At 43.4% G+C, this 243,793-nt stretch overlaps 1 protein-coding gene across 5 annotated transcripts; it reads left to right on the forward strand.

Moving 5' to 3' along the window:
- Window positions 1–114,308: 114,308 nt before the first annotated feature.
- Window positions 114,309–243,187, forward strand: C1QTNF7 (C1q and TNF related 7). Of its 5 annotated transcripts, XM_070372715.1 has the most exons (4): window positions 114,309–114,724; window positions 213,461–213,551; window positions 234,411–234,656; window positions 241,241–243,177. In XM_070372715.1, exons 2-4 carry the CDS (start codon window positions 213,509–213,511, stop codon window positions 241,870–241,872), a joined length of 921 nt encoding a protein of 306 aa, XP_070228816.1. In that variant the 5' UTR covers window positions 114,309–114,724; window positions 213,461–213,508; the 3' UTR covers window positions 241,873–243,177. The 5 variants fall into 5 exon arrangements, with proteins under 5 accessions (XP_070228816.1, XP_070228817.1, XP_070228818.1 ...); XM_070372716.1 differs by lacking the exon at window positions 213,461–213,551 and having other exon boundaries at window positions 114,312–114,724; window positions 241,241–243,175; XM_070372717.1 differs by lacking the exons at window positions 114,309–114,724; window positions 213,461–213,551 and adding an exon at window positions 162,401–162,668.
- The last annotated feature ends 606 nt before the right edge of the window (window positions 243,188–243,793 follow it).

The following is a 243,793-nucleotide window of genomic DNA, read 5'->3' on the forward strand; positions in this document are numbered from 1 at the left end:
TGCCATCCTTTACTGCTGCTGCTGCTAAGTCGCTTCAGTCGTGTCTGACTCCGTGTGACCCCATAGGTAGCAGCCCACCAGGCTCCCCTGTCCCTGGGATTTTCCAGGCAAGAACACTGGAGTGGGTTGCCATTTCCTTCTCCAATGCATCAAAGTGAAAAGTGAAAGTGAAGTTGCTCAGTCGTGTCTGACTCCTAGCGACCCCATGGACTGCAGCCTACCAGGCTCCTCCATCCATGGGATTTTCCAGGCAAGAGTACTGGAGTGGGGTGCCATTGCCTTCTCCATCTTTACTGCTACCAACTGGAAATGACATTTTCATTCACAACCATTTGAACCAAACCACTAATATGTTTCTCTTTTAGCCATAAGGAAGCCTGGGAAATGTCACAGGGCACAAGGGCTACTCAGTAAGCCCTTCTGACTCTGCCTCAGGGCCCTTGAACATCATAATACACAATGTTTGGAGACATGAAACTTTTTCTCTTTGAGATGAGGGATACATGGACTAGCTTGATTCTGGTCATCACTTCACAATATATATGTATGTCAAATCATCACACTGTACACTTAAAAAATCACATGTTCAACTTAAATGCATATAATTTTTATGTGTCAATTATATCTTGAAGTTGGAAATATAAAAGAAAAATGATAAAAAATATAAGGTTAATTACCCCAAAATAAAATAAGGTTTATTTTTATTTCAATGAAAATAGCAGTTAACTAAAAACAATGATGAGGCTAAAAAAGAAAATTTTAGTTCCGGTGTTAGGCAAGACACTTACCAGTGTGTGTGTGTTAGCTGCCCAGTCACGTCCGACTCTTTGCCACTCAGTGGACTGTAGCCCAGCAGGCTCCTCTGTCCATGGGATTTCCCAGGCAAGAATACTGCAGTGGGTTGCTGTTTCCTTCTCTAGGGGATCTTCCTGACCCAAGGATGGAACTCATATCTCCTGCATTGCAGGCAGACTGCAAGGTAAGTCTCTCATTAGAAAAAAAAGTAACACTCCGGGAGGTAAAGCATCTTTCCTAGTGCAAGTGTAAACTCAGGTTCATTGCTCGTTCAGGGAGGGAGACATGGAACTCTGGACTGGACCTCACGGCAGACGGAGTGCACACTGCTAGACGTGAGGCAGGTGGGAGAGAAGATTAGAGTTAATGTGCAGCAGAAAGGCGAGAGGAACCAGAGGCACCTCGACCTGGCTCTCAAACTGAACACTCAGTTTCATTATTTATCCAATGAAGAAAGTACTTTCTGCTTCATAGGATGTTGTGAAGATGAAGTTAGAGAAGATGGAGAGCGTGCCAAGCACAGTACCTGGCTTTTGTTTAGTGTTCAAGAAATGCCACTTTCCGGCACCAAGCTGACTTCAAGATCATGCAACCCCTTTGATTTCCACCATATACAACACTTATCCAAAGATATGGGAGTTTTCCCTCAGAACAAAGGAAGCTCTGTTTTCAAGGGCTTACAAGGACTCCCATATTACGCGAGACCATCTTATGACTGTATTTGGAACAAAGCAGAACTCTTTGTCAAGATACATTAGCCTGAAATAGACTCAATTAACACTGATTTTCAAAGTGATGGAGGTCACCTGAGAGCATTGCATTTTTGAAAGGAGGAAAAGGAATTTGACGCAGATTTAGTCATTCTTTCCAGGGAGGGGGTGTGATTTTCCAGATTGTAGCACAGGTTATCATTTTAAACAAACCATTTGAAAGTGACTTTAAAAGTAAATTTAAATGAAAAGAAAATAAAAACTAATACATGCTGTAACATGGATGAACTTTGAGAACATAACAGAAGTGAAAGAAGCTAATCACAAAGAAACATATTGTATAATTGTATTTATAAGAAGTACCCAGAATCAGTTCTGAATATTCACTGCAAGGACTGATGCTGAAGCTCCAATTCTTTGGCCACCTGATGTGAAGAACTGACTTATTGGAAAAGACCCTGATGCTGGGAAAGATTGAAGGCAGGAGGAGAAGGGGATGGCAGAGAATGAGATGGTTGGATGGCATCACCAACTCGATAGACCTGAGTTTGAGCAAGCTCTGGGAGCTGGTGATAGACGGGGAAGCCTAGTGTGCTGCAGTCCATGGGGTTGCAAAGAGTCGGACACGACTGAGTGACTGAACTGAACTGATCCAGGATAATGTCCATGGAGATAGAAAATAGATTGGTGCTTTCCTGGGCTGTGGAGGTGAGGTTGGGAAGAATTGTGAAGTGACTGATAATGGGCACAGAGCTTCCTTTTGCATGAAAAAAGAGAATCAGGCCATCAAAGAAGGCTGAGCACTGAAGTACTGATGCTTTCAAATTGTGGTGCTAGAGAGTCCCTTGGTGCAAAGAGATCAAACCAGCCAATCCTAAAATAAATCAATCCTGAATATTCATTTGAAGGACTGATGTTGAAGCTGAAGCTCCAATATTTGGCCACCTGATGCAAAGAGCCAACTCATTGGAAAAGACCCCGATGCTCGAAAGATTGAGGGCAGGAGGAAAAGGGGACAAAAAAGCATGAGGTGGTTGGAAAGAATCACTGACTCAATGCACATGAGTTTGAGCAAACTCTGGGAGATAGTGGAGGACAGGAAAGCCTGGTGTTCCACAGTTCATGGGATCACAGAGAGTCAGACACAACTTAGCAACTGAACAACAATGGTTTCACAAGTCTTCTAATATACTCAGACCATTGAATTGTGCACTTTAAATGGATGAATTGTATGGTTTGTGAATTATGACTCCATTAAAGTTATTATAAAAACAACCTAGTAAGTGGTTTCCCCATAAATATTACACATGAATAATGAGAGAAACCCAGTGCAAATGGATACTAATTGCTTGGAATAAAATTTACAGTAACAGCATCATGGGTCCAAAAAGCTTTGAGTCCCAAATAACTTGGGTGGGAATGGAATTGATGTGCTCTGCAAATCCCTCTTAGAGAACTCACAAAGTGGGTCTAGAGATGGCCAAGGAGTTACACCACAGATGCATATGGAGAACTGAATAAAACTGCTTCATGAAAGATGAGAGGAAAGGAAAATGTTTAACTAGGTAGGAGTTTGAATGAGATAACCCCTAAGTTCTTGGTAATGATCTAATTCTTGGGCAATAATTCTGGAATTCTCAGCACCAAAGAAGAAAAAAATGTAAGGTTCTTCTGAGACCGAGGAGATGGTGTGTCATCCCGCATTGCTCCAACACACACATGAGAAGCAAGCCGGCAACCGTGCGGTAATCGCAAGCACCCTGCCTGGCCGTGTTCATCAGCTCCGGCGGGAAGTTGCGGGAGAAGCAAAACCCAGCAACTCTTTCATTACTGTTGCAACAGGACAGTATTATTTCAGTGGTTTAGTCACAAATCTAATGAATCTAAATGGCAAGGCTGTTTAAATTTCTAGACAGAGGAGGCTTGTAATCAATAAACTTCCTATTCAGAGTTCATCCTAGGGGCCCTCACTTGTGTTAATAAAGTTCTCAGCGGCAGGTCCCTTACCACTGATAATATTTTCAACGGCACGTCAGCGCCGGGTCTGGATCTAGAGTGTGGCAGTGGAGTTGGAAACATGAGTACAATCTGACCACAGAGCCCTGGAACACCTCTTAAAAATCCCAAGACAAGCTTTTTTAAAAAAATGAAGTAGAGTTTTTTCCCCTTAAAGGATGATGAGCTGCCATTTGCCAAGTAGCTCTGTGAGCAGTATGTTATTATAAATGTATTTAGCTTTTGGAGAGTAAAGTAACTGAAACTAAAGCAATCTGGCTAAATCATTAAGTCTGCAACTGTGCAACTCTCAAAAGCAATGGTCTAAATTAATTTAAAACTTAAACATGGGTTAATATTTATTGAGCACAAAGTATGTACCAGGCATTACGGGATGTGCTATGAGTTGGCTGAAAAATCTATCAGACATAAACTCCTGCTGTGTCTCAAAGATATGGAATGTAATAAGTGGAAGCAGGCTGTTTCTGAATAACAAAAACAGAGGGTGGGCCACAGCAAGGATTAATCTTTCTGGATCAAAAACCTCTTTCCAATGTAATGAAAGCCATAGACACTCACCAGGAAAATGTCCATATTCATACCATCCATTTGTTTGCAATTTAATTCTACATGTAGATTTAGGGTTTCAAATATTTAAGGGAAGTTTAACAAAAGTTTTATGGAAGAGTGAAAAATACATTCACAACAAAATACACATACACACACAACATTCCCTCATCTAACCTTCTCTTCACCAACTCACTGGCTTAAATACTCCTCTTCATTTCCTTTTTAAAAGATCCACCTGAGGCTGTATTCCATATCTATATATGGACAACTCTCTATGTGTATTTCTGTTCCCATCACTTAGTGTCTTACTGACCAAGGATCTGAGGTGCTTGCTCCTGTCTTAGTTCTGGCTGTCATACAAAATATGATAGACTGAGTGGCTTAAAGAACAGAAATGTATTTTCTCAAAGTTCTGGAGATTAGAAGTTACAAGATCCAGGCAATTCAGTTTCTGGTGACGTCCCTTCTCCTGGCTTGTAGGCAGCCACCATCTTGGTGTGTACTCTATGACCTGCTCTTTGCAGGCAAGTGGGGACAGAGAGGGAGAGGGGAGGGGGAGAGAGAGCAAGCAAGCACTCAAGCTCTCAGTGTCTCTTCTAATGAGGACACTAACACCACCAGATCATGTCCCCACCCTATGATCTCGTGCATACGTGTTAAGTCACTTCAGTTATGTCCAACTCTGCGCAACCCTATGGACTGTATCCCACCAGGCTCCTCTGTCCCTGGGATTCTCTAGGCAAGAATACTGGGGTGGGTTTTCATGCCCTTCTCCAGGGGATCTTCCCAACCCAGGGATTGAGCCCTCATCTCTTATGTCTATCTGCATTGGCAGGTGGATTCTTTACCATTAGCACCATCTGGAAAGCCATTTAACCTTAATTACTTCTCTAGAGGTGCTCTCTACAAGTAGAGACATACTTGTGTTTTGTTTTTGATATTGAGCTTCATGAGCTATTTGTCAGCTGGTTCATTTGCAAATATTTTCTCCCTTTCTAAGGGTTGTCTTCTCATCTCATTTACGGTTTTCCTTGCTGTGCAAAAGCTTCTAAGTTTAATTAGGTCCCATTTGTTTATTTTTGCTTCCATATTAATGCTTACATGTGGAATCTAGAAAAACGGTCCTGATGAACCTATTTCCAGGACAGGAATATGGAACAGACGTGGACGTGGGGGCACGGAAACGGGATGAACTGGGAGATTAGGACTGACATATATACACCGCCATGTGTAAAATAGATAGATAGTGGGAACCTGCTGTATAACACAGGGAGCTCAACTCGGTGCTCTGTGGTGACCTAGAGGGGTGGGATTGGTGGTGGGGAGCAAGACCCAAGAGAGAAGGGATATACGTATGTGTATAGCTGATTCACTCTGTTGTACAGCAGAAACTAACACAACATTGTAAAGCAATTATACCCCAACAAATAATTAAAAAAAAAGACATACTAGGGGTTAGGCCTTCAACACAAATTTGGTGGTTCAGGAAGGGCATGATTTAGACACAAACATTCAGCTATTAACAGCTCCCAAACCTGATTTTCACTGACAATTGTATAATTTCCTTAATATAATGTAAATCCAGGTAAAACAAGAATGAGTTCTGCAGAATAATGGCTCCCCAAACATGTGCTCACCTTAATCCCCACAACCTATGAAAACGTTAGATTATAAAACAAAGGAGAGTTAAGATTGTAGATGGATTTATGAGGCTAATAATACAAGGAGACTATCTTGGATTATCCATAGCTCATCAGGTACTCTATCAGATCTAGGCCCTTAAATCTATTTCTCACTTCCACTGTATAATCATAAGGGATTTGATTTAGGTCATACCTGAATGGTCTAGTGGATTTCCCCACTTTCTTCAATTTCAGTCTGAATTTGGCAATAAGGAGTTCATGGTCTGAGTCACAGTCAGCTCCTGGTCTTGTTTTTATTGACTGTATAGAGCTTCTCCATCTTTGGCTGCAAAGAATATAATCAATCTGATTTCGGTGTTGACCATCTGGTGATGTCCATGTGTAAAGTCTTCTCTTGTGTTGTTGGAAGAGGGTGTTTGCTATGACCAGTGCATTCTCTTGGCAAAACTCAATTAGCCTTTGCCCTGCTTCATTCTGTACTCCAAGGCCAAATTTGCCTGTTACTCCAGGTGTTTCTTGACTTCCTACTTTTGCATTCCAGTCCCCTATAATGAAAAGGACATCTTTTTGGGGTGTTAATTCTAAAAGGTCTTGTAGGTCTTCATAGAACCATTCAACTTCAGCTTCTTAAGCATTACTGGTTGAGCCATAGGCTTGGATCACCACGATATTGAACGGTTCGCCTTGGAAACGAACAGAGATCATTCTGTCATTTTTGAGATTGCATCCAAGTACTGCATTTCGGACTCTTTTGTTGACCATGATGGCTACTCCATTTCTTCTAAGGGATTCCTGCCCGCAGTAGTAGATACAATGGTCATCTGAGTTAAATTCACCCATTCCAGTCCATTTCAGTTCGCTGATTCCTAAAATGTCAACATTCACTCTTGCCATCTCTTGTTTGACCACTTCCAATTTGCCTTGATTCATGGACCTGACATTCCAGGTTCCTATGCAATATTGCTCTTTACAGCATTGGACCTTGCTTCTATCACCAGTCACATCCACAGCTGGGTATTCTTTTTGCTTTGACTCCATCCCTTCATTCTTTCTGGAGTTATTTCTCCACTGATCTCCAGTAGCATATTGGGCACTTGCCGACCTGGAGAGTTCCTCTTTCAGTATCCTATCATTTTGCCTTTTCATACTGTTCATGGGGTTCTCAAGACAAGAATACTGAAGTGGTTTGCCATTCCCTTCTCCAGTGGACCAACGTTTTTGGCTTTAAAGATGGAGGAGAGAGGTCATAAGGCAAGGAATGTTGACAGTCAGGGAATATACTCTCCCCTAGACTTTCCAGAAAGTATCACAGCTCTATTTGATTTTACCCCAGTGAGACATATTTTATCCCAATGTGCTGGACTTCTAATCAGAATTGGAAGACAATAAATATATGCTGTTTCAAGCCACTAATTTTGTTGTAATCTGTTACAGGAACAGTAAAAAAATATAGAGAACAGGAAAATAGAAGCCCCATAAATTTTTTCCCATAAGAACTGGGGTAATTCTTTAGAAAGACTTGCTAGCAAGTTAAGTCAAAGTAAACATTTGTGCCATATAAAGTGTAGCACATACCCATTTTAAAACATTAGTGGGAAAAAATGGGGCAGAAGAAAACTGAAGATAAATAATAGCTAAGATATATATTTTAGAACTATAGAAAGATACTTCACCACAGATTTAAAAGACACTATAAATCCCAATCATAATACCATTATAAAACTGATAAAAACCAAATAAAAAGAGAAAATATCAAAAAGGGAGATGGATCAGTTCAGTTCAGTGGCTCAGTTGTGTCCGACTCTTTGCGACCCCATGAATTGCAGCACACCAGGCCACCCTGTCCATCACCAACTCCTGGAGTCCACCCAAACTCACGTCCATTGAGTCAGTGATGCCATCCTTCTCCTGCCCCCAACCCCTCCCAGCATCAGAGTCTTTTCCAATGAGTCAGCTCTTCAAATGGGGTGACCAAAGTACTGGAGTTTCAGCTTTAGCATCATTCCTTCCAAAGAACACCCAGGACTGATCTCCTTTAGAATAGACTGGTTGGATCTCCTTGCAGTTCAAGAGACTCTCAAGAGTCTTCTCCAACACCACAGTTCAAAAGCATCAATTCTTCAGCGCTCAGCTTTCTTCACAGTCCAACTCTCACATCCATACATGACCACTGGAAACACCATAGCCTTGACTAGACGGAGATGGATATAAAATAAAACTACCTTCACCTGACTCTCACCAGAATAATAAGGGCCAAAAAATAAAAATAAAAACAGTATGATGTCTTCAAAGTGGCAGATAAAATTACTGTCAACCCAAAATCTTCTACCCAGGGAATGTACCCTCCAAAAAAAAAAAAAAAAGATTAAAATGAAGATACTTTTAGACAAAAATAGAATTTGTCATCAACAGACTAAAAGAAATACCAAAATGAAGGAAAATGGTCACAAATAGAAGCTGTATGGAAGAGAAAATAATTATGTGTAACTCTAAAGGAATAAATGGACAAATAAATATAAAATTTCTTACTGGGTTTGTTCTACAACAGGTTTGTCAGGTATAGGTAGAACAGGTAAGTGCAATTAAAGAGTTTTTCATCCTTATATGGACTGGAACATGATAAAGACAATTATTTAGATCAGATTTTTTAAGTCATAAAAGCATATAAAGCTCATAGTAACCAATAAAAGAAAATGTCAGTAGTTTATTACTTCTTTAGCAAAGCTCATTGTATGCATTTTATATAACAATTATGCATAGTGTAAAAAGTTACAGTACAGTAAGAAAATTATGCATGCATGCTCGGTTGTGTTGGACTCTTTGGGACCCCATGGACTGTAGCCCGCCAGGCTCCTCTGTCCTTGGAATTCTCAGGCAAGAATGCTGGAGTGGATAGCCATTTCCTTCTCCAGGGGATCTTCCCAACTCAGGGATTGAACCTGTGTCTCCCATGTCTCCTTGCATTGGCAAGCGAATGGATTCTTTACCACTGAGCCACCCGGGAAGCCCAAGTAAATTATAATAACATGCTAATAGGAGAGGAGATTGCAATAATTTTTTAAAGAAAGTAGTAAAGAAGAGAAAAAGGTGGGGCAAGTATTTAGATGGAATTGACTCCAAGGAGGCAAGAGGGAGCATTTTGGACTGAAGGAAAAGTTCTCTATATCGATGGCAGTAGTGCATACATAGCTATATGCATTTTTTCAGAATTAATTAAATTGTGTACTTATAAAAGTTGGGAGAACGGGATGACCGAGGACAAGATGGTTGGATGGCATCACCGACTCAACGGACACCAGTTGGAGATGGTGAAGGACAGGGAAGCTTGGCGTGCTGCAGCCTGGGGTTGCAGAGTCAGACAGGACTGAATGACTGAACAACAGCAACAATACTTATAAAAGGTGAGTTAATTGTATGAAATTATACCTCAACAAGTTGTATTTAAAAAGAAACTGGTGTGACCCAGTGAAAGGTTGCTGTTGCGAGCCATGTGCTATGCTGGGATTCATGACCTCTGGAGGAGAGATTTCAATCTGGGGCCAGAGATGAGGCTTGACTACCCAGAGGTTTTTGTGTAACAAAGTTTTATTAACGTATAGTAGAGATAGGGAGAGCTTCTGACATAGACATAAGAAGGGGACAGAAAATGCTCCCCTGCTAGTTTTTAGCAAGGCGTTTTATGTCTGTTAGAGAGCTGGTAATCAGATAATAAAGACTTCTCAAGGCTGAGGGAGTTTCACCAGGCCTCTCTTCCACAAGAGAGAGATTTTTGAGATAGAATGGCATGAGGTGTGTCATCATCGGCTATAAAACAATTGACATGAATACTGGGTTGTTGAGCCTTTATCAGCCCAAGGTTTGAGAAAAGAAAAAAGTTAGTCTTAGGCAGAAGCATTTGAAGAAAGGCAGATTCCAGAGCAAATACGTCATTTCACTAACATTGCTTAAGAAAAAGTATTTCCATAAGAAATATGTATTGGTTAGCTCAAGGTTTGAGAAAAGTTCAGGCGGAACCAGGTATTGTCAACACAGAATTAAAAGAAGCCTCTTTTAATTTTGTGTAGAGAAGGGAAAAAAAGTCAGCCACTTGCAGTTTATTTCCTCCTGCTGCTTGGGGACCTCTGGTCGTCCTTCCCGTTAACCTGCTCACCAATAGACCTTAAAACAAGAAAATTACTAATTGGAATAGGGTCATTTTATGAAATAAAAGTTTTATTTACCAGGAAGACGTAGTATTTGTAAACAAACATGAAATAAATGATCTCAAGACATCTAGAGAAGTAACAATAAACAGATCTAAACCGAAAAATAAGCAAATCCAAAATCAAAATGCTGGATTGTTTTCTTTTATTTAAGATTTTTTTGATGTGGACCATTTTTAAAGTCTTTATTGAATTTGTTACAATATTGCTTCTGTATGGTGTTTTGATATTTTGGCCGTGAGACGTGTGAAATCTGAGCTCCCTGACCGGGGATTGAACCTGCACCGCCTGTATTGGAAGGCAAAGTCTTAACAACCGGACCATCAGGGAAGTTTCAAATGTGGGTGTTAATCAGCTTTCTCAGTGATTGATAGAACAAATAGACAAAAGCAGTACAAATATAAAGTATTTGACGACATGACAACCACAACCCATCTAGTTTACTTACACAGAATGACACAAACAATAACTGCATATACACACGCTGTCATGCATACGTGTGAAGCATTGGCCAACATTTTTAAATAAAGCACACCTAAAATTTTTTCAAAGATTAAAATCACAAATAGTATAGTCTGACTATAGTAGAAATGAGCTGGAAATCAATAACAAAAAGATAACTAGAAAATAATCTTATATTTGAAGATAAGAAAGTATTCTTTTGAATTAACTCCCAAGTCAAACAAGAAATCATAATGAAAATTTTTTTAAATCTTGAAATTAATAATAATAAAACATCAAAATTTCTAGAATGTAGATAAGTTACATTTAGAGGGTAATTTATAGTCTATCAGAAAAAGATAATACATTTTAAAATCAATGATTTAAGCATCAATCTCAAGAAGTTTGGGGAAAAAAAAAAGAAACAGTAAATTAAATCCTAAGAAGGAAATAACAGAGCAGAAACCGAGGAAATAGAAAACAGACATACAACAGAATCAACAGTGTTCAAAGTTTGCTATCTGAAAAGACTAAGACAACTGATAAACTTCTGGCAAGAATGAACAAAAAGAGAAGGTTAAAAAACCAACATCATAAATGAAGAGGATGATAAAAGCAGAAAATTCTAGAAAAGAAAAACATAGATCAATGGTTTCCTGGGATTAAAGATGTGGGACATTAGTGGCTAGCCAGGGAGACAGGAAAGGTTCTATATCTTCTTTGGTGTAACACCCCTGGGTACACACATTTGCCCATGTTCACCAAATTGTACATTTAAAAGTTATTCATTGTATATTAATTTATATATGTTATATAAACACATACTTTTATATGTTATACAAGTAATATATGTATATATGTTATTGTCTATGAATTATATCTCAAGAAAGTTTAAGGGAAAAAGTAGCAATGATTAAAAAGTGAGAGAAAAACCACCACTATTCAAAGATATGTAGAGAAGCCAAAGGAAATACCTGTAAGACATGGAAATTAATAAGTTAATACAGCAAGTTTGCTGAATATGTGGTCAGTATCACAAAAATCAATTGACTCTTTGCGAACCCATGGACTGCAGCACGCCAGGCTTCCCTGTCCATCACCAACTCCTGGAGCTTATGCAAACTCATGTCCTTTGCGTCAGTGCCTTCTCCTCCTGCCTTCAATTTTTCCTAGCATCAGAATCTTCTCCAATGAGCTGGCTCTTCACATCAGGTGCACGAAATATTGGCACTTCAACTTCAGCATCAGTCCTTCCAATGAATATTCAGGACTGATTTCCTTTAGGATGGATTGGTTGGATCTCCTTGCAGTCCAAGGGACTCTCAAGAGTCTTCTCCAACACCACAGTTCAAAAGCACCAATTCTTCAGTGCTCAGCTTTCTTTATAGTCCAACTCTCACATCCATACATGACTACTGGAAAAACTATAGCTTTGACTAGACAGACCTTTGTTGGCAAAGTAGTGTCTCTGATTTTTAATACACTGTCTAGGTTGGTCACAGCTTTTCTTCCAAGGAGCAAGCATCTTTTAATTTCATGGCTGCAGCCACTATTTGCAGTGATTTTGGAGCTCAAGAAAATAAAGTTTGTCACTGTTTCCATTGTTTCTCCATCTATTTGCCATGGAGTGATGGGACTGGATTCCATGATCTTAGTTTGTTGAATATTGAGCTTAAAACCAGCTTTTTCACTATCCTCTTTCACTTTCATCAAAAGGCTCTTTAGTTCTTCACTTTCTGCCATAAGGGTGGTGTCATGTGCATATCTGAGGTTACTGGTATTTCTCCTGGCAATCTTCATTCCAGCTTATGCTTCATCCAACCTGGCATTTCTACAAAAAACAGATAGAAAATGATATCCAAGAAATAGTATCACTTACAATAACGTTATAGTATACTCCACGGCTTAACTGTCAACAGAATTTTCATAGCCATTGAATATTGATATCCATTTCTAAGCAAATTAGGGCAGAATTATAATGGTGGGATAGTAAAACTGTAGCAGAGGCAAGAGTTGGGAAGAGAGTAAACACCTAAACCCAGTGTTTGGAAGTAAGAGGGTGAAGATTGAAAAAGATCAGCCAGTGGCAATGTAAACAGTTTATTTAGAGATGTAGAGGTAGAAATATGTTTTGACAAAAACACATTTTTGTCAAATTTTACATATTTGCATAGCTTTGACATATTTTTCATAGTTTTGACTAATATAAAATGACTTTAAAGAAAGAACATGAACATTAGAATCAGACAGCCCTGAGTTTGAAATCTATTTCATTTTTTTTTGGTGTTTACCCTTGGTGCAATCATATAATATTCCCAAGACTTAGATTTTTCATCTGTAAGATAGGAATAATAGCACTTATTTCATAGGGTTCTCATGGAGACTGGAGTAGGTAAAAATAGAGTCATGGGCAACAGAATACTTAAAACGCAAACTGACTGTAGCCAAAACAAAGAAAGAAAATGATTGTAGCCGATTCTTCCTTCTTAGAGGCAGATAGGAGACACAGAAGAACTACTTAATTTTTATTTTTAATCTTTCTTATTGTTTTAATTCTAATATTATTGGAGTATAGTTGACTTGGGGCTTCCCAGGTGGCATCAGTGATAAAGAATCCACCTGCCAATGCAGGCAGACACAAGAGATGCAGGTTCAATCCCTGGGTGGGGAAGATCCCCTGGAGGAGGGCAGGGCAACCCACTCCAGTGTTCTTGCCTGGAGAATCCCATGGACATAGGAGCCTGGTGGGCTAAAATCCATAGGGTCACAAAGAGTCAGACATGACTGAAGCGACTTAACACTCATGCATGCATAGTTGACTTACAATGTTGTATTAGCCTCAGATGTGCAGCAAAAGAGGAACACAAATTAGATCCCTTGGTGGGAAAGGTTTCTGTGCAGGAAAACTTCTCTTACAGAACCTTGGATGAGAGGAGTGATGGACAGATAGCAAGAGATGCAGAATTGACAGCTCTTCTTTTACCAAAGCATTTTAATGAGTCATGGTGGCCAGTGGTCATTGTCTTTGATTCTCCAGGATCATAAACCCTCTCTATGTGTATGGGTCCCCATGGGAGCCAGGACCATCCTACAAGGAGCTGGTGTCACAGCAGACCCACGGTGGTGGTGGCACTGCCAGCAGGCCATCTGCCGTCCAGCAGTGGCTCTACGTGATTCCACTCTGGTCTCCCAGACTCCTCAATTTTGCTTGTTCATTTCCTGGGCCTGGGTCTCCAACAGCCTTGTCAGTTCTTGAGCTCTTTCATTTCCCCTCAATACACTCTTCTGCTTAATTCATCCAGAATCCATCTTTGTTACCTGCAACTAAGAACGGTGTTGGGTACATGAGTCTTCAACATGCGAAAGACGGTCTGGATTTGAACTTGGGAGCAGACAAAGGAGTTGGGAATTAGTTGGTCATGCCGTGCTTCAGTCATGTCTTACCCTTTGTGACCCCATGGACTGTAAGCCTCCAGGCTCCTCTGTCCATAGGATTCTCCAGACAAGAATACTGGAGTGGGTTGGAATGAGTGGGTTACTCTGCAAAAGAAGATGGAGAAAATCACTTCTAGGCCTTTTGGCTAAGATCAAGAAGATGGAGAAAGCTTTGGGTTTTTTTTCCTTCTGAGAAGACAAGAAAAAAGATGAAGAAATGGGAAGGAAAGAGAGAAAATACCCAAGCAGCTTGACAAAGTGGCTAAAAGACATTTAAGGAAAGGATTTTTGTGACTAGAATTCAGTTTTAAGGGATTTGCACTGTTGTTATAGAATCCCTTTCACCATCAGACCAAGCAACCAATGAAGTCAGATTTAGTCACTTAGATCTTATGTTAGTGGAGACTTTTGATGGAAATCCAGGAAGGAGGTGACTCCACATGGAACAGAACAAAGATGGGGTTTAGCCAAGCACAGTGACAATTTATAAATCAAACTTGCATAGATGCAATAGAAGATTTAGAGACAGTTGAAAAAGTCTTAAAGGAACCCACCTTCCTTCACCCTTACACTCCCTTCAGAGATTGGAAAAGGTGAAGAACTCTCTGTGGACAGAATGGAATTCAAGTCTTTTCATTTGAATCGCCAAAGACAGCCTCAACTGACATTTGGGTTCAAAACAAGATCTGGACCAGAAAGAATTAAGTGGAATTATTCTTAACACATGGTGTTTGAAGCATCTTCAAAAGCCTGCCAAGTATCTTAGTCACTCAGTGTTGTCCAACTCTTTGTGACCCCATGGATGGTAGCCTGCCAGGCTCCTCTGTCCATGGGATTCTCCAGGCAAGAATACTGGAGAGGATAGCTATTTCCATCTCCAGGGAATATCCCCATTCCAGGAATCAAACCCCAGTCTCTTGCATTACAGGTAGATTCTTTACTGTCTGAGCTACCAGGGAAGCCTGCAGTTCATCTCTATTTTCTGAATTCACCAGGTGAAAGATGGGGTTGGGGAGGGCCGTGTCCAGCCTCATCCAAGAGGCTCAGTGATTGGATATGAGCCTCCAGTCAGAACAGGACCACCAGGAATGACCTAAAAAAAAAAAGAAAAAGAAACGTCAGTTTTCTCAGAAAGAACTAAGGGTCAAAGCCAAGGAAGCTGAGTTCAAAAAGGAAATCCAATCCAAGCCAAGAAGCTCAGCTATGGGGATGTTGACAGGAACGAAGCAAGGAGTACCTGGTAAACTGCAGTGTTTGAACAGGAGGATGCTCGGGCTCGTATCTGCTGCTGTCTGGGAGGTTTGGGGGCTTCCTCGGAGGATCGGTCGTAAAGAATCCGCCTGCAATGCAGGAGCCACAGTAGACATAGATTTGATCCTTGGGTCGGGAAGATCCCCTGGAGGAGAGCACGGCAACCCACTCCAGTATTCTTGCCTGGGAAATCCCATGGACAGAGGAGCTTGGCAGGCTATAGTCCATGGGGTCACAAAGAGGCAGATGCAACTGAGCACGCAGACACGCACACGCAGACACTTCAAGATGTTTGTTGACTGAATAAATGACGTTGAAGCCTCATGTACAAACTGTAAGAACCCACCAACTAAAGTCTGTGATTCTTGGCCATCTCTTGGGGGATAGATAAGGATGGAGGAGTAGGAGGACATGGAGTTCACTCCCCACCACGAACACATCAAAAGTACATCTGCCTGAGAACAAGCTTCACTGAAAACTCACTCAGAAATGGCAGAAAGACTCCAGTACAACCCAAGCTGTAAGAAAGAGCCACAGGTGATCGGCAGGAAGGAAAGACAAGCGATCAGATCCACACGTGTGTCTCTGGGAAGGGATTCGGAGGAAAAGGGAGTATTCTCTGGGCTCCACCCGGGGAGTGAGCTGTGAGAGACACAGACTGGGTGCCCAGTCCTGGTCTGCTACGAGGAGAATGACAAGCCTCCTAGGCCATCTGGGGGTCCCCTGGGACTTCCAGGAGGGCTGTGGGAAGCCTGGACTCGCACACGAGGGGCACGTGCGCCGGCTTGCCCCCTGGCCGGGTAGAGAGGCACTGTTAGAGGTCTGCTTTAGAGGTTGCCAGGTTTCCGGTGGTGCCAGGGGGCTCGCTGCAGCCCACATCACAGAGCCACGCTGGAGGTGGGGCAGCCGCAACTGGGGCGAACACGCAGCCGTGGACACAGAGGAGAGTCTGGGTGGGGATGTTGCGGCCACTGTTGGCACTGATTCAAGCAGCCCGTCAGAAGCCGCCCAGAACTGTGGCCGCGACCATTCCGCCACCAGTCACACCTGGGGAATGCACGCCAGCCCTGCCAGCCCTGTGGCGTGGGTCCCCGCCAGGGAGGGGTGGTGGGGCTGGGGCAGTGATGAAGGAAAGAGGCGACTTCCATGTGGTGCTCACTCTGAGAAGAATGAGAGAAAAAACCTGCAGGTGCTGCACAGACAGCGCACTGAGGGCAGCCCCGAACTCTGCCCACAGCCAACCCCGTGGCGGTTTATAAACCAAGCTAGCGTAGGGCCAGTAGAAGGTTTAGAGGAGAAGCCTTAAAGTACCGCATCCTTGCAGCCCCCTCTCCAGCCCCACCCCCTACCAAGGCACCAACTGCCAGTACACCCTGAGAAAGGATGCGACTCCTCCAAGTCCAGTCTAGTCCTCTCAGCAGGGACTCTGGGCGCATGCAGTCGGTGTAGGGATGCTTCCACCTGAGAACACCCTTTCAACATCACACCTAAATTCATAGAGGCAGAGAAAGTCAAGCGAAATGAAAAGGCAGGCCAACTGCTCTCACTTGAAAGAGCAAAAGAAAACTCCTGAAAAAATAATGAAACACAGATAAACAATTTCCCAGATAAAGAATTCAATGCATGGGCAATAAACATGTTAACCAAATTAGGGTAAATGTGATAAATACAGTGAAGAATGTAACAAGGAGCTTGAAATAGTAAAAAAGACTCAATCAGAAATGAAGTTAATGAGTTCAAGAACTGATAAGAGGAATGAATAGGACACTAAGTGATACAGAAAAACACATAAGTGATCTGGAAAATAGAATAATGGCCATCACGCAGTCAGAACAGGAAAAAGAAAAACAAATCAAAATATTGAAAACAGCTTAAGAGAGTTTTGGATAATATGAAGTGTACCAACATTTGCCTTATCGGGATGTCAGAAAGAGAAGAGAGAAGGGGATTGAAAATGTATTGTGGAAAATTATGGCTGAAAACTGCCCAAATCTGAAGAAGGAAACAGATATTCAAGTACAGGAAGCACAGAGGGTACAAAACAAGATGAATCCAAACAGACCCACTCCTAGACGTATCATAGGTGTCGAATCTGGGTCTCCGGCATCGCAGGTGGATTCTTTACCATCTGCACCACCAGGAAAGCCCATAATTAGAATAGCAAAAGTTAAAAATAAAGAGAAAATTCTAAAGGCAGCAAGAAAAAACAAAGGGTCATATACAAGGGATCCCCATAAAGCTATCTGCTGATTTCTCTGTAGAAACTTTGCAGACCAGAAAGGAGTGGCAAGATATAGTCAAAGTGCTGAAGGGGAAAAATCTGCAACGTAGGATACTTTATTCAGCAAGAGCGTCATCTAGAATCGAAGGGGAGATAAAAATATGATCAGCAAGGGGTTAATGTGCAAAATATATAAACAGCTAATATAATTTAATATCAAAAATACCCAACCCAAACAAAAAAAATGGGCAGCAGACTTGAATAGACTTTTTTCCAAAGAAGCCATACAGATGGTCAACAGGTACATGAAGAGATGCTCAACATTGCTAATTATTAGATAAATGCAAATCAAATAAGCAATGAGATATCATCTCATACCGACCAAAATAGCTATCTACAAGTGCCAAATGTAGGCAAGGATGTGGAGAAAAGGGAGCCCCTGCGCACTGTTGGTACAATGTATTAATAAATTGGTTTTATGCTACTACAGAAAAGAGTACGGAGGTTCCCAAAAAACTAAATGTAGAACTACCATATGACCCAGCAATTCCATTCCTGGGAATATACATAGAAAAAAAAAGACTAATTTGAAAAGATCTGTGCACCAAAAAGTTTATAGCAGAACTATTCACAATAGCTGAGTCACAGGGGCAACACAGTGCCCATCAATAAAGGACAGGATGAAGAAAATAAATACACACACAGTGAAATATTACTTAGTCATAGAACAGAATGAAATTGTGCCATTTGCAGAAATATGGATAGACCTAGGGAATATTATGCTTAGTGAAATAAGTCAGACAGAGAGAGACAAATATTCTATAATATCATCATATGTGGAATCTAAAAATAAATGAATAAAACTGATGTGTATAGCAAACCAAAAACAGACTCACAGATACAAAGAACAAACTGGTGGTTACCGGGGGGACGAGGCACGGGCAGAGGGCAAGATAGGAATATGAGGTTATGAAATTCAAATTACTATGTAGAAAATAAATAAGCAACAAGAATATATGGTACAGCACAGGAAATTATAGGCAGTGTTTTGTAATAACTTTTAGTGGACTTTGATCTGTAAAAATCCTGATTCACTATGCTGTGCACTCAAAACTAATCTAACACTGTAAGTCAGCTACACTTCAATAAAAATGCTACTATACGCCTGTTAAGAGTGGTAGGCATATTTTCACCCTGAAGAGAATAAATTGTCAGATCAGATCAGATCAGTCGCTCAGTCGTGTCCGACTCTTTGCGACCCCATGAATCGCATTGTCAACTACCTTCAAAGTTCATATACTGGGTTGGCCAAAATGTTTGTTTGAGTCTTTCTCGGCTTCCCTAATAGCTCAGTTGGTAAAGAATCCACCTGCAGTGCAGGAGATCCCAGTTCGATTTCTGGGTCAGGAAGATCCCTGGAGAAGGAAAAGCTACTCACTCCAGCATTCTGGCCTGGAGAATTCCATGGACTGTATAGTCCATGGGGTCACAAAGAGTCGGACACGACTGAGCGACTTTAACTTTTCACTTCAGCATCTTATGGAAAAACCCAAACAAACTTTTTGGCCAGCCCGATACCTACACGTCACACTAATAACGGACCTACCTCCCCTTTAACTCTTCCATGGAAGGAAACTCTATACAAATCAGAGATAAATTACTACTGTGTAAATTTGTAACATAAAGTCTGTGATTCGTACGGGTAAGATGAGAATAACACAGTACCATTCATGTTTAAGTTGCTAAGAAACACTGTCCACGGTGCCTCCAGGGCCTCCACCCTCCACGGCTCAGTCACTCACAGCTGCGCACTGCTCTGCAGTCTCAAAAGAGGGCCTCACTCACTGTTTCTTTTCCTTCAGGCTTTGAGATACTTTGCATGAATGAGATCTTTCATATCCGGTTTGCTTAAAGGTAGCAGGCAATCTGGCTGGCAAGCTGCATTTATAACAGGTAATCCCCTGGAGGAGGGCATGGCAACCCACTCCAGTATTCCTGCCTGGAGAATCCCATGGACAGAGGAGCCTGGCAGGCTACAGTCCATGGGGTCACAAAGAGTCGTACACAACTGAAGTGACTTCACACACACACACACACAAACACACACACACACACACACACACACACCTCGCTGTGGAATTTGCAACAATTGCACAGAGGCAGGGAGACAGAGAAGAGGCAGATTGATGTAGAACTTATCTCTGATATGTAAAGTTAAAAAAAAATCTGGAGTTTCCCTGGTAGTCTAGTGGTTAAGAGTTTGCCTTGCAATGCAGGGAACATGGGATCAATCCCTGGCCTGGGAAGATCCCACAAGAGCAGAGCAACTGAGCCCCTGCCCAACAACCACCAAAGCCCACGTGCCCTAGACCCCACACTCCTCAACAGAAGTCACCGCAATAAGAGGCCTGCCCACCGCAAACCAGAGAGTAGCCTCACTCACCACAACTAGAGAACGCCCAGGAGCAGCAACGAAGACCCAGCACAGCCATAAATAACTAACGAAATAAATACAAATTTTAAAAATATCTGATTCCAGAAAAATGTGTTAGTATGATTGCATTTCTGTTAAATCACACATACACATCAGTTTATTCATTAAATACAATGAACACTATCATATGCTAACCCTTTGAGAGAACTTTGGAATTAGGGAAAATGTTTTTGTATAGGCCATGCATTTCTGTCCTTGTTCCAGTTTTATTTACAGTAATCATGTCTTGCTGTTGTAGTCATAAAAATAAGAAGTTTACAGATTTGAAGAAAAGAAGACAAGCAGTTGATTCTGCAAACAAGAACCCCGAGAAGCAGACCCAGGGCAGTTTGGTACAGAAACATCGACCTTTATAATAGAATATTAGTCTAAATGTGAAGAAAAATGGGGTCAGCAGTGTCATCTTCAAACACGAAAAAAAGTAGAATTTTCTTCCTTAATGGTTTTCAAATTACTCTCTGACAGAAATATACCTGAAAAAAAAAAGTGGACAAAGCCCATCAGTAAATTTTCACTATTTGATAGATTGTTCATAGCTTACTAGGAACCTAGCATCAGGAATAATTCATCAGAGACTTCACACTGCTTTTGAATCTTGAGAGCTTTCTAAGTTTATATAGATATCAATTTTAACGAGCTTGCTCTTAAAAGCATTTATTAATCTATCGCTAGTACTTCCCTGGTGGCTCAGACAGTAAAGAGTCTGCTTGCAATGCGGGAGACCCAGGTTCGACCCCTGGGTTGTGAGGATCCCCTGGAGAAGGAAATGGCAACCCACTCCAATACTCTTGCCTGGAAAAATCCCATGGATGGAGGAACATGGCGGGCTGCAGTCCATGAATTCGCAAAGAGTCGGGCATGACTGAGCAACTTCACTTCAGTACTTCTTTCAGGAGCCTATTCTTGTTCATGTCTTGATTCATGTCTTATCTAGTAGATTATCCAGACTTCCCAGGTGGCTCAGTGGTAAACAAGCTGCCTGCTGATGCAGGACACTCAGGTTTGATCCCTGGGTCTGGAAGATGCCCTGGAGAAGGAAACGGCAACTTACTCCAGTATTCCTGTCTGGGAAATCTCACGGACAGAGGAGGAGCCTGGCAGGCTACTGTCCGTGAGGTCACAAAAGAGTCAAACATGACTTAGCAACTAAACAACAGCAGCAGGTAGATTATCCTTTCTTCTTCCATTAGGTGAGAAAACAGAGGTTCAGAGTGGCTAAAAAGTCCAGGTAGTAACAGAAGTGACCTGATTACTGATCACCTTGATAAGAGGTAAAATGAGGAAAGTGTGTAATAAAGGAAACAATGTTCCAGCCCGAAGAACCACAGTGGTAAGTGGACACGACCCTCCTATTGCATGGAGAGCTCTCCTTCAACAACTGGCCTAGAGTTTCACAACCATTTGGACCTGATACCTCCCTAAATGTTCTGGGAACAGGACTCCCAAAGAGAAGTCCAGAAGGTCCCTGAAGTCCATACCTAGATTCCCTAGGAAACATTCCTGGAGTTTAGGGGCTGGGAAATATCTCAGGTTCCTAGGAACCCTGATCCATCATGATCCCTGTAAACTTGTGACAGGTGGTATTTGCTCTGACATGGTCTGTTACTGGCTTCCCTGATGGCTCAGCAGGTAAAGGACCCGCCTGCAATGCAGGAGACACAGGACATATGGGTTCGATCCTTAAATCGGGAAGATGCCCTGAAGGAGGAAATGGCAACCCACTCCAGTATTCTTGCCTGGAATTCCACGGACAGAGGAGCCTGATGGGCTACAGTCCATGGGGTTGAAAAGAGTCAGACAGGACTGAGTGACTAGTACCTTCAGAGAAGTTTATGAAGTGACAGTTGATTTTCTCATGTCTTTATCACCTTATCTTCTTATTATGTTGAAGGAGATGCTGAAGGGCTTAGATTTTCAATCAATCTTCATTCCTACTGTTAACTTTCTTGCCAAAAATATGTATAAAGCATGAGGTTCTTGTTTATTAAGTTTCTACCTCTATGCTGTCAGCTACTTGATATTGAATAAGCAAGGCTCAAGGCAACTATCAAAGCAAGGATCAAGTACCAAGGAAGTGTTCTATCAGGTTATGCGTACCCCTCAGGCACTTAGACCACTTTGATGGTTTTAGGTGTTCCCATCTAAACCTGTGCAGTCACTTCTCACCTATTAAAGTAACTCTATTAAAATTAATTACCCTTGCAAAACTTCACAATAGCTGGTCTTCTTTTCAACATTCTCTGCTCCAGCGATGGTGGGGCATGCCCACGGGCATGTTTTACCCTGTACTGTGCTTAGTCACTCAGTCGTGTCAGACTCTTTGCGACCACATGGACTGTAGCCCACCGGCTCCTCTGTCTTTGGAATTCTCCAGGCGAGAATACTGGAGTGGGTTCTTATTCCCTTCTCCAAGGGATCTCCCCAACCCAGGGATGGAACCCAGGTCTCCTGCATGGCAAGCAGATATTTTTACCATCTGAGCCACCATATTTTCCCCTAGAACTAGACAATGTAGAAAGTGAAAGTGAAGTCGCTCAGTCGTGTCCGACTCTTTGCGACCCCCTGGACGGTAGCCCACCAGGCTCCTCCGTCCATGGCATTTTCCCAGGCAAGAATACTGGAGCGGGTTGCCATTTCCTTCTCCACAATGTAGAGGTGTGGTTATATTTTATACAACCACGAGGGGGCAGCAATGTGCAAATAACGGCTCTAACTGCTCCGGGTCTCCATCACTTGGCCTGGTTTGGGAGGAGAACCTGGCTCCTACTTCCCCGTGAGCATCTCAGGTTTTAAATAATGGTAATGCAACCACTTCAGTCTTGCTCTGGAAACTGTCAGAGCTAATTCATTTCAGACAAAATATACTGACTATCCACATTTGCGTCCACATCAGTCTTTTCAGGATTCAGGCTCTACTCATTCAGTTATGTATTCATCTAGCCTGTGCCCAGAACTACTGCGTGCCAGGTATCACTCACGACCGCACTACTTGCCGGGGGGCTTCCCCAGCCGCCTCATCTAAAATCGCAACCCACCCTCTTCTTCAGCTCCTCTTAGGTCTTATTCACTTGCTTATTCTACCTTACTTTTTGTTTGTCTACCCCGCCCCTTAAGAGCTGACGCTTTATTAGTTCTGTTCATCAGTGTCTCTTAGAACGGTGCCCGGCACATAACGAGAACTCAAACCCCATTTGCAGAATGAACAAACACCAAGTTAGGGACACAGGCTGCCGTGGAGATGGGCATGTGCATTCTCCTCGTGTGAACTAGATGTTGCCAAACCAAAGAATCCTCCAGTAACGCAGGAGACCCCGGTTCGATTCTTGGGTCGCGAAGATCCCTTGGCGAAGGGATAGGCTACCAACTCCCGTATTCCTGGGCTTCCCTTGTGGCTCAGCTGATAAAGAATCCTCCCGCAATGCGGGAGACCTAGGTTCAATCCCTGGATTGGGAAGAACCCTGGGAGAAAGGGAAAGGCTACCCACTCCAGTATTCTGGCCTGGAGAATTCCATGAACTGTATAGACCATGGGGTTGCAAAGAGTCGGACACACCGAGAGACTTTTTCATTTTCACAAACCGTTTTCATTTTTCATTGCCACCAGCTGTGGATGGGAGCACTGCCCAAAGGGAAGGTTATTTGACATGCGCATTTGAAGGAACGTGGGGGCATCAGCTAGATGCTCCTTTGGCAGAAGAGAGAAGTGAAGTCTGAGTGGACGAGAGGTTTGCCCAAGGCTACACCGATCTTGAATGGTTGAGTCCACCCCAAACCAGGACTCCTGACCTCTGCTTCCCTTGCTGCTTACCTGACTTCTTCATTTTCCTTAAGAATCCTTAAGAATCATCTCCTGAAACAGTAAGCTGCATTCATTAATCTCCTGATCTATATAACATTTATTCATATTTGGTAATTGACTGAGAAAAGACTTGGGTGTCTGCTTCCAGATTCCCCAAACCAGTGCTCTCAGAGGCTTCCCTGATCAGACTCTCTGCCTGAGACCCAACCCTCACCTCCCAGCACCTGCGTTGTGGCAGGTCCTTCGGAAACCACCAGCCATGTGTTTCTCACAACACTGCTACGTACATACTGCTGTCACCCCCATTTCACTGATGAGAGGCTGTAATAATAGTGTGCGTCGTAGGCACATGGCACTTCGAGTGGACTTGGGGTTGTCCCAAGGGGTCCATGCATAAAGCTCATTTAATTCCCTCCAGCATTTCTGAAGTAAGTACAGCTGTTATCACTATCAGAGATGTGGACCCGGAGGTCTAAGCAAGATAAGAAGCTTGTCCAAGGCCACTCTGCTATGAAATGGCAAAGCTGCCACATGTTTTATTCCCGTGCTCTGCTGCCCGGCAGAAAATAGGGGCTGGGAACTATAAGCCACAATGGTACCATCTGACCCCACTGCGGTGCCTAATTAGGGTACAGATTTGGGCCAGAATCCTTTCTTTAGAAAGTCACAGGTCTGAAGCTGGGCAGAAGAGAGGAGGAGGAGGCAAAAGCTGCCCAGGCTGCCAATCACATCTTCTGATTTGCTGTCGTCTGCCAAGATCTTCCCTGACGGCACAGCTGCTCCCAGGGAACTCTTTAAAAGACTGCATTAACTGGCCAAAGGATGTGCTGGACTGTTTCTCTGCCCACCCCTCCATCTGGGCATCCAGATGCCAGCTCTGCTGTAGGCATGTGGGGGTGGGGGTGGGAGGCTCCCCCGGAGCTTGGTCATTCCGGGCTCAAGTGGATGGTGAACTGAGGTTACCTCATAGAGACTTGGACACAATGCTTGTGGGAACGAAGCTGGTTCGCTTGGTTATTCTGTCCAACAATTCTGGGCTCAGAGCCCCTTTGAAACTCATCGGGAGAAACATGGTCTAAAAAGACAGACAGGAAGCAGACCTTACGCTGGCTGGAGGTGTTCTTGCTGATTGAACTTTTGCATCTGGTTTGAAATAAATGAACAGAAAAGGCTTGGCTTACTAGTTCTATACTTTATTTCATAGCTGGATGTCTAGCTGCAGATTTGAGTCCTGGAACTAGAAGGTACTGGTGACTCACAGTGCCTCTTTCTGATGGTGAAAAATGTGATAAACTAAAGCTTCATAGTCCAAGGACCAGGATGCTCTACCCAGTGAATCAGTGTGAGCAAGTGACTTCACCTGTCTGAGCCTCAGTGGCCTCAGCTGAGTCAAAACAAAGCCCTTCTCATGGGGTTTCTGTAAACATCTGACTTTTTTGTTGTTGTTGTTTAGTTGCTAAGTCGTGTTTGAGTCTTTGCAGTCCTTTGGACTGTAGCCTCCCAGGCTCCTTGGTCCATGGGATTTCCCAGGCAAGAATACTAGAGTGGGTTGCCATTTCCTCCTCCAGGGGATCTTCCCAACCCAGGGATCAAACTGGGTTTGATCAAGTGGTCTCCTGCCTTGACAGGTGGATTCTTAACCACTGCGCCATCTGGCATTTAGCATATGCTCGATCAGTGGTGTGCTGCTGCTGCTGCTAAGTCACTTCAGTCGTGTCCAACTCTGTGTGACCCTATAGACGGCAGCCCACCAGGCTCCCCCGTCCCTGGGATTCTCCAGGCAAGAACACTGGAGTGGGTTGCCATTTCCTTCTCCAATGCATGGAAGTGAAAAGTGAAAGTGAAGTCGCTCAGTCGTGTCCTACTCTTAGCGGCCCCATGGACTGCAGCCTACCAGGCTCCTCCGTCCATGGGATTTTCCAGGCAAGAGTACTGGAGTGGGGTGCCACTGCCTTCTCTGAATCAGTGGTGTAGTAGGCTACAAAAGAGAAGACCTGGGTGTCTGCTCCCCACTTGGTAGGTAAGTGGCAGTAGACACGTCACTCCCTTCTTGCAGGCTTGAGTTCCTCCTCCTCCGGGAAGGGAGGAGATTGCAATGTCACCTTCTCTGGGGTCTCTGATCACTGTGATCTCCTGCCATATGACCACCTATCTCCAGCACACCTACACTGGCTTTCTAAAGCTCTCAGAGGGATCAATCCTGTAGATGGAGATTTCTGGGTCTCCACTGCTACTCTCTGGGAGGAAGATAGTATTTATTGAACATCTGCTGAGTGGTAGCCATTGATCCAGATACTGTGTCTTTGTGAACCCACTTACATCTGTCTGTAACCCTTGACAAAGGGTTATGACCAACCTAGACAGCATATTAAAAAGTAGAGACATCACTTTGCCAACAAAGGTCCATATAGTCGAAGCTATGGTTTCTCCACTAGAGTTGGACCATGGAAAAGGCTGAGCGCAGAAGAATTGATGCTTTTGAACTGTGGTGCTAGAAAAGACTCTCGAGAGTCCCTTGGACTGCAAGGACATCAAACCAGTCAATCCTAAAGGAAATCAACTGTGAATATTCATTGGAAGGACTGATGCCGAAGCTGAAGCTCCAGTACTTTGACCACTGATGCCAAGAACCGACTTACGGGAAAAGACCCTGATGCTGGGAAAGATTGAAGACAAAAGGGAGAGGAGGGTGGCAGAGGATGAGATGGTTAGATAGCATCATCAACTCAATGGGCATGAGCTTGAACAAATTCTAGGAGATAGTGGAGGACAGAGGAGCCTGGCTTGCTGCAGCCCTTTGAGTCACAAAGAATCAGACACAACTTAGCCACTGAACAACAACAAAAAAACTCTTGATGTGGGCTCTGCCACCACTAGATTATGAAGGAGGAAACATACTGAAAGAGCGTGGTCAAAAAGTCACACTAACTGAGGGTAGCAGAACCTACACCTCCACACACATCTACCTCTTTCTCAATCATCCCCGCCCCCAGACAAGCTAAGCGAGAGAAATGAAAATTCTTCTTCTATAAAGGTCAGGGGCCTTTGTTCTGTGAAGGACTGACACCAAGTCCTGCTACTTCTAATCCTGGTTTTTCCAACTCCAGTATGAATGCTCATGCTTTTGACAATGGACCGATCTACACGTTAATTTAGCCATATTGGTCCTATATTGTAATAGAGCATTTAGATTTAACAGCAAACTTCGTGCTAAACGATTCCAAGTAGCCTTTGGAATTCTCCCAGATACATGGGTTTGGAGATTCCCATATTTTGGCTGATCGCTCAGCTGTCGTAACATTGGCCAGTTCATTGCATCCTGCATGTGGCAGAAGAAAAGGCAGATACCAATTGGAGCAAAAAACCACAGAGGGCAAAATGAAGTTGAACTTGCCTTGGTTTTTCCCCTATTATATTTTTGATGATATCTCTTAGAGAAATGATCAAAACAACTAGGAAACCACTTGATGCTTTCCTCACTTCACATGCCCTGGGCAGCAGCTGATGGAGAACCAAATTGCTGGGATGCGGGAGGTTGCTGGTTAATTAGGGGGAGCGTTCCCTACGCGAGGATTTGGACATGATGTAGCTGGCATGTTCTACAGGGCAGAAACCTATCTGTTCTTTCCTCATTGTTAAATTCTCCTCTTAAAATCCTTCTCCAAGGGAAAACTTTAATTTAGAAAGGTCATAAATTGGAGCTTCTGCCAAAAACAGCACAGGCTGGAAGAACAGACCATAATTTTGCCATAGTCATCACTGGCCACCAGAGGCGATGGAGATAGCTTCTTTTATCCCCTTAAGATGTTATTGTTCTATTTGGGTCATTTTAGTTGTAACAACACATACCATATTGTATGTGTGTGTTAAGTCATTCAGTTATGTCCGACTGTTTACAACCCCATGGACTGTAGCCCACCAGGCTCCACTGTCCATGGAATTTCCCAGGCAACAATACTGGAGTGGGTTGCCATTTCCTTCTCCAGAGGATTTTTCCAACCCAGGGATCAAACCCATGTCTCCTACACTGGCAGGAGGATTCTTCACCCCTGAGATGCCAGGGAAGCCCTGATGAATGCACAGCAGTTTCTTTATTACCAAATGTGTTGAGCAGCTATTATGACAGTGTGTGACAGTTTCTCAGGACAGATAATTATGGTTTTTTGTTGCCAAAGACATTTAAATAATCTAAGTATTTTAACTGGGGTTTCCCAGGTGGCATTAGTAGTAAAGAACCCTCCTGTCAATGCAGGTTCAATTCCTGGATTGGGAAGATCCCCTAGAGGAGGGCATGACAACCCACTCCAGATTCTTGCCTGGAGAACCCCATGGACGGAGGAGCCTGGCAGACTATGGTCCATGCATGAGGTGGCAAAGAGTCAGACATGACTGAAGCGACTTAGCGCGCATGCACACAAACACTTTAATTGTTCAGCGAACCCTTCACCTTTCCTGTAGAAGTTAAGAAAATGTGAGTTAGGGAGGAAGTAAAGGTCAGAAATCAGATGAGGCTGAAAGAGGGAGATCCGTTTATATCATTTGCTTCTTGGGTGGCATCAGAAAGGCTGCGTTTGGGCTGCAGCACCCTGCAGCATGCAGAGGCAGTGGGTGAATGTAGATTACACAGATGGCGATTATCAAGGGCCAGTTCAGAGCAGTCAAACCCATCCCTGGGTCCAAGGAGAGAATATGGAGCCGGAAATAGAAACTTTAGTCAAAAGGGGTTAAGAGCCAGGAAAATACAGAATCAACACGGGATTGAAGGCAGTGGCCACGAGGAGCCAGGAAATCCTGCCACAAACATTTATTTCCTGCAGTCTCTAAATGTTCCTTAAGCACCTTGTATGTGCCAGTTTCCATGTGGGAGAAGTCAGTCTCTGCCTGCAGGAACCCCGCATTCTCTTTGGGTGGACTCTGCGTGGTACTTGGGCAAGCAAGTCTGACCTCAAGTTCAAGGTCAAGGGGAGAAGCAGAGTTATTCAGGAGGAGATCTGACAAAATGACAGCTTTAACTGGTGCTAAGATGCTTTCAAACGAAGGCCCCTTCTTCTGAGATTATTTCCATCCTTCCTAAGAGTCCTAAAGCCATCCCAGAGCCAGCCCACATTGCGGAAACGCTGAATTGGGGAATTTAAAAGTTGAAAGAGCTCTTATATATCATTGAGTCTGGACCTTTTTGTTTTCATCAGAGGAAAGGAAGTCTTTGATACAGCAGTTCCCATGGAACGTGGGTAGACCAGCCCCAAAGACTCACATTTTTACACCAAGATCTGTGTCCAGCCCTGTGCCCTTGATATGTGATCTCATGGCGTGGAAATGATTGAACCTGTTTCACTTCACAAGTAGCTATTGAACTCCTTCCTGCCTCTGAGACCCACTCACTCTCCTTGGTGATCGCCCTTCACATCTCCCTCGTGTCTTTTTCTTTAAACCTGATGCTACGTTTCACTTAAGTTGCCCACCCGCCCCCCACCCCGCCGTGGTCTTGGTTCTCCTTCCTGGAGCTCTACAGAACATGTCTGATCTTTCTTCCATTTTCATATATGTGATTAAATCTTATCAAAAAAACTGCTGCATCCACTAGGAATCTCAGCAAGTCAGAGACAGCACATTCAGATGGAGCCACTGAGAAAAATTTATATAAGTACTTAGTCACTCAGTTGTGTCCTAATCTTTGCAGTTCCATGGACTGTACCCACAAGGCTCCCCTGTCCATGGAATTCTCCAGCCCAGAATACTGCAGTGGGTAGCCATTCCTTTCTGCAGGGGATCTTCCCAACCCTGGGATTGAACCCAGGCCTCCCACATTGCAGGCAGATTCTTTACCATCTGAGCCACCAGAGAAGCCCACCCAAAGACTTGGATAGGATTAAAAAATGAAACAATGGTGTGATACCCTAACCGCTGTTGACCACAGAGGAGAGCCATTACCATGATCAGCACCCAGGAGTGGCTGGGGTAGAAAGTGGTTAGCTCCAGGAGAGAGCCAAAGACTGAACCTGTGGTTTGGGATAGAAAGATTCGGCCAGCACTCCTGGACCTACCTGAGAAGGGGCAGAGGAAGGAAAACAGACCTCTCCCTTTTCCTGCCTGCCCCTCTCATTGTCAGAACCTGACCAGAAATCAGAGGTTTTACTGATGCAGGTAATGGGCTTCCCCAGCGGCTCAATGGTAAAGAATCTGCCAATGCAGGAGGCACAGGTTCAATCCCTGGATTGGGAGGATCCCCTGGAGAAGAAAATAGCTACCCACTCCAGTATTCTTGCCTGGGAAATCCCTTGGACAGGGGAGTCTGGCGGGCTATAGTCCATGGGGTCACAAAGAGTTGGGCACACCTGAGAGACTAAACAACAACAGCAATGAAAGTCAACTTCTCTGTTCCAGAACAGAAAGAAGAAGGGGGTGGGTGCAGAGGGGCAGGTGGAGAATGCCACGCCAGGCACTGTCTTTGCCAGGCACTATCCTTGAATGTTGGAGAAGGAAATGGCAACCCACTCCAGTATTCTTGCCTAGAGAATTCCATGGACAAGGGAGGCTGGTGGGCACATCCTTGAAGGTGGAGGAGTTGGGGGGAAAGTCTTGGTCCATGACTTCACAGAATATACAGCTCAGTGAGGGAAAGAGGAAATAGACCAGTGCATGCACCCATGAACTTGGCTAAGCATTTGAAGGAAAGAGTGGGCATCATAGGATGTAATAATAAGGGATCAACTTTTTTTTAAGATTCTTTTTTTGATGTGGACCATTTTTAATGTCTTTATTGAATTTGCTACAATATTCCTTTTGTTTTATGTTTTGGATTTTTTTGGCCTCAAGGCATGTGGGATCTTACCTCCCAGACCAGAGATGGAACCTGCACTCCCTGCATTGGAAGGTGAAGCCTTAATCATTGGACCACCAGGAAGGTCCCAAGGGATCAACTTTAGATTGGATGTCCAGAGGTCTTTCTGTGGATATACCATTTCAGCTGAGACAGCCAAGTGGATGATGCAAAATCAGCCTCCCAAAGAGAGGCAGAGCATGGACAAAGGCCTCCAACACATACAGCTCTTCAGATACTTGATTGCTTGAGAAAAATAGAAAGTGTTAATCGCTCAGTCATGTTCAACTCTTTGTGACCCTATGGATTGTAGCCCACCAGGCTCCTCTGTCCATGGGATTCTCCAGGCAAGAATACTAGCATGTGTGGCTATTTCCTTCTCCAGGGGATCTTCCCAACCCAGGGATTGAACCCTGGTCTCCTGTATTGGCAGGTGGATTCTTTAGCATCTGAGCCACCAAGGAAACCCTGATTGCTTGGACTTAATGTGAATTTCCATGAAATACATGGCTATTATTTCTTAGCAGTTGCTCCCAGAAGTGCCCAGATCAGATGGAAAGACGGTGGCCTGGGAGTCAGGAGGCCTGCTCCAGCAGTCCTGGGTCTGGCCCTCATTGTCCAGGAGATGAGGCTCAGATCACCGGACCTCTCTTTGCCACCATTTTTTATCTGAAAAGTGAAATATATGCTTGCTGGCTCTGAGTCCCTTTCATTTCTAAAACCCAATGTGGGTCATAGACTTTATTTATTTTTAAAGATGTTTTTCAACACTTTTCAAAATTCTATTTTCTGCCACGTGAATGCCCAAGAGCAAGTTAAATTTCCTTTAGCTTGGCAGATGAATGGCAGTTGAACGAGAGCCGTGCTGAGCCCAAGCTGAGTTCTATGCACAGTTCTACAGGGATTAAATAATATTCTTTGGTGTTTGGCCAAAGGAAAAACACCAACTTGTTGTAAAACTAAGGAAAGAAGCTCTAGTTGCGTCTGTGGTTTTTAGGAAGAGTGTGTTTCACAGGATTAGAAAGTATCTGGGTCATCTCTTAGACCCCCTCTCAAAGCCCGATTTGCCCTCCAGCAACACCACCCAGCTGACACACAGCAGTGACGAGCTCCGAGAAAGGCTACGGTGTCACCAGTCAACTCTGGCTCCTCGGAATGTCCCCTTGTGTCATATGTCTCCAGGATGTCCCATCTGACTCCCCATCCTTCTGCTTCCTGTGCTATGGAATTGGATGCCCTTCAGAAACTAATTGCCATTTGTTCCTAATTCTTCCCTCTTCCCTCCAGATTCTCAGACTCTCCATTCCGTCATCCTGGAACACTGCTCTCTTCCTCTCCAAAAATCTCCCAGCTTCTCCCTCCCAAGAGTGTACTTCCGGTCTCCTCATGGGGCAGACTTCCGACCCCGAGTTCAGTTGGATGCTCTCCTGTCATCCAGGCTGAGCAGCGGTCACCTGCCTTTGCTCCACAACTTGTCTCCCCTCCAAACTCACGCTCAGGGGAGCCCATATGATGTGGACTGCTCTAACCCAATACCTAGAGGAGGGAGGGACGCTTGGTTAATTGCCTCTGGCCTGAAGGATTTCAAGAAGACCTGGGCTTCACTAAGAACTTTGGAGTCCACAAAACCTGGAGTGAGACCTAGGAACACCTTACTACAGAGCTTTAAAAAATGACCTGTCCCAGGCATTGGGTGCCTTTCGATATCTGTCTCCACTTGGTGTGTGTGCCAGCTAAGTTGCTCAGTCTTGTTGACTCTTTGCAACCCCATGGACTGTAGCCCACCAGGCTCCTCTGTCCATGGGATTCTGCAGGCAAGAATCCTGGAGTGGATTGTCATGCCTTGCTCCTTCCTGACTCAGGGATTGAACCAGAGTCTCTTACATCCCCTGCATTGGCAGGTGGATTCTTTACCATTAGGGAAGCCTGGGGACACTTCAGAAGGCATGATAAAAAGCTAGTCTCTGTTCTGACTGATTATGAATCATTTTCTGTCACACATCGTAAACAATGATTTGTTGTTAAGTTGAATGAGCAGGTTTCTAAACAGTGTAGGCTGTGAACCCTGTTTGTGTGAGAAAAGACTTATCCACACACACAAAAGAGGAGGTCACAGCTTTTGTGGATCTATAGCTGTGGGATTAGAGAAATCTAGAATCTTGTAACAAAGTCGAGACTATAAAATCCATATAAAATATGTTCAGAGTCTCGGTGTAAAATCAAAATACTCTAAATCCCTCAAGGCTTTTAAAAACTGTCAAGATTCAAAGAACTTGAAATCTAGAGGGCTGAAGAAATGTTCATTGATGACTGTGCTGTGGAGAGGACCCCCTTTGCTGCTAACTAGGAATCTTCACCATCCTGGGTCCACGTGGCTGTTGGTGCCAGACCACCGCATTGTTAGTCTAAGATACACTCTTAAAAAAAAAAAAAAAGTGCTTCGAAAAAGTACAGTTGATTTACAATGCTGTGTTAATTTCTGCTGTACAGCAGAGTGACTCAGTTACACATATGCACATTCTTTGCTCTATTCTTTTCCATTAAAGTTTACCCCAGGATATTGGAAATACTTACCTGTGCTATACAGTAGGCCCTTGTTGTTCATAATTGATTTGATTTGATATCCTCAAATAATGTTGACCAAACTCATTAGACAGTGCTACTTTAATGGGACAATGTTTCTAAATAATCAACAACTTTTATTAGGTGCAACTAAGTGTTACAAAGAAGGTCATAAAAGGAGCCTGAAATGAGATGTTGCCATGTGAGCTTTGGAGTGAGAAAAGTCTGAAATGAGACAATGGTTTACCAAGGTCATCATGTAGCCAGGAAAGAATAATGAAAGACTGGACAAAAAAAAAAAAAAAAAAGCTGATTACTTGGATACAAGATGTATGTGGTAAAAGTGTCCTTTAACATAAGGGTTATAGATTCATGTGACCCAAGAGCACAGTCCCTGGTACTTCATATTTAATTCCTATGAAAGAATCAGATTCTTTCAAAGGTTTGCTATTTTTATTTTTATCCCATTATTATTATTTTTTAATCTTTCAGCAGTGCCATGTGGCATGCAGTATCTTAGTTCCTCAACTAGGGTTGGAACCTGCGCCCCCTACATTGGAAGCAGAGTCTTAACCACTGGACCGCCAGGGAATTCCCAAGGTTTACTGTTTTTAAATTAGGTGAGCTCTTTAAAAACCCCCCTCAAATGAAGTGGGGTTATATAGATTAAAGCTGTGATTATATCTATTAAAATATTAGATGTGGCAGTTTCTTAGGGACAGGATAAAATGAGTAGCTTGTATTTTCTTCTTTATACTTATATTTTTTTTCTAGTTCTTAAAAGTTGGTATTTATTGACTGTAAACAAATAAATGAAGTGTTACATAATCTGTGTTTAAGACAGTACTAGTGCCAGAAGCAGTAGACGGCTGAAGCCAGCAGCATCTGCACGTCTGAGACATTTCCTCATGCCAGGGCGTCATGGCGGCTTGACACAGCACAGATGCGCCCGGTGTCCTCACTGGGTGATTCTCCTCTCCCCCAGAAGCTGGCTCCTGAGGGGACAGGCCCTTTCACGACACACATCATTGAATGTGGGCAGGAACAGGAGAGGGGCGGGAAGGAAAAAGACAAAACCACCACCCACTGCCTTTTGGCTTTTTCAAAGCCAAAAAGTTAGGAACTGGTCTGAGTTGTGGCTCGGATGGTAAAGAATCTGCCTGTAATGCAGGAGACCTGGGTTTGACCCATTAGTTGGGAAGATCCCCTGGAGAAGGCAATGGCAACCCACTCCAGTATTATTGCCTGGGGAATTCCATGGACAGAGGAGCCCGGTGGGTTACAGTCCATGGGGTCAGAAAGAGTTGGACATGACCAAGCACTCACGACAGTCATTTTATACAGTTAAGTCCCAGAAGGCACATTTTATTCCTTCGCCTAGAAAGGAGATGAGCTTTTCAAGTCCTTGATTTGAAATAATCTATGACTAGAGCTTCCACCCCAATGTCCATCTCTAAGGATGAGGGTCTGAATTTTTCTTCTCTCTGAATTTCTAAAGGTCTCTCTGGGCAGGTCCCTCATCTGTGAGAGCGAATAGAACCAATTGCTAATTGTGAGAAATCTCTGCTTCTCCGGAGGGATATGGCCCTCTAGGGAATTTTTGATAATGAAGGAAAAAAGTAGATTAAAAAAAAAAAAAGCCCTCTAATGAGCAGATGTACGGGGCACGTGATTTTATCCAAACAACCATTTCTGGAAATTTTCCTCACCCATTCTCACCCCTGCCTCCAGAGACGACCAGCAGGCCAGGCCTGGACAATCGGAGGTGCGTCCACTTTCTGGCCGCAGTGACGGATTAAGGATGGACATATGAACCAGTCAGACAAGTTATTCCACAAGTCATTTGCTGTAATTATCTGGAAAGAGATGCCCTCTTTCCTCTGGGATCATAATCTGGGAAAACACTCCAGTCCTAGAGCTGCCCTGAGGCATCTAAGCCTCCTCAAGAAAGTGAAGCAACACTCAGACTCAGGAAGAGAGGGACAGGCCTCAGAGCATCATTTGAGCCCTTGATCCAGCCCCCTAGTTCAGAAGAGCATCCTTTGAAATTCTCAACTGCTTAACACACAAAATTTTTTTTTTTTTTGATGAAAATCATTTTACTTGGTTTTGAAAGTTGGATGGAAAGCCTTGCAAATGAGAAGTTCCTGATTAATAGAATAAGTCTTATTCTAGGAGTGAATTCCAGTCAAATATAAAGTATAGAAAAACTGCTTGGGACTCAGAATAATTCACTCTTCTAATTACAGAATTTGGGGGCTATTTGCTTGCTAACTGGTCTGACATATCCCCACTAACACAGACTTTCTGGTTTCTGATGTTAATAATAAGCACCATATTTTGAGCACCCATTAAATACCAAATACTGTATTCAGTTTAGTTCGGTTCAGTCGCTCAGTTACGTATGACTCTTTGCAACCACAGGGACTACAGCACACCAGGCCTCCCTGTCCATCACCAACTCCTGGAGTTTACTCAAACTCACATCCATTAAGTCAGTGATGCCATGCAGCCATCTTATCCTCTGTCGTCCCCTTCTCCTCCAGCCTTCAATCTTTCCCAGCATCAGGGTCTTTTCCAATGAGTCAGTTCTTTGCATCAGGTGGCCAAAGTATTGGAGTTTCAGCTTCAATATCAGTCCTTCCAATGAATATTCAGGACTGATTTCCTTTAGGATGGACTGGTTGGATCTCCTTGCACTAAATACTGTGTTAGGTACTATATGTATATTATCTCTCATTTTACTGTGACCTTCAAAGTTGGTATCATTATCCATGTTTTATAAGTGGGGTAAGTGAAGTGAAACAAGATGAAGAAACTTGCCCAGTCTCCCAGGTTACAACTGGCTGTGCCGGCCCGTGGATGTACCAGTGTCTGGTCCTACTATACATGCTTTTCCATCATGGTACGATGCCACTTGTCTGCCGGTATCTCCCAGGTCATCTTCCTCTCCAGAGGTGTGGTGGACCCTTGTCTGTTTCAGGCAGACAGTCTGGTCAAGGGTTGGTGATGCTTATGCACTGCTGACCCTTGTCTGGCTCTTGTTCAGGACTCACACCAGCTCCTACAGCCTCCCTGATCTTGTCCGCCACCTTGAATCAAAATCTGCATGCCAAAGATTTCTTACTAACCCCTGTGTGGTCCACTTAAGTTTCTAGAATTATCCTGATGGTGGACATCAGTTCAGTTCAATTCAGTTGCTCAGTCATGTCCAACTCTTTGCGACCCCATGAGCTGCAGCACACCAGGTCTCACTGTCCATCACCAACCCCCGGAGTTTACCCAAACTCATGTCCATTGAGTCGGTGATTCCACCCAACCATCTCATCCTCTCTCATCCCCTTCTCCTCCTGCCCTCAATCTTTCCCAGTATGAGGGTCTTTTCCAGTGAGTCAGCTCTTCACATCAGGTGGCCAAAGTATTGGAGTTTCAGCTTCAACATCAGTCCTGCCAATGAACACTCAGGATTGATCTTCTTTAGGATGGACTGGTTGGATCTCCTTGCAGTCCAAGGGACTCTCAAGAGTCTTCTTCAATACCACAGTTCAAAAGCATCAATTCTTCTGTGCTCAGCTTTCTTTATAGTTCACCTCTCACATCCATACATGACTATTGGAAAAACCATAGCCTTGACTAGACGGACCTTTGTTGGCAAAGTAATGTCTCTGCTTTTTAATATGCTGTCTAGGTTGGTCATAATTTTCCTTCCAAGGAGTAAGCGTCTTTTAATTTCATGGCTGCAACCACCATCTGCAGTGATTTTGGAGCCCCCCAAAATTAAAGTCAGCCACTGTTTGCACTGTTTCCGCCATGAAGTGATGGGACCAGGTTCCATGATCTTAGTTTTCTGAGGGTTGAGCTTTAAGCCAACTTTTTTTTAAATTTTATTTTATTTTTAAACTTTACATAATTGTATTAGTTTTGCCAAATATGAAAATGAATCCGCCACAGGTATACATGTGTTCCCCATCCTGAACCCTCCTCCCTCCTCCCTCCCCATACCATCCCTCTGGGTCATCCCAGTGCACTAGCCCCAAGCATCCAGTATCGTGCATCGAACCTGGACTGGCATCTCGTTTCATACATGATATTTTACATGTTTCAATGTCATTCTCCAAATCTTCCCACCCTCTCCCTCTCCCACAGAGTCCATAAGACTGTTCTATACATCAGTGTCTCTTTTGCTGTCTTGTACACAGGGTTATTGTTACCATCTTTCTAAATTCCATATATATGCATTAGTATACTGTATTGGTATTTTTCCTTCTGGCTTACTTCACTGTGTATAATAGGCTCCAGTTTCATCCACCTCATTAGGACTGATTCAAATGTATTCTTTTAATGGCTGAGTAATACTCCATTGTGTATATGTACCACAGCTTTCTTATCCATTCATCTGCTGATGGACATCTAGGTTGCTTCCATGTCCTGGCTATTATAAACAGTGCTGTGATGAACATTGGGGTACACGTGTCTCTTTCCCTTCTGGTTTCCTCAGTGTGTATGCCCAGCAGTGGGATTGCTAGATCATAAGGCAGTTCTATTTCCAGTTTTTTAAGGAATCTCCACACTGTTCTCCATAGTGGCTGTACTAGTTTGCATTCCCACCAACAGTGTAAGAGGGTTCCCTTTTCTCCACACCCTCTCCAGCATTTATTACTTGTAAACTTTTGGATCTCAGCCATTCTGACTGGTGTGAAATGGTACCTCATAGTGATTTTGATTTGCATTTCTCTGATAATGAGTGATGTTGAGCATCTTTTCATGTGTTTGTTAGCCATCTGTATGTCTTCTTTGGAGAAATGTCTATTTAGTTCTTTGGCCCATTTTTTGATTGGGTCATTAATTTTTCTGGAGTTCAGCTGTAGGAGTTGCTTGTATATTTTTGAGATTAGTTGTTTGTCAGTTGCTTCATTTGCTATTATTTTCTCCCATTCTGAAGGCTGTCTTTTCACCTTGCTAATAGTTTCCTTTGATGTGCAGAAGCTTTTACGGTTAATTAGGTCCCATTTGTTTATTTTTGCTTTTATTTCCAATATTCTGGGAGGTGGGTCATAGAGGATTCTGCTGTGATGTATGTCGGAGAGTGTTTTGCCTATGTTCTCCTCTAGGAGTTTTATAGTTTCTGGTCTTACGTTGAGATCTTTAATCCATTTTGAGTTTATTTTTGTGTATGGTGTTATAAAGTGTTCTAGTTTCATTCTTTTACAAGTGGTTGACCAGATTTCCCAGCACCACTTGTTAAAGAGATTGTCTTTAATCCATTGTATATTCTTGCCCCCTTTGTCAAAGATCAGGTGTCCGTATGTGCGTGGATTTAGATCAGTGGAACAAAATAGAAAGCCCAGAGATAAATCTAAGCCAACTTTTTGACTCTCCCCTTTCACTTTCATCAAAAGGCTCTTTAGTTCTTCTCCACTTTCTGCCATAAGGGTGGTGTCATCTGCATATCTGACATCAGGCACCCCCAAAAAGTGATCTTCCCTGAGCACTTGAGGTTCTTTGTGTTGAACTGCCCTCCTCGGTCCATTTATTCCTCCTGATTCTATTCTCTTCTGATCCTATTTCATGCTATCTCTCCTTGCTACTGACTTGACTCAGTTCCTGCTCTTCTCTCTCCTTTCAGAGGTGGGCTTGTTCCACTCGCCATCCTGGGGGACCACCGTCCCCCATTGACTCGACCCCCAGAGCCCCCCTCTCCAGGCCAGCCTCCCTGGTGCTCACTGTCCTGGGCTGGTTCTCACAGGATCCGCGAGCAGCAGCTGGATCATTCCATCTGAATTCCCGGAGGAAAGCAGGATGAGGCAATTGGCAGGTGCATTAGTCTAGGTTTTCTGAGAAGCAGATGACAAGGGAGGATTAAATGTCCCAGGGTTTTATTGGGAAGATGCCAGACAAGCAAAATGAGGGGGGAGCTGGGAAAAACTGGGGGGGCCATTCGAACATGATGAGAGTCTGATTAAGTGAAGGGGAAAGGGAGAGGAGGTTATGTAGAGGCATCATGGATGATCTGCCATCAAATCAAGAGAATTTGGCCAAGGCATCAGTGAGTCCATGAGATAAAGTTGCCCATCAGAGAAGCCCCTAGTCTCCTTAGCATCTCCAGCATCATGGTCAGACCTAGGCAGGAACACCCGTGGAAAACACAGCCTGAACACAAAGATAGCAGTGGATTTCAAAGCCCCTGTAGGAATCAGCTGTCAGTGGTCGGGGGGTCTGAGGCATATTCTCATGGCCCCCATGGCGGGTCACCCTTGCTAGTATTTGCCTCTGATTCTCTAAATTCTGAAAGTCTGTGCTTGGGAAACACAGAACATGAGAAATGTCATTGAGTCACACATCGAGGCAGCTCCCACTGTGGGGAGGTGGATTTCCAGTTCTTCCAGGATGCTCAGGGGTTCACAGGGAATGGACTCAGGAGCATCCTTGGGAGTCAAGAGGAAGTCAGTTCCAGACATCAACAGCATGCCAACCAGAGCGGCTATCCACTGACTATTTCATACCCTGGAATCACGAGTAGGAACATTTGTTAAAAGAGCAGAACACTTACAGAATTTTCGAGTCTGATTTGCAAAGGGATCCAATGAGTCCAATCGTCCTGCATCTCTGTTTCCCAAGTTCCCTAACACATAATCTCCCTACAGAGCCTCCCCCAGTGGCTCAGGTGGTTAAGAATCTGCCTGTCAGTGCAGGAAACACAAGAGACATGGGTTTGATCCCTTGGTCAGGAAGATTCCCCAGAAAAGGAAATGGCAACCCGCTCTAGTATTCTTGCCTGGGAAATCCCATGGACAGGGGAGCCTGGTGGGCTACTGTCCATGGGGTCCCAAGAGTCGGACATGACTGAGTGTGCAGGCACATGAGCAACCCCTACAGAGGCACTCAGTAAAGGTCTCTTCTAATATCTGAGCAAATAGTGAATGAATGGAGTTGGTCCATGGAAATTCATTCTCAGGATGGCTCTGTGAAATAGATTATCATTGTCCTCACTTCCCTGATCCTAACTTGGTATTCACAGAGCTGTTCTTAACTGGTCTAAGTCATCTGAACCCAAAACTAGAGACTCTTGGACTGCACTCCTCTGCAGACAGTGTTCTAGGGCCTTCTTTTAAACCGCCAACTCTGCATCCGCAGCATCTGACTGCAGACAGTGTAAAGCCCAGACGTTTTCAGTTTTTCACAGTTTTTCTCTCTGTGGGCCTTTGGCAACAGCTACTCTCCACTCTGGGTTGTCAGCAAGCTTAAAAAATAGTCTGCTTTATGCCTATGTCTACATTCCTCAGAAGGTTTTCAAATGCTCAGAGGCCGTATCCTTTCATGGTGCAGATGGATTGCAGGCCTGGGGCGAGAGGACTTGCAGCCTCATTGGTTCTCTTCTCAGGATGTTTTCTCTGTACTTGAAAACGTGCGCCATGCCCAGAACAGAATCATTAAATTGTGCTGCTGCTGGATGATAACATAAGAGGTACTGAATGAATGGGACGACACTTTGCTGTGGCTCTTGCAGGAAATAAATCTTCTTGGGACTTGAAAGTTTGGATTGCATCTTTGATGTGAAATTTACAAGAAAGGAAAAACCTTGTACAATTGGGCTGGCTTGGAACATTGAAAATCAAAATAATAATAATTACTCTCTCTGGGGACCAGATGCCATGCCAGCACTCCATGAAATGCATCTCAGTTATTCCTCCAACCACCCTAACAGTAGCTGCAATTAATATCCTGGTTTTATAAATAAGGAAACTGAGTCTCAGATGATAACTTGGCAAAGGAAATAGAACTGGTAAGTAATCAAGCTGACATGGAACTCTTAGCGGTGCACAATTAAAAGCAAATGCACGCATTAAAGGCAGAATTCCGAATTAATGCTGAATATGCTTTATATGCTATAAAGGCAAGGATGATGCTGTTGGTGTATTTTAAAATTTTTCCTAGGTTAACTGGATTGCAGCTCTTCAAGGCAATAAGGGTATCAGTCAATGTTATATCACTGGATTGCAGGGTGGGTTTAAAAAGCTAACCTTGGAAACCTCCTTAGAGTCCCTGACTTCTCAGCGTCTAAAAGCTTTTTCCATATTAGAAACATCCCACACACTGACATGATAAATGGTAACACTTTCATGAGCCTCAATTCCCAGGTTTGCTTCAGTTCTTCCACTAAATCTACGCAATTGTTTGACATCTTTGAAAATGTTCTTGAAAGTGTCTGTTCATAATAAAAGTTTCATTCTTAAGATACATTGATGGCAGAATATATCATCTGTGGAGTTCAACTCTTCACTAACGCGCTCTTCCAAATTCCTTAAGCCAGCTATTAGTGATACTTCTGAGAGTTTCTCTTAAAAAAAACCTCATTATATTATGCCTGGTTGTATATCATACATGTATACATATATTTATGCTATATTTGTATGCACATTATATATATTTATATTATATATATATAAATTTTAAAGACATACACATTTTAGTGTGGCCCTCGGTTAGGCCTTAATATTTTATTTCATCTATATATTTTCATCTTCTTTTGGGCCCATGCAGAGAAATAAGTAAAACAGCCTACTAAGGGTTCATTCAATCCCAGGTACAAGAGAGACTCCTATGGAAGACAACTCCTATTAAAAATGAACTCATGTTTTTACATTTACAAAGCACCCGAAGACCACAAATGTTAAAAGAAAGAGCCACTAGAGTCAGTAAGTAGTATAACTCACATCTAAACAATAAGCGATTATAGAGCAACATAAAAGCAAGTTAAAAATAAGTAAAACATGTTTAAATAGTCAAGTCAAGAAATAAGGGGATAATATAAAGCAGAACTTTTTGAATAAAACAGGAGGTATAATCAGTCCCCCATATCTGTCAGTTTCATCTCTGCAGTGTTAACCGACCTTTGATCAAATATTATTAGTTCCAGGATTACCATGGACACTGAGGACAACTGCAGATTTCAAAATGAACCCAAAAAGAAAACTAGAAATGAACAATTATAGTAGACGAAATAAAAACTCATTAAATAATTACATTCAACTAAACACAGTTGAAGACAGTAGAATAGAACATATCTTGGAGTTCAAAGTCAAGTAGGTCTTAGGAAGCATCACTATAAACAAAGTTAGTGGAGGTGATGAAATTCTAGCTGATCTATTTCAAATACTAAAAGATGATGCTGTTAAAGTGCTGCACTCAATATGGCAGGAAGTTTGGAAAACTCAGCAGTGGCCACAGGACTGGAAAAGGTCAGTTTTCATTCCAATCCTGCTGCTGCTGCTACTGCTGCTAAGTCACTTCAGTCGTGTCTGACTCTGTGCGACCCCATAGACGGCAGCCCACTAGGCTCCCCCATCCCTGGGATTCTCCAGGCAAGAACACTGGAGTGGGTTGCCATTTCCTTCTCCTTTCATTGCATGAAAGTGGAAAGTGAAAATGAAAGTGAAGTCGCTCAGCGACCCCATGGACTGCAGCCTACCAGGCTCCTCCATCCATGGGATTTTCCAGGCAAGAGTACTAGAGTGGGGTGCCAGTGCCTTCTCCGCATTCCAATCCTAAAGAAAGGCAATGCCAAACAATGCTCAAACTACCGCACAATTACACTCTTCTCACACTCTAGAAAAATAATGCTCAAGATTCTCCAAGCCAGGCTTTAACAGTACTTGAACCATGAACTTCCAGATGGTCAAGCTGGATTTAGAAAAGGCAGAGGAACCAGAGATCAAATTGCCAACCTCCATTGGCTCATCAAAAAAGCAAGAGAGCTCCAGAAAATCATCTACTTCTGCTTTATTAGCTATGCCAAAGCCTTTGACTGTGTGGATCACAACAAACTGTAGAAAATTCTTAGAGATGGGAATACCAGACCACCTGACCTGCCTCCTGAGAAATCTGTATGCAGGTCAAGAAGCAACAGTTAGAACCAAACATGGAAAAATAGACTGGTTCAAATTGGGAAAGGGATATGTCAAGGCTGTATATTGTCACTCTGCTTATTTAACTTATATGCAGGGTACATCATGCGAAATGCTGGTCTGAATAAAGCTCAAGCTGGAATCAAGATTGGAGGAAGAAATATCAATAACCTTAGATGCCTGCAACACCACCCTTTTGGCAGAAAGTGAAGAGGAACTAAGGAGCCTCTTGAAACTGGCTTAAAGCTCAACTTTCAAAAAACTAAAATCATGGCATCTGGGCCCATCACTTCAGGCAAATAGATGGAGAAACGATGGAAACAGTGAGACTTTATTTTCTTGGGCTCCAAAATCACTGCAGATGGTGACTGCAGCCATGAAATTAAAAGATGCTTGCTCCTTGGAAGAAAAGCTATAACCAACCTAGACAGTGTATTAAAAAGCAGAGACATGACTTTGCTGACAAAGGATGTCCAGTCAAAGGTATGGCTTTTTCAGCAGTCAATGTGTGAATGTGGGAGTTGGACCATAAAGAAAACTGAGCACCAAAGAATTGATGCATTCAAACTGTGGTGTTGGAAAAGACTCTTGAGAGTCCCTTGGACTGCAAAGAGATCAAACCAGTCAATCCTAAAGGAAATCAATCCTGAATATTCATTGGAGGGACAGATGCTGAGGTTGAAGCTCCAATACTTTGGCCACCTGATGGGAAAAACTGACTCACTGGAAAAGACCCTGATGCTGGGAAAGATTGAAGGCAGGAGGAGAAGGGGACGACAGAAGACAAGATGGTTGGATGGTTGGATGGCATCACCGACTCAATAGACATGAGTTTGAACAAGCTCTGGGAGATGGTGAAGGACAAGAAGCGTGGTGTGCTTCTTTCCATGGGGTTGCAAAGAATCGTACACGCTGAGTGACTGAACAACAAGAAGAGAACTGAAGATTCCACCAGAAAGTAATCAAGGAGACAAGGAAACAAAAAATATGAAAGTGAAGTTAAGAGAGAGGAAGGAGAAAAGAACAGGATTGAACAGGTATCTAATGCGAGTTCCAAAAGTTGAGAAGAGAAAGGAGATTGAGCACAAGACTCTTCGTCTACTCTGTTTACTAATGAATCTCCAGTTACTAGAGTAGTGGCTGGCCATGGTGAATGCTGTGTGTGCATGTGTGTGTGTGTGTGAAGCAAATAGTGTAGACGAGCACTTAGGTAAATAGAAAGTAAAAACTACTAAAATCTGATCTAATACCAGAAGTCATCTTTCTGAGATTAAGATGGTAGCTGTCGCTGAGGGTCCGACACGACTGAGTGACTTCTCTTTCACTTTTCACTTTCATGCATTGGAGAAGGAAATGGCAACCCACTCCAGTGTTCTTGCCTGGAGAATCCCAGGGATGGCGGGGCCTGGTGGGCTGCCGTCTATGGGGTCGCACAGAGTCAGACACAACTGAAGTGACTTAGCAATAGCAATTCAGGCTTAGACATCAGACCTCCATTCAAGACAAGCATAAAGAGGAAAAGGTCAAACTAGACACTGCAAATTTTAACTTATTTCTCACTGGTCAGAACTGAGTCAAACTATTTTTGGAGCTACAAGGAAGATTGGAAAATCAACTACTTCACTTTTATAACCCCTATAATGGAGGCAATTATGGAAAATGGGGATGACCTTGGAGCTTAGGTGAGCCAGTCTGTGTCAGTCCCATTTAAAAACAAGAGATTTGAACCTAAGAGGAAGGAGAAGAATGTAAGAAAGAAAAAAAAATTTTTTTTAATAATAGAAACATCCTAACTTAACAAGAAAATAAAGCAAGAAATTTATTTTCATAATATCTCAAAGGTCGAAATCTGAAGAAAGATACGATAGGGACTTCCCTGGTGGTCTAGTGGTTAAGACTTTGCCTTCCAACGCAGGAAGTGCAGATTTGATCCCTGGTTTCTTCCCTGATAGCTCAGTTGGTAAAGAATCTGCTTGCAATGCCAGAGACCCCGGTCCGATTCCTGGGTTGAGAAGATCCCCTGGACAAGGGATAGGCTACCCACTCCTGTATTCTTGGGCTTCCCTTGTGGCTCAGCTGGTAAAAAATCCACCTGCAACGTGGGAGACCTGGGTTTGATCCCTGGGTTGGGAAGATTCCCTGGAGAAGGGAAAGGCTACCCACTCCAGTATTCTGGCCTGGAGAATCCCATGGACTCTATAGTCCATGGAATCGCAAAGAGTTGAACACAACTGAGAGATATTTACTTCCACCGGGGAACTAATAACCCATGTGCCTCTTGGCCAAAAAACCAAAACAGAAAACAGAGGCAATACTGTAACAAATGCAATAAAGACTTTAAAAACTGGTCCACATCAAAAAATTTTTACAAAGAAGCTATGATGGCCAGAAAGAAGGTGTACAAAGGGGAACAGAATGCTCCATGTGATACCATGGTCTGCCTCACACAACAGCTGGAAAAGTGGTTTCTTCTTAAATCTCTCTCCCCACCAAATCAAAATTCATTCCCAATAGAACCAAAGCTCTTAATTACCCATAGGCAGAGGAACCCTCCCTCCCACCCTTGGATAAAATTTTTTCTGTGATGTGTGAGCAGCATGGCAGTCTTCGGACAGCAAGCTAAGAAGGAACCAGACACTGAGCTGGAAGATAGGATACCCTTTGGCTGGAGTTTGACACCATTCTTCTCTGCGTTGCTGAGAAACTGTGGAATGTGGTCAGGCTTCATTCAGGAGTAAAGAGGCTGCAGCTGGTGATTGGGTTTTACTTTTAAGGACTCTTTGGAAATTCATTCAGAAATATATACACCTGCACTCAACACCACCAGAGGAGTGGACAAGCCACTTAAGCCACACCTTCCAGCCCAAACCCTGGACATACCCTTACTCGTGTCATATAAGGAACAAGCTCACTGCCCCCTCAAGGGGTGAACAAGCCAAGGGACCTGTTGTTTGCTGCAGCAGGGGGCCAATAAAGCCTTGCTCAGGGAAAAAAAAAAGAAAGAAAAAATATATATATATATATATATCTCCTACTGGCCGCTGACACACATGGGCACCCAAGGACAGAACTACAGGGTCACAATTTATCAACATGTGACATGCCTTCCTGGTGGTTCAGCGGCTAAGAATCTGCCTGCCAATGCAAGAGACGTGGATTCGATCCCTGGGTTGGGAAGATTGCCTGGAGGAGGAAATGACCACCCCCTCCAGTATTCTTGCCTGGGAAATCCCATGGACATAGGAGCCTGGCAGGCTAGAGTCCATGAGATCGAGAAAGAGTCAGATACAACTTAGCGACTAAACAACAACAATATGTAATGATTACTGTCTTAACATTACTAAAAGTCTGATTTTCTAAAATACAACACAAATGAACGTATCTGTAAAATAGACACAGACTCACAGACATAGAGAACTGACTTGTGGTTGCCAAGAAGGAGGGGATGGGGCAGGAGAGGATCAGCAGAGGAAGGCTGGGATTAGCAGATGTAAACTAGTGAATATGGGCTTCTTCAATAGCTCAGCAGGTAAAGAATCTGCCTGCAATGCAAAAGACACTGGAGATGAGGGTTCGATCCCCGGGTCTGAAGATCCCCTGGAGAAGGAAATGGCAACCCACTTCAGTATTCTTGCCTGGGAAATGCCATGAACAAAGAAGTCTGGCAGGCTTAGGACAATGAGGTCGCAAAGAGTCAGGCATGACTGAACCAACTGAGCACAGAAACTAATGTATATAAAATGGATCGACAAGATCCTACTGTGTAGCACAAGGAACTATATCTAATATTCTGTGACAAACCATAGTGCAAATGGATATATAATTTAAAAAAATGTCTGTATGTGTATAACTGAGTCACTTTGCTGTACATCAGAGACTGACCCAACATTGCAAATCAACTATATTTCAATTAAAAAGAATTTTTAAAGTCTGATTTTAAAAGAAAAGAGGCTGAAACATCTCCTTCCAAATGCAAAAATTTCTAGAGGTCCTTGATTGAGACCAGGCCTGGCTCAAACCCCTTCTCTGTCTCTGCCCCAGGGTTCTCCGTGCCGTTCTCACAGCCGTCTGTGGCTCTGGCGACTTGATTCTGGCCACACCAGAGAAGGACATTTTAAAAGGAGCTTGGAAGGGAGAAAAGAAGGACTACATCCTACCTGAAAGTGAAAGTGAAGCCACTCAGTCGCGTCTGACTCTTTGCAACCCCATGGACTGTAGCTTACCATGCTCCTCCATCCATGGGATTCTCCAGGCAAGAGTACTGGAGTGGGGTGCCATTTCCTTCTCCAGAGGATATTCCCGACCCAGGGATCGAACCCAGGTCTCCCGCATTGTAGGCAGATGCTTTTACCATCTTAGGGCTGATCTATCTGAAGCCAAGTCATACCAAGATGTGGATGAAAACCTACTGACAAGAGAAAGAAACCCACACCAAAGGCAGAGCGTGGGAAGGTGGGAGGCAGGGACCCATCCACCTGCTGGGCATCAGCCGTCCCCGGCAAGCCCCAGCAACAGCAGTTTCTGTAGCAGTTCCATTGATAAACTGGGCCTCGGTCATTTCCCAATCAGCCCTGTTTTTCTCTCCACATCATTAGGCAGGGCGATACCCTGTGCCCTGGATGCTGGATTCGATTTTTCTAAGTGCAAGTCGTCCTGCGGGGGGGAATCCGTGTTTCTGTTGTTGAGTGCAGAATCCCACCTCCCCTGAAGGGGCTTTGCACGCAGGGGCTGTGGGATCCAATGTCTTTCTGTTCCGGCAGCGCATGCTGCTGTTTTCCTGCTAAATCTACAGAGCCGTCACCCTCTTTCCACGCACACCTCCTTCCAAGCAGGGAAGAGATGAGCTAGTACAGCAGGACGCAGCGGTGAAAGGGGAGACTGGGAAACAGGCTGGACCTGACTTGGAAATCTATTTTCTGAGAGTTTCTTCCTTCTCAAGGATAATACCTATCCATCCTGCCGAGTTACTGTGAGGACTACAGACGATGCATGCAGTGTTCTCAGGATGTGCTCATATGGACCAGGTTCTGAAGAAACGACCCCTGTGTTCCTAATTTTACCAGGCTGGACTCTTTCCTGTTACCCCACCAGCTTCACACACACACACACACACACACACACACACACACCTGAATCTCCTGATCCCATTGGGTGGACAAACTAGGGAAATACTGTGAGTGTGTGTGTGTGTGTTGAAAGAGAAAGTCACTCAGCCATGTGTGACTCTCTGCAAACCCATGGACTATACAGTCCACGGCATTCTCTAGGCCGTAATACTGGAGTGGGTAGCTTTTCCCTTCTCTAGGGGATCTTCCCAACCCAGGGATCAAACCGGGGTCTCTGCATTGCAGGCAGTTCTTTACCAACTGAGCTTTCAGGGAAGCCGTGTGTGTGTGTGTGTGATGGGTTTGTTTATTTATTTGGCTGTTTATTTGCTTGTTTATTAGGTCTCAGTTGCGGCAGTAGATGCTTCGCTGCCGCACGTTCTCTAGTCGCTGGCGCGCAGAAGGGCTCTGTAGCTGCGTTGCTTGGGCTTAGTTGCTCTGCAGCATGTGGGATCTCAGTCACCCGACCCAGGATCAAACCCACGTTCCCTGCATTGCAAGGCAGACTCGTAAGCACTGAAACCCCCAGGAAGTCCCATGGGGTGTGCATTATGTTGATTCTGTGTCACCACCAGGTACTGTGCTACAGAAAATGGTCAGAAACGCAGTTCTAAACCACACTGAAGACCGCCCAACCCTGTGTAGTATACTCATGCATTTAATCATAGAAGAAAGAATAAGGGGCTAAGGGTCTGGGTTTGTGGGCTTGCTTCTGCCAACACCATATATTATCTTTATACCAAGAACATGCAGTGCCAGCGGCATCAAAGGAGGACGTTACATACAGCACCTCCCTTATGATTATACAGTGGAAGTGAGAAATAGATTTAAGGGCCTAGATCTGATAGATAGAGTGCCTGATGAACTATGGAATGAGGTTCGTGACACTGTACAGGAGACAGGGATCAAGACCATCCCTATGGAAAATAAATGCAAAAAAGCAAAATGGCTGTCTGGGGAGGCCTTACAAATAGCTGTGAAAAGAAGAGAAGCAAAAAGCAAAGGAGAAAAGGAAAGATATAAGCATCTGAATGCAGAGTTCCAAAGAATAGCAAGATAAAATAAGAAAGCCTTCTTCAGTGATCAATGCAAAGAAATAGAGGAAAACAACAGAATGGGAAAGACTAGAGATCTCTTCAAGAAAATCAGAGATACCAAAGGAACATTTCATGCAAAGATGGGCTCAGTAAAGGACAGAAATGGTATGGACCTAACAGAAGCAGAAGATATTAAGAAGAGATGGCAAGAATACACAGAAGAACTGTACAAAAAAGATCTTCAAAACCCAGATAATCACGATGGTGTGATCACTGACCTAGAGCCAGACATCCTGGAATGTGAAGTCAAGTGGGCCTTAGAAAACATCACTACGAACAAAGCTAGTGGAGGTGATGGAATTCCAGTTGAGCTATTCCAAATCCTGAAAGATGATGCTGCAAAAGTGCTGCACTCAATATGCCAGCGAATTTGGAAAACTCAGCAGTGGCCACAGGACTGGAAAAGGTCAGTTTTCATTCCAATCCCAAAGAAAGGCAATGTCCCAAAATGCTCAAACTACCACACAATTGCACTCATTTCACACACTAGTAAAGTAATGCTCAAAATTCTCCAAGCCAGGCTTCAGCAATATGTGAACCGTGAACTTCCTGATGTTCAAGCTGGTTTTAGAAAAGGCAGAGGAACCAGAGATCAAATTGCCAACATCCGCTGGATAATCGAAAAAGCAAGAGAGTTCCAGAAAAACATCTATTTCTGCTTTCTTGACTATGCCAAAGCCTTTGACTGTGTGGATCACAATAAACTGGAAAATTCTGAAAGAGACGGGAATACCAGACCACCTGACCGCACGACTGAGCGACTGAACTGAACTGATCTGAAAGGACAATGATCTGAGCATGCAGGGCTTTTCTCCTCTCCTCCTGCCCCTTACCCAAGGAAGAAAGAAAGCCTCCCCTAATGTGTGCTCTGAGAAAGAATTTAGCCACAATTCCTGGGGCCTACCCCAATTCGTGGACACACATACTCCCTGATCTTGGATTTGACAAGCTTCCAGGGGACCACTCTGCCCCTTCTTGAGACATTTAAGTGATTCTTGAACTCCACTTGGGACTAGCACAGGAGATAGAATTCAGGGAGGACATTTCAGAGAACCCATCTGGGTATAGAGTCACACCCCACCTTTTCATGTCAGCCCTGATGCTAAGAAAACAGCTTTCTAGCTCCACCTGTGTGCTTCTTGAGGCTGTCTTTCAAGGGGCTCCAGACATGGTGGAAGTGACAGGGGTGGTATTTAATGCTTCCCTTAAGCCCCCCAGGCAAGGACTTCCATCCCCATTTTAACATATGAAGAATCTGAAGCTGAGTGAAATTAAGTCACTTGCCCAGGGCTGTTGAGACAGTGGGTCATAAAGGTGAAATTGCACCCAGTCCTTCTGGCTTCAAAGCCTGTGGCCCATGCTCGTGCAAAGCTGCCGTTCCAGAAAGCACATGCTCCAGCTGAGTTAACTTGAAGTAGCAGTCTTCTTTTTATAACACAGTCTGGGGAACTAACCTCCCCCTCTTGCTCTTGGTTTTGATATCAGCAAAATCAAAAGCTTGGACTAAACACCAAGAAAGTCCCTCCCAGATCAAAGACTTTCTTTGGGTTCACGCCGTTCAGTGTATCTTTGGTGCCGTGGTTCCACAGACTCTAAAGCTCTGAAAGCAGAGGAAAGTAAGTTTTCCACCTTTCACTGTAATGACAGGTATAAACCTAAACTTAAAGATTAATAATTTTTAAAACTAAAAGCAGAGCTGGTTAGGTTAAAGTGTCAGTTGAGAAGGTGTACTCAAACATTTCTGGTCAACACCAACCTCTCAACACACTGAGAGAGCTCAGTGCAAACCTGGAGCACCCTGAAATCCAACTAGAAATTCACTCAAGTAACAGGAATAACGTGAACTTTGGGGCCAGAAGGCCTGGGTTCCAGTATAAGCTATTACATTTATGAGCTGTTTGCCCCAGACAAATCACTAACATTTCCAAGTCTCCAATTGTCGTCTACAAATTAAGAGTATTTTCAAGGTCACTAGGATGCAAACTGTTTTCGAAAATGTCAGACTGTACAAATGTGAGTCACTAGTATCAAATGTTCAGTCACTAAGTCTTGTCCCACTCTTTTCGACCCATGGACTGCTGCATACCACATTTCTATGTCCTTTAGTATCTCCCGGAGTTTGCTCAAACTCACAACTTCCCAGGTGGCTCAGATGTAAAGAATCTGCCTGCAGTGTAGGAGACCTGGGTTCCATCCCTGGGTCGGGAATAACGCCTGCAGAAGGGAATGGCAACCCACTTCAGTATTCTTGTCCAGAGAATTCCATGAACAAAGGAGCCTGGAGGGCCACAGTCCATGGGGTTGTTAACAATCAGACATGACTAAGCCACTCACACTTTCACTTTCATGTCCATCAAGTCAGTGACGCCATCCAACCAGCTCATCCTCCATTGCCCCTTCTCTCCTGCCCTCAATTTTTCCCAACATCAGGGTCTTTTCAAATGAGTTGGCTCTTCACATCAAGTGGCCCAAGTATTGGAGCTTCGGCCTCAGCATCAGTCCTCACAAAGAATATTTAGGGTTGATTTCTTTTAGGATTGACTGGTTTGATCTTCTTGCTGTCCAAGGGACTCTCAAGAGTCTTCTCTAGCACCACAATTCAAAAGCATCAATTCTTCCACTCTCAGTCTTCTTGATGGTGCAACTCTCACATCTATACATGACGACTGGAAAAATCACAGCTTTGACCAGACCTTTACTGGCAAGGTGACGACTTTGCTTTTTAATATGCTGTCTAGATTTGTCATAGCTTTGATTAGTATAAATAAGGTAGTATTTTATCATTGATAAGACCCTGATCATTTTCCTATGAAAATGATCAGGGGATGTCATGTTAGAGATGGTATCTTAGAGACTCAGGGAAGCTTTGTGAAAATTCAGCAACTTGGACCAAACAGGGTTCAAAACAAATGAGACTGAAGAGGCTGATTGGAGTGATGCTCTGAGTCTCTCCCTTGGGTCAAGCTGTCAGCAGGGCAGCAGCAGACCCTCCAAGTCTCACGACTTCTCAACTATCCCCTAAAAGGCTAGTCCTCCCCATGCAGTTGGGTAACACATGTGTTTTCAATGTCATGCAACTTTGTGCTATGACTGGAAAATCTGGAGTGTGGCAAAGAGCTCAATTTAAAGATGGAATGTTAGACTATTGATCACCCCTCCTCCTCCGATGGCCCTGAGCTGATTGGACATCATTTTCCTAATGAACTTCCAGATGCATTTTAGGAAGTGCCCCTCCTTGTTAACATTTAACCTTTGCAAAGAAAATGGATCTCTGTTTCTACTGCAGCCTGTATTCTTGTATCATAATTTCCAGGAGTTATTTCCTATAAGGTCACCATTAGAACTCATTTGGTAAGTACCGAACCATTGCTTCTAAGGAAGATGCATTTAGGTTCCTGCAAACCTCTGGTCACAATATTCTTGTCAACTGATCAGTACATAACCTTGTTTCATGCACATTTCTGTCTAGAACACCTTATGCAATATATTATTTGGTTGATCCATTAACACCAAACAGTCAGTGGCTCAGCAGTAAAGAATCCACCTGCCGTGCTGGGGCCACAGGAGACATGGATTCCATTCCTGGGTCTGGAAGATCCCCTGGAGGAGGGCATGGAAACCCACTCCAGAATTTTTGCCTGGAGAATCCCATGGACAGAGGAACCTGGAGGTCTACAGTCCATGAAGGTCACAAAGAGTTGTACACAACTGACCAACAGCATCGTAACTCATATTTGAAAAAAAGCTTACCTAACACAAATATTTTCTCCAAAAGGCACACCACATCTTAAGTGTTCTTGTACTCAGGAACACTAGACTGCATGTTAGCACTATGCCTGGGGGCCGTTTTTAACAACAAAATCACCACAAAAGGCACAAAAATGCAAAATAAATAGCACTAAGCAGACCATGGAAAGAACAACGTGTTTACAGGAAGAGTTAAAACAAGAAGGCAAAACAACCCTTGATCCAGCCTCAGCTGGAAATGTGTATCAGGAAACTTGAATTTTTCACTGATCGGTTCATATCTGCAAATGACACGGAAAATGCCATCGTTTGGGAGTTACAAGTAAATTTAGCAAGCAGGCACATTTGCAAATACGGTACATGCATGCTCAGTCCTGTCCGACTTTTTGCGACCCCCATGGACTGTAGCCCTCCAGGTTCCTCTGTCCATGGATTTTCCAGGCAAGAATACTGGCGTGGGTTGCCATTCCCTTCTCCAGGGATCTTCCCCACCCAGGGGTTGAACGCAGGTCTCCTAAATTGGCAGATGGGTTCCTTACCACTGGCACCACCTGGTGTGTGCGCTGTGCGTGTGCTCAGCCGCTTCGGTTTTGTCCGAGTCTTTGAGACCATATGGACTGTAGCCCACCAGGCTTCTCTGTCCCTAGGGTTCTCCAGGCAAGGATACTGGAGTGGGTTGCCATGCCCTTCTCCAGGGGAATCTTCCCAACCCAGGGATCAAACTTATGTCTCCTGCATCTCCTGCATTGCAGTCGAATTCTTCACCCACTGAACCACAGGGAAGCCAGCACCAATCTGAACTCCCCTGCAAATATGGATTTCATAGTTATCTGGAGATGAGCTATCTCTACGATCAAGCACTTATCAAGTTAATGGACCATACTAGGTAAAAATGGACCTTTTACCTAGTAACTTGACATATAATTATTTTGCAGATACTTTCTGCACATCTCTAGTTCTAGCCCCAAACTTGCTCCCAAGTGCTAGAATTATGTTCCCATCTGATTATGGCAAAGGAACACAAGGTCAACAATTCCAAAGCTGAAGTCACCTGCACTTCCCCTAAAATTTGTCTCTTCTTCTTTTATTTTTCAGTAAGGATCCCTTCTTTTCAGGAAGCTTCAGTGTCTACCATCACAGATGTGGTTCCTGAGCAGCTACCCTTCTGAGCACTTTATTCTTTCTTTTGATCTTGAAGAGAATTCTGTGAGATAACGTACAACTATTACTTCCATTTTACAGATGAAACAACTGAGGCCATGGGAAGTAGAAGGGCATGGTCCCCAATCTTGCAGCAAGTAAGCTGTAGAGCTGGCTTTTTCGAAGAGCTGACTCATTTGAAAAGACCCTGATGCTGGGAAAGATTGAGGGCAGGAGGATAAGGGGACGACAGAGGATGAGATAGTTGGATGGCATCACCGACTCGATGGACATGGGTTTGGGTGGACCCCGGGAGTTGGTAATGGACAGGGAGGCCTGGCGTGCTGCAGTTCATGGGGTGGCAAAGAGTTGGATACAACTGAGCGACTGAACTGAACTGAGTCTGATTCCAAAATATGGGTGTTTTTCCTAACCATTCTGTTATACTGATGCAATCTTGTTAAATGTAAGCCATTTGATGGTCATCTGCTTAAAAGTCTCCAGTGACTCTGTATGACCTGCAGGAGATAGACAGGTCAATAGATAGAAAGTGCTCTTCCACAGAGAAGTTCAGGACCCCTCCTGATCTTGTGCCAAATTTTCTTCCCTGATTTAGCTTCATTTATCCCCCTGGTGGTTCAGATGGTAAAGAATACCTGCAATGCAGGAGACCCCAGTTTGATCCCAGGGTTGGGAAGATCTCCTGAGAAGGAAATGGCAACCCACTCTAGTGTTCTCGCCTGGAAAATTCCACAGAGGAGCCTGGCGGGCTACAGTCCATGGGTTTGAAATGAGTCAGACATGACTGAGCAACTAACACTTGTTCGCTTTCATCCCCTTCATGAATGTGTCACTACTGATGCCGAGGATGGCCATCTTTTATTCAATACACTGTTACCTTGCTGCCTTTGTGCTTTTGTGCTTGCAGACAGTCCCTTCCACCTGGAATGACTGCTCCTGCAATGTGGAGGTTCTAATCGTACCCATCTGTGTGAACTATGCTTCATACGCAATCAGCAGAAGAGCCCAACACAGTAGTCAGAGGCGATGTGTTTATTCTGTGGCAAAGGAGGTAGGAAGTTTCTGCATGGCATAAATCTTCAAAGCAGGAGGAATTACAGCATATTCCTGGTTGGAGGGACAGCATCCCACTTCCCCATGGGGGTGTTAATGTTGGGGCCAGTGTGAGGAAAGCAGGAGAGACTCCATCTCGAAGCCTGTCATCCGTCTTAAAGACACAATGTGAACTGGGCCTGGGTCCTGCCCAAGAGTGAGGAGACCATTACTAGTGAAAACCAGGTCTCCTGGAGACTTCCCCCCCTATGAAGAGGGAAAGTTCAGTTTTTACATAACCTCCTGCTCCTTCCGCCTCTGTAACTCAGCTTGCTCCTCGCGAAGTCTGGATCATGCAGGTCACATAGTCTCAGAAAGTGGGGACTCACAATACCAGGAACTGGAGCTTATCTCACTCACCCTTGTCCTGCTCTCTGCAATCGCCAAGCCCCTGCAAATCTGCTTAATTGTGAATGTCCGTGTAAAGATCAGACATCCCCCTCCAGTCTTGCCCACTGTGCCCTCACACGCATGAAAAGCTCCTTAGTTCAAACCAGCCTATCAGCAGCTAGTGTTGTGCCCTAGAGTAGGCCTATAAAAACTCTGTAACCCCTTTGTTCAGAGCTCAGAGCTCGAAGTATTAATTCCTCCAGGCCCGCCGGCAAATAAACCTGAGTTCTCCAACTCTGAGTGTGGTGCTTGGTTTCTCGAGGACTGGTTTCTGCAACACCTACAGATGACAAACGGAGATTGTAGTTGAGATCAGGCTGCCCCTGTTAGATTAACCATGGAGACATCCCCCCTTGATGTATAATCAGTGCCCCCCCTCAGCCTTCATTGTTAGTTCTCTGAGCACCTACGTATTATAAAACTCAACCATATCCAACAAAAAGGTTGCTAACATGTAACCAGTCATGTAACTGGACCTCTCAGAAACCTCAGGGTCCTTGATGGGAACTGATTCCCCTTGGACCCTTGGCATAATAAACTGTACTCCACTGTCTTGAGTGTCCTCCAGGGTGTGTTTTGTGATTCCAGATTCCACAACACTAATACCGTGCATGATACAAGAGTCTGCCATTCTCACTAGGCTCTGGTGAAGGGGCAAGAGTCCATGTTCTCCCATCTTTCTGACTGTTGTTGGACTCCAGGAAGTATGCCCACTCATTAAGAGGTGCCGTGGTGACCTCCAAGTATCCCTGAGGGTTTTCTGCAAAACTTATTAGTCAGGGAGAAAGTCTCGCTTATTCTTAGGTATTTGAATGCTAGTAGGACTCAGGATCCCTGAACCTTGTTTCCAAAGCCACCATCCTCTTCGGCCTTGTGTCTGGGTGGTGCTCGCTCTAAATTTGTTTGGTGGCCCATGACCCCCTGGGCTTCCCAGATGGTGCAGTGGTAAAGGATCCACCTGCCAAGAAGGAGACGCAAGAGACACGGGTTCGATCCCTGGGTCGAGACGATCCCTGGAAAGGAGGGCGTGGCAACCCACTCCAGTATTCTTGCCTGGAGAATTCCATGGATGGAGGAGCCTGGCAGGCTATGGTCCACGGGGTTGCAAAGAGTTGAACACAACTAAGCAACGGAGGACCGTGACCCGAGTATCCAGTTTCCTACAATGGATTTTAAAGACAATTTTAAATATGGTGCAGTGAAAAGGGAAAAAGAGGAATGAGTTTCTTTTCTTCTTTCCTGAAAACAAAAGATAAAGAGAACAGTGAGCAGGCCTGAACATTCCTACTTAACTTCCCCTAACTCTGCCTGTCTGTAACTAAGTTTGCTTTTCTGCCCCCTAACCCTGCAGGAGCTTCATTCCGCACCTATTATGTCTCCCCTTTGTAGTTCTTCTCTTTTACATATCAGAAAGAAGTCCACAGAGCCAGAACTACCAGACTCAATTACTGGATTACTCGCTCCAGCCTATGACTGTTTTTGAAGCAATGCAAGAGGAAGAAGACAGGATCCTCCTGTCAACTTTGTTCCTCATCACTGACTCCTGACTATGATCTCTCATCTTATATAAGCCTAGACTTCTTGTGGAGGGGTGGGCACAGTTCTTGAGGCACAGGCCTACTCTGTTCTGCTCTTTGCCGACTAAGAATTAAAGCCAACTTTCTATTTCCTCCAAGCTCTATCTCCACATTTTTTATTCTTCCATTGACTAAAAAACATAGTCACAACCTGAGAGTAGAGAGCTATTTCATTTGGTGGGAATATTTAGGACTCTGAGCCCAGGAGGCAGCATCCCAGGAGCTCTGAGAAAACTGCTCCAAGGAGGCAAGAGGGGGAGTCAGGTTATATGCAAATTTGCAACAAAGGGAGCAGGCATTCTGAACATCAAAGATCAGGTATCAAGTTAAGGAATTCAGCATTCTGTGTGTGGGAAGATGCAAGCCTCCAGGCTCACTGAGTCCATTCCTTGCATAGGCTCCTCAGCTATCTGGGCCCAATCCTGTTTCCTTGTTCCCCTTGCTTCTTGCATTTCCCCAGCTCCTCAGCATCTCTGTGGGGGTGGCAGCATCCACTGGATTGCAGTTTTGGGAGCTCTCATTCACATTTGGAGGCCAGAAATCGCTGAGGGCTGTGACCTTTCTTGTTTATTAATATGGCAGGAAGTGAAGTGAAGTGAAAGTCGCTCAGTTGAGTCTGACTCTTTGAGATCCCATGGACTATACAGTCCATGGAATTCTCCAGGCCAGAATACTGGAGTGGGTAGCCTTTCCTTTCTCCAGGGGATCTTCCCAACCCAGTGATTGAACCCAGGTCTCCCGCATTGCATGCGATTCTTTACCAGCTGAGCCACAAGGGAAGCCCAAGAATACTGGAATGGGTAGCCTATCCCTTCTCCAGGGGATCTTCCTGACCCAGGAATCGAACCGGTGTCTCCTGCACTGCAGGTAGATTCTTTACCAACTGAGGATCAAAGAATATGGCAGGAGATATTTTTATTTCACATGCTTTGATGGGCAGAGAAAGCCAAGAGTTTGGCCAGCAAAAAATATGTTTGTCCTTCCAATGACTAATATAGGACAGTCAAGGGTGGCCCTAGATTTCTGACTGAACTGGAAAGATTCTGTGGCCGTTCATTGAGAACAAGAGAGCAGAAGGGGCTTAGGTCAGAAAGCATAACAGAAATTGTGTTTGGCTTTGGACTTGGTGAACTTCCCTGGTGCAGAAGCTGACTGGAGAGATGGAAGGGAGGCCTTGACTGACATAAAGACATAAGTCACCAACATACAGATGACGAAAATGAAGCCACGAAGATGAGGAAGTTGTGGGAGAGACTAAGGAAATGATCTAAGAAAATGATCTATGGTGGAGTTCAATTAGCTCCAATTTGTAAGGAAGAGAAAGAGGAGGCCAAGCCTGCAAAGACTATCAAAAACAAAGAATGTATTGTATTACTGAAAACAAAAGGAAGAGAGTGCTGCAAAAGCATGAAATTCTTCTGACATCGAATGAGATTATAATTGAAAAAGATCCTTTGAATCCAGCTGCTTGGAAGCCATTGGTGGCAAGTAGCAAGAACCCTTCTGGAAAGGATTATCCAAGTCAGATTAAAGTGGCCAATCAGGAAATCAAAAAGAAAATTATAAATGACTGGTCTGAGGAGGATGAATATCATAGGACTGTAGATGGACGGGGGCCAATAACAATGGCCATGATCCTGATCACTTTGTGACTTCTCCTCCGCCTCTTAAGACAATGAAGGGATTCTGACTTGTCTTGGTTGGCTTCCCCTTGTCTTCTGGCTACTCAGTGGTAAACTGAGTTAATTACATTAGTAACTAACACAACATTGTAAATCAACCATACCTCAATAATAAGCAAATAAATAATATCTTTATTTGGGAAGGTGAGGAAATGGTGAGACAGTCAATTGTGAAAAAGAAGCATCTAAGCAACTAAAGGCATAAAGCTTTTAACTCACACTCTCCTCCCAATGGCTTCCTCCACCCTGGTGAGAAAAAAGAAGTCTTTGGGGGGAAAAAATGCTCCCAGGCTAATGTTTTTATGAGTAACTATTTTTATGATCATACCATATAAAATAAATTTTGCAAAACCAATTTGGGGTGGGCCAGCCTTTCAAAAATCACTTCAGGCAGTCAGAAAGAATGTTGCATAGAAGCCAAGTTCTTAAAAAGGTACTAAGGCAATTTATGTCTATTACTGAGACGAATAGCTGGTGTCCTAGGGGCTTGGTTTCCACAAGAAATGGCACTTCTCTGCTCCCTCAGGATTTCTCCTGAGCACTTGTCTCTGATCCCATTTGAGGAACAGATAGTCATCTGTATACAGAGGAAGCTGACTCATCCTGAAAGGACACATTCGAGAGTGTTTGCCTGGTTCTGAACGTGTGCCTTTTATTTCATTGTTTTGAGAAATATGAGGCTATGCACACACCCAATAGCACACAGCATCCAATTTTCATATTTTTGCCTCTTTCACTCTGGGTCCAAACCTAATACCTTTGTTTATACAGAGCTTATATAACCTGCTCATGTTACTGTGTTGACTGAGCTAAAAGCATGAATTATCTGCCTCCCGTTTCAACAACTTTGAAATTAGGAAAACATTGTCCAGTGGACAGATCATATTTACTGTTTGGCCAGGTGATTTGGAACAGATTGAAATCGTCTCAGGATGCTTCCGTGTATAACTTTGGGAGAAGGAAAATTAGTCAGGCTTAAGGTCCCAGCACGGAGAAGGCAATGGCACCCCACTCCAGTACCCTTGCCTGGAAAATCCCATGGATGGAGGAGCCTGGTAGGCTGCAGTCCATGGGGTCGCTAAGAGTCGGACACGACTGAGCGACTTCACTTTCACTTTGCACTTTCCTGCATTGGAGAAGGAAATGGCAACCCACTCCAGTGTTCTTGCCTGGAGAATCCCAGGGACGGAGGAGCCTGGTGGGCTGCTGTCTATGGGGTCGCACAGAGTCGGACACAACTGAAGCAACTTAGCAGCAGCAGCAGCAAGGTCCCAGCAGCTTTGTATGAACTGATGCTGCTGCTGCTAAGTCACTTCATTCGTGTCCAACTCTGTGCGACCCCATAGACAGCAGCCCACCAGGCTCCTCCATCCATGGGATTTTTCCAGGCAAGAGTACTGGAGTAGAGCGCCATCACCTTCTCTGAACTGATGAGCTCAGGCCAAATTCCCTCCAGGTGTTAAGTCGTCAATAGACAGCTAGTCATTGATCGATTGCCTGAAGAAATAACAGGCAAATTATTAATTTGGTTGCTTCTGCTTTAAGCCATTCTGGTATGCAGTAAGAAGACAGCTTAGTGGGGGGTATTAAAGAGGAATCAACCAGCTTACCTTCTTAATCAGTTCTAATGAGATGGATGAAACTGGAACCTATTATACAGAGTGAAGTAAGCCAGAAAGAAAAACACCAATACAGTATACTAACGCATATATATGGAATTTAGAAAGATGGAAACAATAACCCTGTGTATGAGACAGCAAAAGAGACACCGATGTATAGATCAGTCTTATGGACTCTGTGGGAGAGGGAGAGGGTGGGGAGATTTGGGAAAAATAGCATTGAAACATGTATAATATCATGTATGAAACGAGTCGCCAGTCCAGGTTCGATGCACGGTACTGGATGCTTGGGGCTGGTGCACTGGGACGACCCAGAGGGAGGGGATGGGAGGGAGGAGGGTGGAGGGTTCAGGATGGGGAACGGGGGTATACCTGTGGCGGATTCATTTCGATATTTGGCAAAACTAATACAATATTGTAAAGTTTAAAAATAAAATTTACAAAAAAAAGAGTCTATACGTTAATGTATGAAATTTGTTTTTCTCTTTCTAATTTACTTCACTCTGTGTGACAGACTGGGTTCATCCACATTAACGGATATATTTGGAATCTATAGAAATGCTCCCGATGAATCTATTTGCAGGGCAGGAATAGAAATGCAAATGGGTAGAACAGACGTGGGTACACCGTGGGGAAAGGAGAGGGTGGGATGGATGGGGAGGTTGGGGCTGATATACACAGTACCATCGTGTCCGACTCTTTGCGACCCCATGGACTGTAGCCCACCAGGCTCCTTTGTCCATGGAATTCTCCAGGCAAGAATACTGGAGTGAGTAGCCTTTCCCTTCTCCAGGGGGTCTTCCCAACACAGGGACTAAACCCAGGTCTCCTGCTTTACAGGTGGATTCTTTACCATCTGAGCCCCCAGGGAAGCCCGTAAAATAGATTGCTAGTGGGAACCCACTGTACAGAACAGTGAGCACTGCTCGGTGCTGTGTGATAGCTAGAGAGGTGTTGGGAGGGGGAGAGAGAGGGGATATATGGATATATGTATGCAAATAGCTGATTCACTTTGTCGTACAGCAGAAATTAACACAACACTGTAAAGCAAATCAGTAACTCAGTTCAGTTCAGTTCAGTCGCTCAGTCGTGTCCTACTCTTTGCAACCCCATGGACTGCAGCATGCCAGGCCTCCCTGTTCATCACCAGCTCCTGGAATTTACTCAAATTCATGTCCATTGAGCCAGTGATGCCATCCAACCATCTCACCCTCTGTCATCCTCTTCTCCTCCTGCCTTCAATCTTTCCCAGCATCAGGGTCTTTTCCAGTGAGTCACCTCTTCCCATCAGGTGGCCAAAGTATTGGAGTTTCAGCTTCAACATCAGTCCTTCCAGTGAATACCCAGGACTGATTTCCTTTAGGATGGACTGGTTGGATCTCCTTGCAGTCCAAGGGACTCTCAAGAGTCTTCTCCAATACCACAGTTCAAAAGCATCACTTCTTCGGTGCTCAGCTTTTTTTGTGGAAGCAAATATACTTCCATAAAAAAAAAAAAAAAAAAGGAGTCTATGAATCAAACTCTGTGCCTCCGATGGCTGTGAACTCAGCTGCCAAATGATTACTGATCTTGGTCCTTTGTACATTCCATTTTCTCCTCAGATGTGACAAAGGAAACCTCTTCTTCCATCTTGACCTTCATTTTTCCTACTAAATCTGCAACTTAGGGTGAATTCTTGCCTCAGACAACTTCTGGCCACTCTGGGAAAATGCCAGAGCCCCCAGTCCAGCCCAGGAACATCCACCTCCTGCTACACACCCTGGATCCACAGCTGTGCAAACCTAAGTGACCTTCATACCAGCCTTTCTGAAAACCCAACCTTACTAACCCCTCAACTGTCCATTCCTTTCAGAGTGATTATAGTCAATTAAATGTATAAGGTCAAGTTAATAGTATCAACGATGAGGCTCTTGCATGAAATACAAAACCCCTAAATTCCACTTTTTAATAACAATATAATGATGATAGCCAATATGCTCAGTGTGTTGTGGACACCCATCAGAAACGGGAGGGCCCCACTCACCCCAAATCTGGTTCAGATGTCAAGACTGACAATGCACACAAACCAAGGAAGCATGAAAAGGTTTATTATTTACATAGAAAGGCTTTTCAGGGAAAGCAGAGCAAGCCACTCAGGCTGGTCTGAAACTGGCTTGAAACAGCAAGGGAGGAAACTGGCTTGAAGTTTCTATTGTGGTTAAGGGGTGGGGCTGGGTGAGGATTTCAGAAGCTTATATAGTTTGAATCTCCCATCAGTTCCAGAGGAGGGACCACCCTGGCTTTTTAATTAGCTTGCCCAGATGTGAGGCAGAAGGGGAGGAAAGGAGGGTGAAGCTTAAGAGCTGTCAGCAGTCAAATATCAAAAATGGGTTCAAACTGTTTATTACACTAAGGCAGGTCCTGTGCTAAGGAGTTGATATGTCAACTCACTGGGTTCGTTCCTCAACTCCATGAAGCAGCTGCTTAGTCCCATCTCACAGATGAGAAAGTCAGTGTCCAAAGAGGGCTGGACACTTCCCAAGGTCAAACAGCTAGCCAGGATTTGGACTGACGTCTGTCTAACAACAAATGCCTTGGCTTTGGCTTTGACCAGACAGCCAGAGCAACCTAAGCCAGCCTGACACCAGGCACCCTCACTCCACTGATTTATGTCCTTGTCCGTACATACACTGGCGGCTTTCTAGGTGGCGCAGTGGTAAAGAACCTGCCTACCATTGCAGGAGACACAAGAGACATGGGTTTGATCCCTGGGTCAGGAAGAGCCCCTGGAGTAGGAAATGGCAACCCACTCCAGAATTCTTGACTGGAAAATTCCATGGCTAAAGGAGCCTGGTGGGCTATACTTCATGGGGTCGAAAAGAGTCAGACACAACCGAGCACACACACACAGTACATACAGTGGAGATGGAAATCATGTTTTCAACAATGAACTTGGTCGATCAGAGTCCAGAACTCGATCAGAGAGGTCAGAAGACAAAACAGGAAGACCTCAGGCATTGCCATCAGGGATCCCTAGGATTGCTGCCTGCCTTCCTCAGTTAGGGGAGTTCAAGAAAATTCCTCACCCTCTTTGAACCTTAATATTCTAATCCATGAAATATGGGGTCACAAAAAGTCAAACCCGACTGAGTGACTAACACTTTAACACTCTCAGTGCTGCTGTTGCTTAGTTGCTAAGTCATGTCTGACTCCTTGTGACCCCACAGACTGCAGCACGCCAGGTTCCCCTGTTCTCCACTATCTCCTAAAGTTTCCTCAAACTCATGTCCATTGAGTCTGTGATGCCATCCGACCATCTCATCCTCTGTCGTCCCCTTCTCCTCTTGCCTCAATCTTTCCCACTGTCAGAGTCGTTTCCTATGAGTCAGTTCTTTGCATCAGGTGGCCAAAGTATTAGAGCTTCAGCTTCAGCATCAGTCCTTCCAGTGAATATTCTGGGTTGATTTCCTTTAGGATTGACTGGTTTGATCTTCTTTCAGTCCAAAGGACTCTTGAGAGTCTTCTTCAGCTCCACAGTTGGAAAGCATCAATTCTTTGGCATTCAGATTTCTCTAAGGTCCAACTCTCACATCTGTACATGTCAACTAGAAAAACCATAACTTTCACTATATGGACCTTTGTCAGCAAAGTGATATCTGTCTTTTTAATATGCTAAGTGTTTAATATAGTCGGCTAATTAGCACATTGAGCATGTTAAAAAGTACGATAGAAGCTTCTATCATCCTTTTCCTGTGGCCTTGTTGAACATAAGGCTTGGGAATAGGCTGGTTGCTATGTATGCCTAACACATCCATTTTAGCATTTATTTCCAGATGAATGTTTACTGGCCAGATGCTGGAAAAATGGTGTCAGGTAAAAACAAAAAGATACAGACAGGCTTTCCAAGAGCTATCAGTGAGCTGTGATTTATGCTTCTGCTGTGAAAACTCTTTCCCAATCTAATCTTATCCTAACCTGTCCTAATCCAGTTACTGAAGGAAATCAGGAGTGGCTTTTGTTCCAAATGGTTTCTCTTTCTCATCTGATAATAATCCCTTAGGACAGATTTTTGTGAGGCTGACCCAATCTATTCAGAAAGAGAATGTACAACGTTTCATTAATATCATGTAAAACATAGAAAGAAATCCTAGGAGAAAGTTAGTATCAACAATGTTCAGAAATAAAGCTGGTTTCCCTTCAGAGCAGCTCCTATTCCAAGATGTGTCTCTGCTTTGGCAGCCTCATTCCTGTTTCCTTGTGGCTTTCCCATATTTCCATGTCCCCATTTAGTTAGATTTCCGGAGATGATGTTGAAAACTAGTGAGGATAAATGACTCAGAGAGTCATTCTGCAGGGTGGAGAAAGCTTAAGAAGCCTGAATATGAAACTGGATGTACTCTTCTAGTCTCAGGGACATGGGTGAGTTTTCACTCCTCTCTGAACCGCTATAAAATGGGAATATTCCCCACCTCTAAAACAGGAACTGTGTTCTCTCATGCCTGTGGATGTTGTGAAGATTAAGGGAGATCTAGAGAGAAAGGTGTCTAGGCGTTTAATGGGCAATAAGTAATGTTTTGAGGTGTATCTATTTTAAATGCAAGGGACATAAATCAAATTCCAACCATGTTGATATAAGGTGGAGTTGAAATTGACTGTATGGTTTTCATAACCAACCATCAGTTCAAGGGTGGATTCTCTGGATGGCTTAGAGCCTGTCTTGGCTGATAAAGTCAGTACTGAAGGGAGGTGATCAAGGCTGTGCCTCCTCTTTATCCTTCAGCTCTACTTGCCTCTTCTAGGCTTAATTACCACACCTATCCTCTTCACATGGTTGACAAGATAGCCACACAGAGCCTTGGACTCACAGCCTCCTGATTTACCAATGCTAGTGGAAGAAGGACTTCTTTTCCTGATGGTCATATATGAATTCAAATGAAGACCCTGATTGGCTCTACTTTGCTCATAGGTCCATCTCTGAGCCAATCACTGTGCTCAGGGTGACTCTGATTGGCATCTCTGACTAGAGAGCAGGTTACCCAGACCATGGAGTGAGGAAGAGCAATTTCCCAAAGTATGGGATGCTGATACCTGAAAAGGAGAATCAGTGCACAGCAGGAAATACTTAGGACACCATCTCTTCCCTAAACAGGTGAATGAAACCACTAATGGAGAATGTTTTCCTCCACATGCCCCCTTCTCCCTAGACAGTTCAAACCCCAGCTGGCAGAGTGAGCTAAAGCAAGTGAGTGGACCACAAGCCAAAACCCACACAACAAACGTAATACCCAGTACATGATTTCTGGGAGATTATCTTGCAATTTTCTAAGCAGCTCAATACAATTTCTTCAGTGAATTGAATAAATAGAAGAGCAGGATGTGTTTAGCCAGAGAAACGATAGAGTGTTGGTGGGGTTTTTTTCCCCCAATATTTGAAAAGTAGTGACACGTAATTGTCTTGGCTCACAATCTCATGGAAATTCACATAACAGCTCCCTTCCTCTCATAAGCAATTTCCTTCCTGACAGGCTTAAGTGAATGAGTGATTGCACCCCTGCTGCCTTCTGGAGAATCTAAGTGAAAAGTGTCTTGGAGCCAGGACTGCAATCTTAGAATGTTGTCTGTTCAGATCCACTGTAAAGACTTACATTAAGTCTCTGATGCAAACCTTCAGAGAAAAAAGTAAGTCCCCTTAATCTACAATCCAGACCACAGGTAAAAGCAAAATTATAGCAGAGTGGACAAAGAGATTTCCAATTAAGGCTGAACACCAAAGAATTGATGCTTTTGAACTATGGTGCTGAAGAAGACTCTTGAGAGTCTCTTGAACTGCAAGAAGATCAAACCAGTCAATCCTAAAGGAAACCCACCCTGAATATTTACTAGGAGAACTGATGCTGAAGCTGAATCTCCATCGGCCACCTGAGGTGAAGAGCCGTCTCACTGGAAAAGAGCCTGATACTGGGAACTATTGAGGGCAGGAGAAGAAGCGGGTGACAGAGGATGAGATGGTTGGATGGCATCATCAACTTGATGGACATGAGTTTGAGCAAGCCCCAGGAGTTGGTGATGGACAGGGAAGCCTGGCATGCTGCAGTCCATGGAGTTGCAAAGCAATGGACAGACTTAGTGACTGAATGATCACAAATTTATGTAACCACTTGGAAAAACACTGTGACTCCTTGAGCCCCATGGATCTTCCATGGTGGATAATGAATGGTTGATGACGCTAATGGGAAAAAAGCGTCCATAGGGATGATGGCTGGTGTTCCAGAGAACTTGAATAGCATCATCTGTTTACAGCAGATCTGGGATGAAAATGAAGACTGAACCACACCCGCTTTCGGTCCCTGGACTGTGTCACTCAGGAGCACGCATACACGTGTGCTGTGTGGGAGGGGGACACTCCTGTGACAATAGGAGTGATTACACATCTCATCACCTGGGATGCATGTGAAGATGGAGCCTTGAGACTAGGATGGGACAAGGAGGAGAGGATGTGTGTATCATGTTGTCTGTAGCTTTGTTACCGATGACAAGTCGCAGATTAATTTTTTCATGATGCTTTTGTGCACCGGCAGCTTTTTGGCATGAGTCTAACTTCTCTGAAATGGAAAAAGAGGCTTCAAGAAATCAGCCCTGGCCTGTCAGCTATGACTGATGGCTTAGAAGGGATTCTGTGTCATCCAGGTTACCACCATAATTGGATAAAAAGGAGAGGCGGAGATGACATCATCTGGGACCTGAAACCCCTCCAGCAAGTGAGTGTCAGACAACAGCTTGAGTTAGACATGTATGAAGATCTCAAGATAACTTAAATACATAAATTAGCATATAAGTAATGATTCTGTGCCTAGAAAAAGTCCTTGTATCTAATAGGTTGTTTGTGAATGCGTGTGTGCCTACTCAGTCATGTCTGACTCTTTGCAACCCCACAGACTGTAGCCCAACAGGCTCCATGGTTCTCTAGGCAAGAATACTGGAGTGGATTGTCATTTCCTTCCTCAGGGGATCTTCCCATATCAGGGATCAAATCTGTGTCTGACCTGCATTGGCAGGCAGATTCTTTACCTCTGAGCCATCAGGGAAGTCCAAATGAGGGAATACTGATCTCTTTTCTTTTCTATCCTCCAGTGTCCCAGAATTACAAATATTTTCAACTTTAAGCTAATTGGCCTATGAATTCCTTTCCTCTCGAGAGTTGAGGAATCTGAGATAAGATGAACCTAAATGATTTGAAGATAACACTTAATAAATCCCGGACGAGGTGGACAGAAACCATATCTCCAACTTCCTGCTTTGCCTCCAGAGAATATTCTGATTCTTTCACTGTTTCTATCAACTTGCTGCTTAAAGACACTCTATGGTATAACAATATGCATAAGAAATTTGATTTTTCGAGATGTGATCTGGAGCAAATCTGTCTCTCTGTCCATTTAAAGATGATGCCAAGAGAAATGTCCTTCCTCTCTTCGCATAAATTTAAATTGTTCCCTTACCTTCTTTGGAGATCATTGCACTCCTGATAAGAGTTCACACTAAACTGTCAATTTAGAGTGGATTCTCACATCAACAAGCTCCTCTGGGAAAATGCCTCAGCCCAGTCCAGGAGCATCCACCTCCCCCTGGACCCAGATCTGGACTTGTCCCAACACGGACAATAGAGCCAGAGAGGACCTGAGAAAAAATCCAGATGCCCTGAGCAGATGGGTGTGACCTCAGCCCACACTTGTCCTTCCCCACCTCTACAGATGAGCAAAAGGGGTCTGTAGAGTGGGGAAGTCTTGTGCCAGGGCCAAAACCATTCCCCAAGTGTGCCCAGTTCACCCAGAACCCTAGGCATCTCCAGAATCACAGACAGCACCTCTAGGGAGGGGCTGGTTATTCCATCATCGTATTGGCTGTCTTGGATTGTATGCTTTGTGAGGTTAAACAAGTTACTCTCCCTCATCTTTATTTGAAATGCACTGGACATTGAAGAAAGAGGGGAAAACCACTAGACCATTCAGGTATGACCTAAATCAAATCCCTTATGATTATACAGTGGAAGTGAGAAATAGATTTAAGGGACTAGATTTGATAGACAGAGTGCCTGATGAACTATGGACAGAGACAGGGATCAAGACCATTCCCAAGAAAAAGAATGCAAAAAAGCAAAATGGCTGTCTGGGGAGACCTTACAAATAGCTGTGAAAAGAAGAGAAGCAAAAAGCAAAGGAGAAAAGCAAAGATATACCCATTTGAAGGCAGAGTTCCAAAGAATAGCAAGCAGAGATGAGAAAGCCTTCCTCAGCGATCAATGCACAGAAACCGAGGAAAACAATAGAATGGGAAAGACTAGAGATCTCATCAAGAAAATTAGAGATACCAAGGGAACACTTCATGCAAAGATGGGCTCAGTAAAGGACAGAAATTGTAGGGATCTAACAGAAGCAGAAAATATTAAGAAGAGGTGGCAAGAATACACAGAAGAACTGTACGAAAAAGATCTTCACCACCCACATAACCACAATGATGTGATTATTCATCTGGAGCCAGACATCCTGGAATGTGAAGTCAAGTGGGCCTTAGGAAGCATCACTACGAACAAAGCTAGTGGAGGTGATAGAATTCCAGTTGAGCTATTTCAATCCTGAAAGATGATGCTGAAACAGTACTGCACTCAATATTCCAGCAAATTTGGAAAACTCAGCAGTGGCCACAGGACTGGAAAAGGTCAGTGTTCATTCTAATCCCAAAGAAAGGCAATGCCAAAGAGTGCTCAAAATGAAAGTGAAAGTGAAGTTGCTCAGTCGTGTCCGACTCTTTGCAACCCCATGGACTGTAGCCTATCAGGCTCCTCTGTCCATGGGATTTTCCAGGCAAGAGTGCTGGAGTGGATTGCCATTTTCTTCTCCAGGGGATCTTCCCAACCCAAGAATCAAACCTGGGTCTCCTGCATTGCAGACAGACGCTTTACCATCTGAGCCACCAGGGAAGACCAAGAATGCTCAAACTACCGCACAATTGCACTCATGTCACACACTAGTAAAGTAATGCTCAAAATTCTCCAAGCCAGGCTTCAGCAATATGGGAACCGTGAACTTCCAGATGTTCAAGCTGGTTTTAGAAAAGGCAGAGGAACCAGAGATTAAATTGCCAACATCTGCTGGATCACTGAAAAAGCAAAGAGTTCCAGAAAAACATCTATTTCTGCTTTATTGACTATGCCAAAGTCTTTGACTATGTGGATCACAATAAACTTTGGAAAATTCTGAAAGAGATGGGAATACCAGACCACCTGACCTGCCTCTTGAGAAACCTATATGCAGGTCAGGAAGCAACAGCTAGAACTGGGCATGGAACAACAGACTGGTTGCAAGTAGGAAAAGGAGTACGTCAAGGCTGTATATTGCCACCCTGCTTATTTAACTTATATGCAGAGTACATCATGAGAAATGCTGGGATGGAAGAAGCACAAGCTGGAATCAAGATTGCCGGGAGAATACCAATAACCTCAGATATGCAGATAACACCACCCTTATGGCAGAAAGTGAAGAAGAACTGAAGAGCCTCTTGAAGAAAGTGAAAGAGGAGAGTGAAAAAGTTGGCTTAAAGCTCAACATTCAGAAAACTAAGATCATAACATCTGGCCCCATCACTTCATGGAAAATAAATGGGGAAACAGTGGAAACAGTGACAGACTTTATTTTTCTGGGCTCCAAAATCACTGCAAATGGTGACTGCAGCCATGAAATTAAAAGACGCTTACTCCTTGGAAGGAAAGTTATGACCAACCTAGACAGTATATTAAAAAGCAGAGACATTACTTTGCCAACAAAGGTCCATCTAGTCAAGGCTGTGGTTTTTCCAGTAGTCATGTATGGATGTGAGAGTTGGACTGTAAAGAAAGCTGAGTGCAGAAGAATTGATGCTTTTGAACTGTGGTGTTGGAGAAGACTCTTGAGAATCCCTTGGTCTGCAAGGAGATCCAACCAGTCCATTCTAAAGGAGATCAGTCCTGGGTGTTCATTAGAAGGACTGATGTTGAAGCTGAAACTCCAATACTTTGGCCACCTGATGGGAAGAGGTGACTCACTGGAAAAGACCCTGATTCTGGGAAAGATTGAGGGCAGGAGGAGAAGGGGACAACAGAGGATGAGATGGTTGGATGGCATCACTGACTCAATGGACATGAGTTTGAGTAAACTCTGGGAGTTGGTGATGGACAGGGAGGCCTGGCATGCTGCGTTTCACGGGGTCGCCAAGAGTCTGACACGATTGAGCGACTGAACTTAACTTGACATCCAGATTGAGCGAACAATTCTAATCTATACTAAACCATCAATGTGCTTAGCTCTTGAAATATATATTCAGAAATGAAGTGGAGTCAGAGATGAAGAAGCCTTCTTTATCATTGTAGCAGCACTAAATTAATTGCCTTTTGAGTAATATTCTTTATTATTTTATTCTGTATTATTCTTTGTTCTGATGCAAATGCTGGGCGGTTGGTCCCAGGCCAAATAATTTTTCGCCTTGGAAATTTAAGAGCCTCTAGATTCAGAATCCACTGGTTCAAATCCATACCAGCTGCATGAGCTTGAGCAAATGTATTCAGAGTGTGGATTTCTTTGTCTGAAATGTGATCTTCCAGATTTCCTAGGTTTGTTTGAGGATTCCATGAAATCAGGTTTCTCTAGGGCCTGTGAAAAGCTCTAGAGAACATACAAAGTCTCCAAGAAGTTGGTGGCCTTTCTCTTTCAAATACAACTGAGTTCTTTTCCCTCTGACCTGGTCTGGGGAGAGATGAGCTTCTGATAACACCCCCTTGCTGCTGTGTGATAAAAGAAGTCAGCATCTCTCTGGGCCTTTTTTTCCTTCTTTGTCAACAGAGGATGAGATTTGGGTACTTGGGATTTCTGTGGACTGTGCTGTTGTGACCTCCTCAGAGAAGGTGTCTCCCAAGGGAGGTGCACAACAGTTTCTGCTCCCTCCCAGTGTTATTCTTATCCCTCTACATGTGGAGTGTGGTGTGTGTGGTGTGTGTGTGTGTGTATGTGTGTGTACTCAATCCTGTCCAACTATTTGACACCCCATTGACTGCATCCCATGAGGTTTCTCTATCTATGGGATTTCCCAGGCAACAATACTGGAGTAGGTTGCCATTTCCTCCTCCAAGGGTTCTTCCCGACCCAGGGATTGAACCTGTGTCTCCTGCATTGGTAGGCAGATTCTTTACCACTGAGATACCTGAGAAGCACTGGTTTTCTATTGCTTGTGGCCACAACGCTGCCTACTTTGCCTGAAAGGCACAAGGAAAGAACACACTAGTGTCTCTTCTTCGCTGTATGCTCACACAGGAACCTCCGGTGAGACTGTGAGAAAGGGGTCCTAGACTTCAGCTTCCACTTCGGTGACTCTTTAGTCCAAGGACACTCAAAGATAAGGAAGAAGCTACACCGGTATCAACCAAAACAAGCTGCAGAAAGTTACTCACTCGTTATTTCATCCATATTTCATGACATGCATTTACTCTCTAGAGACTGACCAGAACCGCAGATCAGAACCCCAACCTTCTGCAACTTTGAGCAGGTTACCTGGCTTCTCTGGACCTCAGCATCCAACTGTAAAAGAAAAATAACAAGAGAATTTGCCTCATAAGGGTGTTGTCAAGATTTTAAATGTTATACATGTGAAGTGCTTCCAGAGCCTGGCGTATAGGAAATGGGCTCACTGTTGCGTGTGCGGTTCTTTTTTATTTCACTGCTCTGCTCCAGAGTCTTTGCTGATGTCCAGCCAGCAGTTGTAAGTAGTATGGCCCCTAAGTGAAAGAACTCACAGCCTCACAAGACAGACCTGCACATAGCTTACTTCTGTTTATGATCAGTCTAGAGCTAGAGCTTGTAGAGCTCTGGCCATGTGCTGAGCACTCTGTTGGGTACTCAGGACATAGAGATGGACACATAGTCCCTGAATCTATAGTCGGGGCAGTTGTGGGGAAGCCCATGTGAAGTTGGACTGCCTTGATTTGAACCCAAAGTGCCAATTGCTAACCATGTGTGTGACCTTGAGCATGTTCCTTAATCCCTGTCACTTTCCATTTCCTCATCTGCAAGATGAAGAAGCCAATGGCATTGACCTTGAGCTTTGGATTAGATGTGATGCATGCAGACCTGGCCCAAGAAACAGCCCAGGGAGACCCAAGAAGCTCCTTCTGGGTACCTAGAGCAAAGGGTGAGGAATGCCATGAAGTCAGTAGACCTCAGGGGCTAGCAGCCCAGAAGAGGACCACCCAACTCAGACAGACTCGGAGGAGGTAACAGTGAGGCTTTCTGGAGGAGGGGGTCCTTGGGGTGACTGTCAAAAAACCAGCCAGGGCTGACTAGATATGGCTTCAAAGAACACTCCAAGCAGAGAAATCACGAGATCCAGAATACTATGCAGATTGAGTTTTTGGCAGAGTTCTCTCACCAAGGGACACCTGCAGGATAAAACCACTCTCCTGCCTAGTTCAGGTCAAAGGAAGAAGAATTTTGAAGCTGAAAAACTTGAGCTTGAGCTAATTGCCCATGAGGGACCAGTCTAGCTTCAACATCTGAGCCAAATCTCCCAGATTTGTTTGGGACACTGGAATCCAAAGAGGAGGATGGAAGGTCTGTCCCTGGAGTATGATCATCCCATTCCTTGCTGTCTTCATTTGATGTGAAATTTGACATGAAATAGAGCCAGCTTGGCAAAGCCCATCTTGAGTGGTTCAAAACTGAGTTAGGCTATATCCCTCCACGCTCTTCCTTAGAAGATAAAAATTAGTACAGCAAGGAGACACAGTGTGAGGAAGGTCAGCCCATTCTTCATCTAAGAAACTAACAACATTGAAAATTCTAGCAGCTTCTCTCCAGGCCCAGGAGAATCCTACGGACAGGCTACAATGCCAAGCACAATTACATTCTGCAGACACACACCACAGGGGCCAATATTCAACATGCAAAGGACACCTTTAAAGACAAAAATTAAATCTTCTGCAACGAACGACCCCAGGAAGCCAAGTCACCCCCACACTCCTAGCCACTGAAGGTGTAAACTTCAGTCACAAAGGGGAAGCGGAGTTGGAGAGGTCAATGGGATACAAGTTTGTGTATTTCAAGGGACTGATAGTTGCTCAGTCATGCCAGTCTCTTTGTGACCCCATGGACTGTAGCCTGCCAGGCTCCTCTGTATACGGAATTCTCCAGGCAAGAAGACTGGAGTGGGTTGCCATTTCCTTCTCCGGGGTATTTCAGGGGAGCAGTGGACAAACTCAAGAAAACATAGAGAGGGAGATGCAAAGAGTGATCAATGCAGGAATGTGAATGCCCCTCTGCTGCCCTTGTCTCAGCCTTAAGCATGCCCCTGTTTAGATAAAAAGGTGTCTTGATGTGCATTCACCTAAGAGTTTTGTTTCTGTGCTGGGCTGTACATCCTTTCACTGGTTCCTTGGTAAACTCAGCTTCAGAGTGTTAGGTGAGCCAGGAAAACCCAGAGTTGGCATCTGCTTCCCTTGGCAGTAGTTCTGTATGGATGAAAACCATGAGTCCCTGTCCTCCCTGACTTTATAGACCAAACTTCAGGATGTAAGCAGTTTTCACCCCGAAACCTCCCTCTCTTCACATGTCCACCAGCATATGCCCCCATACCCTGCACACCGTTTCTCCCATCATTACTGGTCTTGTCACTAATAACCCCCTTCATCTCTGCTCTCTCCCATCATTACTGGTCTCGTCACTAATAACCCCCTTCATCTCTGCTCTTCTATCAGCCCACATTACAAATGGAATGACTTATAGGCAAGAAAGACATTCCAGACAGAGGTCAAGGTGTGGCTTAAGATGCGAACAAGGCTGACTTAAGGGCAGATTGTGGGAGTCGGAGTGAGAGGGGATCATAGTAGGGATTTATTTGTTGAACTAGCATCAAAGGTTCCTTCTTGTTTGGGAAGCAGTAAAGTTGTGGAGCGGGGCGGGGAGCGGGGGGAGCGGAGCAGAAAGCCTATGGTCAGACACTGGTGCACCTTAAATAATAGGCTGAGAAGTTTGTACTTCTAACCTGAAGGCAACAGGGAACTTCAGAAGACTTTTCACCAATCTGTGTTATATCGAGTGAAGGGGGAGAGGAGTCATGCACTGCACTGGTATAAACTGTTTTAGTCACTAAGTCATGTAACTCTTTTGCGATCTGATGGACTGAGTCCACCAGGCTCCTCTGTCCATGGGATTTCCCAGGCAAGAATATTAGAGTGAGTTGCCATTTCTTTCTCCAGGGGATCTCCTGACCCAGGGATTAAATCTACATCTCCTGCATTGGCAGGTAGATTCTTTACCACTGAGCCACCTCAGAAGCCATGGTTTAAATTACATGATGCTGAATAAAGGAAAGAGTGAGCAGAACAAGCAAGAGAGGAAGGGACCCAGAAAACATGGAAGAATAGCCATACAGTGTAAGGATGGGCAGTCATGCTTATGACTACATCTCAGCTGGTATGTGTTGTATGTCCAATAATGTGGTAAGTCCTTCATATATGTTCTCTCATTTAGCCTCATTAATCCTCACAGTAGCCATGGGAGTTAGATACGATTATCCGCATTCTCCAGTGAGAACTGAGGCCCTTGGAGATTTAATCATTTGAACAAGATTGCACAGCTGCTGAGAGATGGAAGGGAGGCTCAAGTCCACAGTCATTCTCTGACACCTGGAAGCCTAACAGCAGGACCCAGCCTGGAGGGGTCCTTGCAGGAGGCGTGGCCCTGAGCAGCCCCATGTGGGCTGAATTTAGACAAGCTCTTCCTCTCCTAACTGTTAATATAGAAATATGTGCTTGGTTAGCCTCCTGTCTGCAATTTCAGGTCAAAGTGTATTTTATTTCCACATTCTCTTCTTTCGAGTTCCAACCTCTATCTCTGTCATTGGCTTTCAATTGGAAAGTGACCCCAGAAACCTCCTTGGCCAAAGTCTCCTCTCTCCTTTTGCACAAGGGTGATACGATGATTTACTGGTTGGGGTTCCCTGTAGATGGTGAGAGGAGGGGTGACCTGTCTTCTTGAAGGAGTCCATTAAAACCCAGTTACTGAGCCAAATGCAGTTATGTATTTCCCCTGAGGCTTTCTCTTTCTCACACCTGCAACCATTTCTCATCCTGCCTCTACCTGTTGTTTGTCCCTCAGGCATTCTCTGCCCTCCCTCCATCCATCTTCAGCCAGGCCAGACACTTGCCCTGTGGTGCAGAGATCCCCACCTCACCCTGGATGTCTCTCTTGCTTTGGGATATTTGCAACCCCAATATCTTACATCCTAGCCATGAACATCCAAGGCTCTGTGCTTCTTTCAAACTCAGCTGTCCCTGTTTCCTCTCAAACCTGGGTCTTTACCATTTCCTCCCAATTGTCCCTTGTGAATTACTGATATTTCATGTGTAGTCACTCAATGAGATTGACTGAATGATGATCGTTCAAAGATGTTCACAACCTAATCCCTGACTACCTGGGAATATGTTACCTTACATGGTGAAGAGGGACCCTGCAGATATCGTTAAATTAAGAACCTTGATACAAGAAGATTATCCTGGGTTTTCTGAGCAACCCCAAGGTAATCATAATGGTCCTTACAAATGAAAGAGAGAGGCAGGAAAGAGCGTGATGCAATGTAAGGACTCAAGATGTCACCGCTGACACTATAGATGGAAAACAGGGGATAAGCCAAGAAATCAGATCAGCTTCTAGAAAGTAGAAAAGACCAAGAAATGAGTTCCCTATTTTCTTGGGCTCCAAAATCACTGCAGATGGTGACTGCGACCATGAAATTAAAAGATGCTTCCTCCTTTGAAGAAAAGTTATGACAAACCTAGACAGCATATTAAAAAAACAAGGACATCACTTTGCCGACAAAGGTCCATATAGTCAAAGCTAGGGTTTTTCCAGCAGTCACATGCGGATGGAAGGATTGGGCCCTAAACAAGGCTGAGTGCCAAAGGATTGATGCTTCTGAGTTGTGGGGCTGGAGAAGACTTTTGAGAGTTCCTTGGACTGCAAGGAGATCAAATCAGTCAATCCTAAAGGAAATCAACCCTGAATAATCATTGGAAGGTTATTATTATTCAACAATAATCAAGTTGAAGCTCTAATACTTTGGTCCCTGATGTGAAGAGTCAACTCATTGGAAAAGACCCTGCTGCTGGGAAAGATTGAAGGCAGGAGAAGAAGGGGGTGATAGAGGACGAGATGGTTAGATAGTATCACCAACTCAATAGATATGAACTTGAGCAAACTCCAAGAGACAGTGAAGGACAGGGAACCCTGGCATGCTGCAGTTCACAGGGTCACAGGAGTCAGACAAGACTTAGAGACTGAACAACAACAACCAGAGCCTCTAGACAGAACGCAGAGATGAAGAAACTGAGGCCAAAGACCATCTGGGCCACAAAGGACGAGGGTAGATCTTCCTAGAACCAACACCTGCGTTCTTCTGTTCAACTTTACGTCTCTGGAGAGTTTGTTGAAAAGTAAGTCTATTGTCTTAAAGAAGCTGAAGCCCTTAAGTCTTCTGAAGACCCTTCATTGAGCACAGATGCCTCTTCTTATTGAATTTATTCTACTATCGATACATTTTTGCATATCTGCCTCCCAGGTCTGAGTGAAATTTTTTATTCCCAGGGTTTGGCATAGTAATCAATAGCACTCAGTAAAGGCTGACTGAATATGTGAATAATAGTAATGTCCAGGGGTTATTGCAAGCCTGGACTTCCCATGTGGCTCAGTGGTAAAAGAATCCACCTGCCAATGCAGGAGACGCAAGAGACACAGGTTCAATCCCTGGGCTGGGCAGATCCCCTGGAGAAGGAAATGGCTACCCACTCCAGTATTCTTACCTGGGAAGTTCCATGGACGGAGGAGCCTGGTGGGCTATAGTCCATGGGGTCGTAAAAGTTGAACACAACTGAGCACTCACACCCAGTTGCAAGTTTACTATATGTCAGGCACTCTTCACTTCATCCTTGCTGGCCTCAGGTTCCTGCTTTATAGTGGCTGGATGGATGAAGAGTTACATAGAAAGGGATATGTGAATGGATGGGTGGATGGTTGGATGGATGGATGGATGGATGGACAGATATTTGGATGGATAGCTGGAAAATATATCTTACTACCTAGATGGGGGAAAATATATCTTACTACCTAGAAAGTTTTTGTGTTTTTTTACCAAAGTATTAAATCTGACTGCAATCCTCCCACATTTGTGTAAATAATAGTGAAAGTGAAGTCGCTCAGTCGAGTCCGACTCTTTGCGACACCATAGACTGTAGACCACCAGGCTCCTCCATCCATGGGGTTCTCCAGGCAAAAATACTGGAGTGGGTTGCCATTTCCTTCTCCAGGGGATCTTCCTGACCCAGGGATCGAACCCAGATCTTGCAGGCAGACAATTTAACCTCTGAGCCACCACAATCAACAGAGTAAAGAGTTAGAAATGCTTCTAAGATGATCTTGATCCAACCATAATTGGAATTAATGAGTTATAGACTAGAACTGCTGCTACTGCTGCCGCTAAGTTGCTTCAGTCATGTCCGACTCTGTGCAACCCCATAGACAAGAAGCCCACCAGGCTCCCCCGTCCCTGGGATTCTCCAGGCAAGAACACTGGAGTGGGTTGCCATTTCCTTCTCCAATGCATGAAAGTGAAAAGTGAAAGTGAAGTCGCTCAGTCGTGTGTGACTCTTCACAACCCCATGGACTTCAGCCTACAAGGCTCCTCAAAATAAAATTTGGAGGAAATTTCATGAAGAAATGACAAGTGAATTGCTAGCCTCCATCACAGTGTATGGGCTTCCCTGGTGGCTCTGCCTGCAATGCAGGAGACTCAGGTTTGATCCCTGGGTTGGGAAGATCCCCCGGAGAAGGGAATGACTACCACTCCAGTGTTCTTGCCTGGATAATCCCATGGACAGAGGAGCCTGATGGACTACAGTCCAAGTACATACAAGCCTCATTTTAGGGCTTTTTTTTTTTTTTTTCAGTTCAATTTTGTGGCTTTCTTTAAACTTTATTGTTTAACTGTTTCTCACAACATACAAGGATAATATTTTATTCATTTCTGCATTTCTACTATAAAGCATAGAATCTGAAATATATTGTTTGTCAATAAATAATGAATGAATGAATGAATGAATGAATGAACTTCATTGCTCTCAGTACACATTTAAATATCAAGAGTTTATAAACTTGTCATTCTTTCAACAAATGCTGATTTTAAAAAGCCTGCTGTCCTCCAGGTCCTGTCCTGCTCACCCTGAGGGAGACACATGAGCCTTTCAAGGCCAGCATAACTACACATGGGCTACATTCGGAGAAACTGAGAAATCAGGCCACACATTGAACAGGTCCATTCGCAGAGCAAACACCTATTGACCACCGACTACATGCCAGTGAGTGCTGGCGACTTTGTGAAGAGTCAGGGGTCACATGTAGTCATTGGTGGGCTTTGTGTTAAAATCAGAGCTGAGATGCAGAAAGAAAAGGGAGAGAATGTGTTGCTATCCAATTGAAAAGTACCTAAACCTTTTCTCTCACAAATGCTGACCTGTGTGCATCTCCATCATCTCTCTCAAGTTCAGTCTGATTTTCTAAATCTCTAGCTAAGAGCGTGGCAGGCGTGGACCTGAGGAAACTGGAGAAACACCAGCTGGAGCCCAGCTCTCCCCGCCAAGTGGGAAAGGGAGACGAGCTTGTGACAAGTTTATTCCTGAAAAATAATAGGAATGAATTTATATACAAACAGAGATAGATTCACAGATATAGAAAGCAAACATGATAACCAAAGGGGAGAGGGACTTTGACTCTGGATTTTTAAACTTCTTGGACCAACGACAGAGATGACGTTTTGCTGTTTTGTTTTGCTTTTGGAAAAGTGACTTTTAAAAGTCTGAAAACCTGTTGTTATTTCTTTCTGTAATGAATAGTACAGACCTTTTCTGTAAAGGGTCTTATGTTATTCTCTACTGTTACTGCACGGTATGGATAACATGAATTCTGAGGTTAAAAGGACCTGATTCTGAGACCTGGCTGTGCTTCCAATTAAGAGTATGATCTTGGACAAGTAAGGCTCTCTCAGGGCCTCAGTGTTCACATCTGCAAAATGGGAGGACTAATGTACCATTCGTATGGAGTTACAGTGAGAATTTGATGAAGTAACAAATGTAAAGGATGTCGATCTGTGCGTGGCATAGGGCAACCACTTAATGAATACCTGCCAACGGGGGCACCGTAGACACTGGGTGGAGAGGTCAGCCAGCTATGACGAGTTCTCCACGGGGTGCTCACGCACCCATTTTCAATGAAATGTGTGTGTGTGCCTGTCCTTAGTCATGTCCGACTCTTTGCAACCCCATGGACTGTAGCCTGCCAGACCCTTCTGTCCATGGGATTTTCTCCAGCCAGGAATACTGGAGTGGATTGCCAAATGCTCCTCCAGGGGATCTTTCCAACCCAGGGATCGAACTCAAGTCTCCTGCATTGCAGGCAGATTCTTTGCTGCTGAGCCACCAGGGAAGCCCTATTTAGTGAGCTTTATTATGCCTTTTCTAGGAACCAGGCACTGTTCTAAAAACTGAGGTCATGGCAGTGAAGAAAACAGAATAGGAGCAAAAGCCCTTACCTTCAGGGAGCTTCTGTTATAATGACGCTGTTTATCCTCAAAGCATGCCTCAGTTTCCCCATCTGTGACGTAGCAACAAAGACTGAACTTTCCTCTCAAGGTTGTAAGGGAAATTTAATTTTTAAATATGAAGCGCTTCAAACAATATCTGGCACAGAATAGGGGCTACGTAAGGATTTGCCTCCTAAATAATAGCTGTTGCTATTATTATTATTATCTTCTGTAATGCTAGCACCAGCTACAGAGCTATCTGTAAGGACTGTCATCTATCTTTTACAAAGAGGTTCAATAGTTTTATTAAAATGACACAGTTTCTAAAGGCGGAGGCAAAATTGAGCAAAATCTGTCTCCAGAATTGATACATTGAAAATTTACCCACTATAAACATTCCCGGCTCCTTCTCCACCTGCCCTTGAGAAAAAATTTATTTTATATACATTGATTAGTATAGACAATTATATCATATAGTTCCTTTCCCAGAGTCATTTAAGTTCTTAATAAGTGGGTTTTCCTGATTTTTTTCAGAAAAGAATGATATCATTAGCAATTGTTGTTTAGTCGCTAAGTCATGTCTGACTCTTTATGACACTGTGAAGTGCAGCACGCCAGGCTTCCCTGTCCTTCACTATCTCCCGGAGATTGTTCAAACTCATGTGCAGTGAGTGAGTGATGCCATCCAACCATCTCATCCTCTGTGCCCCTCTTACCCTCTTGCTCTCATCTTTTCACGCATCAGGGTCTTTTCCAATGAATCGACTCTTCGCATCAGGTAGCCAAAAATTGTGGCTTTAGCTTCAGTATCAGTCCTTACAGTGAATATTCAGGTTGATTTCCTTTAGTATTGACTGGTTTGATCTCTTTGAATTAGCACAGCCTTTGGAATTTTTACTCCCAGGCTGACCTCATTAGCCCCGTTTATGGATTAGGCAGGCAATATCAGATCCTGTAAAACAAGCAAAGAAGGTCGTATAGGATGGGGCAGCTTGCTTTGATTAACCATTTTGGACCACAGAAGCCTGTACAGTAGTGATTTTATGAAGTGTTTTAATATGAACCAGTGAGACAGATTTGGAGTTCCAAAGTGCAGGCAGGGATAGGGTTTTGTTTATGTTTTTTGTGGGTTTTTTGAAAAGTGACGTTTAGGAGTCTGAAATCTGTTGTCCTCTCTTTCTTTCAGTAATGAATAGAAAAGATCTTGGAGAAGGCAATGGCAATCCTCTCCAGTACTCTTGCCTGGGAAATCCTATGGACAGAGGAGCCTGAGGGGCTACAGTCCATGGGGTCATGAAGAGTTGGACATGATTGAGTGACTTCATTTTCACTTTTTACTTTCATGCACTGGAGGAGGAAATGGCAGCCCACTCCAGTATTCTTGCCTGGAGAATCCCAGGGATGGAGGAGCCTGGTGGGCTGCCATCTATGTGGTTGCACAGAGTCAGACACGACTGACGTGACTTAGCAGTTTCTCTAAAGACAATTTGAAATTCCCTTTAATGTACAGATTAACACCACGTTGGAAATTACTCTCTCTGATAAAAGGGAAAAATAAGACAATGATCAATATCTTTTGTGTGGTGATGTTTCTCCAAGAGTAAAGTTCAAAGTTAAAGCTGAAAACTTCAGAAGGGAAAATATACAAAATATATGAGAGGAAAGTTGAAAGATGAAGGGAAAAAATGGATTCATAAAATCTAGGCCAGGGCAGAAAATCAACCTAGACATATTTTATTTAAGCCTTTGAGCTTGTTTGGGTTGAATTCTAATGGCTTTGGATGTCTTCAAAAACATCTAGAGATATTTCTTCCAGAAGGAGATGTTTGGTGTGAATACAGGAATTCAGTGAGATCCATTAATTATTTCAGTTCCTGAGGTCCTTGTTAGAGTGTGCAGGTTCTTCTGGGAAATGAGGCTCTCCTCCTGAGAAGCTTATTATAACTATCGATTTCCTGGCCATATCTGAACCGGACTGAATCAGAAGTCCAGGTGCAGGGATAGGGGTGGGGGAGGAGCCTGTATTTTTGACAAGACCACAGGTGACTCTGAAGCAGGGAACTGCACTCTATTTCAATCTTTCTTCACTGGTCTAGTGGCCTATTTTGTGGATGGGAAAGCTGAGAACAAGTAAAGGCAAGTTCAGTTCAGTTCAGTTCAGTCGCTCTTTGTGACTCCATGAATCGCAGCACACCAGGCCTCCCTGTCCATCACCAACTCCCGGAATTCACCCAAACTCATGTCCATCAAGTCGGTGATGCCATCCAGCCATCTCATCCTCTGTCATCCCCTTCTCCTCCTGCCCCCACTCCCTCTCAGCATCAGAGCCTTTTCCAATGAGTCAACTCTTCGCATGAGGTGGCCAAAGTACTGGAGTTTCAGCTTTAGCATCATTCCTTCCAAAGAACACCCAGGACTGGTCTCCTTTAGAATGGACTGGTTGGATCTCCTTGAAGTCCAAGGGACTCTCAAGAGTCTTCTCCAACACCACATTCAAAAGCGTCAATTCTTCAGCGCTCAGCTTTCTTCACAGTCCAACTCTCACATCCATACATGACCACTGGAAAAACCAAAGGCAAGTAACACACCCTAAATTTTTTATGGTCAAATATACATAAAATTCACTATTTATCCCTGTCTAAGTATGTAGTTCCATGGCAAATTTAGTTCATTCACTCAGTAGTACAACCATTACTGCCATCCATCTCCAAAACATTTCATCATCTCCATAACATTTCATCATCTCCATAACATTTCATCATCTCCATAGCCATTCAACAATAATTCCCATGCCTGGGGCTTCCCAGGTGGTTAGTGGTAAAGAATCTGCCTGCCCATGCAAGAGAGGCAAGGGATGTGGATTTAGCCTCTGGGGTGGGAAGATCCCCTGGAGAAGGAAATGGCAACCCACTTCAGTATTCTTGCCTGATAATTTCATGGACAGAGCAGCTTGGTGAGCTACAGTCGGTGAGGTCACAAAGAGTCAGACATGACACAGTGGCCCCACTGCCTCGGTCCCTAGTGACTACTCTTTCTACTTTCCGTCTCTGTGAATTTGACTATTTTAAGTATCATGTGTAAATGGAGTCATACAATACGTAACCTTTTGTGTCTGGCTTCTTTCACTTAGCATAATATCTTCAAGATTCATCCATGTTCTGACATGTGTGCAAATTTTGTTTGTAAAGCTGAATAGCACTTCATTTCATACATGTATATATCACATTTTATTTATTCAGTCATTCATCAATTGGCATTGACTTTGGATTCTTAAACTTCTTGGACCAAGGACATGACATTTCACTTATAAATCTTTATTCTTCCATCTTCTTCATAGGGTTGCTAGATTTAACAAATAAAAATGTTTAGTTGAATTTCAGTTTAAAAAAATACACATACATTTTGAGTATAAGTATGCCCTATACACTATTTGAGACATACTAAAAACCATTCATTGTTTATCTGAAATTCAAATTTAACTGTGAGTCTTGTATTTTATCTGGCAGCCCCCTGGTCCACAGTCAATAAAACCGTTAAGTCAGGATATTCCTATCTACTTGGAACCTTGAGTTGCCAGAATTCTTGCTTTTGAAACTTATCTTAATCAAGATTAATATAAACCAAGCAAAAGCACAGTATAAGCAAGCAATCTTTGTACACATCTTTTCTGGTTCCAAAGCTTTGTCTGATACGTCACACTGTCTCTTCAATCCTGCAACCACCATCTCTGTTTTCTAGATAAGGAAACTGAAACTTGTACCTGGGGAGTTCCTAAACTCAAACAAGTGATAAAAATCAGAGATTCGGCTCAAATCCAAGACTCCCAGACTTCAAATCCAGTCCATGTTTAATTTTATTTTTCACTTTAAGTATAGAAATACAATAGGCTTTGAAAGAACATGTACTCATTCACTGCTGGAAGAAGCACAAAGTGATACAACTCCTAGAGAGAGAAATCTGGTAATAGTTAACAAAATAATCTAAGCATAAATCATGTGTCCATCAACCTAACAACCCCACATTTAGGCATTTACCCCAAATATACTCTTTCAACAGTATAAAAACAAATATGCATGCAATTTCATTGCTTTATTTATAATTTAAAATACTGGAAACTACTTAAATGTCCAAATATGGGATATTGGTTGAATAAACTAAAAGACATAGACAATGGAGTACTATGCAGCTGGGAAAAAGAATGAGGAGGAGCTCTAAGAACTGATATGGAATGACTTCCAGAAAATAGTGTTAAATGATGAAAGGAACATGCAAAACATATATATATATATCCTTTGTGTAAAAAGGAAGAGGAATTAAGAAACATAGATCTGTTTATCTTTACAAAAAGAAACTCAGGAAGAATAAAGCAGAATGTACTGATATTGGGTGTGGGAGAACCGGGTGGAGGAAATGCAGGAGAGACATTCCTCTGAGTCTACTTTCTGCACAGATTTGACTTTCACAGTTAAGTTCACTTTCTACATCTTTTAAAAATAATCTTATATAATCAAATTATATAAACTTCAAATTAAATGAATTGCATTAAAAATAAAGGTAACAAATACATGAAACTCTTAACACCTTCATTATTTTACTACATTTTACTCTATGCTCTTGATGTTACTTACATTTATTGCCTCTTCCCAACTCCACATTCAGTGAAAACATCACATTGGTAGCTTAAAATTGGCTGCAGTGGGAATATTTATAGCACTGAAATCAATAATCACTAAAAAGCAAAGTCTTGCATGTTTGTTTATGAATCTGGTTGTGAAATATGTACCAAGATATATTGAGTTTGTGTATATGTAAGTATGCATTCATTTTTTTTTCCCACTCATATGACCAACTTTAGAAATGCACGTCTAAGAACTGATGGAAGACGATCTTTGTTCACTTGGCCTTTGTGGTCTGCCCCAGCCCTTTGGAACATTTATTCTGGAAGAGGAGAACTTTGCTTATTTTGTGAATTAGGACAGAGCCTGCCATGAGATGGGTAGTTGATAACCATTTACCAAATAAATGAAAAGACAAATAAGTGACTGATAATTCTCACTTAAAAGTTCAAAGGGGTCCCTGATGCATTATAGTTAATATATATAATGATAAGCCTACCAAAGAATCCCAAGCTTCTAGCCAAATATGAGTTTAACAGACCGCTCTCTCCAGGAGTATAAATAGAATGTCACATGAATTCACAGTCTTCCAAGCTCAGACTGGTGTCTCCCAACCTCTCTCCCCATGAGTGCTGGGGAGACTAGGTACAAGGGCCTGTTGTGATTACTGCCACATCTCCAGCTCCATGTATTAGGCCTTTAATTATGAAAATGGGATTTCTTCCAGAAGTTCTCAAAGAATGAATTTTAGCCTTTCCCTCTTTTGGATCAGCACATTATAACTCCTGTCAGCACTTAAACGCACAGCCATCATCCCTTAATTGACATCAACGTATCTCAGTTTATTGACTACACCAAAGCCTTGACTGTGTGGGTCACAACAGACTGTGGAGAATTCTTAAAGAGATGGGAATACCAGACCACCTTACCTGCCTCCTGAGAAATCCGTCTGCAGGTCAAGAAACAACAGTTATAACCGGACATGGAACAATGGACTGGTTCCAAATTGTGGAAGGAGTACGTCAAGGCTGTATATTGTCACCCTGTTTATTTAACTTATATGCAGAGTACATCATGCAAAATGCTGGACTGGATGAATCACAAGCTTGAATCAAGATTGCTGGGAGAAATATCAATAATGTCAGATAGGCAGATGACACCACCCTTAGGGCAGAAAGTGAAGAGGAACTAAAGAGCCTCTTGAGGAAAGTGAAAGAGGAGCATGAAAAAGCTGGCTTAAAACTCAACAGTCAAAAAAACAAAGATCATGGCATCCGGTCTCATCACTTTATAGCAAATAGATGGGGAAACAATGGAAACAGTGACAGACTTTATTTTGGGGGGCTCCAAAATCACTGCAGATGGTGACTGCAGCCATGAAATTAAAAGATGCTTGCTCCTTGAAAGAAAAACTGTGACAAACCTAGACAGCATATTAAAAAGCAGAGACATTACTTTGTCAACAAAGGTCCGTCTAGTCAAAGGTATGGTTTTTCCAGTAGTCATGTAGGGATGTGAGAGTTGGACCCTAAAGAAAGCTGAATGCTGAAGAACTGATGTTTTGAACTGTGGTGTTGGAGAAGACTCTTGAGAGTCTCTTGGACTGCAAGGAGATCCAACTAGTCCATCCTAAAATAAATCAGTCCTGAATATTCATTGGAAGGACTGATGCTGAAAGTGAAGCTCCAATACTTTCACCACGTGATGCAAAGAGCTGACACATTGGAAAAGACCTTGAGGCTGGGAAAGATTGAAGGCAGGAGGAGAAGAGGATGAGATGGTTGGATGGCATCACCAACTCAATGGCCACGAGTTTGAGCAAGCTCTGGGAGTTGGTGATGGATAGGGAAGCCTGGTGTGCTGCAGTCTATGGAGTCACAAAGAGTCAGACACAACTGAGCAACTGAACTGAACTGAACTGAAGTGACTTTAAATAAGTCAAGGGAAATTATTCATTGAAAACAGAAAGTTGAAAACCCAAATATTCAAATCCAGTGAATAATACTTTTGAAATCAAAGAGATTATTCCATGAAAACCAAAATTGGCCAAAGCACAATTGGCCGGCTGGAGAGCCAGCCAGGTCAGGTAACATAGGAGACTCACCTTATGATGTTACTGTCCACGGTCTACTTAGTAATTTAGACTTCTCTGGACATGGGCTCCACTGCAAACCTGAACTGTGAATCTCTAGCCAGTCATGTGGATTCCCTCCCTGTTTGAAGATAGCTCTGACCTCTGATTTTTATTTCGTGCTGCATCCTTTGCAAATCCTTCAAAATGTCACATCCTTCTCAAGTATCCTGGTGACCTCATCCATCACTTAGATCCTGAACTTCTTCCCATTTGAGAGGGACCCCAGACAACATGCTCCACTCGATGTCATAGACTTGTCTCCTTTTCCCACTTGGAGGAGAGAGCTGGGCTCCAGCTGGTGGTTTTCCAGTTGCCCAGAAGAATGAGCACGAGCTCTTGCCTTATGATCAGGAAGAACGGGACTGTTTGGCCCTAGAGATAGAGATAGGAATGTCATGTCCTGAAGAATCTGACCTGAAGATGTCATGTTTGATTGGATTCTCCAGAGTAGCCTTGACTCTCCAGCTATACACAGCTAGCTCAGTAACTTACCTTCTGGCCCCCAAAAGCTAGAGCCTGAGCTCCTCTGGGATGTATAAAGCTAAATATGCCTCACCACTAGAGGATTCATTTCTTCTGAAAAGTCTTGTCTGGTCCGCATTAAAAATTTATAATCCTGCTCCTTGTGTAGCTGACCTCATTTCTTAAGCACTAATAGCCTCAGCCACGTTATGCATTAGTTGGTCCCTATCCTCCCTGCCAGCTCCACCCCCTCCTTCCTGTCCTGAGTCACTTCACAGTGGTTCCAACACTGAAGGGCTCCATGCCCCAAGAGCTTCTCTCTAGTCTTTAGGCTTCTCTCTTTTTTTTTTTTCTTTTCTTTTTTTTTTTAATCTTTCTTTAATTTACAGGTATACATGTGTTCCCCATCCTGAACCCTCCTCCCTCCTCTCTCCCCATACCATCCCTCTGGGTCGTCCCAGTGCACTAGCCCCAAGCATCCAGTATCGTGCATTGAACCTGGACTGGCATCTCGTTTCATACATGATATTTTACATGTTTCAATGCCATTCTCCCAAATCTTCCCACCCTCTCCCTCTCCCACAGAGTCCATAAGACTGTTCTATAGATCAGTGTCTCTTTTGCTGTCTCGTATACAGGGTTATCGTTACCATCTTTCTAAATTCCATATATATGCGTTAGTATACTGTATTGGTGTTTTTCCTTCTGGCTTACTTCACTCTGTATAATAGGCTCCAGTTTCATCCACCTCATTAGAACTGATTCAAATGTATTCTTTTTAATGGCTGAGTAATACTCCATTGTGTATATGTACCACTGCTTTCTTATCCATTCATCTGCTGATGGACATCTAGGTTATTCACCACAGGAAGGAAGATCAAAGAAGAGTTTGTGACCCCTAGTGATTTTTGTAACTTGCTGGATCACACTGTTAGTGAGATGGCTGCTGCTGCTGCTGCTGCTGCTAAGTCACTTCAGTCATTTCCGACTCTGTGCGACCCCATAGATGGCAGCCCACCAGGCTCCACCATCCCTGGGATTCTCCAGGCAAGAACACTGGAGTGGATTGCCATTTCCTTCTCCTGAGGAGATAAAGGGACAATCCTAAAACCAGACTGACCCAGGCTCTGCACTTGGCTTGCTGAAAAAATGTGCAGAGGGAAGCCTCAAGTCTTAGTATCTCCATGGTTTCACACCTAAATGAAGGTAGCAACACTCTACTTTTAAAAGTTAAATGAGGCAGTGGAAGTGAAACCACTTCTTACGGTACAACAGCTATACAAGATTATTTCTATTTGTCAATCCACGCACTTTCAGCTTCTCCTACACAGTGTGATTCTTCTATCCACATTCAGAACCACTAACCAACCCTTGACCTCTTCAGTTGGCAGAAGCTGCAGACAAGTCCATTAGAAGACAGATGGGGATGATCAGAGACAAGACTTCAAAGGGGAAACACTAGCACCGTCATCACTATGGTCCTGGTATGATTTCAGGGGACGTGCTTCCTTCCTGCCCATAAGGCCCCACCAATTGCTTTCAGGTGCCCTTCACAGAATGATTAGAACTTGATCCCCAATTTGGCTGCTCTTGTCAGTGATGACCATCTCTGTCGTCTGTAACATATTGAAACCTGCTGAATCTCCCACAACCACCCACTCTTGGAATAGGAATAAGAACTAAGCACATCGCCAACACATGTGACCAAATAAGAGGGAGGAAATACGGGAACCATCAGTGAACGCTTCCTCCATACATTGTCCCACCTACTTCACTGTGATGCGGAGAGATACAAATTAAAAATAATGATGAACATTTATTAGTGCCTCCAATATAACACTATTTTTCTGAACCCCTGTGTTATCAGTCATGATTCTCTAGAGAAACAAAACTTAACGAGACAGATAGATAGATAGATATAAAGAAGTCCATTGAAGTATATATACATATAATTATTATATAATATATATGTACACTATCTCTGTGTATACATATATGCTAGTCGCTCAGTCATGTCTGACTCTCTGCAACCCCATGGCTGTAGCCCGCCAGGCTCCTCTGTCTCTGGAATTCTTCAAGCAAGAATACTGGAGTGGGTTTCCATTTCCTTCCACATATATATGTGTGTGAAAGTGAAAGTGTAAGTCGCTCAGTCATGTCCAACTGTTTGTGATCCAAGGACTGTAGCCCACCAGCAACTCTGTCCATGGAACTCTCCAGGCAAGAATACTGGGGTGGGTAGCCATTCTACAGAGGACCTTCCTGACCCAGGGATTGAACCTGGGTCTTCTGCTGTGCAGGCAGATTCTTCTACCATCTGAGCCACCAGGGAAGCCCTGTATATGTGAGTGTGTGTGTATGCACGTGTGTGTATATACATATATATATATACACTTTAATCAGCTCATGTGATTGGAGGCTGCTAAGTTCTTTATCTGTAGGGCAACCTGGCATACTGGAAATCCCATGAAGATTTCTATGTTACACTCTTGAGGCACAATTCCTTCTCAAAGACACCTCAGTTTTTGCTCTCAAGGCTCTCCTTGGATGGGATGAGGGCCACCCATAATACTGAGGCTAATCTCCCTTACTTAAAAATAAATTGATTATAGATGGTAATCCTGTCTATAATCAATCACCTTTCCAGCAACATCCAGACCAGTGTTCGACCAAACAAGTAACACCATAACCAGATTGAGACAAGACTGAGCCCCACTTCTATAAGGATGGCTATACTAGGCCCATTAGAGTAAGGAAACTGAAGCCCTGAACACTAGATCATTTATCCAAGGTCACATCACTAAGAAAGGGGGAAATTGAGCTTGACCCTTGGTGAAGGCCACTCTCTCTACTCCAGCACATTACAATATGGAGAGACAAATTAACTTGTAAAACAAGCAAACTATAAGAATAATCCTAGGGGAAAAGTATGGCTAATAATAACAATTTATTTCCTAAATGGTATATTGGTGGAAAAAAGAGTTTGACCAGGGTTGCTGTGATGTGTGTGTTCTTTAGCCTCTTGCTACCCAGTTTAATCTCTAGACCAGCAGCATCACTTGGGAGCTCATTAGAAATGCAGAATCTCAGGCTCCATGCCAGACCTGCAGCTTCAGAAAAATTGTTTTACCGAGACCCTTGGGTGTATTTGTTTTCTATTTCTATGTAACAAACTATCATAAACATTTTTCTTAATTTTTATAAAATTAAGAAAATTTTAATTTTCTTTCTTAATTTTTTTAACTTATTTCTTTAATTTTCTTTCTTAATTTTTAATAACTGGAGTAGAGTTGATTTACAATGTTCTGCTAGTTTCAGGTATATAACAAAGTGATTCAGTTATACATATACATGTATCTTAGTGAATGAAAAGGAGACCCATTTGTCAGCTCCCAGTCCTGCAGGTCAAAAACTGGGGTGGGATGGCGTACAGGGTTGGCTGAGTTTCATGCTCAGAGTCTTCTAAGCCCCAGATCAAGGTATTGGCCAGGCCACTCATATGTCAGGGTCCTGAGGGAGAGTGTGCTTCAAGCCCATTCAGATTATTGGCAGAATTCAATTTCTTGCAGTCGCAGGACTGAGATTTTCTCTTCCCTGCTGGCTCTAACCTGGGGTCCACACTCAGCATTTGCACTTCTCCTCCGATGGCCTCCTCCAAATTCAAAGCAGCAGCAGCACGTTGACTCCTTCTCACCCTTGGAATCTCTCTGACATGCGTGTTGCCACCACTGAACCAGAAGATGCCATCTGCTTTCGGGGGCTTCTGTGATAAGATGAGGGCTTCCCTGGCCACTCAGTGGTAAAGAACCCGCCTGCAATGCAGGAGACACAGGTTCAAGCCCTGTGTTGGGAAGAATCCCCTGCAGAAGGAAATAGCAACCCACTCCAGTATTGTTGCCTGGAGAATCCCATGGACAGAGGAGCCTGGTGGGCTATAGTCCATGGGGTCTCAAAGAGTCAGACACAACTGAGCAACCAAGCAAGAACAGGGTGATCAGATAAGCGCCCCTCCCAAGCTCCCCCAGATAACCCCCCTCTCCTCAGGTCAACTGTGAAAGTGAAAGTCATTCAGTCGTGTCCAACTCTTTGCGACCCCATGGAATATACAGTCCATGGAATTCTCCAGGCCAGAATACTGGAGTGGGGTAGCCGTTCCCTCCCCCAGGGGATCTTCCCAACCCAGGGATCGAACCCAGGTCTCCCACATTGCAGGCAGATTCTTTACCAGCTGACCCACAGGGGAAGCCCAGGTCAACTGTGCCACATCCTAAAACACAGTCACCAGAGAGAGATTTCCTCCCATTCACAGGTTCCAGGGGTTAGCCTGTATGATATGTGTTTTTTCCCAACACCTCAAGGGTTTCTCCAGTTCTCAGTGAAAACTGACCGGGCACTCCACACATTTAACTCATTCCTGCTGCTATGTCCCTGGAGGCGTATCAGATACCGTAGGTTACAAGGCTGCCCCTCCACCCTTCAGACACCGATCACAAGTCCAGGCTCTGCTTCTGAACAGCTGGCTGTGAATGGGACGTTCTCCCAGGTTCAGTACATTTTCTAGAGCAGCTCACAGAGCTCAGATAAAAAATACATATATATTTTGTTTATTACTAAATCCACGACCAGTTTATCATGAAGGGGTATAACTCAGGAACAGCCAGATGGGAGAAACACAGAGGGCAAACAGTGAGCAAGCACAGCTCATTGTAGATTACACTTGCATTACCTCATTTCATTCTTCAAACACCTTACACGTGGTCACGGATACACCCCTTCTGGAGAAGAGGAAACCGAGACTCAGTGCCGCACCGTTCTTGCCAAGGTTACAGGTCAAATGCACGGAACAGTGGACATTTGAACCTGAACTCCAGATTAAAAGCCATGCATACAAATGGCACACTTTCATTCCTTTCCCGGGTTGAATAATGCTCTATTGTTTATAAGTGCCACATCTGCTTTATCCATTCCTCTGTGGGCAGACATTTTGGGTGCTTCCACGTACTGGCTGTTGTAAATAGTGCTGAGATGAACACTGGGGTGCGTGTAGCTCTTGGAATTCTTGTCTTCTCAGGGTATAAGCCTAGGAGTGGGATTGCTGCGTCATATGGTAGCTCTATTTTTAGTTTTGTAAGGAACCTCCACACTGTTCTCCACAGTGGCTGCACCAACCCACATTCCCACCAACAGTGTAAGAGGATTCCCTTTCCTCCACACCCTCTCCAGAATTTATTGTTTGTAGATTTTTTGATGATGGCCATTCTGACTGGTGTGAGCTGATATCTAATGGTAGTTTTGATGTGCATTTCTCTGATAATTAGTGTTGCTGCATATCTTTTCATGTGCTTCTTGGCCATCCATATATCTTCCTTGGAGAAATGTCTATTTAGGTATTCTGTCCATTTCTTGATTTTTATTTTTAATATTGAGCTGCATGAGCTGTTTGTATAGACTGTCATACAGAGTGAAATAAATCAGAAAGAGAAAACAAATATTGTATGTTAATGAATGTATGTGGAATCTAGAAAAATGGTACAGATGAAACCATTTGCAAAGCAGAAATAGAGTCAAGATGCAGAGAATAAACGTGTGGACACCAAGAGGGGAAAGGAGGAATGGGGAGTGGGGTGAACTGGGAGACTGGGATTGACACGTACGCTATTGATACTAAGGACGGAACAGGTAACTAATGAGCGCCTACTGTATAGCACAGGGGTCTCTACTCAGTGCTCTGTAGTGACCTAAATGAGAAGGAAACCCAGAAAAGAGGGGATGTATGTATACACACAGCTGCTTCACTTTGCTGTACAACAGAAACAAACCCATGTTGTGAGGTGACTGTATTCCAATAAAAACATTTTTTAAGTCAAGTATGCTTCCTTCCTCTCTCCGTCCCTCCAATAATATTCCTATACACTTAGACATTACTTTGCCAACAAAGGTCCCTCTAGTCAAGGCTATGGTTTTTCCAGTGGTCATGTATGGATGTGAGAGTTGGACTATAAAGAAAGCTGAGTGCCGAAGAGTTGATGCTTTTGAACTGTGGTGTTGGAGAAGACTCTTGAGAGTCCCTTGGACTGCAAGGAGATCCAACCAGTCCATTATAAAGGAGATCAGTCCTGGGTGTGCATTGGAAGGACTGATGCTGAAGCCGAAGCTCTAATACTTTGGCCACCTGATGCGAAAAACTGATTCATTGGAAAAGACCCTGATGTTGGGAAAGATTGAAGGCAGGAGGAGAAGGGGACAACAGAGGATGAGATGGTTGGATGGCATCATCAACTCAGTGGACATGAGTTTGAGCAAATTCCAGGAGTTGGTGATGGACAGGGAGGCCTGGTGGCTGTGGTCCACATGATTGCAAAGAGTCAGACACGGCTGAGCTACTGAACTGAACTGATGCACTTCCCTAAGTATATCAGTCTTCCCTAAGACTGGCTTTCCTGGATTATTAGAAAAGAAACTCTGGTATTGTTTGTTTGTTTGTACATGTAAAAGACTAACAGAATAATTAAATGATCCAGTGTTCGGTGAGTGACTTGCTCTGGTGAACAAGACAAACTCTCATCTCTGTCCCCACTGAAGTGGGATGTCAACAGTCAGCAGATAGGGCACTGCAGGAGCTAACTGCTGTTGTTTAGTTGCTAAGTCAAGTACGACTCTTTTGCTGCCCCATGGACTGTAGCCCAGCAGGCTCCTCTGTCCATGGGATTTCCCAGGCAACAACACTGGAGTGAGCTGCCATTTCCTTCTCCAGGGGATCTTCCTGACCCAGGGACTGAACCCATGGCTCCTGCCTCATCTCCTGCATTGTAGGTGAGTTCTTTATAGCTCCAGGCAATAGTGAGGGATTCTAACCTAGTCTTGGAAGCTCAGAAAATCCTTCCAGAATGACTTTCGATTTATGGGAGTCAATTTAAAGACAAGGCACTCCAATAGCAATTTTGAGGAGATATTTTTGGATGGAGGAACTTGCCTCTTAAGTCCTTCACATTGCACTCTGGGATTTGGGTAGGCATACCACGAGTCTGTGCCTAGAGAAAAGAACACTTGCCTTGGAGGAAAGTTTAGAATCTAGAATTCATGTTTCCAACTGGGCATCTGCATTTGTCAAGGGCAACGTCATGTGCTACCTCTGAGCCTCAGGTTTTGGAAAACCTTGGTTGGTAAATTAACTTTATGATCCTTCTGTTCAAGAATTCTCCCCTGGAGATAGCAGTAAGATGTAAAAAAAGAGCTTATGGAAGGAGGGGACCAAATATCTGGAAACCATGTCTTGGAAACCATCCCAGCCCTGTTGGCCACTGAGTCTGCTCTCAGTCTGCCTGCCTAGGTAGAGAGCTGAGTCTAAATTATTGAGCAGAAGCCAAGAAAGCTAGGGGCATTAGAGTGGGCCAAAAAGAGGTGGTCTGGAGGAACCCTGCTATTGACCGCTGTCTACGTGGCCCTGCCTTGGACCTGGAGGGTGGCTGGGTTCACTGGTGGTGTGGATGTCTACTGGTTCCGGGGCTCAAGTCCTGCTGAAAACACTGAGCCAGACCCCTCAGTGCCCACCACAGGCCGCTTGCTCCTTTGACATCTTAACAGCCCAAGTGGAAAACGCTTAGGGACCCAGTTAGGAAGCATGGTGAGCCATGTCATCAAGTTAAATGATACCACCTGCATGCTTTGTTTCATCTGGAAGTTTCTTCAAGGCTGCTTTCTCTGAAGATCCTGAACAGCTGGCCACCAGACGCCAGTCTGCAACCCCTGAGTTGTGTTGGCAGCTGGTATTTGGAATGATTTAATGACCAACCTCACTTAAGTTGGTGGATAGTTACTTCCAAGCTGGACTTTTATTATCAAATGGCATTTAAATCCAAGACTAAGGACAGCTTAATGAAAAGAGGACAAAAGTGGGTCAGGAAAATAGTCCCAAGGGTAGGATGTCTGGAGCCAACCTAAGTTTTAAGAATTTTTGGCTTAGGATCTTGTGCCTGGATAAGTAAACAAATGAAAAAATACATACAAAAATAAGGCTGGATTACAGATAAGTATTCAAAACAAGTACCAAATTACAGTACATTTCAAGGCTTTCTAAAGTTTATCAAATATACACCCTTGATACAATGAACTGAAGACAGCACAAGGCATATGAGAATATCAACAAACAGTCATAACTTTTGCCTGACTACTGCAGCATTCAATTTTCTGAGGCAGACACAGAAGCTGAAGAACCAGAATCCTCAAAACAATTGAAGATTTTTTTAATCAACTTCATTTAGGTATAATTCACATTGCAACCATCTATGTGTACGGGGTGATGAGCCATGACAACTGTATGCCATTGTAGTTGCCTTCACAGCCAAGACACAAAATGTTCCTGTTCCTCCAAAAATTTTTACCCTAGGTTTAATCTGCTTTGCAACAACAGTTGATCTGCTATTCTGGAATATCTTATAAATGGAATCATGTAGTATATTCTCTTTCGTATGGCTTCTTTGGTTGAGCCTAGTGTTTCTGAGTTTCATCCATGTTTATACTTTTTCCCGAGTAGTATTCCACTGTATGTGCTCAGTCGCTCAGACATGTCTGACTCTTTGCAACCCCATAAACTGTAGACTGGAAAAGGTCAGTTTTCATTCCAATCCCAAAGAAAGGCAATGCCAAAGAATGCTCAAACTACCGCACAATTGCACTCATCTCACACGCTAGTAAAGTAATGCTCAAAATTCTGCAAGCCAGGCTTCAGCAATATGTGAACCGTGAACTTCCTGATGTTCAAGCTGGTTTTAGAAAAGGCAGAGGAACCAGAGATCAAATTGCCAACATCTGCTGGATCACAGAAAAGGCAAGAGAGTTCCAGAAAAACATCTATTTCTGCTTTATTGACTATGCCAAAGCCTTTGACTGTGTGGATCACAATAAACTGTGGAAAATTCTGAAAGAGATGGGAATACCAGACCACCTGACCTGCCCCTTGAGAAACCTGTATGCAGGTCAGGAAGCAACAGTTAGAACCAGACATGGTTCTAACAACAGACTGGTTCCAAATAGGAAAAGGAGTACGTCAAGGCTGTATATTGTCACCCTGCTTATTTAACATATGCAGAGTACATCATGAGAAACGCTGGGCTGGAAGAAGCACAAGCTGGAATCAAGATTGCTGGGAGAATTATCAATAACCTCAGATATGCAGATGATACCACCCTTATGGCAGAAAGTGAAGAGGAACTAAAAAGCCTCTTGAAGAAAGTGAAAGAGGAGAGTGAAAAAGTTGGCTTAAAGCTCAACATTCAGAAAACTAAGATCATGGCATCTGGTCCCATCACTTCATGGTAGATAGATGGGGAAACAGCGGAAACGGTGTCAGATTTTATTTTGGGGGGATCCAAAATCACTGTAGGTGGTGATCGCAGCCATGAAATTAAAAGATGCTCACTTCTTGGAAGAAAGGTTATGACCAACCTACATAGCATATTGAAAAGCAGAGACATTACATTGCCTACAAAGGTCCATCTAGTCAAGGCTATGGTTTTTCCAGTGGTCATGTATGGATGTGAGAGTTGGACTGTGAAGAAAGCTGAGCACCAAAGAATTGCTGCTTTTGAACTGTGGTGTTGGAGAAGACTCTTGAGAATCCCTTGGACTGCAAGGAGATCCAACCAGTCCATCCTAAAGGAGATCAGCCCTGGGTGTTCTTTGGAAGGACTGATGCTGAAGCTGAAACTCCAGTACTTTGGCCACCTCATGGGAAGAGTTGACTCATTGGAAAAGACTCTGATGCTGGGAGGGACTAGGGGCAGGAGGAGAAGGGGATGAGAGAGGATGAGATGGCTGGATGGCATCACTGACTCGACGATGGACGTGAGTTTGGACGAACTCTGGGAGATGGTGATGGACAGGGAGGCCTGGCGTGCTGCAATTCATGGGTTGCAAAGAGTCTGACACGACTGAGCGACTGAACTGGACTGAACTGAACTGAAACTCTAGACTGCTAAGCTCCTCTGCCCATGGAATTTCCCAGGCAAGAATACTGAAGTGGGGTACCGTTTCCTATTCCAGGGTATCTTCTTGACCCAGGGATCAAACCTGTGTCTCCTGCATCTCCCGCATTGGCAGGCAGATTCTTGACCACTAGCACCACCTGGGAAACCCTTCCATTGTATGAATTCAACACAACTAGTTTATTCATTCACGTGTTGATGGACATTTGAAATGTTTCCAGTTTTATTGTTGAGTAGTACTCTGAATTGTTCATCAACTCCCTTATAGATGGATATTTTGTTTCCAGATTTTGGCTATCATAAACTAGGTTGCTATGAATATTCCTGTATTTACTACTTGTAGGTATATTTTTTCATTTATCTTGGGCAAATAACCTAGCGATGGAATTGCTGAGTTTTATAATAAACCTACAGTTCACTTTGATACGAAGCTGCCAACTAGTTCTCTGAAGTGTTTGCTTGGGCTTCCCAGGTGGGCAGTGGTTAAGAATCCACCTGCAAAGCAGGAGATTTTGGTTCCGTCAATCCCTGGGTCAGAAAGATCCCCTGGAGAAGGAAATGGCAACCCACTCCAGGATTCTGGCCTGAACAATTTCATGGATAGAGGAGCCTGCCAGCCCCAGTCCATGAGGTCACAAAAGAGTTAAACACGACTGACTACATGGGATCAGTCATGATCCCTTGACCCAGGGATTGAACCGGGTCTCCCACATTGCAGGCAGACACTTTATCATCTGAGCCATCAGTGATTTGAGAGAGGAGGTCAAGCCATAACAGCCCTGTATTTTGGGTTAAGTTTTGCAGTTACATGTGTGATGCAATCTTCTCTATCTCCTCACAAAACCGTTAGTAAACATATATTTCTCACCAATACATTTGAGGTTATAGTTGTGCTTTTAAGTCAGGTGCTGAGAGAAGGAATTACTCAGTAAGACTCCATCACATTCATGGTACAATTATTATAAACCTTGATAACATTAAAAAGCTATTGTTTAGTTGCTAAGTTGTTTCTGACTCTTTTTCGACCCCATGGACTGTAGCCCACCAGGCTCCTCTGTCCATGGGATTTCCCAGGCAAGAATACTAGAGTGGGTTGCCATTTCCTTCTCCAGGGGATCTCCCAGTCCCAGGGATCAAACCCAGGTTTCTTGCACTGGCAGGCAGGTTCTTTACCACTGACCCACCAGGGAAGCTCTAACATTAAAAGATACACACTATATATGTTATATTACTGAACTTTTAGCTTTCTTTCAGTCTAGTATTTTCTTTTGAAGAGCAAAGCGGTAAAGCACACAGCAAGTTTAAAGAACCACTATTATCAATGAAAATACATTGTTTCAAATTATGGTCAACTCTGAAATAAATCTGAAGATTTATCCTAACATTTCATCTTGACCTTTTACGAACTGAAAGAATCACCCTCCACAATCAGGTACGAGTTTATACATGAAAGCAAAATAAAAAGTCAAGCCTGGGATTCTGTCCATCCTCGAAACCAAACTCAAGCAAAAATGTTTTCTTGACTCATTTCCCATTTTCCTCTTTCATCCTGGCAATGACCTACCCTCAGAATGAAATGATTTCAACTTCACACAGTCTCTGTCTTCCCTCTTAAGGTTCACAGTATGATAGCATCCAGTCCCGAGCACTGTGTCTGGTAGCACTTCACATCTGCTCAAAAATGGGTAAAAGCACGTATGCACACCTCAAGCTTGCTTCATAACTCTGAACACATTCTCACAACATAACCTTCCAAAGGTTTTACCCGTATGTGGTTTCATCTGGCAGGTTTTTTTTTTTTTCTTTTGTATGCACATAAATACAAGGTATTACGTGAGTCACCATGGGAATGATAGAAAGCTACAATGAAGGCTAAGACACAATCCCAGCCTTCGAGAAACTTATACTTTGATGTGAAAAAAAGGCACTCACATAAAGAAATATGACATGAAGCAGCGAGTGATAAGTACCCTGTGAGTGAGATAAATGATTGCAGCTTGAAAGCATTGAGTGTCACTGCAGGCAAGGCTTTGTGGGGATGAGAAAACTACACACACACACCAAGTAGGGAATAAAGTAGTGCTGTTTAATAGCTTTGCAGATGCCCATTCTTACCCTGGTCAAAGAGAAGCAAAGTTGATCTTTTCTCATGTGGAGTACTGAAGCACAAGATTTTGCTTCAAATTCCTAATGAGCTCTTACACATTCCTCCTTCCACCCCCTAATCTACAAAACCAAAGCCGAACCCACTTACTTAAGCAACTACGTGGGACAAACGTCTAACAAAGTGAAGGAATGGTGGACCCACCTCTGGGCAGATGACTTTTCTGTTATCACCTGGAAACAGGAAATTGAAAACCACGCCCCTCACCAGGACCAGAGGAAGTGAAAGATTAAAACCAGAGAAGAGCCTCTGTCCAGCTCTGAGGACAGAAATGAGTCCCTGATCTATCACAGAATCAGAAGGGAGCTCAGACCGGAAAGCCCCAGTCTATTAAGGCAATGCTCCCACCTACTACGCAACTGTGGCCAGCAAGCTTCAGTTTTGGACCAATCAGTCTGAGTCCTGGATCAACTTTTCTCATTAGAAAGACACTAGACAAGGAAAAGGAGATTATGGAAACAGAAAGCAGGAACATTATCTCTTTCTCTCCTATTGGCTGGAGATGAGATGTGAGCAGGGGGATAGAAATAGTCCTTTTCAAAAAGAATCTGAGAAAGAAACATATAGATAGATAAATGGACTTCCCTAGTGACTCAGTGGTAAAGAATCTGCCTGCAAATACAGGATATGTGGGTCCAATCGCTGGGTCAGGAAGATATCCCCTGAAGAAGGAAATGGCAACCTGATCCAGTACTCTTGCCTGGGAAATCCCATGGACAAAGGAACATGGCAGGCTACAGTCCATGGGGTCACAAAGAGTTGGACATGACTTAGCAACTAAACAACAACAAAACAAGATACAGATAGAAATAAAAACAGATAGATCTGAATTGCTGTACTGTAAATCTGAAACTAACATGATATTATAAAACAAGTATACTTCAATAACAAAATAAAAATGAATTTTAAAAGCTAAAAAAAAGAAAATAAATATTCCCTTTCTCCCCATGACTGCCATCACCTTAGAACAGCCTTTTCCTAAATCTGCTTTGCACAATATTTGCAACATAATGTGTGCCTCAAAATAAGCAATCTTTGAATCAAGTATTTCTTTGGAAGAAATGGAATATTTAACCCCTTAGTGAAAGATTGATCGCACCTGTAACACAAACTTTTTTTTTTTTTGTAGCGTTTGTTTTTATTTTTTAAATTAATTTTATTTTATTTTTAAACTTTACATAATTGTATTAGTTTTGCCAAATATCAAAATGAATCCACCACAGGTATACATGTGTTCCCCATCCTGAACCCTCCTCCCTCTTCCCTCCCCATACCATCCCTCTGGGTCGTCCCAGTGCACTAGCCCCAAGCATCCAGTATCGTGCATTGAACCTGGACTGGCATCTCGTTTCATACATGATATTTTACATGTTTCAATGCCATTCTCCCAAATCTTCCCACCCTCTCCCTCTCCCACAAAGTCCATAAGACTGTTCTATACATCAGTGTCTCTTTTGCTGTCTCGTACACAGGGTTATTGTTACCATCTTTCTAAATTCCATATATATGCGTTAGTATACTGTATTGGTGTTTTTCCTTCTGGCTTACTTCACTCTGTATAATAGGCTCCAGTTTCATCCACCTCATTAGAACTGATTCAAATGTATTCTTTTTAATGGCTGAGTAATACTCCATTGTAACACAAACTTTTGCACCTTCTTGAATGCGTATCTAAATTGGTAGTCTAATGCTGACCCTGGGCTTAAACACACACCTTGCTTTGGCCAGTAGGTCAAAAGCAAACTTGCTGCAAGCAAAAACTTGAAAAATGAGTTGCAAATTTCAATTTCTTCCCTTCAGTTCAGTTCAGTCGCTCAGTCATGTCCGACTCTTTGCGACCCCATGAATCACAGCACGCCAGGCCTCCCTGTCCATTACCAACTCCCAGAGTTCACTCAAACTCATATCCATCGAGTTGGTGATGCTATTCAGCCATCTCATCCTATGTCATCCCCCTCTCCTCCTGCCCCCAGTCGCTCCCAGCATCAGGGTCTTTTCCAATGAGTCAACTCTTCAAATGAGGTGGCCAAAGTACTGGAGTTTCAGCTTCAGCATCAGTCCTTCCAATGAACACCCAGGACTGATCTCCTTTAGGATGGACTGGTTGGATCTCCTTGCAGTCCAAGGGACTCTCAAGACTCTTCTCCAACACCACAGTTCAAAAGCATCAATTCTTGGGCACTCAGCTTTCTTTACAGTCCAACTTTCACTTCCATACATGACTACTGGAAAAACCATAGCCTTGACTAGAAGGACCTTTGTTGGCAAAGTAATGTCTCTGCTTTTTAATATGCTGTCTAGGTTGGTCATAACTTTCCTTTCAAGGACTAAGAGTCTTTTAATTTCATGGCTGCAATCACCACCTGCAGTGATTTTGGAGCCCCCAAAAATAAAGTCTGACACTGTTTCCATTGTTTCCCCATCTATCTGCCATGAACTGATGGGACCAGATGCCATGATCTTAGTTTTCTGAATGTTGAGCTTTAAGCCAACTTTTTCACTCTCCTCTTTCACTTTCTTCAAGAGGCTTTTTAGTTCCTCTTCACTTTCTGCCATAAGGGTGGTGTCATCTGCATAGCTGAGGTTATTGATATTTCTCCCGGCAATCTTGATTCCAGCCTGTGCTTCTTCCAGCCCAGTGTTTCTCATGATGTACTCTGCATATAAGTTAAATAAGCAGGGTGACAATATACAGCCTTGACGTACTCCTTTTCCTATTTAGAACCAGTCTGTTGTTCCCTGTCCAGTTCTAACTGTTGCTTCCTGACCTGCACATAGTTTCTCAAGAGGCAGATCAGGTGGTCTGGTATTCCCATCTCTTTCAGAATTTTCCACAGTTTATTGTGATCCACACAGTCAAAGGCTTTGGCATAGTCAATAAAGCAGAAATAGATGTTTTTCTGGAACTCTTTTGCTTTTTCCATGATCCAGTAGATGTTGGCAATTTGATCTCTGGTTCCTCTGCCTTTTCTAAAACCAGCTTGAACATCTGGAAGTTCACAGTTCACATACTGCTGAAGCCTGGCTTGCAGAATTTTGAGCATTACTTTACTAGCGTGTGAGATGAGTGCAGTTGTGTGGTAGTTTGAGCATTCTTTGGCATTGCCTTTCTTTGGGATTGGAATGAAAACTGACCTTTTCTAGTCCTGTGGCCACTGCTGAGTTTTCCAAATTTGCTGGCATATTGAGTGGCATATTCTTGGCATTGTCTTCCCTTGGACCCTTCTAAGTGTCTGAGGCCATGTCCAGACTATCCTTCTGGAGAATGAGAACCATGGAACGACGTCACTTGCATGGCCAAGGACATCCAGGGTCAGCGCACAGCCAGGAGGCCACAAGACATGTAAACAAACCAAGACCAGAGCTGCCTAGCCAAGCATAGCTAAGATCAATGGAACTGCCCAGTCAACCCACAGATTCATGAGGAATAATAAATGGTTGCTGTGTTGCTTTTTTTTTTTTATAAACACAGAAGTAGCTAAGTGATGTACCCTTCCTGAAGATTGCAATGGACTGAGTTGTGACAGCCCAGAATTTGTATGCAAGGAGAATCAACCATCCGTCTTAAAGGAAGTCAGCCCTGAATGTTCATTGGAAGGACTGAGGCTGAAGCTCCAGTACTTTTGCCACTTCTCATTGGAAAAGACCCTGATGCTGGGAAAGACTGAAGGTAAAAGGAGAAAGGGACCACAGAGGATGAGACGGTTAGATAGCATCACTGACTCAGTGAACAGGAATTTGAGCAAACTCTGGGAGATAGTGGAGGACACAGGAGCCTGGCGTGCTGCAGTCCATGGGGTCACAAAGAATCAGATGTGACTTAGTGACTGAGGAACAACAACAAAATTCAGAGGTTGAAGTTTTAGCCCCTGATGTGATGGTATTTGGAGATAGAGTCTTTGTGAGACCATTAGGCTTAGAGGAGGACATGAGGGGTTGGGCCCTCATGATAGGATTAGTGAGTGCCCTGTAAGAAGAGGAAGAGACACAAGACCCCTGTCTCTCTCTCTCTTCCTTGGGAGGACACCATGAGAAAGCAGACATGTAAAAGTCAGGAAGAGAACCCTCACCAGAACTCAACCATACTGGCACCTTGATCTCAACTTTAGCCTCCAGAACTGTGAGAAAATTACTGTCTGTTGTTTAAGCCACCTGTTTATGGTATTTTGTTATGACAGCCCACCAGACTAAGACAGATTTGGTACCAAGCTGTAGTGGGTTGCTATATCAAATATCTAACTACGTGCAAACAACTCTGGACCTGGGTAAAGGGTAGAGGCTGGAAGAGTTTTGAGATGCATGAGAAATACGGACATTAAAGGCAATTCCCATGAGCTCTAAGACAGAAATGAGGAACATGACATTGCAAACTGAAGGAAAGGCGACCCTTGTTATAAACTGTCAGAAAATTTGGTTGAATTGAATTTACTATTGCGTGGAACGTAGAACTCATGAGGAATGAAATTAAGTATTTACTTAAGGGGATGTCTAAATAAAGTGCTGAAGAAGTGACTTGGTTCCTCCTGAACCAATGCTTTACTCCAAGCATTTTACTGCTTGGAGTAAAATGCTAAAAAAGAGAAATTAAGAGAAATTATTAAGCAAAAAGGGGCCAGAACTCAAAGATTTAGAAAATTTTCAGCTGATCCATATTGCAAAAAAAATTTAAAGTCTATTCTAAAAATATTAAGGGTATAACAAAAGTTTGAAAAAGCATCCTAGGTGAAATGCATCAACTTAATCAGACAATAGCAAGCCATGAATAGATATGAGATGATGTTAGCAGAAATATTGCCAGTTTGGGGCAGAAAATACCAAAATAAATTAAGGAAGCCTGTCAGACATCTTTGCTATTACAAGTTAGGTCTATAGAGCTGTGTGTGTTTGCATATGCTCAGTTATGTCTGACTCTTTGCAACCCCATGGACAGTGGCCTGCCAGGCTCCTCTGTCCGTGGAATTTTCCAGGTGACAATGCTGGAGTGCGTTGCCATTTCCTCCTCCAGAGGATCTTCCCGATCCACAGATCGAACTCACATCTCTTGCATCTCCTGCATTGGCAGGCAGTTTCTTTACCTGCTGAGCCATGGGGGAAGCCCCCTCATAGAGCTAATTGTCTGTAAATGTGTGTTATCGTTCAAGAAGACAGAAGAAGGATATCCAAGGCAATTCAGATACTATCAAGGTCACCATTCCCACCTCAGTAGGCACAGGTACAGGAGTCAAAGCTGCCACCACCTGAGTTTGACAGGGTGGGACCACTGGCAGCAAAGCCACGTGGGTGGGGTGAGACACGGGGATGGCAACTCCTTCAGTGAGTCTCAAGGGCAGCGCATCGAACCAAAGTCCGAAGAGAATTCTTCCAGAGTCTTAAATCTAATGCAGACTGACACGATGTGTTTCGGGCTTGCCCACGTCAGTCACCTGGTCTTTGCTCCCTGGCTCTCCCTTTTGGAATGAGACTGTCTTTCTTACACTGCACCACTATTATATCTTGGAAGCATGTAACTCACCTGGTTTCACGGGTTCACAGCAGGAGAGGAGTCTTGCCTTAGGATGAGTCTGACTTCATATGGTTCACCCATATTTGATTTAATGATATGAGATGAGAATTTGTAGTTTAAACTTTTTTTGGTCCTGAATGAGTTAAGACGGCGGGGGCTGTTGGGATGAGATGAAGGTATTCTGCATGTAAAAACAACATGAACTGGGGGGAGGTCAGGGGCAGAGTGTTATGGATTGAATTGCGTTCTTCAAAAATTCATATGTAGAAATCCTAACACTCAACTTGATGGCATCGGGTTGGCAAAAACATTTGTTCAGATTTTTCCATAACACGAACGAACATTTTGGACAACCCAACATTCAGAGATGAGGCCTCTGGGAGGTAATTTAGGTTTTGCTGTCATGAGAGGAGGGCCATCGTGATATTAGTGCCCTATAAGAAAAAGAAGAGGGACTTCCCTGGCGGTCCAGTGGTTAAGACTCTGTGCTTCCACTGCAAGGGGGCATAGGTTTGATCGCTGGTTGGGAATCTGAGACCCCATATGCCTCACATCAAGGCCAAACCATTTTTTTATTTTTTAAAAAAGAAAAGGAAGAAACTCCAGACCTGTCTCTTTTTACCATGGGATGACCGCATGAAAGCACCCGCCACGAGATGGGAAGAGACTCCACCAGAACCTGACCGTGCCAGCACCCTGATCCGCCCTCCAGCTTCCAGAACTGTGAGAAAGGAAATATCTACTGTTTGAACCACCACTTTGTTACGGCGGCCCAAGCAGGCTAAGGGAGTATCATATATAATTGTCACACAGACTGATTTTGGGCTTCCTGGTGGCTCAGTGGTAAAGAAGCTGCCTGCAATTCAGGAGACCCAGGTTCGATCCCTGGCTCAGGAAGATCCCTTGGAGAAGGAAATGGCTACCCACTCCAGTATTCTTGCCTGGAGAATTCCATGGACGGAGGAGACTAGCGGGCTATACAGTCCCTGGGACTGCAAACAGTCAGACACGACTAAGCAACTAACACTTTCACAAATTTATTTTACCATTATGTCCCTCTCCATGGAACATTTCAAAATATGATTTTATAGACAACAGTCCAGGGAGACATCGGGATGAATAAATTGCAATAAATAAGTGCCCTGGGATGTCATATTTAGAGACATAATAAAGAAAGGACAATCAAGATTTAATGATGGAGTGTTCTGGGAGAGTAAAAGAAGGAGTAAAAACAATAACATATGTTTAAAAGCCAGAGAACCTGAGCAGACTGTGGACTTGAAGACAGAACCAAGCAACTCAGGAGGAGTGGGTTTGAGGGAAAATAGTGAAGGACAGGGAAACTGGGCATGCTGCCGTCCATGGGGTCGCCAGGAGTCAGGCATGACTCAGAGACTGAGCAACAACAACAGATTTGCTTTAGAGAGATTAAACCTGACGGCAATGTACTATCTCTAGTAAATGGGATTTAGCAGGCATCAGAGAAAACAAGAACAATGCCAGGGGAGAGATCGGACTGGTTCTGCAGATTCTAAATGGTGAGCGATCGACTCATCAAAGAAGACCCTGCCGAGGGAAGAAATTCAGGAGCTGAGTGAGGCATCTCCACATGCGGTGATACAGGTGAGCCAGACACACAGAGGCCAGGGCGGGCAAACGAGACCGCTTTGCATTTGAGGTACATTTTGAGACAGATTCAAGACTATATATACCTCCAACTGTTGATTTCCTGGTAACCTGACAACAGTGTTCATGAGTCATTTAGCCATTAATTGGATATTGATTCACAGAAGGGCAACCAACCAAGATGGTGACCTAATTGCAGTCATGTTGCTTGAAGAACAGCCTAAAAGAGCCAGAATCCTTGAACTTGGAAAAAGGAAGAGGGAGATGTGGGGGAGGGGGAAGACTGGGCATTGCTTTCAGTTCCTGTAAAGGCTTTTATGGGTGGAAAGCAGAGCAGGAACAGTTGCTGTTCCTCAGAGGATTCTTCTATGCCTTGTGAAGGCACGGCCTTTTCCCTGGGGAAACATCAAGTGGAGTGGAGTAGCCATCTGCCAAGATTCTGCAGATGGATCATGAACAGTATGAGAGCGAATGAAAATACCCTCATGGCTTCTTCCAAATCTGAGATCCTGCATCTATTAACACAAACAAGCGGTCTCCTTTCCTAATTTAGACTATTCTCACCAGGAGGATCTGCTACCTTAAATCACCAAGAAAGCAAAACAAGGGCCTTCAGATTGGGTCCCCATGACCAAAACCCATAAAAGGTGAGCTGGAGACTTCAGGCTTAAAGAAGTGTCTTCTGCTCCATCCGCGCCTCTCATACCCAACAGTGAAGAGCAGACAGTATACATCTGTGTACCACCTGACAACTGGGAGAAGAGCAGTATCTCCTATGTGGCTGCACCTTGAAGTCAGGATTGAATTACATACAGTCAGCACTCCATATCCACGTGTTCCACATCTGCAGATTCAATCAATCACAAATAAAAAAAAAAAAAATTTTTTTTAAATTTCAGAAAGTTCCCAAAAGCAAAATTTGAATTTGCTGCACACTAGCAAATGTTTACATAACATCTGCACTATATTTACAACTATTTACATAGTATTTACATTGTGTTAGATATTGTAAGTATTCTGGAAATGATATAAAGTATACAGGAAAAATGTGGAGAGGTTATATGCAAATTTTAATACGTCATTTTACGTAAGAGACTTGGGCATGCTCAGATTCTGGCATTTGCCAGGGTCCTGCAGTGAACTTTCCTGGTTGCTGAGATGGTAAAGAATCCACCTGCAATGCAGGAGACCTGGATTTGATCCCTGTGTTGGGAAGATCCCCTGGAGAAGGAAATGGCAGCCCACTCCAGTATTCTTGCCTGGAGACTTCCATGGACAGAAGAGCCTGACTGGCTACAGTCCATGGGGTCACAAAGACTGAACACTAATTTACCGAAGTCCTGGAACCACTCCCCGTAGATACTGAGGGATGACTGTGTTTCGTACCACTCTCAACAAATAACATTTGATTTGGTCTCCAATCTCCAAACTTTAATAACCTCTTCCAAGGGAAGACAGTTTCACAACAAGGTTCATTTCTCCTTTGGCCTCTTCCTCGACATCTTCAAGGCTTGATTATAAAATCCAGATGAAGCCACCTGGGTTTGGGGATATTATTTGAAACTTGGCTGCTTTATGCACACAAAAGAAAAGAAACAAAGTCAACTATAAGAACACAAAACTTAATAAATGAAAAATGTTCAAACTTTATATTCAGATAGGGAAGTGAATGTTTTCCAAAGGAAACAATCTGCTGCCTCAAAGAAATTAGAGTGTCTTTCAGAGGTAATCAGTACTCATCTCCAGGGCAATGGATACCAAGGACAGTATATGATGTATGCATATTCTCTTTATTTGGCATGAAAAATGTGCTTTAACCAGCATTTAAAACTTCAGGTACTACAACCAGGCAATCTAAGTTCAAATCCCAGTTTTTCTATTTACTGGCTGTGTGACCTGGAATTAGTCATGTAACCTCTCTGGACTCTAGGTTCCCAACAATAAAATGAGAATAAAGTTAGTATCTACCTTACAGAAGTGTTGAAAGAATGAAATGAGTTAACACATTTACAGAGCAATAAAACAATTCCTAGTACATAGCTGGTGCTCAATGAATGTTTGTAATGATAGTTGCTGTTGCTTTTAAATAGTAGAAGAGAAAAAGGTTTGACTCTTTTTTGAAAGAGTCTGTGGAATGAAGAAAGCCACATGTCTACTGGGAATTACTCAAAATACCTGAGGTAGAAACAAAATGTATCCTCTAGATCCTTCTGTACCTCCGTCTGGAGCAGTTCAAAACGGGTATAAAAAAAGAAAATATATGGCCTGAGTAGAGGGTAATTTTCAGAAAAATTAGCTCTCAACTAGTATTAATGAGATAGTCACGCATTTCTATAGAGGAGCAGCCTGGAACAGTCAATGTCAGAAGGATGGCTTTGTTTGTATACACACAGTAAAACAAATGTTTGGGTAATGGAGTTTATACCAGTTAGAAGCTAAGGAGAGTACTTAATTTGTAACTTGGAATTTATAACTTTCTTTATCCCCTGCTTTGAAGGTTGCTTGTAAAATCTGTCAAGAAAGTATTGACAACCTTCTTAATAAATGCATATATTTTAGAAGACAGGGAATAAATTTTGTTTTCAACATCTGTTTTGGTCTCTAATTTTATCATGGTTTCCAATTTATTTTGCCCATCAGCACACAATGCAGAAAATCTAAATTTATAGAAATACAACTGGTGTTTAGCTAGATTCGTTTTGCAAGAGCAAGAGCGTGGGAAATAGCGCCTAATGTAAAATAACTGTCATTTGTGGGGCGCTGATCACTGTGTTAGGCCCTTTCTGCATTTCACATCGATTATCTCAACCAGCATTCTAAGAATCTTTCAAGATAGCTATGTGTATTAGGATAACTGATGCTAGCTAATCCTTACAAATTAACCCCCAAACTCAGTGGGGGAACTCAGTATAGATTTGTGTGCATGGTAAGTCACTTCAGCCATGTCCAGCTCTTTGTGACCCATGGACTGTAGCCCGACAGGCTCCTCTGTCCATGGGGATTCTCCAGGCAAGAGTACTGGAGTGGGTTGCCATGCCCTCCTCCAGGGTCTCTTCCTGACCCAGGGATCAAACCAGTGTCCCTTAAAGTGTCCTGCATTGGCAGTTGGGTTCTTTGCCACTAGGCCACCTGGGAAGCTCCCACCCCCAGTATACATTTGCATATTACTAAATAATGTCTGATGCAGGCCAGGTGACTCTCCTAGGCAGCACTCTTCTAAGGGATGCCTTGCGGTGTGGGGTTCCTTCTATTATGGGTTTCCAGCACCTCTGAGTCTTTTGCTTCTTGCTCTATAGACAGGGGAGAGAGGAAGAATGTGGAGTAGGTGTAGTGCAAGCAAGTGCAAGTGAAAGTTGCTCAGTCGTGTCCGACTCTTTACGACCCCATGGACTACACAGTCCGTGGAATTCTCCAGGCCAGAATACTGGAATGGGTAGCCTTTCCCTTCTCCAGGGGATCTTCCCAACCCAGGGATCAAACCCAGGTCTCTCTCATTGCAGGCGGATTCTTTACCAGCTGAGCCACAAGGGAAGTCCAAGAATACTGGAATGGGTAGCCTATCCCTTCTCCAGTGGATCTTCGTGACCCAGGAATTGAACAGGGATCTCCTGCATTGCAGGCTGATTCTTTAACAACTGAGCTATCAGGGAATATCAGTGTCTAACTACTGCAGCCCATAATTAATCTATATTACTTCTGCTTACACCCCAGTGGTCAGAAATCAGCCACTTGGTCAACTGTACTGCAAGGGAAGCTGGGAAATGGCGAGGAAAATGCAGACACCAGTAAACACTAAAGTATCTGCCATGTAACTTAGCCTGTGGTCATGGAATATATTTCCTTCCCTCTCTTCAAACACAGAGCACACTTACCCCTCCTCAAAGGAAACAATCTCAACTTCCATCTGGTCACTGCAACCAGCTGAGAGTCCAGGTCTTCTGGGTTCTTTGAATTTCTTGTTAAGTCCAGATACAGCATCTTTCTTAATATCTATCTATTTGACTGTACTGAGTCTTATTGTGGCAGGCAGGATCTTCTAGTCTTCACTGCGAAATGTGGACACTTTAGTTGTGGCATTGGGATCTAGCTACCTGCCCAGGGATCAAACCCTGGCCCCCTGTATTGGGAGCATGGAGTCTTAGCCATTAGTCCACCAGGGAAGTCCCATGGATGTGGCATCTCTTGATTCAGTGGCCTATGAATGAAAAAGAAAGTGATGGAGAAACCAAAAGGACAAGTGTATTCTCTCTCACACATACACACAATACAAATGGTATAACAGCAACAGAATAACCATAATAAAAATCCGCATCCAGGGAAGGAAAAATGGCAGAAATCACAGCAGTCACTGATGCTATACGTGGCCAGGCTGATATACCCACCCTCTACCTTGTGGACAGAGAAGGTTCTGGACATGGCCTTGGATCTGCTCTTTTGGGGAACTCCTTTGTCTGTTTTTCTCAATGACCAGCAGTTCCTCCACCACTAAGATGTGTGTTTAAGAGCCATCCCTCCAGGCAGTCCACCTCTTATTTGTGGAAGAAGTTATTTTCATTCTTTCATGACATTTTCCGTATAGGGTTATGGTTATTTTAGCAATATAAGTCCCTCAAAAAATCGTCAGGCTCTTGCAAGCCATCAAATCTATGTACTGTCTCTGTATTTCCTTTTATTTCCCTTTGTAACTTAGCTATTTCATTCCTGGGTTCATGTCACTCTTGAAACATTTGCCAAATGCACTCAGTTCAGTTCAGTTCAGTCACTCAGTCGTGTCCAACTCTTTGCAAACCCATGAATCGCAGCACGCCAGGCCTCCCTGTCCATCACCAACTCCCGGAGTTCACTCAGACTCACGTCCATCAAGTCAGTGATGCCATCCAGCCATCTCATCCTCTGTCATCCCCTTTTCCTCCTGCCCCCAATCCCTCCCAGCATCAGAGTCTTTTCCAATGAGTCAACTCTTCGCATGAGGTGGCCAAAGTACTGGAGTTTCAGCTTTAGCATCATTCCTTCCAAAGAAATCCCAGGGCTGATCTCCTTCAGAATGGACTGGTTGGATCTCCTTGCAGTCCAAGGGACTCCCAAGAGTCTTCTATAACACCACAGTTCAAAAGCATCAGTTCTTCAGCGCTCATCCTTCTTCACAGTCCACCTCTCACATCCATACATGACCACAGGAAAAACCATAGCCTTGACTAGATGGACCTTTGTTGGCAAAATAATGTCTCTGCTTTTGAATATGCTGTCTAAGTTCGTCATAACTTCCCTTCTAAGGAGTAAGCGTCTTTTAATTTCATGGCTTCAGTCACCATCTGCAGTGATTTTGCAGCCCCCCAAAATAAAGTCTGACACTGTTTCCAGTGTTTCCCCACCTATTTCCCATGAAGTGATGGGACCGGATGCCATGATCTTCATTTTCTGAATGTTGAGCTTTAAGCCAACTTTTTCACTCTCCACTTTCATTTTCATCAAGAGGCTTTGTAGTTCCTCTTCACTTTCTGCCATAAGGGTGGTGTCATCTGCATATCTGAGGTTATTGATATTTCTCCCGGCAATCTTGATTCCAGCTTGTGCTTCCTCCAGTCCAGCCAATAGTGGCCGACACACACAACTAATGATGTTTCCCCAGTTTTCTCCTTCTAGAGCTACAAGGTTATTTGGCTCATATGACCTTTCTAGTTGTGGCAGGTGTTAATTTCACCAAATGTGTTGTCACTGCAAAACGCAGCGTCTCATCTTTCCAGCATCTGGTATCAAATTAACACCTACTTCCTGACTATTAGGCCAATGCCACCAAGTTTAAGATTCTGGTAGCAGTATCCCTTGTGCGTTATCGATTTTGGTAGTTGTCAGGGGAAATAACTCTAGGTGCTGTGATAAATCACAATGATCCCATAAACAAGTCTTGCTAAGTACCTTATACATGTTGTCCAGTTGCCAAGTCATGTCCGACTTTTCAACCCCATGGACTGCAGCACACCAGGCTCCCCTGTCCTCCACTGTCTTCCGGAGTTTACTCAAATTCATGTCCATTGAGACAGTGATGCCATCCAACCTCTGCCACCTTTATCTCCTTTTGTCTTCAGTCTTTCCCAGCACCAAGGTCTGAGTTGGCTCTTTGCATCAGGTGGCCAAAGTATTGGAGCTTTGGCTTCAGCATCAGTGCTTCCAGTGAACATTCAGGGTTGATTTCCTTTAGGACTGACTGATTTGATCTTATTTCAATCGAAAGGACTCTCAAGTACCAATCCAAAGGACTTCTCCAGTACCACAATGTGAAAGCATCAATTCTTTGGCACACAGCCTTCTTTAAGATGCTTATTAGTATTACTGAAAATGCAGTATTAGGTGTTATATGCAAATTAGTTGTTTGAACATAATTGTGTTTAATCTTTCTTAATTAAAGAAACCAACTCTTAAAGCAATTGGGCTTCCCCTATGGCTCGGTGGTAAAGAATCCATCTGCAATGCAGGAGCTGTAGAAGCTATAGGTTCTATCCCTGGGTTGGGGAGATCCCCTGGAGGAGGGCATAGCAACCCACTCCAGTATTCCTGCCTGGAGAATCCCAGGGATGGAGCAGCCTGGTGGGCTATAGTCCATAGAGTCGCAAAGAGTTGGATATGACTGAAGGGACTGAGAAGAAAGAAAGTAAGTAACACATCAGAATTCACGTATCTGGGATAATTGATCCAAGTCTATGACACCACCTATGCTTAGGTCTCTGGACGGCTATGCAGCATAAGCCAAAACAAAAATATGTTCCACCATGTTCTCTGCTTCTATAGCAAAGGAAACCCGAGCATTCCCTGAAGTTGTAGATCCCTTCTCTCTTTGCACTATTTCAGAGGCATTACCCTCTATCCATAGAATAATAAGAGTTACTCAAGACAACTCAAAACCACAGTGGAAAAATAATCTGTAGTTTTTGAAACAATGAATGAGGTTCTTGTCTTGAAATGTGTTTGCGTACATTTACACAGTGAGCTTACTTAATAGATCGTGCCTCTGTCAATATTTCTATCCTCCGCCGAATGGTTTATTTATTTAATGAATGTTTTCTGTATTCATTTAGGGAATTTTATTATGTCATAAACATTCATTAAATCTGGCAAAGGTACACGCTGTCCAGTGTTTACTCCCTGTACAAGCTTCCATATATTAACTTTCCCTACGAGAACATAAATGCAAACCAAAATTGTCACAATCGTTACTTGATCTGAACCCACGCAATATTTTATTCATTCAGTAAATGTTTATTAAGTATTTGCCATCTATCGGGTGCTAAGCAAGACATGCTTTAAGATAGACCATAAATATTTTTAAGTCACCAATTTCAGTTGACCACACTTGAAGCTGGCTGAAATTTCAACTCACAAATGTGTGTGTGTGTGTGTGTGCACGCGCGCATGTATGTGTGTGTTTAATGGCAGTTGGGGAAGGGTGGTGAAAATAGTAAAAATTGCTAACATCGATTATAGGTCTAATGTCAGAAGATTTATTCAGCTACATGGATAGAGACTGCAAAACAAATTTTCCTTCCCAGAGACAATAATTTTCTTGCAGAATGCAAATAACATCATTTTAGACATTTTCCTCTCTTAGTAAAACACAGTGTACACTAATTTAAATTTTCAAACAGCTGCATTAGGGAGAAATTGTCTGGAAATAATTGCCAGTAAAAGTGACGTTTAAACACAATTTCACTAGCATCACTCTTCATAAATAGGGACCTAAACTTTCCTGTGTGCTATTTGCTTCCAATGAAGGGATACCACTTGGTCTTAAGGCATCACTTTAAAAGGCAAAAGCCACTTGAAGGAACATGGTGAGGAGAGCAATGGATAAAAGAGAGAAATAGAACCATTTAGATATCCGAAACCCTCGCTTTTCATTTGCCTCAGCCTGGGGTTTGCAGGACGTCACCCACTCCCACTCATTCCTAACAAGAGTATATATTAAGCTCTTTGAAATGTGAGTATTATGGGAAGGATCGCAGTTGCTTTAAATTATAGAAGTTGGCAAGTGCCTGGGAGGAGCAGGAGGTTGTTTAAACCGAGAAAGACAGTTGCAAAACTTTGTACAACAGTATGAGCTCCAGGCTTCAAAAGTACTCTCACGCGCGGACCAGCACTTTATTTTTCATCAAGCTATTTTTTAAGTTGTTTTGAAGCTGCTTCAAATAATAAACACATATTTCTGCTGGAAACATTGTTTAATGGTTTCTGAATTCATGGGACAAGAGAAGCAAGAAAGCCTCATGATTTGGTGGAAGGTTTGATATCAGCAATGCCTAGAAAAGGTAAGCTTCCCTTTTCTCTGCGTTTTTTCTCTTTCTTTTTCCACCCCCCTCCTATTGGCTTTCATCAACAATATTTACTGAAAGGATTTAAGACAGCTACTTGTAGGGAAATGGGGAACTTGTAGAAAGTATGTCAACAAATGATAAGTCAGAGGTCGGAAATCCTCAGCTGTAGTATTTTCTCCTACTTTCTATTCCGCTTGTCACAGGAACCTCTGTGAACCATTTTTGAGTCTATGAAAAATGCCATTTCTCTCAGAAATTGTGTGCAGGTCTCCAATCTGACGTGCCTAGCATTTGCCAGTGTGCTGACGGGCTCATGTATTGCCAAGGTCACAGTGTCTATGTTTTCTTATCCCGTTATAGGCAATTTAACTTCCGAAACCGTGATCTTGCTATTAACTCAGAAATCTTTCCCATGGAAGACTGCAACATTAGTCCAGAAATTCTCTGAAGTGTGCTTACTCTGAATTCTTATAAGCTTGTTCTGCAGCCTACGTATTTTAAAAGTTAAATAAGTCATTTGACTTCTCTTTTGGAGTGACAAAAAGGACTGTTACAGATATTATGTCCTGGGCAGGGAGAAAGAGTTCAACTCAAAATCTGTGAAGTCGCAGTTGACAAGCAATGCTATGGACTGAATCGGGTGGCTGGGTCTTCTTGGTTGTGCCTGAGAAGGAAGAGAGGTTATGACAGTCCTGTTTTTCTGTGCCAGGATCTAGGAGAAGCATGTTTGTGGTTTTAGATGAAGAGGAACGTAAGTGATGTGTGTTTCTGTTTCCTTGAGAAAGTCTGTGATATCAGTCTTGTCATCGTTTCAAGAGAGAATTCCAGGTGCAAAAAAAAAACTAGATACAGAAAAAAAGAGATTTGCAAATGTGTCCCCCACACCCACCCCCACCTCCCCCACCCCCCTCCCCCCGCGTGCAGGTTGAGATTTTATCAGACCTCACGTTCATTCCTCAGGCACACATATGAACTTGCAGGCAGAGGTTAGAAAACCCTGTGCGTTTGCAGGAATCTGAGTGGTTTGGGACACCAAGTCGACTTCGATCTGTGAAACCCACTGCTGGCAGAAACTGATCACAGGTCTCTGAGGCCTGGGTGAGAAAGTGGGGTGCTACCTGGGAGCCCTGGCTCTTGGGGTCCACAGGGCTCTATCGGCTTTTCGGCTACCAGCGGTTGATCTGTTTGTGGAAAGCTTTTCCTTCTGCGTCAAATTCTAATGACATGAAGTGGATTACAGCGGCTTCCCCTGCCTTTTGGGGTTCCTGGGGATGGGAGAGAGATTAAGCTCAGAAGGAAGGACAGAGATAGTAGAAACACCGAGGAGGCAGCTCCATCCGCTCACTGGCAAGGCGGTGGGGAGAAAGCTTAGCCCTTTCCTCCACCCCCGGGGGTGAGTGGAGGAAGTCGGACCCCCGCCTTGCCGCTTCACTGTCCAGTTCCTTCCCAGACTCTGGCTGCTTCCCTCCCCCTCCTGGGCGATCCACGCCAGCCACGCAACCTCCAGAGAGGGAACAGTGGGTTGGACAGGCAGGCTAGCATCTCCTCCTTCTCGTCCTCTCCGACCATTCCCAGGCCAGTTGGGGAAGCCCCCGCCCTATTTGGAGGGGGTCTCCAGGACCCCACCCCGTGACCTCATTGCCGGCAGCCGGGGAGCTGGGATGGCCAGGGGTTGCGTGGCGCCTGAGTGCACCCCGGGGATGGGTGCGGGCCACGCGCGCGCGGCGTGGCGTGGGGGACTCGCCCCCGGATGGAGCGCGCACTTCCCATCTCGGGCTCCCACAGAGGCTGGCGGCATTTCTGGAAGCCAGAGCCCCCAGGCCCCGCCTCTGGGCCCCGAGGAGGCCCCAAAGAGGACCAAAACAAAAAGGCAATTAGAGTTGCTAATGAAGCCCCAAGCCAGATGACTCATCTGGGGCGCAGCCACAGGGGGCGGGAGTCGGGGTGTGGGGCTTTGTGATGAAACCTGGAAAAGACGGGTCAGGGTTGTCCCCAAAAAGGATGCTGAGGTGCAGCCCAGGGTGACCTAATCGTGCCTCCTCACCTCAGAGCGGCTGGGACAGAGGCCACATCTGTGAGGGACGAGAGCGTTAACTAATGAACTGCCAGAGTGCGAGGGCCACGCTGTCTGAACCTTGAAAAGCGTTAGAACCAGACTTAGACCAGGTTGCCAGCTACAGCGGCACACCCCGAGTCCGTGGATCCGGACCTGGGAAGCCCCAGACGCGGGACTCAGCCCCTCAGGCGCCTGGGGAGGAGACACTATTGCAACTCAGTAGACCTTAATTATGTGTCCACCAGCGCCAGAAGCTTTGCCGAGGCTCTTTGAACTTGGCCCTTGATGGAGACACCAAGTGGTAACAGCCTGGAAGGTTTATGGAAAACTTAAGAGGGGCTTTGTAAATCAGCCTGCTGAAATCAAAGAGAGCTCCTAGTTGCATTTGAACTAGACCTTGGCAGAGGAATGAAATATCATGGGAGAGACCATAGGGTCAAGAGCATCTAGGCAGAAGCCAAGGAGCAAAGAGAGATTAAAGGTCATGGCTGCTCCCAGGGAGGTGGTGAGGCTCTGTTTCCCCAAGTGTATTTCAGGTCAGTTTCTTGGGTCATTAATAAGATGATAACCAAAAGCACCGCCTGGTCAGGCAAATTTGGGAAAGCATAAAACTATACACCGCAGACGACCAAGAACTCAGGCTGTAGGGTCACAAACATGTGACTTCAAATCGCAACTCCACCCCTTAACTGCCTTGTAATCTTGGACCCAGATTGCTCCATCTGTCAAGTGAGGACCATTATCTGCATTCTTATGAGGACATTTGAAGGATTTAATTAGAGTATTAATGAAAAAGGCCTACTATCAAAGTGTCTGGCAAAGTCATGGGGCCAAAGTGTCTGGCCCCTTGGAATGTTAGTTATTCTGACTGGCTATTAGATGCTACTTTCTTTGCCGCAGGAATTCTCACGTTTTAGTTCCTTGGTTTGTCCTCTATCTTTCTATGAGTGGGTCATTAGAATCTAATCTAATGAGTTAGAACTCATTAGAATATGAAACCACTTTTTTTTTTTTTTTTGGTCCCCAAAGAGTGTCACACATGGGGAACTCGGAATGCATGCTAGAATATGGTTGGGTTGGCCCAAGGAGTTGAGGCTACCGTGGCCTGCAAGCCCATGAAGTTTTCCAAGATTTAATCGAAATTTATCACTCTTCACCTGCCACTGCATGAATGCCACCCTATTTCAATGAAACAGAAACTCCCAAACTGAGATTCTCCTATCAAAAAAATTGAGTTTTTCTCCTTAAAACTATTGTCAATTTTTATAAGAAGAGAAAAATAAAAGCAAAGCAAATTCTTTCATTTTCACACCCAAAAGCCCAACCTCTGCCTCTGATTTGAGGGCCTGTATTTGGTGGTCAAAGGCAGGGGCATAAGCTAGAATAAAACATGATCCCATCTTCAAGGAGCCATCAGTTAGATTGTTGTTCAGTCACTAAGTTGTGTCCGTCTCTTTGGGACCCCATGGACTGTAGCACATCAGGCTTTACCATCTCCGGAATTTACCATCTCCCAGAGTTTGCTCAAACTCATGACCACTGAGTCAATGACTCTGTCAATAAGGTAGAGAAAATAAACTGTGTGTTCTCATTTCTAAAATGTGAAATTAGGTTTTCAAGGAAGAATATAGGAGAAGCTCAAAGTGAATTCTGCAAAAGCGAGACCTCAAGTCTCTGGAATGATCAGAGCAGTAGGTAACTTTCTTTGACATTTACCAAGGGTGAGAAACTGTGCTAAGTACTTTGCAGTGATAACTCATGTGTACTTTATAAGGCTACAAGGTGAGTGTTGACTTGCCCATTTCACAGATGAACAAACTAAGCCCTAGAGAAAGGCAGTAATCTGCCTGAAGTCTTCCAGGAAGTATAGTCTCAAACTCAAGTCCATCTGATTCTCTGTATCCCTCACCCAGGAAAGACTTTTCAGAGGAGATAATGTGTCACTCGACCTTGAAGGATAGATACAGATTAACAGGAGGGGAATTTCAGGCAGTGAGAAGAAAATTTGGGGAGTGTCAGAAAATCCACCTGGTGAAAGAAAGGGTGTGCATAGAAAGAAGAGGGAAATGAGCTCAAAAGCCTTGGTTAGATCTTAAAAGTCTTCATAGTCTGCGTGTTCAGTCGTGTTTGATTCTTTGTGACCCCATAGACTGTAGCCCTCCAAGTTCCTCTGTCCATGGGATTCTCTAGGCAAGAATACTGGAATGGGTTGCCATTTCCTACTCCAGATGATCTTCCTGACCCAGGGATCAAACCCTCATCTCTTGAGTCTCCTGCATTGGCAGGTGGATTCTTCACCATTTTGGTACCTACAAGAACAAAAATTGACACTTGGTGATAGATGTTAACTAGACCTACTGTGGTGAGTACTTCACAATACATATGAATGTTGAATCATTATGTTGTACACCTAAAGCTAATAGAATGTTCTATGTTAATTGTATCTGAATCAAAAAACAAAAAAAAAAAAAAAGAAAATTCTAAAAATGAAAAAAAAAAGTAGTTAGCTAGAAAATGCCCCAAAAGACATAACAAAAATGTAGGCAAATGCTATTATAGAAATGTGCAATTAATAAAAATTTATGTTATTTTTTGGGGGAAAAAAGACTTGGTTGGAAAAAAAAAAAGATGTGGTTGGAATCAGATGATAGAAAGCCTTGAATGCCAAACCACAAAGTTTAGATTTCTTTAATAGAGGAATCATTAAAACTTTGTAAACAAGAAAGTAACAGCCTGGCAGTGCTTAAGAGCAAATAACTGAAGATGATTAATTAGTCTGTGCAGCAGGGGCAAAGAGGAAACCTCCGGTTACTGGGAAGCCATGTTTGTCCAGGTAGGAGACAGCAGTTGTTTGCTCCCAAAATCCCTAAGGGATGCGGATGCTCTCAGACCCAGGCTCCTAATCCTGCTACCCCAAAGCCATGACCACCACAGTGATCTATCCAAGCAACGACCTTGAGGCCTCACTACATCCAGATTTAACCCTTACAGTGACAGGGGGTAGAATGGAAGGAGCAAGAGGGGCAGGCGGACCTCTCAGGATTTCCTCAGCTTTCAGACTCCATGGAGCTAAAAACTCTGAGAGCTTTTATGGACATCATTACCCACACATTTCACCATTCAATCACCAGTTTCCAGACTTGTTCCTATCAAACAGGCCTGTTTCCAAAAGAACTTGAGAGTCTACAAAATTTTTATGCGTTTACAGCTATAGCAATTGCATAATAATGAGATTGGCATGCAGGGATTACGGGAGGGTATATTTTCATATATTCCTTCAGGAGAAATTTTTATCCATCTTCTTGGCTGTCTGCCTTTTGCAAAAGTCAGCTGTCCTCCCCTTGTGTCTGAGAACACTTACTGCGGTGCGATACCACCCCAGGATCTTGCTGGGGGTTGGGTTTGTTTTGTCTTTTTTTGCTGTGCTGAGTCTTTGTTGCTGTGTGGGCTTTTCTCTAGTTGCAATGAGCAGAGGCTACACTTCAGTTGCAGGACACAGGCTTCTCATTGCAGTGGCTTCTCTTATTGTGGGCTTCCCTGATGGCTCAGATGGTAAAGAATCTGCCCACAATGCAGGAGACCAGCATTCTTTTATTAAGGAGCACAGGCTCTAGGGTGCTTGGGTTTCAGTATTTGGTACATGGGCTCTGTAGATGCAATTCGTGAGCTATAAAGCTCAGCCTCAATAGTTGTGGTTCACAGGCTTAGTTTCTCCATAGCATGTGGGATCCTCCCAGATGGCAGGCGGACTCTACCGCTGAGCCCCCATGGAAGCCCCCTTGTGGTGCTCTGAATAATAGTTATTTGTGCCAGGGTCCTATGACTCCCACCAGCTCCCACATGGGAAATGGCAGCCCACTCCAGTACCCTTTGCCTGAAGAATCCTATGGACAGAGAAGCCTGGTGGGATGGGGTCCACAGGGTTGCAAAGAGTTGAACACTACTGAAGCGACTTAGCACTCAGCACTCAGCTCCCACAGAGGGTGAACTTCAGAGAGCAGGAATGAAATCATCTTTAGATTTTCCAATGCCTTACAACTGTAGTAGATCTGAATCAATCTACAAACATGGATCTTCAAGAAATCTCACATTTTTCCATTTTATTTCGTACAACATAAATCTGATTCCAAGAGTTTGTGGCAGCAGGAAGTTTAGTTTCAGAAGTGATCAGGCTCCTACCCCCACCGTCACCAGAACTGGGGAGGTCCTCCTTCAGATCACTGTGCCCTCTCTTATAAATCGCCTGTCCCTTTGATGTCTGTGGACTCGCTTTCCAGCCCCGCTTGGGAAGTGAGGGTCACTGTCCAGCCGGGAAGCTGGGGTCTGAGTGACCCTCTGCTGTCCTGTCCTCTGCGGTCTGGCCACATAGCATTTCCACTTCTCATGGATGCCCTGGTCCCCAACCCCAGACTGTCCCGGTCTGGGAAAGTCGCCCATCAAAAGCCCTGCATTCTTCCCTTTCCCAGCGTCTACTCTTGGACTTGGGCTTTAGGAAAGAAAGGAAGAAATATTATTTTTAAGAAATGTCTGCTTCCTGCTCTTCCTGTATAACCTTGAAACAAAGAAGCCCAAAGAGCCAGGCAACCTTCTCACGATAAGTTGGGAGTAGAGAACGCACGTGAATAATATTTCTCTAAGTTATTTTGTCACATAACCCAAAAGGTATTCAGCAGTGGCTAGAAGAATACATCTTCTGGTAATTGATGAAATGGCATCTCCAAAGTTGCTCAGTTGATCACCAGAGCTTATCAGGCTCTTTATTAAGAACCTACTATGTGCCTGTACCTTGCCTATACTGTCTACATGTCCCCATTTTTCAGATGAGAGAAGTGGATCACTTACTTAACATCCTACGAGCACTGTAGGGAAGCATAGGTATTTAAACTCCAGTTGTAGTCATCTTCAAAACCCACACCCTTCCGACCCTGCCACATGGACTCTGGCAAGGATTCCTAATTCTCTAACTAGCAGTTCAGAGCCCTGGTACTGACTCATCCTAGAGTAGACATTTCCAATTACCATTTTTTAAAATTTATTTTGGTAAAATAAAGTTGATTTACAATGTTGTGCCAATTTCTGCTGTAGAGCAAAGTGATTCAGTTATGCATACACACACATACATATAAACATTTTTTATATTCTTTTCCATGGTGATTTATCACAAGGTATTGAATCTAGTTCCCTGTGCTTTACGGCGGTAGGACCTTGTTTTTTATCCATTCTCTGTATAATAGTTTGCCTCTGCTAACCCCAAACTCCCAATCTATCCCTCCCCAACCTCCTTTCCCTTGGCAACTTATAGATCTGTTCTCTACAACATTTGTTTTAAGTGGAGATTTTTTTCACCACGAACATAGTCTGACTGTTTGAAATACTGACAATCTCATGGAATGGCTTTTTACCCCATCTCATCAGCTATCTGTGAGGCAGCAGGGATGGAGACTTAATCCTATTTGAAAGATGAGAGCAAGGCAAAGTGACTTGTCCACAGCCAAAGGACTAGAAGGGAGCTCGAAGTCCCACATGCATTTGTCAGTCTGTCTCCCCAGCAAGGGGCGGGAGTTAGTCCTAATTAATCAGAAGTTATCGATAAGACAGCATTAAATATTTGCACGCTTAGTGCCTGCTCATACCGCCCGTAACAGAAAACCGTAGCTGACACGGTTGCCTTAAGACGCATCCTACTAGATGTGCACGAATGATATTTGAGAGGTGTCCTTAAAACTTCACTTGGTGGCCTTGCCAATTGCCAGCATCCTCAAACCACATTACGCTCTTAAACTAGTAAGTTATTTTTTTCAGTTTCTTTCCTGCACCTTAAACTTTTTTTGGAAAAAGACTTCTTTAGGTAATTTTGACCCCAGGCCGCTGTAAAATCTAACTTGAAATCGGTAGCATCTCAGTGTAGGGATTCTTTGAGTTACCAACTCATTTTATTTTATCACGGGTGTTCATACCCATTCCTCAGATCCTTCACCTCACCTCTTTTCCTTCCCAATAAAGACCACATTCCTTGGTATGATCCTGGGGGGAGGGTGTCTTGAAAAATCTATCTCTTGCCCCCTTCCTCGTCCCCTTTACCCCTGGCTGCTGGCCTCCATATTTCCATATACCCACGTATACCAAATACCAGAGACTGGGTGCTTTAAACAACCGAAATTGATTTTCTCACAGTTCTGGAAGCTAGAAGTTCAAGATCAAGGTGCCACAGGTTTGATTCCTTCTGAGGCCTCTCTCCTTGGCTTGCAGACAGCTGCTTTCTCACTGTGTCCTCATGTGGCCATTTTTCTGTAGAGAGCATATGGCCAAGTTCCCCCTCTTACAAGGACACTGGTCAGACCAGATTAGGGCCCATCCTCAGGCCCTCATTTTAATTTGATCACCCCTTTAAAGGCCTTATCTCCAAGTACAGTCACCTGGTGAGGTACTTCAACAGGTGACTTTCAGGGAAGCCCAGTTTGCTGCAGAACAGCCCAAAAGCTATGCACAGTGAGGTCATCACAGTTTCTCAGTCCGTCCTCCTCTCCTTGTGACATAGGTCTAAAGAGTCGAGTCTATTCCCTTTGCATGAATTATGTTGAACCATATACAACGGCTGACCTTCAACCATTCCATTGCACGCGTGCTGTGAGCTGAGTCGCTCAGTCGTGTCTGATTCTTTGTGACCCTTTGGACAGTAGTCTGCCAGACGCCTCAGTCCATGGGATTCCCCGGGCAAGGATACCGGAATGAGCTGCCACGGCCTTCTCTAAGGGATCTTCCCAACTCAGGGATCAAACCTGCCTTGGCAGGCTCTTTACCACTAGTGCCACCTGGGAAACCCTAACCATTCTATTATCTACACAAAATGGCAATTTTATATAAACTCCAGTATAACCTAGAGACGTAAAAACTGTCATTTCCTGAAAACAATTTAGGGACAAAGTCCTTATAATACTACAGAAATTGTCATATTTCCATCCTCCTGTCTTTTCTTGAGTCTGAAATGAAATGGTCCCAGACAAACTTTGAGAATTTATCCACACTACAAACTCCACCTTCAGCTTCAGCACCAATCATAGCAAAATGTTCATTTTTAGTAAGGCAGCCCTGGGCTTCCCTGGTACCCACTCCAGTATTCTGGCTTGGAGAATTCCATGGACTGTATAGTCCATGAGGTCGCAAAGAGTTGGACCCTCTTTGCTACTTTCACTTTCCATTAAAATACCACTGGTCACCAGAAAATTCTTTCTTATGCCAGAATCTGACCCTTTTAAATGTTTCTCCACTGGTCTTGTTCTATTTCTAGAAGTAGCAAGAATCCCACCACTTTCCTCTGGCTTCTTAAACATTTAAAGACCATCACCAGCTGCCTACCTAACCCTCTCCAGGGTCTCCCTGGACTTGCAGGGAGAAATTTCCCTGACACTGTGGTTCACCAAACATACCCACGCCCCTCTGGAAATGACGTCCAGACCTCGACACCGGATACCAGATGACTTTCACAGTCAGTGTTAACTCCACATCAGTTTCCTGGGATGGGTAGCAGCTTTGCAGAGACCTGCACGGAGAAGTAATCCGAACCCAATCTAGGGTTCACAGGAAAGAATGTAAAATTCAATTAGCGATGGCTTAAGGAGGAGCAGATTCTCTCCAGAACTGCTTTAACTATTAATACTACACTGGACACTGTCTCTCAGTCCAGGTCACAGGGGAGCTATTACTCTCTGTGATTTAAATACTCTGTTCTCCTTAATGCTAAATTTGCATCAGCTTTGCTAGTCAGCCCATTTTGGAAAAAAAAAAAGATCAAGTATGTTGCTCAGATTATTTCTTTTCAGCACCGTCTCTTGCTGTGGAGCAGGGGCTCTAGGGTGTGGGTTTCATTAGTTACAGCTCCTAGGCTCTGGAGCACAGACTCAGTAAATGTGGTACACGGGCTTAGTTGCTCTGAGACATATGAGATCTTCCTGATCAGGGATCAAATCCATGTCTCCTGCGTTGGCAGGCAGATTCTTTACCACTGAGCCACCAGGGAAGCCCCAGATTATTCTTTCAATTTAGTTGTAGCAAAGCTGATTTTCATCCATGCTGCGGTTCTGCTTTTCACTCTAGTTAGCTAAAAAGAATGAGGAATCGGAAATTGTGACCTGCGGGTGTGACATGTTCAGTCCTAATCCTTCCTGGCTGTGTGTGTGATTGTGGGCAAGTTATCTGAACACTCTGAGCCTCCGTTCATCATTGAAAATGAGAACAATAAGTATCTACTCCAGCAGATCCACTGATATCTTAAGTAAAATATTATATGAGAAAACGTTTGTAAGTCAGAAGATGAGACACACATACTAGTCAGTGTCAGGAGCTGTTAGTTTTGGCCAGCCAGCTCATTTTTGACCTCGGCCTCTTTGTTTGAGGGGATTTCTTCTCAATGGACAAACTGACACCTTCTCTTGTTGTTCAGTCACTCAGTCGTGTCCGACTCTTTGCGACCCCATGGACTGCAGCATGCCAGGCTCCTCTGTCCTTCACTAGCTATTGGATTTTGCTCAGATTCATGTCCACTGTGTAAGTGATGCCATCCAACTATCTCATCCTCTGCCGCCTGCTTCTCCTGTAGCCTTCAATCTTTCCCAGCATCAGGGTCTTTTCCAATGAGCCGACTCTTGGGGATTAAAAACAAAAGCATAAGCAAGAGGCGTGGACACACACTAGGTACTCAGTGAATGGACTTGCACGAGAATATAAACTGTCAAGGGAAAGAATTTTGGCCAAGACCGAAGTGTTTCCACTGAGTTGTCAAAGTGAAATCCAGAGCGCCTTTCCCTTGTTGCTTTGATTATTCAAGGTCAAAGATGTTTGGTTTGGGATGATTTGTGCTTGCCATCTGCTTACACAAATCGACATTGATGACCTAATGCTTTTGCCAGAAAAGAAAATATACCCATCTCTCTGGATGTTGTCAACAACACGTTATCATAGCTCTATACCATACAGTCCACCCAAAATCTACAGTGTGGCCGAGACCCAGGGGGCCTGAAACCACACTCTCCAAACAACATGGATGGTCATCACCCACTCCCATAGGGCTCTCCAGGGTTAATGTAGCTCTAAGGTACCAGATTTAAAAAAAAAAAAATTTCAGGATAATCCACGTACCTGGGGTTTTATGTGGCATGTTCCCATTTTAAAAACAATTGCTGTGAACTATTGCATCTAGAATGGATAAACAACAAGGTTTTAATTGATAGCACAGGGATAAGCTATAATGGGAAAGAACCTTAAAAAGAAGAATGTGTACAAGTGAAAAAAAAAAAAAACTTTGATGTGTCTTAGACCTAAAGAAAAAACAATGTCATATTGTTCAATGTAATACAATCTAGAGGCATAAAATGAGTTCCCATTTTCTTCTAAGCAAACCTTCATCAAATCTTCCCAACACACCAGTCAGGCTGGTAAGGTGTTTAACCCTATTTTACAAATGAGACCCAAAGCCTCGACATCAGTTAGCAGTGACACATATGTGGCTTCCCTGGTGGCTCGGACAGTAAAGAATCTGCCTGCAAAGAAGGAGACCCAGGTTCAATACCTGCATAGGGAAAATCCCCTGGAGAAAGGGATGGCTATCCACTCCACCATTCTTGCCTGGAGAATTCTATGGACAGAGGAGCCTAGAGGGCTACAGTCTATAGGGTTGTAGAGTCAGACACGACTGATTTACAAATAAAACCCAAAGCCTCACCGTCAGTTATCAGTGACACATATGTATGTGAATACACAATCCCCTCCCCAACAGAGCCGAAGTCCTCTGTCTCTTGAATTTCAGGAAGAAATTTAAAGTGTGTGTGGCTGCTCACATGCCCAGAGATGGGCAGATTGGGGTGAACAATGATTCTCCTGGCCTCTTCTGGTGACTTGAAAGCTCCATATGCCTCATGACAGTCCACTCAGGCAGTCACAACAGGGTAACACCATTGACTGAAGGTTTAAACAACAGAAATGTATTTCCTTGTGGTTCTGGAGGAGGGAAGTCCAAAACTCTCTTTCTGGCTTGCAGATGATCAGCTTCCCACTGTATCTTCATGTGGCACAGAGAGAGAAAAAGAGAGAGGGATCTGTGATGTCTCTTCCTCTTCTTGTAAGGACATAAGTTCTGTTGGATCGGGGCCCCATCTTTATGACCTCATTTAACTTTAATGACTTTCTTAAAGGTCTTGCCTCCAATTTTAGTCACATTGAATATTTGGCGTTTCAACCTATGAATTTGGGGTGGGGACACAACTGAATCCTTAACACCCAACCTTTTTCTATGGATAATCAGCCTCTCCTGCCTTTTTCTCTTTTCTACTCTTACCCTAAATCTTCCTAAATCCACCCAGCCTACATCATTCAGCCATTTCCCTCTTTCAACCCCATTCTTTGAGTCCTGCAATTCATTATTCAACACAGCTTCTCACTTTCTTAACCCCTCTTCACTCATTCTCTCTCTCTCTCTTTTTTTTTTTTTGTTGGCCCAACAGCATGTGGGATCTGTTCCCCAACCAGAGACTGAACCCATATTCCCTGCACTGGAAGTGCAGAGTCTTAACCACCAGACCACCAGGGAATCTCCACTTGTTTCTCTCTTCTTCTTTCTCAGCCTTTCTCTTTAATCCCAACTGTCACCTTCTCCAAAGCCTTCCTCCCTCTTCATTTTCTTCTCATCTTCTCCAGAACAACCCCCCGAGTCTAAATTCTGTTTTTGCTTGTTTGCCTCTGCACTTTAGACCCTGCAGTATGTGCGCCCCCATGAGTGGATTGCCCTTGCTCCTGAGTCCAAGCTTGATCTGCTTACCACACAAAAGGCTAATGAATAAGAGATGAGGTGTGGAAGCAAAGAATAGAGACTTTATTCAGAAAGTCAGCTGACAGAGAAGATGGCAGAAAATGTCTCAAAATAACTATCTTATCAGGGTCTGGATGCCAGGTTCTTTTACAGAACCAGAGAGAAGAGCAGTAAGGAACTAAAGCCAAAAGACAATATAAAGAGGGAGAGGCAAGGAGGAAATGAAGTAAAAAGAGCCATCTGTCTTGCAAAACATCTCCAGGAAAGCCCAGCATCTGGGAAGCTATGTGTTAATCTCATCTTTCTTGCAGCCGTTCACAGGCGGGCAGGGTCAGATTATCTCTCTGTGAGCTGAACAAAGCCACTGCAACAGTCAGGCAGAGGGGCAGGGTCCTCTGAGGCAGGCCATTATATGTGATTATAACAACAAAGCTCTAAAACTTGGGCCATCTGATGAGAAGAACTGATTCATCGGAAAAGACCTTGATTCTGGGAAAGAGTGAGGGCAGGGAAAGAAGGGAGTAACAGAAGATGAAATGGTTGGATGGAATCATGGACTCAACGGACGTGAGTTTGAGCAAACTCCGGGAGATAGCGAAGGACAGGGAAGCCTGGCGTGCTGCAGTTCATGGGGTCACAAAGAGTCAGACATGACTCAGGGGCTGAACAACAACGACGACAATAATAACACAAGCAACACAAAGCGAGTCAAAGAAACAGTTCCAACATGGAATCAGAGCTGGTTCTCTGCAACACCCTGAGCAGTGTCTGGGATGTAGCAGAAATCTTGTAAATGTCAAAATGCCCCAGCTATACAGGATTTGAGGCAAGTTAAAGGAAATGTGCAAAATGAAGCAGTTTAAGTGGAAATTAAAAAAATCAAAGCCATGAGACAAAAGAGAAACAGACTATGTGAACCATAAGGCCCAAGCTGGTTATTGTGATTGAGCGTGAAATTTCACTTCCTGGCAGCCAAACCCAGCATCTTTTCAGACTGAAAGTGACCCATGTGTTCTCCGAGGAAAGGAAATGAATTCCGTCCCTCTTGCCCTGACCCGCGTCCTGCCCTGGAACAACTGTTTTCTCTGTATCTCAGCTTTCCTTTCAACATTCCATTCATCTCGCACTGACTATCCAGCTCCGTATGGTGTTCAAAGCTCACTCCAATCCTATTTAGAATGTTGTTTTGTGTCCTAAGGAATGCAAGCCTGATAATGAAGGCAGTTTGGAGTTGAAGTGGTTGCTAGGAGGTTCCTAAAGGAAAGCTGCAATCTTGGGTTGACCAGAAAGCTTACTGAATGAGGGTTCAAGCAACAGCTGTGTGGTTCACAGAAGAAAAATACCAGATAAAGGAAAGAAGGGAGGGAAGAAGGGAGGGAGGAAAGGGTTCTCAAAATCCTCTTTTGAAAAGATTTATATTTATTTACTTTTGGCTTTTGGTTGTGCTGGGTCTTCATTGCTGCATGCTAGCTTTTCTCTAGTTGGGCCGAGTTGGGGCTACCCTCTAGTTGGCCATGTACAGGCTTCTCACTGCAGTGGTTTCTCTTGTTGTCCAGCACGGACTCTGGAACTCAGGCTTCAGTAGTTGCGACACAAGGGCTTTGTTGCTCCAAGGCATGTGGGGTCTTCCCAGGCCAAGGATCAAATCGTGTCCTTTGCATTGCAAGGCGGATTCTTAACCATCGGACTACCAGGAAGCCCCGGTCTCTGAATCCTTTTCTACTTTCCTCTAAAGATGTTCAGTTCCCCATTTTCACTCCTTCCCCTTTTCTATGACTGTCACTTTCACTCTAACGTCTACAGAGAAACCCTTATTTCCATCTCAGACCACCCTCCCACCACCCCCCACCCCTCACGAAAACCTAGTCCTTTATTTCTAGCACTTTCTCCTGAACATAGAATGTAAGTTCAGGTCAGTTCAGTTGCTCAGTCATGTCCAACTCTTTGTGACCGCATGGACTGCAGCACACCAGGCCTCCCTGTCCATCACCAACTCCTGGAGTTTACCCAAACTCACGTCCATTGAGTCGGTGATGCCATCCAACCATCTCATCGTCTGTCGTCCCCTTCTCCTCTTGCCCTCAATCTTTCCTAGCATCAGGGTCTTTTCCAGTGAGTCAGCTCTTCACATCAGGTGGCCAAAGTATTGGAGCTTCAGCTTCAGCATCAGTCCCCTCAATGAATATTCAGGACTGATTTCTTTTAGGATGGACTGGCTGAATCTCCTTGCAGTCCCAGGGACTCTCAAGAGTTTTCTCCAACACCACAGCTCAAAAGCATCAATTCTTGGGCGCTCAGCTTTCTTTAGGGTCCAACTCTCAGTTCTATACATGAGTACTGGAAAAACCATAGCCTTGACTACATGGACCTTTGTTGGCAAAGTAATGTCTCTTTTTAATTTGTTTTACTGTCTTTTTAATATGCTGTCTAGGTTGGTCATAACTTTCCTTCCAAGGAGTAAGCATCTTTTTATTTCATAGCTGCAGTCACCATCTGCAGTGATTTTGGAGCCCAAAATAATAAGGTCTGCCACTGCTTCCACTGTTTCTCCATCTATTTGCCATGAAGTGATGGGACCAGATGCCATCATCTTTGTTTTCTGAATGTTGAGCTTTAAGCCAACATTTTTAGTCTCCTCTTTCACTTTTATCAAGAGGCCCTTTAGTTCTTCTTCACTTTCTGCCATAAGGGTGGTGTCATCTGCATATCTGAGGTTATTGTTATTTCTCCCAGCCATCTTGATTCCAGCTTGTGCTTCCTCCAGCCTGGCATTTTGCATGATGTACTCTGCATATAAGTTAATAAGCAGGGTGACAATATACAGCCTTGATGTACCCCTTTTCCTATTTGGAACCAGTCTGTTGTTCCATGTCCAGTTCTAACTGTTGCTTCCTGACCTGCATACAGATTTCTCACAGGAGGCAGGTCAGGTGGCCTGGTATTCCCATCTCTTGAAGAATTTTCCGCAGTTTATTGTGATCCACACAGTCAAAAGCTTTGGCATAGTCAATGAAGCAGAAGTAGATGTTTTTCTGGAACTCTCTTCTGTTTTTGATGGTCCAATGGATGTTGGCAATTTGATCTCTGGTTCCTCTGCCTTTTCTAAAACCAGCTTGAACATCAGGAAGTTCACGGTTCACATATTGCTGAAGCCTGGCTTGGAGAATTTTGAGCATTACTTTACTAGTGTGTGGGTGAGTGCAAGTGTGTGGTAGTTTGAACATTCTTTGGCATTGCCTTTCTTTGGGATTGGAATGAAAACTGACCTTTTCCAGTCCTGTGGCCACTGCTGAGTTTTCCAAATTTGCTGGCATATTGAGTGCAGCATTTTCACAGCATCATCTTTCAGGATTTGAAATAGCTCAAGTGGAATTCCATCACCTCCACTAGCTTTGTTCATAGTGATGCTTCCTAAGGCCCACTTGACTTCACATTCCAGGATGTCTGGCTCTAGGTGAGTGATCACACCATTGTGATCATCTGGGTCATGAGGATTTTTTTGTACAGTTCTTTTGTGTATTCTGCCATCTCTTCTTAATATCTTCTGCTTATGTTAGGTCCATATCGTTTCTGTCCTTTATTGAACCCATCTACCATCATCACAAAGTTTCTGTTTTGTTACTAACTTAGCTGTGACCCCAGGACATGTGTGATAACTGGTCAGTGCCTAGGACTATGACTGTTACTCTAGACTCTGGACAGCACATATCAGTAGGGTCGTTGTCAAGCTGAAATGGAGCTGGCATGACTGACCAGAGAATGAGAAGAATTAAACCAAAGCACACAGACAAGGATGAAAGGTCTCACCCTGGAGATGGGAAAACTGATGGGAGATGTGAGAATGATTTTAGGTATTTGTCAGTCTCCCTCAAGTAGGATTTTGGAAGAAATTCTCCAAGAAAAATCACTGCAGATGGTGATTGCAGCCATGAAATTAAAAGACGCTTACTCCTTGGAAGGAAATTTATGACCAACCTAGATAGTATATTAAAAAGCAGAGACATTACTTCGCCAACAAAGGTCCGTCTAGTCAAGGCTATGGTTTTTCCTGTGGTCATGTATCGATGTGAGAGTTGGACTGTGAAGAAAGCCGAGCACCGAAGAATTCATGCTTTTGAACTGTGGTGTTGGAAAAGACTCTTGAGAGTCCCTTGGACTGCAAGGAGATCCAACCAGTCCATGCTAAAGGAGACCAGTCCTGGGTGTTCATTGGAAGGACTGATGCTGAGGCTGAAACTCCAATACTTTGGCCACCTCATGCAAAGAGCTGACTCATTGGAAAAGTCTCTGATGCTGGGAGGGATTGGAAGCAGGAGGAGAAGGGGATGACAGAGGATGAGATGGCTAAATGGCTTCACTGCCTCGATGGATATGAGTTTGGGTGAACTCCGGGAGTTGGTGATGGACAGGGAGGCCTGGCGTGCTGCAATTCATGAGGTCGCAAAGAGTTGGACACGACTGAGCGACTGAAATGAACTGAACTGAACTGGTACCAATTTCTTCAGTTTCTAATCCAAAGAGGGTTTGACCTGAGTTAAAATCATAGTTCTGTCATTTTTCTAGGCTTGGGTCCTTGGGGAAGGAACTCTGTCCATCTCCACTCTTTTGATGTGAACAATTATAATAATAGCATACATCTGGCCGAGGTTGCCATGACCACATAACATGGTGCTAAAGCAATCAAAGCTAAGATGAACATTCCTGGTACTTTTGTTGAAATACAATAGAAGAGAAAGCACTAGATAGAGAGGGCCATTGTTTGGATCATAACATCCAAAGATTTTCTTTCCTTTTCTCCTTCCCTCATTCTATATGCATCATATTCATATTCAGTCGTACCTTGAGTTTCCATTCTGTAAGCTTTCTGATTAACCAGGAGTGGCAGATTTCCTTTAGCGATGCCAAAGCAAAAGCTTCAGCTATAAATTGCCTTAATTACAGCACTTGCATCCTTTATGATCTAAAGCCACACTCTAAGAGCAGGATTTGAATGAGACCCCAAAAGATATTCAGAAGATATGAAACAGAACTTTGAAAAAATATGTAAATAAAAGAGAGAAGGAGAGAGTCTTAGCTGTGGTTCTCGACCTTCACTGCACCTTAATCATCCACAAGGGAGCTTTGAAAAATCCCAACGCCCAGACTGCAACCCGGACCATTACATCAGAACCCCTGATGCTGGAATTCAGGCATAAATTATTTTTAAAGTCCCTCCGTTGATTCTAATATGCAGCCAAGGTTGAGAACTGCTGTTTTAGAGAAAGTTAGTAGTCAGTGGTGTAGAAAGCGGCAGAGTTGACAAGACTGGATGCGTACGCAGTGTCAGCACATTGATAACGTCCTAGACTCTAGTGACACCTTTCAGGAGAGCTCTGGGATCAGAAATCAGGCTTGAAAGGAAGGACTGAGTGGCCAGGAAGAGTACACAGCAGGCGCAGCTTAATCCTTCAGCAAATGTGGTGGAACCCAGAAAGGAAGAGTGAGGAAGTTGGCTTGAGGAGTGAGCAACAGCAGAACAAGTTACGTCCGGAGTAGGGGAGACGTAAACAAGCTTCAATCAAAGATGAGTCTGCCGCGTCTTATACATTTGCAATTTAAGTTTGGGGATATCTTTAAGAAAGTGGGAATAAAACCGCTATATGAGGAGATCCAACCAGTCCATTCTGAAGGAGATCAGCCCTGGGATTTCTTTGGAAGGAATGATGCTAAAGCTGAAACTCCAGTACTTTGGCCACCTCATGCGAAGAGTTGACTCATTGGAAAAGACTCTGATGCTGGGAGGGATTGGGGGCAAGAGGAGAAGGGGACGACAGAGGATGAGATGGCTGGATGGCATCATTGACTCAATGGACGTGAGTCTGAGTGAACTCCGGGAGTTGGTGATGGACAGGGAGGCCTGGTATGCTGCGATTCATGGGGTCGCAAAGAGTCGGACACGACTGAGCGACTGATTTGATCTGATCTGATCTGATGAGCCAGCAATCCCACTCCTCGGTGTATACCCTGAGACAATCGTAAGTCAAAGACACATGTACTCCAATGTTCATTTCAGCACTATTTACAATAACCAGGAAGCATCTCAGATGTCCGTTGGTAGAGGAATGGATAAAGAAGATGCGTGTGTATACACACACACACATAATAGAATGGAATGCTGGGATATTACTTGGCCACAGAAAGGAATGAAATCCAGTCATTTGTAGAGATGTGGGTGAATCTAGAATCTGTCATACAGGAATAGAGATGCAGACATTGAGAACAGACTTGTTGACATGGGGAGGAGAGGGCGGGATAAACTGCGAGAGTAGCACTGACATTTATACGCCACCATGTGTAAAATAGATGGCGAGCGGGGAGCTTCTGTACAGCACATGGAGCTCAGCTTGGCACTCTGTGATGACCTAAAGGGGTGGGACAGGGGGTGGTGGGATGGAGGCCCTAGAGGGAAGGCATATAAGTATACTGATAGCTGATGCACATTGTGGTTCAGCAAAAACTGTACAACCCTCTCCAGAAATCTTGCCTGGAAAATTCTGTGGGCAGAAGACCCTGGTGGGCTACAGTCCATGGTGCTGCAAAGAGTTGAACATGACTGAGTGACAAAACAACAATATCAACAACTGCAAAAACACAACATTGTAAAGCAATTATGCTCTGATTAGAAAATAAATACATTTTTTTGAAGTGAAATATGAATTTGGGAAAATAGTGAAAACATATTTACATTGACCCAGTAGATTTGATTTTGATGATTTCAGATACATTGCAGGCTCTTGACCAAGAATGCACTCTGCTTTATGCCTCGTGACTCCTTTCGTTTTAATTGTCATTTGTTCAACTTTCTGCTTTCTAGTCAAACATGTCACTTGATGGCCTCTGTTAATCCTCACAAGAGCCCATAAAGAGGCTGCCTCCCACTTTACAGATGAGGAAGCTTTCCAGATGAGGAAATGAGATTCAGAGAGGCCCCCTGGTTTCTCCAGAGTCAATCAGTGACAAACTGAGATTCACACCTGAATCTGCGTGACCCCAAAGCCCACAGCCTTTGTACCTTGCTTCTGTACTTCCAGAAAAAGCACACATTGAATCCTTGGAGAATTGTATGCTTCCTTTGAAACCTACAAAATGACAAAAACTATGCCCTGAAAGACTCTTGTGAAGAGTCTGGAGGAGACTCTTGTGAGTCCCTTGGACAGCAAGGAGATTGAACCAGTCCATCCTAAAGGAAATCAACCTGAATGTTTATTGGGAGGACAGATGCTGAAGCTGAAGCTCCAATACTTTGGCTACCTGATATGAAGAGCTGACTCATTGGAAAAGACCCTGATGCTGGGAAAGATTGAGGCCAGGAGGAGAAGGGGATGAGAGAGGATGAGATGGTTGGATGGCATCACTGACTCAATGGACATGAATTTGAGAAAACTCTGGGAGATGGTGAAGGACAGGGAAGCCTGGCGTGCTGCTGTCCATGGGGTCACAAAGAGTTGGACATGATGAGCAACTGAACAAAAACAATGCCCTGAAAGGTGGTGTCCCAGCACCAGGGCCTCTGGATGAAATCAATGGAAAGTGTATCAGAGGCTGCAGAAGCATTTGAGCAGGGTACAAAGCACTTCAGAGAGAGGTGGGCTTGAGGTCTGTGTCATCAGTGACACAGGTGCCCAGGAAGATAGCTGAGGGGCAGCCAGAATTGGGGTTGCCCACAACTGACACAAACCTGAAAACATCGTGCCCTGAGCCCTGTGATCAAGTGCAGCAGAGTTTGGGCAGGAACGGCCACGCTCAACATCATTTTCCCCCACCATCTGTCCACGCCTTCCTCCTCCCCCAGACTTGTCATCCTTGCTAATTTCTGTCTACCCAGTCCTCCAACTTGCGCCCACTCATTTGGCCACCTTCTCTTGCTGAAACTGAATCTCCACATCCCCTGATTATCCCTGGAAGCTGATTAGCTTGCATTTGCAAGCAATATTTTCCTCCTAGTACATTCAGGGGCTTTCCAGATGGCTCAGAGGTAAAGAATTCACCTGCCAATGCAGGAGACTCAGGTTCCACCCTTGAATCAAGAAGATCCCCTGGAGGAGGGCATGGCAACCCACTCCAGTATTCTTGCCTGGAGAATCCCATGGACAGAGGAGCCTGGAGGGCTACAGTCCATGGGGTCTCAAAGAGTCGGACTAAGCAACTGAAAAACAACAGCACATCCAGGTATCTGGGGTCAAGAAGACTGCCTTGATTTCTGGGATCTTAGCTTAGAGGGGAATGAAATGTAATAAAAAGTATAATATGAGTTCCAAATGGCTGCATCATCTGTGTCAAAGAGATGCTTTCCATTTGGGCTGCCATCTGTAGATATTATTACCAGTTATCCTTACGCTCAGATGGGGGAGTGAGCAAAATATTGTTTTTCCTTCCAATCCAAAGGCCTGGAAATTGCTGATGCAATGTCCGGCAGGAAAGAGCCAGCAACATTTTGTGCTGCCTTTTTAAAACATATTTTAATATTGTATTTTAAAGGAAACTGGCCAGCAAGGTCATTCAAGGACACATTTTAGACTCTTCGAGAATCAAGTTGGGCAAGACCATAACAGACTGTTTAGTTTGGACAGACAAATTGCCAACATGCCCATAAAAGGAAGGGTTGGCTGAATATTTTCTTTTGGCTCTTATTTTCAGATTTTCTTCAAAAGTTAGTCTGACAAAAATTGAAGAGAAGCCATGTAATACACCCATGAAAACAAACACTTCAAATAGAACTTGTATCTCAGAACAAATCATTCCGGGGAATTTATGCTAATTTGGACAAGATTCCTGTCTGTGAGGTACCAGGTTGATTACAAAATTCACTGAAAGGAAAGATCGGGCATTTGTTCGGTATCTACTGTGTATCTAAAATGTGCTCAGCATCCTAACAGGTACTGGACAAGCATTATACCATTCAGTCCTCACAATTACACCTTCAGAATGGTTTTAGTCCCATTTGGGTGCATGCGTGCTCAGTTCAGTCACTCGCTTATGTCCCACTCTTTGCAACCCTATGGACTGTAGCCTGCCAGGCTCCTCTGTCTATGAGATTATCCGGGTAAGATCACTGGAGTGGATTGCCATTTCCTCCTCCGGGTGATCTTCCCAACCAAGAAATCGAACGCACATCTTCTGTCTCCTGCATTCGCAGGTGAATTCTATACCACTGAGCTACCTGGGAAGCCCCATTAGCTCCATTTATCAAGAGAGAAAAATAAGTAAAAATATGGCTAGTGTATGAGCGAGATATGAGTTGAAGAATTTAGATTGAAACTACTATTTATTCAAAACGTGTCTGAATCAATAAATGAGTGTACCTTATAAAGTAACAAAAAAGAAGATAAATATACAAGGAGTCAATAAGCCCTATGTCCATTTCAACCCTTGGAAACTGGAAGCTGATGTCTCCTTGGAATCTAAACCTTCGGTCAAGGCACATCCCAATATGCATGGATCTCCCTGAAGAAGAGGCGCCAGCTCCTCTTCCTCCACAGCTGTTTTGTGGTCAACTAGTTAAATGAGCTTAATCCTCATCACAATCCACTTTGCAACTAGGGACAATGAGCGTCAGAAGCCTTCAACATCAGAAGAGAGAAGGTTGGACAAGGTCTTGAAATGATACAGATCCACACACCCAGTGGAGAACAGGAGAAAAAAAAGATTTGCAGACGGAATCCCTTAGCCATGGTCAAGCAGCCCTGTTTGATCAGAGAAGAATGTTCTGGAAGGAAAGTAGTGAGATGCAAGTCAGACAAGGGCTGGATAGGGTTCAAACCATGAAGGACTCAGAATATAGTAAGCCTTCTACATACTAAAATGTTTCATTTTGCAAGCGTGGTTTTAAGTCCCATTTGTTCATAAGTCCAACCAAGTGAGCCCAGGTACCCAACGAACACGATCAGCTACAGAGCACTGTACTGTAATAAGTCTATAATACTTTTCACACAAATAATACATAAAAACACAAGAAATAAAGAAAGCATTTTTAATCTTACAGTACAGTACCTTGAAAAGTTCAGTGGTTTAGGACAACAGCTGTCATACAGGGTCTGGCATCCAGTGATCAGGTAAAAAGAATTACCGACCAGAAGAGGGAGAGGAGACGGGAGTTGGTAGAGCTGAAGGATCATCAGCAATAGGAGACGGAGGGTAAGCTGCGATTTCACGCATACCTGACGTTTATGAAACTCGTGTTTGAAAGTTCATGACTTGAAGGTTCATATGTAGGGAACTTACTGTATGGGAGAGGTGATTTTGATTTTATTTTCAAAGAACTGGGACCCCATCAAAGGCTTCTGAGTGAGGGAGGCACGTGGGGAACAGAGTCTGAGAAGAATTAAGCTGGCCATAGTGGGCTCCAGTATTCTTGCCTAGAGAATCCCATGGATAGAGGAACCTGGTGGGCTACAGTCCATGGGGTCTCAAAGAGTTGGACACGACTGAGCAACTTCACTTTTATTTTCTTTCACTTTCAAGCTGGCCATGTGGGGCTTCCCTGGTGGCTCAGACAGCAAAGAATCTGCCTGCAATGCAGGAGACTCAGGTTCGATCCCTGGGCTGGAGAGATCCTCTGGAGAAGGGAATGGCCACCCCGACTTCAGTATTCTTGCCTGGAGAATCCCACGGACAGAGGAGCCTGACGGGCTACAGTCCACACGGCCGCAAAGAGTCAGACGTGACTGAGTGACTAACACTAGCACTTCAAGTTGGCCATGGTTTGACAGAGGGACTGGAAGTGGGGAGGCCAGCCGGGGGACTTTCCTGAGAAGAATTCCGTGACATTCAAGGCCAGGGTCGTTGGGAGGCTCTGCGTGCCCTGCTCGATGTGCCGTGTGCTGCTTGGTCCCGGCATGCAACTTCAGGCTGTTAGCGCTCTAATGTGCTCCCGTGGAATGGCCTGATTACCCAGGCCTTTGATGTGGAAATGTCATCCTGACAGTGAGTGGATTCCAGGAACTCTTCCAGCAGAGATCACCCACTAAAGAGAGAGGACTCCGTGACCGGCATGTTAACCTTAGGAAGCAAGGAGATGGTGATGAGAAGCAAACTGCTTAGGGGAAAAAAATGTGCTTGATTCTTTTTTTTTTTGTAAAATATTTATTTTCATTTATTTATTTGGCTGCACTAGGTCTTCGTTGCAGCACATGAGATCTTTCTTAGCTGTGGCATGCACACTCTTAGTTACGGCATGTGGGGTCTAGTTCTCTAACCAGGGACCCAACCTGGGGCCCCTGAGTTGGGAGCTCAGAGCCTTATTCACTGTACTACCGGGGAAAGAATTCTTTTTCATAGAGACACTGTTGCTTCACTGAAGCCCTGCTCACGTCCGCACCACTGAATTCTTGCTTTTCTCAGAGGTATCTCCAGAGACCCTTGTACTAGGAACATCCTAATTAAGCCTTGCTTGAGGGGGCTGAGTGGATCTATGCATCTTACAGGTTGTAAAAATACAAGAAAACAGTATGGGAGAAAAGCCTGGAGAAGATTGCATCTCAGTTCACTTAGACATCTGATTTTGGGCAAATTCATTTGGCTGCAGAACAGTCATAAAAGCATGAAGATCAGATGAAACAATACAGATGACAGCATTACAAAGTAAGGGGCTGACTACAGAGGTCAGCACGTGCCTCCCTCCAAGGCCAGGCAGGGAATACAAATGAATGCAGGGGGCTGAGGGAAGACCTGAAAACCAGAGCTTCCATGCCCAGCCCAAACAGGGTACCAACTTCTCAGTCACACTCAATTTGCTCCCAAATGTAAAAATAATAACTAATTCAGATCATCTGTAAAACCCCAAACAAAGCTGTGGCTCAAACTTGGCTGCCAGTTTGCAGACATGGATCAGCTGATTGCAAACGGTTAAGCGCAAATCCCAGCTCTGCCACGTGCTAGTTGTGTGTTTAGACACCTTTCGCACCTTCTCTAAATCTTACTTTTCTCATCAAAGAAACGTGGATAAGAAGGGCAATGCAGAAAGCAGCGGTGGAGATTAACTGAGATGGTGCACAGGGCTCCGCAGTCAGCAGGTTGGAGCTGGGTACGGAAGCCCCTTGCTGTGCCAGACATTAACCCTTTAGTTACAGGTCCGCAGGGAGGTCTAGTGGGTGAGAGGTTGGCAGCAAGGCTTTCACCAAAGCCCGTCATCCAGCTCTCGATCTCTTTAATGTTCAACAAGTGAACACAGTTATTTTTAGTAACTGAAGTATAGCTGATTTGGAGAAGGCAATGGCACCCACTCCAGTGGCCCATGGGGTCGCTAGGAGTCAGACACGACTGAGCGACTTCACTTTCACTTTTCACTTTCATGCATTGGAGAAGGAAACGGCAACCCACTCCAGTGTTCTTGCCTGGAGAATCCCAGGGACGGGGGAGCCTGGTGGGCTGCTGTCTATGGGGTCGCACAGAGTCCGACACGACTGAAGCGACTTAGCAGCATCATAGCTGATTTACAATGTTGTGTTAGTTTCGGGGGTATAGCAAAGTGATTCAGTGTTCTTTTTCAGATTCTTTTCCATCACAGGCTACCACAAGATATTGAATATAGTCCCCTGTTCCATAGAGCAGGTCCTTGTTGTTTATCTGTTTTATACATAGTAGCATGTATCTGTTAATCCTAAACTCCTAATTTATCCTTCCTAACTTATCCTTCACCCCTTTTCCCTTTGGTAATCATAAGTTTGTTTCCTCCTTCTGTGAGTCTGTTTCTGTTCTGTAAATAAATCCATTCATATCATTTTTTTTAGATTCCACAAATAAGTAACGGTATATGATATTTGCCTTCCTTTGTCGGACATTCACTTAACATGATAATCTCAAGGTGCATCCATGTTGCTGCAAGCAGCATTATTTCCTGCTTTGTTATGTCTGGGTAGTACTCCATTTTGTATATGTGTCCTATCTTCTTTATCCATTCATCTGTTGATGGACACTTAGGTTGCTTCGTGTCTTAGCTACTGTAGATAGTGCTGCTATGAACGTCGGGGGGCATGCATCTTTTCAAATTAAAGTTTTGGTCTTTTCACAGGAGTTATTTTTAAGGCTCCATTAAGGTTCACTCTGCTCCCCATCCAGAAAGATTTTCACGTCACTCGAAACCGTGCTCTGTGTTAAGGAGGATAAAATATGAGGAAAACATAGGTCGTGACTACTGGAGGACAGAGAGTATCTAACTGTCCAACTCTTTGCAACCCCATGGACTTCTGCCTGTCAGGCTCCTCTGTCCATGGGATTCTCTAGGCAGGAATACTGGAGAGGGTTGCCATTCTCTTCTCCAGGGACTCTTCTCGACCCAGGGATCAAACCCACATCTCTTGCATCTCCTGCATTGGCAGGCGGATTCTTTACCACTATGCCACGTCAAAGCCCTCCATCACAGTAAAGAGCAATGTCACTAGACTTGGGCTGTCGCTGAGGCCTGACCTGGTTGGGTTTGGCCTCCTTCATCAAGGTCTGGCAGACCACCAGAGGGTGGTCTGGACCCTCTGAAAAGCCTCAGGTATTCCACTTGGACAGCCAGCTCTCCTCTGAATCATCAGGGCTTTGGGGCTGAAGTGGGTGACCAGGCATCTGAGAGCTGGGTTCTATGAACAAAAGCAGTCTGTCAGTCTTTTGTGAACACGGTATAGTCAATTCTTGCTGTTCACAGTAGCTGTGTTTATTTCAGGTCATTCCAAAGACTGAATTAGCAAGTACATTGCTCCTCGGGGAAAAAACAGAGTTAGGTTCTTGCAAGCCTCTGGTCATAGCATTTTCAGCAATTGACCTACACATACCCCGGTGTGACATGTGTTTCTGTTTAAAGACAATTTATTTGGTACATATTGTTGAATCATTAGCACTGGGTGCACAGCCACAGAGCTGTAACTCATGCCTGAAAGATGGTTACCTAACACACATGTTTTCCCCGTAAGGCATATCACAGCCTTCCTGCATTCAGGAGCCACCAGACCGCGCTCCTCTGCTTGGGGGCTATTTTAAACAGCAAAATCACCAACAAAAACCAAAGAGCGGAGCAGCACACAGACTGTAACACACACACTCGTTTACAGTGTGAGAGCTGACCTCAGCAGGGAACACGCATGTCAGGTGACTCAGATATTTTGCAGTTTTGTGCGTGTCCGAAAATGACCAGGAAAGCACTCTGGGTATTGATTTGAGGGTTGCAAACAAATATCAGCAAGTAAGTGAATTTGCAAATGAGGAATTCATAGATAATGAGTATTGACTGTATCTAAAAGTTATTCACACACTTTCCATTTGCATTTAAACTCAGCCTGGCAAGACTCTGGTCAATTTCTAACAACTCAATTTGTTTTTAAGACCTATGAGTACTAACTAGCCTGGAGGACATCATAGAGATTATAAAAGATACAATGTTTGCATTGTAGAATTGGTTTTTGTTGTTGTTTTCCTTGAAAGGACACAGACACCAAATGAAATTATCCCTGTGACATCTTAGCAAGATACTACATCAGCCCCTAGTTTATTTTCGCATGAAATTGGTTTTGAAAAAAACTTCTTCCTATTAAGGCAGACTCTCTCCCTGGAACTTCTACAAATCGATCCTAGTTCTGGTGGCTCAGAAGGTAAAGAATCTACCTGCAATGCAGGAGACCCAGGTTTGATACCTGGCTCGGGAATATCCCCTGGAGAAGTAAATGGCAACCCACTCCAGTATCCTTGCCTGGAGAATTCTATGGACAGAGGAGGCTGGCGGGCTACAGTTCATGGGGTCACAAAGAATCAGACACGACTGAGCAACTCACAGTTTCACTTTTACTAACTAGTTCTGTCCTTGAGAACTACATAGAATGGAGCCAAGCCTCCTTCTACACGGTGGTGTCTCAACCATCTGAAGATACAACCAGTTCCCTTTCAAGATGCACTTTCCCCCTGTTGGCATCCCCATTTCTCCCAGTTACTCCAGTTTCATCCTCTCTGTTGTTTTCTTTGAACAGTGTGTCTAATCTATCAGAAATCAACTGCCATGTCCTGCTTAGGCTCTAGAGTGAAATGAGTAGCCTAAACTCTGCTGTTAAAGTTGTTACTTTACACAGCTTCACTGATGAGTACCATGGCAGTCTATGTGAAACTTTTCAAAATAAGCACACTATTCCACGTCTTGAAATTTATACTAAGGAAATTATACTAAGGAAATGTATATGTTCAATCACGAAGTTGAGGTTGACCCTTTTGCAACCTCATGGACTGTAGCCCACCAGGCTCCTCTGTCCATGGGATTTTTCAGGCAAGAATACTGGGATGGGTTGCCATTTCCTACTCCAGGGAATCTTCCTAACCCAGAGATTGTACCCAGGTCTCTCGCATCTCCTGCACTGGCAGGCAGGTTCTTTACCACTGAGCCACCTTGGGAGTCTAAGGAAATTATTATGGACATGTGCTAAAATTTAGTTATAGGGGATTCCCTGCAGTCCAGTAGTTAGGACTCTGCACTTTCATTGCTAAGGGGCAGGTTCAATCCCTGATCAACGAACTAAAATCCCACAAGCCATGCAGCAGGATCAAAAATACACACACACACAAAATTTTTAAATAAGGTAAAACTTAGTTATGAAAAGATGTTCATTACAGGAATCTTTATTATCCCAATATATGGAAACAGCCAAGAATAGAACAATATTAAAGAAATTATGGCATATCCATACAACCATTAAAATGACAATATGAATAAATCTACATTGACTTACATAGGTATTTATATAATTGTAATACAAAAGATTGTAAAAGAGTGGTTATAATCTGGTTACATGTTATTAAAACATCCATCTATAAGAAAGGAAAACATTCCCAGGAATTTAGTAAAAGCTCTCAAAATTCAAAGTATTTCCTTTCTTCATTTCTTCCTACACTATTTTATTACATTCATAATACGGAAAAACAATTCTGTTCATTGTTCCAAAAGACTGCAATTAAAACAACACCTGGGTAGTTCCCTGTTACTTTCAGAAAAAGGTCCAAACATCTGGCTTGGGACATAAGACTTCTTATGATCTTATCTCTCAGTTTCCATAAACTATCTGGCCTTACAAGTATTGATACTTTCCACATTGACTATAATGAACCACTTAAATTATGTCCAATTTTTATCCCTGCTTTCCACCTTATACCTTCTGTTTTGAGATATCCTCTATTCCCCGTCTCCCCAACCGGTCTGGGGAGACGGGGCTTCCCTGATGGCTCAGATGGTAAAGAATCTGCCTGCAAAGAGACCTGGGTTTGATCAATGGGTCAAGAAGATCCCTTGGAGAACAAAAAGGCTACTCATGCCAGTATTCTTGCCTGGAGAATCCTCATGGACAGAGGAGCTGGGCAGCCTACAGTCCACGGGGGCTCAAAGAGTCAGATATTACTGAGCGACTAACACTTGAGCTTTCTGTCTTTGACGAGATTACCCAAATATTTTACTACTGGCAAAACCAATCCTGGCTGCCTGACTCTGAAACCCACACTGCTGATCCTCTGGATCCTCTGATCCTCTGGATCAGAATGAAAAACTGAGATAGTCAATGTGATATTTTTCTGATTATTTTGGTGCCATATTCAATCTCAGCATTGGCAAGTGAATTATTAATACTTGAGCATCTACAGTGTTATCTGGAAGAGAAAGAAAGCCCTAACATACAGTCCATTCCATTGACATATATACAGAGAGTTAAAATGATCTTTAAAACGTGGACTTTTTCCTTTTAAAGGTCCAGGGTATGTGGAGCCATATTTCACCCAGACACTGAAGTCTAGCTCTCAAGCCTATGTCCTGTGTGCCACATTTCACTGATCTGGCCCACTCTGACTTCTTTGTCTCTTTTCATTATAAGAAGTTAGTATTGAATTTCAAAACCCAAATAGCATAAATAAATTCCAGATGCCTTCTCAAATCCCTAAATCTCCCAATAGAATAAAGAGAAACTTTGCTGTATGTGTGTTGTGGGTTACATTTTAATTCACTGAAATGCTGAAAGGATTGCTGAGCAATCTTCAGCCTTTATTTCACCAAGAAAACACACGAACTTTTTGCTTCTGGTCCCATCCCTTCATGGGAAATAGATGGGGAAACAGTGGAAACAGTGTCAGACTTTATTTTTCTGGGCTCTAAAATCACTGCAGATGGTGATTGCAGCCATGAAATTAAAAGACGCTTACTCCTTCGGAGAAGGCAATGGCACCCCACTCCAGCACTCTTGCCTGGAAAATCCCATGGACGGAGGAGCCTGGTAGGCTGCAGTCCATGGGGTCACGAAGAGTCAGACACAACTGAGTGACTTCCCTTTCACTTTTCACTTTCATGCATTGGAGAAGGAAATGGCAACCCACTTCAGCGTTCTTGCCTGGAGAATCCCAGGGACGGGGGAGCCTGGTGGGCTGCCGTCTATGGGGTCGCACAGAGTCGGACACGACTGAAGCGACTTAGCAGTAGCAGTAGCAGTACTCCTTGGAAGGAAAGTTATGACCCACCTAGACAGCATATTGAAAAGCAGAGACATTACTTTGCCAACAAAGGTCCGTCTAGTCAAGGCTATGGTTTTTCCAATAGTCATGTATGGATGTGAAAGTTGGATTGTGAAGAAAGCTGAGCGCTGAAGAATTGATGCTTTTTTTTAATATAAATTTATTTATTTTAATTGGAGGCTAATTACTTACAATATTGTATTGATTTTGCCATACATCAACATGAATCTGCCACGGGTGTACACGTGTTCCCCATCCTGAACCCCCCTCCCACCTCCCTCCCCATACCATACCTCTGGGTCATCCCAGTGCACCAGTGTTGGAGAAGACTCTTGAGAGTCCCTTGGACTGCAAGGAAATCCAACCAGTCCATCCTAAAGGAGATCAGTCCTGGGTGTTCATTGGAAGGACTGATGCTAAAGCTGAAACTCCAATACTTTGGCCACCTCATGTGAAGAGTTGACTCATTGGAAAAGACCCTGATTCTAGGAGGGATTGGGGGCAGGAGGAGAAGGGGACGACAGAGGATGAGATGGTTGGATGGCATCACCGACTCGATGGACATGAGTTTGAGTGAACTCCGGGAGTTGGTGATGGACAGGGAGGCCTGGAGTAATGTGATTCATGTGGTCGCAAAAAGTCGGACACGACTGAGGGACTGAACTGAACTGACTGAAGGAGCAGAGGCCTCAAGATCCACGGCACAGCTGTCTGACATATGTTCTACTTTATTTCTCTCCTGAAGAGGTAAAATAACATCATCATGAAAGGCAGGGCCCCCAGAGTCAGGCTGCCTTGATTCCAATCCAACTGGGTGATTGGGGCAAGTCATTTAACCTCTCTGTTCCTCAGTTTTCTCATCTGAAAAATGGGGATAATCATCATACCCACCTCACAGGGTTGTTGAAGAGATAAGTGACTTAATAATTTAAAGTATTCAGCACAGTGCCAGCCACCCAGCAAATGTTTGTACCCATTATTGCCTAGAGGTGTATGGAAAGTTGATGGAACAGGTCTCTATGGCTAGAAATTCTTTTCCCTTCTTTTCCTCCAGATGAGCAGGGCTTAATCCAAGGTTAAGGAGGTGCTCATCTTTCCATGAGTGACTAATAAGCTAACTTCAGATCCCAGACATTTCACCTAAGCCTGGTCCAGACCCAGACCTCCTTACCTGTGTCCACATCCCTGAACCTTGTGTCTTAGTCAAGCTATCCCACCAACTTTGCATCCAGGAGAACTCCATTTTTATAAATGTGAAAGCTCTGTACTAAGGAGAACCTAGCCTGCAGCACACGGAACTCTAGTCAGTGCTCTGCAGTGACCTAAATGGGAAGGAAATCTAAAACAAAGGGGATCTATGCATAACCAATTCACTTCACTGTAAAGCAGAAACTAACAGCCTTGTAAAGTAACTATATGCCAATGAAAATTAATTAAAAATAAAACTCTGTCCTCGGAGGATTTGTAGATGCAGCTTCACATCTCCAGTTAATTATAGGAGATCATATTTGTAAAATACCAGAGGCCGGTGTGTGTGTGTCGCTGTGCGCTCAACCACTTTAGTCATGTCGACTCTGCAACACCATGGACCACGGCCGACCAGGCTCCACTGCCCATGCGATTCTCCACACGAGAACACTGGAGTGGCTCTGACAGAAAGCACAGCAGGATCCTCTATGACCCACTTCCCCGAGTAATGGAAATAAAAGCAAAAATAAACAAATGGGACCTAATTAAACTTAAAAGCTTTTGCACAACAAAAGAAACTAGAAGGTGAAAAGACAGCCTTCAGAATGGGAGAAAATAATAGCAAATGAAGCAACTGACAAAAAATTAATCCCAAAAATATACAAGCAGCGCATGCAGCTCAATACCAGAAAAATAAATGACCCAATCAAAAAAAGGGCCAAGGAACTAAACAGACATTTCTCCAAAGAAGACATGCAGATGGCTAACAAACACATGAAAAGATGCTCAACATCCTTCATTATCAGAGAAATGCAAATCAAAACCACTATGAGGTACCGTCTCACGCCTGTCAGAATGGCTGCTATCAAAAAGTCAAACAATAAATGCTGGAGAGGGTGTGGAAAAAAAGGGAACCTTCTTACACTGTTGGTGGGAATGTAAACTAGTACAGCCACTATGGAGAACAGTGTGGAGATTCCTTAAAAAACTGGAAATAGAACTGCCATACGACCCAGCAATCCCACTGCTGGACATACACACTGAGGAAACCAGAATTGAAAGAGACACAGGTACCCCAATGTTCATCGCAGCACTGTTTATAATAGCCAGGACATGGAAGCAACCTAGATGTCCATCAGCAGATAAATGGATAAGAAAGCTGTGGTACATATACACAATGGAGTATTACTCAGCTATTAAAAAGAAAATGTTTGAATCAGTTCTAATGAGGTGGATGAAACTGGAGCCTATTATACAGAGTGAAGTAAATCAGAAAGAAAAACACCAATAAAGTATATTAACACATATATATAGAATTTAGAAAGATGGTAACGATGACCCTATATGCAAGACAGCAAAAGAGACACAGATATAAAGAACAGACTTTTGGACTCTGTGGGAGAGGGTGAGGGTGAGGGTGGAATGATTTGAGAGAATAGCATTGAAACATGTGTATTACCATATGCCAAATAGATCGCCAGTCCAGGTTCGATGCCTGAGACAGGGCACTCAGGGCTGGTGCGCTGGGATGACCCTGAGGGATGGGATGGGAAGGGAGGTGGGAGGGAGGTTCAGGATGGGGGATACACATACACCCATGGCTGATTCATGTCAATGTGTGGCAAAAAACACCACAATATTGTAAAGTAGTTAACTTACAATTAAAATAAATTAATTTTTTAAAAAAAGAATACTGGAGTGGATTACCATTTCCTCCTCCGGGAAATCTTTCCAACCCAGGGATCGAACCCAAGTCTCCTGTGTCTCCTGCATTGGCAGCCAGATTCCTTATAGCTTGAGCCATCAGGAAAGCCCCACCAAAGTGCCATAATAAGTGCTCAAAGATGATCGTTTTCTCCCTTCCTTTCCCTACTGACATTAATAATTGATGCCTATGTTTGCAAGAAAATTTTAATTATAACCATGAAAGACCTACCTGCACTGCTCACATTCAACAGAGAATCTACACTCCATATATCCTTCAGCATCTCAGCTTCACACCTCTAGACCTTGCATCCATGCCAGAAGGCAGCTAGACAATTTTGGTGCTATTCCACACTTAATACATCTTTTCACCTCTCAGTAGCAATGAAAGTTTGCGTCATATTTTAGTACATACAGATCCTTTCACATATTTCCCCTTTCTTTTATATCAATTCTTTATGGAGGTATTTTTGTTGTTGCTGTTGTCATCATTATTATCATCACAATTTTGCCATGCAGAAAACTAAACCCTAAGCGGATGAAAAGTGAATGTGACAGTCGCTCAGCTGTGTCCGACTCTTTGTGACCCCATGAACTATACAGTCGATGGAATTCTCCAGGCCAGAATACTGGAGTGGTAGCTTTTCCCTTCTCCAGGGGATCTTCCCAACCCAGGATCTTCCCAATCTGCCCACATTGCAGGCGGATTCTTTACTAGCTGAGCCACAAGCAAAAGGCTTCTATCAAATTCTACAGCTGGTAAGTGACTCAGTGGGGATTTGAACCTGGATTCTCTGCCCTGAAAGTCTTTGGTTTTATTCTAGCAAATTTCACTGCTGAAGTTATAGTAGTGCAAGTCTCAAAAGAAGCCTCATGAATTCTTGGCTTATATCAGTTCCATTGGATGTCCTATTTTATTTTAAATTCTGATTTTTTTTCCTGTTTTCTCTAATGTTGCCATGGTTGGAAAAACCAAGCTCAGCACAGTCATTTAGTCAGGTTGGAGCTGTTTTTGTAGGGTATCGTAATTGTGTATTGGATGGCTGGTTTTAAAAGACGTGTTTAATCGCTGTTTTCTTTCAAGCATAATTCTGTTATACTGGCAGCCAAATAATGCCTCATCTAGAAAGAAAAATGAGCTATTCCAGAAAGTTTGTTCAAAGAGAGGCCACATCTTTTGCAACCATGAAGTACGATACACAAATGTGAAGGTTGTCCATATTCAGAACAGGACGAGGAGGGGCAGAAAAGCTGGGCCATTAGAAAATGTTTGATTTCACGTAGCAGAAATGCAGCTTCAGTGACCTGACTCAACAGTGGATTGCTTATGGTTCTCCTCTTTTAAACAGAAGTGAGTTTGGAGTTATGCAGTCAAAGGTTGGTACAATGGCTTCCCAAGGTCGTCAGAGACCCAGGTCCTACTGCCTTTCTGCTCTTCCATCTTGGCCAATGGAACTCTTTATCACAATCACAAAATGTCAAGTCTATATCCGTGTCATGACTGCCTTCTGCGTGAAGGCAAAATGCAAAGAGCAAAATCTGAACAGGTGGCACCAGCTGTCTTTCTCCTTTAGGAGGTTTCCTGGCAACCTCTTCCATCAACCCCTGCTTATGCATCATTGTTCCTGCTGGGTGGGTCACATGACCTTCCCTGGTCACAGGAGTCTGGGAAGATGGGTATTACTGGGCGCCATTGCCTGCCCCAAACAGACAAGGCCTCCGTTAGTAAAAGTGAATAGCGAAATCGACACTGGGAATCAACTAAGAGTTTGCCAGGAGGACGACCATTGATCGGAGATCTGCAGCATGTTAGACACAAACTAAGACAACGCTGATGCTGAGGCTCCAATACTCTGGCCACCTGATGCCGAGAGCCAGCTCACTGGAAAAGACCCTGATGCTGGGAAAGACTGAAGGCAAGAGGAGAAGGGGGCCACAGGATGGGATGGTTGCGTAGCATCACTGACTCAATGCACATGAATTTGAGCAAACTCCAGGAGATAGTGAAAGACAGGAAAGCCTGGTGTGCTGCAGTCCACGGGGTCACAAAGAGTCAGACACGATGTAGCAACTGAACAACAACACAATGCTAAGAAAGAACGTTATTCTTGCATTAGACCTAAAGAAAATGATATCCAGAGAGGTGTAAAGTGTGAAATGACATGCCTTTTCCTCAGAAGATCTCCATGTGAATTTTTCTCATGTGACAATGCCTGGCTCAGAAAAGACACCCAAAAATGATTTCAAACATTCCCCTTCTCTTTGCCCTCTTTGGCAAATGAAATTAGAAACGTAGTACCAGCTTTCTCTTGGAGTGCTTTAATATTTGCATTGCCTAATTGTTCTTGCTATGATCTAACTCGGGCTGCTGCTCTGGCCAGTGTGTCCATATCCCCAGCTTCTGGCAAACACAACACTGCTGACTTTATTGGATCACGTCAGATCTTTTCCTGCTTGATATAGTCTCTCTTTTGAATTTTCTCTCCAGAGCTGTCATGATATTGTTTTCACTTGTAACTTCATCAGCTAAGACATAAATAGCCTTTGGTTGGATTTTTAATCAGCATCTTCTGATTGGCACTTAGTAGGAGTTCAATGTTATCTGTTAAACAAGTGAATCTCAGCTTCATCGTTTGCCAGCTGCGTGAGCTTGGGCGTTTCAAACCTGCCGTGATGAGAAAAAAGAAAGGCTTGCTTTGAGGTTGCTTACCATGCTTCAGCATTATAGTTGCAGTAGCTGATGACTGCAGCTCACAGCCAGGGAGTGCATACCGTCACTCAGTCGTGTCTGACTCTTTGCGGCCCCATGGACTGTAACCTGCTCGGTTCCTCAGTCAATGGAATTTTCCAGGCAAAAATATTGGAGTGGATGGGCAGTCCCTCCTCCAGGGGATCTTCCTGGCCCAGGAATCCAACCCGCATCACTTGCATCTCTTGTGTTGGCAGGCGGATTCTTTACCACTAGTGCCACCTGGGAAGAAGCAGGTAGTGAGGGAGGAAAATTCTTGCAAAAAAGATGATCAGCAGATAATGTCAAAGACAGGTACTATAGAATAGCATCCATGCTCTAACAAGGTTTGTTTTCTAGAATTTGTTAAAAATAACAGACAATCCTGAATTGTGATAACCTCACATATAGTAAATGCTAAAAAGTGACACAGGAGCTTCTCCAAATCCTACTTGGAGGTTTTTAGAGCATGCAGAACACCACGATGGAAAGAAACATTTTCCGGGCAAGCATCATTCTGTTGTATCAGCAGGCAAACACATAGGGTGCCTACAATAAAAGAAAATAACCAGAATGCTTATCTCACTGACGAATGCATGACAAATGCGTTAGGTTTGCATTATGGGAAGCAATTAAGCAACCTCTGTAGAATGGGTAAAGAATTTTTCCTTTGTCAAAAATTGTGTCTCTTGATTGTCAGTGAAAACCAAAGCTGGAGTAAATTTGGAAATCTGATATGTGGTCTCCTGGAGCTTTATCCATATCAGAATGTAAAGTCACACCAGTGTAGTATGGGATTTCTATCTTTCTTGATACATTTAGGTATCTGTCCTCTCTTTACAATACATTCAGTGAAACGAATTTGGGACGCAGCAAGTAGGTGTTTGGCACCACATACAGCTTCATACGCACGGGTATGAGTCATAACACAGCGTCTTTTCAAGGCATTTGTTAGGTAGCAAAGGGCAGCTCTCAAGAGATTTCTTTTTGTCTGGCAGCATAAACAACTGGAAATGTATTCATGTACTTAGAATCAAACAGACTTGGATTTGATTCCAGGTCTGCTATAGAATAAATATGCAACAGGAGGCATACTACTTACCACCACTTAGTTTTTTCCTTATCTTCAAAATGAAAATACTTAAATTGAACCAAGTGAATTTGCCATATTTGAAGTCAAGAGAAGTCAAATATTCATGATCTCATATGGTTCATCCTATACCTATGTCACAAGACCGAGTCCAGAATAGAAGACTAAGTCCCTGTAAGTTTATGAGTCACAACTCTACTGTTATATGCTACAGGCAGCCGACTCAGACTAGCTTTTGAAAAGGAAATATATATCAAATCACCAAAGTGTACACTGTAAATGTCTTTTGATTTTATTGGTCAATTATACATCAATAAAGCTAGAATGTCTTTAAAAGAGGAGAGAATGCATTCAATTCAGTTCAGTTCAGTCGCTCAGTCATGTCTGACTCTTTGCGACTCCATGAATCGCAGCACGCCAGGCCTCCCTGTCCATCACCAACTCCGAAAGTTCACGCAGAATCATGTCCATCGAGTCAGTGATGCCATCCAGCCATCTCATCTTCTGTCGTCCCCTTCTCCTCCTGCCCCCAATCCCTCCCAGCATCAGAGTCTTTTCCAATGAGTCAGCTCTTTGCATGAGGTGGCCAAAGTACTGGAGTTTCAGCTTCAGCATCATTCCTTCCAAAGAAATCCCAGGGCTGATCTCCTTCAGAATGGACTTAGCTCATAAAATTGGACAATCTAGGAATGGTGTCAGCTTCAGGCATGGCAGGATCCAGGGCCTCAGAGGATGCTCATCAAAGCATCAAAGGATGCTCTGTATCCCCATTCTTTCTGCTGCTCCACTTCCTTCACATCTGTTGACTTTGTCATACATGATGGGCAGGATGACCAAAGATAGTCTTCACCAGAAGCAAAAAGAACTGTTCTCTCCCAAAGGTTGTCTTTCTTGTGTGACGTGTTTGACCCTCAACTAATCAACATTTCCATTGTGTCTGGTGCCAACTACTAGGCTTGGTCCAGCTTGGTTGACTTTCTCACTTCCAGAGAGATGACAGGAGCAAAGGGACCCATACACGAAGCCTATTAGAGCCACAGAAGATAGGGAAGCAGTTCCCAAAGAACACTGGAGTGCTAGGCAGGCAGGGGAAGAAAGTTTGTACAGCACTTAGTACAGACGCTGGCAAGCAGAAGACGTGCTAAAATTAACTGGAGAGTTTCCTACACTATAGTCAGAGACACAAGACAAAGTGACCAACTTTTCTCAATTTGCCCAGGACTTTCTTGGTATTAACACTCTAAATTTCACACCCTGGAAAATTCCTCAGGCCCAGGCAAAACATCTCAGTTCATCTAGACTATGCTTGGTTTAAAACAGAAAATCCCACATCTGGGGAATCTCTATAGTCCCAGGAAAACCTGCACAGCTGGTCACCCTGCTCCAAGATGGCACTTGTAAAGTATAAATCTTAGCTGCAGTTGAGGTCTTGTTGGTACTACACAGTGGAATACGGCCTGCATGCGTGCATGCTCACTCACTCAGTCGTGCTCAACTCTTTGGAACTCCATGGACTGTAGCCCACCAGGTTCCCCTGTCCATGGAATTTTCCAAGCAAGAATACTGGAGTGAGTTGCCATGCCCTCCTCCAGGGGATCTTCCTGACCCAGGGCTCGAACCTGAGTCTCCTGCATTACAGATGGTCTCCTGAATTGCAGATGGTCTCCTGAATTGCAGATGGTCTCCTGCACTGTAGGCAAATTCTTTACCGTCTGAGCCACCAGGGAAGCCCTGTTAGGTCAGTTTATTAGTTTCTTGCATCAATAGAAGAATGATGTGCGTGGTACATCCAAAACCATCGAAACTGTAGGTAGATAGTCCCATGGAAAAATGCAACTTTAAATTTTATTTAAAGTTACAGGATCTGCCCCCTTTTCTTTGCCTTCCCCTTCTGCTTTCTTCATTTTCTTTTAGTGCTTTTCTTTCCCCCTTTCCTCTTCCCTTTCTTTCTTTCCTTTTTCCCATCTTCCTTCTTTCTGATCTTCCTCCCTCCTATCTCTTATTTTCTGCTTTTTCTTTTCCTTTCTTGTTTGGCAATATAGTCACCTTTCAAATAACATGTGATTTAGATTTTGCTTCTGATCGTCAAAGGAGCTGCTGTGTTGTTTGACTGAAACACGCCAGCCTCAGTAAATACATTTATTGTGGTTAATCCACTAAGTGGAAACTTCACTGTTGATTAGGACAAGAAGTGCATGTGCACTTACCGTGGACTGGCTTAGACAGCATGGTCAGGATGCTGGATGTGAAGAATGAAAAAACCAGGGGTGGGGGAAGCAAAGCAAAGCAGAGGGTGACGCTTGTGAAATAAGGAGCTTGAGATTGAATTCTTTCAAGGGACAATTTGGTTTATCTGTTTACACAGGGGTTACATCTACCACTAATGGAAATTGCTGAGATTTGGAAACTCTTTCTTCTTTCAAATCAATATTATCATTAATTAAGCAATGTAAAACAGGAAATCCTTCTTGGTTACAAAATATGCTTTGAAGCCAGGCCTGCATTTGAATGTCTTCAATCAAAATCTTAAAAGTAAGCTTAGGAAGAAAGCAGTCTAGTCTTTGAAGGAGAGCTATCATTGGGGAAAACAGAGCCTTCTCAATTAAACTTTGGCAAGGAATGAGAGTTTTGTTGCCCTTATTAAAGTGCTGAGGTTCTAAAGAATTAACTCCAATTTTGGAAGCAAATCCAAATGGTCCCTTGTGACAGGGCTTCCACCTACAGATCAGGATCATAGCCTTGGGACTTCCACTACATTTGGGTTTTCCAGATAACAGGCTTCACATCACTTTCACAATTGTTGTCATTATGTAGTACCACTCGTACCATTTATTTACAAAACATTTTCCTACAATTTTACTTTTTAAATTAGTTAGAATAAGATGATGTAGCCAATGCAGTTCATTAGGGCTCGTGCACAGCAGCGTCCACTTAAGAAGGCTTTCTTATCTCTCCTTGCTATTCTTTGAACTCTGCATTCAGATGGGCCTATCCATTCTTTTCTCCTTTGCCTTTCACTTCTCTTCTTTTCTCAGCTATTTAGGAGCTAAAAATGCATTGCAGTAAATGACGTAATGTGACAATTACTGGGCAAAGACAATGGATAGAAAAACAGGCAGTAAAAACTACCATTGAGCAATACCTTTTTCTGGAGTATGGTTACTTTGCAAGGTTGTGTTACAGGGAGCCCAGCCTGGTGCTCTGTGATGACCTAGAGGGGTGAAATGGTGGGGCAGGAGGGAGGTTCAAGAGGGAGGGGATATAATTATATGTATATAACTGACTCACATTGTTATAAAATGAAACAAACACTACATTGTACAGCAATTATCCTCCAATTAAAAAATTAATCAATTAAAAATATATTAATTTCTGGTGTATAGTAAAGTGGTTCAGTTTCACATATATATATATACATAGTGAACAGAGATGCTATGAATATAAGGGTGCATGTATCTTTTAGATTTATAGTTTTGTATGGACACATGCAAGAAGTGGGGTTGCTAGACCATATTTTTAGTTTTCTGAGGACCTCTATACAGTTTTCCACAGTGGCTGCACCAATGTGCATTCCCACCAACAGCGTAGGAGCATTGCGTTTTCCCACACCCTATCCAGTGTTTGTTATTTGTAGACTTTTTAATTATGGCCATTCTGACCAGTGTGAGGTGGTACTCCAAGGAACAACATTTTAGTTGACTAAATGAATAAACATAATGGAATGTAAGAAATAAAACTTAACCACAAGGCTTTAAATATGAAATAACACCAGAAAACTATCCATCAAACCAATCACAACCAACTGGGAAAAATCACTCCAGGTAGGAATTTAGGATGAGAAACTCAAGTCTTAAACAATCACTGGAAGACTGTAGAGAATATATATGTAGGGTCAAATTTCACTGGTGGCTCAAACGGTAAAGCATCTGCCTACAACTCGGGAGACCCAGGTTCAATCCCTGGGTTGGGAAGATCTCCTAGAGAAGGAAATGGCAAACCACTCCAGTATTCTTGCCTGGAAAATCCCATGGACGGGGAGCCTGGCAGGCTACAGTCCATGGGGTCACAAAGAGTCGGACACAACTGAGCGACTCCACTTTCACTTTCATGCAATATGGAAACGAATCCATGAGAAAAACTATGCTCTGAAAATGTTCTGTAGTCTGGTGAATATTGCACTGATGCCAATTTCCAGTTGTGATATCCTATTACAGTGATGTATGACGTCCTTGGGCTTCCCACGTGGCTCAGTGGGTAAAGAATCCACCTGCAATGCAGGAGATGCAGGAGCTGCAGGTTCAATCCCTGGGTTTGGAAGATCCCCTGGAGGAGGGCATGGCAACCCACTCCAGTATTCTTGCCGGAGAATCCCCATGGACAGAGGAACCTGGTGGGCTACAAGGTTGCAAAGGGTAAGACATGACTCAGCAATTGAGCACATATGCATGCAAGATGTCCCTATTGAGGGAGGCTAGTGTTTGTTTTATTTGGGTTTTTATGCAGCTTTTTCCCTAACTTCCTCTGAATTAAAATCATCATTGTAAATGATTGCTTTACATTAGTTATTTATCATAACATTGATTATTACATAGTATGTTAGTTATAGTACATACACTGATTTGTGTATAATTATTTCTAAATAAAAAACATTTTTTTGCAAGGGGGCTGTGGAACCAGCTTGGAGAAAGAACATGCTGTTGTGCTGGAAACCCAGAAGGGCAGGATTGCTAAGAAGCCACGCTGCTGTATGAGTAGAGAGGTCCAGGGGTAGATGATGCCAAGCTGAAAGCACGCATCCCAGACCACTGATATTTATAATAACAGATACCACAGATCCATAGATTTACAATCTAGTCTTTGCAAAGGGGATTAGAAAAAGGAAATTAGACAAAATTTTCAGTTTATAAATAAAATAAATTCATAAATAATTCAAGTTCCCAGCATAGTTTCTTGGTATCTCTTCTAAGGTATCTTCACCCAAAAGAATTTATAGTAAGCAAGTTTTCATAGGATTTTTCCAGTTTATAAAACAATTCCACATGAACGCTTTTATTCACCCACCAAACCATGCTGAAATAGAAATAGATAAAATGAAAACACTGAATATTCATCTAACTCCTTCATTTGCATTATCACATTTCCATGCAACTCACCAGTAAAAGTGTGCATTTCGTAGTTCTCTAAAGAAAAAGCACCATCTTTTCATGTCTTGGTATATATGGCTTCTTTAGCTGTTACAAATTTCTCCTGGGGGGCCCTGTGCCTCTTCATACTCTGTTCCACCAAGATATTGCTTCCTCCTTTTCCTGAAAGAGACTGAGTCTGATAAGATATAAACAGGCATCCCCAGACGTGCTGCCCTTGGGAAATTCCAGAGTTGACCAGCACACCAAGATCTGTTCCTCAGCCGCCTGTCCCTGCTCTAAGGACTTAATCCTTGGTCAGCCAAATCTAGCATCCCCATGCAAAATAAAAAGGAGAAGAATAAAGTTGGTGGTAGGCAGAGGACTTAATAAAGGTCCCAGTTAGAAGGAGCTCTCTCTCAGGCATATTTATGCCCGTCACACAATTGTAAATGAATCTGGTAGCTTATTTCTACCATTAACTTTCCATGAGTCACCTTTTCCTCCCCTGTAGGTCTTCATGTCAGTGTTCTGATGGCCACAGATATTTCAGGGGGCAAAACCTTGCTGCTCTCAGGGACTTTACAGACCAGTACAAAGACAAACTTCAGATTATCTTAGAACTACTACATCTATGAAGCAACATTTATGAAGTTTTACAAAAGGAAAAAAACCATGAAAGGGAAATTTAGGATAATATATAAGAGAGAGTAAGGGAGAGCTAAGGCAGACTTTATTTTTTGGGCTCCAAAATCACTGCGGACGGTGACCGCAGCCATGAAATTAAAAGACGCTTACTCCTTGGAAGAAAAGTTATGACCAACCTAGATAGCATATTGAAAAGCAGAGACATTACTTTGCCAACAAAGATCCGTCTAGTCAAGGCTATGGTTTTTCCAGTGGTCATGTATGGATGTGAGAGTTGAACTGTGAAGAAAGCTGAGTGCTGAAGAACTGATGCTTTTGAACTGTAGTGTTGGAGAAGACTCTTGAGAGTCCCTTGGACTGCAAGGAGATCCAAGCAGTCCATTCTGAAGGAGATCAGCCCTGGGATTTCTTTGGAAGGAATAATGCTAAAGCTGAAACTCCAGTACTTTGGCCACCTCATGCGAAGAGTTGACTCATTGGAAAAAACTCTGATGCTGGGAGGGATTGGGGGCAGGAGGAGAAGGGGACGAAAGAGGATGAGATGGCTGGATGGCATCACTGACTCAATGGACGTGAGTCTGAGTGAACTCTGGGAGTTGGTGATGGACAGGGAGGCCTGGTGTGCTGCGATTCATGGGGTCGCAAAGAGTCGGACACGACTGAGCAACTGAACCGAACTGAACTGAAGGCAGGTGAAGGGCAAGTCAAAGAAAGCGTCCTTGAGGGAGGAACACAAGTTGACTTTGAAATGATGAGGAAAAAATGTATCAGTCTAGGGACTTCCCTGGTGGTCCAGTATTTAAGCCTCTGCACTCTCAGTGCAGAGGACAGGTTCAATCCCTGGTCAGGGAACTGGATCCTGCATCCACCAACTAAGACCTGGTGCAGCCAGTATCAACATAAAGGAGGCTGAGAAGAAACAGAGAGAACCTTCTGGGCAGGCTTTCCAGAGCTGTCAGTCTAAACTCCATGGGGACCCCAAGGGAATCCTCAGAGCTGCCTCTCCACTGTTGTCCTTCACAGAGTGCTGTGGGTGGCAATGTCATCTTTCTAGGCAACTGAGCTGGGAACTAGCAAGAAGGAGAAATGGAGGTTCATGGCTCTGAATCAAGGAGAGAAAAGGAGATGGAGGCAGAATGTGTCATGGAAAGAGCAGGGCTTTGGTTACCAGAGTTCACACTTGGACACGGCCAGCTTCTTAGCTTTGTGACCTTGGAAAAGGTGCTCTGACATAGTTGTGAGGGTTGACTGAGAATAGAAATAAGCAGGACACTGTATCCAGTGCTGAAAAAACTTGTACAATGTGAGAGTTGCAAGTTAAGCTTTATGTGGGACAAAATGAAAACTGAAGCCCAGGAGACACTGTTTCAGACAGCTCTGAGAAACTGCTCTGAGGAGGTGAGGGGAGGAGTTAGGACATATAAGAGTTTTGCAACAAAGAGTAAATAGTTGGAAACATCCAAAGATACCTTTGATTAATCTGAAACCAGATATGTCAAGTTAAAGAATTTAGTGCTTTTCTATGTATGGAAAGATGCAGGAGTCTGGACTCACTGAAATCATTCCTTGGATATTCACCTCAGTTATCTGGGGCCAGTATCCTGTATCTTGGCATCCTGAGTTCCCTCAGGGCTCACCAGCTCCCTCTGATGATGGTGACATCCTTGTTTACTGATATGGCAGGAAATATTTTATTTCTTGAAATATTTCATTTCTCACCAGTAAGGATTCATTAAACGTTCGCTCTCTTCTCTCACTTTCTCCAGGTTCCATATGCACTGAATATACCCCCTGCCTTGCAATTTACACACTGAAGCCCTAACCTCCAATGTGGCTGTATCTGGTGTATCTAAAGATAGGTCTTTAGGGGGTAATTAAGGTTAAATGAGGTCATAAGAGCTGGATAGGGGGGCTGATCCAAAAGTACCATGGCCTTATAAAAGAGAAAGAGAGAGAAAGGTTTCTCCTTTGTGAGCAGACACAGGAAGAGGCAGCCATCTTCAACTACGGTTGGGTTCCCATGAGAACCTGACCACGCAGGCACCTTGATCTCAAGTCTCCAGCCTCTTGAGCTGGAATGTCAATTGTCTATTGATATTGTCAGTTGCTGGACTTCCTGTGTAGTCCAGAGTTAAGAGTCCACCTGCCAGTGCAGGGGACACAGGTTCGATCCCTAAACTGGAAAGATCCCAAATGCCTCGGAGCAACTAAGCTTGAGCACCACAGCTGCTGAAGCCAGTACAGTCAAAGCCCAGGCTCTGTAACAAGAGAAGCCACCCCAACGAGAAGCCCATGCATTGCAACTAGAAAGCAGGCCATGCTTGTCACAGCTAGAGAAAGCCAGCACACAGCAACGAAAACCCCGTGGAGCCAAAAATAAATTAATAAAGAAAATAGTTTTAAATTCTGTTGTTGAAGCCACTAGCCTATGAAATTTTGTTATGGCAGCCAAAGCCAACTAAAACAAGTCTCCATTAGAAACTTGCTCTTAACAGATCATCAAGTGCAAATCATAACTGCAATGACATCCAACGAATGGATTTATGAAAGGGCAAAAGAAGTGAGTGTAGCCATTAAACTTGAGCTGGCTTCAGGCTTGAGCATTTTCAAAGGTAAACATGAAAGTGAAGGTCACTCAGTCGTGTCCTACTCTTTTCAACCCCATGACTGTATGTTCATGGAATTCTCCAGGCCAGAATACTGGAGTGGGTAGCCTTTCCTGTCTCCAGGGGATCTTCCAAATCCAGGGATCAAACCCAGGTCTCCCGCATTGCAAGCAGATTCTTTACCAGCTGAGCCACAAGGGAAGCCTCAATTCATTTGGTATTTGGATATGATGACTTCCAAAATAAAGACCTAATCTGGGTCAAGATTACAGATGATGCTTTCCTATGTGGTTGAGCAGAAATGTTTTCTCCTTGTTTTTATTCTTACTGTTGCATGTGAAATGGAAAGACACTTAGACTCTAAGGAAACAAGTAGTGGCCAGCATGGAGAAACAAGCATCAAGAGATGGGACGATGGGGGGAAAGGAGAAATATGCTCCTTAAAAGGAGAAAAACAAAAAGTCAAGGACCTGGGATCCCAGGCACTAAGAAGTGTGAACTGATCCCACAGATGAATGGGACGTGACTGCAGGACCACACCATTGTCAAGGTGTTCTCTGTAAAGTGCTGTGTTGGACGCTGGCAAACACTGCTTTCCAATTTCAAAGCCTGCACAGGCTGACATGTAGCAGCTCAGTGAGGACCTCATTTGAATCTCACCACAGCCTACAGAGGTGAGCACGGCAGAGAGGTATCCTGTCCTCAGGGATGGAACTATGGTTTGGAATATTTAAATGAGGTTCCATCGGCTAATATGGCTTCCAGGGTGGCTTGGTGGTAAAGAATCTGCCTACCAAGCAGGATGTGTGGGTTGGATCCCTGGGTTGAGAAGATCCCCCCAAGAAGGAAATGGCAATCCATTCCCAGTATTCTTTCCTGGGAAATTCCATGGACAGAGGAGCCTGGCAGGCTACAATCCATGTGGTCGTAAAGGGTCAGACATAACTTAGCAACTAAACCACCACCACCACCACCCCTGGCTGGCAAGTGTATAGGCAGTGGCCAGGCCCTGCTTTTCTGATTTCAGAACCAGTGTCGTGTCCACGGCAAAGTTAAACTTTGCTCCACCTTGTCGTCTGATCTTGACCTGATTTTCTGAATCAAAAGTTTTCTCCATGCTCCATCCCATTTTCCAACCTATATTCTCCTCCCTCCAAGTCACTCGATGACTTCTTCTAGCACAAAAAGTAATTTTGGTGGAACATGAGCATCACAAGAAGAGAAGCATGTAATGTGAGCCAGGTTGGCAAAAATCCATCATATAGTGTAATTGCTTTCTTCCTTGATGAAGCTTATTCACAGTGATCACCATACTACTGGGTTGACCAAAAGGTTCATTCAGATTTTTCTGTAAGATGTTATAGAAAAACCTGAACAAAACTTTTCGCCAGACCAACATATGACCAAGCAGGGAGAGCTGTTATTAGGATCCCCATTTTATAGCTGGGAAAACTGAGACACAGAAGAACTAAGGACAGAAGTATCCAGTGACGTGTGCTAAACATCAAGAAAGTGAAAAAAAGTGAAAACGCTGGTCATTCAGTGGTGTCTGACTCTTCAAGACCCTGTGGACTGTAGCCTGCCAGGCTCCCCTGTCCATGGAATTCTCCAGACAGATTCTCCAGTCTCCATGGTGGCTTTGAAGGTAAAGAATCTGCCTGCAATGTGGGAGACCCAGGTTTGATCCCTGTGTTGGGAAGATCCCCTGGAGAAGTGAATCGCTAATCACTCCAATATTCTTGCCTGGAGGATTCCGTAGTCAGAGGAGTCTGGTGGGCTACAGTCCATGGAGTCTCATAGTAAACATCAAGAGCCAGATTTCAAACCTTTGTGTCTGTCTTCACCTCCAAACAGGGGACAGAGCTCTGGTTTGACCACCAGGAAGTCCTTTGGTTCCAATCCATCCCCTCACCACCTGTGTGGTCCTAGTTTAGACTTGTTACCCCTCGACTTGATCTCCTGCCTCTGTAAACTGAAAGGGCTGGGTGGCCTGGTCTCCAAGAGCAATCTCTAAAGAGGTTCGTGAGAAAACAGTCACCACCCGCCCTGAAGACCTGTCAAAGGTGCCCCTGGTTTTTCCCCAGCAAGAAACATGAGACACCGTTTCACTTGAATTTTGCATTGTAGAGCAAATATCGTCCAGACTCTGTGCTATTTCTCAAGTGCGATTCGGGGAATGAGCCAACGGAGAGAGGAGGAGATTTGTTTTTGTTTGTGAGGTTCACAAACCCTTCTTTCAGGCTCAGTCAAACCATTGGGAGGTCTGTGTAGGCCGCGGCATCTCCACATTGTGTGGGGCTGGCTGGTCTCTCTCCCCCTCTGCCTCTGCTCAAAGTCTGGGAAGATGCTTTGGAAATAAACCAGGAAATTACTTATCAATCTAAAGCCCCAAAGAGCTATGCGTCCTCCTCACTGCCAACGGGAAGAGGATTTCACGGGAAAGTTCCACATCTGTGTGCAGTAGAGTTCAAAGACACCGGCTGCCGGAAGGTCTTGCAAGGGATGTAAGTACAGCGTCCGCTCTTGAGATTGAAATGAACAACTGTAGGCTTTTTTCTCCCAGAGATGAGTCTTTTTTGGCTCGCGCGGGTATTCCTCTTTCTCTGCTCTACTCTGAGGGTGAGGGGGTGTTTACTGACCCAGACTTACTCAATGACACATCTCCTCTGAGGGCTGCTCCTGCGGAACAGAAGAAAGTAAGCAAAAGTCGTCAGAACCGGCTTTGCTGGGTTTATTTTGCAAAAAGCCCTGACTGGGTAGACACCCTCCCTCATGGTTATAGATCCACAAACAAGAGGAGTGTGAGATGCATGTGTGCACTTGTGGAACGAATGGAAGGGGCTCCATTGCCTCCCCAGGAACACAGAATTGTCACTGCCTCTGAGCCTAAATAATTCGAGTGAAAGGTGTTCCCTTTGTGTTGTAGGCTTTCGAGTACAGGAGAAAGGAAACATTAGCGTTCTTCTTCTCCTGTGGAGATTGCCTTGTGGCCGTATAAACTGTGAGCTCAATTTATGTTTGCAGTCAAATGCTCTACCACTGAGCCGATACCCCCCTCAGTTTATCTTGGGCTAAGGGTACTGATTTATTTACTTTTATTTGTGTATTTACTTTTATTACTAAAATTAATATTAAATGCATTATTATTTATTTTATTAAATAAATGTGCCTGTCCCTGCACGCGGCTGTAGGGGAGATAATACATTCATTGCAATATACGAATGTAAATATCTAGATGGTGTTGGTAAAACTATGGGTTTGTATAAATGGTATTTGCATGAATGGATCACGTAGTTTCATAAATAACACATGGCCCTAGAGCGTGTGTCTTTTACGAGTATTTTCAATCAGACTGTGGTTAAGATCTGGGAAGTCATTGCCAGCATGTAGTTCTTTTAAAAGAAATAGCTCTGTTCTGATGGACTTCTGTGCCATGAGTCCCCCCGGCTTTCTCCGGGACCTCGTGTCCTTTTCCAGGGTCCCTCATCAAGAACCCCATGGCTTCGGGAACACATGTGGTGCAGGGAGTCGTGAGATGGAAGGCTGCACGCTTGGAATGTGAAAGGAAATTCTTCAAATATGGGGAACCATGTACTGAGCCTTTGCCCTGCGTTTGGCACGCTGCTTGCCATGTGTCTCGTGGTCTGTGGAGCAGGTGGCTCTGGTGAAAAGCGGTGTGTTTGGAACCAGAGCACTTGGCAACTTGTCCCCAGTTAGCCTCTGTGTGACCCAGTGTCAGTTATCTAACTCCTCTGTGCCTCGATGTCCTGTCCATAAAATAAAGGTAATGACAGTGGGAAACCCAAGTTTTACACCTGGATCAAAGGAAGATCCCCTGGAGAAGGGAATGGCAACCCACCCCCATATTCTTGCTTGGAAAATTCCATTGACAGAAAAACCTGGCAGGCAATGGTCCATGGGGTTGCAAAGAGTCGGGCATGACTGAGCGACTAACCCTAACTGATTAATTAATTAGCAGCGTTCATGTGAAGCTTGAGAATTAACGGAAGTCATGTTTTCATCTGTCATACATAAGCCACTGTTCTGTTGTTGTTCAGTCGCTCAGTTGTGTCCAGATCTTTGTGACCCCATGGATTGTAGCCCGCCAGGCTCCTCTGTCCATGGGATTCTACAGGCAAGGATACTGGGGTAGATAGATCCCTTTTCCAGGGGATCTTCCCAACCCAGGGATCGAACCCAGGTCTCCTGCATTGCAGGCAGATTCTTTACCAGCTGAGCCACCAGGGAAGCCCAGTGAAGGATGGTGATGGTTATCCTCTAGAAGGCCCTCTCTGTTAACTAATAGGCCCTTTAGTTAGTATTAACTAAAGCAGGTCCTATTAACTAAAGCAGGTCCCGGGTCCCTGTGTTAATAGTTCTTCGGAGGGTTTGGATGTGCATCAAATCTCAGTTGCTGTCCTCAACATGTTTTGTAAACTGGACAAAAATGGATCACCACATCCCATACAAACTTCACCTGAAGAAGGTGAAAAGTTCTGTTAAGGACACGAGAGCTCTTTTCCCCATTCAAATTTATGGATTACCCTGTGGTCAGAAGCAATGTTATTTCAGAGTTATTTACTGTCTTGTTTCTGTCCCAGTGTTTTCCTCATCTCTTGGCACACGTCACCTTCTAAGCCGTGACCATCTGAACTGCTTGTCATCAGCCCCTCTGATTGCATCAGTCTCCGATGATTAGCAGAAGATACATTTCTTTCCCTTTGGAGGCTTTTTGTCAGTACAAGTCAGTACCACTTGGTGGAATTCACCACCATATTCGAGTAGCATGAGCTGTGTCCATAATATGAGAAAATGATTCAATCAGCTTTACACAGAGAACCAGCAACATAGAATGTTTACTGTGCTGAATAAAGTATCATCAGATCGATTCCTCTGGAGACTAAGGCAGCGCAGAAAGACACAAGCCAACAACAGAGGGGTGTCATAACCCAGTCTGCGCTTCAGAGGCCTCAGAAAGAGGCCGCACAGGGCATGGGAGAACAGGAACCACTGAACATTGAAAATGATTTCTGGTGATGGCAAACTTCAGGGTGTGGAGCGACATATCCCTGGCTTTGTATTCTGGCTTCACCACTTTCTAATGCCAAGACTCGCTGGTGTGTATCCTCTCAAGAGTGTACAACAGACATAAACATCTCAGCATAGAACCCAGCATAGTAGGTGCTCAGTGACCAGGGGTTCCTTTCCTCTCCATTGTGGTCCATTCAAGCCACAAATATTTATTGAGCATTTCAGTTCAGTTCAGTTCAGCTCAGTCACTCAGTCATGTCCGACTCTTTGTGACCCCATGAACCGCAGCACGCCAGGCCTCCCTGTCCATCACCAACTCCCGGAGTCCACTGTCCATTGAGTCGGTGATGCCATCCAACCATCTCATCCTCTGTCGTCCCCTTCTCCTCCTGCCCTCAATCTTTCCCAGCATCAGGGTCTTTTCAAATGAGTCAGCTCTTCTCATCAGGTGGCCAAAGTATTGGAGTTTCAGCTTCAGCATCAGTCCTTCCAATGAACACCCAGGACTGATGTCCTTTAGGATGGACTGGTTGGATCTCCTATTGAGCACTTACTATGTGCCAAGTATTATTGTAGATAGAACAGTAAACAAGAGCCTAAGCCTATGCCTCCATATCTTTAGACGAGGAGACAACAGAATGACAAATCATAATGTAATTTGGGAAACTGAAAAGTGCTATGAAAAAAATAAAATCTGATCATGAGACAGAGTGACTAGCAAGGGCAGAAATGGGGGTATTTCTTCACCTAAGGTGGTCAGGCATTGCCTCACTGCGGAAGTGGTAGTTAGCATAGTCTGGAATCATAAGGAAAACACCAAAGCCGTGGTTAGGCCACTAACTCACCATGTGACACTACACAAGTCACTGAAACTTGTTAGGTCTGGGCTTCATGACCTATGAACTGCAGAGCTGGAGGAAACCTACGGGGCTTCTGTTAGTCCTGAAAGTGTCTTTTGTCATTTCCTTTCCTTGTCTTGGGATCCTATGCCATGAGTAATGGTATGAAAAAAGAAAAAGTCCTTGAACTAAACTATACTCCAGTTATTTCATTCTTTCATTCCATCTCCAGGGGATTTTTTCAAAAAGTTTTTCCTAACATAGATAAATGAGTAGGTCCTCAATGAATGAAGATTAATTAATGATTCTTTTCATAAAGCTCAAATCATCACAATTCCTAGGGATTACATTGCTGGAAAAGACGAGAACCACCGTATGGCAGATTTTTGGGGATGAATTGTGTAGCTTCCCAATGACTTCATGTGTGGCTTCGAGTCTGAAATCGCACATATGTCAGTGCAGCCAAGATGCGAAGCTGCCAGAAGCTGGCTGATCCAACGCTCTACTAGCCAAGAGTCATGTGCATGGCTTTAAAAAACAATGCCTGGTCTGAAACATTTCCTTTCTTAAAATGGTGCAGCAGATCTCCTGTGGGGCTGAGATGGCATCCATCCAAAGTCAAGGTCACAGTGCAGATAACCTGTACCCGAGGAGTCTTTGTCTCTAAATTCGCCAAATATTTGTGGCCAGAGTATTCTTGGCTGTAATGATCCAGATGACTGTCTAATTACTCCACTTTACTGTGAGCACCACGGAGTAAAGCCCAATCATGGGTCAACAGCTTAGAACGAGAGTTTTGTGTTCATGGCTAAAATGTACAAGTCAATATTTTCAATTCTCAAATGCTGATATTTGGCACTTAATTTATAAAATTGTGACCTCTCCAAATTGCAAACACATTTTTAAAAGTTGTTTTGAAGACACGGTCCAATGTTAGAAAATCCAGTTAGAATCAAAAGGCTGAAATATTTATTAGAGCAAAGAGGATGAGACTGGGACATTGGAGTTAATTAACCGGCAGAGAGAGAGAAAGTCACTCAGTCGTGTCCGACTCGTTGGGACCCCATGGACTATACAGTCCATGGAATTCTCCAGGCCAGAATACTGGAGTGGGTAGCCTTTCCCTTCTCCAAGGGATCTTCCCAACCCAGGAATCGAACCCAGGTCTCCCGCATTGCAGGCAGATTCCTTACCAGCTGAGCCACAGGAAAGCCCTTGTGGCAGAGAGAGTTGTGGTCAACTCCGTGATGTTCCTTGAAGCTATAAAACGATCATAAGCAGTGAACTCGTGTCCAATAGGGAGAGCAGTGGGGTAGGGAACTATACTGTGCACTTACATTTTTTCAAATTAATTTTTATTGGAGTATAGTTATTTTACAATGCTGTGTTAATTTCTGCTGTACAGCAACATGAATCAGCTATACATGTACATTTATCCCCTCTTTTTTGGATTTCCTTATTTAGGTCTCCATGGGGCACTGAGTAGAGTTCCCTGAGCTATGCAGTAGATTCTCATTAGCTATCTATTTTATGTTGTTGTTTAGTCACTAAGTCTTATCCGACTCTTTTGTGACCCCATGAACTATAGCCTGCCAGGCTCCTCTGTCCATGGGATTTCCCAGGCAAGAATACTGGAGTGGGGTGCCATTGCCTTCTCTAGGGGGTCTTCCTGACACAGGGATCGAACTGGCATCTCCTACCCTGACAGATGGGCTCTTTACCACCGAGCCACCAGGGAAGCCCTGTCTATTTTATACACATTAAAAATGTCAATAGTGTATATGGGGCTTCCCAGGTGGTGCTAGTGATACAGAATCCACCTGCCAACGCCAGAGATGCAAGAGACGAGGGTTTGATCCCTGGGTTGGGAAAATCCTCTGGGGTAGGAAATGGCATTCCACTCAGTATTCTTGCCTGGAAAATTTCATGGGCAGAGGAGCTGGCAGACTACAGTCCACGGGGTTGCAAAAAGTCAGACAACTGAGTGACTGAGCGTGCGTGCATGCGCGCACACACACACACACACACACGCACGCACACACAATTGTGTGTACATGTCAATCCCAATCTCCCACTTCATCCCACCCTCCCTTCACCTCCTTGCGCACTATGTTTAATGCAAATGATATTTCAACCTTTTACATGCATGACCCCTTGCCACGATCCTACTGTCGTGTGGCTATGTCTCTGCTTATGTTACAGATGAGCCTGAGATGTGGTGTAGTTGAGTAACAGTAGTTAAGTTCATCAGCCAGTAAATGGTGGAACTACAGCTTGGATCCAGGGCTGCCTTAGTCCGCAGCCAATCAGCATGCCACTTGACTACTCTGATTCAGAAAGATAAAGGACCTTTTAATTCCCACATGCACTACACATCCTATTTAAGTTAAAAAAAGAGAATTCACTGCAAGTTTTTAAATGTTGAAATGGCCTCCTGAGGGACGAGGCAGAGGATTTGTCTTCTTTGGAGGTCTATTAAAACCAGATAAGTTATCATATACATCTGGTATGACTCCAGTGTGGTCCTTTCCCAAGGTGGAAAGATAGCAAAATGATTTCCCAAGTGTCCTTCTCATTTTCCCATCTGAAGACTAACTATCACTGCAAGGCAGACACGGGGGTGACAGGTTCAGTCCCCACTTCCGACTCTCCCTCTCCTGCTCCATGCCAATTGCTTGGGCTGAAGGGATGGCTAGACTTTCTGGAAGAACTGTAGCCACTCAGTCACTGCTAGTCCTTTCCCCACAATTAGGGACAGATCTCAGCTCTCTCCTACTTTGTGCCCAACTAAATGAACACCATTCCAATGAGTCTATTACCTAATTTGAGCCTGTACGTCCAATGCTTCAGAACTATAAATCAGGACCAAAGTTGCATAAAAATGGAACATTGTTGGAAAGCAAGACTGTCTTTTAAAATTCTAGCTATTATGTATATCAGCTAGGATTGCATTTGTGAGTATTAGAAAGCCCAGTTTCTTTCACATGGAAGAGGTTTGTTTTTCTCACATAAGAAGAAGCTGAGAAGTAGGGGATCAAAAGATGGTGTAACATTCACTCATCACCAAGAAACCAGGATCCTTTTATATTCCTGTTTCAACAGTGTTAGCATGTGGCTTTCATCCTTATGAGAGCAAAATGGCTGCTGCAGCTCCAGGCATTGAGTGCATATCCCAGACAAGAAAGCAAAAACCTTCTTGTCAAACTTTGGCTTTTATTTGGGAAGGAAAACCCTCTTCTGGGACTTTTCATATGCCTCTTATTGGCCAAACTGCCACCCCTAGCTACAAAGGATCTGGAAGTTTGTACTGTTTCCAGTCTTCCATGTAAAAAAAGGCAGGGGAGAAGTGGATTAGGATGGGTTGCAAGTGAGCCAACCTACAGTATTTGTCAAAATATGCTATAACTATGTTTGTAATTTGATACTACATTACATAAAAAAAGTTTAGCTGCATCTATTTTAGTACTTGACTGGAAGCATGAAAATAATTTTTGAAAAAAAGTGATAAGAAGTAGGTGGGAACAGCATTCTATCTGAAGTACTACAAAGTAATGGAAAGACGTGGATTGGATGTCAGACCAAAGTGTGAATCCCAGCTCAATAAATAATTAGTGTGGAATGTCTCTGGACCTCAATTTCTTTTATTCAAAATAAGAGTAATAACAGCTACCCATAGGATTGCTTTAGAATTAAATTAAATAATATATAAAGAGTCTGACAGGTAATAGACATTCAAGAAATAGTCATTCTCTTTTCTTTTGCTTTGCACCTTTTATTCTGCAAGTGCAAAAACCTTTATAAAACCCAATTCAGCCAAGAACTGACAGTTGAAGGCTCAACCCTTTGATTGCAAGAAATTAGAACAAAGCCGCTGAATGGTGTGTATGTAGGCTTTCTCAATCAACACACGCCAAGATTCTTTCATTTTGGGCTTCATCACATTATCTTAGCAAACCAGACAAAAATGTCTAAGCAATTTTGTTTTTCAAGCTGCTTCGTTTGCTTCAAAGTGCCATCTGCTTGTGACATGTTACAAAACCGAGTCAATAGAGCCATTTGGTGACCTTTTAAAAAGTGACTTCAGTGTTTGTTACCAAGGGATATGGTTCCTAGAATTTGTGCAATTTGTTCTGTGTTGTCGAGATGTGAACTGAAACCTTCACAGAGACGTTCAGCTGTTTCAATACATTATCTTCATCTTACCCCAGGAAGCCAGGTTTTAAATTGACTTTCTTTCCATTTTAATTATCTGCCCATGTCACTCCGACCTTTCCAGTCAAAGATGGATGATTAGAGCTTATCACCTCATAGTCACCGCTGTGAAATTAAAAAGAGGAAACAAAACAAACCGAAAAGAGCCCACAGATTTGCAGAGCCGGAATCTAGCCATCAGCCAAGATCTGATTTCTGCACTATTTTAAGGTGGGGAAAAATGAGAGAATGCAGTCCAAAGCCACGGGTTCTTGCTCACATATGAATTCTGTGACTTTTATCAATCTATTTAAACTTATTTTTTGGATTCTTAGCTGGAAAAAAAAGTGAACATGCCTGCCCCTCCCATCTCACCTGGTTGATAGGAAGATCAACTAGCAACGCGCTGGTTGTTGTTGAGTCGCTCAGTCGTGTCCTACTCTGCGACCTCATGGACTGTGGACCACCAGGCTCCTCTGTCCAGGGAGTTTCCCAGGTGACAGCACTGGAGTGGGTTGCCATTTCCTTCTCCAGGCGATCTTCCTGACTCAGGGATCAAACCCACGTCTCCTGCATTACAGGCAGACGCTTTACCATCTGACTCACCAGGGAGAGAACCACGTCCACACGTTGAGTCACCTGGCCCCATAGTAGCTGTGCTTATACTCAAAGACTCCAGTCTCTACTGGAAATGTCCTCCTGAAAAGCCTTCCTGGAAACCCTCCTTTCAAACCCTCCTGACACTTATTACTCTGTCCATAAAGCCTCAAAACCAGAACAGAAACCATGGAGGCCCTCCACTGTCCTTATATGTTCTTTGCCCTGTTTAGACACTTCTGCAGACACCTCCCCCAAGCCTCTCACCCTTAATTAGGTCAGTCTCTAATTTCTAGCTGGTCTTGGCTAGAACACTCTAGAAACGAAGGAGATCTGGGAAATTTTGGGCCTTCATTTTGTTGTAGTTAGGAAATAGTCATACCACCTACTCCCAAGCACAGGATGGCTGGACATACATAGATGCTTTTAGGGAGTAACCTCTAAAGGGTAGATTTGCCTCCTTCACCCCTTCTGGTATTGTTCAGTTGCTAAGTCATCTCCTCTTGGGGTCTACAATATGCCATTAACCAGCAAATTTTATTTTCCTTAGAAGAACAGAGAGGCATGGTGGTTAGAGGTGGGTCAAGGGAGCCAGGTCAAGGTTATTTCAAGGACAGAAAGAGACTTGTGCCTTAGTACAGGCTGAGAGCAACCAACCAGTGGTGGAGGTTGAAGATATAAGAGAATGAGAGAAGGTCATCCAGGTGAAGTGAGAGGTGGGTTCAAACAACCACCCCTGAAAGGCTTTGCTGTTGTTGTTCAGTCACTAAGTTGTGTCTGACTCTTTGCGACCCTATGGACTACAGTATGCTAGGCTTCCTTGTCCTTCACTATGTCTAAGAGTTTGCTCAGATTTATGTCCACTGAGTCAGTGATGCCATCCAACCATCTCATCCTCTGCCACCCTCTCCTCCCCCTGCCTTCAATCTTTCCCAGCATCAGGGTCTTTTCCAGTGAGTCGGCTCTTGCATCAGGTGGCCAAAGTAGTGGAGCTTCAGCTTCAGCATTAGTCCTTCCAATAGACATTCAGGGTTGATTTCCTTTAGGATTAACTGGGAAAGGCCTGGGCTTGAACAATCATGAGTCCTGACTCACCTGTGTCCACTGAGACAGGCAGGAAGTGAGAGAGGATAGATGGGAATGTGAGTAAATTAAGGATGGTCCTGTGTGTGTGTGTGCGCGCGCGCGCGTAGTCACGTCAGTCGTGTCTGACTCTTTGTGACCCCGTGGACTGTAGACCACCAAGCTTCTCTGTGCATGGGATTTTCCCAGCAAGAATACTGGAGTGGCTTGCCATGCCCTTCTCCAGGGGATCTTCCTGACTCACGGATCAAATCTTGGTCTCCTGCATTGCAGGTAGATTCTTTACCACTGAGCTACCAGGGAAGCCCAAGTTAAGGATAGGAGGGAAATTGAAGGAATCATGATGATGCTCTTTGTTCTTCTCTAGAAGGTTGGAACTGAGAACATTGCTTAAGATCAGGACAGTGAGCTGGTTAAGTGTGTATTGCAAGCATGCAGACAAGTTATTGTAAGAGAGTAAGTAAGCACTAGAAAAAAATTATATTCCCTTCTTTCCACTTGGCAGGTTTGAAATTGATAGCAAATGTTTGTCTCCAAAAGGCCTCGTATAAAAGTAGCCACCACGACACCACCCATATAGTGTGCATTTTAAGTGAAACACATGAACCTTCCCGAAACTTTTATTTTAAACTCTGAGCTATAAAGACCTCTCTAAACTCAGCTCAGTTTTGGAAATAACTTGGCCCAAGTGCAGCCTGTGTCAGAGAGGCCCTGTGACCACACGTATTCTCTCCGTGACCCACGAGTCCGGAGAATGTTCTGGAACTTCTCCAGCAAAGAGGTGCGTGCAGGAGGAGACGTGCTCTCTCGGAGCTTTGGGTTTTAGTGCTGTGGAAATTGCTGCCGACATGACAAACGAGAGGGAGATAATTTAAAACACGGGCTGTTCGCCTGTTAGGCCTTTGAAGATCTTAATAAGCATCAGCTTTCCCGAGCCGGATCAGGTCCTTTGCTCCCAAACGTTTCAGATTTAGACTGTCTCCCTTGGAATATTTAAAATCGTAAGGGTCAGTTAGGGGAAGTTTTGTGCTCAGACTTGAGGGGCAGCTGGTGGAAGAAATGGAGCAGGCGGTGGCTTCTGCTGGGAGCTCTGGCTTCTCCTTTCCTGGCCCGCCCTTCCCTCACCCACATTATGATGGGAAGAGCACAGACAAGAGTGAACCAGGTCTAGATTCAGCCAGGGTTTCAGAAATCCCAGGAGAATTCTCTCTTGAGACCAAGGGAAGGAGTTTCGGGTTTCTTGAGCAGTGATTTGCTCAACCTCTCTCTGTCTTTGTCTCTCTCTGTCCATCCATCTCAGTCTCCTTCGGTCTCTCCCTCCCTCTCTCTTCTTCCTTCTCTATTGCCCTCTCTTTCATCTCTTTTTAGCATTTTTGTTTAATTTGTTTTTGGCTGTGCTGGGTCTTTGTGCCGTGATGGCTTCCTCCGGTCGCGGTGAGCGGGGGCTGCGCTCTAGTTGCAGTGCGCAGGCGTCCCATTATGGCGGCTTCTCTTGTTGCGGAAACACGGGCTCGCCGGGCCCTCGGGCATCAGTAGCTGAGGCTCACAGGCTCAGTAGTTGCGTTCCCCCAGGCTCTAGAGCACAGGCTCAGTAGTTGTGAGGCATGGGCTTAGTCGCCCTGTGGCACGTGGAATCTTCCCGGATCAGAGTTTGAACCCATGTCCCCTGTATTGGCAAGTGGACCCTCTACCCTCCCATCACTGAGCCACCAGAGAAGCCCCGCTTTCATCTCATGTAACTAATTACTGGTCTCTTTGGCTTGCCTGTTAGCTTCTGTGGTAGCTCAGATGGTAAAGAATCTACCCACAATGCAGGAGACCCGGGTTCAATCCCTGGGTCAGGAAGATCCCTGAAAAAGCAATGGCCACCCACTCCAGCATTCTTGCCTGGGAAATCCCATGGACAGAGGAGCCTGGTGGGCTACAGTCCATGGGGTTGCAAAGAGTCAGACCCAACTGAGCAGCTGACACTTGGCTTGCCTGTTAGGACTTTTGGTTACCACAAACCCTCTAGAGTCATAGGGAAACAGGATTCAGAGTCCATAAAAGGCTGGCACTATTCTAGGCACTTGGGACAGAGCTGTGATGAAAACAAACTCCCTCCTGGCAGAGCCCATCTGAAGGATAGACAAAGAAAACACAGGTGTGTGTGTGTGTGTGTGTGTGTGTGTGTGTGTGCGCCACAAGTGATGAGGACCATGAAGAAGAAACTGAAGCAAGAGAGGGCAGGTGTGCTGTTTAGACAGATGGGTCAGAGAAGCTGGGGCCATGGAAAGCCACCATCTGAGCTGAGACTTGAAGGCAGAGGAGTGAGCCACACCAGCACCTGGGCTGGGCTGTAACGAGCAGGAGAGGAGGCAGGACTGATGATGCTTAGCTTGTTGCAGGAACAGGAGGATGCCAGGTGACTGGAAAGCAGCACATGAGGCGGACACGTGAGGTCAGAAGGGATTGGAGGTCCAGAGCATCTCAGACCTAGGGCTTTGAGCTTCATCCTGAGGGATGACAGAGAGTGCTAACAGGTTCGGACTTTAGTTCCAAGACCACTAGGACCATTGTTCTGAAAATGGACTGTCGGGTGGCCAGGCTAGAGAGATGACATCATCCCCGCTCTGGCGCTCGGTAGACTTGCCAGGACGCTTGTGGTTTCAGTGCCAGTCGCAGGCTCCCTTAACAAACAATTCACAATAAAGTAGACATACATTGAAAGTCTGACAATCTTCACCTTACAGATTACATCTTACATTAAGCCGTTCTGCCTAAGGACAGACAGACCCCATCATAAGGCCAGTCATAAAATGTAATGAAGTTGACTAAGGACATTCTATTTGTGGCATTTTATTTCACCAGCCAAAAAGCTTAAATACCAGACTGTTATGTTCAAACCCAGACCTAAAAGCCAAAGGAAAAAGCTTTCTGTTTGTTTTTGTTTTCCCTGGACCTGCCTTTGCTGGCAATGGGAGTAATATCCACAGAGAGCACGAACCATGCCTGAGTCCCAGCCCAACCCACCAGGGTTCTGGGGTCCTTCTTCCGTGTTTGTGACCCAAGCACCAGCTCTAACAAAATGTTCCTTTGCTTGGCCTGTCTCTTTCGCTTGAGACTCCTCCAGGGCCCATGTGGAGGGAGGCTGACTACAGAAACTGTATAATTAAAGAGTTAGATGTGTGTGAGCACTCATGGGTCCCCATTAAATAGTGTTTATCAACATTGCTAGATTTTTTTAAATTAACTTTCATTGGAAAGACTGATGCTGAAGCTGAAGCTCCAATACTTTGGCCACTTGATGCAAAGAACTGATTCACTGGAATATAGTGATGCTGGGAAAGATTGAAGCCAAAAGAAGAGGGTGGCAGAGGATGAGATGGTTGGATGGCATCACTGACTCAATGGACATGAATTTGAGCAAACTATGGAAGGTAATGAAGGACAGGGAAGCCTGGCGTGCTGCAGTCCGTGGGGTCACAAAGAGCCAGACAGAATTTAGCGACTGAACAGCAATGGTTGCTTTACGGTGTGGTGTTAACTTCTTCTGTACAGCAAAGCAAATCAGCTCTATGTAGACATATAGCCCCTCTTTTTTAGATTCCTTTCCATGTAAGTCACCACAGAGCATTAAGTAGAGTTCCCTGTGTTGTGCAGTAAGTTCTTGTTAATTATCTATTTTATGCATAGCATCAGTAGTGCTAGCTTTAATTATTTCATCAACCTGTACACATCCCTAATACTCACCAGATATTGTTCTAAATGCTTTGTACTTGGCAACCAAAAGCATGAATGAGAATACCTACCTTCAAGCATCTTATATCTCATAAGGAGAAAAGGTGATACAAAAATAAATAAGTAAACACGCAGTGTCAATGAAAACAATGCACAATCTAAGCGTCACAAGTTATCTTTTATTCAGAGAACTTGCTAAGGACTATAGCCCAAGAGACAAACTCTCAGATAATTCTGAGGAACTGTTCAAAGAAGGAGCCAGGATATATAGGAGTTTTTGCTGTAATCAAACATCAAAAGATTACTGCTAATCACAAACAAACAAGTTAATGATTTTACTGCTTTTCTATGTACAGGAAGATGCAAGTGTCTGTCCTTACTGAAACCAGCTCTGAGCTACGCATCTTAACCGTCTAGGGCCAGCGGCCTGTTTTTCTCCATGCTGAATCCCCTCAGGGTGTGCCGTCTGGGGCGGCTGCAGTGGCTGAGGGCTTATTGACCACAACATCCTGTTTACAGGAATGGCATGCAACCTTCTTTGTTTACTGAAGTGGCAGGCCACATTTTTTGTCCACAATAGCATGTTAGATGATGACATATGTGATGGAGAAAATAAAGTTTAAAAGGGTGTGGAATGGTTGGATTTGCAATTTTTAGAATAATGGTCCATAGAGGCTTCATTGACCAACTGCAGCTTGAGAGCAAATCTTTAAAAAGTGGTAGAAAATGATGATACAAGTGCAGATATAGGTGTAGACGTCAATTAAGTGTTGGTGTAGGTATTGGTGTAGATAGAATTACAAGTAAGTACAGATGATAAACATAGAGAATAAATGTAAGAAAATTAATAAACAGAAACCTCAATTAAATAAAATTAGGAGACTAGAAGGGAAAGCTCTCATGCCCTGTGAGCAAAGACTCCTCTTCCTTCCTGCCAAGGGTTCAGCCAGTTAAAAGCCACCGACCTTTATCAGAGCCCTCCCAACTTCCTCTTCCTCTGACCTGCAGACTGTCATACAGAGGGAAATCAGAAAGAGAAAAGCAAATATCGTATATTAACACATATATGTGAAATCTAGAAAAATGGTACAGATGAGCCTATTCACACAGCAGGAATAGAGACACAGACGTAGAGAACAAACATCTGGACATCAGGGAGGGAGAGGGAAGTGGGATGAGTTGGGGGTTGGGATTGACATACATGCAGTACTGTGTATAGAATGGACAACTAATGAGAACCTGCTCAATGTCCTGGGCAGACCTAAATGGGAACGAAATTTTAAAAAGAGGGGATCTATGTATACAAATAGCTGACTCACTTTGCCATATAGTAGAAACTAACATAACATTATAAAGCAACCATACTCCAATAAAATTTTTTACAAAAGAAGAAAAAAGGTCTTCCCCTGCTGTACAGGGGCTTGCACACAGCTCAGTGTGGTTTTGCAGAGCACAAGTTGCAATTCTCTGTTGATCCCGAATAAACCTTAGCTACTAAACAACAACAATAACATAACAGAAGATACCGTTATGGTTCTCATCACTTAGGAAATTCCAAGAGTTTTAGAAGCTCTAGTGGAAGACCAAATATACATATACATACATATATATGTATATATATGATGTACATATATCACAATATCACAATGACATAGAAGTAGAGATGCAATAGAGATAGAGACAGAGACACACATCTGCGGGAAATCTTTCCACGCAGGAAGAAGAATGTAAGCGATCTTTCTGTGACAAAAATACGCTTCAGGAGCTGCACAGAGACAGTATGGCTGGAGCCGCGATGAGTGAAGGAGAGAGAAGTACACGATGAGGCAACTTGGTGGAGAAGGGCAGACCTGTTGTTCATTCTAAGCCTTTCACTTTTGCCCTCAGAAGGGTCATATGGACCTCCCATGAAGGATCAGTCTGGGGATCATAACAGTATTTCTCTGTTGAGTGGCTTCCCCAAGAGCAGGAGCAAGAAGTGAAGTGAAGTCGCTCAGTCATGTCCAACTTTTTGCGACCCCATGGGCTGTAGCTTACCAAGCTCCTTGGTCCATGGGATTTTCCAGGCAAGAGTACTGGAGTGGGTTGCCATTCCCTTTTCCAGAGGATCTTCCCAACCCAGGGATCGAACCTGGGTCTCCCACATTGTATGCAGATGCTTTACCATCTGAGCTACCAGAAGAGCAAGAGCAAGAAGTCTAGATCAATCACTAATTTAGACAGGAGATTCTGTTGATAAGGGCAAAGGTGGCAGCTATAGAGATGCTGAGCAATGGTGAGATGCTTGAGATAATGTTTAAGATACTTGAGATAACATTTAAGGAGAGTCAGAAGGATTCATGGGTAAGAAGAGCACGAAGGGGTCTCCAAGTTATTTGGCCTGGACGTCTGAGTTTGTTATCAACTAGGGATCCAACAATTGGGGAAGCAGACATAAGGAGCTCCTTGTCGCACACGTTAGGGTCATGGAATCTATTAGATACACACGTGGAGATGTCTAGGGGTAATTGGATGTGAGTCCAGAGTTCAGGAGGAAGCTCTGAATTGGAAATAGACATCTCAAGTCATGTGACTGGATGGGCTCACCAAGCAAGAGAATGTCGATAGAGAAGAGAAGGGATCTGAGGACTGAGCCTGGGTTTCCACATTTATGGGTTAGGAGGAGTCGCAGACCCAGGAAGGGAGGCAATGAAAAACGAAGGACAAGAGGAAAACCAAGAGACAGTGACTCCTCAGCATGAGTGAAGGAAAGAAAGGAAGAGCAGTAAGTCAAGTACCAAAAGGACTGAGAAGGGATCACTGATTTAGACACGTGGGATTGTTGATGACCTTGACAAAGGTGATTTCAGAGGAGTGGTGGGCTGAAGCCAGACGGGGTAGGTTTGGGAGAGAATGTGAGGGCTGAATGGTAGACAGGTGTAGAGATCATTTATTCAAGGAGTTTACAATAAAGAAGACAGTGAAATGGGACAGTGACTGGAGGGGAAATGTCTGAAGAAGGTAACATATAAGTAAATGTACCTAGTATATAGAGTAATATATATTACTGCATATATAAAATTTACTTTATATATTTCTATACATTATTGTATGATTATATATGTATATATAACCACCCATATAATTTCCATTTCTATACAATGTATGTTGTGTGTTTATTACACTCCCACAGAAACTGTGAAGCCAGGGTAGGTGATAGGTTTTCTAAGTAGATACATAAGTCACTGAGAATAATAACAGTGATGTTGGAGAGAGTGACGGGGCCAGGAGCCAACATATCCAAAAATGAGGCATGCAGTATAGATTAGGAGATGACTGGTGGATGGCGTGGACTAACGACATGAGACTCAGTGCTGGAGGGATACTAGAAGGCAGGAGAATGAATGATCTGGAAAGAGCAGGAAGGAGCAAAGAGGTGACTCACTTCACCTCCAGGCCCAGTGGAATGAGGAGTGAGGTAGGAAGCAGCTACCATTTGAGTGGGCTTCAGGGAGAGCGATGACCTCAGTGGAGATCTGGGCTTTGGTCAGAGCAAGGAAGTGAAAGGACATCCACAAAGGAGGAGGAGAATACAGAAGACTTTGCTGGTATGGGTGGTTCCAAGGGAAACCAGGGAAGGACATCTGGTCTACCCCTGGAAGGAGTGGGAGCTAGGCTGTAGAAGGGGCCGTCAGAATGAGAGTCCATGGGATGAGTGATGACCTGGGACCATGAAAGACATAAACTTGCATAAAGGATGTGATGAGGCTTCCCTGAGGGTCTCAAAGCAGAGTGGTGGTGAGTGAGGCTGATGAGGAAAGGAGAAGCAAGAACCTTGACAGACCCACAGAGGCTCAGAGCTGAGAGAGTGGGAAGCCTTACCTGAAGCACCCAGGAAGTTCTGAGATGCCTTCCATGCTCCCAACATAGACTTTCATGAACCCTCTAGAGAGGCCCAGGTGCATTGGTAACCCTGGCTGAGATGTGAAAAGGCTGGGGAGGCAGGAAATCAGGCTGATGGGGTCAGCAGAGGCAGGTTATGGAGAACTGTACATCATGTTGAAAACTTCAGCCTTTATCCCACAGACTTGGTCTTTGTGATGGGACAAGGGCCCTTAGGAACGTGATGGTTTTATTTCCCCTCCGACCTAACTATTTGGGGAGTGAGGGGTTTACCAGTTGTATATGTCAGTGTTAAACCAGAGAAGCAGAACCAGTTGGAGGTAATATATACTAAGAGATGTATTGTGAAACACTGGATTATGCGGTTGGGAAGATCGTCTGGAGAGTCTGAAATCTGTCAGGGAGACCCCCAGGAAAGGCAGACTAGAATCGTCAGGGATGAGCTGATGCTAAGGTCTGTAAGTGGAACTTCTTTCTCAGGGAAGCCCCAGCTGTCTGCTTCAGACCTTTAAACTGATTGAATCATGCCCACCCAGATTATCCAGGAAACCCTCCCTTACTTCAAGTCAACCAGTTACAGTTCTAATCACATCTACAAAATACCCTCTGTGCAAAAGCTAGATGAACGTTTGGCGAAAACCTGGGAACTCAAGTGTAACCAAATTGATACATCAAACTGAGCATGACATCCGTGTGTTCCTTAAAATCTATAGATTCATTTTGGGAGTTCCTTCTGTAAACAAGAATTCATGGAGCATTCATTATACGAAGAGGAGCGAAATGGTCCACCTTGTACTTCAGAAAAATCAGGTCTTTGGGCTTAAGTGGTAAAAATTCTTAGGAAGGAATTTGAGCACACAGTACTAAAAATAAAATATGACTTTCTCCACTGTAAATCCATGTGAATTATGGTTGATCTCAGAGGGAAATAAAGCAAGTTGGAAAGAACCCCAAAGAAAAGTTATTCCAAATTTCTCTGGATATTTCAAGAAAGGTCAAATTTGCCCAGTATGCAAAGATTCTTAAGCAATAGTTCAAAATTCCCATCTTCTACTAAACTTATGATTAATGAATTGACAGATATTTATGGGCACCTAATCAGTATCAGGCATTCTAATGAAAATAGGGGGAAAATAATTAAATCATAAAATTAAATAATGCCCTGAGAAGCAATTTCTCTGGAAAGGCTATTAGCTAGCACTCTCTCAACTTAAAGTGAGAGAAGACCCAATTCAAAGTCTTCAAAGCAAAAAAATGGGGAGGAGGAATTCACTGATGCATAAGTCTGGAGTAGATATCCAACTTCAGGTTCGGTTGGATCCAGGTACTCTAAGGAACACAGTCTGAACTCCTGTCCTTTCTGCATCTCTTAGTTCTGCTTTTCTCTGAGGTGGTTTTGTGGTTGATCAGGTCTCTCGGGTCACCAACAGTACCAGGCTCACATCTTAGAGCAGTCAACCCAGTGTTGAGTTTCCCTGGACTCGTGTAAGTCACTAGCCCTTCCCCACCCCCAAGAATGAATCACTGTGACCAGAGCAATGTAATAACCTGGAAAGGCTGGAACATGGGTGGAGAGAGAAAAAGGTCCCCAGTGGAAAATCAAGAGGCCCTTCCAGAAACAGGAACGGATAGCGGGTAGACAGTAAAAAGCAGGGCTCTCTGTAGGAACATTACAACTCACAGTCCAGAAACCAGTGCCCGTCAGAAGAGAGCTGAGAATCCTACTGGGTGTCCTGCCCTAACTTTGAGGCTCCATTTCCTCATCTCCAAATAAGGGCTCATAACAACCCTTATTGTGTCTCATGGCTACAAGAGTTATTAAAAATCAAGTGCAATATATACAAATATGCCTTATAAATCATAAACCATTTGAAAATAAGATATGGAGAGAGCTTTATCCATGTGATGGGGCTTAAGTTTGTATTGCAAAGGGGAAGCAGGAAGAAAAAAAGCTAGCAGGAAAAAGTATCACTATCTGGGCAAAATTACCCACAGGTTGAGAGACTTGTTCTCTTCTATTAACATAGTCAATGCAGGTGATCCTTTACATTCAGAATTTTCATCTGAGAAAACAAGTTGAAATAGTGAGAACTGGGCTTCCCAGGTAGCTCAGTGGTGAAGCATCTGCCTGCCAATGCAGGAGACATGGGTTCAGTCCCTAAGTCAGAAAGATCCCCAGGAGGAGGAAATGGCCATCCACTCCTGTATTCTTGCCTGGAAAATTCCATGGTCAGAGGAGCCTGGCAGCCTACAGTCCATGGAGTTGTAAAAGGTTGAAGACGACTGAGCACACGCACTAATGAGAGCTGTAGATTTGTTCCTTACTAGCTGTATGAGTTTGGGCAAGTTTTTTTAATCTCTCACTCTCTCAGTCTTCTCATCTGCAAAATGAGATCATAGTAGTACCTGGCTCATAGGATAACTATAAAGACTGAATGTGCCAACACAGGTAAGGCACTGGGCATATACGTGTTCAATCATGTCCAACTCTTTGAGACCCCATGGACTGTAGCCCGACAGGCTCCTCTGTCCATGGGATTTTTCCAGGCAAAAATACTGGAGTGGGTTGCCATTTCCTTCTCCAGGGGGCATATACTAAGTGTTTTATAAATATCAACAATTGTTATTGGCCCTCAAAATCATCTGGATTAGTAGGTACTTTAATTCTCATTTTTTTTCTGGATTAAAAAGCTGATGCATAAAGAAATTAAGTAGATAAGGTAAGATTTGAACCCTGATCTTCAACTCTCAAGTTCACCAGGGCCCCACAAACACAGGCAGGGAGGGAGGGAGGGAGGCAAGAGATCACGGAGGGAAGGAGGAATGGGAGAAGGTATTAATGATGTCTAGATTATTGCCTGGACTTTCTTTAAGCAGGAGTAAACCAGGTCTTCTAGAATATTTGTTTAGCCTTGGATTGAATGATAGTGTTTGAACGGCTTTGTTAGAGAAGGTTTTCAGTTCAGTTCAGTTCAGTCGCTCAGTAGTGTCTGACTCTGCGACCCCATAGATTGCAGCATGCCAGGCCTCCCTGTCCATCACCAACTCCTGGAGTCTACCCAAACTCATATCCATTGAGTCAGTGATACCATCCAACCATCTTATCCTCTGCCTCATCTACATAGCATTTAAATGCACTTATCAAAATCCCTAGACTCTCCACTCCAGAGATGGAGAAACCTGGCTCCATTTTCTCCCAGGAGACTGAAATTGCACATTCATCCCGTCACGGTCCATGCCATGTGTATCTGTGTATCTAGAGGCACTTACCTTACCTCGTCTCATTCACTCCTTACCACAATGGCCCAGCATGGACACAACCTTCATGTCAGCCTCACAGGGCTGAAAAAGACGGAGAGACAGGCCCTGTAGGTGAACTGAACCTTCTCTCCCAAGCCCAGTGCCCCTTCAGCTCCATTACAGGCATCTGACCCAGAAAGCCGCCCAGCCCAGGGGTGTGAGCACTGCCTTGCACACTCCACGAGTCCTGCGGGACCTCCCTGAGAGGCAGGCTCCTTCCTGGAGTGTGAACTGAGATCATGAGGCTCCCAGGGAGGGGAGATTAGAGGGTATAATGGGAGAGGTGCCTGAGCCAGGAATTCCTTATGAAGTTGCTCTGTCTCCTTGTCAACATATGTCCTTTTTCCATCTCCTAGCAAGAAACTGCAATAATTCTCATTCTTAAAAAAAAACAAAGCATTAAGGGCATTTTCAAGAGGGATTTCAAAGTGTAGAGTGAGAGAAACCAGGAAGAGAGGTGAATGCCAAAGTCTGGGAGGCTGCTAACCTCCAGCAAGTCAGTATCATATGTGAAAGTTGCTCAGTCGTGTCCAACTCTTCGTGACTCCATGGACTATCCAGTCTGTGCAATTCTTCAGGCCAGAATACCGGAGTGGGCAGCCTTTCCCTTCTCCAGGGGATCTTCCCAAACCAGGGGTTGAACCCAGGTCTCCCGCATTGCAGGAGGATTCTTTACCAGCTGAGCCACAAGGTATCATAACAATGGCAATAAAAGCTCAGAAATAGACTGTGAGTTTGCCTGGAGACAGTCTCCTTAACTGGACACTCGTCCCTTGGGCCCACTCTGCAGGACTCTCCTACACTGTCTGAGAGAGGAGGGAGCAGACCCTCTGGGAAAGCTAACATATGTTTTAGAGCAGCGGGTTCCCAACCAGACCTTCCCCAGAATTACCTGGGAGCTTGTTAAAATGCAGACTCCCAAGCCCTACCCCTAAAGATCCTGCTTCTGAACCAGTGGGGTAGAGTCTGGGCATCTGTGGTTTTAAGAGGGCCCCATGAAAATTCTGATGAGTTCGAGAACCGTCACTTCTGGTCACTCCCTTGCTGTGTGACCGAGGGCAATGCAGGTCACCTCTCTAAGCTTGGGGCATAGAGAGAGCCCATAAGAAATCGCTGAATTCCCTAAAAGAAATGAATTTGAGTCAGTTTTAGGGAGGGGGCTGAACCCAGAGCGTGTTATGTAGAGTGAAGTAAGTCAGAAAGAGAAAAACCAATACTGTATATTAACACACATATATGGAATCCAGAAGAAATGGTGCTGATGAACCCATTTGCAGGGCAGGATTGGAGACACGGACACAGAGAACAGACTTGCGGAGCCAGTGGAGGAAGGAGAGGCTGGGGCGAATTGGGAGAGCAGAGGGAAACATACACATTGTCATGTGTAAAGCAGATACCTTGCAAAACCTTCCTGTATAACACAGGGAGCTCAACCTGGGTCTCTGTGATGACCCAGAGGGGTGGGAAGAGGGCATGCAGGGGGAGGGAGGTTCAAGATGGGGGAGGACGTATGTATTCCAATGGCTGATTCGTGTTGTATGGCAGAAATCAACACATTGTAAAGCAACGAACTTCCAATTTTTAAAAAAGAATTATTTAAAAGAAATTGCTGAATTGACAAAACTCGGCAGCCTGATGTGTATCCTTAGGGGAATGTCCGGATGACTCAGACTCCTCTCAGACCGCACAGCCTCAGACTCGAGGGCAGGGATGGACACTCACTGAACACCATGGAGTGAAACAGCAAGTTGTAGGAAACAAACATCCAGCTTTCTGAAGAAAATTATCATAGTATGTGCACGTGTTTTTTGGAAAAAAAAAAGTGTGGAGTGTTGTGCCTATGGGTCTGTTAATGGGAATCTTGGAGAACTAGGATTCAGAGAAGGGGGTTTGTGAAAAAGGGATTCACAGTTTTCTTTCTACACCTCTATATTGTTTTAAAGGAGAAGGCAATGCACCCCACTGCAGTACTCTTGCCTGGAAAACCCCATGGACGGAGGAGCCTGGTGGGCTGCAGTCCACAGGGTCGCTAGGAGTTGGACACGACTGAGCGACTTCAATTTCACTTTTCACTTTCATGCATTGGAGAAGGAAATGGCAACCCACTCCAGTGTTCTTGCCTGGAGAATCCCAGGGACCGGGGAGCCTGGTGGGCTGCCATCTACGGGGTCGCACAGAGTCGGACACAACTGAAGTGACTTAGCAGCAACAGCAGCAGCAGCAGATTGTTTTAATTTTCACAACAAAAATGCTGACTGGGGCTTCTCAGGTGGCTCAATGGGTAAAGAATCCACCTGCAATGCAGGAGTCATAGGAGTCTCAGGTTCAATTCCTGGGCTGGGAAGATCCCCTGGAGGAGAGCATGGCAACCCACCCCAGTATTCTTGCCTGGAGAATCCCATGGACAGAGGAGCCTGGTGGGCTACAGTCCATGGGATCACAAAGAGTTGGACAGAACTGAAGCGACTGAGCACACACGCACACCCATATAGGTGTTTGATCCAAACTGAATAGGAATTCACATTTCAGCAATCACAGATGAGATGGTGAAGAACCTCACTGGTCATGAGACCTGGTTCTAGCACTGTCTTTCCTAGAACCGCCTAAAGGGCCTTGGGAAAGAAATCTGCACCCAAGGGGATTCTAATCATTAATAACAATCTGAACACTCCATCAGTTTCCCCAAGTAAAAGTGCCTCAAATGGACCCACGGGATTTTAAGTTATGGACCTGTTTTACGATGACACAGAGAGGTCATGACCCCAGGGCCATCTGGGGAAGCCCCTGGCTGGTCAGGAGGCTAAAGGAGAGAGAAAAAACCCTAGACCACGACCTTTATTGCATTTTCCACAGGGCAGGATAAAGAGGATTGGCTGGTTTTAAAACTTCCAGCCAGCTTAGGGGCCAAGGGACTGCCCCCAGCTGCCCGGCACCTGTCCCTGGGTGATTTAGGGCAGGGAGAACGTTGGCTTGGTGTGTTAGCTGGATAAAGGAGCTGCTGGAGGTTCTGGGCTCTGGATTGGACTTCAAATGGAGAGGCACCTTCCCAGGCCAGCCCTTTGCTATCTCCACAAACTGGGGAGCCTTGGGAGGAGCAGGCTCTCCCAGGGCAGTGAAGCCCTCAATACCAGAGTATCGAGAATATAGGAAATAAGACAATACGGCACATACAGTTGGCTCTTTGATGAAAGAGTATCAAAGAGAGAGAGTCAGAATTGAGGAAAACAGAACAATGACCCAGTTAAGAGGCCGGTGTCCTGGGTCATAGCTCAGACCTTCTCTGAAGGAGGCACGATGGGGTGGGCATTGAGATAGAGAAAGAAGGGGGAGGCAGAGGCAAGGCCAAGGGACCACGGGCAGCGCCAACCACCCAAATGGCACTGGAGAGACAGCAGAAAGTTGTGGGGCCTACTATGTGCTGAGCCAATACAGAGCACGCTGAGTATACTATCTATCTCTAACCCCTTGAAACAGGCATTGCTAACACCATCGCGCAGATGAGAAAACCGAGGCTCACGAAGGATAAAGATCTTGCCCAAATTCGTGCAGCCAGTAAGCAGTGGAGGGAGGACTTAAACCTCAGGCCGTGACTCTAAAGCCCAGTTCGTCTTAAGTCTGGCTTGAACTTGGGCGGGTGCTGCTCTGAGGAGATGGATATTGGTGAGTCAGGGAAAGGATGAGGGCTTGCAACAACGGAGGCTTCTGATCAGGGCGCACCCACATGATGGTTCCTAGCAGAGCTGCCAAGCAAGAAAGTCAGCACTCCTGAGACGCTCACAAGGACCTCAGGGCAAATGTTATTCCAGTCCTGGTGAAAGTGATAGTCGCTCAGTCCTGTTAGACTCTTTGCAACCCCATGGACTCTAGCCTGCCAGGCTCCTCTGTGCATGGGATTCTCCAAGCAAAAATACTGGAGAGGGTTCCCATTACCTTCTCCAGGAGATCTTTCTAACCCAGGGCTCCAACCTAGGTCTTTTGCATTGTAGGCAGATCTTTTACCATCTGAGCCACCAGAGCAGCCCCCAGTTCAGGGGGGCAGCAGGCAAGGAGGGGGGCTGCAGGCATCATAGTTTGATTATCCCTAAGGCAAATCCTGATGGGGAAGACGATGGCACCCCACTCCAGTACTTTTGCCTGGAAAATCCCATGGATGGATTAGCCTGGTGCACTGCAGTCCATGGGGTCGCTAAGAGTTGGACACGACTGAGCAACTTCACTTTCAATTTTCACTTTCATGCATTGGAGAAGGAAATGGCAACCCACTCCAGTGTTCTTGCCTGGAGAATCCCAGGGATGGCAGAGCCTGGTAGGCTGCCGTCTATGGGGTCGCATAGAGTCGGACACAACTGAAGCGACTTAGCAGCAGTAACAGCAAGGCAAACCCAGGAGTTCCCAGGTGACTCACTGATAAGGAATCCACCAGCAAATTCAATTTTGAGACGAGATTCAATCCCTGGGTCAGGAAGATCCCCTGGAGGAGGGAATGGCACCCCACTCCAGTATTCTTGCCTGGAGAATCCCATGGACAGAGGGGCCTGGCGGGCTACAGTCCACGGGGTCGAGAATAAGTTGGACATGACTGAGCAACTAAACAACAACAAAAGCAAAGCCTAAGACAAAGGTTTGTCAGCATGAAGCAGGAGGTGAGGGAGAAAAGGGACAATAGAGCCAGAAAATGGTATATCATTGAGTACGTTAACCCTGTGAGTAGCTGAGGCTCCATCCATCCGGGGACCCTAAGGAGTCACACAGAGCATGCCTCAGAGTGGCCTCATCAAACATGGCAGGCTGGGCTATTTATTAATATCCACCATCCCGTATCCTACATGGCCTGAGGTTCTCCTCTGGGCTTCCCATCTCCAGTACCTCCTGACAGCCCCCAGTCTGGCTGAAAAGGCCTGAAAGTATGCCCCTCGGGGAAGGAAGCAGAGCCCCATGGGCAGCTCTGGGGCAGTTGTCCGTGTAGGTGGGGACTTCCCACTACAGTGGTGAATGGGTGTGAGGTTTGGTCGAGGGCAAGCCCAGCTTCTGATCCTCAGAGAGCCCTTGCAGACTCTGTGCTTCCACGCTGACCTGTCTGCAACTACCTGGCACACCAGCTCAGCATGCAGGCCCCCACCTGATCGGGAATTCGCTCATCACACTTCAGGACTGATCTCAGGCTTCCCTTTCTCCAGAAAGCCTTTGGCGACCATGCCCGCTCAGGTGACCATCTGCTCCTAGTTCCTCCAGGCATCACTAGAGGCTCCACAGATAGTGGGCATACATGCTGTGAGCCACACTGGGCTTGAGGACACCAAGGCATGGCCCTTACCTTCAACGGGCTCACAGTCATGAGAGGGAAACGATCTCAGCCCTCCAGTCCACGAACACGCCCAAGAGTCATGACAGCTTCATAGGCCGAGAAACATGCTTCCTGAGAAATGAAAACAAGTAGCATTCTTTGAAATCAGCTTCCCCCTAGATCCTAGACAGTCACAGAGCGCCTAACAGCCTGCCTAAAAAAGCCCCACCCATATGGTGACTCAGACGGTTACAAATTGCCCCAGTGACTAACACACCTCTATCATTGGTCTCGTAAATGTCCAAGCTCCTTTATTTGATGTCTTGATCAGATTCCAGCCTGCTATTCCAGGCTTCTCCTTCAAAGCTGACCTTTGAAAACTCTGCTTTCAGCATTTCTGTTCCGTGACCATCTTTGCCCAAGCTCAGGTCTCCACTGAACGGGCACCTCCTACACACTGAGGCCTCAGTTCACCCAGCCATTTCTCCAGAAGACCTCTGGTGACATCCGCCCACCCACCCAGAGGCAGCAGTCAGCTTCCAGGGTCTGTGATATCTCTGTAAGTGCTCCAGATAAGCACAGACATTCTGAGTGTCACTGCCCGCATGGACCAGCCCAACTCTATGTGACCTGCTTCTATGGGGCCTGCACCTGTCCCTTCGTGTTCCTAAGGCTTAGTTTCCTTCTGTCTGGAATGAAGGGGCTTCCCTCATAGCCCAGTCGGTAAAGAATCTGCCTGAAATGCAGGAGACCCAGGCTCAATTCTTTTGTTGGGAAGATCCCCTGGTGAAGGAAATGGCAATCCACTCCAGTGTTCTTGCCTGGAGAATCCCATGGACGGAGGAGCCTGGCAGGCTATAGTCCATTGGGTCACAAAGAGTCGGACATGACTTAGAGACTTAAAAAAAAAAAAAGAATGAAGATTATGATAGTAAGATATGTAGAGTTGTCATATGGATTGAATGAAATGGTCCACATAAAGATTTAGCCTGGAGCTTGAGCACAGAGTAATCACTCAAACGTTAGCTGTTAGAATCTCAGAATACGTACCCTTGACTTTAACTGGTACCTTAATTTGACTATCACCTCCTTGCGTGCATGTGTGCTCAGTTGCTCAGTCAGGTCCGACTCTGCAACTCCATGGACCAAAGCCTGTCAGGCTCCTCTGTCCATGAAATTTCCCAGGCAAGAATACTGGAGTAGGTTGCCATTGCCTACTCCAGGAGATCTTCCTGGCCCAGGGATTGAACCCACGTCTCAAGTATCTCTTGCATTGGCAGGCATATTCTGGACCACCCGGGAAGCCCCCTCACCTCCTTATGTTATTACAAATAATTAAATAGGTGTTGAGTACATAAATGAATCAACTGATACACACTTGCAAAACTTGAAAGATGCTTTCAAGTCATCTGCCTGAGTACCCACTTGGGACCAGGCACTGCTCCAGGGGTTTTCCCAGGTATCAGCTCATCTACTCTTCTCAATATTCCTAGGGATGAAAAAGTCCACTGCTATGATCACATTGTTACAGATGAGAGAAATAAGCCCAGAAAGTTTATGCGATTTTTCCAGGGCTGTGCCATTAAAGAATGGCAAGACAAGGTTTTGAGCCCAGATTGCCTGGCTCCAGGGACCAGATATGACTGTGGTCTAACATGCATGCTGGAGTTTAGGGAAATGAGACTGGAGCCAAGATCATCATCTCTAGGCACAATAGTAAATCAAAGATGTAATGCTCTCTTCTTAGAGAATGTCTAGGATTGCACACTCATTTTTTAATTGTGGCAAGGAGAAATATTTTATTTAAAAAAAGAAAAAGAAAGTATTTACAGACGGTAAATGGCAGGAAGACTTGAAGACAACAGCTCCCATGGCTCTCACAGGGTTAGATGATCAGGGGAGCCCATCAGAAACCAGCCAAGTTTGTTCGGAGGTAGTAAATATTGCTGTCAACGGCACTAAATTCAGCGCACAAGAAGATATATGAAAGTAAGCAGAGAGAAACAGAAAAGGGCTAGGTTCTATTGTTTCGTTTCCTGGTGAACACGGGAAATCTGAAACCCTCTGCAACAAGAGACGTTCCTCTGAAGAGTCTACAAGATTCCCCCTCCGACACTGAGGGAAACCCTGAAGCTGGTCAGAGTCCAGTACGGGCGATGAAAGGTGTGCTGTGATGCACGCCTTTCCAACCAGCCCTGCCAACCTCTTCAGTGTCTGCACTTCCTAACATTCCATGCAGAAGTTGCTGGCTTTGCTCTCCCTTTATTAGTCAAAGAGGCTAGGTTATGAAGGAATAACAAATACCAAACCTCATTGGCTTAAGACAGCCAAGTTTATACGTCGTTTATTGCTGTTATTATTGCTACATTTTGTTGTTGCCACAATACTGTAATAGCTGCAAGCTCATGGGCGATTACAGAGTAGGCACGCTGGGCCTGCCTGTCTCCACCATCCTCCTGTATTACCATAATATCATGAGTCTTCACAGCTCACTGTGGAGGAGAGCATGTAGATTTGATTCATGTCACTTCCGCTCACATTTTGCTGGCCAAACAATCCATCTGGCCATGCCTAGCTTTGAAAATGGAGGAAGGGGGTGTCTTCAAAGAGGACAGAAATGGAGATACTGGTGGGCACCAGCGCTGTGTACCTCACAAAGGAGAAGTTGGAACATCTGTGGAAATACACATTGTGAAAACCTGTCTCCACATTGCAGTCAGCTGTGGGGGAAGGGAATGGCAAATAAATGAAAAGGAACCAGGAAGACGTACCATGTTTGTTGTTTAGGAAAAGTCTCTGGTTAGGAAATCCTGGTTGGCATGCAAAGGGGTAAGCAGGTCAGAAGAGAGACAACCCAGTCATAGCTGTGAGTCTTTCATTGTGAGCTACACTGACCCTGTGGAGACCAAAGCCTGAAGGAGACAACTCACCAGGGCCTGTTGGGTAGGAGGGCAGAGACCATAACCAAACTTTGAGCCCAGTTAACCATGCCCCCATCCCCTGTCCATACTACTGTCGATCAAAAAGCTAGGTGCACCTACTCCTATTGGAGTAACACCAAGAAATAAACCAGGCAGCAAGGACCCCAGCATGGGTATTGCAAGAAGAAGGAAGAAAAGAATACAGAAGGCAGATGACAAATATATACGACGCAAATGATCCGTTCTAGAGAACAGAGTCTAGTCCTCTTCTGTCCAAGGAACTGGCAGTATAGTTTTTCAGAAAGAAAGCTCAAAGAAGCAACAGAAATGATCAAATGAGAAACAAGAAGGAAACCAGTTGAAAAGTGAGCTGGTAGAGCTCAGGAAATAAATGGAAGATGAAAAATAAAGCAATTAGAGAGATGAAACAACTTAGAAGTGAGAGAAAATAGGTAAATACTGTTGAAAGCACAGGCCAAGCCAGTGAAAGAAATCACACAAAACCAAATAGAAAGAACAGTGAGATATAAATGATGACAGACGAGACAATACAAAACTGACGGACACACATTGGAGTTCTGAACGGGTGAGGCGGGGGGGGGAGGAACAGGAATAAACTTAAAAGACTCTTAAAAAATTTTTTTAAAAAACTTCGTCTCTAGATTTAAAGCCTACACTGTATGCTAGGGGGAAAAACGTAGAATTGGCAATGTAGGGATATGCAGTGTAAAGACACTGACATTCAAGGGGAAGTGTTCCATCTGCATTGTGCAAAGAACAGAAATCACACAATTTTTCTCAGTCCCGTACAACACTCGACACAAGAAAACAGATCGCATCTACCCGTTCTAGGGTGAGAAGGGTGACCCACGAGCTTTGCATTCAGCTAAATTCTGCTGTGACTATAAAAGAAACAGGCAAATGTTCTTAAGCATTCAGGAATTCAAGGACTATGGTAACAAAGTGCTTCTTGAGAAATAGCTGATGAAATCCAGAGTACAAGGCTTGATTCAAAATTAAACACCCAGCCTTGGAGAGAAGGACAACAGTAAGCATCGGATTCATTTAATCACAGAAGTGAGGCTAAGGAACAGTGGGAATCTGCTGGCAGAACAGAATATAAACATGATAACTCTAGGCAATCCAAAAATAATAATGAAACTAACCAAAAATCAGGAGACTGGAGATAGAAGGGAGCAGGAAGTACATAAAATCCTCCCCCTTCATGGCAGAAAGTATGTATCATATAAAGTGGAAACACACAAGAGTTTTTTTTTTTTTTTTTTTAAGCAAAATAATATTAAACTCTTTATATTTTCTCAAAATTGTCTTTGAACCTTAGAAACTTCTTTTAGGAATTAATCTCAGTCGTTATGAACAAGTGTTCATCGGAAGTTCGACATTCCTTCAGTTCGACCCTAGTTTATTTTTCTTCGGGTCATTTCAAGTAGACATTAAGTTTAGCATTGAGATCACGGACTCCAATCCACAGCACTCAGGCTTCCCAAGCCGGGCTCAGTAATTGTCTCAATTTAATACGCATTGAATTATTTGGAATTTTAATGATTTGCATATTATTCTGAGGAGTTACTAATGGAGTCAGCGCCCACTTTTTCTCGTGACAAATGCATCAGTTAGGAATGCATTGGCTGCAACCAACAGCGTATCCGAGGAACCAGCAGCTTAAACTAGGAAGGGTTTTTATTTTTTCACATAACAAAAAGTCAGAGGGTCACTGGCATGGGTTCAGCTGCTCATTAAAGTCACTGAGACCCAGGCTGCTTCTCTTTTCCCACCATTGCACCCTTCACACGTTATCTTTCATCCCCGAGCTTGTCATCAAGATGACTCTGCATTTGAAACATCACCTCTGTGCTCCTCACAGGACAGGCAGAGGAGAAAGTGAGGAGGCACCAATTGTGTCTGGAGCTTTCATCAGGAAAGCAAACATTTCCAGAATTCTCCATTCAGTGCTTTCTTATACCTGATTGGCTAAAGTCATGTCACATATCTCCCAAGGCCAGCTGCAAATGAGGCTATGTAACGGGCTTATATTGCCATCTGACAAGATTGGAATTCTGGCAGCAAAAGTAGATGGGGGACAAATATTGATTTCACAACAGTACCAACCACAAAAAGAAACGTGAAAAGCTCAGGAAACTGAAAATTCAGAAATTCCTGTTCCTTTCTCCTAGCTAATATCTGCTGAGGAGTTATCATTCTCCCTGCTGAGTGTTTTGTTGTCTGGGTAATGACAAAATTGGTGTAGGATACATTTTGAACACAGCGATCTTTTGAAAATGAAAACCAGATCATGTTCCTCTCCTGTTTCCTCCAAGATCTTGCCACTGAACTTCAAATATGATTTAACTCTTCCGCGTGACCTCCAAGACCCAGTGTGATGTAGCCTGGCAAAATCCAGCTCATCTTGTTCTGTTCTCGCTTCTGGTCATCTTGTGTCCTTCCTGCTGCAGTGTCCTGGTACTGGCTAATCCTCCACAGGGCTGCTCATCCACCCGGATTCATAGGTCTCACCTTTGCTTGCTTTAGATCTCTAGTCTGTCACTGCCTCCTCACAGACACCTATTTGATCTCCTCCCCAAGACATGCCGTTCTCCTAAGCGTTTTCCAGTCTTCCCAGCACTTCCCGCTGTTTGAAGTTATCACTGGATTTGTTCCATCAACTGATGTCTGCCTGCCCCTCTGCTGCACCACTCCCCAAGAGCCAGACCATTTTCTATCGTATTGGCCCTGTTTCCCCAGGGTCTGGATCCCTGCTTTGCGCATCTTAGGTTCTCAATTGATCTCTATTGAATGAGTAAAAGGATGGACCAGAGTTAAGAGTCCAGACAACAATATTGCCACTTTATTAAAAAATACACAATGTAAGAGTTGAGAGTTAAGTTTTTGTTTTTAAAACTTTAAACTTTTTATTTTGTATTGGCGTATAGCCAATTAACAGAGTTGTGGTGATATCAGGTGGACAGCAAAGGGACTCAGCGATACATACACATGTATCCATTCTCCCCAAAGTCCCCTCCCATCCAGGCTGCCACATAACATTGAGCAGAGTTTCATGTACTCTACAATAGGTCCTTGTTGGTTATCCATTTTGTGAGTTAAGTTTTATTGGGGGAAATGAGGACTATAGCCTGGGAGACAGCCTCTCAGATACCTCTGAGAAACTGCCTCAAAAAGGCAGAAGGGAAGGTCAGTATAGACATGATTTTGGTGGTGGGGGAATACATGCAATCAAGCACGTATTTTTCCAGAAAGTTTCTACTAGTCTTGTGAAGCTTTGCTAGTCATGAGGAGCAGTTGTCACTGTGAAGGTTTTGACGCTTTTCTAGATATGAAGGGATGTAAGAATAGGGCTGATATAATCTGCTCCTTAAAATATATAACTATCTGAAGATCTCTTCTGCCAGCTTTTCCCAGAGCACAAAATGCCTCATTTCTGCTTCTCCACCCTGAACTTATTTCGGGGAGGGCTGAAAATCAGCAGCTGCAGCAGCACACGATTTAATCTTGTAGCAGTAGATGCCAGGTGCCCATGGCAAGTGCCAATTTGTAGTTGACATTATCCAGACAAAACCAGCAACAGGGACATGCATTCAGGGTAGCAGATAGGGTAGGAACACAGGGAGAGCCCGTAATGGTGCCACAAAGAAGAGAAGAAGATGAATAACGTGCTCACTGCCCTCCAAGGAGCAAACCTCCACTGCACACATAGCAAACCATCCAGGGGACTCTGCAGAGGGGAGCAAGAGGAAAGGAGGGTGTGGGCAGAGTGTGACAGCCGCCAGCTTCAAATTTCCAAACTGGAGAATGATGCACAAAGATCTCACCAGATTGATGGATTGCAATGTTACTGGCAAAAGCCAAAGTTAATCACAACCAAACCATCCAACAATGGGGAGCGAGTGAAGACAATTTCCATACATACTTATAATTTTAAATTACATTGCAGAATTATACTCTATTATATGCAAATATGAGTAAATATAGAGTATGTGACACAAAGATTTCCCCCTAAAAAATAATGCATAGAGTAATGGTAATTTAAAAGAGAGAAAGAATATGTATTTTTCCAGATGTAGATGCCAAAATGATAACAGGATTATTTCTGGGTGGCCTGATTAACAGCTGATTTCTATTTTCTTTTCTGTTGTTGTTTATCTGTATAGTCTAATTTTCCCATGATTAATAGATATTAATTGGGCAATTTTTTCCTACTTTCAAATAACCAAATCAGGATGCATGCTTTAAAGCCCATCTTAACAGTATGAAGAAGCACTAGGTATCAGAAGGCCTTTCCTTGAAGCAGAACAGCCTGCTGTTAAATATTCTTCCAGGCACATGCACATGTTTAAAAGGCTCGGCTGAGATGGGGGCAGAAGTGTCAGTAGGGCAACACCAAGGGAACAGCCAGGAGGTGGCCTTGCAGTAGTAAAATCGAGGGCCAGCAGCACCACATGGGCCTGGGAAATAGCCCCCAGACTCAAAATGTCACTTAGAGTTGCATCTTGTGTCAGACTCACTTTATCTGCAGAACGTGCAACTCAGGTGTTACCCAGTTTATAGATGAGAATTCTGGAGCTCAGTGAATTGTTCAATGTCTTCCAAGAGTAAACGCTAGACTGATTCCAAAGACCCTGCTTATTTCTGTGCATCAGTTCATCTTCATACGTGTCAACCTCTACCCCAAACATGTGGAAGACACCTAGTGAGTAGTTTATCCAGTGGAGAACAAATATTTCATGTTGCTATTCTCTAACTCTTAGTTTGAATAAAATCTAATCAGAGACAAAATCAAATAAAACAATAACTGCAATGTGGTATCCTGGGTTGGGTCCCAGACAAGACAAAGAGCGTTAGTGATAAAATCTGAACAGTCTGAAGTTTAACCTAAACTAGCTTCCCTAGTGGCTCAGTTGGTAACAAATCTGCCGGCAATGCAGGAGACCCGGTTTCAGTCCCTGGGTCGGGAAGATCCCCTGGAGAAGGAAATGGCAACCCACTGGTATTCTTGCCTGGAGAATCCCATGGACAAAGGAGCTGGGCAGGCTACCATCTATGAGATTGCAAACAGTCAGACATGACTGTGTGACTAACTTTCACTTTTCAAAAAGATGATAAGTAGATAGGGAGGTAGAAAAAAGATAAATGAGTAGATGATTAGATGATTAGCTAGCTAGCTAGATGATAGATAAATGATAAGATAGCTAATAGATGGATGTGCTAAGTCACTTCAGTCGTGTCTGACTCTTTGCGACCCTATGGACCGCAGCCTTCCAGACTCCTCTGTCTATGGGATCCTCAAGGCAATAATACTGGAGTGTGTTGCCATTTTCTCCTCCAGGGGATTTTCCCAACCCAGGGATCAAACAAGCATCTCTTATGTCTCCTCCGTTGGCAGGTAGGCTCTTTAGAAGTAGCGCCACCTGGGAAGCCCAATAGATGGATAGATGATACATAAATGGTCAGAGAGATATTTAGATAGAAAGGTAGATAATAGATAAGTGGACAGATGATAGATGGATAAATGGATAGGTAGGTAGATAAAGAGGCCAGTGCTCTTGAGGAATGATGAGGATGAAGAGGGGGCTAATCTAATAAGGTAGAAATCTACCTATTCAATTACCACCACTTCCCTCCATCTCAGCCTCAAAGAGAGCTCCAGGTCTCCCTCCAGACCACTTTGGAAACCCTTGAGCTGGTCCAATAAGCCTACCTTATAAATGAGGAAACAAACCCGACAATCAGAGTAAGTTGGTTAAGAGCCCTTGCCCAGCCACTGGCAGAGTGGATGGAAGCCTAGGGTGCTGGACTAATGTTTGTCCTTCAAAATTCACAGGTTGAAGCCCTAATTCTCAACGTGACAGCATTTGGAGGTGGGGCATCTGGGACGTAATTAAGTTTAGATGCAGTCGCGTGGATGGGACCCCTTTGCTAGGATTAGTGTCCCTATAAGAAAAGGAAGAGAGACCAGAACCCTCTCTCTCTCCATCACATGAGGACACAACAGGAAGGCATCATCTATAAGCCAGGGAGAGGCTCTCACCAGGAACAAGCTGTCTGGGATCTTCACTAGGGGCTTCCCAGTCTTAAGAACCATGAGAGATAAATGTCTGTTCTTTCAGCCACCTGTGTGTGGTATTTTGTTACCCAGCAGCTTGAGCTGACCAAGACACCCAGTCTCCCCTAAGTGAGTGCTCCTTCCAGGACGCCAGCTGGGGTCTGAGGACACATGGAATCCTTAGATCATTTTAAATTCCACTTCTGCTCAGAAACATTTCCAACTAAAATGTACCACTCTCTAAAATTGCTGGATTGCACAAATCCAAGAAAAGTTGAACTCGTTTTTATCAAACATATATATTCCCAAAAGACTGTATGCGAGTGAAATATTATTATTTGCTATTAGCTTTTTTTATTTGATTAGGCATCACTGCATCAATGGAACAATAATCCTTAGCCCCAGGCCCCGCATCCAGATTATCTGGAAAGCTTGCTAAAAATCCATGTTCCGGGGCAAACCTAGATTTTACATCATTAAAACTTAAAAATGGGTCCCTGATACCTGTCTTTATTTAGTGCTCCCCATTTGCAACGATTTTCTCAGAAAAGACAAACTGGAGAATGAGGAATGAATGTGGAAAGGAGACATTGTCATTATATATGCTTTTATCATATGGATTTTTCAAACACTGTTGCATGTTGCCTATCTGAAATTAAAGTTAAAAATTCCCCTTGCATAGCCGCGTTAGGGAACTACAGATCTAGTGAGACACCATTGCATCTCCTGAAACTAGAGCAGATGTAGGGAATGGACTTGTGGGCACAGTGGGGGAAGCGGAGGGTGGGACGAAAGGAGAGAGTAGCGTTAACAAGCGTACATTACCGTGTGTGAAACGGCTGACTAGTGGGAAGCTGCTGTAAGCACAGGAAGCTCAGCTTGGTGCTCAGTGATGACCTAGAGGGGCACGATGGGGGGTGGGAGAGAGGCTCAAGAGGGAGGGAATGTATGTATGCATACAGCTGATTCACTTCATTGTACAGCAGAAACTAAAACAACATTGTAAAGCAATTATACTCCAATTAAAAAAAATTAAAAATAGGGCATTATGCAAAATCAGCTTAAGGGTCTTGAGTAGCCTAGTTTGGTCAAGTCCTCGGCTGAGCTAATGAGCTTAGGAGTCCGACAGCCCAGGTCTGAACCTGCCTCTGACCCAGTGAGTATTCACTATTCTGAGCATCTCATCTGTAAAATCCATTTAGGCAGACCCACCTAACACACCTGTGAGAATGAGTGAAAGCAACGAATGTAGAGTGTGTAGCACAGAGCTTGGTGCGTAGCCAGACCACAGTAAATAATTGCTATTCTTTCCCTTTCTTTCCCCACAACCCCCGCGCTGGGACGGGGATTACTGATATGATCAGAACTGAATTATTTTGGAAAGAAAAGCTCTTCTTTGTTTCATGAAACCAAATCAGTTGACTTTAAGCTAGAAACCTAGCGTATGTGCCAAAAAAGGTCTCCGCCTGCCCTGCTAGTGCCAATGGCCAAGATTTCTCACCCCAGTTTTCTTGTCATCAGCACTGATCTAAGAAATCAGAGCTTTGAGACATTTTCATTTAGATGAACATGAGTATTTATAATTTTCCTGGGCCTCCTCCATACCGTTTTGAAGCTTTGGCTTATTACATTTTTAAACTAATTCTTTCCCTGAGATATGTAAATAACTTTTATTACATATTTGGAAAATAAAAAGAAGAGGGGAAAAAAACAATTCAAAATTTTACCACCTTAACACAATGGATGACAATATTTTGGTATATTTCCTGCTAGGTTGCTAATGTGTGAGTTATAATCATAAAAAGTGTTGTATCCACACCAAACAAACCTCATCTTCCGATTTTTCTTTTAACAGTGTATTCCAAATATTTTCCTTATTATAACCATACTTTCAACTAACTGCCTGGTATTCCCCGGAGTGACTATCCCATAACACATTTAACAATTCTATTGTGTTATAGTTTATTCTGATTTTTTTGTTGTTGTTTTTAATGCTGCAATGAACATCTTTCTATGTAGATATTTTTATTGAATCAAGAGCTATTTCCTTAGGCTAATTTCACACAAATGGTGCCTTCTGTTTTTCAAAAATAAAACTACATTAAAGAACAGTATGAGTCTAACTGGATAAACCTAGAGAAATTACAGCCATTTCATGTGAACGTGCTCTCTCCCTGGTTTTCAGAGTGATCAAGGGAATTAATTTTTGCAGAGCAGAAACGCGGCAGCCTGTGATCTACCAGAGACAAACGGAATTGCAAACAGTTCAAAGGGCAACATTTTATTTGGTCGCTCTATCTTCAACATCAATTCTGAATTTAAGCAAAAGACAAAACAGAGTTTTGAGAAGTATCAACACCTGTTACCAGTTTGCAACCCTTTCCATACGTGAACAAGAAGGGAAAGACACCGCCATTGGCCCCTGCAGAGAGAAACTCGCTAAGGAAATCAACATATGTGCACATGTTCGGTCACGAGTTGTATCCGACTCCTTGTGCCCCCATGGACTGTAGCCCGCCAGGTTCCTCTGTCCATGAAATTTTCCAGGCAAAGAATACTGGAGCAGGTTGCCATTTTTTCCTGCAGGGGATCTTCCAGACCCAGAAATTGAACTCAAATCTCCTGTGGCTCCTGCATTGACAGGTGGATTCTTTCTTAACTGCTGAGCCACCTGGGAAACCCAATGAACATATATACTAACTAAAATCATTTTTCATACCATTCAAACAGCTGGAGAATTTCAACCAGCACCTTGAAAACAATAGTTCATTCATCCTCCACTATTCCAGGGAGACAGTCATTCATTTCAGTAAGAACTCATTTATTCTAACCATTTTGTTGGTTGAGCACTCACCATGTACAAATGGGCTAATATAGTTTCTAAATGAATGCTAACTTTCATCCCATTTTATAGAAGGCACACTGAGGCTCAGAGAGACTGTCACATTCTCAAGACCACACTGTTAGTGGGTGATAGGGTTGAACTTCAAATCATACGTTCTAGCTTCAGAAACCATGTTAAGAAGCCCAGCCCCAGAGGCCCCTACTCTCGCTGTTGCCTGCGGCTCAGGCCTGGTCTGCTGGTGCCACTCGTGTTCATTTTCTGTCACCGCTGTAACAAATTATCACAAACTCAGTGGCTTAATACAACCAGTTACTGAAGTCTGAAATGGGTTGATGGCCTGCGTTCCTTTCGGAGGCTCTAGAGGAGAGGCTGTCTCCTCGCCTTTTCTGTCTCCCCGAGGTCACCTCCATCTCACCTCTCCTGGTCCCCTGCTCCATCTTCAAAGCCATCGAAGCATCTTCTCCCTCCAGTTCTACTTCCCTCTGCCTCTGGCTTCTCATCGCCTTCTCTCTACATCTCTGACCCCCCTGCCTCCTTCTTCTCAGGACCCTTGCAATGAATGACTCAGTGGCCGATGTGATCAATCGAGAATACTCTTCCCTCTCCCAAGACCCTGAACTTAATCACCTCTGCTAAGCCCCTTGTCTGTATTCACAGGTGTGGGGGGTGAGGACATGAACATCCTTGGGGGACATTATTCAGCTTACGATCAGTAATGAAAGCTAAATGACAGTTGGAAAAGTCGCAAGTATACCTGCAGAATTATTTTTCAGGAGATGACACAATAGGGGAAAGCTGTAAAATGTAGGATTCCAGTGGTCCCAACAGAGCCAACAATAGGAGATGGAGAGAGTATAAAAAGACCAGGTATCATGTGACTGTATATAAAACAGATGATCAACAAGGACCTACTGTGTGGCACAGGGGACTCGACTCTACTCTCTAATGACGTGTGTGGGAACAGAGTCTAAAAACGAGTGCTATATGTATAACTGTTTACTTTCCTGTATGGCAGACACTGACCCAACACTGTAAATCAACTATATCCAATAAAAATTAATTTCAAAAAACTTTTTAAATAAAAAAGGGCAGGTATCTCAGTTTTGAGCACCCACTATGATCCATGTACTTCATTTCCCTTAACCTATCTCATCTTCACAACAGCACTGATGGGGAGTACCCTTGTCCCCGAAATAGAAGTGAAAAAAAAAACCTGAGGCTCAGACTAGTTAAGTAACTCTCCTGAGGTCACACAGCTAGCAATGGTGTTGGGCACCAGGCCTGTGATTAGGACTCCGGTGACTCCGACCCCAAAGCCCAGGTGTTGTTCACTCTGCCCTGACAGTGGACACCAAAATTTATCAAAATGAACATCGCCAGCAACAAGGATCTAACAAGGGCAGCCCTCTGCACACCACCCCTCCATCACCCGCTTCCTTATTTGTCTATGTCTTTATTATCTATCGCTCCACAAAGGTAAGGATCTTGTCTGTTTCTGATTGCTGTCCCCTCAGCTCTGTGACAGGCCAGAACAGAGCAGACACTAAAGAAATATTTCCGTGATAAATTAATAACAGTCCTTTGATGCAGAGATAACCAATGTGAGCAAACTCAACCACTTACAACATGGATGGGATGCTAAAAATTAACCTCCAAAAGAGTTCTCAGCTGCCAAAATAAACAGCTCTCAATCCAAATCAATGCTCTGTCTCTTTGGAAAACCCCTGGAGACCTAATGCAGAGCCTGTACTCTTGTTCTGAAAGGTGATTTCTAACCAATTTCTTGAGCTCTTTATCACTCTGCTGCCGCTGCTGCTGCTAAGTCGCTTCAGTCGTGTCCGACTCTGTGCGACCCCATGGACGACAGCTCACCAGGCTTCCCGTCTCTGGGATTCTCTAGGCAAGAGTACTGGAGTGCGGTGCCATTGCCTTCTCCACTTCCTGCTTAAAAGGATACACTTCAGTTATAGTCAAAATAGTAAAGGAAGGTTATCCATCTAAAACACAGGAGCCAAAGGATCAAGGTAAATGTACTTCAGTGTTATAATATTCAAGAGACACATCATTAAACTTACAGCCTCTGTTGATGGAGACACAGATCTGAGAAACTAATTCATGACATTTTCCTCAACCTGACAAGTTGCCGAGCTTCAGCTCCAACATTTGTGTGACTCACTCAGCCCCCTACACAATGGACCATCTCAGACATGAGGTTCCATGCACTCAAATACATGCAACCAGAAGGACCCAGACTCACAGAGATTATGTTCTCTCACACACAGAGGACTATGTCTTATGGTCAAGTCATGTGCGTTCCTTTATTTTAAAATTGTGATTCTGCACACAAGTATAATGGCCACTGCTTTCACAATTCACACTTTGACCTCAAATATGCGTCCTTCACGGCAGCCGTTCATTTCTTTTCCATTTGTCTCTTTCCCTGAGGGTGCTAGATCCTTATTCATGACAGATCCATGACTTAGTTATCTTTGAATCTCTAATCTTAGTGATTGGCATTTGTCTGTTAGCTAAATGGATAAGTCTTTTATTATTAAAAAAAAAAATTCCTGATCATTAGGAATGCCAGAAAATAGAGAAAGGTAGAGATCAACAAACACAGTTTCAGATCATAAAAAAAAATTTCTTACATTTTTTTCTGATCTTTTTTTAAAATATAGAATGTTTTTTCTTTCTTTCTATTTTCTTCCTATAAAATCTTATGCATGCATTTCTGTGTTGGAACTTTCTTACTAAACATTACAACATAAGCATTGCCACGTGCCATCTCATACTTCTGAACCCTGATGAAGATAAAGAATTGTCTAACATGTTTCTTGGAGGCACAAAATAACTTAATGTCATTGAGCACATTATTAACTGCAATTCTGGTGCAATCCAAAGGGAATTTCACCTGCATTCCAACTATTATAAGTCAGGCTTCAGATCTTCAGCTCTCCAGAAAAGTCCCTGTGTCCCCGCTCCTCTGCCTTTCAGAATCCATGACCCAAATGAAGATGCTGTCATAATTTCTGGGTGTGGTGAGCAGGAACAGCCATTCAAATCTATCCCTAAAACCCTCTGGCAGGAGTTTTTTGGTAAAACACGGTGTTGGGCACTTCTGGTTCTAATGCTATTCTATTGAGGCTTTTCCTATTAAAATAAATGTTTTCATGAACTCACAAAATGTGTTAGTCATAACCATCACAAAGTTCCAGTTGATGATTAAAAAACAAACTAGGTTTGGGAAAAAATTCAGGATGCCTTCCATACTCCAAATTTGTTCCTAGTAAACAGAGAACAGGGGCCAATGCCTTGAAACTAAACATATTTTTATGAAACTAAACACTATAAAACATGAGTGAGCATGCACTTACATCACTCAGGCCCCTAAGATTAATAGACACGCTGAAAGCATTTGCTTCACACTTGCTCAAATAAACAAATACATTGTTTCACAAAACAAACCCAAAATCGTGGCCTTTCCCAGATGCCTAAAATTCAAGACCCTTTGCTCTCAAATTCATCAATGAAGAAGTGTAGAAGAGAATTTGGGACTTTAATCAAATGTTTAAATCTGGTATCATGAAGAGAAAAAGTTAAAATTATACATTAAGTAGCCAAAAAAAAAAAAAAGAGGAAGAAGATAAAATACACTGAGGTAAACATCTGCAAATGATCTTTTATATTATCAACTTTCTATTTCTTTGAGAAAAAGGACTTTCTTATCATCGACACAGGATACTGGCCATTGTGTGGGCCAATTGAGTTTGTTTTGTTTCTCTGTAGTGTTTATTGACTTTGTAAAAACCAAAAGGAACATGCTTATTGCCCCTCATAGAAAGCCTGAAAAACACACTGGAAATAAAAGTAGAAAATACAAATCATCCATAGCCCCTCCACAAGGTACATTAGTATTTCAGAACTGAGGCATCTCATGTTTTTGATACATATATTATTTTGCAAATCAAAATGAATGTTCTAACACTAGAGAGTATTTGGTAGCCTACTCTTTTTTTCTTTTAAATAAATGAGTTCCCAATAGCTCAGCCAGTAAAGAATAGCAACCTACTCCTGTATTCTTGGCTGGAGAATCCCATGGACAGAGGATCCTGGTGGGCTACAGTCCACGCGGTCGAAAGGAGTCAGACACAACTGAGCAACTAACACTACACTATTCTTTTCTTCTCTTAAGTAATAGATTGTGAACATTTGCCTTTGTCATTAAAGGTTCTTACAGAACATAGATTTTAATGGCTGCAAAGTGGTCCTTTTGCTGATGTGCCATGGACTTAACCAATCTGTAATTGTAGAACAAGTAATTTATAATGATGAAAAAGAAAGGTTTCTTATTCTATGATCATCATCACTGCATGTATAGCTTTGCCTACAATTTTTTTAAATTAAGTCCTCAGAGTGGAAATGTTGACACAAAGGTTGTAAAATTTCACTCTTTGTATATATTTGTCAATACAAATATGGTACCTCTAAGTGTATCACTTCATATTTGCACAAACAACCTATGAGCAGCCCTGCCTCCTGGCAGGTCTGGATTCTTTGCATCTTTACCAAGCCATTGGGCCATTAGAAAATGTATCTTGTGTTGCTGCCATTCATTTATTCATTGAACAAATGCTGACTCAGCACCTTCTACGTGCCAGGGGTTTTCGCAGGCTGGAGGCACTGCAGTGAACACAGGCTCTCTGAATCCCATCCCTGTCTTGTTCCCCTGTGACCCTGAGAATGGTTCTCATCTGAGCCTTCATCTTCTCAGCTACAGAACGCAGGCGAATGCAACCTACCCAAGAGGTGGCTCTGAAAGTTAGCCATGTTGGCACGTGTTCAGTGGTGGGGTCCAGGAGGGATCCTGGGGGCTCTCAGTAAGTGTTGGTGCCTGAACCCCGCTCCCCTACAAGCCTGAGCAGCACCAGCTCCTTCCATGACATTGGGTTTGGCTTCAGCTGGGGAGACTGAACCTTCCACTCACGTGCCTGGGTGCCTCGACAACTCTTCTTCCTCTAGAAAGAAGAGAGACTAGTGGTGGGAAGCTGATCCCTGCCATTGGTTAGGTCCCACCTCAACCCTGCATTCATCCTGCCACAGGAACTGTGGCCACAACACACAGTGTGAAGTCCCCCCTTTTACACTGAAGTCAGAGGCTTCGACAGAAAGAGAATTGGGCTGAACTGTGGCCAACGCTGCTTCTCGCTCAGCTACTGCACTGTCTTTTAGCTCCATTTCTCTATAAAAGAATTTCCAGCAACTACTCAAGTAATGGCAGATTATTTTTTTGCTTCAGATCTTTTATAAAGAAATTTAAAGATTATAAAGAAATTAAAAATGATAGATTTAGCTAAAATCCCTTTTTTTTTATCCTTTTCTTACTCCTTGGTTAACTACTAACTGGAAGCTAGTACATTTCATTCCAGTGCATTTTTTATCAAGGTGAAACTTACATAACTTAAAATTAACCATCTTGATTCAGTGGCATCTACTGTGTTAACAATGTTTACAGCTGCCACTTTTATCGAGATCTAAAATATTTTCATCATCCCTAAAGAAATCTCTGAACCCATTTAGTAGTCATTCCCCATTTCTCACTCCCAACTGCAGCCCTTGGCAATTCCCAATCTGCTTTCTGTCTCTATGAGTTTATCTATTCTGGGTATTTCATACAAACGGACTCATATAATACATGGTCTTTTGTGTCTCGCTTCTTTCAATCAGAACAATGTTTTCAAGGTTCATCCATGTTGTAAGAAGTATCAGTACTCCATCCCTTTTAATGGCTGGACAATGTTCCATTGAATGTTGACACTGTCTAATTACGTTTGGTTGAGCACCATGCTTCCCCCAATGGCTCAGCTGGTAAAGAATTCATCTGCAGTGCAGCAAACACAGGACACACAGGTTTGATTCTGGGTCAGAAAGATCCCCTGAGGAGGAAATGGCAACCCACTCCAGTATTCTTGCCTGGAAATCCAAGGACAGAGGAGCCTGGAGGGCTACAGTCCCTGGGGTCACAAAGAGTCAGACATAACTGAGCAATGACACATGCATTGAGTTCCATGCATGCCTACTTGGTGCCTGCTGCCCTGGGCCAGGCTGTCTAATGTGATGGCAATCCAAGAAAGGACCCTGCTTTCCTGATGGGTACCCCTGGGGGTAGGTGCAAGCAGGAAGCATAGCTGGGTGACCCACACAGGGTCTTTGTCACCAGCACACCTGGATTCCAGCCTTGGCTCTACACCCCATAGTTACATGAGTGTGGAAAAGGCGACTGGCACTGTATGCCTTTGCTTCCTCATCTGTAAAATGGAGATGAAAGAGTAGTCACCTCATATGAGCTTGCTGAGCCTAGCACACAAGATGATGCATATAAATCTTTGCTCAGAGATAACACACAGTAAATGACCCATTCAGCACATTTTAAAAGCATTTACCACCGACCATGCTCTAGAGTAGGGGTACAGCAGCGAACAGAACAATAAACACTAGATAGTTCACAGTCCAGAGAGGAAGCAGAGGAGATAAGATGCAGATCTTCACCCTTGTGACAAGAGGCTGATTAGAGAGTGAGGTCCCATGGGAGCAGAGAGACAGTGCTGGGGCCAGCTGGTGTTGAGGACCGCAGAAGGGGCTTCCCCCAGGACACCCTGTCTGATCCTCCAGGACTTAAGCATGTGTTCAAAAATCTCTCCTATTCAAAAATCTCTCCTTTTCTCTATCTCCTACCACCACAGTGACCAACATAATCATCTCTTGCCCGCTTATCTGCATCAGCCTCCCAAGTGATCAGAAATCTCCCCAGCCCAGACCCCTTGGACCCGTTCCCCACACAACTAGAGCATCATTTTCAGCATGATAGAGATTATAGTTTCCCCCTGACTAATGGCTCCCATTGCTCCTATAATAAAAGTCAAGCTATTCAAGCTCTGAAATGACATCACCTTGCCTATTTCTCTGACCTTCTCTCTTGCAGGCTATCTTATCCCATAAGCTCCAACCCACTGTCCTTTTATTTCCTAGAGTTCTCAAAGCCCTCTCCTGCCACAAGACCTTTATACATGCTTGTCTCCCTTCCTGGAAGGCTATTTTCCTGTCTTTACCTAGTGAAGTCACCCCTAGGAATCCTCTTGAGTATTAGAGTTGTCTGCCTTGATCCCTCGAACTAAAGTAGTTTCCCTGTTTTTCATTTCTATCACCAGCCTCTCTTCTTTTGCTTTGTAGCTCTTTCTGTCTTCAGCATATGTAGCTACTAAAAAGGGGCAGTAAAATATAGTGGCTAAGAGTCTAAGACTGTTCAGCCTCAGATGAGAAACTCACCTCTTACAGCTTTTCCCTGTATTAGATGAAAATACTGGTAACAGTAATGACCTTCTGAGGTTGTAAGAAGAGGAAGTGACCGAGTGTTGACCAATGCCTGGGCACAGAGTTGAATATTAATGAAGATTTTTTGAATGAATGTTGGGGTGAATCAGGTAAGGAAACAGAGAGAAAGATCTCGCAGGTTGAAAGAGGGAGCAATGTGCAAAGTCACAGAGTGTGAAGAGAATCAAATGTATACAAGGACTAGAGTGGGCTTGTCCACCCACCACCCTGAGCACATGGACAGTGGCTGGTCCTGGGGGTGCTAGATAGATCTCCATGGAATGAGTCAGCTGCCTGGAGTTGGCAGAGCCAGCTTCCAGCAGGATCTGGAAAAGTGACGGGTTCTAAATAGCTTGTAGGCCAAGGGAAGGCCAGGTTGAAAGGCCTAATCAGGGTGAAAGTCACGGGTAGGTCCAAGTCAGGATAGTACCTTGAGGTGAGGGCCAGGAAGGCCTGACACCTTGAGTGCAGAAGATATAGAAATGGAGTCTACCTCCCGGGTCATGTGATACCTCCCTGGTCACATGATTCCTCCCTGATCATGTGACTCTTTGAGCAAGGATCCCTAGAAAGCTTTTTAACAGTGTCCTATACTACCAAGACCCCTCAGAAGAGAAGTCTTGGGGACTGAGGGTCTCTGGTGCCCTTGAGCTCTGGCCAGACCAGGAGCAACTGTTCAGTCCCAACACAAAGCTGCCGCTGGTGTCTTGCCGGTGCTGTCTACGCAGGGGGATAATGAGAGGGCTTCAATAGCCCTTGAGCCTCATATCTGATCTACCCAGATGGATGGAGTGCCCACTGTGTGCCCATCATGGGACTCAGTTCAGTTCAGTTCAGTCGCTCAGTTGTGTTCAGCTCTTTGCGATCATGGGACTAGTTCTACAAAATTACAAAGACCAGGGCCTAACCCCAGGCTGAGGTTGTGTAAAGACTCTGGGGCCACCCAACCCAGAGAGGGTACAATTACCAACAACGCTGTGAAGCAAACTTGGACTTTCTCTCCAGAAAACACACCTCTATGATCGAGTATAAGGGGAGGTCAGATTTGCAGACCTTTATCATTACTTCCAAATGAAAGATTCTTGGCTCTGCCTGCGTTCCAAGGACTATCGGTGCCTGACTGTGAAGGGGCTTACATTCCTGTGCCTTTGTTTTCATAAAGGGATGGGGCAGTATAAATTCACACAGCCTTTTGGAAGGCAGTTTATCAGCATGTACCAAGAGAGACTTAAAATATCCAAATTTTTTGACCCAGTAATTCCATTTCTGGGAATCTATCCTAAGGAAATAATCCTAAATAGAGATGAAGGCTTTTGCACAAAAATTTTCAATAAAATCTCATTTATTATAGGAAAAAATGGAAACAGTTTAATTGTCTAATAAAAGGGGTCAGAGATTAAATGATGGTACAATTTATTGATGGATATTCTTTGGCTGTTAATGGTTCCAAAGAATAACAGAGGAGAAATGCTTATGATATAATATTGGGTTAAAGAAAAAACAAGTAGATGACCCAGCAATCCCACTTCTGGGTATTTATCCAAAGGAAAGGAAAACAGGATCTCAAAGAGAGATCTGCCTTCGCAAGTTCATTGCAGCATTATTCACAACAGCCAAAATATGCAAACAACCTAAATGCCCATCAAAGGTTGAATAGATAAGGAAGAGATGGTATACATAATGAAATATTATTCAGCCATTAGAAAGAAGAAAATCTTGCCATTTGAGACAACATGGATGGAACTTGAGTGCATTTTGTTGTTGTTAAGTCATTAAGTCATGTCTGACTCTTTGCAACCCCATGGACTGCAGCACACCAGGCTCCCCTGTCTTTCACCATCTCCCAGAGTTTGCTCAAACTCATGTCCACTGAGTAAGTGATGCTATCTAACCATCTCATCCTCTGCTGACGCCTTCTCATTTGCCTTCAATCTTTTCCAGCATCAGGGTCTTTTCCAATTGGTTGGCTCTTTGCATCAGATGGCCAAAGTATTGGGGCTTCAGCTCAGTCCCCCCAGTGAATATTCAGGGTTGATTTTCTTTAGGATTGAATGGTTTGATCTCCTTGCCGTCCAAGGGACTCTAAAGAGTCGTCTCCAACACCACAGTTCAAAAGCATCCACATTTATTGAGGACTCTAATAAATAGTACCCACATTCCCTGCCAGGGCTTTATGGAAATTGAGAAATAAACAAAGCATTGTTGGCACCCACATTGTGGAAATAAATGAAGACCAACTAAGTGAGAAGAAGGACAGGCTATTTATTCAGAGCTTGCTCTAGCAAGGGAGTCAGCCACCAACACTTGAATTTTGGCAGAGATTCAAAGGCTGACAGAGAAGTGGGAAAGTTTATGGTAGGATACAGAGGGGGCTTCAGGCATGCCCCAACTGCATAGGAGAGTTGCAGGTGGGGTAATTAGAAGTGGGGCACCCTATATGACTGGCTGCAGTGTATATTTGACTTTCTCTTGCTGGACTTAAGTTGGAAGTAGAGACAATAACTAGAGAAGTTGTCAGTTGTTAATCAAGTTCTGTACATTTGAGGCTGACTGTTTGATTTCCTGGATTGTTACTGGAAATAGCAGTCTGACTTCCCACGAATCTAGCACATAACAGACTGGCTTTCTTGGCTGTCATGGTAGGTAAGAGGGTTGGTTTCCTGGGCAGGTTGCCTCAAGTTGTGGGTCAAAGTCCATTGTAAATATGGTCTGGCCATTCTCTGTGTATTCACAAAAAAATAAAAACTTGACCCGTAATGTGCAAAGAAATAAAAACTTGGCCCTTGCCTTACCCCATGTAAAAAAAATTAAAAGGGATCATAAACCTAAATGTAAAAACTAAAACTATAAAATTTCTGGGAGGGTACATTTGTGACCTTGATTTAGGCAAAGATTTCTTAAATAGGATATATAAACACTAACTATAAAAGAAAAAAGTTCATAAACTCTATTTGAAATGCTTCTCTTCAAAAGACATAGTTAATAACAGCAAATCATGGACTAGGGAAACTATTTGTAAAACACACATCTGATTTATATCTAGATATATAAATTTTTACAACCCATGATAAACAGATAACCCAAAATGAAAAAATATTTTAAATAATTCTTCAACAAGGAAGACATACAGATGGCAAATAAGTACATGAAGAGATGTTCAACATCATTAGGGAAATGCAAATTAAAACCACAGCACAATGCCATTCGGACATGCATGCTAAGTCACTTCAGTCATGTTCAACTCTTTGCGACCCTATGGACAATAGCCCTCCAGGTTCCTCTGTCCATGGGATTCTCCAGGCCCGAACACTGGAGTGGGTTCCCATGCCCTCCTCCACAGGATCTTCTCGACCCAGAGATCAAACCTGTGTCTCCTGTGACTCCTGCATTGCAGGCGGATTGTTTACCACTAAGCCACCAGGCAAGCCCAGTGCAGTGCCATCACATACAAATTAGAATGGCTAAAATTTGAATGCAAAACCAGTAATACCAAGTGCTGGCAAGGATGTGGAGATAAGAACTTACATCCATTGCTGATGAAATACAAAATAGCATAAGCTCTTTGGAAAACAGTTCAGCAGTTTCCTATGAGGTTAAATATACACTTAAGGTTCAGTTCAGTTCAGTCGCTCAGTCATGTCCAACTCTTTGCAACCCCATGGACTGCAGCATGCCAGGCTTCCCTGTCCATCACCAACTCCTTGAGCTTGCTGAAACTCATGTCCATCGAGTCAGTGATACCATCCAACCATCTCAACTTCTGTTGTCCCCTTCTCCTCCTGCCTTCAATATTTCCCAGAATCAGGGTCTTTTCCAATGAGTCAGTTCTACGAATCAGGTGGCCAAAGTATTGGAGCTTCAGCTTCAGCATCAGTCCTTCCAATGTATATTCAGGACTGATTTCCTTTAGGATGGACTGGTTTGACCTCCGTGCAGTCCAAGGGACTCTCAAAGAGTCTTTTCCAGCACCACAGTTCAAGAGCATCAGTTCTTCGGCACTCAGCTTTCTTTATGGTCCAACTCTCAATACACTTAATACACTTAAGGTATTCACCAGCAATCTAGGTATTTAGCCAAGAGAAATGGAAATATGTGTCCACAAAAAGACTGGTGAAAGAGAAGTGGAAAAACCATACAAAGATCAGTGCATGAATGTTTATTGCATCTTTAATTTAGAAGAGTCAAACGCTGGAGGAAAGTCTAACGTCCCTTAGCCGGTACATAGACAAACCAACCATGGTACCCCCGTAGAGCAGAGTAGTCCTCTGCAGGGAAAGATACGTAAATGACTCTCAAAGGCTTACGCTCAGTGAAAGAGAGAATACAGACTCGCCCAGTGAAAGAGAGAATACAGACTCGCCCAGTGAAAGTGAGAATACAGACTCGCCCAGTGAAAGAGAGAATACAGACTCGCCCAGTGAAAGAGAGAATACAGACTCGAGAGCCCACATGTTGTATGACTCCATTTCTATGACATCCTGGAAAAGGCAAAATTGTAGGGCCAGAAATGAGATCAGTGGCTAGAATGGGGGAGAGTTCTTACTACGGGGAGACATGAAGAAACATGTAGGAAGGGATGGAAATGCTCTGTCTTTAATCTGTGACTTACACAACTGTATACATTGGACACTACACAGAAAAGAGTGACTTATACTCTTTATAAATTATACTTTTTTAGTAATATTGCTTTGGTGTGATGGCAAAGGAGCTTCTTAATCAAGATTCCCTGAAATTGAGCAGATTTTCATCCCCACTCAACTGAGCAGAGCACAACCTAGTTTTTCCCAAATGTCCCAAATCCATCTGTACCCCTTTTGTGGGGTAGAATAAATGAAGGAGTGGAGTGTTTTTGGGAAATCCCTCCTCCCAAAGACAAAAGGAGCAGGGTCAAGGCTTTTCCTCCACCATCACCCCGTCTCCTTTCTGTGTTTAATTTTGAAGCAGCACATTTTAATAGAAGTTTCCCATTCTCATTGCTGTTGAGCATGTTGAATGTCATGAAAGACAGACTCCTAATCCAAAGTTTGGGCAATCCTTGGATTTCACCCATGTGGATGAGGTGATCACTAGTGAAGGTGAGGGTTTGGAGTCCAGCTCGGCCCCTTACAGCCTTGCCAACCTGACCCTAAACTCAGCTCTCCTCCCTTATCATGAGGAAATCATAGTTGCTGCTTCATGTGCTCTTGGTAAAGAATAAATAAGAAAAGCACACAAAACACTTAGGACAGTGCCTTGCCCTAATAAACTCTTGATGAATGGTGACTATATTTTATTGTCTATCACTCAAAGATATGGCATCTCAGAAACCACTTTGAGTGTTCATCAATGGATGAATGGATAAAGAAAATCTAGTGTGTATGCATGCATTTATACAATGGAATATTATTTAGCCATATAAAAATGAAGGCAATCGTACCATTTGCCATAACATGAATGAAACTCGAGAACATTTTGCTAAATTAAATAGGCAAGACAGAGAAAAACAAACACCTTATGACCTCATGTCTATGTGGAATATTAAAAAAAAATGGTGAGATCGTAGACACACAGATCAGATTGTTGGTGGCCAGAGGTGGGGCGGGAGGTAGGTGAAATGAGTGAAGACAGTCAAAAGGCACAAACTTCCAGTTATAAGATAAATAGGTCCTGGGATATAATATAGAGCATGGCAACCATGATTAATCATACTGTATTGTATATCTGACAGTTGCTAAGAGAGTAAAAAGATTGAGGGTAGGAGGAGAAGGGGACGACAGAGGATGAGATGGTTGGATGGCATCACCGACTCAATGGACAGGAGCTTGGGTAAACTCCAGGAGTTGGTGATGGACAGGGAGGCCTGGCGTGTTGCAGCCCATGGGGTCGCAAAGAGTCGGACATGACTGAACTGAATTGAACTGAGGAGAGTAAATCTTAAAAGTTCTCATCACAAGGAAAAAAAAAAAAACAGTTTGTAACTACATGTGGTGTTAGATGTCAACTAGACTTGTGGTGATCATTTTGCAATATTGCATATATGAAACCATTATTCGGTACATCTGGAACTAATAAAATGTCATATGTCAGCTATATGTCAATTTAAAAAAGAACACACACACCAGAATATAAAAATTTAAAAAAAGATGCAGAATCTCTCATATGCCAAATCTTTCTCAGGGTGATGTGCGAATTGAAGTCAGTGCTACAGGAAGCACAAACGTGGTTATGCAAACACGCGGAGTTCCGGTTCCTGGGGTCTGCCTTCCAGGTCAGCGTTTCCCCGGTCTCTCTTTTCTGTCTGCACCACTGCAGGGTCGGAGGAGGCCTGTCCAGCCCTGCTGAGATCCTTCCCCAGGACTGACAGGCTCCATTCTGTGCCTGCCAACTCTGATTAAATTCCCGAGGCAACGCACACCACTCTGTTGGCCTTTATGTCCCAAGATCCCAGGACTCCCTAACATTTGAAAGACAGTGCTAGTTCTCTTGTGTTTCCTAAACAATCTTCGGACGGCATGACAGGTTACATTAGCAAAAGCCAAGACCCAGAGCAGCTGGCAGCAGCCTCACCTCTCCTGCACGTGCAGCAGGACCAAAGGCCAGCCCTGCACCGTGTTCTTTCCCAGAACCCACGGGCCCACAGACGGGCCTTTAAAGAGCTCAAACCTTCTTGGAATTTCTGTAACAAGTCATCAGAGAGCTCCTCCTGAACTCTGAAAACTTCACTGAGAAAGCCTGACAGCTGCATAAAATTACATTTCGGAACTTTTAGTGCACAGTCTAACAATTTGTGCGCAAAGTGCTTTTAAGACATTTTTGAATTGCCTAAAGAATGCCTTTTTTTTTTTTTTTTTGGTTAAAAGGTCTCCAGGGCTGACAAGGCTGCATGGTGTCAATCGCTCTGTTATTATCCAAGATGATAAAAATTCCTAGGTTTTCCTGAAATAGTTGTGAAATAGATAATATGATACGTGGCATTTGCTTCCAAACATACCAAATGCAGGGGTGGGGGCCAGTGAGTTAGGGGTGTTGATGAAATAATATTGCCCCTGGGAACTGTTGAGTTGGAGTAGTGGGTGCACTGCAAGTCATTTTCCATTCGATCTCTTTCTTTTCTGTATGTTCAATATTTTCTGTAATTTTTATGAATTTTCTTATGACTTAAAATATAAGAAGTGACGTTTGGGGCAGAAAGGTGAGAATCAAGTATTATGATCTGGGGTAATATCATGATGTTAATTCTCAGTTATCCATAATAATAGGTATTTACGGGTATGAAAAATACTGCTGTGTCTTCTCCAGTCAGGAACTCAGGAATCAGGTCCTGGTGATCGGCAATGCTGTCTATGCAGAGGAGTTGTTGTCATGTGCTAAGTCATGTCCGACTATTTGTGAGCCCGTGGACTTCAGCATGCCAGGCTTCCCTGTCCTTCACTGTCTCGCAGAGTTTGCTCAAGTTCATGTTCATTGAATCGGGGTGCTATCTAACCATCTCATCCTCTGCCACCCTCTTCTCCTTTTGCCTTCAATCTTTCCCAACATCAGGGTCTTTTCCAGTGAATCAATTCTTCTCATCATGTGGCCAAAATATTGGAGCTTCCACTTTACCATCAGTCCTTCCAATGAATATTTAGGGTTGATTTCCTTTAGGATTAACTGGTTTGATATCCTTGCAGTTCGAGGAACTCTCAAGAGTCTTCTCCAACACCACAGTTCAAAAGCATCAACTCTTCAGCACTCAACTTTCTTTATAGTCCAACTTTCACATCCATACATGACTACTGGAAAAACCATAGCTTTGACTAGATGGACGTTTGTCGGCAAAGTGATGTCTTTGCTTTTTAATATGCTGTCTAGGTATGTCATAGCTTTCCTTCCAAGAAGCAAGCGTCTTCTAATTTCATGACTGCAGTCACCATCAGTGATTTTAGAGCCCAGTAAAATCTGCCACTGCTTCTACTTTTCCCCTTCTATTTGCCATGAAGTGATGGGACTGGATGCCATGATCTTAGATTTTTGAATGTTGAGTTTTAAGCCAGGTTGCAGGAGAGAGGATCTTGGAAAAGATATACAGGGACCTGAGTTCTAGTCCTGGTCTTATGAATAAATGTAGCCTTTGGAAGTGTCCCTTTCAACTGAAGCTTTTATCTGTCTATAAAATGGGAAAGTCAGGCAGATGGCCTTGGAGGCACCTCTCTTTCCTGCTGCTGCTGCTGCTGCTAAGTCACTTCAGTCCTGGCCGACTCTGTGCGACCCCATGGACTGTAGCCCACCAGGCTCCTCCATCCATGGGATTCTCCAGGCAAGAGTACTGGAGTGGGGTGCCATTGCCTTCTCCGTCTCTCTTTCCTAATAACTTGAAATTCGCACTAGAGTGAGCTCGGCAGCATTAGAATCCTGTCTTCCTCTTTCAGCCCCTCATCTCCTGAAACAGCCCCTGGTACATTGGCAGAGGTCAACGTCATTTGTTCATTCAGTGCGTACACGAATTTTTTTTAAACATACAGACTGCTTTTCTCACAAGAATTTAAATCTTTTTAAAAGAAGGCTTTCCTGGTGGTCCAGTGGCTCAGATTCTGCACTTTCAACGCAAGAGGCCCAGGTTCCAATCCTGATCGGGGAACTAGATCCCCCATGCCACAGCTAAGACCTGGCACAGCCAAATAGTAAAGAAATATTTTTTTAAATGAACTTACATTTTTCAGTAATGAAAGCAGATTCAATTCAGATGCCAAATAAAGTCTCTTTAGTTTATTGACGTCACCTGGAAGAGCCAGGAAGTGACAGTCAGCATCACCTCTAATTGCAACAACTTCATATTGTAACAGGGGTTGACAGATAGTTGACGGCCTGCTCCATAAAATCCCATTCATAGCCCTTCAGGATAAAGATCAGAACCTTCAAAGGCCAGCAGAGCCCTGCCTGTTTCAGGCACATCCTCCCTTCGGACATATGCTCTCCTTTGCTCCTTTCAATGGCCTTCTTTCCAAACCATTCTCTTCTACACCAGGGCCTTTGCACATGGCATTCCCACATCTTAGAAATGCTTTCCCAATGCTCCTCCTGGTTAATGACTGTTCCCTTTTCGTATTTCAGATCACACATCATTTTTTCAGATAAGCTCAAGGTCTCGTGGAGATTGCCTTGCTAAATATTCCCATAACACTCTTTAGTTTCCCTTCAGAACACTCTCCAGAGTTTCATGAATTTATCAAATGATCATCTATGTCCTAAATGAGATATAAATAAGAAATAGCTTCATTTGTCTTCTGTCACTTCTTCCAATCAAATCCTGCTGGATCTCTGCCTCTCCCCTTTCATGACAACTCAAGCAAATTCCTTAGCTTTCTAGCCACTTTCAGTGACGCGAACCCTCTTGTTAAGTCAGTTGTGACTCATTTTCGAACATTAAAAAGACAAATCAAAATCAATACCCCCAAATCATATCCAGTACAAAGCTTGTCCCTTCTAAGGCTCCAGCTGATAATCTGTTATGCTTTTCAATCTTCCCCCGTCTTCGACCTCTCCTTCCACTTTGGGCATGCCTAGAGTCAGAGCAGAGAGAAAAGGGAATTAGAAAAATGTGACCAAATGATTTTTCCTTAATGGATGCGACTTGTATGATTTTATCCTGGCTGCCAATATCTGCTCAGGTCCCCAGGTATTCAAATGCTCTCTTTCTCTGGTTGAACATTTCTCAGGGCCATCAGAGGTTTTCTAAGGTAGCTTTGTGGCACACAGGTTTCTTTTTATTTTTTAATTAATTTTTTTGTCATATAACTGCTTTACAATGTATTAGCTTCTGCTGTACAAGAAAATACCTCAGCCATACAGGTACATATACACCCACCCCCTCTTTCTTGGATTTCCTTCCCACTTAGGTCACCACAGAGCTTGAGTAGAGATCCCTGTGCTATAGAGTAGGTTCTCATTAGTTATCCATTTTACACGTAGTATCAGTGGTAAATAGGTTTCTGATATGGGTGATAGCATCGCAGACTCAGTGGACATGAATTTGAGCAAACTCCAGGAGATAGTTAAGGATACAGGAGCCTGGCACGCTGCAGTCCAGACCCTTTGCTGGGGTAGACAGACAGGACTTAGGGACTGAACAACAGCAATAGTGGGTGATAAACTTCCAGAAGGGTGCCCTGAGCTGTCCCCACACCGGCCTCAGCTTCTGCACTTGGTGATACACTACATGGCTTCTTCTTGGCCTCCTCATCCCAGGAGGACACCCTCCTGTCTTAAGAGGTCCCACTGAAGTGGTCCAGTTCCAGCTGCCATTCCTTACTACCTTGTATCTCTAGGGAAATGCATACATCCTTGCCTCTTTAATAGCTGCTTCTACGCTGCTCTCTCTTGTCCAAATAGCCTTCTGCCTTCAGAATTCCCTAGTTTCTGTGTTCACATAAGGTATCAAACGTTGGGGGTGGGTCCAGCTCCCTCACATTTCTCTGATCCCGTAAGAGCTGAATGGCTTTCAGGTTCACAGCTCAGTACACATCCACCTGGAGAACAAGACGGCTTCTTTCTTGCAGTCACCTCTAACACTCAGTGATTTCCTGAGGACCATGCCGCTAGGTTAGGAGCTGGACGGTATCATTCCTCCCTCCCCTCCCACATACAAAGGGAAGGGAGAGGGCATTCCCTTATCAACTAATAGCTCTCTACCTTGATGACTTGCTTCAACTATTCATTAGGTTTGAATTTCTAGTTTTCTCTTTTAAAAAGTGGTAAAACTGGAAGATGGCTAGTATCAGATCCAGCTGGGTTTTGGCAAGTCTTAAATGAATGTGTGGGCACAGATTGCCCATTATTCTCTGCCTTGAGTCCTCAACTGAGACTCCAGGAGGATGGAAAGTCCCAGTTAACATCTGTTCAACACAGTCTTGTGATTATTCGATGAATGTCTGTCTTCCCCCCTAGACTTTTTCTCTCTAAGGACTCCATATTTGCTCACCATTGAATATCAAGATGAAACACTCAGTATCTGGCATATGATAGGAGCTCAATAAATATGTGATAAGGTGATGAATTAAAAAAAAAAAAAAAAAACAGGATGAAAGAGTGAGAAGACCAGATCAGATTTACATCACTAACACTCCCTGGCTTGGAAAGACTAACAGAGGAGGCATCAGTTGAGCAGAAGTAGATAAGGGAAAGATTCTCAATGCCAGGCCACTGAGGCTTTCAGAATTGCCCATACAGTCTTTGAAAAAAGTTAAGTACCTCCACCCAATCCACTGGTGTGCAGATGCAATAGATCTAGTTAAGAACCCATGAGTTAAGAAGCATAAGAGAAATCTAAATAATATGTTAAGAGGGCTCAAGGGAAGGAAAGGCTGCACCTGCTGAGAGCATCAGGGAGACTTTCTGGAGAACATAATGTGTATGGAGGACAAAATCGAGGAGATGAAGAAAAGGACATTGGACAGACATGGCTAGCAGGGACTCGCAAGCCAGAAAAGGTGACATAAGCAAGGCACTGAGGCTAAAAACACAAGATTCCCACCCGAACCTAGAGCTGTGGGGAGGAGAAGAGGGGTCAGGAGCGCCAGGTGTGTGAGACACCGACTGTCAGCAGAGCATGTGGATGCAGGAGCCTGGTCTTGTAAAGTCAGCAAGCCCTTAGGGCACATTGAGAAGGGCTACGTGGGCCCATGGTGGGTCAGCCTGCCTACATTCCTCACCTTCAAAAGAAGGATGATAAAATTATTCACCTTAATAGGTTATGGTGAACTTCCCCAGCGGTCCAGCGGTTAAGAATCTGCCTGCCAATGCAGGGGACACTAGTTCGATCTCTGGTCCCTGAAGATCGGACATGCCGCAGGGTAACTAAACCCCTGCATCACAATTACAGAAGCAACAAGAGAAGCCACTACGATGAGACACCCATGAACCGCAGCTAGAGAAAAGCCCACACACAGCCCCAAAGATCCAGTACAGACAAAAATAAATGAATAAATACTTTTTTAAAAGGAGGTTAGGGTGAGGATTAAAGGAGAAAATGATGTAATGTCTTCGCACATAAGCTGAAAAAGTGAAAGTCATTCTGCCATGTCCAACTCTTTGCGACCTCATGGACTATACAGTCCATGGAATTCTCCAGGCCAGAATACTGGAGTGGGTAGCCTTTCCCTTCTGCAGGGGACCTGCAGAATCTTCCCTACCCAGAGATCAAACCCAGGTCTCCCACATTGCAGGCAGATTCTTTACCTTCTGAGCCACAAGGGAAGCCCTAGCACATAAGCTAGGATCTTCTTTTTAAAATAATTCTAGTACCTGGAATTGACATATATATATGTATGCATGTATGTATTCTCAGTGTTGTGCTGAATTAGCTGAGACCAGCAAGTAATGGGCAATTCTTCACAGCTTTGCTTTCAGTAAATCAGGTTGGTAGCTTGAAACTGGCTCTGACGGGAGTATTTACACCAAGGAAATTGACAAAACTACCCATCTAAGCCATTTTCTTGAGAGCTGTTTCACCAGCACACTGAAATGCTGCATGAACATTGATTGGACTGGTCTAGATTGAACTGAGTTCAGTTGAAAAGTGAGTTAAGCCTACAGAAAAAAAAAAAAAATCACAAGCTGAAAGGAAAAAAAATAATCTGCCTTAGAAAAGACAGAATAAGACCTCGGCCTGAGCATAAGTGGCAGGTAAAAACAGAACCCACTTCTTACCTTCAGTCACTCTCTCCTCTGTGGCTCATCAGTAAAGAATCCACCTGTCAATGCAGGAGACTTGCAGGAAGCCTGAGTTCAATCCCTGGATCGAGAAGATCCCCTGGAGAAGGGACTGGCAACTCACTCCAGTATTCTTGCCAGGAAAATCCCATGGACAGAGGAGCCTGGCAGGCTATTGTCCATGGGGGTCGCAAACAGTCGAACACAACACAGCGACTAAACAACAACGACCACACTCCCTTCAGCGTATTTTTCTACCCGTCATTTTTTTGCCACTGTCTCTAAAATTAGTATGAAAATAGCTGAATGAAATAGGCAATAACAAGCTTTAATTCCATCAAGGTCTGAACACTAGGAGATTATTTCAAAGAAGTGTTCTATCTGTGAAGAAGCATAAGTCCAGGAAAACATAGATTATAAAACATTATCTGAGATGAAAAATAATGAAGAAAAAATCAAATATTGCAGAATGAAAAAATTACTGTGATTTTAATAAGAAACCTTGCCATCAAACACTATAGGGAATTTAAGTAAATTATGAGTGATACAGAAAAGCAAATATGAACACCCATCAGTTCAGTTCAGTTGCTCAGTCGTGTTCAACTCTTTGGGACCCCATGAATCACAGCATGCCAGGCCTCCCTGTCCATCACCAACTCCTGGAGTTCACTCAAACTCATGTCCATTGAGTTGGTGATACCATCCATAAATTGTACCAAAACGTGGCCAAGTTAAAACAGAAAAATAAGAACACATCTATCTCTCTGGTAGTCAACAAATTCATCCATTTCTAAGCTCTTTGGCAGAGGCGGTGTCAACACAAAGAGAAGTGAATGAGAAAAGCCCTTTAAGAAATCATCACTTACACGCACCCCAATGTTCATAGCAACGCTGTTTATAATAACCAAAACGTGGAAGCAGCTCAAGTGCCCATCAACTGATGGATAAAGAAGATGTGGTGCATATATACAATGGACTATTACTCAGCCATTAAAAATGAAGGAAATAATGCCATTTGTAGCAACATGGATGGACCTAGAAATTATCATATTAAGTAAATCAGAGAAAGACAAATATCATAGGATAGCACTTATTAAAAAAATTTTTTTAATTAAAAAAAAAGATACAAATGAACTTATTTACAAAACAGAAAAAGGCAAAAAATAGAAACAAACTCACAGATATAGAAAATAAACTTACGGTTTTCAAAGGGGAAAGGGAGGGGAGGGAATAATTAGGAGTTTGGGATTAGCAGATACATACTCTGTTATATGAGGTTTTCCAGGTGGTGCGAATGGTAAAGAATCCAACTGCCGTTGCAGGAGACATGAGAGACATGTACTCATTTCTATGCAGAGTACATGGTGTGAAATGCCTTGCTGGATGAATCACAAGCTGGAATCAAGATTGCCGGGAGAAATAGCAACAATCTCAGATATGCAAATGATACCACTCTAATGGCAGAAAGTGAAGAAGAACTAAACAGCCTCTTGATGAGGGTGAAAGAGCAGAGTGAAAGCTGGCTTAAACTCAATACACATAAAAGATCATGGTATCCAGTCCCATCACTTCATGGCAAATAGAAGGGGAGAAAGTAGAAGCAGTGACAGATTTTCTTTTCTTGGGCTCCAAAATCACTGTGGATGGTGACTGCAGCCATGAAATTAAAAGATGCTTTCTCCTTGGCAGGAAGGCTGTGAAAACCTAGACAGCATATTAAAAAGAAGAAACATCACTTTGCCAACAAATGTCCTTATAGTCAAAGCTGTGGTTTTTCCAGTGTTCATGTACAGATATGAGAGTTGGACCATAAAGAAGGCTGAGTGCCAAAGAATTGATTCTTTCAAATTGTAGCACTGGAAAAGACTCTTGAGAGTTCCTTGGACTGCAAGGAGATCAAACCAGTCAATCCTAAAGGAAACCAACTCTGAATATTCATTGGAAATACTGATACTAAGACTGAAACTCCAATACTTTGGCCACCTGATGTGAAGAACTGACTCCTTGGAAGAGTTTGAAAAAAACTCACGGAAAAGTTAAAAAAAAAAAAAAGGAGGAGGAGGCGGCAGAGGATGAGATGGTTGGATAGTATCACCAACACAATGGACATGAATTTGAGGAAACTCCAGGAGACAGGGGAGGACAAAGGAGCCTGGTGTGCTGTAGTACATGGGGTCACAAAGAGTCAGATATGACTTAGCAACTGAAAAACAACAACTACTTCATATAAAATGTCTTAATAGATGGAAAACAAGATCCTACTGTATAGCACAGGGAACTATATTCAGTATCTTGTAAGAAACTATAAAGGAAAATATATGTATAACTTAGTCAATTTGCTGTATATCAGAAGCCAATACAACATTGTGAATCAACTATAGTTCAATAGAAATAAAGTCATCACTTGTATACAAATGTATACATATATATCCACAGGCTGGCATTATGGTAATTAAGATTATAAGGACTGCAATTCCAGTCCAGGCTTTTAGAAGGCCTCAGAGGGGAGTGTGGGGAGATTCCTTTAAGTTCAGACAGTCAGGATTTTCTTACATATGACAGTGAGTTGCTTTGCGGTGCAACCCTAGGAATGAACCAATGAAAACATTCAGCCTCTATCATCCATGTGCCAATTCAAGTTCAAATATAGTCATGCCATTTTTTTCTTCCAATTGCTTTTCAGGTTTCCATTTGCTTTTATTAGTAGGTAGACTAGTCAAGGGACTTCCCAGGTAGCTCAGCTGATACAGAATCTGCCTACAATGCATTTAGTCCCCAGTTCGATCCTTGGGTCAGGACAATTCCCTGGAGGAGGGCATGGCAACCCACTCCAATATTCTTGCCTGGAGAATCCCCATGGACAGAGGAACCTGGCGGGCTACAGGGGACTACAGTCCATGGGGTCGCAAAGAGTGGGACACGACTAAGTGACTAAGATCACACATACACTAGTCAAGATCTAAATGCTCTCCCTCTATGAACAATTTAAGAATTCTAGGGGCTTTCTTGGTTTGAATGGGGTCATTTCTACTTCTAACTCAGGCAGAAAGTGAAAAACAAATCCCTGATGGTCCACTTGCCTTGTTGTTTTAGCTTCTACCAAGCGGCCTCACTCTGCGCAGAGTCCAGTAGATGCTTGTCTGTTTGCAGGAGATGTTCTAGCTTACCTCATTATTACCCACTCACCAGGCTTCAGTATAATGACCCTCTTAACCCACCATGGTGTGTTCAACCACTGTTTCCTAAAGAAGAGCCGCCATGACAGAATGACTGAAGACAGATGAACAGTCAGCCTCATCCACGTATTCTTCCAAAACCAGCCAACTACAAATCCTTTAGGCTTTTTGGCCCAGATTCCCGCATACCCCCAGCTCAGTTGCATCCTCTGGTCCACAGTGTCCTTTCTTCACAGCAGACTTTGGATCAGGCCAATCCTGTCATCCATGACTACTCTTTAAATTTGCATCATGGAGAGAAGGAACTGGGCCCTTGATTCCTTCCTTTCCTGAACACCTTGGCAGCTTTAAGTAAACAATGTCAACCCCTCTCCTTCCAAGGGTCCCTGAGAGGCAAGTCTTCCTCAAGCCACTATCAAGTCATCCCTTTATGCACTAACAGGGTCACCTGAGGGACTTCTCTCAAAAACAAGCATCTCCTTCCAAGCGACCTATATCGCTTCTGCATGTATGCAGAAGCTGACATTAGTTTTTAAGTTCCACCTCATTAAGCATGAGATGAAACAATTTTAAGAACTATGAGAAAACTTAGGAATTATCAAACACAACCATCTTGTTTTGAGGATGAAAAAATAAACCCAGAGATTCTCTCTGATTAACAAAAACTCTGCCTCATGTCTGTGCTCAAGGCATTGGTTTTGTGACCCTATGTTAGCACTCAGATTTTGCACAGCCAACAAATTCAAAAGACTATTTTTTTCAGATTGGGGGTGATGGTGGACGTGCATGTTTGCTTAGTCACTCAGTCATGTCCGACTCTTAGCGACCTCAAAGACCTTAGCCTGTCAGGCTCCTCTGTCCATGGGATTCTCCAGGCAAGAATACTGGAGCAGGTTGCCATTTCCTTCTCCAGGGTATCTTTCCAACCTGGGGATTGAACCCATATCTCCTGTGTCTCCTGCATTGCAGGCAGATTCTTTACCCACTGAGCAATTAACCCAAATATGGGAGGACAGATAGCCAAGGCAAAGTAAACCTTTTCAGAGTAAGGAGGCCACCAGTCTTCTTGGTAAAAATTTGTGACTTGTGCCCACTTCCCCAACCAGAAGTACTTCTTTCAATTTGCATTCTAAGTAGCTTGAAAAGTATAGTGGGGAAAGCAAGATAAAAAACAAAATTTTTCGGTGACTTATTTTCCGTAAATGCCATCATAAACTACATACTACTTTTGCTGAGAAGATACGTGAAGTTCTTACCCAAAGGACAGAAGGAAACTAATTGCACTGACGATGAATCATCAAAGGGTTTGGAGAACCATCTGCCTTTTGAGTTGTTGTAATCAGTTCTCTACAGGAACAAAGACCTATTAGCCTTCTAAAAATATCCAATCATTTATCCATTCAGCAGAGAACAAAGAAAACAGCAATACAGGATTCGTCCCCCTCTTTCACTTTGCAGCTTGTAGAATGATGGACCATTTTCCTGCCGTATTTATCCAGAATAGGGACCGCTCCCCTTGCTATCCCAGGAGACACAAGCGCAAGTCCAGAATCTGAAGATTCTACATTGAAAATGCTCAAATAGGACATAACTGTTCTAAGTTAACAACTAATTTCCAGTCAGTGAGTAATTTTTTTCCTGAAACATTCACTCAGTGGAAAACAAATGAAGAGGGGAAAAAATTAAGTAAACAAATCTGAAAACGAGGCCACGACACACAAGAGATGGAGGCGCCTGTACACTTAACGGGCGAGAGAAGACGGCGCTCCCCAGTTTATGTTAAACAAAACATAACTGGCCCTGACTGAGCCTCACCCGGTGAATGACTTCCAGTGCCTCTGTCTCTCTGGGACCAAAGGAGAGAATTATTTTTAGCACAACTATTTGAAAATCTCTGAGAACTTGGATCTGTTTTTCTGTCTGGTACCAAAGCAAGATTTTCTCTGAGCTCTCATGAAAGATCCTCAGTCTATTGTGGATTTAGAATTCTGGAGCAACCCCCATCCCAGAGCAAGGTATGGTGTTTACTCTTTTTTTAGAATCTTGGCAGATGGCAGCTGCAACATCCTGTTTCATTATGGTAGCTTTTAAGTTTATGAATCAAATAGCTCTGGAAGGAGAATCCATGAAATTGAAGACCTGGGTTCAAATTCCTGGTGTAGCACTAGCTCTGTGACTGCAGACAAGTCACCTGACTTCTCTGCACATGGGTTCCCTATCTGACCTACCAGGAGAGGGTCTTTGGGAAGACAGGGCTTCACGTGTCAAATAGACAACAAACTGTTTGACAAATGTCAGCACTGATTATTGCTGTACCATCATTGCCTTTTATATAAAGCAGCCAGAGCTTTATAAATCAGGAGCTGTTGATAAGAATAAATATCGATTAACTCTTTTCCTTCACTCAACCCTTGTTGAGCCTCTGCTGTAGATTAGTCTCTGCCCTGAGTGTCAGTGATGGAGTTTACATTCTGGTGGAGAAAAGGCAATAGTCAGCCATCACACCATGTGGCTGCGCGATCGTGGAGCCTGGAGTAGAGACAGGAGAGGGAGGGGCTTCATGGTCAACAGAAGAAGGCAGTCTGAGAAGGAAAACCCAAGCCCCCAAGGCAGAGCTGAGGACGCACAGACAGAAGGCACTGGGGTGTGAGCACCTCAGTTCCCGTCCTGTCCTGCTCACATCCCAGAGGAGGACACAGCCCACTGTTGTGAAATCCCTTCCCCTATAAGCCAAGGATGTGTCTCACTTTGGCAGCCATGCTTACCTATCCTTCTAATGACTTCCAGGCAAAACACATTTTCAAATTGAATTAGTAATTGAGCCCTTTGCCATGAAGTCATGCTACAGTTTCCCTCACATGATGTCGGGAAGAAACCCAAGTGTTCAGAGACAGAAGAGCTTGGTTCAAATCCTACCTACCTGGGCTGTTTCAGGGCTGTGTGCACTTGAGCCCTCGGGCTCTCCATGTGGTCGCAAATGGCAGAGTTTACTTTTTGTGGCTGAATACTATTATACTGTATATTCTATATATTTCCTTTATTCATTCATATATTACCCTCATCCATTCATCTGTCAGTGGAAACTTAGGTGGCGTCCATGTCTTGGCTAGTGTGAATGATGCTGCTATGAATGTTGGGGTGGATATACTTTTTGAATTAGATTTTTTGTAGGAATTCAGATATCTCTTCAAGGTAATGATTTTCATTTCCTTCAGATATATACCCCAAAAGTAGGATTGCTGAGTCTAAAACTAGAATGGTAGTTCTAATTTTAATTTCTTGAGGAATCTCCATACTGTCTCTTCCAATGGCTATACAAGTTCATATTCTCATCAAGGGTGTACCATATTGTTTTTCTCCACGTTCTCGTCACTTGTGTTCTCTTTCCAATGACAATCATTCTAATAGATGTGATAGCTCGATGTGTTTCTGATCTGCATTTTCCTGATGATTGGTGATGTTGAGCATCTTTGATGTTGCTGTCCATTCATATGTCTTCTTTGGGGGAAAAAACTGCCTATTCAGATCCTTTGCCCATTTTTAATTGGATTATTTGGTTTTTACTATTGAATTATACGAGCTCACTATGTATTTTGGATATTAACCCCTTATCGGATACATGATTGGCAAATATTTTCTCTCCCATATTTGCCCTTTCATTTTGTTCATCATTTCTTTTGCTGTGCAGAAACTTTTTAATTTGATGTAGTCCCGTTTGTTTATTTTGGCTGTTGTTGCTTATGCTTTTGGTGCTACATCCCCAAAACTGTTGCCAGGACCAATGTTACTGTGCTTTTTTCCTATGTGTTCTTCCAGAGGTTCTATGATGTTCAGCCTTACATTTAAGTCTTTAACCCTTTTGAGTTATTTTCCTGAGTGATGTGAGACAGGATTCCAGTTTCTTTCTTTTTTTGTGTGTGTGTTTGTGTGAATATCTAGTTTTTCCAACATCATTTATTTATTGAAGAGACTATATTTTGCCTTGTGAGTATTCTTGGCTCCCTTGTCAAGTATTAGTTGACCATGTATGCATGCGTTTATTTTATTTTACGATAAAAGAAAACCATACTATTTACAGAAAGATCTCCAACTGTGGACAGATGTTCTAAAAGTTGAACCTTTGCTCTAATTTATCCAGTGTTTTTCCAAGTATTTTACATAGCTAGTTTAACAAAAACAAAGGGTTCTATGACCAAGAAGATTTGTAAAACACTGTATACTACATTCCTACATTACAGATTCAAAATACGCATTAACATGAAGGTTTTGAAATCTACAGTACCACAGAGTAATTTTAAAAATATATGTTTAAAAGAATTAAAGTTCTGTTACTTTGTAATCCTTACAGAAAAATTGCATACAGAGTCATTTACAATTAATATCCAGGACAGATCTGTTCAAATTAACAATAGTTCCAGACCTTTAATTTTATAACTCCACACCCTCTCCAGCATTTATTATTTGTAGACTTTTGGATCGCAGCCATTCTGACTGGTGTGAAATGGTATCTCATAGTGGTTTTGATTTGCATTTCTCTGATAATGAGTGATGTTGAGCATCTTTTCATGTGTTTGTTAGCCATCTGTATGTCTTCTTTGGAGAAGTGTCTATTTAGATCTTTGGCCCATTTTTTGATTGGGTCATTTATTTTTCTGGAGTTGAGCTGGAGGAGTTGCTTGTATATTTTTGAGATTAGTTGTTTGTCGGTTGCTTCATTTGCTATTATTTTCTCCCATTCTGAAGGCTGTCTTTTCACCTTGCTAATAGTTTCCTTTGATGTGCAGAAGCTTTTAAGTTTAATTAGGTCCCATTTGTTTATTTTTGCTTTTATTTCCAATATTCTGGGAGGTGGGTCATAGAGGATCCTGCTGTGATGTATGTCGGAGAGTGTTTTGCCTATGTTCTCCTCTAGGAGTTTTATAGTTTCTGGTCTTACGTTGAGATCTTTAATCCATTTTGAGTTTATTTTTGTATATGGTGTTAGAAAGTGTTCTAGTTTCATTCTTTTACAAGTGGTTGACCAGAATTTTATAACTCCAAAGGAGCACAACAGTGGGAAAAAATACATTTTAACACAAATTCTACATAAATTTACATAATTCAATGCAGTCTTTCAGGATATTTTATATGAGGAGTGACTACAAATGTGTATAAGATTTCCTTTTGTAGTTTTGAAAATGTTCTTAAGTAGATTGTGGTGTACATTGAATTGTATGTTTTACATTGATCAGTTTTATGATGCTCACATTAAACCTCAAAAAACTTTAAAAATGTTGTAATGTGTATAGAGTCATGACTCACATAATTTATTCTCATGCAAAATAACCAAATTCATTGCAAACCAATGGGTGAAGGATGAATCATTTAATACAAAGTGTTGAAAATATAATGGTGCATCCGTACCTCACACTTTTTATCAGAAAAATTTCCAGTAACTCAAATTTTAAACATGAAAAGTGAAACAAAGAGAAGGAAATGACAACCCACGCCAGTATCCTTCCCTGGGAAATTCTGGGAGCCTGGTGGGCTACAGTCCATGAGGTCGCAAAGAGTTGGACACAACTGAGCAACTAAATTTTTAAATATATAAATGAAACAAAAAGCTAAAAGAAAAGAAGAATTATTCTTGTTATCTTGAAATGGGAACGGCCTTCTAAGCACAAGAAATTAAACCTCAAAAAATACTTTCACAATAAAGTGATTTTTAAAAATACACAAACGAAGTGAAAAAACAAACTAGGAAAAGCTATTGCTGCTCATGTTATAAACCACATGCAAAGAAATATATATATAAATATCCATGGCATTATTGTTTGTAATAGCACAAGGATAAAAATATCCCAAATATTCATCGATAGGTGACCTGTTAAATATAATACACCTTTATGATGGATATTCTATAACCACTAAAAAAAGAATGAGGCAGCTTTATCTATATATTGATATGGAAAGATCTCCAAGCCAGGTGAAAAAACAAGGTGCAAGAATTTGCATACAGGACTTTCATAGGGGTAGGACATAGAAGTCACAAGCAACAGGAATTGCCCCTAGAGAGGGAACCTGGATGTCTGGGAGACAGTAGGGAAGGAGAAGAGATTTCCTTTTGATTGCACATCTTTTTTTTTTTGAATTTTATAAATGTACATGTTTTAGCTATACAAAAAATAAATATTTTTAAAACTCTAGACTATACACAATTAAAACAACTTGGCAGAAAGTGAAGAGGAACTAAAAAGCCTCTTGATAAAGGTGAAAGAGGAGAGTGAAAAAGTTGGCATAAAGCTCAACATTCAGAAAACGAAGATCATGGCATCTGGTCCCATCACTTCATGGGAAATAGATGGGGAAACAGTGGAAATAGTTTCAGACTTTATTTTGGGGGGCTCCAAAATCACTGCAGATGGTAACTGCAGCCAGGAAATTAAAAGACGCTTACTCCTTGGAAGGAAAGTTATGACCAACCTAGATAGCATATTGAAAAGCAGAGACATTACTTTGCCAACAAAGGTCCATCTAGTCAAGGCTATGGTTTTTCCAGTGGTCATGTATGGATGTGAGAGTTGGACTGTGAAGAAAGCTGAGCGCTTAAGAATTGATGCTTTTGAACTGTGGTGTTGGAGAAGACCCTTGAGAGTCCCTTGGACTGCAAGGACATCCAACCAGTCCATTCTAAAGGAGATCAGCCCTGGGTGTTCTTTGGAAGGACTGATGCTAAAGCTGAAACTCCCAGTACTTTGGCCACCTGATGGGAAGAGTTGACTCATTGGAAAAGACTCTGATGCTGGGAGGGATTGGGGCAGGAGGAAAAGGGGACGACAGAGAATGAGATGGCTGGATGGCATCACCGACTAGATGGACGTGAGTTTGAGTGAACTCCCGGAGATGGTGATAGACAGGGAGGCCTGGTGTGCTGCGATTCATGGGGTTGAAAAGAGTTGGACACGACTGAGCGACTGAACTGAACTGAACTGAAGTCCTTTATCTGTATTTCTCAAACACTGTGAAAGGAACCCACAGACTCCAGGAATAGTTCTTTAAGTCTTCTCTTTCCTCTTCCTTTTGTAATATTCTCATATTCTATAATTCTTCTCTAGTCTTTTTTCCCCAAAAAATCACACCTCTCTCCCAAAACAATCTCCTCTGCTTCAACCTGAGTATTCTTTTGTGCCAAGCACTACTCTAGACATCAGTGGCTAAGGCAAAGATCCTTGCCCTCGTGGAGTTTGCATTCTATCAAAAGAGATATTTAAAATATTTTTATAAATAAAAATTTTAGTAAAATATTTCATATAATAATCTATTGCTAATAATAAATAAAATAAGAATATTTAAGAATAATCTAATAAATTAGAGGATGATGAGAACAATGGACAAGAGAAATATTAGAGCAGCATGAGGCAGGTCAGGGAGTAGGAGATGGTTTGTGATATTAGATTAAGGGGATAGGGTTGTCTTTAATGAAAGGGAAGCATTTGAGCAAAGACAGAAGCAGATGAGGAGATGAGACATGTAGGCGTCCTGGAGGAGAGAGATCCAGACAGGGGAAGAGACAGTGTGAAGGTCCTATGGCAGAGCATACCTGGTATCTTTGAGAAACATCAAGCAATACAGTTTGTGGTTGAAGCTGGGGAAGTGGGGAGGAGAGTAGAAGATGAGGTCAGGGAGGTAAGGAAGGTGGACCAGGCAGATACATGTAGACCTTGTGCCACGAGGCTTTCGACTTTTAAATGAAGGACAATTACAAGGTGAACCCACAGTGTGTGTGTGTGTGTGTGTGTGTGTGTGTTAGTCACTCAGTGGAGTCTGACTCTGCACCTGTAGCCTACCAGGTTCCTTTGTCTCCGGAATTCTCCAGGCAAGAACACTGGAGTCAATAGCCAGTCCCTTCTTCAGGGGGATCTTCCTGACCTAGGGATTGAAGCCAGGTCTCCTGCATTGCAGGTAGGTTCTTCACGGTCTGAGCCACCAGGGGAGCCTCTGTAGTTTTCTATTATAACCCACATTCCCTTGTTATCCTGATGACTCAAGTCCCAAGCCTTGAGTAGTCACTCATCATTGTGTTATCATCATTCATCAGGTACCACAATACCTCATCCCTCAATTCTGATGAGGATTTTTAATGGATAACCATTCTGAGGGCCTTTCACAATATTCTAACTGGGAATGCTTTAGGCATTTAGACTATTGTGCAAACAATATTCCAGTGCATTTGCCAATGAGTGACCATCATTTATTCAATAATTACATCAGTTTTAGTTTTAATTTATCCTTCCTTTGAGCACCATGGTCTGGCTTGTTGTTTTGCTGTTGTTTAGTCACTCGGTCATGTCTGACTCTTTGTGACCCCATGAACTGTAGCCCACCAGTCTCCTCTGTCCATGGGACTTTTCAGGCAAAAATACTGGAGCAGGTTGCCATTATCTTCTCCAGAGGTTCTTCCTGACCCAGGGATCAAACTTACATCTCCTGGGTCTCCTGCACTGGCAAGAGGATTCTTCACCACTGAGGAAATATTAATATCCTTTCTTCTGAGCACATCTTTAAAATGTCTACACCCTCTATCCATCATAACCTCAACTTTGACCACATGTCAAAGACTGTGGTCTTTGACTGCCCAATGATGGGCATGTGTGTTTCAGCATCTCCATCAGGATCTGAGATGCCATTGCCCAAAGCATCTTCCCTTCAGATCATTTCAGGTCCCTCCTAGGACCAGCTGCTGGGCTCAGCTACAACAATTCATTCCAGGTCTGATTAAAAGCTTCCTTATAAGTACCTGTTCTTCTCTTTCAAATCCCTTCTCAAAGCTTCCTCTAATCAGTTTTCTACAAAGAAAAAGAAAGTAGCAATTTAATAACCATGTTTTGTTTTAACTGACAAAGGTTTGGATAAAAAGATTCTTTCCATTTTCTCTCTTCTGAGGCATCTTTGTGAAGACTGGTATGTTTATCTGATCTGTTGGGGTTTTCAGAAAGTGCCTTAATTCCAGTAAAGTAATAGGATAAATAATTTTGAGTTTGTGCTCTAAACAGAGCATAGCAAAAATATTCGCTTTCATTTTTTTTTTTTTTTATGAAGGGCAGGGGCACTGGGAACGTGGAGATTTGGTCAAGGATACAGAGCCTTTATTTGGATAAGTTGCTTCAGTTTTTCACTAAATAAGATTTCTAGGAATCAGACTTATTTCGAACCACATGTACACTCTGTTTTTCTCAGTTTGTCATTCCTAGGCTCTGGCAAATTTCTGGATGTGATTCCAAGATGTTGCAATTTCCCCATGGGTGCCATAAAAGTGGTACAGTGTGCTGGTTAATTTTCTGATGTGGCTGTCAAAAAATAAAGAAACTCTATCCAATTGCTTTTCTCACAAGCTATGATTATTTCCTTTGGACAAGTATATTCCAGGCATAGACATCAAGCATTGTACAGATTTCTCATTAAAGCGCAGGTCCAACCAGGCAAAAACAACTCATTTACACCATTGCAAAAACACGTGCATGCTTCCCCCACCCAAGAGGCAGACAGCCCTAAGGCCATTAGCCTAGAAAATCAACTGTCCCCAGCCTAACTACCCACCACTCCGTCTATATGCCAAATGTGATGCTAATAGATGATCCATCATTGTCAGCATCCAGGCTCTGTGAAGACAAAAATCCTATTAGATCAGAGCTGAGGAGACCTGTTGCCTATTTCACTCAGGGCACAGGGCAACTTGCATGGTTTAATTTCACTCAGCTATTTAATTGAGCCCCAATACTAACAGCTTAATGGGACACTAAAGTATTCTATCCTGTAGATTTTAAATTAAAGTTTGAGACACCCCCCACTCAGGACATGCAAAGAACTCCAATTAACACTAATTGGCATTACACATGATTAGCAAATGGAAAACATGATTTTCCTGAAAATGTCACTTCCCTTCACTTACTTTAAAAAGTCTATAAATTCTAAAATAATGACCATGGATGCATACAAAGAGTAGATATAAAGACGTCTATCTAGCATGTTGCTTATCCTGGCCCAGAAAAAAAAAAAAAAACCTGGAAACAAAGATTAAGGGGAAATGGTGTACATAAAGGACAATAGAGACAAATGCAAAAATGTTTTTAATGTTATGAAAATTTTTGACATGGGGAGATACTCCTTACATATTGTTCAGTGAAAAAAAAGTTAAAGACTCCCAGGAATGTCATAATATCACTTTTCATCATAGTACAGAAAAAAAAAAAAAAGACCAGAAGAACATATACATCAAAGTATAAACAGTAATTATCTCTGCATGGTGAGAATAATGTTGATGTTTATCTTATTCATTTGCATTTCTTTTTCTTTTTTAAAATGCATGTTGTTGTTCAGTCATTCAGTCGTGTCTCACTCTTCTGCAACCCCATGGATTGTAACCCACCAGGCTCCTCGGTCCATGGGATTTCCCAGCCAAGAAGACTGAATGGGTTGCTATTTCCTTCTCCAGGGGATCTTTCCAACATAGCGATTGAACCCAAGTCTCCTGCTTGGCAGGGAGATTCTTTACCACAGAACCACCAGGGAAGCCAAAAAAATGCATACTTTTGCAAAAAAAAAAAAAACATTATTTTTCAAAGTCCATCATTAATTCCTACAGGGAAAAAATGCAACAAAGTGATTTATTTTGGAATTTTAAAAATCAGTGCTTCATCTCCACCAACTGAGAGCTATCAGTAATGTGCTAATTCAGACAATGTTTTCTGAGTCACCAGGAATTTTACAAAAGCATTCCACCAAAGTAATTTTGTTCAATAAATACATTTTTCTTCCTTCTGACTTAAGATAATATTGTGCTTTTACAAGAAAGCTTATTAATAAAAAGAGTAATATGTACCATATGTAAAATAGATAGCCAATGGGAATTTGCTCTGTGACGCAGGGAACTCAAACTGGGGTCTGTAACTATCTAGAGGGGTGGGATGGGGAGGGAGGTGGGAGGGAGGTTCAAGAGGGAAGGAACATAGGTATCCCTACGGCTGATTCATGTTGATGTTTGGCAGAAACCAGCACAATAAAGTAAAGCAATTATCCTTCAATTAAAGATAAATAAATTTAATTATAATAAGGAATAATGTGCTAATAAACGTCAAGTGGAATTATGAGGGGAAACACAGTATTTAGACACCCGTGGTGAGGTGGTCCTGGGGTGAATTGTTGAAAATGCCCACTCTCCTGTTCCTTTATCCTGAAACCCCCACCTAAGAGGGTGCGCTGATGTCCGTGTGTTTCTCTTTCAGAGCCAAAGATGTTTGTCTTGCTCTATGTTACAAGTTTTGCCATTTGCGCCAGTGGACAACCGCGGAGTAATCAGTTCAAAGGAGAGAGCTACTCCCCCAGGTATATCTGTAGCATTCCTGGCCTGCCTGGGCCTCCAGGCCCCCCTGGAGCGAATGGTTCCCCCGGGCCCCATGGTCGCATCGGCCTTCCAGGACGAGATGGTAGAGACGGCAGGAAAGGAGAGAAAGGTGAAAAGGGGGCCGCAGGTAATGAATGAAGTTCCGTAAAAACCCCTCTGTCGCCCCCACCTTAAGATGACTCCCTCGCTTTGCTGCTTTTTCAAATGAGAAGCGCCCTTTCAGTCCTTTCCCGACCTCACCTTCATTAATCGGAACCACTTACTGAGTCCTTGCTATGCTGCAGTTGCTCTAAACCCTCTAACTGCAATCTCACTGCTTCCTAATGACAGCTCTTTCAAGGGTACGTGGTCCCGTTTATAAATGAGAACGCAGAGTGGCAGATGATTCAATAAGTTAAGGAAGGTGGAAGGGCAGGGTAACGCCTGGCAGAGTTGAATTCACCTGGAACATCTAATCCCCACGACCTCTGGGCTGGTACAGTGGCTGCCTGTGAGAGGGGGCATGGATGGACAGACAGACAGATGTATGGGGAGGAAACGGACAGATGAAGCAGCGGGCAGGAATTAGGAGCCAGAAGCACAGGGGCCATCCTCTCTGCCCTCAGAGCCTCAAAAAGACACAAAAGGCGTCTAGATTTTGCTTCTCGAACAGGTGAAATGACAGTAATGCTGTGTAGCCTTTGCTGGTCTTTCTTAGTTCAACACTCCCCCACCCGTCCGACGGCAGCTAAAAATCGAGATTTCTTACAGCTCCATACAGCAAGACAATTGTCCCCTACTCTTTCAGTAAGTGTCACTTTTTTCTTCCCACAAATAAGTTGGCTCATAAAGCTTGCCAGATTCTGCAATGCTTCAAAGTAAACCGAATTAAAGTTCTAGTGAGGCTGTGTTAATGATAAAAAAAGGAAGTTTTGGATGGAATCAATCTCTGAAAAACAAGTTTCCAAGTGTAAAATGTGGGACAAAGATAGGAAGAAAAAAATCAATAGATCTAAGAAATATGTCTCTAATCACTGCATGTGATTTACTGATGTTATGGGAAACAATATCATTATATATATATATTTATATATATATATATATTCAAGTGATTAGATAATAATTCATTGCTGAATTTCTTATGCAGAAAATATTTAGCAAATCAGCAGCTACTGAATCTATGGCCCTTAATCAACACTAGATAAAGTATCTTTAGGTGAAGTTTCAACATCAGATAAACTTTCATCTGGAGCTCTCGCGTCATCTTTCAATGTCTTCTATTTGGTAACACCGGTGAACACAGTACTGTGTCATGAATATGCTTGAAATTCTATAATAACACCGTGATCATAGTTAGATATTACTGGCCTTTTTAGCTTACTGTGTCTGGAAATGGTAATGTAGTGGTCACACAAAAATGCATTGGAGTCAGAAAGATATGATTCTTTCAATTACTAACTTGGCATCCTTGGGGCAGAAAAAAAACTTTGAATCTCAGTTTTCTCTTGGTAAATTGGAGTTAGTAAGTGTGATTGTGAGGATTAAGAAAAATAATACATACAAAATGCTCAAGAATAAGTGCCATGTGATAAGCATTCTGTAAATGTTTGCTGTTATTATCTATTACACTGTGATCTGCGAATATTAGTCATAGCTACGTTTGTGAATATCTAAAGCCATATAATAAACTAGAAATGACCTGTTTCATGAGGTAATTGTAGTGCTATTTAAAGATATGGATATGCATTCAGAATTAATTGAATGTTAGTAATTGACCCTGGTTCTGAAATAGAATGTTAGCAGTTAGATCCTGGGGGCTTCCCAGCTGGCATAGTGGTAAAGAATCTGCCTGCAATGCTGGAGATGCAAGAGATGTGACAACCTACTCCAGTACTCTTGCCTGGAAAATTCCATGGACAGAAAAGCTTGGCAGGTTACAGTCCAGGGGATTGCAAAGAGTTGGACATGACTGAGTGACTGAGTAGAACCTGATGCTGGGAAAGATTGAAGGCATAAGGCGAAGAAGGCAGCAGAGGATGAGGTGGTTAGATAACATCACCGCTTCAGTGAACATAATTTTGAGCATACTCTGGAAGACAGTGGAGGACAGGGGAGTCTGGTGTGCTGCAGTCCATGGGGTCCCAAAGAATCAGACATGACTTAGCAACTGAACAACAACAATTGCTACAATTTTAACCATGTATGAGATCAGGTAACCCCCATATTCACCAATCCATTCACTCATCCATCCATTCATGCGTTTTTCACTCAACAGATTTTTGTACACCTCTTGCTCTCCAACATTATTCTAAACCAAGGTTCCTCAACCTCCACACTAATAATATTTGGATCCAAATAATTGTTGCCATGGGATGGCTATCTCACGCATTGAATGACATTTAGCCACGTCTCATTTGATGCCAGGGCATTCCCCACCAGTTGTGACAACCAAAAATGTCTCCTGGCATTGCCAGTTTTCCCTGGGTGCTGAATTGTACCTGGTTGAGAACCCCGTTTTAGGGAATGTGAACACAAACACAACATTGCTGCCATCTTGATAAGCAAACACTGGGTGGGTCAGGCCAATGGGCGCACAGGGTTACAATATCATCATCATCATCATCACTATTAATTAAGAATTTACTGTACCAGTGATTTTTACATTAAGTACTTAATTTCAACCATAACCTTATTAGCAAAAATCATAGTCAATAATAATGTTACAAAAGACAAAATCGATATCCAAAAGTAAAAAGACTTTCCCAGTTTTATTTAAATCCAATGTATACATACATATAGGTAAGGATATACACCAGCTAAGAAAAGCAAGAATGTCTGTGTGGTCAGTGAAGGCGCATCTCATTTACAAACAATAAGAACAGAGCCCTGGGGCTTTGAGGATTAGCTTTTAATGTGTCTGGAACTGGACACAACTCGGCTGGGAGCTTCTGCTTCCTGTTTCCTCTTTAATACTGTGTATGTCTTCCCATTTATCCCCACCACATCCACCTCAGCCCCCTGGCAAGGTCAAGTATATGCTCTGTCCAGCTTCCCTACTCTAAATTACAGAGTTTGAATTATTAACTTTCCATAAAAATATGTCTCCCTCACTGTGAACTGAAAGTGTTAGTCCCTCAGTCATGTCTGATTCTTTGTGACCCCATGGACTACAGCGCACCAGACTCTTCTGTCCATGGAATTCTCCAAGCAGGAATACTGGAGTGGGTAGCCATTTCCTTCTCCAGAGGATCTTCCTGACAAAGGGACAGGTCTTCTACATTGTAGGCAGATTATTGACTATCTGAGTCACCAAGGAAGCCCGTCTCCCTCACTGGTGTATAGCAATTATTGTGGTAGTATATTTTTTTTTAATTAATATAATGTGAAATCACATTCCCCGGAGGAGGAAAGGGCAACATACTCCAGTATCCTTGCCTGCAAAATTCCATGGACAGAGGAAACACTAGAACCACCTTGTGAAGAGATCATTCTGTTTTATTATACTGCTTTGGATGTTTATGAACTTAGTTATGACCCATATTTGCAGATCACAATGTAACATGTCATAATAGCTAACTTGGGGATAAGACAGTTGTCATTCAAGTCAAGGGCACTCAGACCCAGCACAGCACCTAGCATGTACTGGATGATCAATCAGTATTAGATGGTTTAGATGGATATATGCATGTGCACATAAATGTATGATGAGTGCATGGGTGGAGCGTGGATGGATCGAAAAAAGAAATAGCACTAAAGAAAAAAATCCTTATAAGCTCACTTCATGGAGAACCAAGAAGAAATCCATTCTCTCCAAGTTTCAGTATCTAAGCAGAGACTAACACTCCATAATTCTCCTCTCTACCCAGCATATGTCTGACTGAATAGGGAGGGGAGAGTGATTTATCCCTTCATTCCATTCTTCATTAATTGGCCCTTATCACAGGGCAAATCCTTCAAGCACACAGGAAGAGTTACTATAAATGATTACAGCTAGTCCCTGGTTATCTAACTCCCAGCAGTTCAAAATATCCAATAACTATAGAGATCCAAGTGTTGAGATTATAAAGACCTTTTCATGGCATTGTAAAACTGCATCTTAGTATTTATGGTCTGGTCTCTAAGATTTTCAAGAGAATAAGACCTCAAGAAATCTAGTCCAAAACCTGCATTTCAAGGACTGAGAAACTAAAGTTGTAGAGATAAAGCCCCTTCTTCACACTCACCCAACTAATCCACAGCTGAACCAGAGCTTATTGGGTCTGCTGAGTCACTGTTTACTACTTTCCCCGCCGGGTTTAGAGTGGATTTAGATCCAATATTTTCATAGTACAAATGTGGCATTTGAAATTCAGACAAGACCTGACTTGCCCAAAGTTATAGGGGCAGAGGAATTTTAGTACATAATGAAATTTAGTGGTAGAAATTGCTACTGAGGCCAAAATGTTTTTTTAATGATACATCAAAGTCATGTATAAAGACAGCTCCTATTGAAAATAAAATAGCAATGTGTAAGCTGTAGTCCTTGATTCAAAAGTTAATTTCACAGTAAAATAGTATTCATATTCCTTTTCTACCAAACAGAAACAAACATCAAAAGATCGGACTATCGGGGCCTTATTTCAAGAAATAAATACTAGTTTGTTCTGGCTGGCGCTAGTGGAATTGTTACCAAGTCCAAGCTTGCTCTGCTTACCATACAACAGGCCAAGGAATTGGAGACGAGGTACTGAGGCAAGAAATATGACTTTATTTGGAGGCCAGCTGATTGAGGAGATGTTAGACTAATGTCTCAAAATAACCATCTATGGGGTCTGGATTTCAGGTTCCCTTATAGATCAGAGATGAGGGAAGGTGAGGAAACAAAGTAAAAAGGCCATTAATCTTGCAAATATCTCCTGGAATGGCAAGCCTCAGGCAGAGGATGTGTTAATTTCTTTCTTCCTGCCATCTACAGATGGACTGGGTGCTTAACAAGGCACTTTAACATTCAGGCAGAAGGGCAGGCTTCTCTGAGATGGGCCGTTATGTTTGATTATAATAAGAAAAGTAATAAAAAACAAGTCAGAGAAACAGTTCCAACATGGAGTCAGAATTGGCTTTTCCCTGCAACAGAATTTAAACTTAACAGCAACGGTCATCTAGAGCTGGAGCACAGCCCTGTGATCAGTAACGATGCTGACTGCGCTGTTGCTGCTGTATCCGGTTGTTGCTGTTGTCAAGTCACTAAGTTGTGTCCAGCTCTTTGCAACCCCATGTTGCCAAAAAAGGGTTGCATTCATTATTAGCATTTTTCTATGCATCATAAATTACTAAACAACTTCTTTGTCAAATCATTGAGACAAAATACTTGATGTTTTAAGGGGATAGCTTTAATTCTCCTGAAACTTGTATTATCCAGAATACTTTGTTGCTAAATTTGCCAAATAACTGAAAAAATAATTAAAACTCATAAACTGATGTATGTGTAATAGCCAAGTAAGTGATATCAAAGTACTATCAAGATAAAAGACTTAGCTAAATAAAATTCCAGAGAACAGATACATAGTTAAGAGTAAAATTACATAGTATAACAATAATATACTTCCTCTGACTATAAAAATGTATTACAAATTACCAATAATCTGGATACTTTTCAAGAAGCTATTTATGAAATGGATTTGGCCATAGCACTGAATGACAGTTTTTATACTTTTAGGTCACTGTTACTTTTCACAGCCCTTACGTCTTTCCTACATATATGGAGACCCAGAGAAATTAAAGGACTTGACTAAAATAATACATCCACTTAGCTGTAGAGTCAAAAAACAAGTTTTTTCCCTTTTAATTTCAGCCCCAAAAGTAAAAGGCATTTTGATGAAGGGAGAACATCATTATGCTCGATATCCAGTCCTAGTCTTGCTACTGATGCAACTTTCTTTCCCTCTCTGGGACTCAGTTTTCTCCACCAAAAAAAACTCCCACACCATGGTGGTAGTCACAGTTGTTTGGTTATCATGAAATATTGAAGAGCCCTCTCTGTGTTGCACCTCACAATTTACACATCTCTCAAGAGATGTTCAGGTGCCAGAGTTAGGCAGGCTAGAGTTCAGATCACCTCTCCATCCTTCACTAAGTCTGTTCCTTCGAACAAACTAACTTCTCCATGGCTCAGTTTTTTCATCTACAGTTAGAAGTGATAATAATTCCTAGTTAACAAAGTTGTTGCAAGACTTAAAGCAGATGACGCATGTACGTAAGGCATTGCAGCTGGGACATTGTAAATGTTTAACAAATATGAGCTAATCTAACTTGAATTAACTTTTTATTAATAATACTGATAAAAGCTGAACGGGGCACATAACTAAGTAACCTCTAGGATTCATCTTGTCCTGCCTATCCGCATGACCCCACTCTGGGGAATAATATCATCATGCTTTTGAATTCCTCCAGTAATGATGAGTGTCTGTGTGTATCTAATTTAGCAGCGGGTGATTCATCATCAAAATGATGGTTAACTTTTTTTAATTAGTCAGGTTTTAGATGATTTCTCATATATTCAGGAAAAATTTCTTGATATTTTGATGAAATTTTTCTGTCTTCATTGCAGCACATCAGTGATTTTTTTTTTTAAATATGAATTATTCAGTAGTATACTGTTGAAAGTTGAGAAGACAAACTTGGGGTGTGTGGGCATGTTGTTTGTGACTCTATATTTATAGGAACCATTAACTAAACTTTAAATTCTTTTTGAAGGTTTGAGAGGTAAGGCTGGACCCCTGGGCCTTGCTGGAGAGAAAGGAGACCAAGGAGAGACTGGGAAGAAGGGACCCATGGGACCCGAGGGAGAGAAAGGAGAAGTAGGGCCTCCTGGGCCTCCTGGACCAAAAGGAGACAGAGGAGAGCAAGGGGACCCGGGGCTGCCTGGAGTGTGTAGATGTGGAAGCATCGTGCTCAAATCTGCCTTTTCTGTTGGCATCACAACCAGCTACCCAGAAGAAAGGCTGCCAATTATATTTAACAAAGTCCTCTTCAACGAGGGAGAGCACTACAACCCTGCAACAGGAAAGTTCATCTGTGCCTTCCCAGGGATCTATTATTTTTCTTATGATATCACATTGGCAAACAAGCACCTGGCCATCGGGCTGGTACACAATGGGCAGTATCGGATAAAGACCTTTGATGCCAACACAGGAAACCATGACGTGGCTTCAGGGTCCACAGTCATCTATCTGCAGCCAGAAGATGAAGTCTGGCTGGAGATATTCTTCACTGACCAGAATGGGCTCTTCTCAGACCCAGGTTGGGCTGACAGCTTGTTCTCCGGATTTCTCCTGTATGTTGACACAGATTATCTAGACTCCATATCAGAAGACGATGAGCTCTGATGAGGACTGCTGGCCTGAATGTCCCAAGATCCTTATGGCAGACACTTTGATTTAATCTGGGGCCCTGGAAGTTGGAAGGAGCGGAAATGAGATCCAAAAATACTCCCACTCAGATTCCAGAGCATTTACAGACAGTTCTAGCAGAATCCGTTAAAACAAGTTGAACCACCAAACCATTGAAACCACACTAAAATGAATTATATAAAACAAAAATCCAGATATGTTCTCTCAAAAGTGATGTTCATAAATATTTAAACAAATTAAAGACAATGTTACAAATTTTCTATTAAATTTCTTGAGTCCTAAAACCAGCTGGCAATGATACTGTCTCATTAAATCTTCATAAAATTGCATTTTTGCATGTTATTTAAGAGAATCAAAACATCCCAAAATCCTTGACAATTCTCAAAAACTATAATAAGTAAAAATACAAAGGTGAGAGATGCCAAGTAATTTCAAACAAACTAAAGTGATTATTTTGCTATATTATTTTTTCCTTCATGCTTGTATATATTCACTCAACAATTCTTTCAAGAGACTGTAGAATCCAGACACTATATTGATAGGTCAGATTTAATTAGTTAAGACAAAATCCCTAGGCTAATATGTATTGAGCATACTGTCACAGTTCAGTATGATAAGAGCCATGGCAAATAGGCTGACTCAGTGCTGGAAGCACACAGGACTTGTTATGCCTGGGGGTTGAAACCAGAGAAGATTTTATACCTGGAAAAATACTTTGTGTGCTAAGATGTGTTCTTTTAAATAGGTGGGAGATACGCAAATAAAACAAGGAATTCAACAGCTGTAGTCTCTCCCATCTCATCCTCAAAACACCAATGGTATTTGCAATCAGGAAGGGGTGAAAAAAAAATCTAGAGATACCCTGGGAGTAGTAATGGAAATAAAGAGAAACAGGTTTCTGAGATTAGTCAGTAGGTCATTTTCCTAAATTCTTTATCATGATAGTGTCTCAGGACAAATATTTGTCGTTTTAGTTTTAACAAAGGTAAGGGCACGGCTGTCCATTGTAGTAAGATATTGTTTCTCATGTGTTTCCCAGGTAATGAATTCTAATAAAGCAAAGCATATGACCACTGATTTACGAATGAGTTAATGGAAGGAGCGAACAGGAGGAGAGGGCATGGCCAAACATCTGAGCAAATGACTGTCCCCTCTAAGTCTCACACACCCTTTAGTTCCACTGTTTCTCAGTGTCAACATCGTTCCCCACTGAACTGCAATTCCTCAGATAATCTAGCCCATAATACTCTCACGCCCACTCCCCTGGCCACAGTATTCCCTAGCTCCCTCTTTTTTTTGCATCCGGTCCACCCTTCCATATTCTTTGCTCATTCATATAATAAATATCATTTAATGCCTCTATGCATGAATCATTACATTGGGTTCTATGAAGATAATACAACACCAAGATGAATTTGGTGCAACCCCTTCTATCCACTTTCTAAGGAAATAAGAAAGGCAATGACACGCATGCACACACAAAATACCTAGAATTCTGGAAATAATCATGCTAAAATATGACAAGCACTAAACGGGAGATAAAGACAAAATACTTTGGAAGGAATGCTGAGGGGAAAATGTTGACTCCAAAACTGGGATGTGAGAGAAAAAACAACTAGGGAAATCTCTGCCCTCTTGGCTTGAAGTGACAGATGGAACATGGAATGGCCAAAGTGGAGGGAGGGCACTTCCGATAGAGGGAACAATGGGGACAAAGCAGGAAAGTGAGTGCAGAGACCCAAAAGAGGGATCCATTGGCCGTATCTGCAAGAGTCTCAAATGGCAACCTGAGAACTGGAGATTGTATTCATAAGAAAGTGTGAAGCCCCTGTGTGTTCCAGAGCTGGATGCTACTATTATCAAGAGTGAAATTTACAATGATCAAGCAGCTGTACCT

This window comes from Bos mutus, chromosome 6 (genome assembly GCF_027580195.1).
Source record: "Bos mutus isolate GX-2022 chromosome 6, NWIPB_WYAK_1.1, whole genome shotgun sequence".
NCBI lineage: Eukaryota > Metazoa > Chordata > Mammalia > Artiodactyla > Bovidae > Bos > Bos mutus.

Bases quoted from the DNA above. Each gene is read 5' to 3' on its own strand.
- C1QTNF7 (XM_070372715.1), top strand. From the start codon at position 213,509: ATGCAAACACGCGGAGTTCCGGTTCCTGGGGTCTGCCTTCCAG. The intron at 213,552-234,410 runs GTCAGCGTTTCC...TTTCTCTTTCAG, and splicing joins TCCTGGGGTCTGCCTTCCAG to AGCCAAAGATGTTTGTCTTG. The intron at 234,657-241,240 runs GTAATGAATGAA...TTCTTTTTGAAG, and splicing joins AGGTGAAAAGGGGGCCGCAG to GTTTGAGAGGTAAGGCTGGA.